The following is a 219,682-nucleotide window of genomic DNA, read 5'->3' as shown; positions in this document are numbered from 1 at the left end:
ACTGGACAAGCTCGTGACTAAGCTCCACGAATTCCAAGCCCTCTCGTATGCGTGGGGTGACGACACTCCTACGCACGAGGTCTTCTTGAATGATCTTCCCAGATCAGGCAATGCCGATTCGTCTGATACCGCGCGGATGCACTACGGGAAATACCTCATCCGCGAAAATCTTAATCAAGCACTCCGACGCATCCGTCTTACGAATGACTATATATGGCTTTGGGTTGATTGTCTGTGTATCGAACAAGGAAACGAGGAAGAGAAAAGTCGGCAGATTCCAAAAATGCCTTCAATTTACTCAAGCGCCTGGAATGTTATTGCCTGGCTTGGAGACGACTATCGTGGCGCCAACATCGGGGACGCTGTCCGTCTGGTACCGGATGTACTTGACCTCAATAATCTTGACTGCCACGTCCAAGGGGGATTGATGTTTAGGGATAAGTTCTTCGCGCGCTGGGTAGCTTTCGGTCGCATTCTGCGGCGCCCTTGGTTCAGGCGTCGGTGGGTGATTCAGGAAGTTGCCTGTGCAAGAAGACTATCGGTGCGCATTGCGGATAAAATTCTGAGCTGGTTAGACTTTGCAGATGCCGTAGACCTATTCTCGGACCATTTGGATCAGATGCGGATACGCTTTCGCCATTCGGAATACTACGAAAAAGTAATGACCATCTACGGGAATACTGATAGTTCAGCGGCAGTGGCGCTTATGAGATTCTCGCGCAACGTATTTCAGAAGTCTCCAGATTCATCAATTGCTTCGAGACTAATGAGCCTAGAGTCTCTGGTGCTGACAGCTTCGCCTTTCGCAGTGTCGAATGCTCGAGATACTATCTACGCTCTACTATATCTTGCCAACGACATGCAACAAGTCATTGACACCTCGTCGGGATCTCAGTTGCGACGGATTTTTGCTCCAGATTACTTGAAGCATCCCATCGACATCTTCAAGGATTTTGTCCGTTATAGCATCGCAAAGTCCAAGTCTCTTGATGTGCTCTACCGACAATGGGCTAGTTGGTCGCAACTGACTACTCAACATGACTACCATGAAAGGGTCCTTCCCAGTTGGATCGGCGTCGCGAATGTTGACGAGGTACTCCCAGATCATCAGCGCGACGCGCCTTTGGACGGCTTCCTCGGACCTGTTGGCTCTCAGACGTATCATGCATCTCAAGGGATCGACTTCCAGAAACAGGCAATACCATCCATGATTGACGATATCATACAGCCCAATGGCATCCTGCTGGGTACAGTTGAAATGATTTCGTCCTCGGCTGTCCACAAAGGCTTCCTCGAGGATGACTGGCTGAAAATGCTTGGATGGCGTGGAAGTCTAGACAAAGGCATTGATGATCGGCTCTGGAGAACCCTTGTTGCGAATCGCAATCCAGATGCAAAAACAGCACCCACCTGGTACCGACGCGCATGTGCCTTAGCACTCACACGACTCGACGGCAACAATAACCTAGCTTCGGAAACTCTATCAGCCTCTACCCGGCGGCCGAGCACCTTAATCAACTACCTCAGACGCGTACAAGAAGCTACTGCCAATCGGAAAATCTTTCGTTGTGCAAATTCCGATCTTGGTGCATTGGAGGGCATTGTGGGATTAGGACCTGGGGACATGTCTCAAGAAGACGAAAATCTGCTTTGCATTTTGTACGGATCTTCGGTACCAGCCATACTTCGCGTGATCCCTGGGCCTAATTTGCAAGATGATCATACTCTTCACGTCAAGCTCGTCGGACCCTGTTATGCACATGGGCACATGGAAGGAGAGATATTCGCAGGTATGAGCGAGACGGAAATCAAGAAAAGAACGATAAAGTTCAGCATTCATTGAACTTTGATTGGCTGTATCGATACATGAGCTATTTTACAAATCTCCTCGTACGCAGTAACACGATGAATAGTCGATCCGCTCTACTCCTCATCTGGCTCTCTCACTCACATCTCCTACTTCCATTCCTCCGGCCACTTATCCTTGTCATTACTATAATCCGGCAACTCGACGCTCTTGTTCTCTCCTCCAGTCTCAATCACTCTTGTCTGTGGAAACAATTGCTCTTCGCAAAAGTTCTTCAGACCCTCCTTGTTCTTTATAGCGTACTTTTTGCGCTGGTCAAACGTTCCCAAACTCCTCCATAGCCTGATCTCTTTCACACTCGCGTCCGTCAAGGGGTTCTCGGCAGCCCAGGTCTGAAACGTTTTCCTGTATATACGCTCGAGGTAGCAGCGTGCGATATGCGCCTTCATCGATAGCAGTTTTTCTCCGATATCGTCAAGCAGTGGTTTTTTCACGTTAGATGGAAGTTCCTTAACCCAAAGGAGGAGATCAGACTCTTTCATAACGCGGAAATCCGGGGCTTCGCCTTTGCGCCTCTTCTTTGCCCGTGCATCTGCTTCTGCCTCGGCACGTTTCCGTTTGGTACTCGTGGTCGTATTCTCCGGTTCGTCCTCAACATCAGACTCAGACTCAAACTCTTCCTCCTCAGATTCAGAGAGTCCAACCAGATTTCCAGGGTCGGTATTCTCAGGCTGGGCAACCACGGGCTCAAAGCTCGAATTTACCGAGTTTCGCGCCACTGCTTCGTACACGTAGCTCTTAGGATAAAAACCGGCACTTCCCTTGAAAGAAATATCACCAAGCTCCTTGACGCTCTCGTTCAGCTTCGCAATCACCTCGTCGACCTCTACTTCTTCACGCCCCTGAAAAACTGGGTGTTTCAGCCAAACCTTCATGTCCACGGAAGACAAGTCTTGGAAGCTACTGAAAAGCTTTTGTAGAACAGATTTCCGGCTCCAAGCGTCCATTGGGCGTGTAATATCGGCGATTTTGGACGGAAGCAGATCGACGAACTCTTCAACTTGATTACTTGCCATATGCGTGAAGTTGGCAATTTCTTGGGCAAGCATGTTATTGATCACGAGAATGTTCGGGAGCTCCGGTTGAGGTGGAGCTGGCTGGCTTGAGGCCTTTGGACGGTTCGTAGTTTTCGAGGGGTTTGACGGTTTCGACGTCTTTGAAGGCTTCGAAGTCTTTGCAGGTTTTTGAGATCCTGAAGGCCCTTTAGGTTTTGGTGAACCTTTTCGTCTTGGAGCTGTTCCTTTGGCGGTCGATACAGGCTTGCTAGAGGTCTTCTCGTACTTCTTCTTCATTCGTTCCAATATCTGTTTTGGAGAGGGTCGGATGACCAGTCCGCCATCTTTCGCGTAGACGTCACGTTTGGGAATTTTATCCTCAGAACCTAGCGTAAAGACATTGAGATCACGGATCCAGATACCAGCACGGTCTTTCTCATTTTTGAACGTCCCACCGTGTTTCACGAAGAGGATGGCCCTGTACGTGTAGTCGTTTGATAGTTCGCCAATTCGTGGGTCTTCTCGAATCTCTTTTGTCGCGTGCTTCATGAGCGTGGCGTGGTCGATCGTGGCCCACTGGATTGTTTTCGGATCTGGTTGTGCAACATTAGATGCATCATTAGGGTCGGATGAAGGCTGGCCGGCGTTTGGATCATCACCTGCATCCACTTCCTCGCCGCTTCTCTTCCTCTTCTGTCCATGTGCCTCTCGATGCTCACGAGGCGACCAGTGAAGTGGACTCTCTGCCAGATACGGCAGCTTCTCCATCGCATCACCCTGGTAGTAGTACCAAGTTAACCACCATCTCGCGACCCCCAGGTCTTGCTTCCCAGCTTCTAACATATGAGGATCGCTTGCGCGCCACTCATCGACATCGCTGTCCGTCATATCTGCGAACTCGCCAATGAACATGCGATACAGAAGTCCACGGGCGACATCATAGCGAGTGACACCCACCGCATCTTGTACGACCTTCATCGCAGTAGGATGCAAGTTCTTGACCCAGATATCCACGTCTGCGTTGGACAAAGAAGCGAACAATGGCAGAGCCAGATTCAAGTAAGTCTGGTCTAGACGTTCTGCGATAGTTCCCGATGTCCAGATTTGAGAACGTTCTTGGAACGTGAAAGCATGAGAATGAAGGTAGTCTCTGAGAACCGCCGCGTTTTCGCTCTTGAAGCTACCTTTAAATACGCTGTGAAGCACCGCTCTGGATGTTTGAAGGGCAAGGCTTCTTGAATCGTCGACCTTGAGGAGGTCGTCTTTATATATTGTGTACCACGGTTCCGAACTCTCCATCTTCAGTTGGTCGAATGCGGGTAGGTTGTCCTTGCTGAAGCCTTGAGGGAACTTGTATTCTGGATTCTTGGTGAGAACACCATGCTTCCTTCGCTGGAAGTTGCGCGCAAGGTCGTCCTGGTTGTCTTTGAACGCCTTTACAACTTCATCCAGACGATGTCTGGAGTATGGCTCGCCTTCTTGTAAGTACATCTGGTACTGGGCACGCGAAACTCCTTCGTGCTCGTCTGGCCAGCCATCGTCGTCGCCGTCACTATTGTCATCGTCACTGCCTGGCCTCCTTCTTGAGCTTCTGTTGCCACCTGGTCCAGGCGGGGCCCTCCGATTCGGGTTCAAGGATGCGACCGCATCGCATAGTTGACCAGTACTAGGAAGGCCTAGGATCTTCACAACGCGCACACTCATTTTGTACGGCAATACGTTCTCACCCAAGTTCTTTTCAGCCTCTTTTCGAATAATCTCCTGCATGTCTCTGCGTGTTTGGAGCGAGTTGAACGCCATTTTTTGTGGGTGACGTCTCCTATACCTCGAACTGAACGCGCTATAAAGTCCGCCCGCGTCAGTGAGGAATCTCGGGTTATCCAAGATGTACTTAAGCATGGCGTAGACCCATGGCCCGCATGCTGAGCCTTCGTCACCTCGGTAGCTGTTGTTCTTGGTATCGTGAGGGACGTGTTTCAGTGTGGCTGCCGTGAATGCTCCTCGCTCTAGATCCATAACTTTGTCGTATCCGCAGAGAATCTTCCCGGCGACCCACGCAGGATGTGGTTTATGCATGTTGTGTATGTACCAATGCTTGTTGCGTTTCTGTTTTACGTTTAGGTGGCCGTCTAGCCATCTGGCATCATTTCTCTCCTTGTCGATTACCATGAAACCCCAATGAGTGCCACCGGAAGGAGTCATCTCAGGCTCACTTTCTTGTTGCACTTCCGTGTTGCCATTTGGGTGTCCTTCTTTGTCGGTAACCAGCACCTCAGCTTCTTTGGAAACCTCTTGCCCCCTAGCGACCTGCTCTTCCTCTCCTGTCTCCCCTTGCTCTTTAGCTTTCGCGGCTTTAGCTCTCCATCTCATGATCCTTTTCGCTGTGCCCTCATCGGCCATACCATCTGTCACAGGCACAACAATCCATCGATATTGCTCTTGCTGCATAGCTTCGTAAGTTGGTTTCGATAGAACATTCTGTTTGAATCGATCTTTGTCGTCAATACATAAGCCAACACGAGCAAGCATGGCGCCAGCATTTGTTGGTAGAAAGAGGATATCGGTTCGTTTCTTTTGTACAAGAGTTAACAGGGCCATAGCCAACTCTAACTGGTGACCCTGCATCCAACTATGATGAGGGTCCGTTCTCGCGGTTGCCACGATGTTGATAAAGTCCTCTATGGTGACATCAAAAGGATTCCCCAGATGGCTGTACTCGAGATATTTCCTGTTTAGCCAGTTTCTGATGACAACTTCGTTGGTTTCTGGCACGGGTGCGACTGGTGCAGCAGGTGCCGCAGGAGCTGGAGTACCATCGCCGTTGTCGTTATTGGCCGGCGGGCCTTGTTCGCCGTCGTCAGACATGATTGTCGCACTATGGTTATTTGCTAGTAAATGGCGCCTTCGATTTCACAACGGCTTTGAACATTCGCGAGCATAAGTTGCGCTCGACGAAGATATGTAATGTTCCCCTCAAGTCATCGAACAAAGCCGAAGACACCTGGAAAGAAGATGCGATGCCGAGAACAAAGACGGCGAAATGAACGATAGCGCTCTTTATCGAGTATCAGGCGATACCATCATTGTTCAGTTCTCTTTCATGTCCGTTTTCTCACAGCCACGACGCTGCTTTTGTGCGCAGAGATGTATTCTGCTCGAGAAACAGATTACGCATTACTTGGCCTGGGTGTTAGCGAGATCATGCAACGCGAAAGAGCATAGCAGGGGTAAACACTGTGAATCGTCAATTAAATAGCTAGCTAGATGTTCAATCTGCCATGGAAGTGTCAGCTACAAGACCGAGTCCATGACGGGTATAGACAGATACTGGGAAAGTGGTAAATGCCGATCCATGCTGCCGGTACACCTCATAGTAGCTTTGTCACCCCCGCCTACCTCCATTGTCTTGCCGGCTCTGGCGGCACAACATTCGCCGGATCCGTGAATGGGTTTGCTCGGGCCTCTAGATCCTCCTCCTCCGTCCGTGACCTCGCAGCCTTGGGCTGCTGACTGCTGGGGTTGGGAGTACCATCGATGAAAGTGAGACCGAAGTTGTTCATCGGAACGGGCGTAGCCTGAGCACTGATGCCAGAAGAAGGGAAGTCGCGAAGGTTTTGTTGGGCGGGGGTAAGGGCAGAAGAGCCACTGAGATCGTCTAGTCGCATCGACTGTTGCGCGTCGGTCTTGCGGTTGATGTATGCGGCAGCGAGCGCGAAGCCGAAGTAGATAGCCATGCTGATACTAATTAGCTTATTTCCCCAACATCACCATCCATGTATTATCATAAAACTTACCAAACCGCTCCCAACATGCCCAAAACCTCACAACCCCGTTCAATTCCCTTTGCCCATCTACTCCATCTATCCAACGTGTACATCGTCTTATCGTACTGCCAACACGAATCCCTAGTGAGAGCCACAGTGTGCTCCAAACTATAATCGATCTTGCTACTGGGGAAAGTATTCATCCAAACAGTGCCCAAAGCGACCAGCACGAAGTAGACGGCGAGGCAGGTGGACCAAAGCATGCCAGCACGGTTGGAGATGCGTGCGGAGCGGTAGTGGCTCCGAAGAAGAAGGAGGAGATCGATGACTAGGAGAAGCGGGTTGAAGATCAGGATTGCTATGATCGTGCTGCGAGGATGTTTGGTTAGCATATCCTCATAGATGGGGAAGTACGACAGCAAGACAAAACTTACAAAATCCCTCCCCTTTCCTTCCCACTCAGATACTCGGGCCCCGTCAGCCCCGGGTCCGTACTATTAATCCCAACATCCATTCCATGCCAGAACCTCTCGCGATCCACATTCGCATACAGCACCGGCAACGTCTTCACGTCGCTAGTCAACACAACTCCATACGTATCCCCGTATATCCCATACTTGGTGAAGTCAAAGTTGCTACCAGCATCCACATTCAAGCATTCAACTTCGCTTTGAGGAGAGGCGAGTAGACGGTGGGCCATGGCAACGCACAAGCCGAGTTGCGCGACCGCGAAGAGGATGGAGAGAAAGAGGAGGATGTCGGTCGCGAGGCCGGTGCGAGAAGGCCAGCGGGTTGATCGAGAGTGAGTGAAGAGGGTGAGGCAGGAGCGGGCTTCCTTGAGGGGGTTTGTGCGGGAGGGCGCCATGATGGCGTTGTTGGTGGTGAGAGGTTTGTAGTCTGGTGTCGTTTTTGTTAGTGCTGGGTGACTGAAGTATTTCTCTGAAAATCGAGAGGAGATGGAAGGTGAACAGGACAGGATTATCCATCCCTCAATCTCTCAGGGTCTGTGGTGTCGTCGTCTGGTAGCGGTACAGTGAGTACCGTGGGCGCGACGCCGGAAGCGAGGGGGAGCCATGATACCATCTTCAAATGTCCTGGGGCAAAATGAGCTGATGGCGTCTTCAGGAAGGAACGACGACGATTGCGCTGCCGATAAACCACGTGAGGCGAACGAGGAAAGAGCGACCGGACGGAAAGGTATCAACTTAAATTGGCAGCTACATAGAAACATTGATCGGGCTCGGGGCTTCGCAGGGGGTGTACATGCTTGCGTAAAGCAAAAGGACAAAAAAGGGCTCATGACAGGGTAACAAGGAGATTAAGATCGTGATCAAAAGAGGTATTGCAAGTTGTTTACATGCGGCTGCGATAGGGCCTAGGGACAGCCGGCTGGAAGAGCCTATCCGGCAGCCTGTTTCCATACTGATCGAAGCGGTAGTCCTCCTTTTGTTCAATCCACATCTGCCCAGCAAGTTAGCCTTGTGCTAACAGCTAGAGCTTGCTACCGTAGGGGCGGGGCGGGTAGCCAGCAGTGTTGTAACCACTCACCTCGCGGTCGGCGTAGTTCCTGTCCAACGGCACTGGTTGTGGATTTAGTATTTCTTCGTCGCCAAAGCCCGCGTCTCCTTGGAACCTACGCGAATAGTGCGCTGCACCAATGGGTTGCGGGGCGCCGTATTCGGCGTACGCAGGGGCTCGAGGGCCGTACTGACCTGGGCGTTGGGCGCGCGCGCTGCTCTGCATCCAGGAGTCGCGCTCGGGGAGACGGTCCTCGTACGATTCAGGGCGGCGGCCGAGGGGCTCGGGGAAGCGCGGGTTGTAGGTGCCTTGAGTCTCGATGGGGTACTGAGAGCGGTAGTGATCTTCCTGCTGGTAGCGCTCGTCGTAGTGCGTCTCGTAGCGGCCGTCACGACCTTGTTGCTCGAAGTGGACGTCGTGACGGGGAGCAGGGCCGCGGTCGTCGAAGTGCTGGGGTCCGCGCTGGTGTTCGTCGATGTACACGTCGCGACGCTCTTCGTAGTGAGCTGGGGGCTGACGGTCGCGCTCAACCCAGACATCGCGGTGCTCCTCTACGTGTCGCGGCGGCGCGCCATCACGCTCGACCCAGACATCCCTCTCGATGTGCGTCGTGTGGGTGGGCTGGGCCTGAGGCTGGGGCTGGGGAGGTTCCTGATGGATGTCGATGTCGATGTGCGTCTCCTTGGTGGTCGCCTTGGGCTTCTTGGGCTCTTCGACTGGCTCCAGAGCAGTCAGGTAGCCGATGACCTCGCTCAGACTGGAATGCGCGATGGCGAGCTCCTTCTCCCGGTTCTCGAGCTTCTCCTTCTCGCTGAGCAGCCAGTAGACGCGGTGCCGCATGCCGATGCGGCGGCCGTCCTCGACATCGCCGGCGACGCGTTCCGTGTGCGGCGTGATGTTCTCAAGGGCGCCGCGCACGTCGCGCATGCATCCGTAGACCCACTTTGACTTTTCCGGGTTGGCCTCGAGGATGTCGTGGATCTCGCGGATGGACAGCAGGCGTCGCACTTCATCGAGGTCGGACCGGACGCGGCCAATGATGCGCACGTAGACGGCGTTGGATGGGCCAACGTCGCGGACGCGCTTGGCCTTGGTGAGGAACTCGGCGAGCTTGTAGGCACCCCCAAGGGCACCGGCGGCAGCACCGAGCGTGAGGATCTCTCCTTTAACCATGACGGGCGGTGAGGTGGCAGCTGCTGGGAGCTACCGGCTTGGTGAGGGTGATGTTCAATTGAGTGAAAGGGTGCCTGCGTCTCTGCCTGTACCTGGCGCGAGCATCCCGCGCAGGTTCAACCGGCGTGGAAAGTGGGGATAGGCGCTTTGGTGAGGTGTGAAGAGAGCAGAGTTGTTGTCGCTCAGCTACTCAGGGCAGCATTGACAGGGGCCGTAGCTGTTTAGTGTTATTCGGGGGCTGGGTGCTAGCCACATGGAGGCGCTCTAGCCTGCAGCTCGTCACTCCTCGCGACCAACCCGAGGTCTGAACTCCCCCAGAGCTCCACCCACGAACATGTGGCTTCCATCGCTTGCAACCGACGAGCTGATCGTGTTCGTTGCGGAGATCCAGAGCGGTGAGGACACACGCTGGCCTCGCCCAAAAACTGCGATTTGTCTGCGGTAAACAACATCTCCACGTCTTGTTTACTCCGTCCTGATACGCGCCTGGATCATCCCAGCTCGCCATGTCAGCTCCACTCGACAACGCACCGACCTGCCTGAAACTTGACACTCAAAACCTTGCTTTATTTACCGTATTTCGCAATGAACGCGCGAACTTTGGGGTCGCTCAAACTCAATTCACTGCCCTCTGCATCCAGCAGCTCGCGGTCCTTGTTCTCCAGCTCCAGCTCCATCGCCTTCAACTGCTCGTCCAGTTCCGGGTTTGTCAAGCTAGCCTGGTGGAATGGTGCGTGCTTATATAGCGCACTCAAGATCGCCCTCAGGTCGGTATCTGCTTTGCTTGTTCGTTCGGCAATTACATCATGAGCCGACGTCGCGGTGGACTCGTAGTGACTCTGCAGCTTCTTGCTTCGCTCAAGCTGGGCTTGTTGCAGAGTATCCTGCAGGCTTTCAATGTTGTCGTGACTGAATGATATGCCCGCATAACGAAGCGCGTCTTGCAGTGTCACCGGGAGGTCGAGCGTCGATGTAGGCTTGAGCTTCACCATAGGTGTAAAGGCGGACGTGTCAGACCTCATGCGCTTCAACACCGGCGTTCCAACCGGTGGGTGTGTCTCCGGTATACGCTTCGCTGCCGCTGCTTGGACGTGCGCGAGTGCTTGTTGGAACTCATCAGTGTCCTTCGTACCAGTAGTGACTATGTTGAGGCGTTTGCCCATATACTCGAGGGTTGACAGCACCTGATAAGTTAGCAACAGTCCGATGACACTTGAGAGGTACTCACATAGTTTAGCCAAGCCGTTCGTGCCTGTGTTCTGTCCCTATCCTTGCGCTCCTTCATCTCAGTCATGGGCTTGCGTATCTCATGCTCGACAACCATTTCAGCAACAGATGCGATCTCGGAGTGAAGCTCTTCCAACTCAGCCTGCAGGGCGGCCTTTCTCTCCTTGAGGTCTTCTTCTGTTTCTGCAACGCCGTTCTGGACATTGCCCGATGCGTTGGTGAGAAACACAGTGTCGACGCGAGCTTTGATCTCCGCCGCGCGGAAGGAGATAATAGCCTTGCACCACTGCTCCATCGACTTCTCGTCCTCGCTGACTTCAGGCTCGGTAACAATCTGTGACACCAACTTGGGGAGTCGGCTCAGAATTTGGTCGTCTGATGCTAAGCGCTCTGACAAATAACCTTTGAGTGTTGACTTTTCAGAATCAATCTCTCGTTGGGCGTCAGTCGTCTGCTCCGTAACCGATGCAACGACATCATCAACCTACTTAAGTTAGCAAATACCCATTCATGGCGATTTGAGACTTACAGAGACGTCTAGTCGAGTCTTTTCCTGTCCCTCCTTCCTTCTTCGCTCGTTCCTTGCATGCTCAACATTCAAGTTAGGCTTATCGAGAGCTTCAAGCTTCATTAACGCATCTTTCTGAGTCTCTAAAACTCTGCATTGCTCTTCAATCGCAGTAGTAGAGCTCTTCAGCGATTCGATAGCTGCAGCAATTTCGTGGTCCAAGATAGGTCGGATGGGTTCACCGTCGCTTTCGTACTGGTGTAAGAGACCCTTCTTCTTCAAAGTCTGGTACCTAGAACTCCAATTAGCAAATACCGAAATAATGAGGTTTTGCACTTACAGCTCTAGCTCTTCTTTGCTGAGTAAGGTGTCTTCGTGGAGGTACTCGTCGACCCACGCCGCAGCTTCGTGCTTTGTATCCGTATCCTCGAAACCCAGAAGAATGTTGTCGAGATCTACCTTGAGGCCTCGCTCTTCCACCACATTCAGCAGATGGTGAGCTGCTTGTTCTTCTTCCATACTGCCCACTTCTCAATCGTGTTCTTGCGGTGTGGGTGTTTTGTGGCAGATGCAAAAGCAGTTAGGTCAGCGACATTCGATACGGCGCGCCACACGAGCCACTCGCGCAGTCGCGGTTCACGGCACCCTTCGTGCCTTCCCAACGCGCTCGCGACTTGAACTTTGACTCCAGACTACCCTCCTCTAAAGCATACTCCAACTCCCCACCAGACCACAAAAATGCCTCCCACCGCCCTCGAACCCGTGATCACCCCCGAACCTTCCAAAGATACCGCCAAAGAAGCCTCCATCCAACCCACCCCACTACCCACCACCGCCATGCCATCCAGCAACCCCACCCACGAAGAACACCAATACCTCTCCCTGATCCGCGACATAGTCCAAAATGGCGAGCACCGCCCCGACCGAACCGGCACCGGCACCCTCGCCGTTCCCTTCCCACCCCAAATGAAATTCTCCCTCTCGCGCCCATCCAGCGACCCGTCACAACCACCCACGCCCATCCTCCCCCTCCTCACCACAAAACGCGTCTTCCTCCGCGCCGTAATAGGCGAACTGCTCTGGTTCGTCGCCGGCAGTACACACAGCAAACCATTGTCAGAAGCGGGCATCAAGATCTGGGACGGAAACGGCAGCCGCACCTACCTCGACAGCGTCGGCCTCTCCCACTACGAAGAAGGCGAACTAGGCCCCGTCTACGGCTTCCAATGGCGGCATTTCGGCGCTGAATACAAGGGACACGCGGAAGACTACACAGGTCAGGGTGTCGACCAACTCGCCGAGATCATCGACAAGCTCAAGAATAAACCGTATGATAGACGGATTATACTGAGTGCGTGGAATCCGGCGGATATTAAGAAGATGGCGCTGCCGCCTTGTCATATGTTTGCGCAGTTTTATGTTAGTTTTCCGGGACATAAGCAAGGGGGGGAGAGACCGAGAGGTGTGTTGCATAGTCTGCTGTACCAGCGGTCTTGTGATATGGGCCTTGGTGTTCCGTTTAATATCGCGAGTTATGCGTTGCTTACACATATGCTGGCGCATGTGTGTGATCTGACGCCGGGCACTTTTACGCATACGATGGGGGATGCGCATGTCTATCTCGATCATGTGGAGGCGCTCAAAGTGCAGTTGGAGAGGGAGCCGCGCGACTTCCCGGAACTGAAGATAAACAGGGAGATTGGGGGCGGTATAGATGGGTGGAAGGCGGAGGAGTTTGAGGTGCTGGGGTATAAACCACATGCGAGTATTGCGATGAAGATGAGTGTGTAGGATGTATACGATGTATGATGAATGTAAGAGTACGTCTCCACCACCTGCTTTTGCATCCATACTGTAGCTTGCGCGGCTGTTCCACACATGACAGCATGTAGACACGCTATGAACGCTCCAAACCCAACGTAAACACATTATATGCACGAAAAGAGGAGCATAATAACCAACCTAACCCTCTCACCTCCAAGCCCCCCATTCCCCTACGAAGGCATCTCCTGCGGCTCACTCCTCGGCCCATGATTATGCGCATATTTCGTACTAGCCGGCAACTCACTCCTTACAGTATCCGAATCTGGCGCATCCACATACTGCGCATCCACATGCTGTGGCGGCACAGCACCATACATGCTCTCTCTATTATACGGGCTTTTCTCTCCGTTAGCAAGCTTCGTCGCCTTTCTCTTGCGCCACCAGAAGGCCGCAAAGCCGATCAGCGCGAGAGCAACGAGGCCGCCGATTACAGGGCCTGCTATCCACGCTTTGCTGGAGGAGGAGGAGTCGTTACTGTCTTCACTGGCTCCAGATGATGAGGAGGGAGACGAAGAAGGGATTTCTGCGTCGAGGAGCACAGCGTAAGTCGCGCCTGGCTGCTCGCTAATCACGCTCGTAGTGTTCTGCAGATAGCAATTGTTGAATCCGCCCTTCAATGTCGAGTCGAAGAGAATGGCTTTACAGCCTACGTTCTCCTCCGCACAAGCATCCATACACGCCGTAATATTCTGCATATGCAAACTCGTAATATTAGTCCCCGGATTCAACCTCCCACAGTGCACTTCAAAGCCCTTGGCATCCGGCGTGCCCGCCGCCGCGGTATACGATTCCCTGTCTGGGCATTTCGTATCGATCTGATCAATTTGCGTCATGACTGCCGAGTGAAAGAGGATGATTCCCGCGCCTACGTCCAGGCTATCTGTGTATCCAGAATCATCGCCCGTCTTGAGAATGCAGTTGGCGAAACCGATTACCATAGACGGATTCCAAGACACGGCTGTGCAGAGCGGTTGCTGATCGACGCAGATCTGCATGCATTCATCGAGAGATTCGGCGTGGTAGAACCATTGATAGTTGCCCTCGAGATGTGGATACGCGTCAAAGTCAGCTACGTTTGCCTTGATCATCTGCCCGCAGTGCGTGGTGTATTGCATGCCGTGGACGCCGGGGAGGGTGTTGGTAGAAAGATCTTCATGCGGACATGTTTCGTCGAAGCCTTCCATTTCGCTCCTCTCGATGAGGGCGGTGTACCGGTGGGGGTTTGGTTCGAGGAGATCGACGGTCGCGCTGCTGTTCTTCATGTAGCAGATGTTGTCGGGATCTACCCAGAGGACGCCGTAACATCCTTCGCCAGGGCCCCAGAACCGTGAGCAGTGTTCTATGCATTCTGCGAAGCTGTCTAGTTGAATGGCTTCGGTTGGCGCTTCTGATGTCTATTAATGATGATCCTTCTTGGAGGATATCGCGTGATCTGCTGCTCACCATTATGGCGTATGTTTTGATCACAGTATGTGGTGTAGTTGGCGCCGTTCAGTGTCGTAAATGGGCTGCCGCATCTCGCAGGACTATATTGCCGTGCTTCGAGGGCGCGATTAGATACATATTCTGCTAGACCTGCTCTTGTATCAGTAAGCGTCTTGTTTACTACCACATCATCTCCACACCTGCAAACATACTTGTAGGTGAAGCAAACGTCGTAGTCGCTAGCATTAGAGCTAATGAACCCCACATCCTCACGTCCAGCATATTAGTATACCCCATAGTCGAAGACCTGTGCTTGTGCAACAGTAGGAAACGCGACAACGCGAGATCCGGGGATCGTGAGTGTACGATACAAGGTTAATACAAGGTTAAACCAAGCTGTACCGATCAGACATGTTGCCAATAGTAAGCCATGGGGCGAAGTACAGCGGTTATTGAAATTGCAACTAAGGCCTCCAATACATGGCATCATGATGGGGGCCAGAAAGTCTTCCTGTAAGACAATGCACCTCATGTTAGAGGTGGGATTCCGTTGAATCCTACGACATGGCTTGAGGGCGCAGCGTCCGCGGGCATCTCGAATCATCGGGTGGTTGGGATTCGCCAGGATCATGAGTGGTGTCGACGAGAATGACGGCGTTGTGCTTGGTCAACGCATTGTTAGGCGCGTGACGATGGGCCTCGAGATGCAGGGCGTTTGCAGGGATTATGGTAGGATCCTCTTTAGCGTATGAACGCGCCTCGTCGACGAGCTAGAGAAGGCGCACTGCGCCTTGCAGAGAACAACAACTGCGCACAAATGTTGATGTACGAAGTCGTCATGTCTCACACGCAGTGCTTACATGGGAGATTCTAGGCATTGTTGTATGTTTTCTGTCAATTTGTAGAACCCTTTAGGAATACCTAGGTACGCTCTTTGTGTACTAGCAAAGGAACGTTGCTCTTCTCGGACTAGCCTTTTGGTGGCACATGTGCACGGCTTCAAATCCTCGGTTTTTGCACAACAAAGGTTTGTAGTAATAGATTGCTTGTAGAAGTAGTGGAGCGTCTACTCGCTAACAGAGTAATACAACGAAGATAAGGGAATAGAACTTGCGGAACGACTGTTAAACTACCTTCCACTGTAGTAGGATACCACAGTTCTGAACGTGCTCGTAATCGTCTCTTTAGTGTGAGTATGACAGCCTTGCGGCACCTTCACACCGTCAAAGCGATCCTTAATCCAAGCAAGATAGTCAGAAACTGTGACCATCGAGGCACCCAAGTGATCGACCTCCGGATACAAAAGTAGCGAAACACGGGACTCTGGGAAAGCGCTGCAAGTCCGATTGAAGTCACTCCTGGTGTTGGCCGCGTACACCAAAGAGTCGGCGATGCCCTGAACAACAAGCATAGGTGCAGCGAGAGCGTGAGGGCCAGCGCCATTGTAGCGCTTTTGCCAGTCGACAACATCTGGATGCTCGTACCAGGTAACCTTCTTGAACATCTGTGCGCTGGTGAAGTTGCCGTATAATGCGTTTGCGACGAGAATGCAGCCTTGATCCAGGAGTGGAAGAAGATCGAGAGCGGCATCTGTAAGGTAGTCTTCGAGATGAAAGGTGTTAGGAAAGAGCAGTGCGAGCGATTGTAGAAGTAAGATGGCGTTGGCACCGCCGAACGGCCCACCATTGGCTCGTCGGATAGACTCAGGGAAGAGGTCAAGAGGACGGAGCGCGGGAGCAGCGGCGACAGAGCCTAGGAACTTTCCTGCTTTCAGCAGCTCTTCTTGGTCGGGCATCGCGAGACGCTCGTTGGTTCTCCAAGCTGTCATGCCACCTTCACTGTGGCCGACAACTACGTACTCCTCAGAGAGCAAGTCGCCGAGAACCTTGCGGGCAGCAATCAACCCGTATACAGCATCGGCTGCGTGCAAGAAGCCCGCCTCGTACATGAAGCCTTGGGGGATATCTGAACCCTGACCCGAATAGTCGGGCGCAATGACAGCATACCCAGCAAGGGCAAGAGCATACGGGCCTCTCCATTCATAGTGCAAGTCTTTGTTGTTGGACGGTGCACAGTTTCGAATTCTACCAGCTGTGCCGTGTGTCCAGACTATTGTATTCAGTGGCTCGTCCCGGTTCGGCTTGTTGTACGGCAACAGCACAAATCCAGTAGCCGGAATAGGGTTTCGTTCAATGTCTTCGGTCATATATATGAAACGCGCAAGAGACATGCCGGTTGGTGCTGTGAACTTAGTGTTGCTGTCGTTGCGTGAGACTTGTTGCCATCGCAGTAGGGCGCCTGGCTTTGCTCCAGTGGTGTTGGCTGGGGTGGTGTAGAATTCGTCTAGCGTTACGTTCTTCGACACCCATCCTGAGGACTCGCGGAGGAGGGCTCCTTTAAATGCCGTCTGGCAAGAGGAGTTGCATGACTCTTGCGCACGGCTGGCTCCAAGGAGGAAAGCCATAAGATGGGTGTAAGATAGTCTCATGTTGAAGAATGGAAAAGTGGAAGGAATGACTTTGCTGATGCCCAGGTGGCATTAGAGGCTACATCAGGGCCCTATATAATATTTCGATTGATACAGCATCGATATCGACGCGCGATATGCCGACCATACTGAGGTCAGGTGCAAGTATGCACTAGACACGAAGTGCCGGCGGTACTTCTTGTTTGATCTAGCGGGATGCATGACATTGCGCAAGCAAAGAACAGCCGAGAGACGCTCCCGGATAACGTCGTTCTTATCCCTCTTCCGATGCAGCAAACTCGATCTAAAAGGTCGATGTACGAAGTTAGTGTATGTCTCGCGCGCAGTTCGTACATACATAGGAGGTTTGACCCTTGCCAGATACCCCATATTTCGGACCAGATGTTTCACTATGCTCTATTACTGGTAGTCTCTCCACCAATGCGGCTGGAATTTTACGTATAATGTATACCAAGTATACGCAAGTTGAATGCTCAGCCAGGTTCGGACTGTGAAGGCACCGGCTGAAGAACTAATGTGTTTGTGCCTACCTGGGTACGAAACAATGGAGTGTGCCTTTGACTCAGACTGTGGTCTGATCCTGATGCGTGCATACGACGCAATGGCACTTCTATCCCAGTAACGCACCGCCCCTGCGCGACTTTGAAAGAAGAGACTTGACAAGAAACCATCGGCCTTGACCACAAGCGAGCGTATACGACGGCCATGAGGTCGCGTAGAGACGTGCAAGCTCTGGAAGAACTCGTCTACTACAGAAAACTTCTCTCAGATAGCGACGTTAAGAGATCATCAGCACCATGTAACGTAGCGGACCTTCGAGGTCGTAACGACTTTGCTACGACGCGTGTACACAACAGCACAGTGCATAGGTGTGCACCACTGGCTCGGGCGTGCTTCGTGCCGTGACAACGCATCGTTGCCTACCTGGGTAGCGCCATTAGACGTCGCTCGGAAAGAAGCAAAACTTCCAGCAGTGTTGATTGCTCACGAATACTCCTCTTCATCAAAATCACCAAAGATCCAATGCTCTTCGAGCCTCGCTCGTTCTTCGTTCGACTCAGCTAACTCAAGCGCAGCCGCCTTGAGCTTTCGTTCACGTTGTCTAGTCTCTTCGTACTGCTCTAAGGGTACCCATCCCTCCGGGCCGATGCCAACAGCATCCCTACAAGCCTGGAGCTGCTCGTCGGCTTCAACCTGCGCAGCATGCAGACGCTTACACTCGGCTACCTCGTGTTCTGTGAAAGAAATCGGGCAAGGAACCTTCGAATCGCCTCTTGCGCTCGATTCTGGGGCGGTAATACTCGACCAGTTCTCCGTTAGATAGATGAGATCAGCTTTCAGTGTCACATTATCGCCTTCCCAGGGTTCGCTCGCGTGATCAAAGAGTTTTCGTCTTATTATACTGAAGTCGTGGGCTAGGGCGTTGTAATGAATCGGGTTTAGTTGTGCAGTCTTTGCAATATAGTAGTAGTGGAGTTGACGCCGGCGTAGGAGCACGGCCTGCTCGAATTGTTCCCTCTCGCTTAAGTCGTCAAAATTGGGTGGTAATTGTGGCACTTCAAGCGATTCTGAAATGGCGTCACCGTAATTCTGGAGGCTATTTGGGATACCGCACTGCAGGAAGAGCGGGAGTATTGCGCAGTGTTGCCAGTCAATTAGACTAGTGATTTCAAGTTTATCCGAGACAATTACATTGTTTGGTTGGAGATCGGGATGTCGCAGTGTCGGCCGGGCAAGAGCTTCGTTGTTATGCGGGATGAGATAAGGCGCAGTTTGCAGGTATTTCTCAAGGCTGGCAACATGATCCAAGGGCGATTGCTTTTCATAGTTGTAAATCTCTCGCCGCAGACGTTGGAAGGGGTGAAGCGGTCGGCCAAACTTGGTCAGATATGCGATCTCTTTCTTGGCCCCGGCTACGAGTGCCGATGTTGGATTTGTATCTTTGGAATAATTAGTTGAGATGGCTTACAGCAGATGGTCAACAAAGACGTGAACCTGGCTGTATAAATGGAAGAGCTAGCACGTACGTGGTCCGCGATGAATCTGGAGATCGCCCCGTTTTCCATACCACATTCTGAGCCTTGTGTCAGGACCAATGCAGAAGTCGCCATGGCGGGCAGATTTCGCGATACGACCCTCGAAATTATCGAATGCAACTGGCAAGTCCTTGGTGTAATACAGACTGCCGCTTGCCGGAAACTCAAGAGCAAACAGTTTCGACTCCAGCTCCACAAGTTTAGCGACAACAGTAATTCTAGCCCTTTCAGGCAGGTTATACCATATGTCACCCAAGTTCGTACCCTGAATGAACTCCATGAAAATGAATTCGGTGCCAGCAGCGTTCTCCGATGTAGCTGAGTAGCTGTAGACCTTGGGGACAGGTATACCATGTAAACGGAGAAAGTCCATCGTCGCGACTTCGCTGGCTACGACCAGGAGCTTCGGCTCTGTAACCAGGTAAGGAATGCGTCCAACAAACTGGAAGCCGTCACGCATCGTGATCAGAAAGGTTCGATTGAAACCCCCTTCAGCTGGTTTTTCGAAGGAAGTCACGTCTTCTACGTTCTGATTGACAGCTGCAGCCGCGAAGCGCTTGAACTCCGATACATCAAAGACGCGTCTTCGTTCAGAGTGCTTCGAGACGTCATTCCAACTTCATTCCATAGTCAATATGAGCCATGGCTGTGGTGGAAGGGTTTGACAAACATCCATCGCCCTGATGTGTATTCAAATAGCTTAGCGGCTTCGTCCGTTGAGTAGTAAGCCAGAGAGCGAGTCGATATTGAGCAGAAACTCCCGGCTCTTGGGGATTGTACCGTCCGTAGGAAAAGACGACGGGAGCTATCTGTGAATAGGCGACCACGTGTGTTCCGATAAAACGCCATAAGACAATCGCGCAGTGGATTGGCGTAGCGCAAGGCCACGGAATCAGTCGCTGCAGCGGATGTGGAGCGACTCAACCGGAACGCTTGGATTACTTGGCATGCACTAACACCGATAGCGCAAAACTCCCAACGAACGGGATCTGGGAGATGAAAACAGGAGGTTGGAAAGTGAGAACTCTAGGCGCCCGCACGCGAGACGGGACTGAAGGATTTCGTTGTGCTTACGGTCATCTCTACCTTGTTGCTCTTGCGCGAAGTTGCATCGAACAGCTAGTAGAGATCGTCATCGTGCAGTGAAACCCCTTCGGCATTCCTTGGAGTCATTTGGGGGTTGTAAAATATCGTGGGAATGTGATAGCGGGTTTGTGGTTGTCGCAACTTCAGAGCGCCTTCCAAACCACGCTTTGAAGGGTCGGTAAGCAAAAAGCCTTGGCAGGGCGTAACAAGGCTGAGCGCTGGTTCATGCTATTTTCGCCCTGCAGGATGCCACCACCACGAGGGTGCGGCAGGCTTGTGCCGTGATCTTGGTGTGTAGTCTATGCCCAATGCCTTGGGTGTGCAGATCGCTGGTCTTAGGCCGGGCAGTAGCTTCACCTGTGTCAAGCCTAGAAGTCTGCTGGGCATCACGAACTTCATCGAAATATTGCGCGATAACTTCGCTCGAGTCAGGGTGGTGATGGAAAGAAGTATTGCATTACCACGCTGCTTTCATCGACAGCGAGTTGGTATCTAATGCATCCCAAACGCCAGCCATGATTTTTCCCACCTGCAAACACGCAATGCAAGAACGCATAAGACCCCAGCCCGCTTAACGATGGCTGGTCTTTCCGATACCACGCTTTCCTGCGGTCTAGATAACTGTTAGCAATTGTGCTGAAAGGTAGATGGTTCGGAAGCAAACTTACCAAATGCTTGATCAAAGAACCAGTCTGGTGCCTATCGGCCTCACCCTGCCTGGCCATCCTGTTCATCTTCTGCTGCGACAACTTCTGCAGCCTCTCAGCCTTAGAAGCGGCAACCTCATTCGTAACACCATCGTTCCTCCTGTTGGTGCTCTGGCTGCGGCCTCGGCTCTTGGCACGTGCAAGCATAGCAGCACCAGGCGTATCGACGTCCATAGCATCGCCACCAGGAGCCTCTGATCTTCCACGAGCCAAGCTGCGGCCTCGCGCCTCTGCCTTTGCAGTCGTACGCTCGACAGCCGCTGAGGGATCGTAGCCGAGACTCTCCAGATGTGTCTCCATCTTTGACATTTGCATGGCCTTCTTGGTCCTGGGAATGACGGCCCTGTTCTTGAGACTCTTGCGCATCTTGGCCTCGTTGCGGATGAGTTGCCTCTTCTCACGGATGAGCTCTGCCTTGTACCTGATGTCCGCTTCCTCTGCGTCTTCAAGGTCGTCGTCGGAATCGTAGAAGCCCTCACCCTCCAGCTTCTCCTCCTCAGCTTCGAGCGCAGCAAGCTTGGCCTCGATGTCAGGGTCGATGAAGTCGTAGACGTTCTGGCCCTTGAAGACCTCAGGAATGCGGTCGTGTTTCCACTCGTCGTTCTCGAGCATGTAGTTCTTGCGGAGATCGATGTTGTACACACCAGCTCCACCGTCTGCCTCTTCCAAATCACGCTCAAGGAGCGGCCTGTCAGGGTCTTCTTTGTCGTACTTCTTCTTGTTGAGTACCGCCTCTGGGATGGAAGTCTCGCGAGTAACGCCGCCCAACGGCTGGGCAACATGAATACGGCGAAGCAGCTCACCGAGACGGCCAGAAGGCTCGCCGGCGCTGTTGGTACCGGCCTTTAGCTTCTCAGCGTTACGGGCAGCGATCAAGCGATCGCAGACAGAGTTTCGCACGGCCATAACACCCTCAGTTGTGTTGCAAGAGAGCTCGAGCATCTCAACCTCGCCAGACTTGAGCATACCCTGTAGCTGTTCCTGGGTCTCGGGGTCGAGCTGATTCGGGCGCATAAGATCGATCTTGTTGATGACGATGGAGATGAGCTTGTTGGCGAATAGAGGCTTGATGTTGTTGAAAAGAGCGATTTGCGAGGCTACGGAGTAACCGCACTGCTCGCTAAGATCCATGAAGTAGAGAATGTGGGCGCGGAGATGGGCAATGGCGCAGATAGACTGATGCTCGATGGTGTTCATGTCCTCGAGTGCGTGGTCCAAGATACCGGGAGTGTCAACGGCCTGGAACCGGAGCATCTTGTAGTCGAAATGTCCGACATACAGACTCTTGGTGGTGAAAGCGTAGGGCTGTACCTCGACATCGGCCCTTGAGATTGACTTCAAGAATGAAGACTTGCCGACGTTGGGGAAGCCGGAGATGACGAGTGTGCGGGTGTTGGGGTCGATGGACGGAAGACGACCCAAATGCTGCCTAACCTGCTCAAGGTAGACGAGAGGGTCCTTTAACCTCTTGCAAATGGTGGCCATACGACCCAGCGCGGCCCTCTTCAGCTGCTTGCACTGGAAGAGAGACTGTCCGTACTTGAGAAGACGGACATAGTCGCGCGCAACCGTCTCAATCAGCGACTTTGCAGTCGAAAGCTGACCAAGCGCAATTCTGAAGTGATCCGCATCGTATAGGGTGTTGAGCAGATCGCGGTGGAACGGGTGGATGTCGGCGAGGCGCGGGAAAGCCTCGATGGTGGTGGAGAGGCGCTCGGTAAAGGTTTCGGAGGTGTACTTGACTTTTCGCGTGTAGAAGGCTCGAATTCTGCTGATCTTGAATCCAGCACGAATCTGTGTCGGCAATCTGGGTTGCAGTCAGCTTTGTCATCCTCTATGCGATATGCATTGCGCCTGCGAAGTCGCAAAGCGCCGGGTGGTAGAGGGAAGGCGCTTTGCGCAATTGTGTCGAGGAAGGCACCTACCTCCTCTGGGTCCTGGAAAGCACGATGTCCAGAAACTCCTGGCTCGTAGGCACAGCGGGGATATCCTTCCACTGGGTCTTCATTCTGGCGGCTGCGGTATGTTGATGTCGAGTAGAGCCGTCTGCGCGTTGGAGAGACTTCAGGGCAAAAAAGTTCACGACGCTATCGATACCGGTGGGGAAAATAGTTCGCCTCGCCGCCGCGCTAGTCCCGCATCCAATGCTAGCGTCGTTTGTCCGGGCAGTTGCACCCATCCATCACGCGCCTGACAACACCGTAGCCCACATTTCTATCATTACCTAGGTATCTTCTCGAAATCACACAGTACGTTCGAGCCGCAGGACTCGACAATTTTGCCTAGTCAACATAACAGCACTACCCTTATGGTAACTTAGCAGTATGAACATATGTATGCTTCGGCGCAACTAGTATTGACCGCCGGCCTGTTCCCAGGGCAGTAACATATGGAGCGGCTGATGGCGCGAGCGATGCCTTTCGCGTCGGAGTGTCCAGCTTCTCTTTCTTATTCTACCATCTCGATCATGTTTAGATGAATTCATGATGAACACCACGGTGAAAGAGGCTGTCACCCGCTGCCAGTTACCGAGCTGCGCGTGGCTCTCTTCAACTAATTTGACAAACCTCAGTAATGTGCCACCTCTCTTGCCAGATTCAGATCTCTCAGGCATCGGTGTGAGTATCAGGACTCAATGTGTATCACTCCGCCTAACTCCGTACACAACAGGTCATTCTCGGTTTCTCGATTTCAGCATATCTCACATTACTCTTACTCATCATCCACTATATCACCGTCCACAACGTCCATCAAACAAAAAGCACATCAAACACCCCCATAAATGCAGTCGACCATCGGATCCTCACTTTCATACGCTCACGTGTCTTCTCATGGACTCCCAGCCGACGCTTCCAGTACGCCATTGAAAAGTCCGTCCTCATCCTCAGCGACCTGAACCTAGTTACCGGTACCGCGATCCTCATCGCCGGTTACTCGCAACTAAAATGCGGCATCTCGGCGTATCACTGGCAAATGATGGTCTTCATTTCATGGTTTGCCAGTTTTGCTTTCGTGTCTGCCACAGCTTTTCTCGAAGGCTGTTCGCAGACCAACAAAAGTATGAGACTCGTCAGACTGGTCTTTATGGTTCTCCTCGCTTTCTTGCTAATTGCTGCCTTGCTTCCGACAGGGTCGAGGATGTGGCTTAATGGGTATCCCGATGATGGGGAAGGGTTCTACCCTAGTCTGAGCGCTGTTTGCTTCTACAAAGAGCTTGGTATGCGGTCGTTCTTGCGACGAGGTCCCAAGATTTGGTCTATGATCTTCTCTGTGGTTATCGTTGGGGTTTCCTTTGTTCGGTGCGGTATACAGCTACTCGATCGTGGCGGAGACGTGTCCCGCACATGCCTCCGGACGTTACCTGGAACGAAGTTTAAGCGATTCCTTAAATCCTTGGAGGACAAGACATCATCTCATACGATTCAGGCATATATCTGGCACGCACCATACCTGCTCTCGTACGCTGGCTTCATCATCGCCCGAGCCATCTACGATGTCTCTGAGTCAATGCTACTAGAGATCCTCTGGCTGACATTCGCAATGGCATGGGGTACCATCAAAGTCTGGGATACACGCGCCGCAGCCTCATGGAACTATGACGGCTACAACTTCACGCTCAACCAAAAGGTTTCCGAAGAGAACTCCTGGGGTTTCGGTCAGACTTTGCCGTTGATCTTACTACTACTGCCGCTTCTCTCAATGGCCCAGGCGTACCTTGACGACGATGCAAAAGCTCAAGAGATCATCCGAGCTGACGAGGACACATCCTCCCCGCCTGGAACGGCGGCGAATGCAGAGGCGGAGGATCCGAGCGCTGTCGACCCAGACCCATTCGATTCCCAGAACTGCAATCGGCTTATTAACCTTCCAACATACCCCTACGAGAACTTCGCCTCGCACGACTGGTATCACGATCACTTGATCCTTCTGGTGTCCCAGATTATCATGGTCAGCACCGTCGCGCTTTTCTTTCTCACGCGCTTAGCAGACATCTTCGGCATCTCCTCTATTCTACGCAGTAGACTCTTCGTCATCTGGATTCTAGCTATCTTACCGCTGGCGTCGTTCATTCACCTGGCAGCATGGTATTTTGCGGCTTTAGTGGTCGGTAAGTGGCCTGGCGCAGGGAGACGGTTGTCCAGAGAGAACGAAGAGAGGAGAGACCAGACCAGGGAAGGTCAAGTGGTGCACTGGATATGGCGAGCGGGACTCACAGCAGGGTGTTTGCTGTTCACGTTCTTTGTCAGTTTAGAATCGGCCGGACCGAACTCGCTGTTCTCGTATCTGAGATGAACTCATGTAACGTTATATCGTATTCATGTATGAATATTGATGACTCTATCACACGATTCACTCCACCTTGCAGCTTCAGTCCAGAACCTGGTAATGAGCATCCACGGGATTCTTCCCATTAATCGTAAGAACATCCTGAGGACACGCACTCATCACCACAACCACATCCCGAAGCGCCTCCAAAATCACATAGTCTCCAGCTTTCGTCTTCGGCTCTTCAAAACTAATACCTCTCTTCGCCCCCTCACCTTCCTGCGTGATAGGAATGTTCATAAACAAATTGAACGGATCCGGGACCCTGTACCCCATCTTTGCCTGAAGGCCCTCAAGCGCTTCTTTATACTCAGCCGCGAGAGACAAAGACGTGCTCAGCGTGTGTAAAGCATCCCAAAAGTTGTCTGTGCAAGACTCATGGTATCCATTTACACCCAGCTCACTGTACCGCCACCGATCACACGCTGCGACCAAAGTGTCATGCACGCCTGGACTTGTATCTTCCACCAGCTTGACCATCGGCGCTCTCTTCTGACTGACCATTACATCGCCCACTGCAGGCGTCACTTTCAGTAGCGTGGCCCGGCAGTGGCACATGGACATGTATTCGGGCGCGCTGGCAGCAGCGTTCGCAGTAGTAGAGTACTTGGACGGCGAGTCGGAGGTCGCGTTTGGGTAGAGTGCTGCTTCGACTTTTGAGGACGCGGTAGAAAGGCCGGAGGAGGGAAGTGCGAGCGCCCAGGTATCGACAACTTGGTTTCCATGCGTGTTTGTTATCTTTATCTTCTGCCCGGCTTTGACGAGGGTGGCTGCTCCGCGGCGGGCGGGGACGGTTTGGAGGGAGGTCATGGTGGGGAGTTGTGGGATGCTGTAGTCTGTAGTCTATCAGAGTTGATATGTGAGTATGCAATAGACATGAGCTGCTACTTGGAAGCATATGAGGTATGCCATCATATGTATATGCATACCCCACTTGTGCTGTCGCGTCAGGTCGTGGGACGGGAAGATAGGGAGATAGGATGCTGGCGTCCGAAGCCTACGTCATTCGTATGGGGTTGATGAGCACAAGCATAGTGAAATTGCCGTAATTGCTGACGGCAGCTCAGCTCTGTGCCTACAGTGTAGCGATCAAGTTCAGGCGCGCGAAGTGAGCGCGTAGCACCGAGTCGTACCCATGGTTCTGACCTCGGGAGGCGTCTCTTAACCATGGATATAGTCCAGACGAATTTTTTATAAGACACGTAAGTTTGAGCGCAATATGTGGAGTAGATAATGTCTGGTCAAAGGGAAAGTAGAAATTGAAGTTGCGACATCGAGGTACCACCTGCACCTGCAATCGCGCGTATCACGTGTCAAGAACGCGGCTTCCAAAACGACACCCTAGCATTCCCGAGCGCCGCAACCCAAATTATCCCCACCACAGCTCGACTCCTTTACCGCCAACCCGCACCATTCCTACCCACTCCCACCATGGCTGCCCTCGCCACCAAGACCGAGTCGCAGAACATCTTTACCAAATTGAAGTCGAAGCCCGCGAACAAGGTGCGTCTTGCAAGTAGACAGATACTCGGTCAATGCCTAACACATCCCTAGATATGCTTCGACTGCGGCGCAAAGAACCCAACATGGAGTTCCGTACCCTTTGGCATCTACCTGTGCCTCGACTGCTCGTCCAACCATCGTAACATGGGTGTCCATATCTCCTTCGTACGATCCACCAACCTCGACAGTACGTTCACTCCGAGTCTCATGGCTATACAATACACATACTGACTGGGGGTAGTCTGGCAATGGGACCAATTACGGATCATGAAAGTGGGCGGTAACGAAAGCGCCACCAAGTACTTCCAGTCGCACGGAGGCTCTGCTGCGCTTGCGAGTAAAGACCACAAGGCCAAATACACCAGCAATGCCGCCACCAAGTACAAGGAGGAGCTGACCAGGCGCTGCGCCGCGGACGCCAGGATGTAAGAAGCAATTCTCTTACACGGTAAACTGGGCTAATTCGATTCTACCAGGTACCCCAACGAGGTCGTTATCACAGATGTGCCTGAAGTTGGCACCGACGGCACCAACACGCCAGCCAATGACGAAGACGACTTCTTCTCCTCATGGGATAAGCCCGCCATCAAGCGCCCGTCGAACCCACCCTCGCGTACTGGTACACCCAAGATTGGAGGATCACCCTTCCTGAAGCCTGGCGCCAACGGCAATGGAACAGATCGTCCCAAATCGCCACTCGTTGGCGGTGAATCGAGCACACCCGCTGCAAAGCCCGCTGCCGTACGAAAGACGACCGCTGGCGCTGCGCCGAAGAAGAACATTCTGGGAGCCAAGAAGAAGGGTCTCGGAGCAAAGAAGGTGGTTGCCGCAGATGGAGGCCTAGACTTTGAGGAAGCAGAGCGAAAGGCCCGTGAAGAGGCTGAGCGCATCGAGAAGTTGGGCTACGATCCCGAAGCCGAAGCCGCAGAGGCCGCGGCGGCCACCAAGTCGAAAGCCCCCGAAGCATCCGCCATTGTCTCCCCGACTCCCGTATCGCCGCCACGAGGTGGTTTCGGTTCCACCTCGAAGACCAAGCGCTCCAGCCAAGATATGGAAAGGTTAGGCATGGGCGTACAGCGTCTGGGCTTTGGACAAGTGGGTGCTGCGAAGAAGGCTGCACCACAGAAGAAGATGGGTGGCTTCGGCAGTGTAGGCAAGCCTACACAAGATGACGGCGAGAAGTACGCACGCGACAAGTTTGGCACACAAAAGGGTATTTCCAGTGACGAGTTCTTTGGACGCAACGCATTCGATCCTACTGCTACTGCGCAGGCCAAGGAGAGGTTATCAGGTACGTGATATCTATAAAAGCATGCACGTTTCGATTACTAACTTGCTATGTAGGCTTCGAAGGCGCGAGCGCTATTTCCTCTAACGCATACTTTGGCCGACCCGAAGACGAAGTCGGCGACGAGGACTACGGCGACCTCGAAACCGCAGCCAAGGACTTTGTCCGCAAGTTCGGTCTTACCGCTGGCGACGATCTCGAAAACCTGACGAACATGCTCGGCGAGGGTGCGACGAAACTGCAAGGCGCTGTCCGGAACTACCTCAACTCGTAGGATGACTTTGTGGATGACGTTAGGGCCGACTACGATGGGCGTGCGGCTGTGTACTGAACATACTCCTCCGGTGTGTGGAGAGCAGGGCTGGTTATCATATGCAGAGCTTGTCGCAGACGTCGAACAAGAGGTGTGGGCGCTTGGTGCATTGCATGGAGCGGGCAGATGAAAGACCATGAAGCGTGGAGTTGGCCGTACATTTCTATTGCGCTGAAGACGTGGACTTGGGAATGGGTGTTTGGGAGTATAGACAAACGCAACTAAGAGTCCCTTCAATTCAACCTCGTAATCTCATTCCTAGCGTTGTCTAATGTGTGATTCTGAACGCCAGGCATGAATAACTAAACAATGAAGTGGGCAAACATCTCTCCATATCCAACACCAACACCAACCTGTCAATCCAACCCTCTGCATGTACAATCATTCAATCCTCCCTATCCCCCCAAACATCAGCCTCCTCCCTCGCCACAGCATCTAGATCAATCATCCCCTTCCCCCTGCCGCTTCCTCCCTCATCGCCATCGTCTTCCTCACTGCTACTCTCCTGTCCCTTTGCCTCTTCCCTACTCATAGACCCCCATCCCGCATCTTCATCCTCGTCGTCTTGAGGAAAAGCGGGCGACACAGGGACGAAGTCGTCCATGAGGTTACTCGGGAGACCGGCGGGTGCGGGTCGCGGATGCGAAGATGAGGGTGGGGAGGGGGAGAGGGGCATCATTGCCATTTCGGGGTGGTTGGATAGTGGTGGTGTGGAGGCGCGGTTTGGAGGTGTGGTCGCAGCGTGGCGAGAGGTAGAAGGTTCGGCTTCGGGAGGTAGATGTGGATATGGAGAATGAGAGATGTGTGGTTTGTTGCTATCTTTCGAAGTAGGCCGGGCATCTTCTGTCTTCCTCATCTCCTGCCTTGGTGCAGGCGCTGTTTTCACAGCAGCAGAGGTATCGACTTGTTGTGTAGGTGGCAACTTAGCATGATGCTCCTGCTGCTGTTGCTGTGAGAATGGGAAGATGGAGAAGAGGCTTTGACTCAGACTGTGCCTGTTTGGTGCGCCCGGTCTTTGTTCTTGTCGGAGTGCTTCTTCTCTGCTTCTCGGCTTGTTGGGTGGTGGATGCGATGCGGAGTGTGAGTGCGAAGGAGCCCTTCTGTTGGTCATTGGACTGGATGGTTTCTGAATTGCGGTTTCTGGCAAGGAGGCTTCGCACATTTCACAGGATGTGAGGGCGGGGTCGTTGAGGAAGGTGCAGCGTGGGCATTGCTTTTTGAGATCGGGTGTTGAAGGGCGTTGAGATTGGGAGGGTTCCTGGGGTGGTTGTGCTTGTGGTCGGGGAGGCTGTCGTGGAGGTGCTGGTTCGTTCTGGGTAGGCATTTGGTACCCTGGGCTGTATCTCTGTGCGGTCCTGGAATTGGGTGGCGCTGTATCCCGCTGTCGACTGGTAGACGATGTGCCTGCACTCCCTCCAGCATTTGGATTTGGGTCCACTGATATTACGACCTGTACGTCTCGTTTCGTACCACACTTCATACACTCACACTGCCGTACAACGCTCTTCGTATACGTATCTGTGACCTCGGTCGGTGCATCGAACCGGATCTCGAACTTCCCTGGCTCACCGAAGCCTGGGGTATTCCTGTCGTTCCCTCTCCCTTTGGCATTTGCATAGCCTGCTCCTTTCGCCACGATTGGTATAATAGGGTCTACGGCTCCGAATATCAGATGGTCCACAAAGGGAATCAACATCAACCTCCCACTATTCTTGATGTGATGATCGATTTCCGGGCGGAGTTGAAACGAGTCGATAGATTGTAGGACGCGGAAGTACTTGTTGAACATGTCGCCGTACCACTGGCGAGCTTGAACACCCTGCTGCAACAGATCTTTCGCGATGTTCCGTGGTGCCGGACTCGGCCATAGCGCGTCGATCAAATGCTTCTCTTTCAGCGCCTTTCTCACCATCAAGTCTAATCTCGCGCATTCATACAGTCTCTTCTCCAGTCTTTCGTGCAACTCGTACTTTGCGAATCGAATAACCAAGCCTCTTACGAATCCGGCATCGAGGTTCCATTTTCTTGTAAAGTAGTCCAGAGATTCCAAATCTTTCTGCGCCTGCGCATTTGCGGGTCGGACTTGGACCGGTGAGAGTTCATGGCCCATAGAGATCCATCTTTCAGTCTGCCGTGGAAAGGCGGTTGCTGTGGACCAGAATGAGCGTATAGGGTAGTACTCGGCTTTGAAGTAGTTGTAGACGAAATCTAGGAAGTCGGCTTCTGTGAGTGGCATCGCTGCGTGGCCGCGAGGGATGTCCATGATGGGTGGTAGTTATGGGTGGCGAGACGTGTGAGTGTCTCAGGCCTGGAAGGCAATCACAAAATCATTCGTGACGGGAGATGAAGACTTTGGTCGCAGATGTGAAGGTAGTTGGAGCGCGGTTGTGATCTAGCGGCCCGAACTATGCGAAATGTTGCTGCCTGGATGGAGTGAAAGATTACGCGTACAGAAACAACGTGGGAATTAGCAAAAGTGACGATGCCTATTTGAAGCTGCGCCACAGCATGTGATGTGTTAGAAGCGCTTGGAAGTCCGACTGCTCTGCTTGTTCTTGTGACCGGGTAGCTGGACACGCACGTCATTGTGTGGCGGTGGCTGTGCTCGCACCTTCCGCGTCGGATCTGAGCGCCCTCTTTCCTCGACATTCCAGAACTCCACAACTCTACAACAACACGCTCGTCCCATATTCGCAACACGCCATCGACGCCCAAAGATGGGGTATCAATGCGCACTCACCTGGCGTCGATATTTTCGCTTCTGGGGAAGAACGGGATACTGCGCAGGTGCTTAGTTGGCGGGAACATACAGAGACCGGGCTTTCGACGCAACCTGGAAAGGATTACAGAGCATCCTAGCCAGAACATCTACAACTCGACTGCCTTTTCTCGTGGAAATACCTCAACCTTATCCGGATCATACCATCTGGAAATAGCCCAGCCTTGTCAGGGTCATATTGCGGTATCCCTTATATCTGCGTGGAGTATTACCTCGGCGTGGTAGACAATCCGAAGGAACTGACCTGTTGAGAGACCGAGAAAACGCCTCAGGAACGGCACATCTAGAATAAAACTCTCCTTACCTTCACGACACTAACCATGTTTGAAGGTGGTAGCATAATCGTTCTAGCCCAAGTCTTGCGCAAGGGTCCGTGGAGGTAAGGGTTGATCAAGGGATTTCCTATCCAAACGCAATCTGGCTGATCGGTGTGCCGCATCTTACTTTCGAGGCTCTCCGATACGTGGAACCCCTCATCGTTTATGTTGGAATCGGTGTTTTGACCCTGATAAGAGGCTGTCGACATTGACGCACATGGCTCGCACGGGGTATACAGCGATCTACCTGGAGATCTCGGCAGCCCACGCTGCCTGCTGCAAGTGCACCCGCATGCGTGTATCTAGCACACGCCCGATTACTAGACGCCGTTGACTAGTTAGGAGGCGGGCGAATACACTTATACTTGGCTTGGTCCCTCATTGTCACACAATCACATTAACCGTCCCAATCTCGACCTGATCTTCGGCGGTCCGTATGTACAATGTCTACAATGTCTACCACTACAACGGAGAAGGACGAAAAGCCAGAGCGGCTCGATATGTCTGATGGTTTGCAGATCGCTCAACCTGAGACATATCCCGAGGCCGTCAACCGCTACTCTGCCAACGGCGATACGAAGCTGCCACAGATTAATGATGATGACAATGGTGGACGCGGTCGTCCGCCGCGGACGAGGTCATCACGCCTGCGGGGCTCTCACGACATTCTTTCGTACCGCACTGCAATGGACAGCGACCAGGATCAAGCTCCTCACATTCAGGTCCCGCCTGATATGTGGAAGAAGTTCTTTGCTCACCGGCGACGCAAATACTGGTTTACCATCGCCATGTCATTCACCATCGTTGCTGCACTTGTAGGCACCAGTATTGGAGGAGGACTTGTAGTGCAAGAGAAAGCCGACAAGTAAGATATGGTTCTAGTTCTCCGTCATTGTCTAATACTTGAGTAGAAAGGCCGAAGCACTCGCAGCGGAGCAGGCGGCGGCGAGTTCGAGCATGGAGCTATTTCCAACACCGACATCGGCGAGTCCATCGGATATTTCAGCGGATGCCCCATCGGATACTCCGACGGATAGCCCAGCGGCTGCGACTGAAGACACGGGGACGTACTACAGCGCGAGGCCATTTGGCGCCATCCAGTCAATCAACACAACATGTCCATCCACGCTCCTCATCTCAAGTCGGCTGGAAGGAAAGAAGTCCGATATTAGTGGTCGGTATACATACAACTGTCTCGACAGCACCAACATCCTCGACACCATCCTCATGAGCTTCACAGCATACACCCTGGAGCAATGCGTCGACGCATGCAGTCAATACAGCGCTATGAACGGAAGCAGTGCCTGCAAAGCCGCCGTGATTAGCTCCGACTTTAGCGCAAGGTACGAGACTGAGAATGGCGCGAATTGCTGGTTGAAGAGTGGGAGTGGAGATGCGAGTACAGGGCAGAATGGGTATACAGCGGCGGTGCTGCGGGAGGATTAAGCGCAAAAAGAAGGTGTCATGTCTATCGTTCACCATTGTAAAGATCATTACCGGCGTTGTTCTTTGTCCAGATGATGGACGCCTTGAGATTTCTTGTTTGCAGAATTAGCGATCGTTTGAAGTGACCCTGTCACTACCTGTTCTATACCAATGTCAGTCGTTATAGTTTTGTGTCTTAACAGCACCTCATACAAGGAAGCACCCTCCAGCCGCAGTTGACGTGAGGTCGCCTACCTTGCATATTCTCATTTTGATTTAGGCTGCAGACCTGTGTAGGTTTTCTTTGTAGGAGGTGTGAGCGTGGGTGAGCTTTTTGTTCGCTGTAGTTAGTGTGAAGCCGATCTACATGTCGGGCAAGTGTCATTCGAGTGCTCTTCCATATCAGAACCTATGGAGCGACATAGGCTGGCGATGGCTGGGATTAAGTCGCTTGACAGTGGTAGAGCAGTGATTGCGGCAGGGTAGAGTTGCTTCGGTCGTACCTGCATACCACGTATAGTCAACCCAGGTAGTCACTCCACCTGTAGCTAAAGGCAAAAGAAAAGTGTCGTACCATGTTCTCAAGGCTATCCAAGTACATACTCAGCCTCTGAAGCGTCCCGTGGGTCTAGGCAAAAAGATATACCAACCCAATCTCGAACCCATAAAGATGGCAAAAAGAACAAAAGAATTGTTTCCGACACCGGGAATCGAACCCGGGCCTTGCCGGCACTGCGCTGCAACAGCGAGCTGACTCTGCTATGAGAGCGGCAAATCCTAGCCACTAGACCATATCGGACTTTGATGCAAGATAGAAGAGATACGGGCAATATATGGAAAGAAACAAAATCTGGCGTGGCGACGATGAGGTTTGACCAAACTTTGCTGAGAGGGGTGGAAACCGTGGGAGAGTAGTCAGGCAGGTTTATGGAAGATTCTGACACGTGGACAGTGATGGCGGGGAACTTTTCTGCAGACCCCTGAATACCCCCACTTCGCGAAATCTCTACCACCAACATCCCGGAGGTACTGCGGGTAAACCACAATGCAGTTCGAAGCCGCTGGATTCGCCGTACGAGTGCTTGGAACGATATAATTGATGCAACACACATGGTAAGCCAGTGCGGTAGGGCTTTACTAAGCTACACGGCTCTATGTACATCTCGATCAAGATCTTCATTCGACGTGAGATGTCTGCCAACACCTCGCAATATCACACAGCAGTCTTTTGCAAGGAAACATCCCGGCTGTTGCCTGTGTGAAGACGGCGCACTAATTTGAACGACGTTAACTTCGTCGATGCGACTACTACTATATTTCATGACAATGGCGAAATCGATTTGGGCATCTCGATCTATCAAATACGTCTACAACGTGATAAGCCTAGGATGCTTTCCAGGCGCATAAATTTAGCGTTCTCGTAAAATTTGGCCAGCGATGGCAAAGCATTTATACTTTGCTGAAATTAAGATTGTCGAGAGCTTTGCGATAGAGACTTGCTAAACGTATAGCGGTTGCTGAATTCTGATTCTTTGGTTCGAGAGTACTGCTGCAAATTGGCCTCCTCAACATGTCACACTACAGCAGTGGTATCGTGCGGCTCTTCCTACGACGACATCGCGGCCACCGCGTTGAGCAACGAGACTAAATACCCTAAAGCCTACGTTGACTCTAGATTATCTACATTGTATATAACTATATTGATGTAGGCCCCTGAGTAGCCAGCGTCTTTCTTGAATGAGGTGCACGAGTACTTCTGCAATTGAGCCTTGTCAATATACCAACACCACGGTACAGATATTGGACAGTCCCTCCCATCTCCATCTCACCATGTCAAAACCACCCCGCTTTCTGATCTGCTCACACAAACCATCCTACTCATCTCAATAACAAACCATCTATCCATTCCCTTACTTCCCATTCCTATGCACCCCAATAAACGTCCTCTCCCCCCTATACATATGAATACTCCTACTAAAATGATCCTCCTCCCCCTCTTCCTCTTTAATCCAAACCCCATCCACCAATTTCGCCCTAACCATCTCCTCCCCCTTCCCACCCACCATATCCCCAACATCCCCCTCACCCGGCAACTTCCCCCCATCCCTCGTCCTCCCCTCCGCCATCCTCACCCCCACAGCCTCAACAACCGTATCGAAACCCGCCTCAACATCCTCCTCACCCCACGGCAGACTCTCAACATCAATCTTACTCTCCCGACCAAGCAAACACATGATAATAACCATAGCACCCGCTTTCGACATGACCTGATTATGCTGTTTACACGCGTCGTCGTTGCAGCACTCATTACACCCTTCTAGACAATGACAACTCGTAAGCCTTTGACACGCCTGCTCAAGCAGCGTATCGATGAACTCGAATGCCTTGGTACTAATCCCGCTGCCGCTCGCACCGCCTTTTGCGTCGTAAAAGGTCAAGCGTGCGGGACGTTTGCGGGAGGATTCCTTCGCCAGGAACTCTTTTTCGGGCACTTTGCATTCCGTGCGGACGTCGCCGGGCATGCTGATGACGAAGTTGGGCATGAGGGATAGGACGGCGTGTTCGGCGGCGTGGATGCCTGCTGCGATGTTCAGCCTTCGCGACCGCAAGATATCGAGGGCGGATTTGGGCACGTCGAGCCACATGCCCTTGCTAAACAGTATAATAGGCGGATTATCAACCTGCACAGCATCCAGAATCCGTCTTTTCTTGTCGATTTTAAAAAACCCGTAGACGACTTGTTGGATCTTGATAGGCCCGTAGAAAGCTTTTGACCTGGAACCGGGGATACGGCGGATAGCTTCTGTTTCCACGGGGTCGATGTCCGTGTAGTCGCGTTGTTGGGTTGTCCAGTCTACTTTTACGTATTCGACTTTTGCGAGCATGCGCTCTTGGCTGAATTCTTTGACGAGGTAGGTGTTTCCTTGGTGCAGGAAGATGCCGCCGTCGTAGAGGGTGAAGAAGGCGCGCGAGGCTTCGAGTTCTTCGAGCACGGTGTTTTTGCCGTGGGTTACGTCGATTATGGCGAAGTGGTCTTCTTCTGTGTCGCGGATTGCGACTGTGCGTGAGGGCTGGGGGAGGAAGCGCGTGTTGACGTGGTAGAAACCTTCTTTGTCGCGGCGCATGCGCTCGCGGGCGATTTTGGGGAGGAGGGGGCCGAAGTAGGAGGTATCTACTTCGACGTTAATGGGCATCTCGTGGGCGGCGCATTGTACGTGGCCTTCCAGGACGAGCATATTTTCTAGGTCGACTTGGAGTGCGCAGTTGGGTTTTGTGAAGATCTCGTCCGGGTTCGACATGTAGTACTGATCGGTAGGAAAGCAGTCACCGACTAGAACGGATAGTGAGTCTTTGTTTCTCCTTCCAGCACGACCACTTTGCTGGCGCAGGTTGGCAATGGTGTAAGGAAAGCCGACCGTAACGACAGCATCCAGGGATCCGATATCGACACCAAGTTCCAGGGCACTAGTAGCCACGATACCACAGAGCTTGCCGTCAAACATCTCTCGCTCGATCTCCCGTCTGTCTTGCGGTGTATATCCGCCTCGATACGACATAACTCGAGCAATGACCTCCGGTCTTTCCAGATTGGTAAGTTCGGTCTTGATAGCAGCAAGCAGCGCTTCACACTGCTTCCGTACACGGCAGAAAGCAATAGCTCTTACGCCCCTCAACATCAACTGACAGAACAGCTTCGCCGTCTCCGCCATACAATCGCCGCGTCCAGATGTAGGATCACCAGGATCTTTGAACGGCGTATTCCAACACAAGAACTCTTTACGTCCGGAAGGAGACCCGTCAAAGTCGGTCAGTTTGACTTCGTCAACACCGAAGATAGTTTTCATGTGCTCTTCAGGGTTTGCGACTGTAGCCGAGCAGGAGATGAACTTGACATGTCGATTTCCCAGCGCCGCACATATCCTGCGTAGACGGCGCATGATGAACGCCATGTGGGCTCCAAACAGTCCGTTGTATACATGCAGTTCGTCCACCACCACGAACCGTAGGTTCTGGAGATACGTTCGCCATGCATCTTCTTGCGGTAGTATGGTAATATGCAGCATATCCGGATTCGTAAAGATGATGCGTGCCTCATCCCGGATGTAATTACGATCACTCATCGGTGTATCGCCATCGAATGTCTCAACCAGCACCTGTTCAAACCCCGGCATAAACCTTAACAGCTCTTTCATGCTCTTTCTCTGATCCTGCGCGAGCGCTTTCGTCGGGAAGATATACATAGCCCTCGTATTAGGCTCTTGTTCCAGCTGATGCAAGACCGGTATCTGATAAATCAAAGATTTACCAGAGCTCGTCGAAGTAGACACGATCACGTTGTGCCCGTCGTAAAGATTGTTGATAGCCTCCGCCTGATGAGCGTAAAGCTGTGTGATGTTCCTCGTGTTATACAACGCATTGACGAGGTTCTGCGACATGGCGAAGTTCAAGTCGCCGAAAACAGCTTCTTGTGGGTCAAAGACACGATGGCCGTCTGGCACAATCTGTCCGGTATACCACTCCATCGTCTTGATCTCGTTCAGGATGTCGGGGATAGGCTTCCGCTCAGCTGGTATGGAAGCTGGTATGAGCGATCTATCCGGGCCAGGTGTAGAGTGCCGACTCGCTGTCTCCACTGGGATGAAGGCCTTTGAAACCTCCATGATCTTCTCTACCGAATCCACACCCTCCTCAGCACACTGATTCAAAAACGCATTCACCGCCGACGTAAACTTGACATTCCTCTTCTCGATCAGATTCATCATCTGCTTCTGGCTGTACACCGGCATCTTGAGATCCTCATTCCTCAACTTCGTCGTAGCCTTTGTAGGCTCCCCCGTTCTCTTATGTTGCACCTGGCGCTTCAAATCGCCATCGATGAACTCAAACAGTAGCACCTCTTTATGCTCGCCTTTATCCGGTTCGGGTTCTAGGATCGCAAAGTCGGTTGTCCGTCTGCCGTGTAGATTATCTTCTGAACCCATCAGATTGATTTGTAACATTGCTTCGTCGACGTATGCGAAGTTTATGGCTTTGGGTATGAGCGCTGTGATCTGCGCTACGTCTTCGATGACTAGCTCTCGTTGGATGTTGGCTTCGACTGTGCTGCGCAGGTTTTCGAGGGTCGTCGCGAGGTGCTTGCGCGTGCAGAGGAAGGTGTAGACGAGGTTTACGGCGCGGTGGACTTGAGCGAGCTTCGTGAAGTGCTCTGGCCATGGTATCGTCGTTTCGACTAGGGTGGACGAGTTGTTGCGCGCGAGAGCTGGTTTGCCGGCACCATTCTTCTTGGGCGCTCGCCGCGGCTTCTTTCCTCCATCGTGTGTCTTCGTGGGGACGCTCGTAGTGGTCGTGGCTGGGTCGGGCGCGTTGGGGTCGATCATTGAACCATCCGGTCCAACGATCCTGTGAACCTCATTCACCCCTTCGCCTTGTGCAGCTGGCGCCGCTGCAGTCGCTTCCTCATCGTTATCTCGCGATTTCCGCTTTCGCTTTCGTACAGTCTGGTCCGAGACGGTGGCAGCCTTGAGTCGAGGCATCGTGGGGACGTTGTTCTGGACGCAGCGCCGGTGGTAGGGAGCATTGTTTCACAATCAATGACGCAATGGCGCAACGGAAATAGTGATCGTGCACCTGGGGGAACTTCGCTTCGGCGTCGAATATATTTGATTAGGGGGTCTCAAATCACGTACTTAGCTGTGCATCTGAGCTCTGCAGACAATCGCTGCGACATCTCACAAAAAGACGCGATCCTCGCGTCGCGCGTCGCCACGCTCTCACGTGCGCTAGAATGCCGCGCGGGCTTTTCTCTAATCGGGCCCACGCATTTCACAACAAACATTTCACAAACACATCAAAATCACTCCTCTCGCGTCAAAAGTATTTCTGAAAAGAGTCCAAGATGCATTTCCACACCTATCCCCAGGGTATATGGCCAAAGAAGATCAGCATCCCGCCCACATATCCAATCCACCACCAACCCACTTCATCCAAGTAGCCACTTGTTTGTGTGAATATACAGAAGAGGTATCGAACAAGAACAAGAAGATCGAAACAACAAGCACACTCCTCGCTAGAATGCAGTGATATCAGAAAAGACAGACCAGGGAAAACCCATCGACAAACAACAAATAGTAAGCCATTACATCGTAAATGAGAACAACAACAACATCGCCTCGTCGGGCAAATTTTTTCATCAGGACAAGGGGGTGGGTGGTTGGGCTGCTCTGCTCACAACGCCCCACCCGCACCAGGAAGAAGCATCTCAATGCACTTCGTCAGCAGATTGCTCGCCTCATGCAATAACTCCCATCTCGTCTTCTTGAACATATCCCGCATGATAATGAGCAGACCGAGACAAGCGTTGCGATTAGAAGTCTTACTAAGATCCTCCGGCGACCGCACACCGCCAACTCGGTTGAGGTAAAGAACCATATCCCTGACCTTGTCGTCGTAGGTAGGGAGTTGGTATGGCTCTTTGACCGGACCATCGAGCGCGAAACCGTACGACCACACGATTAATGTGGCAAAGTATAGCACCCATGGTCGGTTGAGGAGGTAGTCGTCGCGTGCGGAGTAGGAGAAGCCGGCCGTGGACGGCGTGTTGGGGTTCAGACTGTGGTCTCCGGCAACCATTACGTTGGAGAGGAAGCGGAGGGCGTAGAATGTGGCGTCCCGGGCTCGGGCAGTGGGGGCCCACATCTCCTTCATCCGACGTTGCGCGCCGTTGTAATCTTGCGGGGTTATCGACCGCCCGAGAAGGCGGGGTGCGCCGGCGTAGATTTGGCAGTCGACAATGTCGACGTGCATGGCCATGTGTGCCAGATGGTGGAGCACAGTTCGAGACTCGAAAACATTGTCATCGTCAACACCTTGTGAGTATCCGTACGAGCTCGAACTAGGGCGGTCCTCGGATCGGTTCAGTGAGCTGTCGAAATCTTGCTTCCAGAAATCAAAAGCTCGAGTCAGGGAGCCCCGCCACTTATCGCGGCCACCTAGCGCTGTTGTAACACCAAGCGAGCTGACTTGCAGATCTCGCTGGTTCATGTGCCATGATACGCTCAGCAGACCGGCCATGAGGATTGTGCGTCCAAACGAATTGGTCCGTACCGTCTGCCCATTGAGCGTCTTCTTAAGACCGTCAAGGAAGGACATTGGTTTGATGCCATTCGATGTTAGGGATTGCTCAACTCGTCCCACTTCAGAGCTACTCGTTGCAGACCAGAGCGCTTCGTCACAGGGCAGTGGAAGACGCATTTCGTGAGCGACCATGACAGCGCTGTGGCCGAACATGGTAGCGTGGATGCTGTCCATGACGAAGGCTGCGAATGCTGCCCTCCTAGTAGCCTCATTCGTGATCCAGTGGTTCCACCATTCGTCAGGCGTGTTGGCTCCACCTATTCCGTTACTTTTTCCGTCTTTGACACTAGGAGGCGAGTCCATTGCTGACCGTCCGATCAACGAGCTTCCACGCCTCATAAGCGTCAGTGTCGTGGCATGATGGATGTGCGCTCGTTCGTGTAGCGGGCGTGTAGAGTACATCTTCTCAAACGACTCGAGAAGAAGCAAGCCCTGGAAGATCCACAGCTTAGCGGGTGGACGGAAATCAGCGTCCATGAACAGCTCCCAGCGCAAATGCCACGCCAAGAAGTTAGCCAGCGAAGCACAAGCCTGTGTAGTCTCTTGACCGTAGTTCTTCTCCAAACAAGACGCTCCAAGACACATGATGGCGAGCAACAGCAGCTCAGGACATGTGCTTGCGTTAAAGGTCGGCTTGTGGAGGATTGGCAGTTGAGGGTGAAAGTGTACCCAGTACGAGCTGATGTATGTTTGCATCATATGCAGACTAAGTACGTGCCGGCTGTCGTCTTTGTCACCCTCCATGAGTTCCTCCTTTTGCTTCTTGACTGGCGCATGATCTGTTTCGTTGAAGCGCAGATGTATCAGGTCAAGAAGATCTTTCCGCTTCTCTTCTGAGAGGGCGGACTCTGGCAGCGTCGTGTCTAGTATGCTATGAACAGCCATTGGATGTGCAGGCGGTGCAGGGTTGTTCAGATAGCCAGCGACTGAGGGGTCATAGTTAAAATACGGAGCCTGAAGGCCAATTTGGGATGACGCACCAGCTACGGGGTTTACTCCGCCCGGGTAATCCATGGGCGATGCGCCTCCTGGGTTGAATTGATTGTCGTTGAAGAGCCAGGCGGCGAAGTCGTCGGCCATGGCAAATGGTGACCGACTGTATCCATTGCCACCAAACATTGGTATGGCATACGCGGGGTTCTGCTCCATGATGGCGTCAGAGACACCCTGCATTCGGTTGTCTATTTGACCTGTAGACTCAACACCATTCATAGGCGTCTGTCCAGAAGTGCCATTGTAGAACTGGTTCTCTTGTTCTCGAGGAGCAGGGGTGCCGGTTGGCTGGGGGTACTCTGGTGGAGGTAAGGAGGAGAAGGGAGGAAAGTTGTTTTGTGATTGATACGCACTTGCGCTGTTTTGGTAGCCGGTCGAGGGCGCAGAGGGGGTATACTGGGACGGTGTAACGGCAGAGTTGAAGGGTGAGCTCGAGCCATACGAGCTGAGATTGGACGTCTGCGCGCGTAGATCGGGCCGGGTGAAGTTCCCATTACCCACATGTGGGGAGTTGTGGAGAGAGTTGCGACCTCCACTGTAGTTGCCCAAAGCGGCCGGACGCGGTGGGGGTGCAAAGTTTCCAGCGCTCTGGGACTGCATGTCGTAGGGCTTAGCTTCTGAGCCACTGCGGTACGTATCGTCGCTCACTGTCCTCTGCAGCGAGTCTTGCCTGCTGAGCGTGGCAGTCGAGCCTGGCGACTGGAAGTTTGGCGGCGACATTCTGCTGCCTGGGCCTGCGTTGGAGGCCCCAGACGGCGGAGACTGCATGCCGAGTGCCTTCTGTGGCGGTGCATTCTTTCCGCCCAGTGCAGCCGTCACAATGGGGTTCAGATTGTGCATGTTGAACGTGTCCTTGCGCAGCAGCTGGGAGCCTCGCGCCGTGTGTCTCTCCTTGTGGCGCGCGCAGAGGTCCTGGCGGACGAAAGATCGGTGGCAATCGGGAAAATCACAGTGGTAGATTTGCTTGGGGTTGTCTGTCCGTGTTAGCTGGGTGAGGCCTGCTGGCGCTGCTGGACTCACGGTTCAGCTGATGGCGGTAGAGGTGCTCTGCGCGGGAGTAGCTCTTCCCACAGCCCTCGTGCGGGCACTCAAACTTCTTGTCGAGGCCCTTTCTGCTGCGCCGTCTCTTTCTCGAGGAGCCATGGCCGTCACCCTCGCCTTCGCCGGCGGATCCGTCTTCGTCGCGGTCGCGTCGGCGGCCACGGGTGTCGGCGCTGTCGGGGGAGGCGGGGGTGGGAGGCTCGTTTGCAGGGCCAACCGTGGAGTCCATCTTGTCTCGGAACTGCGTCTGGATCTTGCCCAAATCCGACGCGTGCGCAGCATGCATAGACAAGATTTGCGCCGTCATTGCCAGCGGGTCGTCAGGTGCAATGTCGTGTGTCGCGACGCTGGCGGACAGTGCGCGTGTGTAGGGCCTGGGTGGATGTTGTGTAGCCTGGTGGCGGAGCGACTCGTGTGCGCGGTTGCCAGATGGTGTTGATGTTAGTCAAGAGGCGCTCGGCCATGGGCGTGCATGCTGCTTTGGGAATCACACGGCAGGCGAGATGCTGGGGCGGGCCAAAAGCGACGGCGTGGGCTGCGCAGGTCTTAATCGCCGCGATCCTGGGCGATGACCTGCAGATAGATGTTAGAGCCTCTGGGTGCGGTGTCGTCGTGGCGAGAACCCTGGACGGGGAACGTGGGGAAGGGCAGCTCGTCGTGGGAGGCAGCAGGACGGGCGCGGGTAGACTTGTGGGAATGGAATGGAGAGGGCCGATGCCGACTTGGGACGGCGACTAGGACTGGCTCTGGCTCTGGCACGACGGGGGACCTGTGACCACGCAGACCGTCCGCAGTAGCCGCGATAAGAATTCAAGATCCCGTGGCTGTGGGTAATGTCTAAGCACCAGCTGGCTGAAGTAGTGAGGGGTAGCTCGCAGCCTTCCGACGACTCCAGCCTCCGCCGTCAGCAATTAACTTTCTGTATGCACTCCAAGACGCCCGTCTGGATGCTGCAATACTGCACCTACACCTGCAGCCTGCTGGACCACCAGAATGTGGAGAAGCGAGCCGGCGTGGGACTGGCAACTCGGGCGTGGGGGCCGCTGGAGCGCAGCATCTACTCGACCTTCTCCGACGGCACCGTCACCACTTCTCGTAAACGCCATTGCAGTTACTGGTCGATAGCAGCGCGTGCCTGTTCATGCACCGCCGTATGCACAAGGCTGCATCAAGCATGCGATGCTGCACGTGGAAGCATTCGACTCCTCCTCCTTCCAGGCCCGCTGCCATCCTGCCCACTTCTGAGACTGTTGATATCTCTGCATCGCTTCACCCATCTCTAGACCCTGATTTACGCCCCTCTATACCTCTCTATACCGCGATCTGAGCCCAACCCGCCCAACACGCAACTAATTTCCACACCTCATCACACGTGCGCCACTCGCACCGCGCTGCTCATTCGCCAGCATTTACCCAGATGCTAGTGCCCACTCGGCCCGTCGGCCACCAATTGATACTTGCAGCCTGGACGCCCTACCCCAGGATCGTCTTGCCGCGCAGCGCGACAAAACACGCAGACGCATCTACGGTCCACTCCCGCCAATGATGCGCGGCCCGGACGTCACCCTCTTCTTGCGGCACTCGGAGCCCGGCGAGCGTCGTCGCATCGGTATCCGCATTTGATTAATTTTGCATATAGGCATTGATTTATTCGGAGGAATGTCAAGACGGAACTTGTCTAGTTGAGCCTCATCAGCCCTATCTGTCATTAACACTGTGTGACGAGACAGTTCACGCAGTGCGACATGGAAACGTGCCTGTGCCAAATTCGCCCCCAACCGCTGGACCAAGCTCAATGAGACAAATTCTCCCATCCTTGTCACTACGGTGCGCTTTACCGAGCGCCTCTCTTCCGCCACGGAGAATATGCAGTTTTGCTTTGCTTTGCCCTTCCTTCATGATTCAAGGCCAGTATATTGCCAAACTGGGCAGGAAAGTCCCTGGTCCTAGTCTATACTTGTCTCGTGAGCTGAGATGGGTCCTTCGCGGAGGCTATACACACGCGCTAGCTGAGCCACTCCGTACTGGTTGGTCCTTGAGGCTGGAGGTAAAGCCCGAGGGCATTAATGCATGTCTCTTCGATGAAGCCCCGCTATCACTCATCTGAGATCCCAACTATCATCAGATACTAGTATCTAGTAATGCGGCTCCCTTGAGCCATATCATGCCGTGAGTGATATCTATGTGTGCTGATGCAAATAATAGCATCCCGATCTGCCCTGCCAAGTCATTATTCCGTCCTATTCCTACGCCTAATGTACACCACGGAAGCTTTCTGAAATACTACCCGTTGAGCCTTGCCCGTGATAACCTAATCTTGGGCCTTCGCACCACCCTCTTCGTCAGCCGACTCTGCAGCAGAATCAACCTTCTTCGCCTCCTCTGACGCTTCAGCATCTGGCTTGCTATCATCTGTGGCTTCAGTGTCATCTTTTGATGGTTCCTTTTCGTCATCTTGGGCGTCGGAAGCACTGGCCTCAGCGTCCCCGGTAGTTGCTGGCTCTGTGGCGGCATCTCCATCTTTCTTTTCTTCTTCCTCGGTCGAGGTACCCGCTGCCTTCTCCTCGCCCGCGCCTTCCTTGGCTGCCTCAGTCGTGGGATCCTTGGCATCTGCTTGTGTGATCTCCTCTGCAGCTTCAGCCTCGTCCTCATCCTCGTCCTCGTCATCATCTTCGTCATCATCATCTTCGTTGTTGTCTTCAATAGCCGTGACGTCGCCGTCGCTATCGGCTTCCTCTTCTTCCTCGTCCTCTTGTGCCGATTCGAAGATTTGAGTGACTGGTCGCGCTTGGAGAACTGGGCGCTCTTCTTCTTCCTCATTTTCCTCTACAACTGTTTGGACGGCCGTGGCTCCAACTGATGGCGAATGCCTATGTCGCTTGGTTGTGCCCGCCGTTGACAGCGAATGATCCGACATTCCGTCTGCCAGTGTGTTACTTGAAATCTCTGATGTCGAATCAGAGGGCTCTCGCTTCATGATCAGAGGTGGCGCTGACGGCTTGACCTCTGTTGATGGCTCAATGCCCTCAGCCTCAGGAGGGATGGTGTAGTTGTCCTCCGGTACCAGTCCGTATACATCGCAGACTGTCTTATAGAATATGTATAGCCCTGTGCGTCCCTCGACCTTCCAAAAGACTTCTCGGTGCGAGTACCATGCGTGCGCAAAGATTCTGTAAACGCGCCTGAAGATGTTGGTCAATTGGCGCATTTGCGAGTGTTGTGTTGACGAGTCGGTGCCAAGCGCGAGCCGTGAAGGAAAGTGCTTGGGTGATGTGAGGGTGTTAGCTGCCCAGTCGAGCGTGTGGCAGCAGTAGTCGATGGCACAACATGACTTTGGCGGGTCGTGTACTGCGCAAAGGTACTGCCACTCGGAAGCGCGCATCTCGGGACACGTCAGGGACGAGCATGGTGGGTCGTCGGCGAAGAGGGCGGTAATGATGGAGTTGACCTTTTGTATGAGGAAGCGGCAGAGTTCGTATAGCCACAGCGTCCTGTCCACATTGGCGGGTGATTGTGCTATCTTCAACGCCATGTTTCTGTCTACTGGTACAGTGCCATTCGAGCCGGCGGGGTGCGTGAGCGAGTGGTGGAGGGCTTTGAGGTGCTCTGTAAGTTGGAATGCCGAGTCAATCTGCGCATCTTGTCAGCCACACGCTATCTTTATTGCAGTATGCCTCAACGCACCTCTGATAATTCTACCAGTGGCGGGCCCTCTGCCATATCCTCCGCTTTGGTCCCCGGTCTTATCCTCCGCTCGGCGGCATGGTCGAGATTGCTGAAGAGCTTCTGCTGCTCTGGCGACGCGGATACCGGCGAGAGCTGGTCTTCTGGAATGGGCGGCGGGCTGGGAAGGCGCGGCGAAGCAGGCGACGTCATATTCGCGTAATGATGGGTGGTAGTGAGTGAATTGCGATCACGGAAGACGTCTGGCGACAGGTAGGCGGGGCGGCGTGTGTTGTTGATACCTGGAGCTTGCGGATGCAGGGCATGGGCAGGGGTCTAGTCAACTAGGAAATACGCGACGGCGCTAGCTTCATCGCGCGTCAGTCGCGGTGGACCATTTTTCTACATGACTCTGCCACCCCACGACGTCATTGCCGTCTCTCTTGGCCTCCAGAATCCCGAAGTAGCTGCGATTAGGTAAGTCTTTATGGGTGCATCGTGTACTTCAGGGTTGCATGTTCTTACGCACCTGCCTCCAGATCATCTGTTCTAACTCATTGTAGAACTGCATCTTGACGCTGTGGCACCCCTCCTCGACATTCGAATCACTATCTAGTAACAGCTTGCCGGCCATGGACGGAAACGCATCAGACGATGAAGTCCCCACTCTAGTCCAGCCAGAGACTAACACCAAAGTCCTCGACGACCAAGATGAGGAAATTCCCAATCTTGTGGCGACTTCGGAGGAGACACCCCAGGGCAAAGTGCCCATCACCATAGTGACAGGTTATCTTGGTGCGGGAAAGACGACTTTGCTCAACTATATCCTGACCGAGCAACATGGAAAGAAGATTGCTGTCATTCTGAATGAATTCGGTGACTGTACGCTCACCTCCCGCTAAGAATAAGACATCACCCTAACAGATGGCTTAGCAATCGACATTGAAAAGCAGCTCACTGTCTCCGACGCAAACTCAACATCAGCCCAACCCGCGCCCTTTGTCCCACTCGCAAACGGCTGTATATGCTGTTCAGTTAAAGACATCGGCGTAGCCGCCATCGAGAACCTAATGGAGCAATCCGGCCTGTTCGACTACATCCTGCTTGAAACAACCGGTCTAGCCGACCCAGGTAACATTGCACCCATATTCTGGCTCGACGACGGCCTAGGCAGCAGCATCTTCCTCGACGGCATTGTCACCCTCGTCGACGCAAAGAACGTGCTAAAGAGCCTAGATGAAGGCCTCGGTGACGAAGAAAACATCGAAGAAAGAAAGAAAGCATCACATGATGAACACGGTCCCCTTCTCACAACAGCGCACTTGCAAATCAGTCATGCAGATGTCATCATCATCAACAAAACTGATCTTGTTTCCGCGCAAGAACTCGAACAAGTCACCGAGCGAATCCGCTCTATCAACGGTCTAGCTCGCATCAAGACGACGACGAAAAGCCAGGTCCCGCAGCTTGAAGGATTGGTATTGGATCTCCATGCCTACGACGAAGTCACAGATACAGATCTGCAGTTCGCAAGTAAAGGACACAGTCACCTCGACCCCACAATTACCACTTCAACCATCTCCTTCCTCGCTTTGACACGCGACCAAGTCGATAAATTCGATCTCTTCCTCCGCACTATCTTGTGGGAGGAGACGCTGCCGAATGAGACTGCACATAAGCCCTTTGAGATCCACCGTCTGAAGGGACGCGTCCCGGTTCAGGACGGCAAGATACTTCTCACACAGGGTGTAAGGGCGATTTACGATACGAATGAGTTTGATGCCAAGCCCGAAGATGGGGCGCAGGAGTCGAAGTTGGTGTTGATTGGGAGGGCTGTGGATCAAGAGGCGTTTAGGCAGGGTTTGATGACTACGTTGGGTGGTGGACAGTGATTGAGTTTTATTTTCCAGGAAAAATGAAGGTGGCGCAGTTCGACGGTGTTTTGGGTGTGCTGCGGATGTCGTAAATTAAAAGTGATAAGAGCGACTCAAAAAGTCTTCCTGACAACCCGTAAACGCTACCTAGAGTGCCTATAACTGAAAATGCGTTCTGGTCCTAGTCTGGGCTAGTTATTGATATTGTAATAAGTATGCGGTATGATTGCGATGACTTTAGGGCTGTTCGCTAGGGACTGTCTAATATGTCGCCGCAGTACTGTGGTCGTCGGTGGGGCTGTGAACGGAGCTGAAAAGGGGTGCAGCTTGAGCGCCCATGCAGGTAGATGATTATTCTTTGCGCAATGCTAATTTTGAAGAGATATACGTACCAAAAAGCGTTGCACAAAGGTATTGTGTTGTTCCTGCCTGCTTTACTACCTGCAGACGCTCCTGGGGTTTTGCTATAGCCCTAAACCCAATGCAGGCGTACTAGCATTTTGGTAAACATCAGACAAATACGAGTAGACCTCGAAAGTTTGATAGACTAATTGGATGCCGTTCCTTCTAACACTAAGGCTTTAGGAGGATTTGCAACATGCGGCCAAAGCTGCAGTTACGATCCCGGGCGAAAGCGGTTTCCTCTCAGTGCGCCGTCACAGCAAAGCATGCGCCACGCTGTAAGTAGAGATTGAGACGTGCTGCCTGATATATAAGGCATAGCACTACCCAGCCTGACACCTACGTAGTCCTTCTCGTCAGCGCTAAATATCGCAAGGCAGTGGCAGCCTGGTGAAAAGCCACTACCCCGCGTTGCCCCGTCCCTTTATACTTCGACACAATCACCTTCTAACGTATTCGAGCGAAAGCCTGCTGCGAACACTCTCATCTTTCTAAAGTAAAAGTCCTGATTTCTCAGCACGCCCAATGAAGAGCATGAGGCTCTTCAGAAGGCAGGCCCGGCCGGGCAAGCGCACGCAGCTCGAGGAGGACCCGCCAGCCAGGCCCCAAAGCACCGTGAGAATGCCTAAGTACATCTACCAGGCTCTCGAAAAGCAAAATTCAGAGTTCCGGCTACTTCGAATCAGCAAGGACCCTGTCACCTATCAGCCGCAATGCAGTCTACAGAAGTACAGTCTTATAAACTGTCCTGACTATACCGCCTTATCCTACACTTGGGGTGAACCAACGCCGACTCGTACTGTAGCAGTCGACGGAGCAAGTCTGAAAGTACGCCAAAATCTTTTCGACTTCTTACGCGCCTATACGACCGAGCCATGGGGCATGGACCACGCGAGAAGGCCTGAATTTTATTGGATCGATCAGATATGCATCAATCAAGAGGACACGGATGAGCGCAGCGACCAGGTCCGTATCATGGACAAGATCTATAAGCAGACGAAGATGGTATCCATATGGTTAGGGTGCGATCCTAACATGGTCGAGGCTGCGCGCTTGCTGCGAGATCACAAATCTGACGGAAGGTGGGCTACTGTCACTCTCCTGGCCCACCCCTATTTCATACGGATATGGATCGTTCAAGAGATCTTGCTCAGCTCCAAGTTACCTCTTATTGTTTGCGGAGGAATCGAGCTCAGCTTGGATCGTGTATCCTTTGCGGCTCTGCATTTACGGCCAAGCTTACGGCCAGCCGCCTTTGGACTCATGCGTAAAGTAAGCACGGTCAGGGATGGAGAAAGGCGTACCCTGCAAGAATGTATTCACTCACATTGTGAGGGCAATAGTCATGATCCTCGCGATAAAGTCTACGGATTGTTAGGGCTTACACCTGAAAGATGGCGAGTGTGGGTTGATTACACAAAAGAGGTGCTTGAGGTATACTTTGATGCGGTGGCGGCACTGTATGAAGAGTTGTTCGACTTTACAGACCTAGCATGCCTTTATCCAGGAGACTTCCGTCATTTGGTTAGACCATGGGCTTATTGCGGGACGCTTGTTGTCCTGGGAAGATCGATGCGCCTCACCCAACACCATCTTAGTGGCCTCGGTGAATTCCTCGAACATATTCAAGGTGTATACTTGAACACCAATATACGCAATGTCCAGTATACATATACGGGCCGTATATACAATAGAGTACGGGCGCAACCATCTCCTAAACCAGTCCTGGCGCCAGACAAAGACAAAGAAGAAGAAGAAGAAGAAGAAGAAGAAGTTGAGGTCAGCTGGGGATCTATTACAGCGACGAGGCGAAACCCCTTGTTACGCGATATCATCCCGGAAATGGGCTTGCAGCTGGCAAATACGACTGTAGAGCGTACAGCTGAGCAAAGTAGCTACTGTGTGCAGGACGTAGATCGATGGTGGTGCAAGCATGATGGCGAGATACATTACTTTAATTGCCCTTCAAGGTTGCCTCATATGCGGGGATTGAAGTGGAATGGGACGGAGCTGTATTGAAGATTGAATCAGGGGCGGAAACGCCCCTATATACCAAAGGCGGCTGGTTGCCAGCCACCTCAATATTCAGATTTCAATAGGAGGAAGCAAGCATCGCATAAGCAATAGAAGAGCCTCTCAGATAGTCAAACATCTTGAATGTCCGTTCTTACTCCTTTCACTTTGTGACGTATTATCTGTCCCTATCTGTACACGGGAACAAGCTTCACTTACTAGAAGCAACACTTATTCAAACGTGGCGAAGCGAAAGGATACAAACACCAATGTACCCCTAGTCTCATAGCATGATGAAATGACCTCAAATAGATACAACGATCAATTTTGCCCACTAAGCTATTCTCATGCCCCATCTCGCGTCTCCTTTACATCCCCATCCATCACAGTCGCTCAAACAATACCCTTCTCATTCCCAACAACATTCGTCTCATTCCCACTCGACGCATCACCATGCAAGTACGCCGCAAGACCAATCTCATGATTAATCTCCGCCATGCGCTCCTGATCCTTGAGCGCCGCGCCCTCACTACCAAAGATAGTGTCCATCTCCTCAAGCGTCAGGCGCTTGGTCTCAGGCACGAAGAACCAGATGAATGCTGCCCCGAGGGTAGTTACCAGTCCGAAAAGGACGTAGGTGCCCCACGTGATGTTCTCGAGCAGCTCGGGTGTGATTTGTCCGATGATGAAGTTGTTCATCCAGTTGGAGGAGCCGCCGAGGGCTGTGCCATAGGGGCGCGTGGAGAGGGGCCAAATTTCTGTTGGACGGAAATGTTAGCACAGATTTAAAAAACAAGTTTCGAGCGAATGGGAAGATAGCTTACCGGCGATCAAAATCCAAGCACAAGGACCCCAGGAGTAACCGAAATGGATGACGAACAGCCAGACCATCACAACGGCTGCCCATCCCGCCGCACGATGGTTCCCAAAGTTTTCATAGTTCTTCGCGAGAATGACGGCGATGACGAAGTGGGAGAAGGCCATGCCGAGGGCTCCGACAGCGAGCACGGGTTTACGGCCGAGCTTGTCAATGTAAAGGACTGCGGGGATGGTGGCGAGGAACATGACGATGCCGACGACGCCTGTCGCGAGGAGGGATTGCGTGGTTCCTTCGAGACCGATTTGCTCGAAGATTTGAGGCGCGTAGTAGAGAACCTGGGAAAGGGAAAGTCAGCATAAGTTTCGAATGCAGAACATCAACGAGACTCGGTATTGTACGTACGGCGTTGATACCAGTCCACTGCTGGAAGAACATAGTGACAGTCGCGACGATAACCCTCTTGAACATAGCCTTTGTCTTGAAAAGCGAAGCAATGGCAACAAACTGAAGTTTGAAGATGTTCATGGTAGTCTGCTCGCGAAGATGCGGGAAAGCTTCAGCAACACTGCGCTTCTCGAACATGGACTGTGCCTTGATTTCCAAGAATTCCAACTCGATGAGCTCGTGGTCGGCAGGAAGATTGCGGAGAGATGCCAGGTTGCTCCTCGCTTCTTCTTCGCGTCCATGGTGTACCAGCCAACGTGGGGAGAACGGCATCCAGACCATTCCGATGATGAGGACGAATGCCGGGACGAGCTGCAGGCAAATAGGCACGAGCCATGCGGCGTTGGATTGGGTCTCGAGGGTGGTGCCTCCGATGTAGTTGGTTCCGTAGTTGATCCAGAAACTGATCATGATGCCGAAAGTGATGGCAAGTTGTTGTAGTGCAACCAAAGCACCACGAACCTCACTGAGACGTATTAGCATGCTGCTCAAGTGATAGGATACCTGTCTTTGGATATACTTACGGAGGCGCACATTCACTGTTGTACATGGGGACGATGACGGAAAGACCACCGACTCCGATACCACTAAGATTGGTTAGCAAATGTTGAAAGATCTGGATTGATGGTTCACTAACGTGATGAATCGACCAGCCAGAATCTCTTCATGACCACCAGAAATAGCAGTAATCTGCACCACGACACCGATGATGAAGATTGCTGTAGCGATCAAGATACCGTACTTGCGCGACATTGCCTCAGCAACGAAACCAGACATGACGGCTCCAAACCAAGCTCCAAGTTCCAGAATGGCGGTCAGCCACCCCTTCTGTGTTGGGTTATCAACGTAGCCGTCGGTTTCTATTCAATGTAAGCGCAAGCTGATGGTGAAAGTCGCAAGTACGTACGTGCTCCGAAAGATGGCATAGCCAGAATACCACTGAACATGCCCTGGTTGTATCCGTACAACACACCTCCAAGACAAGCGAACAAGGCGATCAGGAAGACTTTGCCGTTCTTCACAAGAGCCCTAGGACCACTGGCGCCCATCAGGGCCTGACGCCTTTGAAGCGCGGCATCGAAGCCAGATGCACCACCGCCGCCTCCAGCCATGATGATGCTCGATTACCGATAATCGAAACGTTCGAAGAGTCTGGCGAAAGTCTTGAACAAAAGCCGTCTGAGTAGTACCCCAGATTGCGAAAAAGCTTACGGTCCTTTACTCGGAGACCCCAGGCTTATGTATGGGGGGCCACCGAAGCCCGCACCACCATGTGCATAATCATCCAGCACCCCGGTGGCCGTACCGCAGCACTGTGGGGAAACAGGCCTCCATACTCTTTCCAGATCATCGGTCATAAGAGCTGTTTAACCCCTTAAGCATACCAAGAGGGAACGGCTGCTGGGCAGCATGTTAAAGACGGCTTGAAGACCGCCAAGCCAAGGCTTCGAGCACACTAATTGGACACGGAAAGCGATGTAAGCATCCACCATTCTTGGCAGTCATGTGCCGTTCGTGCTTCATCCGCCGCTGATGTCGTTCGGTTGCTGTGGGCCGGGTGCCAAGGGCTATCAGAGGAAAGATTTAGGCTAAATTGCCCGTCATCAGTGAATTCTTAGCAGCGGAGCGCCGACATAACGAGGCTCCGAGGAATCCTTTGACGGTTGCGACGGCAGTTTCAATAGTGCGATCGAGTCGTGAGAGGTGCGGACCATTGTTTCTACACGTTTAGCATCATCGACTTCCAAATGTGGTGGCAACTAGATCTTAGAAATCAGATGGGAAGGCTAAAGGCGGAACGCTGATGCACGTAGAGGCATACGCGCTTGGCATGGCGCTCAACTGATCGCGAACAGCCAACCCGATGTCTGAGCTGTATAGTCATTCGGACGAAAGACTGGTTGAAGCAGGAAATTGCTTTCCGATGAACAGTAGTCATGTTTCAGACATCGATCTCATAGAGCTGCAGCTTACGCGGAAGCAGTTCGCATGTAGTGGCGGTAGCCTTTGGTCTGGCACGGTTGGCAGGAGCACCATCGACCCGCATTGGAACTTCGCGGAAAAATCACGAGAAGCCCATCCAAAATTTCCGGTTGTCGAGTTTGTCCATTCGATTCGAGTTGGACGTCGTGGGTGCCCAAGTGGAGTGATGAGAGACGGAAGCCAAGAGTGCGGCCCCATAGGTATGGGGAAAGGGCCGTGGATGCCCCACGCGCGAAAACGCGTACGACGCGCTTGCCAACAAACGTGACTTCACGCCAACGACCAATTTCAACCCACGCTGCTAAACATCGATCATCGGCTCATACAAACATGGCGGTCTCAATATTTCAGCGGAAGCGCGATTTAGTTTACCTCGTCTTCTTCCTTGTGCACCTGCCGGTGATGCTAGGTAAGTACCGAGAAGGAATATTAAGGCTGGAAGCTCTACCGTGCTGCAATAGCATAGCAAGATTACATATACGACGAGCGGATCTTTTGAATCATTTCGTCTATCAGTCGTTCCGATGCTTCCGGACTAGATACATCAGACCACCGCACACATGAATGGACTGACCAATACTAACTGAACAAACAGCCTTCGACTTGACAGCCTACTACCCAATCCAAATCAAGCCCCTCTGGATGTCGTCGCTCCGCGACTGGTACATATCCAAATATGGCGACCGCTTCTTCTACAACGCCCCAGCCTGGTTCCCCGTTCTGACCTTCCTTGAACTTGTCTACCACCTCCCTCTCACTCTCTGGGCTATCCCTGCCTTGCTGCGTAACGATCCACGCATTCCTCTCGCTCTGCTAGTCTTCGGTCTAGAGACGAGCTTGACGACGTTGGTTTGCCTCGCGGAGATGCTGAGTTGGGAGGAGTTGACGTCGGTGCAGAGGGGCGCGCAGGGGCTGGGTGGTATGTATGGAGGGTATCTGGCTGCTGGTAAGTGCTGTGCCTGATGAGAAATGTCATAGAAGTTGTTCGAGGGGAATATAAGCTAACGCGATTAGGTATCTTCATGTCGCTGGACTGCTATGCGAGGCTTGATCAGATGATTGCGAAGCAACATCGAGGATTGGAGCCGGTGACGAAGAAGAAGTTGTAGAACCGTGGTACACTTGCGGGGAACACTCGAGGCTTTGACAATAACTGTACCCAGCTGTCACTCGGTACAACCGGGAGTTGGGTTTGTGTACCGTTGCCTGAAAGCAACTTCCCACACGGATAGTGCACTGCAATCTTTAGCGTAGAAGAGGAACAGCAGTTGTACAAAGTACGTAGTGCGCTATAGTCGATTATATGTGGGTGACCACCAAAGCTTTCTCACCGGACGTAGACTAGGCGAAGAGACGAAATAAATTAGGCAGGAACAGTCCTCCTTCACTAAACCTCACTCCCCAAGCATGGTATTACGCAAGACGTCACTTCACATGAGAAAAAAATCCAATCAGGGACTCTGTCATTGCTGGCATTCGAAAAGCGCACTAGTCGTACACCCCTCTGCCCAAATGTGATCTAATAATACAGTAGTGTCGTTATGCCCTGGCGCCACGTGCTCCCCCAGCATTGGATGCACTATTTTCCGTTATACCGATCCTAAAACGTGTGTCTACTATAACGCCACACCCGTGCAACAGCCTCGCCAATCGACATCCAGGTCATTCCTCATACGTATCCCAGCCTCAACGCCATAAACACAACACGATTTAACAAAGGAGACAACACAAAAATGCCAACAAACAAACGTGATGTGAACGCCAAAAACAGCCATACAGAAAGAGAAGAGATAGTGAGACGAGCAGCCTCGTACGACACGCCCGTTATCGTGTACACCCCTGATTGGACGAGACAGTCTCTGCACTCTACCGTAGATAGCATCTGACAACGTCTGTCGGATTTCTTGAGCGACTCGACGACATTGGTGGTAGGCGGCGAGGGTGTACCGGACGCAGAATGAACTGGTTGAGGCAAGCATGGTAATACATGGCATATGCAACTGGATTCGGACTGCAGATATCGGTAGGCTGCACATGTGTTTTCGTGCTGTGCGTCTGATGTGGTACAAGGCCTTGATGGGTTCGTCTCGGTAGGGCTTGGTGGTGTCCATGGGTCATATGTTGAGGATTGACCGTGCTACGTTGAGATGCGCGGAGGTCCGCCGGAGGTGATACCGTTGAAGGGTGGAGAGAAGTAACTTTTGCGAGACAGAAAAGAATTGTTTTGGAAGACGCAAGGATAGATATCGAAAGGAAAAACAACCCAAGAAACGCTGCTCTTTTTTTTTTTTTTGTATGTTAGTAGAATATTCTAACGATCTTTTCGTCGGCCTCCTCTTCAGCCAGCATCCAAAGCACGTTGACCTTTTTGGCCGTACCGCATCTCTCTTCGAAATCGTCACCTAGCTTCATTATGCAGCTAAAAGCCAGACTCCATCCGTTGACACCAGCGGCGTAAAAGGTCTCTGCAACTGCAGCCTCGCGGCTACCACACTTGACAAGCTTGTAGATCTGGCGGCCGTTGAAGTGGGCGCCGTGAATGAAAGGATCGGCTGCTTGGCAGGTACTGAAGACTAGACAGTAGACGAGAGGTGTGCTTTCAAGTGCTTCTGACTTGGCCTCAGTACATTGGTGGCATGTCCCGGTGTCGTAGCCATCATCCACAGGATGATCAGCAACACACTCAAAGATATCGTCGTCGGTCGGTGTCGTCATGGCAGCTGAAGCCCACACTTTGGGCGTTTCAAGACTCACAGGCCTGGCGTTATGCAGAGGGAGTAGTTCACCCGGTGCACGTCTGTTTGCCTCCAGTGTCTTGACACTCCTAAGAAGCGCTTTCGTAGGTTTCTCATACCAAATCTCAGAGCTTCCGTACTTGATAAGCCACTCGTACTCTTTGTAGTCTGCTGCACTAGCCGGATGAAGTGTCATGAAGACATTGCGTCTGAAGGGCCCGATGCGGATCACACGGCTAGCGAAGTCGGAGATGGACTCGTTGGAGTATTGCACTTGGATGAATTGATTTGGGGTATGCACTTCTTCTCCTGCACTGTATGGGTTCATGGTCAATGCGGGCGGAGGAGGACCGGGTGGCGGGGGCGGGGGCTAGTATTGATCAGCAATGCATTGATCTGACCGCGTTCTGAACTTACTGGGGGAGGGAGTGCTGAGGTCATCATCGGAGCGTTCATGAAGTCAGGTAATCCTGGTGGCGGTGGAGGCTGCTATTGTCAGCTTACGAGCGTTCCGCAATGGGTATGTGGTATAACGCGTACAGGAGGTGGAGGCGGAGGCGGCTAAAGTACGCAGTCAGATCATGCTTTCATTCACTGCTGTTATTCTAAACTTACTGGATGAGGTTCCTGAGAGTCACATCTTCCGGGGCCAAAGTGACAATCCATGGGCGGCGGTGGTGGTGGTGGTGGTGGTGGTGGTGGAGGGGGAGGAGGAAATGAAGCAGCTTGTCCTGCATCCAATTCTCCCAGACTCCTTCCCTCATGCTCCGTCATATCTTCACTCTGTGATTCCGAACCGAGAGACCAATCTGAGTCTTGACGTTGTCGTGATGACCCAAACTCGGTCGTCGGCTCTTTCATATCCTTCTCTATTGGTATTGATGGAAGACTGCGTTCGGAAGAGCCTTGTTCGATTGGAGAGGAAGTCATTCCTACGACAGAACGAGCGCCTTGTTGATAAGGATTGAGGTTTGCTTGTTTGTCATCCGGTCTAGGGTACGGAAGCGGTCGGGATGACGAAAGAATTGGCATTGAGGGTGGGTGCTCAACAAAGACAATCTCGTCTGATTCCATCTCGTGAAACTATAACTCTTGAGTAGAGACGGATTGCTGAATGAGAAAATCGTCCTGGTATAAAGAAGATGGTTATATGGTGTCAGTGGAAGACATGTGCGAATGATAAAGCCGGTTGGATCACTGAACTAGGGACCCGAAGTTTGGGAAGCTATACGTAAGTGATGTGCGTGATCCAGAGTAGGCAGAATATGGTGATCAAATTGTTTTGTGTGCCTTACTTTCTTTTTCAAGGCACAGGCAGATGATATGCCCAGTGCCTGGTGGCTCAAAATAGGGTTACTGCAGGTCAAGCCGGGCTGTTTGTACAACCCTTGTGATAACATCGGCGATTGAAAGACTTCCGAGCATCGTTCGATTTCAGGCATGTGGCGTCGATCCATTCGCTAAACCCGTCCGACGAAGATGTAACACTGCTGTTGACAGCCTGTTGTACACGTCTGTAGCGCAGAGCGCACGACCATACCCTCGAGGTTAGTTCTGTCTAGTCTCATTGATTTGACGCCCCAGCAAGAAGGCTACGGAATTTCTGTGCGATGTTACGCGCAGCTATGAGGCTTTGCATAAAGGAGCTGTACTCGACCCTGTCATTCATCGCTTCACTTCGAGTGAGCCCAAAATACTCGTCTCGGCTGGGCGATGACCGGCCGCATTTCGCCAAGATGGTGAACCAGAGCTGACTAGGGTATCTGCAGATAAGGCCAATAGAGCATAATGATCGTATGCAGAATAAGGTTCGCAGTGTCTGGATGTTACCCGAGCCAGTAATGACGAGACTCGAGTGAAGCAGTCGCTCATTATCGTACAACTTCTTTGCGGGTCCGCACGCATACTCGAAAGAACCGCGATAAAGATTCGAATCCTCTTTGCGAAGCATCTGGAAACGACGAGGCATGCCCTCGCCAAACAAGCGGTGAAGGGATAGGCCATCTTTACATTCTTGTAAAAACGAGTGTCCAATCCAGTAGGCTGGTTGGAAGCAACCCTGATGGTATTGGACGCTCAAAAGTATAGCAATGTACCCTGGTGCTTTGCATGAAGCCATGGTGTATCTTATCCATCCTGTAGCATGCGATGCCGATGCCTGGGGTCGGCTACAAACGAGGGGCCGAACACTGCCGATGCGTTCTCCGGATCTCGTCATTTTGAGGTACAGGAAATCGCGAACCAGCGATTGCATGGGTGGAAGGGAAGCTGCCCCAGATGTGAGGATGCGCAATTGCCCTTCGCCTTCGCAACATTGCTGCCAGCCGCCCTTGGAAACCTTCCTAGACGGTCATGCAGACGCCGACAGCCACATGCATTCCATGTCACACCGCGTTGTCGCTTCTGTACGCTAAGTTTGTGACCACCACGTCGAATGACTCGATACAAGGGAAGACGTATTTGTAGCCCTAAATGCATACAGCTCCGATATGCGGAACTTGGGGGGTTTCCAGTGTCCCGACGTGTGTTTTTGTGGACAAGGCTGTCGCATGCAGGTACCGTGGCTAAGTAGCCGAGGTAAGGCTGAGTATCCTGGATGTTGACCGAAATCGAACATCGATTTCAACCATCCGAGTCTTTGTGTGGCTCATGAATACTCGACATGGAGGCCCAAGTAAGCTCTCCCAACAACTGTCCTAGCCGTCCTTCATGCCTTCGTTGGACAGTGACCGAAGCCGCAGGTCCTCTGTCCAGGATGACATTGCCCAGGGCCGGGAAAAGGCTCGACGAAGTGTAGCCTGAAGTGATCCAGAAGGTCCAGATTCCCGTTTAGGCCGCCAGTCATATTTCTGGCCAAGCTTGCAAAGCAAACCGATAAGAAAGTAAAGCAAGGAAGAAAGAGAGAGGAGTGATCGTAGGTAGGAGTTCAAGAGATCTTATAGACATGGAAACCCTGAGACAACAGACAAGATAAGGAGATCACGGACGCGTTCTAGACTGTTTAATAGAAGAGTGAAGCTGAAAGAAGCTGCGAGAAGTAGGAGATAAACGAAAGTGAGGCGCATCGATATTGTGAAGCATAGCGATCTTCATTCTGGGCATGCTCGATTGGGCAAGAACGCGCGACGGCGGCAAGAGAGACTTGGAAACGTACATAGACATATGTGGGTAATAATTGATTGTCACAGTGCGAAAGAGTGACGAGGAGATCAGCTAGAAAGACATGATGTTCAGATAAAGATTGCAGGACCTCGGAGCCTACTCCAGGCAACGGCGGCCATGTGGGTTGACACGTGATACATCACGAACGCGCCAAGCCCTGGAAGCTCGATCCGCAGCGTCATCGCAAGCTCGCAGCTCGCGACACCACGGCGAAGCCATCTCCACATCACGACATCCGCCTCCTCTACACGCCCTCTACTAGCCTCGAAGCTCGAACGTCACCTGATCGTCGCATCGCCTCCAGCAACTCCCCGAACGCCACCTCACCAGCGCGTCAACAACCACCGCAACATCCACAATGGCGAACGGGTCAGTTCCGCGATCCGCTCAACGAAGCTCTTAACCCAAAAAAAACCACTAACACAACCACAGCTGGGCCCCAATTATCGGCCTCATCGTCACCGTCATCTTCTGCGGCGCCGCCTGGTTCCTAGCTCCCAAAGGCGAGAACCAAACGTACGTTTCCACCATCTCTTCGTCCAGCACCAAGTCACCACCCAAATCACCACCCGCACCTCCAAAGCCTTGTCTGCGCGACGAGAATGAGAATGCGCGAGAGAAGCTTCTGGCTGTGTGCAAGAAGCGCGGCGCAGGCGATGGGAGACGAGTCCGTTTCAGCAATGAGTACGAGACTAGCGAGGACAACGATATCAACATCAACGACAGCGAGCTAAGACGAGCATTTTGAGATGCAAGGAGCAAGAGAGACACCTTGGGCTAACATGATTGGACAGGGTCTGGCGATCTACACTCGTTCTCTCTGCCGCGGCCATGTATATCATGTGGGCGATTACTTTCCTCGCACAACTCCATCCTCTTATCTCGCCTGTACGAAACGATTTGCGACCGGAATACAATGGAGGGCGTTAGCGAAGCTCGACTGGGGATGCTAGACGCGCGGGGAATATGCATATGCACGTTGTGAGAAGGATGGCTCCGGGTGGCCTGGATCAGGCGACAGACAGGATGCCGTAGGGCACATGCTGTAGAGATGCATCATGCTAGAGCAACTGCGTTCTGTCTGGCAACCCGCATCTGAAGCCATCGATGAAGGACAACGAGAGCAGTGCATTGCCGAATACTTGAGCGCATGTGTATAGTTGGTCTTTGGCGTAATACGGAGTCTTTCTCGACTTGTATAAATATCAAATGGGGTATCATTGCTTTGCATCCAAAAAAACGCCCACTCCCAATCTTCTCGTGACATAGATATCAAGACACACCAACCAAACCACCTACCCACTCCCAAACACCCCCCAAAACAGTCCACTCCCTCCAATACCCCTCCCACCCCGTCCCCAACCCCGCCGCCCTCAGAATCCCCCATCCAACCGCCGTCCTCAGCCCCGCCCCTATCCCCACCAACACACCCGCCCTCACATACCCACAATCCATGAGTATCTCCAGCGCCGCAATATTATTCACGATAACCGCCCAACTCACTGCCGTAGCCGAACTGGGTAGATCGTAATCCCAGATAATAAGCAGTATAGGAAACAATTTCGTGCAGCTGCTCACCAGCAGCGCAGTCGATAGTGGTGTAGGGGAGTCGAATTTAGGGATACATCTCTGCCAGACGCGGCGGAGTGCCGAGCTGGGGAGGCGGCCGGCGTCGAAGGCGCAGAGGAGGCGGATGGGCAGGTGGAAGGCTAGTGTGCAGAGGGTGACGAGGCAGAGGAAGAAGAGGTATTGGAGGCCTAGTGGGTGGGCTTGGAGGACTACGGCGTTTGTGATGCCGTCGTGGGGTGCGACGAGGGGGCTCGTTGATGTTGTGTTTAGAGCGGGTGAGGAGGGGGAGTAGGGTGTTGGGTGGTAGGGCGATGTAGGTGGGAGGGGCAGTTTCTCGATGCGTGCCCAGGTTAGGTAGACGTCGAAGAGGAGGAGGAGGATGCCGAGGCGGAGGATTGATCGCTGGAATCATGTTAGCGACTATTGTCTTCTTTATGCCTCCCCTTCCTTCCCAAACAACGTTGATCGGTAACACATACATCAAACCCCAACCGCCCCTCATGTTTCCCCAACCGATTAAACAGCAAGTGCCGGTACACCTCCGCTTTGATCAACACGAGGTCGATGAAGAGGACTACGAAATCGTGCTCGACGTATTTGTCCGCGAATTTCTTGCATACGGGGCATTGGGTTAGGCGGACGCCTTTGCCGAGGGCGCGGTCGTCGGCTTTGGAGTAGGTTGTGTAGAGTGTGCGCACGGGGGTGCGGCATGAGATGCATATTGGCATTGTGTGGGGGTTGGGACGGAGGATTGTGAGGTATAGAAGAGGGTTTACATGGTGTGGCGATTCGGTCGGAAGTGTTTGTCGGTCGCGCTGGAAGCTGTGGGATGTGGGGTGGGAGTGTTAGAGAAGATGCGCAAAGTGACGATGCTGGGGAACGCGTATCGATACGGCGTTAATGTGGGTGGGCTAAACTCCGAAAAAGTCGACAGTTCCCAAACCTTTTTCAAAAAGTCTCACAGGTCCCGGGAGACATCTTTCCATTATAATACTTCATTCAAGAATACACTAGCCTTGATTATGCTCCGTCTTCGTCTTATGTCCTACAAGATGGGTTCAAATGCTTTTTACGCCAGTCACCCCTCCCAATACTCATGCAACCTATTCAACGCCTCGCGCTGCAAGAATGCTAACGAAGAGAAACAACCCAAAATACACAATCATCGCTTTCTGTATATCTTCACAACGCTTCATCCGTGGCTCCCTCTGCTCCTCCTGAAGTTACGTCTTCTCAGCGCGCAGCTTCCTCAAGAACAGCACTGAGATCCCGAGCACGTTGGATCCATGCCTGGTCGTCCATGTCCCGTCCCAAGACGTCGCTGCTTAGGATGATGCGCATCACTTCCGCTAGACCGATCGCGTTCTCAGGACCGCCGAAGAGTGCACCGGTTCGCCTGCTTACTGAACCCCATTGCTCCACAAGGTAGATGATCCACTTCACGAGCAGCTTGCGGTTTCGGCCAGCGAAAGGCTGTTCTTGCGCGTACCAAAGTGCTTCAAGAGTAGCAACCAGGCTCTCGAACGGCGCGTTAAGTTTAAGGAAGACGTCAATCGGCCATGTGAGATTGCTGTTGAGTGCGAGGTTCTGCGCATTCGGCGCGTTGGCATCGTGTACGTAGAACTCGAGGTCGTACTGGAGGAGGAGTTGTAGGACGATATTGACGGGGAAGACGTTGTCGTTGAGGTTGGTTCGGTGACCAAGGTCCTCGACCTTCAACGCGACAATTTCCCAAGGCGCGCCCTGCCGGTCGGCGAGAGCGTTCCGGTGGGTTTGGTCGATGAGATTAGTCCATGTCGACCGAATGTCTGGCACACTGCGGTAGTCGGCGGCATGGTATATCAAAAGACATATGTCGTAGTATGCTGCTTGGTCGGCGTAGTCGTGGTAAAGCTAAGACATCGTTAGTCAAGTCATCCCCAAAGAATTTTGCAATAACTTACTTCGTCAAGCGGGTGGATCTGGCCGTTAAGGTGGGCGATGACATCTTCTCTCCGCTTACCGGAAAGACGCTCGTCGCCCTTGATCCTCTGTAGCACGTCGTCTTGAATGTTGGCAATGTCTAGGTGGTCGGTAATGTTTCGCAGAAGCTCTTGTCTTGACTGCCTGTTGCGGACTCCATTCTCTGCGAAACCGTTCATCCGCGTCGAAGCATTCGCCTTTGCGCGCGACAAATACTCAATCCTCTTTTCCAGTGTCAAGGGCAGGGTGCTCTTAGCAAGTTGGTATTGTGTCTCAGCAGCGCTGAGGTAGTCGTTGTAATGGGCGTAGTAGCGCCACAACAGGTCCGCATGCGCGAGGTTCGTCTCCGAGCTTTGGCGCAGGTAGTCGACAACGAAAGGAGAATTGATTTCAAGCAATCGCTCAGCCCAGCCGTTCTGCATGTACCAGTCGTACAGGTAGTTTTGGAAGACCTCGTCGTCTGAGTTGTTGATTTGCTCATACGCTTCATGCTTGCGACGCGTGACTGGGGAGATGACACCGTCGGGCACAGGGCCCTGGGTATTGTAGGCGTGATCTACAGCTTCGATGACTTTGCAGATCAATGTGTAGCAAGAGGCACGCTTGTCAAAGTATTCTCGACGCGCGTCATTCGGATCGACGTTTTGTTCGCTCTTGTCTCGTACCCAAGACAGAGCTTTGTTACCGCGGTCCCACTCTTGCGCAACCTTCAAAGCAAGTCTAATAGCACCTAAGTAACATATTAGTGGTGTCGAAGAATGGAGTGTTAGGTAAACCTACCCGCATAGAACTCGAGCTGAATGTACTGATTGACTGTAGCAGCCAGGTTTTCGTAACTCAGACTCTTCGCCACTTGCTCGAACAATCTCAGACTGTCATTGAGCAAGATGCGCCCACGTTCGGCATTCGCACCAGAATCGGCGGCCTTCTTCAAACTCTCCTGTGCCTTGAAGATGACGACGTCGTCTGAGCTACAGAAACTGCCACACTTTCTCCGCAGAGCTTCAGCAACAGATTCAACGTTAGAGCCCTTGGCGATGTTACGGTTCACTATAGCCTTGACCAACTCCCTTGCAAGCTCTTTGCCCTCTTTGACAGAGAAAAGGCCTTGGAAGGTGAGTTGACGCACTCTCCCCTGTAACTGAGGATCCGGCAGAAGAACCAAGATGTCTTCTACGCGCTCCTCGAAGAGTACCAGAACGAAAGATATGCCCTCAACAATGTTGTTGATCATTTGCAACAAGCTAGTAAGCGCTCTGTTCTCGCCCTGGAGCTCAACCTCTTCTTGTCGCGACGATGCGCGTCCAAGCGCCTCTGGACCGGCCAGACCTTCAATGAAGGATCTGTTTGATTCAAGGAACTCCTGAAGCTGAGCCAACGAGCGTTGCACTTCTTGCAACTTGGTAATCGGATGTGTCGATGTGAGAACTGGCCCGGTGGGAGTGACAGCCTCCGTGATGATTGGCGTGTTCCAGATTGAACGGATGATGCGTGACACGTACATGGCGATACCATCGTGTCTTGGTGAAGCGCGGACATTCTCCACACTCAAGCCTTCGACGGTTGCGCTCTCTGTCAAATGTGCTTTGCCGCCAAATTCGATGAAAACCCTACGAGCGAAGTCAATGACCTCGGGATCAGTGACCTTCGCGATCCGCGAATCGGGTCCCACGTCCGAGCCTTGACCGCACGCAACCGCCAGAGCGGTAGCAGAAGTCTCAGCCAGGCCGTACTGCTTCGCCAGCTTGCGGATGTCGCCTTCAGCACCCTCGTGACCTCCATTCTTCACAATCGAGGCGAAGATATCGACAAGCCTCCTTCGTCGAACTGTTTCGATACCGGCGGATGTAATGATGGCATATTCACTTAGGGGTTTGTCGAACTGGGTCGAAAGCTCGTTGCCAAATCCGAGCGGTTCGTTCCTCGCTGAAAAGGGCTCTGACACTAGGCCGATATCCTGCACTCTGCCCATGAGTTCTGTGAACACACCAGTTTCGGTGTACCGCGGGGGCTCTGTGGTTTCGCGCTGGCCCAGCAGTCCGGAGTGTGGTGCGGAGACGAACATGTGGTGGTTCTGATCGTTTGGCGCTAGGAGGACGAAGGAGAAGAACGCGCCGGGCGCGTAACGGGTTGCGACAGTTGTCTCTCTGAGGTATCTCGACTCGAATCCAACCGCTGTACCACCCTGGTATGGCTGTACCTGAGTCGAATTGCTCTGCTGCGAGGGCTGACCGTCGTTGGGCGGGAAGCGGATGTGTCGTAGCTGCATGCTGTTAGGAGCGCTTGTGCTGTTCGAGTTCCACTGTCCCCCAGACGTTGTGCTCAAATACAGCCTACAGCCAGAGGATGTGATGGCCATCAAAGACAAGTTGTCCGCCTCTGTGCTCGAGATGGGGGTCAGGCCGATAATCTGCATCTTGTCCAGGACACCAGTGGGCCGCACAATATGTCCACACATTGTCTCGATTTGTGTTCGCGTTCGGGTGAGGGAGCTCTCCAAGACGTTGGGCGCGCGCATGTAGTAGACCTTGATGGTACCGTTGGTGGAAAGCGTGTATAGAACGTTCCGGGTATCGTCAATCACCATCTGCTGAATGCCAGCCTGTCGCGTGGGTCCGTAGAATGGTAGCGTGGGTAGGCCAATGGAGGTCGTTACGTGGTTCGTCTTGCTGCACTTGCTGGAAAACCACTTGTCCTCCTGCTGGTAGTTCAGCTCGTATACGTCCTCGGTCTGGCCGTCACCAAAGAAGATGCGCCCCGTTGTTGACGAGCCGGCAATCGCAGTCACGTTAATCTTCCTGACCGAGGTCGACAGTCCCGTCCGATACATTGTGATGCCATGAACGCCCTCAGGTCCTCGCTGGCATTCAACCGCTATCAGGAAGATGTCGGATACGGTCGCGACTACTAGGAGGTATTCGATGGTGCCAACAAAGACACCGGGACGCGGCTTGACGAGCTTGACGCATGTGATGTTGCTGGGTTGCTCTTCGAAACCGACGAGTTCGGGGTTCGGATGTGTGTAGTCCCAGAGGTAGACCTGGTTGTCGACGACGACCCAGGCGTGGTTGATTTCGGCGAACAGGCCCATGCTCGTCGACATCTGCGTGTGGTCCACCTGCTCAAAGACGGCTTCTGGGAGTTTGTAGGACCGCAGCTTCTGGAAGGGCGCCCAGGCTGGGCTGTTGGGAATCTCATACTCGCCAGAGATGCCCTCTACACGACCTTGTTAGCATCTCACCCATCTTCTACCGCCATGTCCGACTACTCACGTCCAATGTACGCCTCTAGCGCGGGAAACCTGTTGTCCCGATCCAGCATGCTGTTTATGGTCCGCGATGCGCGATCGATAGGGCTCTCGGCGGGCGGTGCAGGCAGCGCTTGCTGTTGCTGCGGCTGTGGTTGCGACATGGAGCCAGTTCGTGTGAAGCCCGGCCGGTTGGGCGCGGGCGTGTTGACGAAGGCGCCGGGGGTGGGGCGTTGCGGCGTCGCGGGCGCCATCTGGAAGGCCATGATGGATTGCGTGTAGAGTCGAAGGGATGCGCTGGTCGTAGCCCGGGTGAGAGCGAGCTTCAGATGGAGGCTGGGGGAACGCGCCGGTGAGATGGCGTGCACATGAGCTGCGCGCGGATGCGTCGATGAAATAAAATTAAGAAAGGCGCGCCGAGAGAAAGATCAAAAGGGTGCTCTGGCGCAATTGCGACGCTGAGGCTCAGGTACAAGCTGCAAAAGTGACGGCGGTCCACAACAAAAGAGATGCTTGGCGCGCAGGGATGCTAGCTGTTCGCGTCTGAGCGCGTTGGTAGTCCAAACTTTTGTGCTTTCAACTTTCCATGTTTGACTGACGACCTTTCGGTGCTCAACAAATTCGCAGTCCAGTACCTAGGTACCTTACACACACTCTCTGTGGTCGCTCCTTCTAGTTGCAATCGCTCCTGCCTTGCATAACTCCCACGACACCCATCACCCACCATGTCATTATTTCGCACCGCAATGCTGCAGAGGCAGCTCTTCACTCCCGCCCGCTCTCTATGCGTCCGCTACTCGTCTACTTCTGCATCGGAAAACGTTGTTCTCCCCCGCCTGCAATCCGACCTCAAAACGGCCATGCGCGCAAAGAACAAGCCTGCACTAAACACAATCCGTGCCCTGCAAGCCGAAATTATAAACGCCTCAAAGACTGCCAAGCCAATCGAAACCGATGGAGCCCTCTACTCCCTAGTTCAAAAGCAGATCAAAGCCTCTTCGGCCTCAATTGAAGAGTTCCGAAACGCCAAGAGGGAGGACCTGGTCGAGAAAGAGCAGGCGCACTTGGATGTGCTGAAGGGCTATGCGCAGGAGATCCCGCTAGTGGAGAACAGCGAAGTGGACGCGTTAGTCAAGAGCGTGATCGAAGGACTAGAGGAGGGCAAGAGGAGCTTTGGCAGCGTTATGGGTAAAGTCATGGGTGGTCTTAAGGGAAGGCCGTTTGATCTGGAGTATGTAACCAAAAAGATTCAAGAAGCTGTTGGAGCCAAATAAGCGACACGATGCGCTGAGTGGGATTGGACGAATTGTAGCATAACTGTACATCTCTCATGTAGACTACGGACTCCTCTCCAAACGAGGTAACGAAAGAGACGGCCAGATTACGACACCGAAGAGCATCCGTCATCGTCGATTATTGCTTTTCCGTGGGGTTAGCAGATCCATCATTATGGTACACACGTTCTTTGCGGGGTATCGCTACCATCGGTCTGTAAGCCTCCGGAACGTGGCAGCGGTGACAACCCAACATCGAAAAGTTTCGCCGAAAGCGTTGGGAACGTCTGTTCCCTTTGAAGCCCAAGCCGCAGCGTTACAACGCTGTGAGCAACCGTGGCTGAGGCTGCGCTAGGCGGTGAACTGCGCCGCGGTCCGCTTCCAAGCTCGTGCCCTGACGTCACCGCTTGTCAAGACTTCGTTCTGCGGACATGCATCCCATCCAATACGGCCGACGACCAGGAACTCATGGTAAGGATAGCCTGGCGTTCTCAAAGGCCCTCTGGGCAACAAGACCAAGTATTTCCTCTCCCGATCATGGCGAAAAAGATGTCGAGATCTCACATGACAGCGGAAAATGCCCAACATCAGCCCGAGTCCACATTGATTCACATGAAACTGAACCATGGGGAACTCCGCGACAAATGAGAAACCATGTAACACCAGGGGTGCGTCCCTCCAGTCATGGCGCCGGTTAGCGCCCAGTCCAGATGCAGCCCTGGCATGATGCGCGAGCGCCGATGACGAAGCCCGTCGCGAATCCTGCATCTAAAGTTGGTCGCACCCACCCACCACCAATTCTCCGGCAGGCTTTGGATCCAAGACACTTATATTCTCCTGTGTCCGCTTGTTGCGCCGCCGTCAGTCTGTCGCATTCCCGTTGCCGTGCTTCCTAGCGCACACCTTATTCTCTTGTGACATCTTCCGACACATAACCGGCAGCCCCGCATCACACCTACTCCTACATCACCACCCATCGACGAGCCGCACCTGACTACCCAACATGTCGGCGTACCGCTCTTCAACGGGCAATCTGGATCGCTTTGACGAGCCGCCTCGTGGCGGTCCCCAGCGATGGGATCGCGACAGGTTTGAGAGCATGCGAAGGGGGCCTCCTCCTCCGCCACCACCGGGCGGAAGTGTGGCTGGCGGTAGCAGCCGTGGTGGTCGCGACGATTACGATCACTACCGCTTCCAAGAGCACGATCGTTTCCCCGGAGGCCATCGTGACATTGATTTCCATGAAGACCGCGCACGCCGAGGCCCCGCTGTCATGGAGAGAGAACGCTACCACGAAGAAGATCGTTTCGACCGCCCTCATCGCCGCGCGCCCTCTGAGATGTTCCACGAGCCGACTCCCTCCGAGATTGCCAACCAAGCACTTGCCCCCTACCGCCGCAGGTCCGTCATCGACAAGGACATTAACATCGATATCGACATCAATGAGCGCCGGCCAGCCCCTCGCCCGCCCAGGCCGTCACGGCCGCAGTTCATGCGCCGTCAATCATCTCTCGACACTTTTGACCGCAAACCCCTGCCGCGCTATGGCGACGTAGAGAGGTACGAGAGATACGAAGACCACGAGTGGCGTCCACCAGCCAACGTTCCCATTCCACTTCCCATTCGCGAGCGTCGACGATCACCACCTCGTCGTTTCCACGAGGAAGATGACTTTGAAGAGATCCGATACGACGACCGTGGCGGAAGGGGCCGCGAACGAGAAGACTACCGCGAGGTTGAAGTTCACCGCGAGAAGAGCCGAGTCCGAAGAAGCAAGAGCGTAGCTGCCAAGTCAACACGCAGCTCTTCGATCTCCAGCTTTGAGGAAATCCAGCCTTCCCGAGCCACCTGGGGCAAGAAGGGCAAGACGAGACTTCCCAAGCGCCTTGTCAAGAAGCAAGCCGTTATCGACCTGGGCTACCCATACGAGGAAGAGGTATGCCACCCGCGCGCATTACTGGAATGTCACTAATTTTAGCAGGATGACTTCATCGTCGTTACCCGAGCACTCGAGAAAGAGCACATCGACGAGGTCATCAAGATCAGCGAGAACTACAAAGAGGGTACGTATTCGCCAATATCTTTACAACCCTTTCTAACCACGAGCAGAGAAAATCACATACGTCTACGAGGAGAAGGTGGAGGACGCCCCGCCACCACCACCCTCCATTGCACCACCAGCATCAGTCATCGCACCTCCCCCACCACCCCCTCAAGAATTTCAACCTCCGCCGCCCTCCGTAGTCCACGCACCTCCTCCACCCCCACAATCAGTTTACCAACAACCCCCACCCCAAGTAATCTACGCCCCATCCCACCACGCGCCAACCGTCTACGCCCCCTCCGAGCGCGCCCCCTCCCCCTCCATCCACGAACACGAGCGCTACGTCGAAATCGACCGCTCAGCCGCCATCCACGGCCCGGCCACGGCCTTCCTCCCCGAAGGCCGACAACTCGTTCGCCGCGACGACAGGCGCTCCGAGCGCGAAATCCGCGACGAAATCCGCTTCCTCGAGGAGGAGCGCCGCATGCTCAAGTACGAGCGCGAGGGCGACCGCGAGTATGAGTTTGTTGAGCGTACGCCCCGCAAGGAGGTTATGCGCGTTGACAGAGACCGGAAGGGTAGGTTAGCCCTTGTTCGCTCGGCCCATTAGCCACTTCTTGAACGGCTCGTTGATTCTTCTGGTAGTTCTGGTTCGAAAGGATAAACCGAATCCTAAGATTGTGGCGTTGGCTATGGGGGCGCTTTCTTAAGCTTGGGGTGACTCAAGATTTTGGTGTGGAAAAAGTGGCAGGGCATCTGGATGCTTTTGTCTGGAAGTCGGAAGTGGGTGGAGATGGGGCTGTTGGTGCAGCGTTTTTTTCTTTGATTCTTTTTGATGAGTTACGGCCGGTTATTTGGATTCTTCTTCTTCTTTTCTCACGCTCTATTGCTCATGAGTACTATTTTGGCTTTGAAAGGCGCGCATATACAGGCAAATGTCATCATGCTATGAGTTATGTATGATAACGAATGATTATGATCACAACTTCCAGTTCCAATCAGTGTATAGTGAGTGAAGTTTGGAAAGGTTTGTCTAAGCTAGTGTAGAGAGGCATTCGCAACAAGAGCAAGTTACATCATGTTGTTCTGAAGTTATGTCGGGTTGATGGTATGTTCAGTCTATCCCACGCTTTTTGGAAGCTAAACCGTAAGCCTCTACGTCCCAGAAATTTTCACCTGACATATCCTACACACAAATACCAGCTCCATGCCACAACCGAAGCGTTCCGCTAGCACGTCCCATTGCACAGTGATCCTACAGGTGCCAGATAGCCTCACTCCGAACCCCATCACAACACATGAGGATCCACCTCCACAATCGGCCCAGTATACGACTTCTTCGCAAACAGCAAATAGTACGCCACACTAAACGCCGCCACCGCCCCAGTCACCACACCCGCCCAATTCATATTTACTAGATCCGGATGGGGCTGGCTAGGCCAGAAGCTAAAGAAGATGATGAGAGTAAGGTAGCAGATGGCAACGACATTATTCGCAACCCCCCACGCGCCCTTGAGACGCCAAGGGCCCCAGGTCAGACTGCGATCGTACGCCTCGTCCACTTGCGCTTCGTTGAAGATGGTGAGCGAGGAGTCGGGGTTGTCTAGGTCACCGCGCACGCGGCGCCAGAGGAGGAGCCCAATGGCGAGCAGGTAGGAGAGGTAGAAGCCTTCTAGCACGAGGGAGATCGTTCCGTTGAAGGCGGCGCTGTTGCCGATGTTTATGAGGGCGAGAAGGGCGGCGAAGACGGTTACGACGAGGATGGAGACGACGGGGATGGTGCTGCGTTTGTCGATCTGCGTGGGGTGTTAGTGAATGCATTTGGGTTGTTTCCTGATGGGTAGGTGCACTTACCATACTGAGAGCGCGAGAGAAAGGAAGGCCGCGGTCTCGGGCGAACGACCATGTCATGCGCGATGCAGCTGCAAGGCACCCCATTGCACTGCAGAATTCGAGTAGGACAATAATCGCGACCATAACTGTAGCACCAGCCTCGGAACCGACAGCCTGTGTGAAGATGCGGAGGAAGGGCGCGGTTGTCGCTTCTTGGTCGTCGAGTAAGACCGTGATATCGTGGGCGCTGAAGAGAACGGCGAATAACATTCCTAATGCCAATGTGCCGTTGATGACGAGACTGAGAAGCATGGAACGTGGCACGTCGGTGCTGGCGTTTTTGACCTCTTCAGACATCTACTCTGTTAGCATGGATAGACAGATTCGAATGTCCAGCTTACATGAACGACTGAGTCTGTTCCAACAAACGCCAAAGCATTGCCTTGTAGTCCCACAAAGAAGGCCAGAGTCTGCGTGCTCCATCCTCCGTCATTATGAAACATTGTGAAGATCCTTTTGGCCGAATTGTGGCTCGAAGGCAGGTAGATCAACGGCACTAGAATACCAAAGAACCCTAGGATGTGAACGATGAGGACGACAACTTCGATGGTAGGAAGCGCTCCGCTTATGAAGACGTTGATGAAGACACACAAGAGCAGTATACCCCAGAGAAGCAGCGTGCCATGCCAGCCTTCGCGGACATATGTGTTCTCGAGATCGTTCAGACTGACCAACTGCAAGATCAAGTCGGCTACAAAGTAGCATACGGAAGTAAGAGCTGCGATCCAGCCGATGACAGTGAGCCAGCCTAAGATGATTAATAGATTGAAATGGCTTTGAAAGTGGACGAACTTACCAGTCACGTAACTGAGGAACTTCCTGTTTGAGCGCGGCGCCAGTAAAGAGACCCAGTGATACTGGCCACCAGAAGTCGGGACGGCGCTTGCAAGTTCACCGATGCAGACGAAGACGGAGAAGTTGCCCAGCCATATAAGTATAAAGCCGTAAATGAGGCCGGCAGGTCCGCCGCTGTACTCAACGTCAGTTGCTGTTGATACCCTGTATAGGTTGAGCCCTTACTTTTGGAAGCCTATCGAAAAGATACTGCCATGGCGTCAGCGAGGTAGTTGATGTCAGTCATGTGGACTTACACAAGCAATGTCTCCCAAGTGCACATTAACCCACAAGAGAGACCCGTCATCGACACCAGTCCGAAGCGACGCTATCATGATCAGACCGAGCAGACATATTGTTAAAACAGCGCCTACCTTCAACACCTGCTTCTTTCCCACTTTCGCCAGTTCATATCTGTCGTGATCGAACTGCTGGCCTTTGCCTTCCGAAATGGAGCCCCGGCCCCTCGGCCGCAGAGGCTCATGGCCGAACCTCTGGAGTTCGATATGCTTCTCCATGATGGCCTTACTTCCAGCTTTTCAATCCGCGGCGTGTTGAGCAACAAGACGGATACGACCGCAGTACGTAGTAACAAATGTCGAGCAAGCAGACAGACCAGAAAAGGAAAGAAGATACCCAGAAGGTGTGTCGTGATACAGGACGCATGCAATGCAAGTAAATCTCGATATATATCCCTTCTAGAGGTAACGTGCGCCATGTGCAGATGTCCACGGGTGGATGCGGTAGTACGGTGATCGCCGGCAAAGACGGTAGTGAAGTCGGTCTAGGAGGCGGTCGCTCGGCAATGCAACTAAGCGTCCGAGTGAAAGACACCAAGCCAACGTTTCGCACCGCAAAGGCAGTTGTAGGCTCTCTGCAGTGACGGCGGCAGCTCGCAAGTCGACGTATCGCACTGCAGTCGTAGTTTCAGAGGGCACCCCACAGTGAAACGGGCGTTGATTGGTGCCTCGGTCGCACACCATTGGGTGCCTAACCTGCGGAAAGCGGTGACATGCATGCCTGCAGACCCCTTGTTCGCATGTATTAAGTGTGGTAGAGGCGAAATTAACATTCCCCGGTCTTCGCGTGTTTGTCAAACGGCAAGGTCGATGCTGGAACGGACAGATGCGTGTTTACACCGGCGCGTCGCGCTTTGCATATGCCCAAGAAAGAGGCGTTGGTACTTCCCGAACTCAGCAGTAGATCATGATGGCTTTCAATCGCGAAAAGGGGTTCAGATCGTCATTCCTCGCTGCATGTCACTGGGCGTGCAACATTGGGCCGCCGTCGTCTCCCCTCGGCATGCTGATCGAGGGTAGAGCATGCGGCATGTGGTCACAATAACGGCTGTCATACCGTTGTAGTCGAAGGCATAGACCTCCCGGCAGATTGTCCGTGGCACGAATTGGACGATGAGCGGTGCGGTGGTTGGGGAAAGAGGGAAGACGGAAGGGGTGGCTCCGGGGTTCATTCCATCTTGTGTGACGCTAGTTAGTAATCGACCGCCCATGTGGGAAGTCGCCTCCTCCATCCGTGCACGCATTCTCAACGGCTATCATGACGCATCGCGATATCTGTTCCAGCATTCCAAGCGAGTCGTGTGGTGCTTTTGTGTCCTAAAGGTTCCATGCGAGCAGAGAATGCGTTACCTGAACACAACCAGGCCGATCTCAATGTGGCGGCCAGCTATTCTGTCCCTTGCACAGAGTCCACTACAATCACCTGCACGCCTCAGCGTGACTCTCAGACATCGTACTATTGTCGGGAACCTGCGCAGATGCAGTTCACGCGTGTTGCATCTCGATCTACTCTTAGAGGCTGACATATGCAGCCACAGGCATGCCGCGTTACATCTCCTAGTAGAAGTCCAAGTGCGGCATGCTACAGGGGGCGAAAGCCCAAAAAGGCGCACGACTTCCTGTTGACTGGAGCAAGCGTGGGGCTAACTTGAATGCCGGACTTGGTATCGGGCTTTACCCATCTCGCGTGTAAGTTATGCTCTTTCAAGGTTCTCTAGCCTATGAGCAATTTGGACTGGGTACTCGCAGCTAAGTGGCATGTCAGTTCTAAACCTTCAGACGGATAGTTGCAATTGGAACCAGCTCACTAATCTTCAAGGCTGGAACCCGTGCGTGAGCCACGCGACGATTGGCACTGCAAAACGTTCGCACAGCTTCACAGGCCCACGGGGATACCACATCGCCGGAGCATTGACTGTAATCTCACGCGTATGATGTCACAATATTCAGGCGTTTCGACGTCGACGCTGGTCAACAGACGTGTCGTAATTCTTTTGATACAGTGAGGGAATCATGAAGATCGTGCAGCATTGGGTTCGTTGGATTTCAGCACCAGATCAATGGGTATAGAACTCTTGATGCTACCGCAAAAGCACCTCTACCGAACGAATGTCAACGCAAAATCGCAATCTCATCACTAGACGCATCGCCACGCTTTGCTCCCACGTCTTCCCACTCCGCACTAACAACAGTGGTCTTCAGGATCTTCGAAAAGCTTCCTGTGCTTGCAGTCTCCCATCTCTTGTCATCCCACCGCTTCGCATCTCCATCTTTGTGATGTACAGCCGTTATCTCAACGTCCATCTCGCCGTCAGGTCGTGGAGGGCCTCCAGGGATACCCGACGCAGAATTTGCGTTTGTCGTTCTATTGTGCGAGCGCATTGGTAGAAAACGTTTGAGCCCGCCACCTTCCACCTGACTCTTCCGATTATGTTTTGTTCCGCCACCGACTTTCGAAGCTATGCTGGAGAGCTGATACGAATTGCTTTTAGTGCGCGAGTAGCCGTGCTCGAGGGTTGTACCTCGGTGTCGTATCGTGTCGGTACCGTAGAGACCTGATGGAACGTGCTCCAGGAGCGGTCGTAGGTAGGGTACGCATGATGTTAGGATGGTGATGCACTCAATGATCTGGGTGAGGAGTGTCCATGTCCAGAGGTCTTTCGTCGGGTTGGGTGAAGCGAAGCCGTGGAGGAACGCCATTTGGACGGCAGTCGCTGCGATGTCTCTGTGGTGCATTAGTAGAAGACTACTGTGATGGTTGTTTGCCAAACTTACAGTGAACGTGCGCCGAAGAACGTCAGGATCGTAACTTTCTTGCCCGTACTCATTTGTAGCGTCATGATTACGTGAACCGGGAATAGTATGAGCGCCAGATCCGTCAGTATGTTCACGACGCCCACGGACTGCCAGAAAGCGGCCTCCTCGAAGTGTCAGCAATGTCAAAGAAGACGGCAGAATTCTTACATACCAAGTCGAAGCATCTCCCCCCTCTCTCAAGGAAGCGCCATGGCTCTTCAGCGCCGCACTGAAACGCAGATACAAGTCCGGACAGGATGCTCCAAGAAGCTATGAAGACGGTGAGTAGCAAGCCTAAGGTCCGGTGTAGTTTTGATGCGGTCAGAATCTTGAGCAGCGATATGACGGACAACTTTGCGAAACATAGAGTTGCGATGTAAAGCAGCTTGTTCGCATACTCGGCCTACAAAAGAACTTAGCAGGATATCAATATAGTCGACGGTCACTAAGCCGCTTACTTTCTGATACGCCAAGATCTGATCCTCGGTCAACAACAGGATGTCTCGTCCAAGGCCATTACCTGCCTGGACACTAACAGAGACACCAGAACCAATAGTCGCAATCTGGTCCCCATCAGTCAGCAAAAGCGGGATTTGAAACGATGATTCATCTAAATCAAACGTGACGTACCAAAGCCAGCAAGACAAAACCATCGTCAATATCTAAGTTCCGCCTCAACGCACGCTTGGTAACAAGCCTAGTCAGGACCGCCAACGCGGAGGTAATCAAGAGAACCCACGTAACCACATTGATGTACGGACCGACATCCGCGCTGCTTCCCGGTTCGCGCGGGAGGGGATGATGGGAAGAAGCAAAAAGAGATTGCGGCATCATTGCATCGTATCCGAGGTTAGAATGGCTAGATACCGACGAAGTGAGTGCGCCAGTAATAGGTAGCGAGGTATTATGCGTGGCCTATCACGCGCAGGAATAGACAAGGGAAGGCGTGCAAACAGGCCGTTTGTTCGTTTGTATAAAGGTGGAGCTGACAAACGCGCTCAACCGTCTAATACCGACATGGCGTGCAAGTAATGTGAGATTGCGAGCTGCCACCGTGTAGGTAACCTGCATTGAGGGCTCGCTCACAATCACCATAGCACACGCTGTCATTATCCGCTCTTAATCTTGGAGCGAGACACTTGCAAACAAGCGAAGTCAGTTGGATTGTTAGTAGACCGGGGGAAAGGGGTCTGCTAGACCAGGAAGCGGCGGTACGACGTTGCGCAGGTGTAGCCACATAGAGGGACGAACATGCAAGGTCGGCCAGACGCTTGTGTATCCTCGGTTGAACATTTTTCTGTTTCAAAGAGGTGTTTGTGCTACTGCCCCGGAAGTTCGGGTCAGGTTAGGATTTGCTGGTATGTTAGTGAAAGGTACACGTCGGAAGCTACGGGAGTAAGCGGCGGAGGAAAGCCAGTATGTTAGCTCGCTAGCTACAACGACACTCGTCATTTTCCGATCGCTGATTAGCTCACTCTGGGATCTTCTACCGTGGTGTGACCTTTGTGACACACCAGGCTCGGCAATGTGTCACGACTGTATGTTGCCGGGCGATGGATGGTCAATTGGCCAATGCCGTCGTGAAACATTTGCCAGCACATATCTTGTGCAGTGTTCCATTGATACGCGAGCTTGCAGTGGGGCGGTCGCTGCAGTGGTGATGCTGCCCGTCAGATAATGGCTGCTCACAGGTTGTTGCATGAAAAAGGCTGTGGAACTAGCCAAGACAGATCGATATGTTCAGGGCTGCGCAACGAAGGTAGAGCAGTAGAAATCTCGCAGGTAGTCGTGTTTAATTATGTTGATATGGTGGCCCAAAGGGCCAAAGCGATGACGCATGAGGGTAAAGGACTCCATCTCTTTCGTATGAGTAAAGTAGATGGCATACTTGTCTGTAAGTGATTCTTGATTGCTACACTTATTAGCTGCATCGGAGAGAAGGAATGACGTAGAAACGGTAGAGCGCGTACCTTGAGCAAGATCACTTGCCACCAAGTAGATGCTTGATGAGGTCTTTGAGCTTCTTGATGTCCTCTGGGCTTAGGTGGCTGATATCTCCAAGTGTCGGTTTGCCATGGTCGTCCCAACCGACATGATGATCGATGGGAGCCGGGTTTCGGGCGACTTCGTTGATGTCTGGTACGGCCCGGGCAACGGGATGCAGGGGTGCTGGAGCTGCAGCGATGCCCATCGCGAAGGCAAGCAGCGGAAGCAGAGCGATAGTAGCGTGCATGGCAGGTAGTTGATAATTGATGTGCTTGGTGAGCTTTGCTGATTCTGCTCGGCGTCAGTGGGTAAACGCGCCCGAAGACATTCTTGCTTACGTCGAAGATAGTATGTGAGGACGGGATGAAGACGGTGCTGAATTTGCTGTCCTTCACCTCGAAATATATGTGTCGACTGCTACGTATCTCAGCGTAGTATTTTCGGAACTATCACTTCTCGCATGTAATCATGTCATTCCGAAGTTTCAGACGCGCATGCCTTCGGCGCCGCTCATCCACTCTCTATGATTGCCTTACTCCTGCCAGTGTCGCACTGCGCTTTTTGTTTTCTCGCCGCACGGTCATCGTAACAATGCAGTTAACCCGGGCCGATATGAGAAAGCGTTGACGGCATGGGATATCGGTTGACCTTGGAGTTGGCTGCGGATTTTGCCTGACGCTTTTCGTGGTCAGGGCAGATATGAGGTACATACCCTTCCGATCCATGGCGTCCGACCATTAGTGGCTGATGCTGATCATGTAGTGTAGCGTCCATCGATATTAAGTTGCATGTTCATCCGAACTTCTGACGATAAAGTGGTCCCTGCTACCACGATTAAGTTTCAAAACAGGTACATTCGTATTTTAATTGGCGTAAACGACCAGGAACGTTCCCGCACCGGGTATGCCTAAGATGTATCCCAGCCACGACTTCAGAAAACCACGATTTCTTCTTCGTCACCATACAGCTCATACGCGTCTTTGTGTCCATGATACTGGAAATAAGCCTCTTGGAACTCCCGGTAAGGCGAACCCGGGGGACAGAATGCAAAGTTTTCCAGTGTGTTCGTTGCTTCGCGATAATCGTCAAACTCATAGCAAGCATGTTGGTCAGGACGCGTGGCCCATGCGATCAGCTTGTCCCAGTCACGACACTGCCGAAGCTGACCTTCGCCCGATTGATGTGTAACAGGGGCTGGTATCGGTGTGTCGTCCGCATTACACATGATGTCCTGCCGGAGTCCGTCAAGGCAGTGGTAGATGTGAAGAAGATTGAAGGGCTGTGGGTTGTCGTTATGCTTTGACACAATGGCTTTCCGGATGAGTTTCTGGTGCAATCAGCGGATGAACACAAAGATCATCATGTATACGTACAAGACAATGCAGATCGTGGATTCCTTTGACGTAGTAGATGCTTCTCTCGGTATCCCATGGAAACCGAGTGGAGTTGGATAGACCGACACGTTTTGCGAATCTATCGTCAAGCGTGACTGCCATGGCATTGGTGTCAATAGCGTCCCATGCCCCTTCCATATCACTATCACTGGCGTTCGGATGCCAGTACTTTGTCGTCGCGTGATATGGCACAGTAGTATCGTAGGCTAATCCACCTTTGATCTTCGTGAGCTAGTATCAGACCGATCAGGCTGTCACTTACTGTAGTTGCTCTTAGCTGGACTGTGCGCAATTCGAAGCCTTGCATTATCCATCACCAGGAGAATGTTTGCTGAAAGAGAAAGCAGCAGGATGGACATGTACGCCACGAAGCTGCGCGTGTTGGTCGGGATGATCTCAGTACTCTTAGAGTTCCAGGAAACGCCATCCTTCTCTTCTAGCTCTGCTAGGATTTCTTCCTGTTCATCGCTGCAGACTGGCGCATATGCTGGAGGTCGCTCCATTCTTCGATCCGCTTTGTGGAGTGAATGTAGAAAGCAAGCCTCCGCGGCTCCATAAGACGGAGCGCGCTCATTGGGTGTCACAGAATTCGCCTCGAGTTTCACAAACATACGTCGCAAGCCCGTCCCGACAACACCATACCCCAATCGCACCGCTCCGAGCGCGGACCATGAATGAATAGCGACGCGACCAGCCTCGGTCCATCGTTACATCGCCGAGAAATCTGTCTTGCGGCGCCCGTACGATCGAGGAAGGTCGCAAGCATCTGGAGATGATGATAGCGATACAAGTGCTACCGAGTGGCTGGATGTGTGTAAAAGTGAGGGGCTATCGGGGAAGGTGTGCTGGGGCAAAAGGGTGTTACTTGCCAGCCTCGCCAAGACGCTAAATGTGTCGACGGTACCTTCCTTGTTGGGCAACTTCACCCTAACACGGCAATCTACGATGTCCAATACTTGGGTCAAGCTATATCTCCGATTGCGCTGTCAATGCGCAGCGGCGGCGAGGTAGCGCACTTGCAGACTACTTTACCTGGCCGATGTCGCCATGGCTTGACGCAATCGCCAATCCGCTGCCATGGGACAACGATACGTGATCCGGGAGGCAAAGACAAAGCAAGAGCTGGATGAGATACTGGATGTTATCTGGGCTGCGAACTACACACCTTATGAGCCGTTCATGCAACTGTTCTTCCCGGTCCTTGGCTACACGAGCGCCCATCGCGACCTCGCCGTCGCCGAATCAAAACAACGCTTCTGGAAACAACACCAAGAGGACAATTCCAGCCACTGGTTCTACGCCTTCGACACAGTTACTAACAAGACTGTCGGTTGCTCGCAATGGGTAATTTCGACTGTCAACCCATTCGCTGCAGGCACACCAAAGTTGACAGCGCCATGGTGGCCCGAGGGCGAATATCGGAGCTTCTGCGAGTCAATACTCAATCAGGTGTACAGGCCGCGAGCGAATTGGATGACGCGGCCACACTGTGGTAAGTGGAGCATTTCCTTTCCCCTCAAACGCGCTATTTCCGGATGAAGAAACGTGATTGTGCGAAAAGTCAAAATGATCTTCTTCCCGTCGCTGACTTTGTATTAGCACTCAACTGGATGGCGGTAGACCCTGCCCATCGGAATCGCGGTGTTGGCTCTCTTCTCATGCACGTTGGTATCACACGCGCGGACGGGCTTGATCTCGAATGTTGGATGGAAGCTTCTGCCATGGGAAAACCGCTTTACGACAAGTTTGGTTTTCAGTCTCTGCTGAAGATTGCTTTCGACAACGAGAAGTCGGAAGCGAGCGACGAGTGGAGGAAGTGCGCGCATGAGCTCACGCCTCCGCCTATCTTTGCCATGTGGAGACCGAAGAAGTCGTCTGGGGCAGGCCCCCAAGGAGATTTCCAACTGCCGTGGTCGCTGGGCACCAAATCATGAGGACCTGAATCTAAGTGGTCGGAAGAGATGGTAGTACCGCCGATGAGGAGCGTGATGGTGTATGGAAGGAATGCAATCAAGTCAAGCCATCGGAGAAATTAAGCAGAATCAGGCGTTAGCTTTATGGCCGAATGGGTACCCAGCAGTTGTGTTAGAGGAGCGAATGGAGTACAGCACTTTGCCTGTGTGAAGCATGAGCGGAGTGAGTTTCGTAGATCATGGCGTTGAAGAAGGATGCATACCAATAGATGTTTTTGTTGATTGCGCTTGCCACCATCACGTTCATCCATGGCTACGAGTAGGATTTCGTACACACTCTCGACCGCTGGGTATGTTACCAGCTGAAGTATGCCGCTATATTAGCCTTCGTTAGACCAAGAGGGTAGACGGGCGCACCTTAACTCGCCCTTGTGTCATCTCCTCGTCCCCCGCCATGACTTGCTATCCGGCAAGCTGGCAACAGTCAACGGAGTATTTGTGACTGCAGCCGACACAGATGTTGCCGAGCTCCTTCGTCTCCCATCTTCTTCTGCATCCACAGCATACCCACACGCAATCGGGCACCGGTTCTGCGCCGGGATAAGGAGTGTGCTGTAGTATCGGGAGCGCTGAGTTTCGTTGTTTCATGTCAGAAATTCCTTTGGCGTGGCGCTGGCGCTGGCGGAGAATTGTGATCGGAAGACTTCGAGTGTGGTTGATGTGTCTGAGTTGGGCACAGTGTCGCGTCGCTTTCGAGCGTATTGTGGATTAGAAGGTGTATCTAGAGACGCCGATGCCGTGCTCGATAGCAAACGCGCAAATGTGCTCTGAGACCGGACACGTGCCTTCTCGTGGGTTCTGCTTGAAAGGTTGTTGGCATTGTGACTAGTGATGTGAGTGATGTTGAGTGATAACGTAACGCGCTGTGAAGCAGTGGTTCAATGAATAGTGAAGAATCGCTTGCCTGTCTGTGTAAGACCAGTACCTAGGTTGCGGTTGCCAAAATGAAATGTTAGTGAGAAGAAAGAACCGACCATCACGCCACGCTTCACACCTTCCTCTTAGATGATGCACCTTGACTACGCCTTCTACAGTCCATCTTTCCGTTACCTTGGCTCTTTCTACATGTTATCGAGAGAGGAGTGTATTTTGTTAATTGTCCGTGCTATTTGTCGTTCGTGGTAGCCGCCATCTCCACATGTCTTCGCGACACAGTATCGTACACTAGAAACTCGCTCGGCTTCATGGAGGCGAGCTTGAGAGGAACCTAAATGACTATATTAACTTACAGAGACAGGAGCTTTACCTCCTGGAACTAGTTCTGCGGCGCGGTACCGTAGCCGCGCGGCCCGCTCAGTCCCATCCAGCCTGCAGCTTCTGAATTGCTTCATCCTCAGACACAACATCTGCCATCTTTGCGTTGATGTCAGAAAGGTTTGCTTTGTGGACAGCGGGCGATAAGTCACCGCATGCTTCTCCAACGACCTGGAATGATGATTAGTGACGTTTACAGGGACTCATGCGTTGCCGAGTCGATCCGCACCATTGGTCGAAATCCAAAGCACATGCAATCGAGGGCAGTCGCGCGGACGCAACCACTTGTACTGACACCACAGATTATGACAGTATCGACGTTGCGACTTTGGAGTTGCGCAGCCAGATCGGTCCCGAAGAATGCGGACGGGTAGCGCTTGGGGACGACGACTTCACCAGCGGCGGGCTCTAAACCAGGATACCAACTTTCAAGGCCGTTCCCGCAGCCGACTTGGAACAGCTTGAGTAGCGGTACTTTGCTGTAAAAGAGGCCCGCATCCGACATGTCCGGCTTCGTGTATTCGACCCGCGTCCAGATCAACGGCGTTTTGCCTTGGCGGGCGGCAGAGACGAGTTTTGCGATGGACGCGGGCGCCGCCGCAGACGCAGGGTTCGACTTGGTGTCCAATGGGCTGGCATCGTTCCAGTAGGCGTTGCAAACATCGACAAGTAGCAGCGCCGGACGTTTACCCCATCCTATCCTCCCGGCAAAGCCATCCTGATAGTCGCGATGCGCTTTCTGGGTCATTTCGTCGTGGTTGTGGCACTAGAGGTGAGTCATGATTGAAATTGGGCGGAGAAGAGCGAGGAAACTATTACGGTAGCGTCGCGCCGCTTGCTGTAGCCAGCACTGGAGGTCATCACCATTGCCGTCCATTCAATTCGAGGCGCAACGTTGACATGACGGACTTATCAGCACTGGTGCCGGATGGAGCTTCGGAGCAGTTCCGCCAGGGCAATTAGGCGGCTTTCACGCCCCCAGACCGTCGGGAGTAAGCAACCGGTTCCAAGCGGACCATCAATATACCGACATATACTACCCGAGGTATCTTGATCATTTCGCACCGCCACATAGACGGGCCCTCGGCGGAACCCATTTCAAAGGCTCTTGTGCTGAAGTTGTTCCGATGCAATGGCTTGCGGCATTGCCTTCCGCCCTGTCAGCATAGCGTTGATCTCTGGTGCACCCGTTACGCGCGTTTGAGGGACTCAATTCACAACTGCAGTTTGACCCCGGACTTGGCACCACATGATCGGACTTCCCCACATGAGCAGCCTGGGTACCCAGCCGGAGGCCGATGGCTCTCCTTCCCCCAAGACTGCCAGTTCTGTCCCCGCCATGGACGCAAAAGAAGGGAGGATAGGGAACGCCTTTGCGTGCGAGCGCTGTCGAAAACACAAGGTTCGCTGCGTTCCATCTGACACGCCGGCTCTCTGCCAGAGGTTTGTTTACCCCAGCCATATTTTTGCTCCACATGGAATGACACGTGCCCCAGATGCCAAAAGGCGAGAGTCGAGTGTGTGGAACATGTTGCGCGCAGGCGGCCAGCAAAGGCGCGCAGCGATGGCCAAACACCCACCAAGCTGCGCGACTTCGACAGGAAATTGGACAAGTTGTCTGCTATCGTTGCGACAATGGCACCGGCTCCGACACAATGTAGTCTGCCATCGGTTGCCACTATCCCATCGCAACTGTTGGATTCCACACAGCAAATGCCGACGCCGACACCAATCACCGCTCCGCCTGCATCGATGCCACCAGCTCCCAGGACGTTATCACTTCCCGCTCATGCGAATCAGTCCGAAAGTTCGGCATCATTCTGGGAATCAATGAACGACACACTGTCTTGCCTTGGCCGACTGGATCCTGTTATCAGATCGATCAGCCTGGTGCACATGCAGATGCTGCTCGACACGTATCGCAGCATGGTCGACTTCTTCCCCTTTGTATCACTACCGAGAGACGCCCGCTGTCAGGACCTCTTCCAGAGCCGACCGATGTTGATGTTTGCTGTGCTAACAGTCTCTTCTTACGATTCGGTCCCGCTTCAAAGAGCACTGAGCCTGGAGTTCCGTAAAGTGGTCATGGTCCGGATAATGAAAGGCGAAAAGAGTTTGGACCTCCTACAGGGACTCTTGGTCTTCATAGCCTGGCATCATCACTACATGGACGTCCAAGCCGTTTCGATCACGATGCTTCTCCAGTTGTGCTTGGGTATCGCACACGACTTGGGTCTGGACAGTATAGGGAGGACTGTGAGGAGTCCTCTACAAAAGGAAACCCCGCGAGACAGGGAAGCTAAGCGGGCTTATTTGGGATGTTACTACCTGTCTTCCAACTTGGGTCTGATGGAGCCAGTCAAGGCAAGGACAATGACGCACACCAGCACGCTCCGGAACTACGCGTCAGAACTGGCCTCATCGTGGGAAAACACGTCGGATGCCGTCCTTCCAATACTAACGGATGTCTGCCAATATATGGAGGACGTGGAGGAGACTTTCCGTAACCAGTCAGAGCAAGCAGTGGTGGTTCGTACACAAGTCAAACGACTGAGCGACAAGTGGGAGAATATTCGTCTTGCATCCAAGCTGCAAGCGAAAGACTCCAGTAAGCAGTCACATCACTGTAACGTTCGCAATTGCTAATTTCTGACTAGCAATACTGCAATGGCTACAGCTTGCAGCACGCATACACCTGTATCGAACGGCAGCTTCCATCGATCTCGTAGATCGCGATAGTACACCGTGGGCTTCGGGCTTCCAGCTATCACTACGCGTCACCTTGGTCCGGTCCGTCGAACAGTTCCTTGACAACAGCACAAAGCTCCCGACCAAGCATTTCGATTTCGTGTCGCTGATCGACTGGCTCAACCTGATCAACACAATCACCAGCTTGAGCAAGTTGGCCATTCACGCCTCGCCCATGCCAGGTTGGGACGCTAGCGAGCTCCAAATAGCGAAGTCATTCGACTACTATCGCGAACAGCTATCCTCGCAGATGCCTCGCCCTCGCGATGCTCAAGACAGTCAAGAAGACGCGTTTGAGCGCTTCCGACGCATCACTTCAGTCATGCGACTAGCGCTGCACGATGCAATGGGCAGGGGAAGCCCGAACGGCAACACGTTTGAGCTAGCGACAGGCTCGGGACGGACTGTGTCTCTCCTCCACAATCTGTCACTGCCTAAAATCAACGGGAGTGGTACGACCAATGGAGTGGAGAAATTACCGAGTTTACGGGACGTGACTCCGTCGCTCGATATTACCAGCACCGATTTCCACTGGAAGTTCCTCATGGGCGCGGTCTGAGGGAAGATATGCCAGAAGCCTTGTGCGCCCACCATATGGGTTCTGGCAGTGGTTCGATATGTTGTCGCGATTATCTTCGCGATCAGCCTCGAAACCGGTCACCTCCACATTCCGGTCGCCGTGACCACAGGTTTCCACATCTGCATCAAATGCCGGTGCATATTCTGCGGTCTTTCTCCGGCGGCATTTTTTTCCCAGGAGAGACGATCGCGCATTACCGACTGACCGGTGGCTCCGTGTCGGTCCTCCCATCCAATGTCCGTCCGTGCCGAGGCCCAGTCCGCCGCACGCCTTCAAGGCACTTCCAAGGCAGTCCATCGGGCTGAATCCACATTAAAAAAAGTCACTTGCGCGCCTCCGAACTTCTACATGTGTTCTTGCTCCGCAATTCTTCCGTAATTTCTTGCGACGGCGCGGATTATTTCCGCCTCTGGTTGTTAGCGTTGAACTTTCCATCGCCGTGCATCTCTTGTTACTGTCGCTTATATACCCAGCATCAATTATCGCATCGAATATAGATTCTCGAGATGTTTCTGAAGTGTGCCTTTGGCTTGTGAAAGTCTGGACCTGAGTTGAAGCCAAGTTTTCTTACTTGGAGCTGTGAGCGAAAGCATCAGTTTATGCGAAGAGGCGCACGCCACAGGCGTTGTCAGACGACCTCTCTCGTACTTGTCGCAACCACACAACTTTCAGCTGAATAGTGAAGTTTGAGAAGATATATGATGGGTAGCTCTCAGCGACTATGACTTGACGATTATGTAGCGACTTTTCAGTCATAGATCACCTCGTCAATAGTAAGCTCACTGCTCAAGTCTGCGAACCACTGCTCACCATTGTTGTGTATAGCCATATTAACCGTCTACACTGCACATCCTTCCTCCTAAGTTGTTATCATACAGGAGAAACGACTCGAAACCCCAGTCATGGGCTGCATGTCAAGCAAACTCGCTGGAGCAAAGCACGACCAAGACGGATATGGACCCAACCCAGGGAAGCCGCCTGGCCCTCCCTACATACTTTCCGACGGGACAAACGCCAGAAATACATCTGGTAGAATGTACTACGGTGGTGGCTATGGCGGTGATGGCGGAGGGTACGGCGGAGGAGGAGACGGTGGAGGTGGAGGTGGTGGTTGATACCGATTGTCAACAAGGGCACGACGTTTTCGTGTTTGTTTGATCTACTTACTGTCTTAGGATTTTTTTGTTCTCTTTTATAGGCAGCAAGATTTATGTGCTTCCAATGTATCAGCCCTTACAGCGCCTATGACCTCTTTCTAATCTCTTCCATTATTTAATGGGCGGACTCAGTCATCTTGTATCTCGTGTGTGTTGCGGGAGTCATGAGTGGCTCGTCGTTGATGGATCATCGTGGTACCATGGGAGAGAGGATGACAGCGCCTATGACTTCCGCCTAGCATAGCCGCCTTCTCAACCGTGCCTCATATCAGCTACGGCACAGTCGAGAAGCATGATTATCTCTCAAAACCGTCACTTCAATTAGTCCTTCACCTTTCCAGAATTCTCGAACCTCGTCCGTTCTCTTCATCGATTGCTCTCACAGACATTGCTGTTGTCGTCACAGCGCCATCCTTCAGCCATCTTCACTTCACCGCAAGCACTCGAGATAGTGCACGCATATTCGCACTATTGTTTCAAGCTAGAGATCACCAAGCCATGGGCTCTTTTCTATCAAAACTAAATCGCGAAGTCGAACGCGTGAAAGACGAAGTAAATCATATATCGGCAGTGTATGCTGCTCGGAGAAACGGTGAAAGAGCCCGCGGGTATTTCGAGGGTGCTGCTGCATACCCAGGCCAAAACAGATCGTATGGACGCTACAACGGAAGACATGATAGGACCACCCCGTTTTATGATGGGGGTGATATGCACGGCAGGCAGTACAGTGAATCCCATCGAGCAGACAGCGGGTTTAGTAACGGTGACGGTGCTGTTGTAGGGATGTCTAGTGAGGGCAGAGTGTCTGATGAAGGAGGTGGAAGTGGAGAAAGAGACTAGAGATAGTTGGGTGCACACGAGCTAGAGATTTTAAAAGACAGAACGTGGAATGCGTGCAGTCAGGGCTCTGGGTACTGGCAGAGTTATCTTTGTGCTGTTATTCAAAAGCTCAAGGTCACCGCGGAACATGCTCACATTGTGTGCTTCACTGCGATCTCTTCCATTGTGCACGTATAAGACGCACACAAAAGCTACGTGCCTCTCATACTCAAAAGCTCCGCTCATCATACATAATCATACAGGCTTCCCATTCTCCGCAGCCAAAAAGTACCTCCAAAAAGAACAGTCCATCCTTTCTCTACCCGCTCAAAGCTCCACATCTTTCCCCCAAACTCTCACCATGGGCTGTTCATCCTCCAAACCAATCCCTAAACCAATCTCTCGAACGAAAATTGCAAATCCACCGGCCCCTTCCCCCACGCCCACCAAGCCAGAAGCAAAGACTCAGCCTGAACAATCAGCACTGCGCAATACTCCCACTCCTCCATTCATCACAGCGCCCTCGACCCCTGTTCCGATAAAAGGACCTTTGGCAAGCAAATATGGGTATTACGATACGGGGTTCACGTGGATCAGCACGCGGGATAAGATGATGGAGTGATGGGTGTGCTGGAGTAAAGGATACTGATATGTGAAACTGAATACAATGAGTGCTATATGAACTAGACGATGAGTTAAATGTCTTTTGTGATGTGATCAGCCCTAGAACGTGAAACACTCATTCCCACACCAGTTTCTCAAAGCATCGTTTCGCTCATTGGAGATGTGAAGTCATAAATCGAATCTCTTCACTAACCACAGTGAATTCACCCCTTATCCCTTCTCTTCTAGTTCGCGGAAGCCTACTTCGCATACACCATCGAAGTTCCTACTACCAACCACCATCATCATCAGCCACTCCATCATCAACCATGGGTTGCACGTCTTCCAAATCCACAGAACCGCTCCCTGTCCCTCGGCCCATCGAAACGAACACCAATACTCATGTCACTCCACCCACCGCTGAAGACCCCAGTACCATCTCCGACATCCCACACCCACAGTCACAGCTGCCTCGAGCAACCATACGACAAGTCACGCCGGACGGCCCTGTCCTAAGTAACGCCAAGATACACGATACGCAGGCTGGATCGAACAATATACCGTACTACGAGAACAAGCTATGGCGGCGAGGATAGGGTATAGAGGAAGAAAGTTTGTATTCAAGTTGAGCATCATTCGTATTCGAGAGGAGCCATGGAGAATACTAAAACAAGAAAGAAAAGCTAGAGTAGAGAAACATAACAGCGTAACAGACCGAGTCTCAAAGAAAGCAAGCTCCCAAGCCATATCTCATACAAGCCCAATCATACAGCGAAAAAGCTCCCAACCCATAAACGCCGCGCAATGCAACACACACCAATCCTGACCCACTACCCAGCCTAATTATACCTCCTACTCTTACTCGCCCACTCCTCCTCCCTCCTCGCCTTCTCCGCCTCCAACTTCTTCAACTCCCTCGCCACACCCCCACTAGCCCTCCACCAAACATCCGTACCCGTGCGAATCAGCCTCTCAGCCGCACTAACCGGCCCATCAACCGCGGGCCTCACATCCAGAAAGAAAACCGGTTGTTCGTCTGCCTCACCCTCGCCCTCCGCTTCTGACGCCTCCGGCGCACCCTCATAGTAATCAATAACATAACGAATCTCTTTACACCCCTTCTCATTACAGCGCTCGACAAACCAATCATGGCGATCAAACGGCGGCGCCGTCCCGAATTTCTCAGGCATAACGTAACCGAGCCACTGCATAATCGTTGCTTTGGGCGTCGGTTCCGTGGGACGCCCCGTAAACCTGAGTAGTTTCGGGGGCTGAACATCCCTATGATCCCACGTCGTCGTATCAAACGGATCCTCATGCGTGCCCAGTTTGAAATTCGCGACGTCCTCGCCTTGCTTGCATATCTCGTATCCTTCCTTCAAACCACGACTGAAGCGCCGTTCCCAGCCCATGATCTCCGCCCACGCGCCCTCGTTGAGGAAATTGTGCACGCCGACCATGCTTTCTACGGCTGTGATGTCGGTGTCTGTGTAGCCTTTGCGCAGCATGGCGTTGTACATTTGCTGGGGGGAGGGGTACTCCCAGAGCGTGCCGTCGCCTTTGGGGATCGTGGAAGTCTCGCGGTCGAGGGGGAGGTTGACGGATTGGGTGGAGGCGCGCTCGTTGGAGAGTTCAGAGAACATGTTGTTGAGGGGGTTGAGGCGCGAAAGGAGGCCTTGCTTTGGGGGTGGCTCGGAGGCGCTGGTGGAGGCATTCTCAGGTGGGACGTAGGGGCAGGCGCCGGCGGGTGTCTTCTTTTCGGCGACGACGGGCGGGACGGGTTTCTTGTGCATCGGGCATTCTGGCTGGTGGGTTGTTAGTGGGGAGTGTGTATGGGGAGTTGGAGTGCGTACTGGTGGTTCCATGCTGCTCATGCTGCCTCGAGGCATGGCGTGCGGCGCAACACGTGCAGCAGGTGCGGCGGGTGCGGTGTCTGCCCAAAACCAACCCATGGTGAGTATTCGTATGGAAAGAGTAGTACGGCGAAAAGAAGAGGCAAGCAAGGGTATATAGGGCTGAAGAAGATGTGACGGGTGGCGGAGATTATCGGGAAGAACAATTTCGTGCAGGGTCCTCGTCGTCATCGCTCTAAGCACGTTAGGCGCACTCCGATTGGCTCAACATGGCAATGTAGTGAAAGTCGATTTGGAAGCTATATTTGGATTTCTTTTTGGTTATGTTCTTGATATCGTACGCATATGCGCAAATGTTCTACATATCTTGGTCAAGACGCCTTGAAATGTGCTCAACCATATTCTTATGATCCTGCCGCCTTCGCCAACTGACCAGTGCCCCGCGAGCTGAAGATAGCCATGATACCAAAACTGCCATAGAACAGAACCATGGGGTACGCTACCAGTCCCCGCATGGAAGTCATGCGCCCTACGAGGTGTGTTAGTTCCCATCAAAAACCCCATCGGAAGGCTCGACTTACCAACAACGGTGAACATGGAACTGGAGCTGTAGGAACACCATGTGATGGCCAGGCTGGTCAGAAGGTATCCAAATAGCCCGTCAAGCGGCACAATGATTCCAAACATCGATACCAGAACGAGAGGGAGCAGACAGTATCCGAGCACCGATGCCGATCGTGGGAACGTTAACGAGGAGCCGAGATGCGAGCCATGCGGGTGACCGTGGTCTCCTGGAGTCGCTTCGACGACAGGCGGGGACATGAGCGAGAGGATCTGGTGGAGAAGGATCGTGCCAACGAACGCCAGGCCTACTTTTGTTAGGTTATGTCTTTCTCCAAGCAGCTGTTTGACTTACCGTAGATGTAACCGAAATGAAGCTTTCCAGACAACTACCCCACGTTAGCTCTCATTTCTTTCTTGATATCGTGTCTCATACCAGTAACGACGTCCCAAAGATCAAGAAGAACAGTATCGGCCCTGCCACATCGCTGTCGTCCATGATATGCTGATCGATCCGACCGAACGGATTCAGCACAGCCAACGTCTTCATCTGTATATGCCTGAAGTTTACTCCCAATTCTTCCAGTAGCGGCGGCTCTCCATCGTATCCTTCCGTGCCAAAAGCCGCCAGCCACCCCGTCCGCAGCCCAGACACACCCATACCCATCTGCCCACTCACGCCCGGTGCAGCGAACCCCGCGCCATACTGCGCGGGATACGCTTGACTCGCCGGTGCGCCGTAGTTTGCTTGGAATGGTGTGGAATGGCCAGATACTGGCTGGTTCGAAAATGACGATGGGTAGAATTGGAGGTTTTGCGCATTCCCAGCGCCGTATTGCGGGTTTTGTCCGTAGCCGTATTGCGCCATTGTCTGATATGCGAGTGTGTGAGGTATAGCGACGAAGAGGAAGTGTCGGAATGTAGCGATCTGGCGTTGGGTAGGTCGTGCAGCTGGTGCCTGGCGGAGGTGGAGCGGACGTGTCCTGGGGAGATGTGGTACGTGGAGCGAGAGACGACGTCACCGGAGATTTTTGCGCGGAAAGGACAGATTGCGTGAAACGGGGGTGAGGGCTCGCGCGCTGAAGTGGGAAGAAGACAATTGTTTGTTTGCAATGTTGGGGCTCAATCTGGCAGCCACATGTCATCGTGTGCATCGACCCTGGCCAGCCGTCCACAGGCCGATGGGGGCTTGGCAGCGACACGAGCATCAGAAGCAAAGCTAACGCTGTGACTATTTGACAACCACGTCTAAGCTATAGTTCTACGAAGCTTATGAATGTTTACTCGTTACGTTTCTCATCCTCAACACGGGATTAACATAATAGAGGGGGGTCCGCTAACTGGGCCGATATTCTGGCGAATATAACGCAACGGCTTGAATCCCTCCTGCATCACCCAGTCCAAACCAATAACCGTACCCTCTTCATTGCGTATGAATACCAGGAGAAATTGCTCGTAGCTCGAGTAATCCACCAGGCATCTTGTCTCCATCTCGTCACTCGATCCAGGTAAAAAGCTAAACGTGTGGGACTGGTAGTGTTCCAGAAGATGGCACTGCGAATCCATGCGATTCCGTTTCATCTCCAATTGATCTTCGCTTACCTTGTACACATGAATAATCCCCTGTATGTCTTCGTTCCGGTACGTCCCCTCAAGGCTTTCGAGATGGGGACATGGCGTATTTAACATGCGATTCTTCTGTAAATCGTCTTTCATCTTGGTATATCGGTTCAGACTACGGGTAGATAGCTTCTCCGCTCTCATACCGAAATCCACTTCCGGGGTCATATCGAAGAGTGATTGAACGAACATCTGAGCAACGAGATCAGAGCAGTCTCCAGCACTCTGCGCGTTGGTCAGGACGACCACAGCGGATTTGGTCTCCGGAAAGAGATAGATGGAGTTGAGATATCCGGTCACCTGGCCTCCGTGGTATAGTGTTAGCCGGGGCTGCGATTCTCGTCCGATGATATCGTCTCTCTGTGGGCCGTTGGTAGATAACCACCCAAGTTGTGTCGAGGGAATCATGTGTCTTGCCCATCCAAATGCGTACGAGTTCTCATTGACGGTATCGTCCGTAACGGGTATCTTGCGAGACGTGATTTGGCTGATTCGCCTTAGCGGGTTTGTCGATGTGCTTTGCGCGTCCGTATGGTCGTCGTGGTGTACTGCTTCGTGTTGTTCCGTGTTGAGACTCAATCCTTGAATGGCCTCAATGGTGCCTTTCTCCGTCTCCTCTTCTTCCAACCGTTCCATTACTGCTTGCGACCAGATGAGCATTTCCGGAACGTTCGACCAAATCGCCATTGCAGCTCCACAAATAGTCTTGTCTGAAACTTGAGGCATTCGTAAACGTACTGGTCGCCTGTCGTGCAAGACCGTATGCCCCTCAGCCAGATTTCCACCCTCGACTTTCCATCGAGAACACGTCGATCTACTCATTCCGAGAGGCTCAAAGATTCTCTTCTTGACGAACCCTCCCCAGCCATCCACGGCATCCTCGCCGCCTACCGCTTTAATCACTTTACCCACCAGAGCGTAAGGCCAGTTGGAGTAATGGAATCCGGTGCGAAATGTGTCGTGAACTGGCATGTTGGCAGTGATATGTAATAAATCTTCTGGAAGAAGCAGTTCTGCGCCTGCTGCGCCATACCACGCGATGTCGAGCTGTGGAAATCCGCTGGAATGAGAGAGGGCTTCTGATAGACTCATGTGTTTGCCTATGACAGGATCTTTGTTCTGGGTAAAGGGTATGTATGTGGATAGCGGTTCGGTCCAGCTCAGTCTGCCCTCGTCGACGAGTATACCGCAGGACGCAGCGATGAAGGCCTTGGTGAGTGATCCGATCATGTAGAGAGTTGAATTGTTGACCGGGACATAATTTTCGTTCCCATCGGCGAATCCTTGACTGTGCTGGAGGATGATCTCGCCTTCGTGGAGGATGCCGATGGAGACAGAAGGACATCCGGTGATTTTCATCAACTTCCGGACTTGGGGTAGACAAGCCCGTACTCTATCGCAGCATCAGTACAAGTCCTATCATGATATCGGCATCGTTAGAGTGACCATACCTCTTCTTTGCTGCGGTAGGATCCATGGCTTATTCTTGGATCGATAGTGATAGCGATAGAGCGACTCCCGTTATGCGAAACACTGGAGACAGGTAGCTTTGCTGGATAAAGTATCGACCAAACAATAAACGCAGGTGAAGGTGAGGAAGTCGAGGACGACAACCACGGACGTGTTGACGTGCCGCGGATAGGCGACAACGCAAACAGGCAGGAGCGTGTCTGCCGAAACGGGCTAGATCGACCACGCCCATATCCTGCATGATGCATAGGTGAAAGAAGGAACGAACGATCACACAGGGAAGCCGCACCGCAGATTCGATGCTAGACAATTGCGCATGCAAAATTTCATTTGCATATTTCGGAGAAGTAGGTTCGGGAACCGTGTCCATAGATTTGAGGGGGGTATCTAGTCCTAATGCTAAGAGGGGAGGGATGTCATAAATCATAAATCATAAATCCAGCCATAGCTGTGTTCGCAAGCGATACGTTTGCTGTTGGCCGAGGAGGTATCCAAGCTGTAATCAAGCGACGAAAGCCAAGTTCAATACATCTCCCTGGTCCTTCGTGAAGTATAGTTGCACCAGTCGCACTGTAGACGAGTTAGTTGATGTTTATACGTTTTATCGCACCATACTAACCAGAGTGTCAGAAGACGCGTCGTTATCCTCACGGCAATACTCGTTGTTGCATTTCCTGCAAGTGCGGATGAAAAGCTCCTTACAGCTGATGCACGTGTGGCCACAGCCAAAACAGTCACGTCTCACGCCGATAACCTGTGTTTCTTCACGTCAGCCTATTTCTTGATCAAAGAGTGAGCACATACCTTGGCGCGCAAGTGCCAGTCTCCAGGTGCAATTATCCAATATAGCCAGGCTCCGGGTTCCGGAATCCAACTACATCGTAACGGCCTCATGGTAGCATCGCTGCTCGCGCGCCAAGGTAGGTCCTTCATCCCCACATCCCGTCGCTACCGGCTCCGGCCATCATTTCCTCACGGAGGCAGTGTTCCACGCAGAGGCCCATATGTACCTTGATGGTTTGCTTGGGGAGCAGTTGACTGCTCCCGTCGGGTTTGAAGCTCTCGGTGAGCTCCGTCTGCTGTAGTTCCGTTCGTTGGGCGGTGACCGATCCAGTGTAGCAGTTCTCGTCCCACCACTTGTGACATCTCTCGCACCAGCGTCCTTTCAGGCAGTCCTCGCATCGCACTATGAGAGGTGGAGGGGCGGATCCGTCGAGAGTGTGTGGTATTTGCGCGGCGCGTACGGAGGACCCGTGCAGTGGGACCGGACTGAGTAGCGGGTGATGAGACGGACTGGAGTCGCCAAATACTGCCGGGCCTTCTGGAGAGGAGTGGCACGTCTCGCAGCCGGACGGACCTAGCGCTACAGTGGCTACTGTAGGCCGCAGGAACGAAGATGGATGTGGTGCTCCGTCTGCAGTCGCATCTCTGACGTACGCCTTGCTTGGGTCGTGGCGTGGTCCTCTGCACAGAACGGCATCGAAGGCGATGATGCCCTCGCACGCCTGGAGTATCTCTGCCCATTCCGGGGACGGCCGCTTCGATATGATCTTGCCAGAAGACTGGTACCACTTGTCCTCGGTCCGCGCTAGGACAGCTTCCAATGCCTGCTGCGACTTCTCGTTCCATTGCGCCCCGATCTGCGCCCCTTGTGAAGTCGTTACGCCCTTGGGAATATGCGGGGAAGGCTTCTTCGTGACGGGCGACGCAGGGCGCGGTGTTCGATCGCGGGTGCCAAAGATGTAGATGCCTTTGACTCGAGGGGTGCCCGCAGGTCTGGACGGTCGGACCGCATATCGCAGGTATTGCTGGAGCTTCCGCTCGTTCAAATGTTTGGCTTCGCGAATCGAGAGTATTCGGACGTTGAACCGTTCCTCGGTAAGCAGCTCCTTGACTAATTCGGCTGTTACGCTGAGCCCGTCTAGTACGAGTGTGTGAACATTGCGTAAGACGTGCAGCTTCTCAAGTCTGTTGAAGATATGACGTAGAGGGCCGCTATAGAAGTCGTCTTCGGTGAGGGCTTCGTCCATGCGCTCAGCACGGAAACTGGTACCGCCGATATCAAGAGGTCCATCGAAGGGTACAATAGCAGACTTCACCGGAGAGAGATCCAAGTAGCGAAAGGCCTCTGGCGACTGGAAGACAACATGGTGTAGGGATTTGCAAGTTCGCGACAGGTTACGGAGAGCAGATATTGGCAGGTACGGGGCAGTTTGGCGCAGGATCAAGGTGTTGGAAAGCAGGTCCGCCAGGGATGTAGGAAGGTCGTCACTGAAGGTAGAAGGGCCCATGGTGAGGGCTCGGGGAATGCAACCAGAGAAGTTTGGCCAGAGGTTAGATGGGTACTCACCGAATCTTTATTACACAGCGCGAGGGCAGGGCGGAGTAGCACGTGCCACTGATCTGACACTGCAGGTGTGTGTTGGATGAGCAAAAGGAAAGACTAATCGAGGTTGAGACGCTGCAGGAGATGGGGTTGTGGGTGCGTGGGATACCGCCGATGCTTCGTTCCCTGCGGCGATCGCAAGCGCAAGACCCTGCCAAGAGGCGTGTTAGCAGGACACGAAAGCTTCCTGCATAGGACCTGCACGATCAGGCCGCGATGAAGCATAGATTGGAACACGTCTTGCAGCCAAGCCCGCGCTGCAAGTCTTGGTGGTCGAGTGGAAACAGGCTAAAACAGTCGCTGCGAGATGTCAGGTAGGCGACGCGACGCGCAAAGCCGCCGGGGGATGTTCGCCCCACGTTGGCCGCTTAGAACATGAATCGACATATCGAAACTCACCGGAGCATTGGCATGGACGACACAGATATGGTTTAGGTGCCCGGAGAGATTCTCGCATCTTTCTTGAGACGCGTACTTCTGTTGATCAATTATGATGAATTATTCAAACACGTCTACACATATATGGGCTGTATGTTGCGAGATACTCAAGTATGCTCGTAGCTCTATCGGTGTGTCTAAGAAGCTTAGTCACCGTCTCGCAGTTGTATCGGGAAACCATCGCTTGCACTGTGAAAGATGGTAGACCAAATATAGAATATACATGACGACTACGAGTGGTGAAACTAGACTTTTGCTATATGCGTTCAACGGTGGCGGTATCTTCACGCGTTACCACGCGAGGCTTATCGATAAGCCAAGCGGGCCGAGGCGAGGCAGCGCAATGACGCCAGTCATTCACCGAAGCTTCGAGTCGCGAGGCGCATATGTCAGCCCTTCCACGCCTCTGAACTACGACGTACCATCATTCATGTGTTCCCACCACAGTCATTACCTTCACCTTTCTGTACCTGACGCAAAACAACCATGGACCCGGAAGCAGAGCCAGCAGAGCTGAAGTGGTCCGCGCAATACAAACTCGCACATGCGACGCGAAGCACGCTATCCGGTGATAAACTACTCCTCCCTCCATCGGCATTAGAGCAGCTCCTTGCCGCACCGCCTGTCGTTCACGTCGACGCGAACCGACCGCACATCACCGCTTTCGATCCTTTCAACCCATACACCTTCAACGCCGAACGTCACGCACGAGCACAAACGCAGGACCGCTTCCAGCAACTGCCCCATCCGCTTACCTTTCGCTTGGTCAACCCGGATAATGGCAGAGTTGTACATGCAGGAATACGCGAGTTCTCCGCAGACGAGGGCGAAGTTGTGCTGAGCAGTTTTCTGAAAGAGGCATTGGGAATCAAGGAACAATCGGCAGAGCCCTCTAGGGATGCCAGCCCAAACGGTCAAGACGAAGATGATGTGGCTATGTCAAATGGAGCAATTCCTCTGGGGACAGAAGGTGCTGCGTCTACCAAGATTACAGTACATGCCAAACAACTACCTAAGGGCACCTTCGTCAAGCTACGGCCTCTCGAAGCTGGCTATGACCCGGAGGATTGGAAGTCGCTACTGGAGGAACATCTACGATCCAACTTCACAACCTTGACGAACGGCGAGGTCCTGGCTATAAATGGTGGTCGAGGAGTTGATGGCAGGCGCGAGGAGTTTCGCTTCCTTGTAGACGGCTTCAAGCCCGAAGGAGATGGCATTTGCGTAGTAGACACGGATCTGGAGGTGGATATCGAAGCATTGAACGAAGAACAAGCACTCGAGACTATGAAGAGGATAGCTGCCAAGATGCATCGCGCTCCCGGAACATCACAAGGCAGTTCCACCGGCGGTGCGGTCGACATATTCAACGCGCAACCTGGACAAGTGCTTGACGGCGAGTACGTCGACTACGAACTGACATCCTGGGACAGATCTCAGGGGCTGGAAATCCTTCTGGACGAAGTAGAAGATGGAGATGAGATCGACCTATACGTCAGTCCGTACTCTTCGCGACAAAGAGTTCGCCCACGAGAAGACGAGCATGTTTTTGCAAACATAAGGAGTCAATATCCGAAACGCATACGATTACAGCCTACAAACATCGAACTAGAGGACGCAGAAGCTGTATGGATCTCAGTTCACGCATATCCGTCTGAATCACCCTCAAGCACGCCCAAACCCTTCCGACTGAAGGTGTCGATTTTCGACCCCCAGACAGAAGCAATGGATGGGCTGGACGAGGCTCTTGAGAATGCAAAAGCGGTGGGTCCGGACGAAGTGATTTGCAAAAACTGCCAACAAGTCGTGCCTAAGGGATCGTTGTTCTTGCATGAGAACTTCTGTCTAAGAAATAACATCCTTTGCCCCCAAGGTTGCGGTCAAGTCTTCCAGAAGCGCTCTCCAGCTTTCCAAAACCATTGGCATTGTCCACACGATACGTTCAGTGGCAACACCACATTGAGCCACCAGAAGCACGACACTCTCTACCACACACCACAGACGTGCTTAACATGCGACATGGAATTCCCGTCAATGCCCATGCTCTCCCATCACAAAACGACCGTATGTCCCGGCAAACTAATCCTCTGCCGCTTCTGCCACCTCCAAGTCCCGCAAGAAGGCGACCCCAACGACCAATCCCCCGAACTCCTCCTCTCAGGTCTCACACCCCACGAACTAGCAGACGGCGGCCGAACAACCGAATGCCACCTCTGCAACAAAATCGTCCGCTTCCGCGACATGGACACGCACCTCCGGCATCACGATCTCGAGCGCCTATCCCGCCCCCCACCCCGCTTATGCCGCAACGTAAACTGCGGTCGCACCCAAGACGGCGCAAACAAAGCCGGTGACACCCGAGCCGGGACGCGCAAAGGTCAAGGCCCCGGTAACGAAATCGGGCTCTGCAGCGTCTGTTTCGGGCCTCTCTACGTCTCGCTCCACGACCCAGAAGGCAAAGCCCTGCGTCGCCGTATCGAGCGTCGGTACCTCTCCCAGCTACTCACCGGCTGTGGGAAAGCGTGGTGTAAGAACGAGTACTGCCGTACTGGTCGGAAGAACCTAGGCCAGGAAGATAAATCCATTCCGACTAAAGATGCTATTCCGCTTGTTAAGCCTTTCCTGCAGGGAATGGATGGGAGGGGGTATGAGACCCCGTTGCACTTTTGCGTGGACGAGAGGACGCAGAAGTGCAGGACGTTGGCTGAGATGGTGGCTGCTGAGAAGGGGATTGAGGGGAAGGGTGGTTATGGGTTGGAGTGGTGTGTTGCTGCTATGGAGGCTGAAGGTGGGGATTTGGACAAGGCGAGGAGTTGGCTTAAAGGGTGGGCGCCGCAGAGGACGGAGGCTGGGATGTGAGAGAGGGAGGGGTTGAAGTGTTTTGATGAGGTGTTTATAGATGGGTATATAGAAGTATGATGGATGGTGGTTGGAGTGTATAGACTAGATTAGAGAGATACCCAGTAACGATGTCAACGAACTTGCATAGGCCTAGAGCACGGCAAGGCGGATGCGTACATTGCATACGACACTGCCTAGTATCGGATGCAGTGCACGCATCTGCCTTGCCGTGCTCTAGGCATATACAACCATGCTATGCCCCAATCTCATCTCCCGTCTCTACAAGCCAAACCCTACAATTTACTCTTCCCCCCCTTATCCCGTCCCTCCCTCTCCGTCTGCCTCCCCATATCCTTCGTATCACTCGTCTCCGCCTTCAAACTCGCCGGATCACCCAGTTGCGTCTTATTCACCTTGTTTCCATCGTCGTTCGCAAGCGTCCCTCGTACTTTCTTGCTATGCGGCAGATCCTCCTTTCCTTCCTCTTTCTTGCTACCTGCACTCCCGCCGTTGCCAATGGCCTTCTTGTCGGCGCCGCCGGCTGATGTACCGGATTTGACGTAGGGGGCTGAGGGCGTGGGTGCGCCGATGGAGGAGGTTTGTGAGGATGGCGGGGATGAGGAGGTAGAGGTGGAGGTGGAGGAGGAGGAAGAGGAGGGAGCGTCATTCGAAGGGAAAGTCTTGCTATCGTCGTTTTCAGGTTTCAGACTGACGTGGTCGCCGAGACGGGGAGTGGGTTTATCGGAGCTCATGGCTTCTTTGGTCTTTGGGTTTGAGAGCGTGCCGCGGACGGAGGAAGAGTGGGATGTGTCGACCATTGTTGCTGAAATCGCTTTTTTTTTTGGATAAAATGTATGATGTATGGTATGAAATCAGGATGGTGTTTGACCGCGGAGCATGAAATCTGGGGAAAAAGGGCTGGTTATGACATCTAGACCTTACCTGTACCTCGGCAGCTACACAGCTACATCATTGAGAGATAGTGCGTGCTTTGGTGGTGGGAATGCTTGATGGAGTGTCTAGCGCGTGGGCATGACGTCTTGCATTGTGAGGCGCGTTGTCACATGAAGATCTTCGTGATGCTTTTGCGCGTTTTGGATTCTTTCAAATTATCGTTCAATTTGAAGTCTTTTTGGGACCCATTGATCGCAGACCTTGGAGTTGAGTTTTTGAAGTGTTGACGACTGTTATGGTCATGAACGAATGAGGTTGCCCAGGTGTGCTGATGGCTTACAGAGCGGCGGAGCTCCAAGCTCCCCACAACCCGTCCTGCCGTTACACCTCGGCATCCATGCTACCCCAGAGTCCCGCACGCTCCGCAATAATGTCCTCAATGTACGCGAAGGCAGCACACGCGATTCACACTGCAAACACTATCAATGCGCCACCATGGACGCGAAACATTCCCACCTGTTGTCTGTTCCCTGGGCCGCTGCCTTGATTAACGACCCCAACTGGACGCCGATGGAGACCAGCTCGCGGTCAGTAAAGCCATCAGGAGAAGACTCCTTCTTCGCAGGAACGCTTGGCACTGATCGCACAATAACAACGCTTCTTACCTTCCGTCCGAAGAATGAAGAAGCAGGCGACATCGCATACAAAGAAATTAAAACGATTGTGGAGCTAGGCGATGGGCTACAAGGCTACCCACAGATCGCACACGGCGGCTTCCAGGCAACGTTGCTTGACGAGATGTCCGGCGTCTTGATCGGGACGGTCATGGAGAAAAAGGCGCAAAGGGCAAGTAAGGACGGTCGCCGCGCGCCTGTCGCAAGCTACGTTACTGCCTGTTCGTCCATACCATGCATCAACACCGAAACACCAGCTGAGCACAAGCAGATCTTAACACTACCTACAAGAAGCCGGCGCCAACTCTGCAGACGCTTCTCTGCACAGCCAAGATCGAACGAATAGAAGACGGCGGCCGCAAACTATACGCTCGCGCGACTCTCGAAGACGGCAACGGTACGATATACACCATCGCCGACGGCATGTTCATCAGACTTTCGACCAAGCTATGATACCTCTAGATGATCATGCGCTCTGCACGGGAATAGGCAGTGACCCCACAGTACTACTATGTGCCACGGAATATGCTAGAGGCACCCGTCGAAATGTCTGGGCATCTGGATACCAACCTCGACAGTACACGGGCCACCACAGCGCTTACTACGCTTGTACATGAATGAAATATCCCATCTGCAAAGTCGCACCGCTCGCGTGGCCATCTGTCATATTCGCTGCTTGTCGGGAGTTTGGTCGCACGGCATCGCGCAACACGACTGCCGCGACCCTGCGCAAAGTCCGAGAGACGGCGAGCTGTCGCGCTCCTCAACGCGCATCTCAACCCCTTTTGCAATACTGAATGCTGGTACACTACGATTCCAGCCTACGAATTTCAAGGTTTCGTTCAAGATACCCTCTTAGGCAGGCGTGTAAAGAATCGCTTGAGCTATTCACCTGCTCCACCACGAATGGGCTGTCCGACTTTGACCGAAGTTACAAGCGTACATTCGCTTGACCTCCTGTATTGCACATTCTATTACTTTTTCATCGACTTGATGCTCAGATTTTGCCATGTGCGAAGCTACTGGGTCGGCGCCTGCTCTTAGTGGCAGATAGCCCGAAAGTGTAAGTCGAGTCTAGCCACATGACTGGTCATAGCCAGATTCTTTTAATCTATCTACCCTGACCCACATGATCTACCCTGTGCATGACCGTCGCCTAGGCCCGGCTCCTGTGCATCTGGGGTATTCGACGAGGCGCTTGCGATGTTGCAATCTCAAAGCATACACCTAGGAAATTGTCTCCAAACATGGCGTTCGGCCGACCTCTAACCAGCAACAGCTCCACGATGCCCAGACCTAGGCATGCCCGAGTCTGCAAACGACACTACACTCCGTGGCCAACGTTCACGCGCCTGACTTCGCCGCCGTCATTCGCAATCTTTGACTGGCGCCGTTTCAAAACAAGTCTGTTCCAATCAGGCAGGTCAAAAAGAAAGGTGTCGGGCTTGCCTTCACGTTGCTTGTCTCGCGGAAGCCTCACAAGACTCTCTGCATTCACCGCATCACAACTATGGGTGTGAAGTGAGTGCTCTGACGTCTAAGAGACTAACACATGAGCACGCGCGCTTGAGGCTTATGCTGCAGGGCAAGATCATAGGGCAGACTCATGCAGTGCGACGCATGGCATTTCTACCCAAGACTACCCCACATTTAGGCTTCGTGGCGAACTACTGTTGACGGCGCAAATCTGGGGTCTTTAAGATTCATGACCGCGGAGCCAATTGCCGGCTTCAACGCTCTGGTCTTGGCACTAGCGTCCGTCACATGCTTCCAAGGTTTGGTCGGTGTTTGCACAGTCACTGGACAGCGCTTCACGGAAATAATATGCGTAGGGCCGTCCCGGTGACCAACGCTGCATCGAGGTTAGTTGCATATCCCCTGAGTCTTCTTACAACTTCTGCTTGTAGCTCACCCATAGCATGCGTTGGGCAGCACGCTGGATCACCATCGTCATCCTCTATTCATGTTTAGATGGCCACTGAAGCTTCTAGATGTAGAGTAGATCACACTGCTCACGAGAATAGAATAAGTTTTATTCGACTTACCAAACAACAAAAAACACCCCTCGGAGATTGGGCTTGAAAAGGAAGGGCGCGTACCTACACCCTCCCTTTCCCCAGACTATGTTACTCAAGCTAAGACATCTCGAAGCCGGGACCGAAGTAAGCTATGTAACCCTTCAAATGGCAACGGGGGTAGCCGCCTAGTGAGTTAGTCTTGGACAAGGCCTTATGACCTCCTCAGTGGTAGACGGTGAGTATCTCATCACCGGATGTTGCTAGCTAGCCAGTCGGCACGCTTCATGGGGAGCAGATCTCCAAATGATCGCGTGGGTGTATGGTTCTTTCTCCTATCACGCACTGCCACGACGTGTAGCAGTGAACAAACGGGGAGATTAAATAGGCATCATGGTCTCCCTCTGAGACTTCTTCTCGCTACTACAGTCTACACTCCTTTGTACTCCTCCTCCTTGTGTTCTCACTGAACATACCATTATCTATTGGCATATACTCACGGCTATGCATTTGTCCTTCTTGCTCGCCTGCCTCAGTGCAGTGGGCATTCAGGGTGCTGCTATCGGTAAGCGAAGACCGTTTCCCCTGAATATTCGCGTTACTGACACAATATAGCACGCTTCCCCCGACAGATAGTAGTGAATGATACGGAGCCCACCTCCAACATCAGCAGCATCCAGGGAGTTGCTGCTATCACGGATGGTTACTGGCTGAACGACCTCTCCGGTAACGGAAGGGCTGCCTTCAACGCCAACGGCGCTTACAAGGTCTTCCGCAACGTCAAGGAGTACGGAGCAAAGGGTAAGCTACTTTGCTTTTTGTGTTTCAGTACAAGTCTAACATCCTCATAGGTGACGGTGTTACCGATGATTCCGATGCAATCAACCGTGCCATTGCCGACGGCAACCGTTGCGGTCCCGGCGTGTGCGACTCGGCCACTGATTCCCCGGCCGTTGTCTACATTCCTTCTGGAACTTACCTCATTGGCAAGCCCATCATCTTCTATTACATGACTCAGCTCATCGGCAACCCCCGAGGTCTTCCTGTTTTGAAGGCTGCTCCAACTCTCCAGGCTATTGCTCTCATCGATGCCAGTCCTTACCAGAACAACGGTGCACCCGGCTGGACATCAACCAACATCTTCCTGAGGCAGATCCGCAACTTGATCATCGATGGCACAGCTGTTGCACCAACCAGCGGCTTCCAGGGTATCCACTGGCCCGCTTCGCAAGCCACGACCATCCAGAATGTCAAGATTCGCATGACACAGGCATCGAACTCAGTCCACGCCGGTATCTTCGTCGAGAACGGATCTGGTGGCCACATGGCTGACCTCGACATCGAGGGTGGCTTGTACGGCATGAACATTGGAAACCAGCAATTCACCATGCGCAACGTCAAGATCTCCAAGGCTGTTACTGGTATCTCGCAGATCTGGGATTGGGGCTGGTTGTACGCTGGTCTTACTATCAGTGACTGCGGCACTGCTTTCTCTATGAGCAACGGTGGCTCGGCTAATAAGCTTGAGGTCGGCTCGGTTGTTATCATCGACTCTGAGATCACCAACTGCCAGAAGTTTGTCGATATGGCATGGACTCGTAACAGCGTTCCTACTGGTGCCGGACAACTCATGTTGGAGAACATCAAGCTCAACAATGTACCCAACGCTGTTGTTGGTAACGGAGCCACTGTTCTTCAGGGTGGTACCTTCACTATCCAAGCTTGGGGTCAGGGAAACAAGTACGCTCCCAATGCCAACGGCCCGGAGAAGTTCCAAGGAACCTTCACCCCTGTTGCTCGTCCAGGAGGCCTTTTGGACGGCAACAAGTACTACGCCAAGTCGAAGCCACAATACGAGAACCTCAACTCTGGCGACTTCATCAGTGCTCGCGGCAGTGGAGCCACAGGTGACGGTCGCACCGACGATACCCAGGCTGTTCAGAATGCCATCAACAGGGCAGTTTCTTCAAACAAGGTACGTTCCCTTAATCTTGTCATCTCCTATCGCCAGACTAATCACATCCCAACAGGTCCTCTTCTTCGAGCACGGTGTCTACAGAGTAACCAACACAATCTACGTCCCCCCCGGCTCCCGCATGGTCGGCGAAACCTTCCCCTCAATCATGGGCTCCGGCTCCGTCTTCTCCAACAAAGACTCCCCGGTCCCCATTATGCAGATCGGCAAGCCTGGCGAAAGCGGCCGCATCGAATGGTCCGACATGATCGTGCAAACCCAAGGCGCCACCCCAGGAGCCATCGTAATTCAATACAACCTCAACACCTCACGCGGCTCCGGCCTCTGGGACGTGCACACGCGCATCGGCGGCGCAAAAGGCACAAACCTGCAAGTCGCGCAGTGCCCGTCCACAGTCGGCAGCGTAAAACCCGAATGCATGGCCGCCCACACAAACGTACACGTAACCAAGGGCGCCAACGGCGCGTACTTCGAGAACAACTGGTTCTGGACAGCCGACCACGACATGGACGACGCGCGAAGCACGCAAATCACCATCCTGACGGGCCGCGGCCTGCACGTCGAAGCCTCAAACGTGTGGCTCTGGGCCAACGGCGTCGAACACCACGCAAACTACCAGTACCAATTCAACGGCGCGTCTAATATCTTCGCCGGCTTCATCCAAACAGAAACACCATACTACATGCCCACGCCCGACGCCTCCAACCAACCCTACGGCACGTCCGCTGCCTACTCCGATCCCGTATACCCATCCGGCGCCTCCGCCTACGGTCTGCGCGTGCTAAACTCCAAGAACGTGCTTGTGTACGGTGGGGGTTTGTATTCTTTCTTCCGCAATTACAGCACCAGTTGTTCGAGCGCGGATGCGAGTGGTGGGGCGCGGATATGCCAGAATAGGATTTTTAGTATTGAGGGGGATAGCAGTGTGCAGGCTTTTGCGCTTAGTGAGGTGGGCAGCGAGTGGATGGTTACGGTGGATGGGGTGGATAAGGCGAGTTGGAGGGATAATTTGAGTGTTTATTCGAATACTATTGGGTGGCTTGGGTATAGGGTTTAGGGTTGAAGAGGAAAGTTGGTAGGGGGTTTGGGGTTGAAAGGAAGAGGATTGTATATATGGGATGGAGGGCGGTGTTTGGTGTTTTCGGGGGGGTTGTTTGGACGGCTGGTTGACCACGGTCGCTATCTTTCTGTTCGGATAGGATGGAATGGAGTCTTGGGTTGTATGCTACTGTTGTAGTATATTCTTTCTTACTGAATGCAAAGGATCAAAACTTATCGGTTCTTCGTCTCTCTCTCTCTACTCACTAATGGTCTATGTGGCACCCCACATTTAGTAATCGTCGTTCTTCGAATTGGAATCCGTGATCCGAACCTCACTCGCTTCGTTTAGCTGATCAACATCGACGTCACCTGCGCATCAGGGTCAACCTTCCACACGTGCGACATCGGCGACCACTGCATGTATTGTACAACGGGGTAGTCAGGGGGTTACTCGTATATGCAGTGCTTGTAAACATTGGTATGTAAAAGACACCAGGTAATTCACAAGTAACCGAAGTTTACATTGCATCCGTACTAACCCTCATGCGAGGCTAGCACACACAACCTCCAACCGACCCATTCGGACTGCCACCATACAAAGTGGAATGTGGAGTCAATCCATCGACACTCAAACACGTAATTACTCCCTATCAATGAGCAGCAATACCGAAAGTCGTCACCACCCAATGCATGTACATGTCTTTATGCAAGCAGCTTTTTTTCGATAAGAATTAGGGAATGGATAAGAAAAATAGGAAATGGAATATGGGTAGACATATCCAGACGCCGTGATGAGGATATGGGAATCGAAAAATGTGGATCTCATGTCCGGAGCGGGACTCGCTGAACGCCATACCAAAACGCAAAGACACAACAGAATAAATGAAGTCGCGTGACACAACAAGAGTTTGCGTCGGACAGGGGGAGTATGATCATCACTGCATGCGTTTTCGCTTACGCACGTCATCTGCTTCATCCTCCTCACTGCGTTCCGCAGTTTCCGCGGGGTTGAGGAGCGAGTGGACATTGGACGCCATACTAGATCGTCGAGTAGGTGGTCCAGTGTCGAGGCCTTTGAAAGGGTATCTAGCTCCCGGTAGTGTCCAGCCAGCATCCGGATTTAATGTCGACGGCATATTCTCATTTGGCGGTGGAGGAGAGCCGTGTCTTGACTGTGCTTGCCGTGGACCGCGGGGTAATTGATATGATTCCAATGCATCACGGAGCTGCTGGTCACCACCTCCGATAGGTGGATGGCGCGGTGACGAGGGCCATTGTGTGGAGTTGTAACCAGAAGCGTAGGGCGAATTGACAGCAGGGTTGGGTGGCTGCGGTTGCCAACCGTGTAAGCGGATATCTGCCGAGGTGTGCCGCCTATATAGATTATACGGAGGGGACAAAGTGCTTGGCAAGTTGCTCCCCAGGTTTGCACCTCCCGGCTGCTGGACTTGTGGTGGAGGAGGTGGGGGTGGCTGATGGGAAACTGGGGTTCTGGCTGAAGATGGAGAGTAATTACCCGTGCCTATTGAACCGTAACGTCGCGGAGAAATTGCAAGATGGGCCGGGATCGGAGCCTTGTATGGAGCTTGCCGTGAAACGTTCGCCAAGGATCCTCTCCGCGACTCTGTTAGATTGTCTTGTGGCATTTGCCGGGGTGAAAGGGGTGGACCGTTGCTGCTGTCTACTTGCATGAAGTAGGATTGGCGTGCGGAGAGAGGTGCATCTTCTGGTGGCTCCAATGCTCGGAGCATGTCTGTTTGTCGAGCAATTTCACGCTGCATCATAGCGACTGGAAAAGTCAGTGTGTGTCGCGCAGACAAGGTTTGAGCATTGACGCGTACCATCCCTATGGATAGGGTTTTCCGGGTCCGGCACCATTTGCATGATGAGGTTTGCAAGGTCCTGATTCCACTGTATAATCTATTAGCTGTTGTGTATTGAAGTCTAGACAATCGACTTACTTGGTGGCATTTCATCATGCCCTCGGCTAGCACCGAACTCCTTTGAGTGAGGTATGCGCATGTGTCTTCTGATCGCTGCATGCGCGCATGCATGTCATGGAGGTTATATTCGAGACTCTGGAGACGTGACTCGACAGGGTCCGGCATTGGGTCGACCGCCTGCCCAGCTGGTGGGCCAAGGGGCATTTTGGGCGCGGGGAAGGACTCGCGATGGACGAGGGCATGTCTAGAAGCACGTCGCTTGATTTCGCGCAGACCGACCAGATCGCCTCGCTTGAAGTTTCCGTTGCCGTGCTTGAACTCCCATAGCGGGGTGTCTGGCGATCCAGTGTGGAAAACGTCGCTCACTGCGGCAGTACAGTCAGCATGTGATTATGGCATGGCGGAAAGAAATTGGACACGTACCCTTGTGGAAGCCGTACATGTTCAGCTGGCGCACAAATGAGGAAATGTTGGTGTGCTTGAAGTAGGACCTGGGATTTGTTAGTCAGAAAGCCTGAAGCGGCCGTGGCTTCAGGTGTACGTACGAAAGGACTTTGGAGAACTCGCTAGAGGGGGACATGACGAAACTCTCGTTAGTGCTCGCCCAGGAGATGAGGTGCTGAATGCTCTGGTCTTCGAGCATGCTGTGTCGTGTTAGTGTCGGATCGCGTGCGTACTGTTGCGGCACACGTACTTGTATAGCTTGTGTATGAAGGCCGTCTGGACGACCTTGGGCTGTTGTGCAGCTGCGGCAGCGCCCACTGCAGGCGCCGTGTTGCCATTGGGAGGCGAAGTGTTTTCCGAATCGCCGTTTCCTTCTCTTTGCGACGGCAGCTGGAACGAGACCGATTGGGTGCGCTCGTTGGGCGGGCCCATGTTCGACGACGAGGGCGTGATGTCCATGGGGTCCCGGGACGCCGCAAGCCTCGGGCTGGACGAGGGCAGGATGGGAATCGACTTGTGCAGGTTGGGATGGTGAGGGTCGCCCGAAAAGGGACTGCGGCGGGCCTCTGCGACAGAAGCCATGTGGGCGATGTGGAGAGCAGGCGTGGTGTTGAGATGTCAGGCCTGCTGCGTGCGTGGAGACGGGCGCACGGGGGTCGTGCAGGGAAAGGGAATTGAGCAGCGTGCGATGGGCGCAGAGATTCAGAAGTGTCTCGAAAAATGCTTGAGGCCGGGTGGATGCAGGGTCCCGACTTGCGGTGGCAGCGAACGTGGGCGGGCGGAGAAGATGCGGAGGAGCATGCGATATGTGTGGCCGACGTCGCCGCAGAAGCTTCGAATCGGCGGGCGAGCGTCTTGGAAGCTTCCTAGGCTTGGGGATTTCTTCTAGCGCCTGCGCGAGCCGTAGAAATATGGTTCCAGAAAATGTCGGCGTGGCAGACGGTGCCAGTGGTCCTTTGTCGGATCGGGAGCGGCCGTCGCTGAGGAATAGGAGCTCGCGCAGTCCGAGGGGCAGGTCCGAGCGCTGACGACGACGACAATTCCAGATGCTCCGGGATACTGTGTTTGAGCGTGCGAGGCTTGGCGGAGGGAGGAGAAGACAGGTTCGTGGGAACTTGCAGACTGCGAGGCGCGGCGAGATATGCCGGCGTGTCGCAACACTGGCTACGGACGGAAAGGAGGTCCAGGCACGGGGCGTCGAGGGCGGAACGGTAGCGCTACCGCTGAGAATACTATGGGGGATCGCGATGTGGGAGCGTGCTGCGGGAGCATCTGAAGGCCTTTGCGCACCACCAGCCGAGCCAAGTGTCATCCAACGCTGAGGGGACACATGGTCATCTTCATTTATCTACCTATCCATCACCGCCCTCAGCACTGTGTAGCTCTAGGTACCCCAACGCCCGCTGACAGACCATGGCCCGCCGTCCGGGTTTGCTGCCATGGTAGGGCAATGGCATGCAGCTCACGGCAAAGACGTCGCTCCTTGTCGACGTTGCATGTGCCCGCGACCCCTGCCCTCGGCCAGCTGCAGGTCGAGACACTGAAACATTGCTCGACCATAATAACCCACCGCTAATATCACTATAACGCGAACTGTTTCTGCTGCGGGGTCAGCATATAATGCGCCTCATATGCCTATGCTCCTCCCGAGTGCCCGTGATGCGGCTGCGGATGCGGAAGGCAGTGGCACAGACTAGAATACCGAACCTTCGCCAGAGTTGCCTCAAATGCTGCCGGACAGTTGAAGCCGACTGACTCCCTTGCCCATGGTCAAACACTGCTAGTACGACTCGCGAGCATCGACGCCATCCTCGGCTTTCACGCGTGGTGTAAGCCAGGGGAGGGTCCAGGGTCTGCAGGCAGCCTTCACGCACAGACCTCCTTGGATAAACGTCAACCACCAACCTTCCTTCGAGTCAGCCTCGACCGACTTTCCCCAGCCCAACCCAGGTGCCGTCAACGCAGAACGTTAGCTTTACCCCGACGCTACCACCTGCCGTCACCGCACCAGTCTATCACCGACCGCTTGGGTGGCGAGTCGCTGTCCTATCGATAGCCCTGCCTTTAATCGGCAGAAAAAGCAGCATGACTACCGGCTTCCTCGATGCGTTTCGACGCATGCACATACATGAAAGAGAACAGGCACTCAAGGCTTTAACATCAGAACTATCACCCTATGAGTGGAGGACACTCCACGCCACGACAAGCAGTCGTACCTTCCAATTCGACGTCATCGGCAATCTACCCGTTGAGCTAGTGGCCCAGGTGTTTTCGCATTTAGACGTTACTGCTCCCTACCGCTTGCAAAGTGTCTCAAGACGATGGAAACACACTCTTCAGAGCTTACACGTTATCAAAGCAAGCCTCAACAGTTGGTACCAAGGTACTGTAAATTTCCAAGATGCCGACCACGCTCTGTGTCAGAAGAAAGCCCGCAAGATAAATGCCTTTCGTACTGGCAAGCCGCGTAAAGTCTACAAGATAGCACCCAAGGACAGTATAGATGATATCTATCTAGCAGGAAACAGTCTCATCTGGCAAAGCCTAACCTTCACCCCGCAAAACCAATCGCGAAATGTTTGCGTCCTCGATCTAGCTACATGGGATCTTCGCTTCCTGGGTGGCGAAGGCCGTGAACGAATTATCGACGTCTATGTATCTAGTGAGATTGTGGCGCTAACAACCTGGGCGAACATCTGCTATGTTCACGAATTACATGGCAAACGCGGTTGCAAGAAGTTCAGAGTACCAAACAACAATTATTTCGCCAGCGTTGCCTGTCGAGAGCGCACTGTCGCATGTTATCATATCGACTCCGGTTTTGCATCGGTGTATATCTGGGAATACGACTCCCAGCGTGGAAGATCCTTCGATATTAAATTCGAACCCGGTAACATGTTCTGGGGGACAGATGTCGTGTAAGTAATCTCTGGGGTTGCTGAGCGGTGCTCGTATCCTTTGAAGCAAAGGAATTCACCAACACTGGGATACTCTATGCATTCTTTGCACGTAAAGCTAATCAGAGTCTAGCGAGAACGAATCACTTGGCATTGCTCCTATCATACAGCCCGCGACCCAGACAATCATCTTATTCGCCAATGCCGCACGTAACAATGACGTTCCTTTCCACCAACAGTTCTTCGCGTTCGGTCGCTACACATACAGCGGGGAGTGTCTCAGCACACACCACGCAAACCTCCACGGGGTAACTTCTCTCTCGTATTTTTCCCGTGATCCAAACACCTTTGTCCCAGTCGACGACAAGCAGAACATACTGTCGATAGTCATGCGAGACACCAACGGCAAGTCATCCTTCCTAGTGCGATTCAACGAAGAAGAAACGGACATGAGTGTATGGGAGGGTTCCCGGCTATATGAACACCCCGAATTCTCTGATACCAACGGTGCCATGGCGTGGTGGAAGGACACATGCTATGCCGCATTCTGGGACGGGGACGTCGAAGGCGAAATGCGTGACACGATTGCGCTTATGGACCGGAAAGCCGACAAACATGATATGAATGCGGTTGAGGACGCCAGTAACGGCAGAGCCTACAAGCCCATCGTGTCTGAATCAACGGACAACGAGTCACTCGATCTCGATATCAACGCTCCCGTTGTTATGAACGAAAACTATGTTATCAGAAACGCGGGGAATAGATTCTACATACTCTGTTTTGACGATGACGACAAGGACAAGTGGCCGAAGGAGAGCGGAACGTTCTTTGATATAGGAGAGCTTGGGGTGTTGAAAGGTTTGGATACTTGGTTCGATCAACCACATTACAAGGGGTGGCTACAGTCTCGGCCATATGCCCGTGTAAAGGAGATCTGGGGGCCGGAGCTGGAACGACGGAGGCAGGAGCTTTCATTATCTGCAGAAAGTGACTAGTCATTGAGATATAGCAGTGTATGTGTAGCAAACCTTGGAAATGCGATAGGGATTCTAGCGACCCTAGTAACGCTCCATACAATAGGACGCTGACCAACTCCGAATTCTCTACTGCACCCAGATTACCCTGCTCCATATGTCATACCTCGCACGCCATAGCATCCAAAACCTCTACTACAATCAACTCTTCACCAATCAGTCGACCATGACCGATAACGAATCTGAACTGTGAGATGGTAAATTCGTTAGATCAGCACTGCCATCTATGCAAAGTCATTCGCTCATTCAATACATCTATCTTGCTATCCAATCCCATTCAAACTCCAGTATATCCCATCCGTCCGTTAAATGCTACCGATCGAATGCCGTAAATGTCACGCATACTTTTCTCTTGCATCGTCATCATCTCCCTTCTATCCTTCCTCGATGGAGAAATCCTATTGCTTGCCCTCCTGCTCCCTGGAAAGACGGTCGTGCTCGTCAATGTCACTAAATCACGGTTAGCACTTATCACAAAAACATACAGAAACGCAGGTAGAGAGTAAGAAAAAAGACATACGTAGCCTCCCAAGGATAACAAATCCAAACATCCCCCACCGTCCTCGCCGCACTATACCTCCCCTTGAGAATCTCCTGCGGCAACGCCCCCTTCTTCGCCTTATCCTTGTTGTGCAGCACAAAAATACTGAAATTCGTCTTCTCGCCCTCCCTTCCCAGTTTCTTCACCGCAGCCTCAACATCCTTCTCCAACTCCCTGACCGCGTATTCCAGCGTCGTGCGCGTGTCGTCGACCTCATCGACGATGAGCACGTTCTTGCCGATCAGATTCGCCATCTCGAGAGAAGACAGGTCGAGCCATTGTGTGCGGGTTACTTTTGTTCCCGGGGTCTCGACGTCTTTGTCTGTGGTTGTGGGCAGGGTTTCGTAGAGGGAGAGGCCGATGGCTTGGATGGGGATGTTGGGGCTGTTTGAGCGCTTGAGGAAGGATCTTTCAAACAAGTTTATTAGTTCTTGTTGTCTGGTTTGGTATGTACGGTGTACGTGTGGGGTTTGGGGATATAATACCGGAGGATGCGCGCGGGGACGTAGCCTCCGCCGCCGATGGCGATCATGAGGTTGGGCTTGAAGTCATTGAGGATTTGGTCCGCGGCTTCTTGGCACAGCTTGTGCACCTGTGGGGAGGGGGGTTGTTAGCTGTGGTCTTTGTGCTTTGTTTGCTGCTTCGTGTTGCGCAAGGGTTCGATTGTCGTGGTCGCATGGATACGATACGAACTGAGTCTCTAGCATCGCTTTCTGCAACATCTGCATGGCGCGACACCAGCCTCGCGTCGTATACATCGTGGTGACACAAAGACACCTCACGCGCGTGCGTGCGCGGGGTGTCTGATCGCATGTGTAACAAAGGACCTCCAAAGAACGTACCTGGTTGTACGTGACGTAAACCTTCTCGACCATGTTCGCGGTAGTATTCTGAATAATATCTCCAAGTGTAAAGAGCGAAATCAAAGTTGAACGGAGGAGTGGAATTGTTTTTGCAAAAAAAAGTCTGTCCGCCCGCGGGAGAGTCAAGAAATGGTTACCTACTTAGGTAGGCAAGGCTAGAGCGGCGTACGCCGAAAATCTATGGTGGGGGATTGGTGCCCCGCAATCTGGGACTGGACCAATCAAGTGAAACGTGGTTGTGATTCACATGCGCGCCTTGGTTCGTGGACTCTTCAGCAGCAGGTCTTCATTCACAGCAAGCACATGCAGCAAGGTCGAAGTATTTCTAAGCAGGACGAACAGGGTATATTGATTGACTGATGAGGGTCATAACATCGTAACCATTACCCAACAAAAAGCACGTCCATCTGATGCGATGCTATGCTTGCGACAAGCACTCCCATCTCCATCCCTTCTAGCTCTCTACAATCCTTCTTTCAAGTTGAAAAGCTTCCGCCCGCAAAAAGGGTATATCGTGATTATTATACAAGAAGGTAAAGCAAAGTAACCCAGATAGACCACCTTCTCTTTTTTGGTAAAACGCCGGACGATGAGGGAGATAAAACGCTGCAAACGTATATGTAAGTGAGAAAAGCACGGCCGAGAAACGTTGGACTCGTGCTGAACGTTCAGTTGGTTGACTGATTCTTTGTTGATGGTGTGGGTGGAGAGAAGTCTGGCTTCTTCACTTGATGCCCATTTGGCGGAACTTGCGGGATGCGCGACGGCGCAGGCGGTTCATGCCCATGGCCTTCCTGAGGCTGTCCCGATCGTCATCTTCATCTTCTTCTTGTGGTACGGTGAGCATTCGTCGACCGTTTGTGGTTTTGACCGAAGTCTGGTGCGCCAGAATGTTCTGTTCACGCCAGAACATGCGCTTTTGGTCAATGACGTTCTGTGACAGGTTACCGAACCCCTTCTTCACGAACGCCAGGTCGTGCAGGATGTTAGGGTCGAGGCAACGCCTGGGCAGTGTCTGGACTGCCATGAAGATTTCGCCATCGCCAGGACGGTACTTTTTGATTTCTGGTTCACCCAGCTTGAAGATGGCAAGGGCGTAGCGGTAAAGGGCACGGGGTCCTTCGTAGAGGAAGGCGTCCCAAACGCGGAGTACCGTTTCAATTGGCAGCACACCAACGAAGATGCTCATGAACCAGGAAGTGCATGAAAGAGCGACTGTAGGCTGGCGTTGGAACTTGGAGTTGGGGTGAGCGTTGGAGCCGGCGCCGCTGTTGATGAGATCGGTGTCGTTAATTGATGCCCATACCTTTGGCAGGTAGTCCTTGATCAGCATCATCAGGACATTGACCTCGGTGTTTGCCAAGCTGCGAGCGTGAGCACCAGGCAGATGATTTTGCGTGATGATTGTGAGAAGGATGAAGACCTTCTCCTTGTCCTGCTTCAGGAACAATAGAAGAAGGCCGGCAATGAAGTTGAGCGACTGGCAGTAACCAATATTGGGGTTGTTCAGGGCGAAGCAAGATAGGACTTCGCGCAGGTCCTGGATCAACACGGGTTCGTCGTCAGACTCGCCGTCCAGTAGATCAGTCGCTGCTTCCGGACGAAAATGGATGTTGTCGGGGAATGTCCTGTCGAGATCGCGCTCAATGGCATCTTTGTCGTCTTTGTTGAGCTCATCACGGTTGACGCGAGCTACCAGAGACTTGTACAGGCCGACATTTTCCTTTCGCGCAAGCACGTGCTGACCGCCAGAATAGTACCACCACATGGCACCTCTCCACTCAGGAGGGTAGCCCTTGCGAGCATAGCGCTTGACCTTCTCACACATCTCAGGGAACCTGGTAGGCTCATTCGTTGACAGACCTTGCTTGGCCATCAATGAAATCCATTTGCCTCTCCGGCGGGAGATGTGGTCTTCGTATTTAGAAGCCCATGCGTTGTACTCCTGCACGTTGATCTTGTCGGAAGCCTTCTTGAATCCATAGCGATCTCTCTCGGTAGGGGCAGCCGTCTTTCGCAGGCCAGGTATCACGGTGGGAATTTGGCTGGGAGGTGCCAATGTAGGGCCTCTCGGGGACTCGGGCTTGCTCTTGGCTGTCGTGAGCTGAGACATCATGCCAAGATCGAACAGTGCGCTCTTTCTGTCGAAGACACTCGTGGAAGCGCGACGGGGAATAGCCTCGTCTTCGTCCAGCTCAGGGAGCGGCTCAGATCTTTGCATAGGCGGAGATTGAGGAACATGAGAACTGGCAAGAGATTCACTGGAAAAGGTGCGAGGAACACTTGGTCTCTTGCTGTGTCGCTTGGAGTAAGCTTCGATGTTGGCCCAATCCTGGCGCGACATTCGCGATCGACTTGGGGGTAATTGTGGAAGATTGGAAATATCACGACGGATATGGTCTAGCTGTGAGCGGCTACCCATCGATCTACTCGAGCGGTGGCCCTTGGCTTCCGTGGTTCTGAGAGCAAGAGCTTGCAGTGTGACAGACACACGCCTCGGTGCTTCTTCACTTGCTCGTTTCACTGTGCTCGATCGCTTCTTTCTGGACTGTTGCGTTGCGGCCTCGATTGTTCGTGGGGTGTATGCAGCTTGGAATGGGCTGACCTGTACCGAGGGCAGTAGTTCGATTCGCAGCGCCTTTCGCTCTGTAGGATCGAGGTTGTATACTTCGTCCACATCCGAGCCGGAAGGAGGACGGATTGTCAATAGCTCCTTGGAATCCGCGTTGCGTCCAAGTTTACTGTGCGTCGAAAGGCGTGTCCGGTCATCCCATTGCTTGAGGCTTTCGTTCGATTGAAAGGAGTCTAGGGAATCGAAATCGCGAGAGGGCGTTTGCGACAGCTCGGGGAGTTCCGCGTCAAGACCTGCTGGCGAGGGGCTGTGCATGTCTCGTTCATCCTGCTCCATGATAGGACTACGCTCCTCATCTTCCTCATCGTAGTAGTATGAATCTAACACATCGCCAACAGCGTCTAGATTCTCATCCTCCTCGGCGATTTCCGAAGTCAGTATTGTTTCCGGGGAACCGTCGCGTTCCCGAAGGCGTTCCAGACGATCTCTCGATGGATCCCGGGAATAGACGCTGTTGTGTCGATCACTGGCGATGGAGCTCCGTGCGGTGACGATACTGCTTCTTTCCGTGCCACTAGTTTCGAGTACACTGGAAGACGCATTGGTCCAACCGGATCTGAAACTGGCCCGTGGTTCCTCACCACGAAACGGTCGAGGTGGGGGAGGGTAATAGTCAGTGTGAGACCAGTTCGGAACACCTCTATTCGGCTTGTAGGTGCCAGATAGATTGGAGCGTTCGTTGCCTCGGTATTGGGCGTAGTCGGGGATCGAGGTCACGGATCTCAGAGGCGGTGTTGGATGGAAATTTTGCGAAGAGTTGGTCATTCCACGGGGCCTGAGAGGGGAGCTGGGTGAGCCAGACAGGTCTTCGTTGGAAGAGTCCCATGATGGCCCGGTCGAATTGACGGGATTGCTAGCGAGCGGGTTGAAAATAGCGCGGAGGTCAGGCGAGCGAGGGCCGCTGTCCTGGCGGGCCATGGCAGGAGCCATTATGGGAGACATTGGGGCAGATGCCATTCCCGCTTGCACGCCGTTGGGAGGGGGAGGGACGGCGGCATGGCGAAGTAGGGAAGGAGCGCGATGGCGCTGGGAAAAGCCGGGGGAAGGCAGTGCTGCAAGCGGAAGGGTCGGGCTGTCTGCAGGCGAGGGACTGTAGGCGGGCCGGTCGTAGGGTGGCGCGTCTGCTGTGTCCATCTGGAGCTCAGCTGGGTGCTTGGCCCGGTGCGCTCCAAAGCCTCTTCTCGCTGCATACGGGAGCTGTGGCTGGGGCGATGTCGGCGGCGTGTATTCCGCCGTGGGAGAGCGGTAGGGGACGTATGGCTCCGGCTCGGCTGCTGGAGAGACGCCTGTAGCGACACGTAGGAGAGCGTCGCCCATGGCGTGGTGAAGGGGTGCGGGTGTGGTGGGCGTCGGCGGGACGGGCGCTCATTCGACCGGAGAACAGGACAGCTCGGAGGTTGAAATTCGCGGTAACATTCTCGGGTGCAGCGCAGGTGTGGGCGGTGATTATCGTGAATCGGGTTGGTGGAGGCCTGCTCTGGGGGCGCGGCGGCGGGTCGACGTAGGGAGCTTCAGAGCTCTGTGTGTGAATGGGGTCAGGTAAAGAATGAGGGCATGCGAAGGATAAGGAACGTGACGTGCGGCACTGGCGCGGTGCAATCAGACGGTGGTGAGGGATGGGTGCCTGCAACGTGTAGCAGGAAAGTCTCCTTCAGCTCCCGCGCCTGGATCCGTCCGTTCACTGAGTCGCTGCCAAGACGCGGCGCTTCCCTCATCCCCGATTCCTGTAGGCTGGGAGGTCGCGGGCCGGTAGGAGCTTGGTGGACCTCAGCGGGCGTGTCAGAGGAGTTCGTTACTCTGACATGCAACGGCACAAATTAGGAGAGTTGCATAAGCGCTGCAACAGGTACCGACCGCCCGCCGCCTCGAGCAGGAATTCGCGAAATTGACGCGCTCCGGACGAATCAGAGCCGCCGGGGATATTCAACCCGGCTGCAATCATCACGAAGCAATACACCGTCGACGGCCTTGTCTAGTCTATGTTGTGTCCTGGCGACAAGTCCTCGCAGCCATCACATATGTTGGCCGGCTCTCTCGGGTTACATGAATGCACTATTTGCTTTGCTGGAACACTTGCGAGGCGCGTGCCACACGCTTTGTTGCGCTTGACTCGCTAGCTTGGCCCTGCACTCGCTGCCAGCACTGCGCTCGAGCACCACTCGCATAGAGAATAAACTTGGACAGCTGACAGCTAAGCACGCAGCAATCTCAGTTGGGAAGTGCACTAGGCGTCGAAGCCTCTTGCGGGCTTCGAGAAGGAATTTCCCAGGCTCCCCCTTGTCCTGCCCTGCGGCTCGCTTCTACAGCACTGGCACAGACGACGCTGGGAGATTGGGACATGACGACATGTTGCGGTTGCACTCATCTTATTTGGCGAGCCCGAGTAAGTCTACCCTGCATAATCGCCCGATGCCTACCTAAGCTGCGGATGCATCGCGATCTGCAAAACATTGGATGCTTCTTCGCCCACACCGGTCAAGACGTGTTCCGTCCGCGTGCAAATTTCGCCGAACGCCAAAGATGCAATATGTATCCGACGAGCCCTGCGCGACTGCCTACTCTAATCGATGCCCATATCCGCCTGGCCGGTAGAGGACCCGTGACCCCTCACTTGGCATAGCGCTTGACCCAGTCCTTTACGTTCTTCTCAAACTCCTTGCGGTTCTCCCGGTACTCGTTGGCGATGGACGGCTCGATGGCGTCGTCCGGGTTGGGCTCGATGAGCAGCGTCTGGATGAGGCGCAGGACGGACACCACCTTGTTTGGCGGCTTCCACTCGTCAGCGCGCAGCAGACCCAGGCACATGGACCCCTTGTCGTCGTTGCTGACGTTGGGGTGGTAGATCTTGGTTCGGAAGCTGACGACGGGTGGCTTGAAGGGGTATTCGGTCGGGAAGGTAATCTCGAGCTTGAAGTGGCCGCCCTGCAGGCTGTTAGCAAGCGCTACCCACGCCGCACGGAGGGCGCATGGATCAAACCTACAGCGTACGCCGACTGGGCTGGCCCGTCCATCAACACCTCCCACTTGGTCATGTTCTGCTCGTCGAAGTTGATCTTCATACCCGGCGGTGTGTCAGCCATGCACTCGCCGTACTCCTGTGGCCCTGTTAGTATGAGTACTTCTGCGCCGGCCTCCATGTAGTGGCTTGCCTTCATAATACGCTTCTTCGCTCCGGTGCTCATGTTTACGGTTGGTTGAGTGAGTTGTTTGTAGGTTAGGCTGTCTCGTGCAAGAGACTCTGGGACTGCACCGGGGTAGGCGGTGTAGTTAAGTAGCCAGGCAGAAGCTGGTGCACAGGTAAAGGAAGCGCGGAGAGTAAGGATAGACTGCAACACCGTAACTGCGCTCGTGTGTAGGCGGATGCAGTGCAGTGGCAGGTGATTGACGTGAAAAGAGGGTTGTAGATGTGGGGAAAGTTGCCTATGGATGACGAGGGACCTCGATTCCTTAGTCAAAGCTCCGCACGCGGCCCGGTAGACGATCGCCTGCACACGTTCTGGTAGCAGGATCACGCTAGCATTCACACGTTGCCAGTTTCCATCTCTGTCTCTCTTCAAAAGATGTCTGCGACACGTTGTGAATCCACTTGACGTTCGAGCAACGTGACGACGTCATACCATCACCAAGGAACACTCGTCTCGGTTCTGGTGCCTCATTCGCGAGTGCCGAACATCAAGGTGCACCCCCGTCCTGATATCTTATCAAGCCGCCCCGGTCCATACCGCACGTATATCTCCGAGACTGCACATCCTCGCGATCCGTCTAGAACACGTGGTTTTGACCGCTTGACAAGCTATCGTGTTTCAGCTTGGGCCTGACAGCAACGACAGCTTGCGACAGGCACGCAGGCAGGCTTTCACGCTTTCACGCACCATCATAGCGCATAAGCGCTGCATTATACTTCGGAGCTCCGAACTTACTTCTAGGTTCTGTCTCCGTCGGAGGACGTCTTCCTAAACTTATGCGCTATGCAGGGCTGCAAGACTGGAAATTGGGCTCATCTCATAGGCACACTCACTTTTGTTGTGAGTCACCAACTGCCCGACACCCAGATCACGTTACATCGCGACAGAGACGCGACGCGCACACCTGACGGCCCGATCAAAACGGCTATGAATTCAAACACAACTTCCCTGCCCGTGCTAACTTATTTCTGCGCTCCATATCGACGTCGCTAGGTCCAACGTCATACCGCTTGCCGTTGATGCTCGCTTATCGTCACTCCTCGAGCCAGAAATCCATCGTCTTCCATGTTTGGGAAAGCCTCGAATGAGCACTCACAACAATCAATGATGGCGCCTCGCAGCCTGATATCTACTGCAGCTCGCATGCAGCAATTGGCGAATAGCGATAACAATCTGCGTGACACAGCCCAGCGTGCCAGCGCTAGTTGTCCCAGGCGACGGGGGCGGCGACTTGGCATCGCCAGTATTTAACAGGCCGCAACCCCACAATCTTCAGCCTTTACGCCTCACGACAAGCTTGAGTTCGACAACCAAAGCGTGCTTTATCTTCACCACCAGTGTTGGTAGACTCGCTTAAGCTCTTCGGATTTTCAACGACTTTTCTCTCCCGAAAGGTTTGCGAAATCTGAGAGTTTCCGGAGCTCCATTTCTCTTACTTGCTGCTGCGTCACTAACCTGTCCACTCTTTACGAGAAACTTCGTCGCTCGCTACTTCGATTCCGCTCTTCGGTCAACATGTTCGGCAAACGCTCTTTCGCTAGCTCGAAGGAGAAAGACCGCTCAGGCAAGATTACCAAACAGCCGAAGAGATCGTTCCGCGATGCGTCCAAGCAGAAGGTGATGGTCGAGAAGCTGGATGCGCGCAAGGACAGTCCAATGATGGACGGTGGGTCACCATCGCTCACCTCTGCCATTGTGACAGTGATCGTTGGTTCCGACCAGCGACTGTTCGCTGCGCACGAAGACGTCCTCTGTCATTCCCCGTACTTTGCTGAACTGCTGCGGGGCCAGTTCTTCGAATCCGCTAACCGCCGCATCGATCTGCCCACGGAGGAACCTGAGATTTTCAGCTGCATCCTCGAGTACCTGTACAAAGGTGACTACTACCCGCGCCTTGTCCACGACAAGCGACGCCAAACCTGGATGCTCGAAGGTGCAGTTGCCTCACCCGACCCAAACAAAACCGGCGACCGCGCGGCCGCCGTCGAGCCAACCTTTTTCCACTCCGGCGTAGGCGACGTCATTCTGCGCGACACAGCCGTGTACTGCGCAGCCGATAGCTACGGCCTCGAAGAGCTCAAGAAGCTCTCTCTGCGCAAGCAGGGCCTGCAGAGCGGGATCGAGGTTGGAACCATCTTGCGCAGCGCACGCTATGCGTACGAGAACACGCCGGACAGCGACTCGCGGCTGCGCGCTCATTACCTCGCTCTGATTATCCGCAGTCGGAAAACTTTCAAGCGTAGTGGCACCATGCAGATGGAGATGGAGATGGGGGGAAAACTGTTCTTTGACCTGTTCGTGGCTATGTGCAATCATGTCGATGATCTTGTGGACGCGAGGTACGCCTTGCGCATCTTTTCTGTTCAATTCCTGCAAACTGTGTTTCCCCGTGATGTTAATCTCATACTGACAAACTCGCAGCGCCAGCGCCCGCGGCACTCCCAGGACCATCTAAAGACCTCTGATTCGCACACCCACTTACCCGTCACCGTAACACCCGCAAACAAACACACACTCGCATACAACACCGGAGTACACACCAAGTTGCCAAACCATACTCCGCTCGCACACCCCAAATTGCCGACCCGCGACAAAACGTGAAAACAATCACAAAAACACGGAGTAATACCCATTCTCCCTGCTTTCCCTCGGCGTACCGTTGTATCATCCCAACTCATCTTTATCTCATCTTGCTCGCTCTCTTTAACTAGTGGAGTTTGCTCACCCCCATCGCGTCCCCCCTTTGGCCCTTAATTCCAACGAACAAACAACTTCAACGAACCTATTTCCCCCTTCTCTGCTTGCAGAGAGGAGTACTCGACGACGACGAAACTGCGTTTCCTTTGTTTTGTGCTATTTGGGCATCTAGGCTTGTTGTACGAACATATCAAAGGGAACAAGAAGGGGACATTCATTTTCATGACGCATTGGTGCTGCGTGGATTAGGAAGACATCGTGCTGGAGGACACCGCTCTCTGGTGGAGACGTGTCCGATGCGGTGACTGATTGGTCCGGACCGCTTGGAATGGAAGACTTACTGTGGAGGATTTGGAGCGGTGGTGGTAATGAGAAGTAACTTTGCCGCCGCTATATCATGTTTTGATTTGTGATGTTTGATATATTCTCCTCCCCTTCGCCCTTCACGACTACACAGATGCTACTTTGACTTCATGCTGATGTAGACGCAAACTGGTTTAGTCTCTTAACTGTATGAGCTTCTCTATCTCTGGAACGAAATTAGGGTAAACATCGCAATGCCATCCGCTCGAGGCCGCCGTTTCCCCACGTGGCGGACCCTGCATCCCGCTGTTGCCCCACCGAGGGGTAGTTAGGTAGCTCTGGCGGTTGGAAGCTATACAACACAACATAACACAGCTTCAGTATTCTCCACTAATACACCAAACCTCAATTCTCTCCTCACAACAGAAGCCGTCGAGGAAGCCGACAAACACAACCAACATGGCCGACGTAAACCTCAAAGAAGTCCATGACTTCATGATCACCATCGCCAAACAAGCCGGCTCGCGCATCACCTCCGCAACGCCAACCACACAAGGCTCAGGCTCAAAGAAGAACTGTACGTAGCACCTCATCATCCCAGAACCCGATTCAATCCACAAACAAACCTCCCTTACTAACCCTCCTTCCTCACCCCACAGCCGTCGACCTAGTAACCGAAACCGACCGCGCAGTCGAAGCCCTCATCTCCACCTCCCTCTCCACAAAATACCCAGATTACGCCTTCATGGGCGAAGAAACCTACAAGCCAGGCGACACCCTCTCCGCCGACCCCACCTTCATATGCGACCCCATCGATGGAACCACAAACTTCGTCCACCGCTACCCCTACGTCAGCATCTCTTTGGGGCTCGCCATAAACCGGGAGCCTGTGGTGGGAATCGTTTACAACCCGTTTACACAAACGCTGTACTCAGCGATCAAGGGACAGGGTGCATACTTGAATGAGACGACGAGACTGCCGTTGAGCGAGCCGACGAAGTTGGATGGCTTGAGCAGCTGTTTGGTAGCGGTCGAGTGGGGGAGTGATAGGAGTGGGAATGATTTCAAGGTCAAGAGCGAAACTTTTAAGAAGCTCGCTGCTACGAAAGAGAATGGAGGGGGTATGGTGCATGGATTGCGGTCGTTTGGTTCTGCAGCCCTCAATCTTTGTGGTGTGGCGAGTGGTGGGCTGGATGTTTACTGGGAGGCGGGTTGTTGGGCATGGGATGTTTGTGCCGGGTGGGTCATTCTGAAAGAGGCGGGCGGCGTTATGGTGGACGCGAATCCGGGGAATTGGGACCCGAAAGTTGAGGGACAGAGGTATATGGCGGTTAGAGGAGGAGAGGGGCAGAAGGAGATTGTTGAGGAATTCTGGGGGTTGGTTGAGGGAGCTTTTGAGGTTGGTACGTAGAGAACACATCCCTAAGGTCATGTAGACTTCTGGGTTATTTGATTTTGACAGGTTTATGGTTCTCTCTTCGAAATACCTAGGTAGATGAGGTTCATGACCAGACTTTCTTGCCAAGGACGCCCGGTTTGAAACAACCCAAAAAATCTTACTATGCGTTTAATTGTAGTTTGGGACGAAAGATGCAGGAAGGTGAGCGTTCTTCCCAGACGCGACCCCGGGACGCGTCCTTATCTTAGCGCAATCTCACACCTGGGTAACACACACCTACGTCATCGGGATCCTTCACCCAGAGCCTTGTATTTCACCTCTTGAACTCCTATTGACAATCTCACAGCATTCGTTCTTTCATTCCTACCACCAAGATGCCTACCATACTCGTTGTAGGCGCAACGCGCGGCCTTGGTGCGAGCATCGTACAAAAATACGCAGCAGACGCGAACAACCATGTTCTAGCGACCGCGAGGGCGTCAGAGCCTCCAGAGAACAGTAGGCGAATTCCTACTCCTTGGAGATGCTCTATTGGACTAACCCATGCTAGCAAGCAACATAACATACATCCCCAACGTCGATCTCGAATCCCCACACGTCGGCAGCGATCTCGTCCACTTTCTTGAATCAAACCACATACCACATCTGGACATCGTCATCATAACAGCAGGATACTTTAAGACAGAATCGCTTGAGGAGCCCTCGTTCTCCGCGCAACAGCGCATGTACACCACCTGCGCCATCGGCCCCACCATCCTCGTCACCGCCCTCGCCAACTACAACAGCACGCTCCTCTCCTCCGCCTCCAAGATCGTCTTCGTCTCATCCGAAAGCGGCAGTATAACACTGCGACACGAATCTGAAGGCGGCGGCAACTACGGCCACCATGCTAGCAAAGCGGCGCTCAACATGTGCATGAAGTTGTTGAGTATAGATCTGAGGGATAGGGGGATTGCGATTGTCTCTGTTCATCCGGGCTTCATGCGGACGGGAATGACCCGTAATGTGGGCTTTGATAAGTTCTGGGATGAAGGAGGGGCGGTTGAACCTGAGGTTGCTGCGGAGAGCCTGGTGGAGTGGATTGAGTCGTTTGATATTAGTCATACTGGACAGTACTGGGCGCCGAGGGGACCTGGGTAAGTTGTTGTTGATCTGAGATATATGGAAGTGAGCTAACGAGGTGTTTAGTGATATCGGTACTGCTGAACCCGTGTTGGGATCGAAGAGCAAGCTGTCCACTCCTCTCCAGCTGCCTTGGTGAGCGGTCTGACCGGCTGGTGTTGTTAGATCGCGAAAAACGATGACTGATGAATTATCGATGTCGGCAGAGAAGTCAGGAACGAAGTTTCGAATGATACTCTAGATTATAAACTAATGTTCTACATAAATGACTTTTCCAACGCCTCGCTCCCAAAACAGCACTCTAATCGAAAAACAAAACGCTATACACTATGCTAAAACACCCGGAAATCAGCGCTAGAGTCAGTCGACTCAGTCCTCGCCATGCTCGCACCATCTTCTTTGGTCTCTTCCTTGGTCTCTGCCGGAATCCACTTCTCCGCATCCCCCAAGCGATCCGCCGTAAGACCCGCAGAGCCCGGATTGCGCATACCCGCCTCCAACTGCCTCTGATAACTGATCTGCCTCAACCTCTGCGCTTCCTTGGGGGTAAGCTGCAAGTAGACCTCTACACCAAAAGCGTGCAGCGCGAACGACACCCACAGCGCCATACCGAACGCCGCATTCAGCGCAGCCCCCGTGTTCTCCGGGCCTCCCACCGCAAACGTCGCGGCGACGCTGGAGACAGCCTCAGGATCCGTGCCGTTGACAAAAGCCGCGCAGGCAGGGTACGAAGACGCTAGATCCACGTTGCCGGCGACTGTTGCGGCGAGCTTTGCGCAGGACCAGACGACGTGGTAGTTTTGCTTAGCGATGACCTGCGCGGAGATGATCATAATGAGTCGAGTCGTAATGATGCTGCCGGCGTAGAACCAGCCCCGAAGCATCCATGCTCTGTGCTGCTCAATCTGGAGTCTCTTGACGTTGATGTAGCTGACGATGAAGCAGCCCAGCGATGCCAGTCCAGCGAGTCCAACCCAAGCCTGTACATCGAGCCCGCCGCCGAATGCATGCCGTGCGATCATCAGTGCGCCAACGAGACCGACGATGTACAGCAGGAGTGCAGCGTACCCGCCGATGCGATGAACGATAATCCACCTCTTTCGAATAAACGGCGTGAATTGCAGTACAGCGAGCAGACTAGCCGGTAGCACGCCAGCGAGATGCAAAAGGATTCCGATTTTGTACTGGCTGAAGTTGAGGTAGTAGTAGCATTCTCCTGGTGCGGCGCCGTTACCGCTGGAGCTGGGGCCTGACGAGGGGCAGAAGTTGCGCGAGAAGTCGAGGTAGGAGACGCGGGCTAGGGCGAAGCCGACGAGTGCGCCGCCGAAGATGAAGTAGAGCCAGAAGTTGTAGGTTTTTGTGAAGCCGAGGGGGTGGATTATGCGTTTGGTGAAGAAGTTGGGGGTGGGGGCTGAGGCGACCATTGTGATGGTTGATGCCGAAACCTTGGAGAGGAGTGTGGTTTGGTAGGTAGTTATAGTATGTTTGATGGAGACGATTGATTTTTAGGGCTTGAGGTAGAAGCTGACTGAAAGTAGTCGAGGCGATGGTCGTTGCTGGTTGTATGCCATCTTCGAGAGGAGAGTTGGCTTCATGTTATACTAGTTGACCACACTCTGTGCAGACGATCACCATGCCGTATTGAGAACATTTCGCGCTGGTATGCAGGAGAAGACGTTTTGTCAGCGGAAGGTACACAGCGCGCATTAACCCCGCAAAGGGTCCCCATGCGACAGGAGAGTCCCCTTGACCGATTGTTAAGGCTTCGATGCGATCGCAATGGTAATCAAGATATCGCATGGCTACTTCGATCTACACCGAGCTATCTGCGGTGAAAGCTGGGGCCCCTCTGCAGCAGCGCGAGTTGTCGCAGAATCAGCCGAAAAGGGTAAGGCGCGAGGAACCATCATTGGTTGATTGAGATGACATAGTGGAACGCCTGATGCTTAACAACGTGGAAGTCATACAAGCCACCTCCCAAGCATTTCGACCGTCGTCATAGACAAATGCGCACCAATCAACAGCTAGCCCTACAGCTACTACAGGCGCTTCACAGCCCTACGAGATTGCGCTTCTTTACCGTTACGCTAGCAGGCAGACGATGTATGTCCATATAGGGAACATTCTGCGCTGAACAGGAGTGACAGCGGACGAAATCCATCGTGCATGCGCCAACTCTAACTTTACGAGATGGTGGGAGTTCCAGGACGCTCCAAAGGCTGCGTGACGTGCCGAAAAAGAAAGAAGGGCGTAAGTGCGAGCGCCTACGAGCAACACCCAAGACGTGAAGCTGATGTATGTTAGTGCGATCTAGTCCAGCCTGAGTGCGGTCAATGCAAAGAACGCGGGATAGCATGCGGAGGCTACGACTCGGACCGCATCTTCATCTACCAGAAAGGAAGCGGACCTACCCGTCCTGCACCAAAATTAGGACGCCATGCGACGCCTGAGAAGTCTCCCGGACAGCCACCTCGGCAAGGCATGCAGATAATGCAATTCAACCCTGTATCGACTCCAGGAACACAGAAACCATGTTCCATGTCGATACCAATCATGCTGCCTGATGCGCTCGCGAGATCCGCTTACAGCGAGAAGACTATGGCGACTTTCTTGAATATGTACAACCCGCAGGGCGTTATCCACACCACCAACACAGACGCAAAGGAGTTTGTTAGCTTGCTACCCTTGCTTAGCACGCGCGATGAAGCACTACAGATGGCTGCTCTGGCAGTTGGCATAACACAGCTTGGGGTAACTTCGGATAACGAAGCTCTCACGCGGCAAGGAAGGACACTGTATGGGAAAGCGCTCAAGGAAACAGCTATGGCTTTACAAAACCCCGCTCGAGCGAGTAGCGAGTCGCTGCTTGTTGTACCGCGAGTCATGGCTCTCTTCGATATGCTGTTCGGCGCGGAACCGAATACGACCAACCAGGCGAAAAGCTGGCTCAGTCACTGTGAGGGTGAGCTAGCTATGATAGTCAGTCGTGGCCCGGAGATATTTGCGGAAAACGACGCAGCGCATAGACTCTTCACTAATGCAAGATACCGGCTGCTTGGTCCTGCCATCCGCGGCAGGAAACCAACCATACTCAATGAGGAAGAGTGGAAGACGATACCTTGGAAAGGGCGGACCAAGTCATCCGACGATGTTCTCATAGACATCCTCTGCGGCATACCCGAGCTTTTGGGCGCAATCGACAAGCTACAATTCGAAGATCTGGGCGAGCAAGAAAGAGAAGGGCTACAAGTATACACCATAGCAAAATGCTGGACACTGCATTTCGAGCTCGAAGCTTGGGTCAATGCAGAAGCAAACGCCATCTACACACCCGAGATCGTTAGCAACGCAACGCCAATCACCTTTCCCAGCATAGACATTGCCTGTGTCACAGTACGCTACTGGTTGACAGCCCTCTTCCTATACTCCACCCTCGATGTCGCGAGCGGCATCGATCTTTACACCGATACCTCACTTTCGCACCCTGATCGCCCGCATCCTCGACCGTTTGCCCGGATGATTATGAAGTCAGTCGACTACTTCCTCCAAGAGCAGTTCGGTGTGACGGGTATCATGGCTATTTGGATGCCGCTAGGCAATTCGCTGTTCTATTTGAATAGAAATCGGATCCCTGACGAGGAATACATAATGAGCATCATGCGGACCTGGCATAAACCCAAGCTGCCGAGCACGATGAGAGAGTTTTTGAAGAGTTTTAGGGAAACGGTTGATTTTAGGACTTTGCTGGCGAAGCCTATGAGCGAGTTGTGAATGGAAGTCGAGGCGATCCGGGCGACCGAAAGTTCAGATGAGATTCACACATGAGCGTTAAGGGTCAAGACGGGCATGGGTAGAGATATAAGACATTATAATTATCTACAAACCAGCAACACTATCCTCAGCGTAAAAGCCAACACCGTCGCTATGCACACTAAACACCTCACCAACCTCAATCCAACTCAATGATCCCCGGCCCAAACACCGTCTTCTCAGCAACCTCCCCCGCCCCCGCAAAAGCATCCGCCCCCATCGTCACCGCCGCAATCGTCAACCCCTCCATAACAAACTCCTCAAACGGAAACTCCGCCTCAAACATAACCCTATCGTCTTTCATCTCCACATTCTGCAGCGCCTTGACAACGGGTACATTCTGCCCATTAATCCAAACCAACTTGAGCATATCAATCTCAAACATACCCGCGTCCTTCATCGAGAACGAGAATTTTATGTTTTGCGTCTCTGCCTTGATGTCTTTGGTTTCGACCGCCAGAGGCTTGAAGCGTTTGAGCGGGATGGTGTTAATGTTCGGACAACTGCCCTCCACGACGAAGTCTTGGATAGCGGTGAAGGCGAAATCGCGGGATGAGGACGTGAGGAAGGGTTGGGCGCTTGGCCGCTTCTTTTGCTCGGCGCGGAAGAAACCTTCTTGGGAGCCTTCGTTTCCTATTACTGATGCTACCGCGTGTACGAGACCGAAGTCTTGGGAGCGAGCGAAGAGTTCGGAGACTTCTTGTAAAGTGCCGAGGACGAGGTCTGTGAATGTTGCTGCAAGTGCGATGGCGCCTTCGTAGTCGACGACGGGGAAGTTGTATTTGCAGCCTTCGATGGGGGCGTTGTTGAAGTGTTTCAACGCGTCGTTGGCGTTGAGGACGTGCATTTCCTCTTGATTTACGATGGCTTTCAGGGATTCGATTATGTAGCCTTGGCGGTCGCCGAGGTCGTAGCCGGGGAGTTTGTTCGTCACGTTACTCATCAGTTCGGTGAAGAATGCTACTTCGAAGAGTTCGTTGAGTGCGATGAGTTTGAGGTTTGTGGTGCCATCGGGGCTGAGTGTTGGCGGTGGAGGCCCGTTGGGTAGAGTGCCGTGGCCGTCTTTTTGGATTTGAAGAACGGCTTCTTGGGAGGGGTTTGGGAAGCCGTTTACTAGTGGGAAGGGAGAGTAGTCGCGCTTCTTGAGTGGTGCTGCGGATGCCAACGTGATTAAGAGGCCTGCGGTCGGTATTATTGAGAAGCGCATGTTGTGTGGTGGTTGGGTGAATGAATGAGAGTTGGGTGATCGATGCAGGGGAGGAAGACGTATATCAGACAGAATGCTGGAAACGAAACAAGGGATTTGATATGATACTCTAGAGCCTAAGGCATCTGTTTGTTGTTATACATTAACCTATCACTCGTCTCGTCTTCGACGTTCAGGTCAACGGATGCAGCTCTTCCTTGACTTAGCCTCCCACCTTGTCCCACTATTCCCATCTGACATTCGCGCTGCACCTTGATCTTCTTTGATGTGGATGACCAACTAAAGCAGTTCACGTCGCGCCACACATGTTCGGCAATATTCGTGTCCGATATGGCTCTCCTGCGCATCAGGACGGATAGCCGCCAAGGCTCAAACAGGGTGAGGCTATGCAGGCGACAAAGGAAACAACATGTGCCGGCACAGAAATAGACTGTTGACCGTATTAGTCGCGGTTGTATCCTGTAAGCGCCGTAGTCAAGAAAAGCTTATCTCGCGTTTGAGAAAGCTTGGTCAATACTTTGTTTGAGGTGGTAAGCAGATGGTTCTCCAGGCTATTGTGTCTCGAGTGTTGCAGCAAGAGGAGCGAATCGGATCATAGCTCCCGGACTAAAGACCATTAGTTTTGTGGGTTCGTATCGAAGTAGTTGGTGTTTGAGTGGTTGACATGAAGTGTTTGGCTCGTTTCGACAGATCTACAATGGCTTGGCGTGAAACGTGGGAAGAGGCACATCGCGACGCGACATACGTTTCTTTCGGCAATCTGTCTACAGCAGTTCAGTATTCCTTCGCGAAGTTTTCGTACTACCCTAAAATTTTCCTCGGAATTCGCAGTTGTGTCCTCATCATTGCAGTATGTGCGCTGGGTGATGGAGTTATCGTCAGGGTATGCAGCTGGATGGAGGGGATGGTTTCGTGAACTTTGCCGGATCCGACCGGCTATCTGTCAACCGCGCTAGAATTCAAGCAGTGCGAGCCACACCTGGGCATGGCACCAAGATATTGAGTCATTCGTCATTACTACTTTCATCGCTGCTATATACGATTCGCTAAGGTATCTACAGTAAAAAGGAAGTGTATCATATACATCGTTCAAAGCATCGTAAACGCGGCCGCGCACAACGACAATGCAGCCATCAGTCCAGCACTGACCCTCAGCCCACTCGCCGCATCCTCTTCAGCACCCTCACCCTTCTGTCCCTCCTCAAATCCATTACCCAAGTACAGAGCACCAAGCTGGGTCAGACCGCCATCATCATCAAATAGCGCGACGCCATCGCCCGTCCACTCGTTGGCATCATCTGTCCTGAAAGCACCGAACCACGAGTAGCGTTCAACGTAGTCCAGCTGATCGAGATACGGCAGTGTCCGGTTCATCATGCCGACGGTGTTCTCCTCGTCCTGTTGCGGAAGCGCCATCTCGGTGATCCAAAGCTTCAACGGCTGATCCCTCGTCGAGTTCGTGTTGTAGAACTCATCCAGGGTGCCCAACCAGCCTGCCAGACCATCAAAAGCGCCGTACCAATGCACAGCAACGAAATCCGCCGGGCAGCCATTTTCGGAGTCAATGTCGTAGCAAGACTCGTTGAATTTCCGTAACCAGTCAAGACCGTTTGGACTTCCCGTTGTACTGGGATGACTGATCAACCAGTTCCTGCCACCTTTGTCGCCATTCCGAAATGGCACAACAAAGTCGATATATGCTTTCGCAGCATCTTCAGGCTTGATACTGCTACCGCCGCTTCCCTCGGTGCCGTCTGGTTCGTTGAAGGAGAGAAGATGCTTGCTACTTTGGGGCAAGCCTGCTATGACGCGTTCGGTGTTATCGTCTTCCGTGGCGTCTATGCCGTGAATCATAGGCACGAACTCTAGGCTGTCCGCGGGAATGAGGTCGCTGTTCGGGTATGGTGACCAGTTGTAATACCATGCCAGTGGTGAGTTGTCGGAAGTAAGTAGCCGATTGTCCGGTACGTGTGAGTCGCCAATGAATGCGAAACCGCGTTTTGAGTCTTGCGCATATGCGGCGGTAGCGAAGAGTGCGTAGAGAGAGGCGAGGTATGGGGTTTGCCGCCTGTGGCGAGTGGATTGGTGTAGCCGAGCCATGGTTGTGTAGTAGGTGCGAAGTGAAGATTGGTATGCAGCGATGCACGTAAGAACGACTGCTGTTACCAGTAAAGAAAGAGATCAGTGTAAAAAGACGTTTGACAGCGGATAGATCCCAGTCTATACATGACTACTTATCTTTTGACACATTTTGTGGCGAGGTACATGCCCATGCCTGGGCTTGCTGGGCCTGCGTCATCGATCGTGGGAAAGTTGGCTCGGAGCAATTGCAGCAAGGCAACAGATCGTATCTGACCGCAACTGACTCGAAGGAAATGATGTGGGATTTGCAGCCAGCCTCATCTCAGATATTAGCGGCATGCATGCTTAGCTGGCCGTTGGGCCTTGCTTAGCTGGTATTCTGAGTTCGAGCTGCCAAAGTTCCCTAGTACGCTAATGCACATTGCGACTAGCGCAGCCTGCGGTCAGCCCCAGGCACACGACGGGAAATCTTGGAATCTCAGGGTCTATCGATGCATGTGGAGGTCAATTCGGACATGCGTTCATAGTTGGTCAAAGCAGCCCATGTTGCTGTACATCGTACCGCAAATTCACTCTAGTAACATTCCTGAAATTCCTGGTCGTACTTACGAGAATGTAAACAAGCAGCGGATTCCTTCAGAGCTCGTTCTGAGCACGCGTAGAAGACTGGCTCCATTGTAAGAAATAGCATGTCGATGGCTGCGGCCGGACCTTGGGATAGATGTACTACTGGAATCATCCAGCGTCCTGTCATCGTGGAGGAATCAAATACACTGGCGAACATCGTGAACTTGCGACTTAGAAGTCTCTGCTTTGAACATTTGGGAACAGGCCTTGGCCCTATTTATTTTTACGGACCAGACACCGCAGAAATCGAAGTGCCATATCATGAATACATGACGAGTGTGGAAAGACCCTGAATATTCATCGCTCATTGACTCCCAAACCGTGCCCATGCCTTGACCGTTTTCTTCGCCGGAACATCAACTTCCCCTGCTTCCTCTACTCCTCAGAAGCAGTGATGGCCTTGCGGACGGCACGGCCACGCTGCCTGGAGTTCATACGGCGCTCAAGGGTCTGGTTGGACTTCTGGACAACTTCGGCGGCCTCGGTGAGGATGAGCTCGATGTGGGAGGGGTTGCTCATGTACGGGTTGATCTAGGTATGTTAGAGGGGAGTGCAATTGTGGACCGGTGTGTACATACACGTCCGTGAGCACGGTAAGTGCGCCTTCGCTGCTTGGGGGCCTGGTTGACCTGGATGTGCTTGATGATCAGGTTGCTGGTGTCAAGACCCTTGGTGTCGGCGTTGGCCTCGGCGTTCTTGAGGAGACCGATGAGGATCTCAGCGGACTTGACGGGCCAGCGGGCCTTGGAGACACCGAAAGCCTTGCCTGCGGAAGTCAGCCCGTGTTCCTGCAATTGCCAACATAAATCCATCTCCAACACCCGATAGTTCCTCCTCTGTGCCAAGTTCCATCTGCGCATTGTGCGAATCGTGGGAAGGGCTACTCACCCTGAGCAGTGCGTCCAGTGCTGCCGGCGTACCGCCTCATGGGGATAGCCTCCTTGTGCTCCAGGACATTTCCGAGGTAGGTAAGGGCGCGGTCGAGCTTCCAGCCGTTGACAGCCTGGGCGGTCTCGCGGGTGTTCTTGAAGGATACGCGGAGGTAGCTGCCGCGGGCGCGAGCAGACTTTGCGCCGTCAATGGAGGAGGCACCGTAGCGAACCTGCAAGAATTAATTCCATGTTCGTGCGTGCAAAGTCCGACAGTATATCGCGACGGGCAACGTACCATTTTGTCGAGTTGTGCTGTTGTTAGTAGTGGACTGCCGACGTGGTAGGTAATTTCGACGACTTCTCGAGCGAAAGTGGCCTTGATGACTAAGTCGCAGACCCAACCGAAAAAAGCCAAAGTCGCGCCCACGGCATTATAGCGGGCCGCTTGCGCATCCCGCACGTGATTGGCTGCGCAGATTTGGCGCTACTTTTGAAAAAATGTAGCTCTGCGAACTTCAAAGCTGCACCCATCGCATCTACCGCGACATACCGTACCCACAGCCACTCCAACGCGCACAGTCAACGCGCATATAGTGGAACAGAGCACCCAGAGGTACTTGGACTGATATTTGTACTCTGCCATCTCAAGACTGACCTCGCGCAGTAGCTTTCGCATTCCATAACCTACTCGAACTATCCCGACAACTTTCAGCAATGGCTTTCACTCCCAGGTACGACTTCCGCAAGCCTCGAAATCCCATCGCAATATGAACAATGCGCGAACCGCGGCACGTTGAGCAAGATGTGATTGCAGATACTACATATCTCGACGTCTGCTCGCTCAGCATGCGCGCTCCACGCTACGGAGAAGCTTGTTCTTTCTGAGCTGTTTTCAGAACAATCCAGGAACTACGAGCTTCTCCGTACTCATATACGAACATTTATTTGCAGCGCAGTTCTAACTTTTCACAGAGGCGGTCGTGGCGGTGGCGGACGTGGTGGATTCGGCGGTGACCGTGGCGGTCGCGGTGGCTTCACCCCCAGGGGTGGACGTGGTGGTTTCGGCGGAGGCCGCGGCGGTGGTGACCGTGGTGGCCGTGGTGGTGCTCCTCGTGGTCGCGGAGCTCCAAGAGGCCGTGGTGCGCCCCGAGGAGGTGCCCGTGGAGGAGCGCGTGGAGGAGCCAAGGTCATTGTTGAGCCGTAAGTCCAGCCAGCTCAAAAGCGCGCAAGACAGCTACTAACCACTTCTCTAGCCATCGTCACGCCGGTGTCTTCGTCGCTCGCGGAAAGGAGGATCTCCTCGTTACCAAGAACTTGACCCCCGGCGAGTCCGTTTACGGCGAGAAGCGCATCAGCGTTGGTGCCAGCACCGCGCCCAAGGACGGCGAGACCGAAGCCCCCTCCAGCACAGAGTACCGTGTCTGGAACCCCTTCCGCTCCAAGTTGGCCGCTGGTATCTTGGGTGGTGTCGACAACATCTACATGGGCCCTGGCTCCAAGGTTCTGTACCTCGGTGCCGCTTCCGGAACATCAGTCTCCCACGTTGCTGATATCGTTGGACCTGAGGGAACCGTCTTCGCTGTTGAGTTCTCCCATCGCTCCGGCCGTGATCTGATCAACATGGCTACCCACCGCACCAACGTCATCCCCATCGTTGAGGATGGTATGTATTTCGCGTTCCATCTTTTTGACATTCGCTAACAATTCGCAGCCCGTCACCCTCTCAAGTACCGCATGCTCGTCGGCATGGTCGACTGCATTTTCGCCGACGTTGCCCAGCCCGATCAAGCCCGTATCGTCGGTCTCAACGCCGGACTCTTCCTCAAGGTTGGAGGTGGTATCGTCATCTCCATCAAGGCCAACTGTATCGACTCCACCGCTGCCCCCGAGGCCGTCTTCGCACAGGAAGTCAACAAGCTACGAGAGATGGGCATCAAGCCCAAGGAGCAGCTCACCCTTGAGCCCTTCGAGCGTGACCACGCCATGGTTGTCGGTGTTTACCAGCGTTCGCAATAGACGGAATGTTGAGCTACAATGGGCTGACGGCGCTTTTCTGATTTCAAACGATTGCATGCATGTGGTCATATACCTGTACTTTGACGGAACTCGGTGTTCACAGGCGTCAGGAGGGATTTGGTTGTCGTGTTTTGATAAAAGATCTATGGATGCGATTTTTACGTTCACTCAGGTGTAATATGGTGACATGATTGATTCTATCCATTGAGTCTGATCTCTTGCTTTTCCGTTCCCCGCCTCCCCGTCTTTCAAAAGTTTGCGCATTTCGTTTGAAGTCGCCCCTTCCTCAACCGAATCCACAGGCAGGGATATTCCACCTACCATCCCCTGGCCCTAGCGTCGATGGCGAGGGCAAAGAGCATGCCACAGACCTACGAAGAGTTAGAACTGTCGATACAGGCTCTACCACGAGGACTTACCGGTAGCAGAAAGAAGGAAGACCAGACCAGTAGGTGGCCTTTCGGGATTGCAAATCGTATCGCCGCACACACCGACAGAAATACCGGTACGTAGATGCAACCGAGTATGTATTGGAGCCCGGTGACGGCGTCATTGCTGAGTTTGTATTTCCTGGAGATCGCGTCTACGTGTACAACGACGATGTTTGTAAGGAGAAACAGAGTGAACTGAAATGTGTTAGAGCGGGTACGAATTTTATCTTCAGCGTACGTACCGGAATGAGCACTAGCCACGCCAACACCGCTGGGAACTTGTTCTCGCTGGTCATGTTGAAGAAGGCATCCATCGCGAACCAGACGTAAACCATGAGGCCACACATAAACTTGAGAACGTCTTCAGCGACCATGGCGTGGACGCACTGGGGGTCGGCGGCTGTAGAGGTGCGAACCATGTTGCAGACGTATTTGTGGTGGTGATGTGCGTTGAGTTGGCAGGATGTGTAGGAGTGAGAAATTGATTATGGTGAGTGCCTTGTTGAGTCTTGGTTTGAATAAGATGGTAGCGACCTCCTGCCACGTGGGCTCATCCTCGGGCGGTACCGTTGAACTGAGGCAGTCGCTACCCTCTCACCGCTCACTTTTATCTCCTCGAATGTTTCGACAGGTCGGGAAGGGGCGGCTGTACCCCAAGTGTTACTATGAAGCTGGCTCTACTTCATGTATCATGCCGCATATCATACACGAAAAACACTGAACACCCTAAAGTCTACGTTCACGCCGGATCTCTATCTACCTTCTATCTAATTTGGCCTACCATAGTGCAGTCCGCACATCTGCTCAGGTTCTTACTTGTATGAGGTGGCCATACGCTCAAGATACTGAGCTTCTCTTCACTCGATGTATGATTAGCCAAGGTGGCCCCAGATTTCACCAGAATGTGATATTATCAAGCACTAGTAACATCATATCACTTGTCGTGCGGACTACTTTTGATCATCGTACTTAGAAGGTCTACTTTATGGTTAAGTTGTACTCTAGTCGTACTACATTTAGAAGGTAAATTGTCTTCTCTTAAGAAACTGTACAACACAACACAACACAATGTAAGTCTTTTGCCTAGAAATTTGAGTAAGGGTAAGACCCGCAGAAATGAGATCCTCGTAAAGATTTCCGATTTCAAGATCTCGTGCAGCCCACGTCGTGGCGATAAACGATGTGTTGAGGCGTGACGTCAGAGCAACGTACTTAAACAAACAACACCTACGCGAAGTTCACACCCCGCGAACACGTCTCCATACCAAATAATACCAACTCCACATTTCAAGACCCTCAAGATGGCAGGCCAAGCACCAGCACCCGCACTATACAAGAACATCATCATTTCTGGTGGTGCACGAGGCATCGGTCGAGCATTGACTCGGATGATGCTCGAAGCTGGCCACCACGCCTACATCTTCGACATCGATGAGGAAGAGCTAGAGCACACTACCAAGGTCCACCTCAAGCAGTACTACGCCGATGGTAGGCTTGGTTCGGCGATCTGCGACCTTCGCGACGTCGAAGACATCCGTGCCAAAGTCAAAGAGGCGGCCAAGTTCTTCAACGACCGCATCGATGTGTTGATCAATAACGGCGGAATCGCGTCTCCGCAGTGGAAGGATGGCAAGACCATGGAGGACCTCTCGACCATTGATGAGTGGAAAGCGTATATCGACACCAACCTCACTGGTCCCTTCGCCATGTCACAAGCCTGTATCCCCTACATGAAAGCCCGAGCATCTGATGTTGAACACGGCGCACACATCCAGAACGCCAACAACTCCAGTCCTGCAGGCCCATGCATCATCCACATCGGGTCCTTTCGTGCGCATCAGTCTGATCCGAACCAAGAGGGCTATGCTTCCAGCAAGTCAGGTCAGCTTGGTTTGATGCACTCCATGGCAATCAGCTTGGGTAGCTTGGGCATTCGAGTTAACCTTATCGCCCCCGGACGCATCAAGGTCGCACACGAGAGCAAGGAAGGCGATGAGAACGGGGCTGACTGGGCAGGCCAGATTAGTGAGAAGGACGTCTCTGATCACCCGACCAACAGGGCTGGAAGACCGAAGGACATCGCTGATGCTGCGTTGTACCTCATCGAAGCGGGCTTCGTGACCGGTCAGGACATTACTGTTGATGGTGGAGCACTCCGGAAGAAGAATGCCTAGAATGTGTCAAGCGATGAGTATTTGAGGCCTACGAAGGTTCAACGTGAGGGGAAAAAAGTAGTATAGTTCAGACGAATAATGATACCCGATGAAAACAGCGTCTTGGTCAAGATGGAGTGATGGACAGAAAGCTAGTGTGTCGCGGAACAAGTCCGCTCGGGGTTAGTTCGCACGGGCCTCTACTTCGCCTAAATCTAGCCTTGATCGTTGACGCATCGCGAAAAGTGACGCGCATCATTTCGACTCGTTGCACGCGCTCTCTCACCCTGATGCTTCCAGGGTTGTACATAGTTGCTTCTCGTGTCATTCCTTCCCTTCGTCAAGTTGGCTTCCATAATTAGCGCCACGGAGCGAGCTACGACCATTACGACTAATGTCCGATTCTTCGCATTGCGCCCACGATACGGTCGGCCCATAGCGCATACGAACTTCGCTGCCTTTACTCTCCGCTCCAGAGCTACTCCTCGGTTTCGCCCATCCATTCGAACGTTTTCGAAGATCTACCGCTTACCCCTCGATCCTGAACCAGTTGCATCTAAACACACGAAAAGCGGCAAGGCGAATCACCTAGCAGAAGCGAAGGTACTCACACGTCTGATATATCAACCCCCCAAAGCTCCAATCGGATCAGCCTTATGCTCCCTTACGCAACCGCCGAACCTTGAACTCTCCGAGCCCAAGAACAAACATACAAAGCCTCCTGCGGAGTTCAATAGAACCGAGTTCTTGAGAAGAAGAGACATGTCGTGCAGCGTTGAGGTCGTCACAACGCCTACGGCCGATACGCCGGGAACAACGCTCGTGCTACGGACGGCAAGCAAGCACTATGTTTTCGGCAACCTGGCAGAGGGAACCCAGCGGGCGATGGTGCAGCAGGGCACACGTCTGCTGAAGGCGCAAGATTTCTTCATGACAGGCAGGACAGAGTGGAAGAACATGGGTGGATTGATTGGCATGATGCTCACATTGGCCGACTCGACCACCAGCTCTTACACCACCGCCATGGACACCTTTCGTCTGGCTCAAGAGCGGGGAAAGAAAGGCGAAGCACCCGCGAAGCCGCACTTCGACATATACGGCCCCCCGAATTTGAAACACACACTGGCAACATGTCGGAGGTTCATATTCAGGAAGGGCATACCCATCAATGCGACCGAGTACGTGAAGCAGTCACCCGAGAAGGACGCAAATGGTGCTATAGTTCCGACGTGGGAGGACGACAATATCAAAGTTTGGGCTCTCTCAGTAGCGCCTGTCAACTCTGAAGTCGATGCGCAAGCGGAGGCTGATTTGGAGGCGCGGCGACGGTATTTCGACGAACACGAGAATACATTTGACGGACTCCAGGCCCCCGAAAATGAAAGCCCGGAAGACCGCGAGTTAAGGTACGACCGGATACGAACAGCGACCATCAAGTACATGTTCGATTCGAATTGGAAGATGGATACACTGGCAGAACGCCACATTTCTGAGGTACAAGTGCCTGCTCAAATATTCATTCGTAACCCCGATACACACGGCTTCTCGGCCTACCAAGGGCCGATGCCAGGGGGCAAAGAGCCTCTTCCTGACATTAAAGTCTGGACCAGGACGCCGTGGCCTGGCGCTATGATTCTGGCGCTACCACCGACCAGGCCAGCACCAGAGTGTGTTTCGTACATCGTGCGGTCGCATTCAGCTCGTGGTCAATTCGACGTCGCACGCGCGAAAGCGCTAGGTGTCAAACCAGGACCGGATTTCGGAAAGCTCACCAATGGCATATCGGTACCGAACGCGGACGGCGAGATGATTACCCCAGATCAGGTCATGGGCGCTGATAGGCCCGGTCAGGGTATCGCCATCTTGGACATCCCCTCAGTTGAATACATTGAAAGCACTCTTCAACGAGAAGAGCTTAACTCTCCAGAGGTTATGACTGGCATTCGAGCTATCGTTTGGATGCTTGGTCCAGGCGTCGCAGGTCACCCAGATCTACTCAATTTCATGAACAAGATCCACAACGTAGAACACGTAATATCCTCTCTAGATACTGCGCCGAATCGCATCGCACACGACTCGGTAGCAGGACAAGCTACGCGACTTGGGCAGATTGATCCGTCAAGATATCGCACACCCGTTTTCGACAACACTACTGTACCGCAGACAAGTATATACAGGACTGGCATGTCGACAGCGTCGCCGTTGCCCTCCGGAGCCATCCGCGCTGACCGAGGCTTTGGCTTTAATCTCATGCCGCAGTTTGCCACAAAGAAAAACACTATATCTAGTCTCTTCGTACCCGATGAAGTGGCACTTACAACGCCGCCTGAGGTTCTCGAATTGGCTCAAAAGGCTCAAGCGGAGGTCAAAAGCAAAAGCAGAGAGATGCAGATATGGAGTAAGCTACTAGCGCGTCGTGACACCGAGGTAACGACACTTGGAACAGGTTCTGCCCTTCCGTCCAAGTACCGTAACGTATCTTCCACATTGGTGCGTGTTCCTGGCATCGGCAACTACCTCTTAGATTGCGGGGAGAACACATTGGGCCAGCTTTCAAGAGTCTTTCCCCACGAGGAGCTTGTCGATATCTTCAAGAATCTGCGTATGATCTGGATCAGTCACTTGCATGCCGATCACCACCTAGGCACAGCATCAGTAATTCGTGCTTGGTACCAAGTAGCACACAATGCTGTTCCAAACCCCCAGCCCCTGGACCCTTCCGCGAGCAACATAGACCCTAGCGCATACGGTCTTGCTGTCGTATCCCACAGTGGTATGCTCCAATGGCTTAACGAATACTCAGCCATCGAAGACTTTGGCTACAGTCGAATTCTTCCTCTTCAAATCACTCCCAACGAATATCAGAATGGCTCGAGGTTGTCTATACTAAACTCGTTCGGAAAGACACTATCTGAGAACGCGGCCATACCGAAAAAACAGTATGAGAAACTGTTTGGTTTCAACGAAATACAAGCTTCCAGAGTAGCGCATTGCCACGGTGCCATGGCTGTTTCGATTACATTCCCACGTGACCCAGCAGACCTTGAACAAATCAAGCCACTCAAGGTCAGCTACTCAGGCGATTGCAGACCAAGCGGTCACTTCGCCAAGATCGGAGCAGACACCACAGTCCTCATCCACGAAGCGACTTTCGACGATGAACTACAAGGCGACGCGAAGGCCAAGAAACACTCCACCACCTCCGAAGCACTCGGTATCGGCGCAGCGATGAACGCGAAATCCGTCGTCCTCACGCATTTCAGCCAGCGCTACCAAAAGATCCCCGTCCTTCAAACCGTCACGGATGGCGAGGAAGCAGACCCACTACTCAACCCCAAAGAAATCGCCGAAGACGTGCCCATGGAAGACGACGACGCCGAAGTCGACCCCACCACCGAAAACGCAGATAACATGGACATGCACCCCTCCATCCCCTCTTCCACAGCCCCTGCTCCCGGCCCAGCTAAACCCATACCCTCTCTCCCCAAGGAAGCCTCGTCCTCGCTCCAGGAAAACGCCCGCGTCATCAAGGTGCGCAACAAGGATATGAAGGTCGCTATTGCATTCGACTATATGCGCGTCAAGATTGGCGAGATCTGCGAGATGGAGAACTTTAATGATGCGCTCAATGAGTTGCTGGTTAAGGATGAGGATACGGATGCGGCGTTGGAGCCGGCGGCGAATGGGAAGGGGAATGGGAAGAGGGCGAGTGAGGATGATGGGGAGGGGAAGGGCGGGAAAGGGAAGAAGGCGAAGAAGGCGAAGGAGAAGAGTAAGAGGAATAACTGAGATGGACTGCATGTGGTGTGGTTGGTGAATGAGGATTACGACATTGATGTACATTATGTGTAGAAGGAATGGTTACTGATGTGTAAGTATAGACTAAATCAAAACGATCGTCACATGAATCTCTACATGATGTTTCATTATTATCATATCAATGGTTTATGTGCAACCCCGGTTGTCCGCCTGTCCAGCCGTGAGAGTTAAACAGTGTGCTAATAAGCATGCCATGGCTACCCCTAAATGCGACGCCGATATCGCCAAACGCCGGAATAGAGTGGGTATCATGCGCATCATACCTGAAAGAACAACAAAAAACAAAGGGGATGTTCTCCCGTAAAACTTATGAGTAGACATCTTCCTTAGCTACTGGGCTCGTTATCCCAGGAAGGGTCGGTGCTGGCGAGCAGCATCTTGAAGATATTGCCAGTAGACGGCTCCGTGTCGACTATATCTATAGGAACTTTGTAATGCTTCAATTCATCGTTGTCGAGGATATTCAGGCGCTCTTTACCAGTCTCGTCGTTTCCGAAGCGGATGAACTGGATACCGACGTGTTGAAGCCTTCCGGTCGCAACCAGGTGATTGACTAGGTTTGTAACGTGGTTTTTGATGGTTGAAAGGCAATGATGACCTGGCGACCATACACCGTCGGTGAGGATGTAAATGTTAACTGCAGGCTTTTCTTCTACTCGTGGAGACCAGGATGACCGCTTGCTGGCTTGGCTTTGGTGCGGTTTGTGGTAGTAGTCTGGGAGAATATTGCTGAGCGCAATACCCATTTGGCTTTGGCCACTGGGCTTGACTTTCTCAAAATTCCTGAGGAGTGCCTTGCGATCCTTCCCACGGCTGTCATATCTCCGACTGTTGGCGAATCGTAACTCGATACCATCTGGATCCATGGCCTTGACGAGGTACGCTAGAGCCTCGAAGGTACTTTTGACGTCATCCCAGTGTTGTCGCATAGATTCTGAGTCGTCGATGAGGAAGATCTAGTAACATCTCGTCAGCAAGCTTGCTAAAAGTTCCTCATGTATGTTAGCATACCTGATCTCTACCATGTAATTTGTTCAGCCATTCTTCGCCCTGCAAGACCGTGCTCTTATCCAACTTCTTCCTAGTTATGTAGTTCAGGACCCTGGTGACAGAAGCCGAAGGACGGGCCGTCCGACCGGAAGGTACATTGGCCTGTGGGACAGCACTGTTGGTAGGGGACAGCGGAGTCCAGTGCATCTCATGCGTAGTATCGAGGGCTGGACTGTAGGCATCCCGTCTCGGTGTCCTTCCCTGTCTAGTACTCGATGAACCAGAATCTGGACGAGGGGAACGATCTCCACTGATAGTTGTGCGTCTTTCTGGAAAACGATCCGGTTGATACCCGCGTGTATCGCTGACTAGCGGCCGCGCGTTCGCATTCATAGTGAAGCCCAACCCGTTCGTCATGCTTGGGGACAGATTAACAGGCACCGAGTGTCGAGTGTAGTTGTTCGGCGTGGGTGGCCGTGGATCTGTATCGTGAAATGGTGGGGGAGCCGTTGGTGTCGCTAAGTCTATGGCTTGTGTGAGACCATCGTAAACTGTCCACGCATCTGGTCTTCTGGCCGGATCTTGCATCATCATTCCGCTAACAATAAGAAGGACTGACCCAACAATGTTGTCTATAGCTGCTCGACATCGTTGGGTGACCTCCCTGTGCGTTTCTCCCACAACCGAGAGGACTTTGGTGGTGTCGTGGAAGCAGCCGCTATAGCCTGTGTTCCTGAGAGCCGGAATGGCTTCAGCAGCTTCGACGCGCTGGCGATGGTAGTCAATCAACCCTCTTCGGCCTAATACAGACCATACCGCGGCTTCACTGATCACACAAGCTAAGGCCCAAATATCCTTAGCCGGACGGGCTTGCTTGATGCTTTGTTGCTTGGACCTGTCTGTCTCGCCACGAAAGTATTCGGGCGCACCTAGAAGCAAGTTAGTAGGGGCTAAGTGAAGGACTTAGTGGCGACATACTGTACATCTTCGTACCGTGGACATCGCGCAGTTGAGTCTCGTCTGAGTCATCAGCCACCACAAACCCGGCGAGACCAAGATCTGCGAGTTTGAAGGAGACACTATACGGGCTATTCCCGTTCCGCTCCGATACGAGGATGTTATCCGGTTTGATATCGTTGTGTAGCCTTTGGAAGTCAGTCCGAAGTAAGAGAAGAGAGAACCCATGCTTTTGGACGTACCCCACTTTGTATGAATGATGGTTGTGCGGATTAGGAAAGTGATGTATACATGCTATTGGCTTGATGAATTGTATAAAGTTTTTCCAAAACTCCAGAATATCGGCCTTGGTCGTCGGCGGCTCGGTTCGTTCGAAAAAGTCCGTGAGTGTGCCACCACTAACGAATTCGCGCAGTATGTTACGAGTCTCACCCTGTGCCCACGAACCATAGAAGCGGGCCATGTGTTGCATCGCATCTCGACCACTTGGGTGGCTTTGTAGTGTTCTGTAGGCTTCGACCTCGTTGTTGTGTAATTTGGCATAGCCCGATAGGCTTGATTTCAGGATGAATACGTTGGTAGGGGGGATGTTTAGTTCGTTCTTAGCACAAAGAAGTCAGCTAGTTGCGTCAAATGTACGGACTTGTGCGCGCGCACGGTGTTGACCTACTGGGATGAGATGGTTGTACTCCTCGAATAACTCCACCTTAAAGATCACCGCGTCCACGCCTTCTCTCAACAGTGTCTTTTGCTTCATAGGTACGACGACATTGCGATGTAGCCATGTGTCGTGCAGTTGGCCAAAAACGAGCCGTTTTGGACAGAACTTCCACTGTGCTTGGTAGAACTCATCGAATATGGTCTTGGAAACCTCCGGCCATGCGTCGCAGGTAAGAAAAGGTAGCCCTGCGTCTGCCATGTGATCGTGATGCACGAATGTCGATAGGTAGATACCCTGATTTATCGACAGTAGAACCGCGAACACAGCTAAATATCTGGTCCGGACAGCATCCTCGAAGCCGGTGGAGCTGTCTACATATAGCAAGAGCTTTCGCAGTCTTTCCGTAGTAAGATAAGATCGGAGCCTATCTATCGATACGATCGGCCGGGTAACCAGTGGCATAGGCTCAGCTATCGCGACCGATGTGCATTCGTTTACGCGCTCGAGGAAATCGTGAAGTTCGGATCCCATCGTGGCTATAGGAGACGGTGCGCATGAGGTATACTCGGTCGGCGCGAATCGCGACAGGTATAGGAAGGGTTAGGAGGATAAAAGAGGCGGTATGAAGTTTGCACGTAAGCTCAATGTGAGGTTGGAGCTTTTGCAAGTATGCGCGGCAGGCTGAAGCCAGGGCCCTCGGGGGTCTGCTCCATGTCTGCGCTAAAGCGAGCAGGACAGGACCCCGCCCGCAGCCTCAAGCCACACTCGACCGGACCTGCATCAGCTGCATCATCGTCCTTCGTTGAGCGTGCCATCTTTCATCTAGAAATGAAAGACTTGCTGGCAGGAGATGTGATGAGAGGAAATAAGAGTTACCGCGAACAAAGGAGAGGTGACAACAGGAAAGTTGGCGGCCACGCGGCTACGCGGCTGAGCGACTGTGACAGCTACTGTCTACAAACCTACCACGATAAAATTATCACGATTTTCAAGGCTGCGCATATGTTTTTGATGAGGATTAATCGATAATCGGAGGTTTAATGACAGGATAGATCTGCCCTGTGGACACGAAGTTGGCTTTTAGGTTGAACAACGTGGAACCGCCAAGACGCATCGGTCCGCTGTTGACCATGGCTCGAAGCCCAGGCTTCATGATACGCTCGCAAGTTTCGACGGCTTCTACAGCGATCCTGATCCTGGAAACCCCGGCTAGATCCTTTTGGACGATTGGATCAACTCTCAGATCTAACGGCTCTCATCTCGAGCTATGCCTGAAGACAAACTCATCATACGAGCGCATGAAGATCTCAATAAACAGGATCACGATCTAAAGTTGTCTAGAAATCTATGAGTCTAATGTGCAACAGAGAAGACATCGTCATCGTTCCGATTCCTGCTGCCCTGGTGGTCTGACGCCGCAGAAATCAGACTTCCCAAGAGACCACCCACATACCCGAAAAGCAACATTGCAAACTCAAACCACACCTTTTACCAATAGCGAATGAAAAGCCAACGCATGTAACATAGCTGACTGACACGCAATACGATAAGAGATCAGGCCTCCCCAACTGCTTCGGACTGATCGTTCGACCGAGCTTCCCTTCTGGCGAAGTAATATATGAAGTACCACGCGACAAAGGTCAGGGCCGTCGCAGGGAGAGCAATCATGAGATATAGCCGGAGGCCTTGCATTTGCAGGTCTTGTTTACCATGTTCGAAGTTGAGAATGTCAGTGCTCATGAACGTCTAAATAGCTTCAGTACGTGTTTCCAGTATATGATATCGATCACTTACGGCGATGAAGGTTGCTGGAAGAAAGAAGAGGGTCACGGTGGTGATAACCCTCATGGAGACAGTCTCTTGTTTCGTCTTCATGGCAAGATCTTGCATCTTCACGGTCATAATTTCCATGCGAGCCGCGGATTCTCGAGACTCTTTAGCGTAGAACTCGCTGGCTTTGGAGCTTCGGTGCTGTAGTATACCGCTCATCTAGAACACGGCATTAGCATATGCTCAGTCTCTCGCTTCGATATATGTAGCTTTGGTGCATCCGACTATCACCCTAACCGTATGATGATGCGAGAGAGTATGGGTACTTACTAAGTTCTTCCGATTAGCCAGAAGGTGCAGCAGCGTCTCGGTTCTTGACTGCAGCATGTGCATATCTTTCTCTACTCCAATTATACCCTTGTTGAACCGATGGAGATTAGCCTTGCAGCCATCCTTCAATTCTTGAGGAAACTCGGCATGCTCTGCAACTTCGTCGTAGTGTAACCTCAGTTGCTCAAGAACTTCAGTGTTCAGCTTTAGCACAAGCATGGCTTCCTGTGCCTTCTCCTCAATATGTTGTATAGCTTGAAGGTTCTTGAAAGTGAACTTGTCATCCTTGTCTGCTCCGCCATCGGAAGACACAGAGGGTAGCTCTGGCGATACCGTTGTTTCAGGGGATGCTAGCAACGTCTTCTCGTCTCCGAAAGTTGAGCTGCTGTTGACTGTATCAGATCGTAAAGGCCGTGTTAACAATCTGCGAAGATCGTTCACGGCCGATTTCCAACGTTTCGCATCGGGCGAAGTGCTTGCTCTCTGTGCTGACGCCCAAACACTGCAAGGCTGGTTATCAAAGGTAGTCGTATTGGTGCGTGTATACGTCTGTGGGCTTTCTCGCAGTGTATTTGACCGTGTCCAGGCTTGTCCTGTCAGAATCGGACGCAATGTGTGAGATCGTGACAAGCTGGCAAACGGGCCTACGCTGGTTTTTGGGCTCGTGATCCTTGGCGATGACAGCGGGGATGGCTTCCTCTCGACCTCGAGGGCCGATACACCTCTTGTCAAAGCTTGCAATTTATCTTCGAGATAATTAATATACCACCGCCAGTTCTCTCCGGACCAATTGCACAACAACAGATGTGTTTGTAGTGCGGCCGCAAACGCATTACTGCGACACTCGAGGGGATTGCCGCTTTGTGTTGACTCGTCAGACACTTCAGTCACACGCTTTTGGATTTCTTTGTTTGCCTTGACGATGATCCAGAGCATTTTCCCATTTTCCACGTCGAAGGTATGGTATACAGCGCACTGGCGGATGGACCAAGGTTCTTTTGATCGAGGTGGCGTCGGTTCCACGGATCTCAGATTATAGCTGAAGCGAAGATCTCTGCCCGAGCGGCCTAGGTCTGGTAGCACACACGCCCTGTCATAAGACGCTAACCGGTACTCTGCTTTCAAGCCACTGAAGTGAAAGTCTTGTGCTTCTTCCTTCAGCCCGAAAGGAAATACGAAATCTAGAAAGGAAGGAGAGACCTGATAGATTGTACACAGAAAGCTGAACATGTCGTGCGTGATCTTCAATGGTGCCCGAGCATGGCCAGCTGTCAAGAATCTGTCATCATCAGCTGAGTCTCTAGAAAAAGAAAAAGCCAACTAACATGAAACGACATCTCGGATCGGCAGCCTCAGGTGTTAATGAGTGTCTACAGCTAAGTATGAGTTCCAACTCTCGTTGGTTTTTGACGCATGCTGAGCTGAAGCCTTGAGTGGGGTCAGTACGTCGAAGATTGGCCAGTAATAGAGTGCTTACGATTGTCCAGTTCGCGATAATCGAGGAAGTCCACAGCTACCTTCTCATCTTTGAACAGAAACTCGGATTGTGATTGCAACCGAGATGCGTATCCAGCCATACTATGGCTAAGGGTACATCGTTGTGTGAGATTCTGAGGATAGCGTCGGAACTCCTTGCATGATGAAACGAATTGATCCATTGCAATTGCATCGAAGGTCAGTAATGAAACTGGAAAGTGCCTCACTAACAAAATTGGGTAAACCAAGTTATATACCAGCACTAGACATGACCGCAGCACCGAGTTCCAAGTCCGGTGTTGCCCTCATCGCCACGACATCCTGTCTAGCTAGCCCCGCGGCAGACTATCATGCAGCCCGCCCCCACAAGATCATTGCCAGCATTTCTTGTCAATCATCTTCCCACCGTCGACCTGCAAGCGTTCTTCGCTGATTCTGCCTCAAGGTCAGAATATGTACAATTACTGATCACATAATAATTCATACCGCATCCAACTTCTTCGGAATTCGGAACTTGTACGTATCATTGATGACCTGCACACTATTCTCAGCACATATCGACACAAATTTCAGGATCTCCTACTTGAATGTAGAAGTCACCCGAACCGTGCAGCTCGCTCAGGTATTTCTGCAAATCTGCCTGATCAAGACGATAGACCGGAAAAGTATCCTCGACGTAAGACATTGCGTAGGAGGTGTACGATGGGCGGATGAGAGTGCTAGGGTACGATTGGTATTGGAGTAAACGGATAGAGAAGGCTATACCGGTGAGGTCTGTGACATTCCTGAGGTGCACTTTAGGGACCTATGTCCTTCGCGCATTCGCGATTGCCAGATATACCATCAGGCTGGACTGCACCAGTACGTGAGGCTCTGCTTCACGGAATTCATCGCGAGTCCTCCAGCTTCATGTTGCGAGGCTGTCGATATCGCTCGGGTCCAATTGACGAATGGCTGAGCTAGGCGTAATTGCTCAACATACCGTAATGCATGCACCTGCAACACGAGAGTATGATATGACATGTAGTAAGTTTTGAATGGTCGAACCTGCAGAACCGGTGAACTGCATCGACTGCGCCTCGCAGCCTTCATTGCCTAGTGCGCGAGCCCCATTGGCGAGGCTCAATGTGAGCAGCACGAGGGCGGAGACGAACGCCATTGTGACCTCAGCAAATGTCGGGGCAGACTCTCACATACATGTGAATATATGCATCAGCGGCACATTTCCTCGTTTAGTCGTGTCTGAGATGCAGCATATACGAGGTCTGCTGAGGTTCACTGCCTCGACTTCGCCTTCCAAATCGTGGGGGTCCGGACTGGACTGCCCATGGTTTAAGAAGGGTGGATCCAGCACATCGACGAAGATCTCATGAACTTCTGGACAGAACGAGATATCAGTATATCGGAATGGTGTCGCGGCAAGGAGATGGACACAGTCATCTGCATCTGCGGAGTATGTCCGCTGTGTTACGGGTATGACGGAGCTATGTACCTACGTACCCCGCTAAGAGTCACTGCCCCACCAAAATTTTGATACTGTCCAAACTTTGGCTCGTGAACTGCGCACATATTCTCGGCCTCCAAGACTATAACACTCTTTAATTCTTCCCAATAAGGAGGGCACAATGTCGAAACCAAAAGACCTACGCAGTCTCATCGACCTTACCAAAACCACACAAGCACTTCTCACCCACTACCAATCCTCTCTCGCGCCCACCAAAGATGCCGCTCCTTCGTCTGAAACGGAGATAGCAGATCCTCTAGATGTTATCAGAGCCTCGACTAAGCTCCTCAAATCGCATACGACCACACTGTCCCTCCTCCTCATCAACCCGCCCCTCACACCCTCCGCGATAATAGCGAAGATCGGCGATGTGACCTCGGGTCCACTGAACAGTATGGTGACCGCGGCTTCGTATATACCGCGAGAGGGTCAGAAGGGTGATATCGGAGACATAATGCGCACAGAAGTTAAGGCGCAGGTACGGAGATTGCTGGGAACATGGGGAGAAGTTCTCGCCATGATCCTGAAGATGGCAGAGAAACGACAAAGCGCAAAGGGTAAAGACGCCGGTCCCACCGAGAGCGAGAAGCAAGAAGTCTTGTCTTCCACCGGTGTACTCTGGGACGTGTGCGACGCACTGCTAAAGCTATGCGAAGACGGCGTTGTTGGACTAGTAGTCAAGAAAGCGCAAGAGTACCGCGCAGTCTTACTAGATGCGATCGAGGAGCTAAAAGAATGGGGCGAAGACGTGGACGACGACGATGAAGCGGAAGGCAGCGACGACGAAGACGAGATATTCGGCGCATCGAACAAGATCGGCAAGGACAACAAGGAGCTGAAGGAACTCCTGGATACTAGTGTCAAGAAGCTGAAGATGATCGGCATGCTCTACCAAGCACTGATCAAGCGGAGGTTGAAGACTTATCCTGCATCGTCTACGCTCGAACCGACCACCACAACGAACGGTGCGACCTCGCCGCCCTGCAAAAAGTTAGATGCGCTTGTGAATACCCTCAAGACGATACCTGAGACGGTCGACGATATCGCAGGCGCGTTCTACGATCTCGACGAAGACGAAGCGAAACAGACTCTGGACAAATGCTGTGGTGAGGCAAACAGCGCAATTGAGTTGGTCAGGCAGAGCTGGGCAGGAGAAGACGATGAGTTCACAGCATGGTCTGGCAAATGGGCGACCGCACTCGAAGCTGCGTGAACAAAATCCGAGACCAGTCCAGCATCACCAATCACTTGCGCACGGGGTCAAGCATTCAGCAACTGAAATGAACGATACGGTATCAATTGCGATATACAAGCGATTGTCGCATTACAAATTCCTAATCAACCAACGCGCCCTTCGCATCACACCTCCAGGTATTCGACATCTACAATCCGAAGACAGCAGCCATACCCATGGCAACAACACCGTAGCTAGCAAGCTTGCCAGCAGCAGCGTTCTCAGTCTGCTCTGCGACACCAGAGCTGGTGGGCGACATGGAGCCGCTCATGGTGGGGGATCCGCTCATCATGCTGGACATCATTGAGCCGGTCATGGAAGCGCCAGATGAGGGAACGGCAGTGGGGATGTCGGAGAGGGTTACACCGGCGGCGGCGCAGAGGGAGGAGACAGCGGGTGCGAGGCCTAGTTGTCGCGTTAGACATGGACGTAGATGATAGGTATGTAGGGTATGCAAAACGTACTGGAGATTTCACTCTGCTCGCATCGCTCAGGTGCGCAAGTGAGGAGCGAGTTCTCAATGGCAGAGCGGCCGCTAGTGCACTGGCAGTTTGTGTCTGTGACACCGCAGTTGGAGCTGGGGAGGGCAGCGACGAAGCAGGGGATCTGTTGATTGTTGTGTTAGTTGGTGATGCTACATGAGATGTGCCATATCGCGATCGCGATCGTCTTGATGTGGAGATGTGGGCTCCGCAGTCCGATCCGATCTCAATAGGGGAGGAAGGGCAACATACAGCGCACTGGGGGATGCCGCTCAAATCCTGAGCACCAACGAAAGCGAGCGAAGCCGCGACGGCGAGGACGGTAGCCTGGAAACGCATCTTGATTATATGGTATAATATGTATTGGTGATAGTATTCGATATGTGAAAGATGGACTGGAGTGAGGGAATGTCGAAGTGAGATGGAACAGGGTTGAGCGAGAAAAACGATGGGACGGAGAGGGGGTCTATGTACTGATTTCGATTCTAGGAACCAATACCTTGGTCCAAGCCTGCTCCCTAACGCAGCAATAGACTCGTGGAGATTAACATTGGAGTTACCCGGTGATCGTCCCCAGGGATTGCCGCGGTTTGTCGCAGAGCCTTGGTATGCAGTTGACCATCTTCCCCAGTACCCCTCCCTGGGCGCTGTTGGTTTCCTTGATCTACTGCGCCTCTGATCGCACCTACGTCTTCTAGAGGGGTGTATCTCGTCGAGTTACGGGCGACGGATGCGCAGCGAGAGCTTCGCATAGGTGTGCAATGTGCCTCGGAAGGATGTCTTCCGAGAGAGCAAAAAACGCAAAAAGTAAACTAAATGTCTAAGTAAAACGTCTTATTTAATACAGGTTATTTAGCTGCTAGTCTAATTACTAGCAACATTAAATCTTATGCTTAGTCTACCTATCTATACTAATAGCATCCGCATACTTGCTTATAGTAGTATATATTGCTTAATTACACGCATATAATTCTAGATTATAATACAGACATAATAACGCTCTGCCTAAGTTAACACTTTTATACTCTTTTCTATTTATTACGCAAGGTTCTTAAGGTATACTACCTTAGCCTAGATTTAATCTATTTTAAAATAATTTGCACCTAAAATATTAGTATTAGCTTTATACCTAATGCGTATACTCTATATACTAGTGCAGCGTTCTAGAAATATAATTATCTACTATATAGAGGCAAGATAATAGAGTAAGACATTAGTATTAGTGTAGACTCTTGCGTAAAGGCTTTTACTTTACAACTTACTTTTTAGGCTAATAAAATTAGCCTTAATATAAATAACGCTAAGTTAGATAGTAGAAAGTTATATAGTTAGAGATAATTATATTTAGAGATGTAGAAAAAGTTAATAAGAATAGCTAAGAGTAGTAAGATAGGATTTTGTACTACCTACAGGCTTCCTAAGACCTTGCTTATAGTTATCGTAACTATTTAAGTTACTACTATACTATAGTTATTAACTAAATTTTCCTACTATTCTATAGTACTAGGCACTGCCTACCTATCTAAGAAGTAATATTATAACACTAAACTACTACTTTTAATACTAAAAAAATAATTAGCAATCGTATATAATTTATATGACAAACGCGCAGCAAGATAAGTGCCTTAGAAGGATGGTCAGGTTGCAGTTAGAGTTTGGGATGGCGCCGAACTTGCGGTCCTTTAGCGTTGGCTAAGCGGCGTGCTGGCACAGCTGTGGAGATGGATGGTGGGAGGCGGCCTTGCTTTTCTTTGCTCTGCGCAATGCGACGGTGCGAATTCTTGTCGCCGGCCCAATCAGGCGGCCTGCGGAGCTGTGTCAGGGCTGTTTTGGCAGGCCCTGCGCCTGGCAATCCAGACCTTTTTCTCTTGGTTGTGTAGGGATGCTGTACCCGATAGAACACCACAACGGCTTTTGCTGACTTCTCCTCATTCTGCCCTCACACATCACGCTTGCCGACAGCCTTGTTAAATTGCTTTTCTGTTTGCACAGCGAACCCTTTGGGGGACATGCGTTCTTCGTGCGGCACCGGATACCGACCCTGCGTTAGACGAAAGTATGTCCCCTTGGCGTGCGGATGGGGAAGATGCCGTCGACGGTTCCAATGGCACGGTGGCGTAGTGCACCGCTACGGTAGACTGGACTTTGGACGTGGAGCTTCCATCATCGATCGCTTAGTCTTTTGGAGTAACATCTTGCGCTCCGCTACTTAAGATTGTATGCACATCATTGAATGTCGACAAGATTGCACGGAATTTGATGCCACCACTATACCGCTACCAAGAGCGCCGGGTTGTGTTGCTGACGTCCTGGTTCCGACAAAGGAAGGCGACGCGTGAAAATGGATCGCAAGATGCAGGTACGCGATAAGCGGCATGCAGGCCTTAGATCACTGTCTCCACCGACATTCCTTTTCTCCTTTCACGGCAATCCGATCTCTCTGTCATAGAACCTTCGCTCACAATCCCATTGTTATCTTTCACCCTCTTCTGAGTATCGACGATCGATAAAGTCTCGTCTCGAGCCGAGACTTCGTAGTTTATCTTCCTTCGTGACGATCCCAGGTTCTCGAATCAGCGCACGGCCCTTCTCGCGGCATCTGAAACACAGGGCTCGTGAGTCGCTCGCCTATGCACATGGGCAATGTCGTCTCATATTCCTTTTGCATGGTGACGAAATCATGCTTTTCTTCATGTTGCATGTGAAGGTGTCAACGCCGTTGACGCTGCATGCATTCGGCAGCGATGAAACCGGAAACGCGGCACGGTACTTGAGCCAGTCCAAAACAACGCGCGGGGGTTTCAGACATATTGCGACCGTTGTCCCACGTCCAACAGTCGCCGCCCGCTGCTCAGGTCTAATAGTGATGATACGATTGGTCTCGGATTAGTGCGCTGGCGGAGTAAACTCTGTGCATAGGATCCGTTGTATGAGGCAATTGATTGTATTCAACACCACGAATTGGTTGACGCGAGTCTGGCAGCACGAGCTGACCCGTGAGCCTATGAAAAGGCTGTAGTGACTAGCAGTACATGAAGACTCCGATAAACATGCAATCCTCCCGAACCTGACTCTTACTGAATGTACTCAAACTTGTGTGATGCTATCGCCAACCTCCAGAAACACCGTGTCCAGCCCGGTGAAGGTTGTAATCTAGCCAGAACCCTATCGTTGATCGTAAAATGAGATCTTTGCAAAGAGAAGTCGCAGTCGCAGAACGGGGAGGTATATTGCTAAGCCGGAAGCCGAAAGAGATTAAGGAAAGAAAAGGCCGTGATCGCAGACACGGCGATCCGTGGACCGAAAGTAGACATACAGAAAAGAAAAGAGATTTCCAAATGTGCCAAAGATTGAAAAAGGATCGCTTTTGATCACGAATGTTGAGTTGCTGACAGAGCAACAGCTCGTATAGCGGAGGTGCCGTTTAGAACATGCCACCCTCCATGGGCTGTTGACCGTTGGTAGGACGTGGAGGTGACCCATTGCGTCCGGTGAAGCCGTTTTGAGGCATTGCTGGCGAGGGTCCCATTTGGCTTTGTGCGTCACCGCGCAGGCTCCTGCCTTCACTGGACGCCTTTCGCAGTCTGCTCTTTGGTTGCTGCGATTGGTTCATCACTGCGTCGGACGAGTTGGTGCGGAGTGGCTCAGCGTAAGGGGCTCGAGGTCCATCCATTCCATGCTGGACAGCAGGGTCATAAGGTGATGGACCCGTTGGGCTTTGGCTTTGGCTTTCACCGCGGCCAAATCCGAAACGTCGCCTCATAGGGTTGATTGGCGGAACAGGGGGAGCGTTGTTTTCCATGCCATTCTTCAGAGAAGCACCAGCTGGAAGATTGATGGTGTCAATCGAAGACGTTGTAGAAAGGAACACCGGCTCCGAGATCTCCGACTTCGCGATGGACTTCTTTCGTAGCACTCCAGTCTTGGTCAACGGCTGCACGGTACTTGGGTTGAACGCGGCAGCGTTGGGTGTAGTGGGGTTTGAGACAGGAGGGGTGTGATTGGCGGAGAACGGAGGTACCGGAGATGTTGGGTGCGAGAAGCCATTGCCGTTAGCACTGCTGAAGCCACCTGGTGAAGGCCGGGGTGAAATAGGGATTCCAGGGGAGAATTTCCCCCCAGGAGGCAAACGAGTGTTCTGACCCGGTCCAGCGTTAGTCTGAATAGGGTGCAGATGCTTCGACTCGAAGTAGTTCGCCGCGGCAGTCTTGCTGTTGCTGCGCGATCGCATGCGACCTTGAGAATCCAGCGATGGTCTCTCAGAAGGAAGTGGAGGCGTGGGGTGAGCAGAGTATCCAGGCATTGATGGCATTGTGTTCGCAGGATACGCGCCGCGGGTGCCATCTGCCATAGCCTGGTCCAAGTCATCGCGGTATTGATCATGGCGACTCCGGGAACGGCCTGACGATGTTCCAGAGCTCGAGCGCTCTCGTGTGGAGCTTCTGGTCGATGCCTGTGGAGATCTACCCGATGGACGACCAGTGCGGCTGCTCTCGGTTGCTGATCGTTGGCGATTCTCGTGCTCCCGCTGTGCGTCTTGTTCACTTTGCTGCAATACTCGAGACTGCTTTGGTCGCAGCGCTGGCATATCACCCTGAAGGCCTACGAGCGAGGTACTGCTGACATTCGCTGAACTTCCTCCAAGAGCAAGCTTCCTTACTGACTTGTTAGAAACATCAACTGTAGCAAAGGATTCACGGCTCGACTTTGCACGGAGCATGTTCAAAGCTGTCTTCAGTCCGTTGGATGGGCCCGCGGGTGCTGGTGCTGGACTTGTTGAACGGCCTTCAGCCTTGGCACGGAGATTCTCCTGGATCAAGCGTTGTCTGTGAGCGAGGTCTCGTTGGAAGGCCTCGTGGTCGGCCTCTGTCTCGTTGCTCGCAACACGCTCATGGGCTCTTCGCGGAGTAAGATCCCAGGGAGCTGCAGGGTTTGGTTCGGTTGCGCTCATGATCAGTGGTGTGGCGTTTTGTCCGTTGGCCTGCTCGTCAGAGTTCATTTTGACGAGTTCATCGCGGTAGGGGTTGTCAATGTCGTCCAGATCCCATGGGTTAGAGTGGCTGTATGTTGAGGGAGCTGGGGTAGCCGATTCCGACCCCGGTTGGCGGCGCTGGAAGCCAGACCCTTGTGTATGAATGGCGAGCCCCATAGGCGGGCTCATCATTGGAGGACCTGGCTCACCATAGTTGGAAGAAACATTGCTAACGTTGCGAAGATGTTGCCTAATCATTCCACTAAGTCCGCTGCTCTCAGGACCCAATGTTGGTGAGTCAACCTCAGTACCGTCCACTTTCACTGTCTCGTCGGGGCGTGGAGACGCCTCCTGGGTAAGAGCAGGGCTGTACGATGAAGGGCCATTCTGAGAGACCTCTTCCTCCGATGTTGTCCGCGAGCGGAATGCGGGATGCTCGAACATTGAGGGTGCGGGTCCGGTTGCTACGGGGAGATTGTCAAATCGACGAGTGGGCTCTGCCGGGCGCGTGGTCGGCGGCCTGGGAGCTTCATCTTCTGCTTCGCTGGAATCTGGGGAACTGAAGAAGGTGGCTTTGTTGCAATTGTCTGGAGACGCTGTTGGTTGGCGTGGAATGGCTGGGAGGCGCTGGGTAGGTGGTGAAGTCGGTGTACCTGGACCCGCGGTTCTCATTTGACTGGCAGCAGCTTGGAACCTGGAGAAGGCAGAGGGTGCTTGAGCGGGTTCAGCAGTTGATTCAGAGCTTGACCGTTCGTTTGCGTCACTTTCAGCTCGCTTACGCCTCTGCTGTTCTGCACGCTCTCTCAAAGTGGGCTTACGAGGCGGGGACCTCTCGGCCTTTTGAGGTGGTGTTGAGCGTCCTTCGCGGTCCTGCTGCATATGGCGCAAGCGCTCTGCATACTGCTCCTCGCTGAACGCCGCCTTGGGTTTGTTAAAAGCGCCCATGGCGGTCGCTTTGCCCCGATCGTTGGGCTGAAGTGCAGCATTGAGGGTATGAGCTTCTTCACTGTCACTGATGACGGGACTTGTCAGTGCAGGCGACTGCGGGCGGGCGAGGACGGGGCTCGACGCGCCGGAGGAGTTGTTCCTGCTTATGCCGGGGTATCCAAGCGCGTTTGGGCTGTCTGAGCGGAAGGCGGGTGGTCCCCGAGCGAACCGGTCATTCAGGTTGGTAGCAGAACGTGCCTGAGATATGGGAATCGGTGGCGTTGATCGTCCGGTTGGCGCACGTGCGCGTTGTATGGAGTTGAGACGGTTCATAGCTGAGGACTGTTGCTCTTGGATTTGCTGGTCCAGCCCTTGGTCGTAGAGTCTCCGTTTCGTCGTCGACCGGCCTAGATCTGGAGATGTCATCGGGGCACCTGCTGGGGGGAACGCCGGTGAGGAGGCTGATACAGAGTTGGTGCCCTGTGACGCTATCGAAGTCGCGGCTGTAGATGTGCGAGTGTTCAGTGTGCCTGAGTTGGTGGATGACGAAGTCTCCCTCTTACGGCTGAGCTCAGTAGGGCTAGACGGCTCAGAGTTCTGGCCGTCTTCATAATCCGACTGCTGCCTCAGCCTGTCCTTCTCCTCTTGTCTGAGCCGTTGGTATGCTGACATATTAACGTCGTCGTCGTAGAGTGTCCGTCCGGTGCCCTTCGCGTTTGTATTAGAGATCATGTAGATCTTTTGTCGTCCACCGAACAAGACGTTGCCCTCGCCGGGTCTAGCTCTGCTCATAACGCTACCAGAGCCGTCGTCATCTCTACTGCTGTCGAAGGAATTGGTCCGTTCGCTTGCGAAGGGCGGTCGGATGGAGCCATTGAGCGAGGAGACTTCAGCTATATCGGAAAGACCTCCTGGAACGAAGCCGAACTCGTGGAGCCGCGATTGGCGTTTCGGTTGTAGTACACTGTCGTCGCTGGCCTTGCCAATCTTGGAGTCTGGGTCGTCCTGCTCTCTCAACATGCTGAAGCGGGTGGACAGGCCAGGCATGATTAGACTTGTCCGGAAGTCATCTGCTTTGGGCAACGCGAAGTTGAGATCGAATTCTGGTTTGGGCTCTTCCTGACCCTTCTTGCCCTTCTTCGTCTTCTTTGGGGCGGCGGCCGCGTCCTCGGCGCCATCCTTCTTCCTGTTCAACCAGCGGTTCATGATGGTCTGGCAGTTATTAGCAAACGTATAAGTACGCCGCATTGCATCCGGAGTGGGCGAGAGGCAATGGGAGGGCGCCTTGGCAATGGGGATGGGGAGGAGTGTAGTCTTACTGGCGAAAGTGATTAGACTGGATTATAGCGACGACTGTGCGCTGACCAATCTCGACTGGAGCGTCGCTGGGGTGAGCGGGCAGGCGCACTCGAGCAAGGAGTGGGGAAGGTGAGAGCAAGGCGACTCGGGGTGGGAGGAAAGAGCAAACGCGAACATGTAGCGGGGCCAAAAACAACAACAGGGCGGTCACGGGCGGTGTTTTTCGAAAGTGTGTCCTAGGCACAGTGGAAAGTAATGTCGGCAAGAGGCGAAGGAGGGAGCGAGCTGGAGGTGAAAAGGAAGGCGTGCAGCGATTGCAGGCGGGATCGGGCGCGCTCGACTCTGGATGGCTCGGTTGGCGGCAAAAAGTACAAAACAATAGATTATGGCAAAGGTTAAGGAGCGTGTGTAGCTGGCAGCAAACAGGTGAAGGAGTGAATGCACGCGCGCTGCGGAGTGCTGGCGTGGTGGTAGAAAAGAATGCAGAGAGCAGATCTCCCGACCGAAAAGAGGCTTCGAGGAGCGGGTCGACGTGGGTATGCACTCTTTGGGCCTCTGGGGGAGTGACAAGCACTCGCACATGGGACAAGGATCAATTTCCACTAGCCTCATTTCCGCGTCGCGCATGGGCGTCGCGGTGCAGGGAGCAGAGAAGCCATAGAGCGCGGGCCAATATCCGCTCGATAGGCTGACTGAGGTCGGACGGCCAGTTGCAGTATTGCGCCGCTGAGCCCAAACCCGCGCCGTCCCAGGGGATGCGGGCGACTGGCAGCGCGACAGAGTCGACGACGATGCACCTGTCGACGCGATCCAACGGCATTTGCTAGCGCCCTCTGCTGCCTCGCTGCTGCCTCGCAGCTCGTCAGACACGCTCCTTCCGCGTCACACGTCGCTCCTGCCTCGTCACTCGCGTCGCAGAGTCATGCCTTCCTTTTGCAATAACAAACTTTGCCTCCCCCCACAGTCTGAAAACCACGACGCACGACCTTATGATAGCCCTTGGCCCGCCCTTTGCAGCTGCCGCAACGACAAAAAGTATCATGAACACTGCGAGGGACATCGCGCTCCACTAGCACCCCGCCCAATCAGCGCCCTGCCCTGAGCGGTACCTTGCAGGCGTCGGGAGGGGCTGGTCCATCCCTGCATCCTCGATATCACCGCGCCCGCGACTTGCTTTTCTCGTCGCGCCACGACGCATCGTCAGCTTTGCCTCTCCGCCCGTCAGCGCTGCAGCGTCGACTCCGTCTTCTGCCCAATCACTTACCTCACACATGGGTAGCCAAAGTATGCGGGGAGACGATCCAGAAGTACCAAACGCCCATCGCGTACCTGAAGCCGCTAACCTCGGGACGTACAGTGAAGCGAGCGAATCACCCAGCTTCCTAGTCATGGTCCCGGTGGCCTTTCGCTGTGTTCCCCTGGCCTAACCGCCTGGCGCTGTCATACCTCCCCTTTCCATGTACTACGGTAAGCGCAAAACTATGCTCCAACACTCCGAAGTTCCAACATGTACTCTTGATCGACTTTCGAGGAGCAGGATTCAATTGGTCTTGTGTTTTCGCGATACGGGGCCCGGCCAGACTCGCATCCGGAGACCTGGTCCAACTGTCGTGTCATCTCCCGCGTGGCCGTCTGTCTACCGTCAGGCCGCCCCTGGCAGCTGATCCGAACGGCCATCCTTCCCCTTCTGTTCGGAACGTTGGACTCGCATCGGCAGACTAAATGCCGGCAGAGTGAATTCCTCGCCGTCGGCGAATAAGGCCAGCCGGCTGTGCTGTAATTCAGTCCTTGCTGAGCTTACTGCAGATACCTGCATCTTCTTCCTGCATACGCAACCGCCACAGTCAGTCCGAGAGCTTCTGCATACTAAGTTCTCAGCAAGTTTCAACCTGGATTCCGAAATGAATAGCCCGGGCTGGACCTAATCGATTGCATCGGTGCCACGAGGTAAGCAAATTGCCCCTCACCCGCCGCCTGCCGTTGTACGCTGAGGATGATCATCTCCAGCCCGTCCGCGAAATTGCTGTAGGATCGGCGCCACTCCAGCCCTGTGAGACAGCAGTATCTTATTCGCTAACACCGTCCCGTCACACGCGACAGGGACGCGCCCACGGTATTTACATGTATCCTCTTCAGCGCCATGTTGACAGACGCCCACGCGCTGGTACTTTTGCCCACCACCTGATCAGGTTTCAGATCTGGCCCAGGCACCGCCCTGCTAACCGACCCCACGATTGTTTCATGCTTCCGTACACATGTCCGATGAACGCCTCACTGCGGTCCGAGCAGCCATACACACTCTTGCAAGCTCCACTACCCAAGCATCATCGCTGCTAACCTGCACTGCCGTTATTGTGACAGCGGGTCAGGTTTATCAGGCTGTGGCCTGTCGCATGTTACGACAAACTCCAAAATCTCACCCTTCCGCATTTCTCTGAAAACTTGAACCCTTGACGAGTTTCCATATATACATAGAGTTCGTCTGAGGGGTAAGCAGTATGATCAGTCATCCGGACCTCCAGACTTGCCAGGGAAGCTGCAACTCTCGTTGGCGTCGTCGACGTCACGATCATATTACGTATTCTCCAGTCACGAAAAACTGTTTGCTGCCAAGAACAGGCGCGAAATTGACAATGCAAATTCTGCTCCGGTTCCAAGGCTCCGGCAGCATCTCGCGATCGATCCGTAGATGAATCGAAACTTCGAAAGTATATCCTTGCCGCGGAGACCGAGATGACAAAGCTGTTTAATTTCCGCCGATCATCCGGACAACACCCTTCGCTGAGCAGGGTCTTGCTGTGCCAGTGCGGAGACCTTGTTTGATCACAATCTAAGTAACGCGCTCTTGTGTGTGATGATCACATGGCGTGACCGATGACAAACTGATGCCCAGAGTCCGCCGAGAGGGGTTTGGGTTATCCGGATTACAGCAGTCTACTCTATCATTCCAGTGCGGTTGAGAACTTCAAGAAAGAACGATCTCCAAGCTACGTGTATACGCTCCCGACTTCCGCTCTTCGAGCTTGCACACCAGCTTCTGCTTCAATTCGCAAAATTCATATAACCACGTTACTGACCTTTTGTACGGGTTCACCAAGTTGCTTCACTCGCGGTGACCTGGGATACGGACTGTCCGCGATGTGTGAGGATCCCATATCCAGTCATATCTGTAGCTATCGCTGCCTATCGCGTTCAACGGGAAAACGCTGCCTGACTGTGATCTCAATACCTCGAAGTCAATTTCAAAAATCGCGGCTAGCTTGTGCCGACAGCTTTCTTTATATGTCTATCGCAAACATGACGAGCAAGGAATGTTCTGACGTCCTGATTTTTGAAGCTTTGTATAGTTCACACACGAGTATAACGAGCACCAATACAATGAAGAAGCCGAATACTCTGCAGTCTACATTGGTAATAATGTCAAAGTTGGCAAGTTCTTAACGCAATGCAAGCTTCTGGATTACTTGTCGCTATCCTTCGCTGGAAGTGAGTATTCAATGGCTTTGCTGGGATGGGGCGTGAGAGACAACAGGTATCAGCAATCGTCCCTTTCTCATCGGCTGATGTGGAGCTACGTCACTACGCACTCTCACTCTCACCTTCACTCACACATGACCATTTCTCGCTTGCTGGGACTTATTCACTGGCGGAGTCTTAGAGCGCCCGCCTTGCTAGAGAAATTACCCTTGCGTTACTCACCAATGTTCCTTACACTGCCTACCTCCACTTTTACACATCACTCTGTCTGCATTTCCTCAGATGTTGTTCGGCCACCTCTTACCGCTCGCAGCCATTGCTACTGCAGTTACAATTAAGCATAAACCAGATTCCGACTATGTCTTCAGCTGTGGTCCTCCCCTCCCCTACCTCGCCAATGGGTCGCAGGCCACGAGCTGGGCGCAGTATCTTGACGAGATTGGCGACGATCTCGACGGCGACGGCCAAGGTGCTGTGGATCATTTCGGTGGCCCCGTCGGTAAGGCTCCGTTAAAATGGCCTCGCAACTCAGAAAACATTGCTGTTATCCCTTACTGTTACTTCGACGAAAAAGAACGCGAGTCAATGCACGAAGTTATCGAGGCCGCCATACAATCGTGGATGACGTACGTGTGTATCCAGTACGACCTTTGATCGTGGACTGATGAGCCCTTAGTTATCTTGGCAATCCGGGAAAGGAATCCGGTCACGCTATCAGTTTCGAAGAGTGGGTCGACAGTGAAGGAAAGCCAGTGATCTGTTACAAGAAAAGCGAAACCGACTTTTTCCATTGGAACCCAGATCTGCCTCACGAGACCTTGACGATCCAGGTGGGAAAGGGGGAAACCGGTTGGACGGCCAACGCAGGTCTAGCGGTTGACCAGAAGAGTCCTTGGAGGAACCAACTGAACGGCCCAGAAAGCGGTCGTCTTGTGAATGTGGAGTGGGCGGCTATGCACGAACTGGGTCATGTCATGGGTTAGTATTCATCTACGAGTAACCTACCGACAAAGGCTAACAAAAGGCAGGTATGGCGCACGAACATCAGCGTAGTGATCGAGACGACTACATCGTGGTCAAACCCGAGAAAATCGGCGACTTCGAAGAGGTAAGTATTACATTCATCAGGCCGCCAAAACGAACACAATCGTTACTAACGCTAAGCAGTGTTACAAGCGCGCCCGCGAAAAGAGCTCTCGAGTAACCCGAGAAAACGTATGCACCTCACTCAGAGTAGCGCTGCGCAACAACTGTGCATGCAGAGATTGGGTCAAAGGCATGGCCGAGCTCTATCTCCCTCTATTTACCTTCGATAAATACGACTCCGAAAGCATCATGCATTATCCTAGCGCCATTGGGGGTAAACCAGAGAAGTGTGAGCTCTACAGCGGCGAGGAGGATACGGCTGAATGCCCGATCCAACAGTACAAGAATTTTGAGGATCATAGCCAAGGGACTACGAAGATGACGCCGAACTTGCATCCGTCTGCGCAGGATATAGCGTGGGTTAAGAAGGTATATGCTTGGGATGAGAAGGGTGAAGCGTGAGGTGCGATGGAGTCATCCACTGCCGTCGCAAAATCTTCGACCGCTGCATATAGCTTCGAGCGGCTATGTGGGGACAGCTGTACAGGAAACATCCCGTCATACTGAGGAATAGTGGAAGAAGTATGTTTTCATAAGGTAGCAAACGATGTGACTCAAAACGGACTGTGCCTTCCACATTTGCTAGCACACTCGTGTCTGACTCTATCTCTTGATAGGAAAACCGACTACCAAAGCAAATTCTCGCATGGGAAACACTCGAATAATGCAATTGCCACTACACGTATCTTCTCGCATCATACGCAAGATGTACAAAGTGAAAGGAAGTAACAGACAACAGACATATATCGAATAAGTGGCAACAAGCGCGTACAAACAGCATCTTACATCAAGACTAAACCCACGATACGTCATACAAGCCCCGTCAACACCACATCCGCTAAGAGGGCAAGCGTACCACCCAGCCCTCTCTCATACACATACACGCTTCCTTCTAGTGCACGCGCACCCCCATCCGCGACGTCACCTTGCCACCAGACTGAACAGCTCCACGTTCCTAGCTTCCCACGTTCCCAAAGGCAATGACGGTCTTCCCAAACCCTTACTCAACAACCTGCACGCTACGTAAGCCCATGCAGCTACCCGCTGCAGGTCAGCCTCAACTGCATACAACTGCATAAGACGGAAACCGCTGCCGCGTAAAACGGCTAACAGCGGGGCTGCTACCAAGAAACCTGTCTTCGAGTTGGAACCCGAGCTCAACAATATGCATCATGTACCGTTTATGTGGAAGAGGGTTTATCTGTTGAGGTTATCTCGGGATGCTCGGGAAATAAGGAGATAAGGAGATGGAGGGTAGAAGGAGTTAGATAGGCAGGAGCACGCGACGACACGCGGAACAACTCATCGTCATCAGTATCGTCACTATGCACATCGTATCTTTTGGTGCAGGTAGTTTTGTTTGAACATGTTTTTGTTGCATTACAATACATAAATCTCTTGCGAACCATGGACATATCTAATCTTGATGCGCCTGGGGACCCAAACACGCCGCGTAGGGGGAATAATGTTCCCTCTCCAACTATACTACCATGCATCTAATCGTCGTGAATATTGAGGGACATCGCCCGCCGGTGTTGACACGTATATTTAACATTGCGCAATCGCGACGGAAACAGCCTGGTCGTCCGAGTGGCTGATGCTGATGTTGATGTTCTTGACACCGACGCGCTTGGCTTCTTCGTCGGCTTTGCCATAGAGCTGTGAATGCGTCAGTATGGGGTCTCAGAGTTGAGTAATGATAGAAACATACCTGAACGGTTGGCGCGCCAGACTCGTCGTTGATGATCTCGATATCCTTCAGCGGAGCGCCGGCGCCTTCACCCTTGACACCGAGAGACTTGAATACAGCCTCCTTCGCTGACCACTTGCCTGTGAAGCTGGCTTGCGGGTTTGGTGACTTTTGGCAGTATGCGATTTCCTTCTCGGTGAAGTTACGCTCGATAAAGGTCTCGTTCTCAATGTTGAGCGCACTGAGGCTCTCAACATCGACACCGACCTTGCTGTTGGAAGAAGCTGTGGCTTGAGTGAGCTGCTCAACCATCTTCATCGTCTCTTGCGCCTTCTTGTCCTTCTTGGGAGCAGGAGTCTTCGCATAGCTGTATGTCGAAGTCTTCTTGTTCATGGTGACACGCGCTTGCGGGTTGAGGAAGACCTCCTGCATCTTCTCATCCTCGTACGGCGCCTTGTCCTTCGCACGGAACATGGTGTTGTTGATGAGACCATCGTGGAAGTATCGGTAGGCCCTCTTTTGGCGAGCCTCAACCTTCTGCTTGTAGGCAGCGAACTGGTGGTGCTCAAGCGCGGCAAAGAGGTACTTGGGGTGGATACCGATAGCTTGAGTTCCCTTCTGTCCGAAACCGAACGAAGTAACGGAGAAGGCCTTGATACCATCGGTCTGGATGGCCTGCGATGGGTAGACGATGTAGTCGTATTGCTCCATGATCTTGTCGACGTTATCGGCGTTACGGTTGCCAGGCACAAGACCAGTGTTGAGCACCTGCAAGCAACCGTTGAACATCCAGGCACCGGCAGCACCCTTGGGATGACCAGTGAGGTACTTCTGCCAGATACCAAGCAGCGCATTGCCCTTCTTACGGCCGAGGTGGCGCATCTGGTGGTTGATGACGTCGGACTCGTTCTTGTCGTTCGCAACAGTGGAGGTTCCGTGGAAAGAAGCGACGTCGAGATCGTCGATAGTGAGGCCCCAGGTAGCAAGTGCACCGCGAAGAGGAGCGATGCGTGAATCTTGCTTCCAGAAGCTGTTACCGAGACTGTTGAGCGCGTCCTTCTCTTGTCGCTTGGCTTCCATCTCGATGTTAGCAGCACGCTCCTCGAGATAGGCGGCCTCGTCGAAGTCCTCGCCAGTAGCGTCCTTCATCGCCGCGACTTCCTCCTGAAGGTAGAGGACTTCCGACTCCTGCCACTGCTTGATCTGCTTGCGGCGGAGGTCCATCTGTCTCCTCCTGTACTTGATGTCAAGAAGAGGAGATGGGAACTTGGACGGGTTCTCTCGTGCGGTGGTCAATACACCCTTTCCTGGAGCAGGGACGGAACGACCAATCTTGTCGGTTGCTGTGGCCGTGAAGCCGAGGATACCGTAGATGGGGACTCCCATGTCGAGGGCGAGCTTGGCGTCCATGATGACTTGCATACCGCAACCTTGCGATTCCATGAAGCCATTTCGGGTTGTGGTGGTAGGGCGCGACATCTCCTTGGGTGTACGTCCGTGAGCGAATTCGTCTTCGGCGTTGCTAGTGGCCTTCATGTTGGCGAATTCGTAGGAGCCTTCCTCTTGGAAGTCATCGAAACCACCAACGAAGCAGACACGGGCCTTTCCTTCGACGATGGTGTCGTAACCGATATCGAGAGACTCAACAGCGGTGGCGCAAGCACCGACGGGTGTCTTGATAGGTCCAGTGGATGAGATGAGCAACATGTTAACCCAGGCGCTCATAGTGTTGATGAAAGACTCTTGAAGAATATCCTTCTGGACTGGCTTGTCCATGAATCGGTCTTTGTACATTCCTCGAAGGGCGGTAGTACCACCAATACCGGAACCGACGCAGTTACCGACTTGAGACAAGTGGACATATTGGTAGAACTCGTATGGGTCGGTGATACCACTGGCAAGCAGACACTCGGCCGTGGAGACAAGCACGAAGAGTGTGACAGGGTCGACTTGGGAGATGATGTCGTCGGGCACACCGTACTTCTTTGCATCCCAGCCAGTCGGGATTTGACCAGCTACGAGACGGTCGAAGCGAAGAGCCTTGGGGAGGAGGAGTGTAGCTCCCTTCTTCATGCGGACAGTGTACTCGCTAGACTCTTCGATCGCAAAGATCTCGACCTTGTCACCATGCTCCTTCTTGAACTCCTCTGCAAGCTCCTTGGAAGCCTCGAATGGATCGAGATCCTCCTCAATCTGGATCTCTTGCATAAGCTGCTTCTTCTTGGGGTCGTAGCCATTGAAGAGCTCGGGCTCGATAAGGCGGATACCGGCGTGCTCGAGAATGTACTTCTCGTACTTGGGCTTGACATCCTTGTCGTCGATTGGCTCGTTGGTCTTGGCGTCAACCCATCCGGAGTAGCTCTTGCCCTTGAGAGGACCGTTGTGGTTCTTGATGAGACCCATGATCCAGGCCATCTCAACGCATCCCTCAATGGAGAATTCGCCGTACGCTTCCATCTCCCAGCGTGTCCTGGAGTTACCCCAAGGACCGACCTCAGAGAAACCAGTGACGACGACGACCTTCTCAAGGTCAACCATACCCTTAAGGTTATCGTTGAGAGGCTTGACCTCTGTGTCCCAATCAGGTAGGGTGGGGAAGTCGAACTTCATGTTTGCACGTGGTTCAATCGTGGCCTTCTTGTATAGAGCCTCGCTGGCCTCGCCGTTGACAACCTTGTTCTCGATGGCATTCTCCTTGATGACGGCGCGGCGGATGTCGCTCGTCTCTGTGAGTTCCTTGCGCAAGTCGGTCATCAAGTCCTTCAGGTTAGGAATGTACTGGAAGCCGCCGTTAAGGTCAGCCCATACAGGCTCGACCTGGCAGAGGTTGACGATCGGTGGCGCCATCAGACCAAGCAAGTTGAAGGCCATCTCCTGCTGAGAGAAGGTGCGTACACCGTACTTCTCGATACCCTCAGCAACGATGTTGTTGGCGCCCATCAAACCAGTGCCGCGAGTCCAGCCGATGACGGCACCGCAGATGGTGAGGTAGTTGCCCCAGCTTTCAGAGTGCCACCTCGAGAACAGTGTCTCGAGCGACATCTTGGATTCTGAGTAGAGACCATCGTTACCGAAGGTTCCGTGGTTGGGCGACAATGGCAGAATGACTTGGGCTGGGCGGGTCTCGTAGCCGTAGGCCTGCTTTTGCTTCTTGACAGCTCCAAGCATGCGCAACAGGTTGGTCAACATGATGCGGTGAGCGAGCTCAGACTTGGAGTCGATGCTGTCAATTTCGCGGCCATTCTCTGGAATAGCAGCGAAAGGAACGATGAGGTCGAGATCCCATCCAAGGCCCTTCTTGGTGTCGAAGATGTAGTCGACCAAAGCCTCAACATCTTGGTTGCTGCCCTGGTTGAAAGGCACAACAATGAGCTGAGAACCGCGGGCGCCGTATCGCGAGTACATGGACTGATAGTACTCGGTGACCTCACGGGAGAACCTGGAAGTTGTGACGACGACCTTGGCACCACCGCTAATGAGACCCTGAAGGACTTGCGCACCGATAGAGCCGGCACCAGCGCCCGTCATAAGAGCGTACTTGCCCTGGAAAGTGACACCAGACTTGGCGGCATCCTCTAGGCAGTCCAGGTAAACGCCAGTCAGCTTCTTGCTGTACTCCCAGCCATGGTCATCCTTGCGCTTGAGATGTAGGAAGGGAATAGTCTCGACCTTGCCCTGCTTAGCAGAAGGATTGACGCGACCGTTGCGACCCCTCTTGCCGCTAGCAGCCTTGCCGTTCTCGCTGGGCATAATCTGTCCCTCGTTCATTGACAACGAACGGATGACATTGCTGTAGAGGCTCTTGATCTGAAGTTGCGAGGACTTGGAGAGCTTGTGTTGTTGCTTGATAAGCTTGTAGATCCTTTGAAGGTCGTTCTGGACCTTGGTGCGGTTGCCGTACTCGGACAGCTTTCCGCCCTCAGCCATCTCGCGCACATAGTGCTCAAGCTTGCGAACGCTCGCTCTTGGCGCTTCCTTGTAGTTCATGTTGCCCTTGGCATCAATCTCTAGGTGTGGCGCTGTGGGTACTGCGACATCCTTGTAGACCGGAGCCTCGTTCAAGACCTCCTTGCAGTTGTCGATAAGCTGCTGACCGAGCTCCTTTGCAAGCTCATATGTCTCACCGCGCTCAGTAGGGCAGTGGTCCATGTGGTATTGCATAAAGTCGAGAAGGAGAGGGTTCGAGCGGTTCATGATGGCGATGCAGCGACTGACAATCTCACGGTCGACTGCCTTCAGCTTGCCAAAGATAATGTCGTAGTACATGGTGAGGGCGTCCTGGCGCGCCCAGTTCCATGATGAGTCGTAGACGCGCGCCTTGAGCGGTGTGAATTGGGGCTCAATGCCAGAAGCGTAGAATTCGCCGTGCTCCGTGTTCCAGAGGTCAAGCTGAGCCTGGAGCGCAGATTGTGCCTTTTGTGAGTCGACGAACGACTTGTCGCCCGCACGAAGATCGATCTTGAGGTATCGCGCGAAAAGCTCAAGCTGCTGCTTGAACAGTTGGCGTTGGTCCTTTGTGAGGGCGTCGATCGCGGCGGGGTCCATCATCATGCCACCACCCGAACCACCAGCGTCTCCGCCGGCTGTAGGAGCAGACAGGCTGATTCCAGCGATGCCCGCGTATTTGTTCGCTTGCTCATCGAGGAAGGCCTTGCCGTCGGCTTCTGAGGCAAGACGGGCTGCTGGCTCGTTGGTGATGGCGAGCAGCAAAACTCCGTCCTGTCGCCCTTGGGCCAGTCCCCATCTTGTCTCGAGGTGCTTTCGCACGGCTGTGATGTTGAAGCCACCAGGCATCTTGGCGGACACCATGCGGGCAATGAGCGAGGAGGACTGCTTGCCAAGCTGACCATTGAAGGTAGCCTGCATCGAAGCACCGAGCTCGTCGAGAGGGGTGTCCTCGGGCTTTTCGGGAGTTGAGCCAAACTCCTTGCCCAGGTCTCCGAGGATTTCGTTCTGGAGCGTGGACTTGCCTGCGAAGCGTGTTAGTCACAGTTTTACGCTAGACGTGCAATTGACGGACCTCCGACTAAATCCTTGATGGCCTTGCTCAGCGGAATGTCCATGAGCGGCTTCTTCAGCTTCTGGGCCACCAGTGTCCGCAGAATGTCGGTGGCTGTGACGGGGGCATCTGGCACCTGGGCTGCGGGCCCGGCACTCGGTGGTGGAGGGGCTGCGGCGGCGGCGGCAGGTGCTGAAGAGGCGGGTGCAGACGAGGGCGCTGATGAGGCCGCCGCGGGAGCCTCTGGTTCCTCCTCTATTGGGTCTACATCGTAGTAGATGTCCTTGGCGTCCTTGTTGTAGCACAGGATCTGACGCTGCAGCGACCGCGCCGCATCGTGTCCTTCGTATTTGCTGGCGAGGGTGCGCTTCGCCATGACACCGAGCGTGTCTGCGGGGCCGATCTCGACGATGCGCTCCGTCGTCTTCTCGCCGAGGACGACATCCTGCGTCTCGATCCACCTGACGGGCGAGGCGAACTGGTATGCGAGCAGCTCAATGAGCAGCGTGTGCGAGAGCTCCTGCTCGACCTCGGGACGCATGGCGAGGGAATGAGGGAGCAATTGGCGGAAAGGAGGGTGGTTGAAGCTCAACGGAGCTCAAAGGGTATCTCTATTACAAAATAGAAGACGGGTATCGTGGGTCTAGGGAGGGAGGAGCGGCCAGGAAGAAGACGCGCTATTAGGTGGGTGGGTAGTGTATAGTGCGGTGAGAGCACGAGAGACGATTCAAGGGTCCGGGAGGGGTGCGTTGGCTCCCCGCGAACGCAAACTTTCTTCTTCTTCGCGAAATAAGTGAGGGAAGGGTCAGCGGGTGTTGCAGGAACAAGACACTCAACGCATTGGCTGTTTATCTCTTGTTGGACAGCAGCACGCGGCGTTGATATGGCCGGGCGTTGAGGATTTCTCCCGCTTCGGGCTGGCGGTACTAAAATTCCAGACCCCTGCGACTGCAGCTCGTTACTGCTTTGGCCGGTGCTCAACGAACTAATCTCGCCTGGAAGGAGATGGGCTTGCGAGCGAAGAACAGGCGGCCACCGCACGAAGGGGATTGCGGTTCGACTTGCGAGTGGGTGCCAGCCTCGCACCGAAACTTGGAAACTCGGCCCACCGTGTCCTCAACAGCTGCGTGGGCGCGGATAAGCGCATGGCGGCGACTTGTTGAGTGCCTCTGCCCCAGCATTTGTGTAGGAACATACCGCAGACCCCTGCCGCCGCTAGTGACCCATGATATGCGGGCCAAATCTGAGCTCCTCTCGAAAAAGTCGACCAAGACGGCGCGACCATAACCACGCCAGCGCACCGCTTCCGACCCATTCCTCACCTCCTCCCCGCCCAATTGCATAAGCACTCCCTTCTGATTACTTTTCTTAAACCCTGGGGCCGTTCGTAATCCTGCTGCCTGCGGTATTCTCTCCACGCCCCTCGCACACCGCACCGCACATAGCAAGGGAGCTGCTACACATTACTAGCAGTACGGGCCCTATCCCAGCACACCGGCCAGATTAGCTTCTGTCTGAGTGAAGAGGTACGCATTGAGTCTTTCTTGCGAGCAGTTCAAGACAGCTGTCTTCCGGACGTCTTTTGGCCCGGGCCATTGCGTTGATTGCATCGCTCCTTCCCCGCCATACCAGATGAGAGCTCACACTGCTCAGACGCTCCTTCCTGCCCACGTCGTTCCTTCCACACCTATAATCTGTCCAAGGTACGCGCCTTCCGTTGCTCGTCACTCACCCCCAAATACCTCCGACACTCAGCTAACCACCTCACCAGTAATCCCTCACTCCGCCATGTACGGTTCCGGCCAGCAGACGGGCATCTCCACGCCCCGCTCTGCCGCAAACCTGCGCCCGCTCATCCTCTCTCACGGCTCGCTCGAATACACGCTCCTCATCCCGACCGCCCTCCACTTCAATGCACAACAATTGAGGGACACGTTCAAGTCGACGCTCCCAGAGCCCACCGACGAGCTCGCCCTAGACGATGAGCCATCATCGGTGGCGGAGCTGGTGGCGCGATACCTTGGCTTTGTTGCGAAGGAGGTAGAGGAGGGGGAGGACCCTGACTCTTTCGAGGAGGTGCTCAAGCTCGTTCTTACCGAATTCGAGCGTGCCTTCCTCCGCGGCAACGAGGTGCACGCGCTGGCTGCATCTCTGCCCGGCATCACCGAGAAGAAGCTGGTCACAGTCCGGTCATACTACGCTGCTCGCGCGGCGGTAGAGAGGCCGATCAAGCACCACGAGTCCGCTCTCTTCCGCGAGGCTTCCGACGAGAATGCCTTCATCTACGCTGTTCTCGGCGGCCAGGGCAACATCGAGGAGTACTTCGATGAACTCCGCGAAATCTACAACACCTACCCCTCATTCGTCGAGGACTTTGTTGCGGCCGAGGCGCAACATCTCCTCGTCCTGTCGCGTGACCCACGCGCTGAGAAGCTCTACTCCAAGGGCCTCGATGTCATGCGATGGCTCAACAACCGAGACTCACAACCCGATACCGACTACCTGGTTTCGGCACCTGTCAGTTTGCCCTTGATTGGGTTGACTCAGCTTGCACACTACGTCGTAACGTGCAGAGTGCTCGGCAGCCATCCCGGCCACGTACGCAGCCGCTTGTCTGGTGTAACCGGTCACTCGCAGGGTGTCGTTACAGCCGCCGCTATCGCCGAAGCTAAGAACTGGGAATCTTTTGAGCGATCTGCCAAGAAAGCCATTGAGATCCTCTTCTGGATCGGTGCGCGGAGTCAGCAAGCCTTCCCCAGGACCTCGCTGGCACCGACAGTCTTGCAAGACTCGGACGAGAACGGCGAGGGTGTCCCCACGCCTATGCTTTCCATCCGTGATCTCTCAAGAAAAGCAGTCCAGGACCACATTGACGCGACCAATGCCCATTTACCCCAAGATCGACACATTGCCATCTCTCTAGTCAACAGCGCTCGCAATTTCGTAGTGACTGGTCCACCAATCTCTCTGTACGGTCTCAACCTTCGTTTGCGCAAGGACAAGGCACCGACTGGATTGGACCAAACGAGAATTCCCTACACTGAGCGCAAAGTGCGCTTTGTCAACCGCTTCCTACCCATCACTGCTCCTTTCCACAGCCCATATCTGGTAGATGCGACCAAGCAGCTCGAAGATGATCTCAAGTCAATCAAGATCTCCACTGCCGATCTTGGCATCCCCATGTATGACACACATACAGGCCAAGACCTTCGCGAGACCGAGAGTGACAACATCGTGCCTCGTCTTGTCAGCATGATCACTGCCGACTCGGTCGAGTGGGAGAAGGCAACTGTCTTCCCCAAGGCTACCCACATTCTCGACTTCGGCCCCGGTGGTATCTCAGGTCTCGGAGTGCTCACCAACCGCAACAAAGACGGTACTGGTGTCCGTGTTATCCTTGCGGGTGCCATCGACGGACAGAATGCCGAAGTTGGCTACAAGCCTGAGATCTTTGACCGCGACTTCGACCATGCTGTTAAGTACGCTGTCGACTGGGTCAAGGAGCACGGACCGCGTCTTGTCAAGACATCCACTGGCCAGACCTACGTCGACACCAAGATGAGCCGCATGCTTGGTTTGCCTCCAGTGATGGTGGCTGGTATGACGCCTTGCACAGTTCCATGGGACTTTGTCGCCGCGACCATGAACGCCGGCTATGAGATCGAGCTTGCTGGTGGTGGGTACTACAATGAGAAGACCATGACCGAAGCTATCACCAAGGTCGAGAAGGCGATTCCTGCTGGTCGTGGTATCAGCGTCAACCTCATCTACGTTAACCCTCGCGCTATGGCCTGGCAGATCCCCCTCTTGGCCAAGCTCAGGGCCGAAGGTGTTCCCATCGAAGGTCTTACCATCGGTGCTGGTGTTCCATCCATTGAAGTAGCCAACGAATACATCGAGACCCTTGGCATCAAGCACATTGCCTTCAAGCCTGGTTCCGTCGAGGCTATTCAGCAGACCATTAACATTGCGAAGGCGAACCCTACCTTCCCGGTCTTGATGCAATGGACTGGTGGTCGTGGTGGAGGTCATCATTCCTTCGAGGACTTCCATCAGCCCATTCTGCAGATGTACAGCCGTCTGCGCAAGTGTGAGAACCTGATTCTCGTCGCAGGTTCCGGTTTCGGTGGCGCCGAAGACACATACCCATACCTCACCGGTCAATGGTCTACCAAATTTGGATACCCACCCATGCCATATGACGGTTGCTTGTTCGGCAGTCGCGTAATGACGGCGAAGGAATGCTACACATCGAAGATGGCCAAACAAGCTATCGTTGACGCCCCTGGTCTTGACGACGAGGACTGGGAGAAGACCTACAAGGGCCCAGCTGGAGGTGTCATCACTGTTCGCTCTGAGATGGGTGAGCCAATCCACAAGCTTGCCACTCGTGGTGTCATCTTCTGGCATGAGATGGACCAGAAGATCTTCAGTCTCGACAAGGCCAAGCGTGTCCCCGAACTGAAGAAGATGCGCGAGTACATCATCGAGAAGCTGAACAAGGACTTCCAAAAGGTCTGGTTCGGCAAGAACAAGAAGGGAGAGTCAGTTGACTTGGAAGACATGACCTACACTGAGGTTGTCCAACGTATGGTAGACCTCATGTACGTCAAGCACCAATCCCGCTGGATCGACCAGAGTTTGAAGCGCTTGACTGGCGACTTCATCCGCCGATTGGAAGAGCGTTTCAGCAAAGCTAGCAGCGAGTCACTCATCCAAAACTACGATGAGCTCAACGACCCCTTCCCAATGCTTGAGAAGGTCTTCAAGGCTTACCCCGATGCCGACAACCAGCTCATCAGCGCCCAAGATGTGCAACACTTCCTGTTGCTCTGCCAACGTCGTGGACAGAAGCCTGTACCGTTCGTTCCCGTCCTTGACGAGACCTTTGAATTTTTCTTCAAGAAGGATTCACTCTGGCAATCCGAGGATCTCGATGCTGTCGTTGACCAAGACGTTGGCAGGACATGTATCCTTCAAGGACCCATGGCTGTCAAGTACTCCACCAAGGTTGACGAGCCCATCAAGGAGATCCTGGATGGTGTCCACGAGGGTCACATCAAGCTCCTTATGCACGACATCTACGGCGATGACGAGTCCAAGGTTCCCGTCATTGAGTACTTCGGTAGCAACCTGCTAGCGCCACCCCAGGGTCTAGAGGTCGATGGTCTTACCGTCTCAGAGCTTGAGAACAAGGTCATCTACCGCCTCTCCGCTGCTCCCAACGCCACAATGCCAGAAGTACACTCATGGCTGCAACTCCTGGCAGGCTCCAGCTATTCATGGAGACATGCTTTCTTCACTGCGGACATCTTTGTGCAGGGTCAGCGTTTCCAGACCAACCCTACTTCCAGGGTCTTTGCTCCCACACCCGGCATGGTTGTCGAAATTCAGAACCCCAACGAGCCTGCCAAGACTGCCATCATCGTCAAGGAGCTGCACCACGGCGGCAAGCTAATCAAGACCGTCGAAGTCAGCCTCACCAAAGACAGTGAGATCCTGCTCAACATCTACGAGGAGCGTACCGCCATTGGACACGCAGTCGCATTGCCTTTCCGCTTCACCTACCGTCCTGACGTAGGCTACGCGCCTATTCATGAGGTCATGGATGCCCGAAACGACCGCATCAAGGACTTTTACTACAAGATCTGGTTTGGAGATGAGGCATGCCCATTCGATGCGTCCGTCACTTCACGCTTCGATGGTGGCCGCGCCACTGTAACAAGTGAGGCCATCAACGACTTCGTCCATGCAGTCGGAAACAAGGGTGAGGCCTTTGTTGACCGACCTGGCAAGGAAGTTTACGCCCCCATGGACTTCGCCATCGTTGTCGGCTGGAAGGCCATCACCAAGCCTATCTTCCCTCGCGCAATCGATGGTGACCTTCTCAAGTTGGTTCATCTTTCCAACGGGTTCCGCATGATCTCTGGCGCTGAGCCCTTGAAGAAGGGCGATGTTCTTGACACCACTGCACAGATCAATGCTGTTATCAACCAGGACTCTGGTAAGATGGTAGAGGTCTGTGGCACCATCACCCGCGATGGTAAGCCAGTGATGGAAGTCACTAGTCAATTCCTCTACCGCGGCGCATACGATGATTTCCAGAACACGTTCCAGAGGAAGGTCGAGAAGCCCATTCAGCTCAACTTGGCTACCAGCAAGGACGTAGCCATCCTGCGATCAAAGGAGTGGTTCAACTTTGAGGAGCCTGAGATCGACCTGCTGAACAAAACCTTGCTCTTTAAGCTCGAGACTGTCGTGCGATACAAGAACAAGACAGTCTTCTCTGACATCGAGACTCAAGGAGAGGTCTTGCTCGAACTCCCGACTAAGGAGGTGATCCAAATCGCTTCCGTGCAATACAGCTCGGGCACCGCATACGGCAACCCCGTCCTTGACTATTTGGAGCGCAATGGAGCTGCGGTTGATCAGCCAGTACTGTTCGACAACGCTATCCCGCTTCACGGCAAGGCACCGCTTCAGCTCAAGGCACCTGCTTCCAACGAGAACTACGCTCGCGTCTCTGGCGACTACAACCCCATTCACGTCTCACGTGTCTTTGCTAGCTACGCCAACCTACCTGGTACGATCACTCACGGCATGTATTCCAGCGCAGCTGTCCGAAGCTTGGTAGAGACCTGGGCCGCCGAGAACAATGTCGGTCGTGTTAGGAGCTACCACGTCAACCTCGTGGGCATGGTGCTTCCCGACGACATGCTCGATGTCAAGCTCCAGCACGTCGGTATGGTGTCTGGTCGTAAGATCATCAAGATTGAAGTCAGCAACCAGGAGACCGAAGACAAGGTCCTCCTCGGCGAGGCTGAGGTTGAGCAACCCACTACCTCATACGTCTTCACTGGACAGGGATCGCAAGAACAGGGTATGGGTATGGAGCTTTACAATAGCAGCCCCGTCGCCAAGGAAGTCTGGGACCGCGCCGACAAGCACTTCATGGACAACTACGGTAAGACTTTCCTACTCACCTGCATTATACTGTGGCTAATTCATGACAGGCTTCGCTATCACTAACATCGTGAAGAACAACCCTAAGGAGCTCACCATTCACTTCGGTGGCCCAGTGGGCAAGGCTATCCGCCAGAACTACATGTCCATGACATTCGAGACTGTTGCTGCGGACGGCTCCATCAAGTCTGAGAAGATCTTCAAGGAGATTGACGAGAACACCACATCGTACACCTACCGGTCGCCGACTGGTCTGTTGTCAGCGACTCAATTCACACAGCCTGCTCTGACACTCATGGAGAAGGCATCGTTCGAGGACATGCGCGCCAAGGGTCTGATCCAGGTCGAGAGTACATTCGCTGGGCACTCTCTCGGTGAATACTCCGCTCTTGCGGCCATGGCTGAGGTCATGCCTATCGAGAGTTTAGTCTCAGTCGTGTTCTACCGTGGTCTTACCATGCAAGTCGCGGTCGAGCGTGACGAGACCGGTCGCTCCAACTACTCCATGTGCGCTGTCAACCCCAGCAGGATCTCCAAGACCTTCAACGAGCAAGCTCTCCAATACGTTGTCGAGAATATTGCCGAGACAACCGGATGGCTTTTGGAGATTGTCAACTACAACATCGCCAACATGCAGTACGTTGCTGCCGGTGACCTCCGCGCTCTCGACTGCCTTACTGGCGTGACAAACTACCTCAAGCAACAAAAGATCGACATTCAAGCGCTCATGCAGACTCTGTCGCTCGAGGAAGTTAAGAACCACCTGGTCGAAATCATCAAGGGTTGCGCCGAGCAGACAGAGGCCAAGCCCAAGCCGCTCGACCTCCAGCGTGGCTTCGCTACCATCCCGCTCAAGGGTATTGACGTGCCCTTCCACTCGACCTTCTTGCGATCCGGCGTCAAGCCCTTCAGGTCTTTCCTTCTTAAGAAGATCCACAAGACCTCCATCGACCCCAGCAAGCTAGTCGGAAAGTACATCCCCAACGTAACTGCGAAGCCATTCGCGTTGACCAAGGAGTACTTCGAGGACGTGTACAAGCTCACCAACTCACCCAAGATCGGCAACATCCTGGCCAACTGGGAGAAGTACGAGGAGAGCGGCAAGGAGGAGACCAAGACCGAGGCTGCTGCGTAAAAGCAAGTCGGCATTGTATGCATAGACAGATAGATACGAGATTCCGTGATTGAGGCGTTTGGCGGTTCAACAAGTAGATGATTGGCCATTTGATATCCAGGTTGGAGGCTTCGATGCTCTTCTTATGATAAAACTTAGTAATTCATTCGTTCAAGAAAGACGTGTACAAACCATATATGACAGGAGTAGAAAAAGTGTGAATATTCATGAGTTGACCTTTGTTCCACCAGTTCGCCAACCTATGCTACCTTTTGCGAGCCCCAAAGCCTTACCCTACAACAACCCTAAGAACATGAATACAAATCGAAAGAATGCGCTTATCCAAATCAATCACCAAAAGAAAAGAAAAAAAGACACAATGAAAGTATCATGATAGTAAAGAGTGTTGTTTTATCGAAACAACCCCCGTTTCCTCGGCGTCCTCCCCCCATCCGCCGTCGCCACCGCTTCCTGCGCCGAACTCGAAGTCCCCAACGCAGGCATAGTATGCGCATGTACCAGCGGCGGCGCCTCAATATGTCTCTGACCCTGATACGGCGTATTGTGACTCTGATATGGCGTTCCCTGCTGTTGATACGCCGGTAATTGCTGCCAATTCTGCTGGTAGCTTTGCTGGTTATAGCTATCGTTGTATCCGTTGCTGATTACTCTGTGCGGTGTTTGTGGGATGAATTCGTTTGGCTGTTGGTGGGGTTGTGTGTGGTGGGATTGTTGTTGCTGGGAGCGGAGGAGGCCGAAAGCCCAGTTTGAGAGGTTGAAGCCGCCGAAGATTATTATGGCTGTGAAGATCTGAAAGGGGGTGTTAGTTTGTGTTGGGATATATATTTGGGGGTTGGTGGTGATGGGTATGTTGGGGGTTGTAGAGTTGGGGTCTGCTGCGCTGAAAGCAATTACAGGACTGGGTGTAGTGGTTGTGCGAACGCGTATGCGCAGAATCAATGTGCTCGCGCCGTTCGTGGACAGCTCCATACACAGCGACCGCCGGCATACCGAGAAGAATGCAACATACCATAGACTTATAACTAAACTCCTCAACAAAAGAGTTAAAGATCATAGCAAACGTCTTCGCCGTCACCGTCGCTCTTGCAACCTTCTTCGGATCGCGGTTCATGCACGTCTCCCAGACACCACATGCCCGCTCCATCGCCGGCACGACTTCCTCCGGCCGACAGCGATTCCGGTTGTATTCAATGGCGCATCCGGCGATTTCGACCATGACTTCGGATGCGTGTTTGGAGGACTCGATGTCGACGTCTGTCATGACGCCCGCCCAGGCGGAGTAGACGATGTAGATGAAGAGGCTGCCGAGGAACATGTTGACGGTGAGTTGGAGGTAGTAGGATAGGACGGAGGGGAGGTTGGGGTGCGCTTCGACCCACGAGAGGAAGCCGCCTACGCTCATGGCGAGAGTCTGCTGGACGGGCCCCGCCTCTTTGGGAGGGACTTGAGGTCGTCTCTGATCGTTGTCGGAATCTTCGCCGTCGTCGTCGTGGACCGTGGCGCGCTTCTTGGACCGTGAGCGCTCTGACCGGCGCTTGACTATGCGGTTCTCGGCTTTCTTGGAGTAGTACTTTTGCGACACGTCCTTGTCCCGCTCTCTGTCCCGCTCCTTGGTGGGGCTCGGCGTGGACATGAAGGTCCGCTTGAACCAGCTGTCTCGCCGCCCGCCCTTTGCATCGCCGTTGCCTAGCCGCCCCATCTTGCTCGCCAATTGCGTGTCTGGTGTGCCAGGGTCGCTGTCTAACTGTGGTGTGCCAGGTGTTTCCCCGCCTGAGCTGAAGTCGAGGTCGTGTGAGGGCGTTCGCATAGACCACGGGCTGGGTTGGATGTGTGCGGGCACCGAGGATGCGGGTGTGGACGGTAGCGGCTTGCTGGGATCGCGGCTGAAGTATGTCATGCGGTTGTCGGGGTCGCGCAGCCGATTCGGTGTCGCGAAACCGTTTTTGGAGGGAGAGTCTAGGACGGAGTGAGGGCCTGACTGGCCGAAAGAAGGCCCTGAAGTCAGCGGTTGTGTTTCCCCATGTGTGTCTCGTCCGAAAGGGAAAGAGGGGCCTGGGGACTCACGCTTCTTTTGTTGGCTGGCAGCGAGGAAGGGCGATTGAGCGTCGATGGGGCCTGTTTGGTTCGTCCACTCAAAGTCCATGGGCGTCGTCGAGGGGCGGTGACTTCGCGACATGATGTTTGCCAACGAAATTACGGGGACAAGTGGAAGGTTCGGTTCGGTGCGTGCGTCGTGGCGTGTTGCGCTGTTGTTGATCAACACTTGTGTGTCTAGGGTCACAGTTGCGGACTTCCGGCACTAGTCTCGATTTGGGGTCACTACAGTTGCAATAATGTTGTAGGTTTGATTGCCACTGGCGAAGAGAGTACTGTTATTTTGTATGTAAGCACCAAAGTGAGACGTTCGAAACATTGTGAATTAACCGAATGCACGAGCATGTCTTAGTGCTTCGGGAGGACGCCTAGTAGCAAGTCACCCTCTCTGCCAGCTTCCTTAGAGTTCATAGAATTTCATGGTAGTAGGTATAGTACAGTGAAGATCAGAATGCAATGCCTCTGAAAGGCCCCCATATGGACAGAACTCCCTAGAACAATGATAGCCGCCTTCTCCTGTTAGGCCCCTCTCCTGGCCAAGTAGGTGGCATGACGAGTGAGACTCCCAGTGATTCCGCAAGCAAACACAACTCATCGTGCTGAATTTTTCCACCGCCCTCCCCAGTCTGACACCTCTCGAAACAGCTGTGTCTCAATCGCTGACTACGCTCCTTCTAGGCAGGCGTAAGGCCAACCTGTGTACCGTTCATTGAGGCCAGAGTCAGTGTGAGACCCTCTCGCCATGGGCCCGGGTCTCGGCTCTCCATGGTCTTGAACTCCTGCACCATACGCACAGTCACGTAGCTCGCCTCGGTAAGCGCGTATTGCTGACCGAGACAGATGCGTGGGCCGCCGTTGAAGGGCAAGTATTCCCAGCCTGGACGGAGTGTCTCCCACCTTTCAGGCTTGTACTCGTCTGCGTCTGGGCCGTATAGGTCGTGGCGGCGGTGCATGGTGTATGGTGAGTAGCCGACGGTCGTTCCCTTTGGTACGAACAGAGGTGCTTGGCCGTCTGGGCCACCTCCTCGGGGCAGGACGGAGTCGCGGATGGCAAGGCGAGAGTTACCGGGGACGACTGGGTGGAGGCGGAGCGCTGGACAGAATTAGTATAATGATATATCAATCTCAGTATGCAAACTCACATTCGTTGAGACACCACTTGACGTATTTGAGGTTCCTCAGCTCCTCGTACGTCGGTGTGCGACCTCCCAGTGCCGCAACCTCTTCCCTCAACTTGGCATAAATATCAGGCCTCTTCGCAATTTGGAAGAACATGTTGCTGAGCAGACTAGCAGTCGTGTCACGTCCGGCAAGCAGGATGTTGATAAGTTCCTCACGAATCCGCTTCTTATCGGTAGTCTGCTTGGCCACTTCTTGGATAAAGTAGTACTTGTCGTCCTTGCCTCCAGCACTCTTCTCAGCATCCAATTCTTCCCTAAAACGGAGCGCATCGTCGACGAACTTGTCGACGTAGGCGTGGCAGATGTTGATGGCCTTCTTGCCCTCTGGGTTCTTGCGGAATCGGTCGAAGATGCCCCAGCGGGTGCGGGTCGTGATGTCGTCTTGTGCGGCGGTGAATGCCTTGCTGAAAATGACGTCCTCGTTGTTTTCGTCCTCCTGGCCGATCATGCGGAGCGAGTTGGTGGAGTGGTTGAAGAGGAACTCTGTTGCGGTGTCGATGGTCAAACGGAAAAAGAGCTCTTGTAGATCGACAGTAGCGCCATCTTTGGGGATGTGCTTGAGCATAAGCTTGAAGTGCCTCTCAAACGCCTCGATATCTGCAACTTGGTCGCGAGCGAAGTTGGGTCGCAGCAAGTGACGGCTATTAGCCCACCGCTCACCATCCGCGTTGAAGATACCGTGGCCCAAAAGAGGAGTAAAAGCACCCTGCCTATGACCAAAACCGTAATCCTTGAACTTCAAACTCAAGATCGTCTTGACGTTCTCCGGCTCACAAGTCGCAATGAAAGGCATGGTAACCAGCCTGTTATGGAAAGTGTTACCGAGCCGTCCAAAGCGCTTTCTGTTCTCTTCCAGCAGGATGTGGTGCTTGCTGTTGTATGCCATGACCTTCACATTGTCAATTCCGAAAATAGGGTCTTTGTGGAACTGCGCCGTGCAGGGTTGGCAGCCATTCTCTTTCTTGAAGCGCTGGCGCGCGAGGTAGAGCGCAATACGAGTGTATAGGATATAGGAGATGACGGCTCCCGCAACGATGAAAAGTAGTGGCGACTGCGCCATGGTGTCTGTAGGAATTGTGTTGTTGGAGAAAGGTAGTGGTTTTCGGAAAAGGTTTTAGTGATGACGTCGAGGAATGTCGATAGTGGGTAGCCGCGTCTTCGTGGGACCTATTTGTATGCCTTTGTCGAGGCAGTCGCGTTTATTCCACGAGGTGTTTAACCGGTGCCTCGCAACGAACCCAGTTGTTGATGTGGAAAGAGTGATTGCAGGGTAATAGACACAGCCGCTGTCAGGTCCGCCTTGAATCCACAGTATGAAGCGTCTGTTGTTGAGCCAAGCCCAGGTAACAGACACCCAAGTCCTCTTCCCCTTGTCTTACGTCCGTATGCAATCAATGTCTCTTTTCTTACTCGCAGAAAGATTTGTCGTGCGACTGCTCGGCCGAGGTCCGATAACTGTTCGGTCTCCGTCGTTGTTCCGCTCTCCGCAGTGCTGTCCAAGAATCCCGGTATTACCACCAAGAGGCGGATGGTCGTTCAGTATAGCCACGGGCTTGGCTGAGTAATCCCAAGGTTTGTCGTAAAATGTCAACACAGCAAAAATATATCACTAGTCACGGGGCCAGCCACTCTCTTATACCACCAACACTCGTCCGAAATTCTAGGGGTTCCACAAGGCCATCGTCTAACACGCCCACGGCACACTTACAATTTGAGCATTCAGCTCCGGACACGGTGCAAAGCGGCGCCCGACTGCTGAGGTAAACGCCCATTCGGAATGGAATGCGCTCGCGGAGGCTAGAGCATAGCGTGCGTAGGTTTTCGGTGATGCCGCTGCTGCACCATCCCTGCTCTGCCCCGTTACCGAGGCTGATTCGCGGGGGTCGTGATTCGCCAAATCTGATACAGAAGATCTGCGAATTCGCATGTTGGACCTAAACGGGTTACTGCCCGATGGTGTTGTATGCATGCTCGGAGGACTCGGAAGTTACTGTAATGAGGTGGGATGGGTAGTCATGTGTTGCAGGCGAGAAGGGAATGTTGCTTGTTGCGGGAATCATCAGAGTCAGCTAGCTAGAAGGAAATCATAGGTCCATAGGGAAATTGTCACAATGTGACACAGGCTACGATAGTGTGCACAGTCAGCTCATAACTTTAATTCGACGCTTTGCACTTGGAATACGATGTATACAATGTTGCTACATGCCAATGTCTTGAGTTGCTGATGGTGAAGTCGATACACGTCACCCGCGTGCGCAAGCGCAAAGCCCACGTTTGGGTCTGTCCAAACGGCCCGCTGCACGAGGCAGACTCCACTTCACATGCTGCCTCCGAGGGTACAGCGTGGATCACTAATCCGATGAGATCCACTTCATGTGATTGATCGTTTCCTTCTCTAGGTACTCATATACCTGTGTGTAGTCTTTGCACACGTGCTTCGCATCCCAACCGTCACTCCCACCTCGATCTTCTCCATGCTCGTCACCAGGGAAGCTTGTCGCAGCCCCTTCTAGCGCCACATCTCCAGCGCACATTATCGCCTGTCTAATGTATTCGAAGCAGTGGTTGATATGCCATGGCATCTTGACGGGATTTGCAGACACAGGTGACGCGACCATGAGCTTCATGGAGTTGTACGCGCCCAGTATAGTGTAGAGGCAGTGCAGCTGATGCGTCACGGACGTGGTGAAGACGGTGTGGTTGGGATAGTCGTGTATCGGGTGTGGGAGGTTCGAATATTCGGAGGGGTTCTTCACGTTGACGTAGCCCAAGCCCTCTATGGAGATCGTCAGCACTGTTAAACCTCAAGAAACCAGAACGATGTACATACCTGGTACGATGCTTAACCATGCATGCTGTGTCTCGTTGCTCCAGAACTCCGCCGCATCTTCTGGGGCGAACACAGAACTGGGCTTGAAGCTCACAATCTCTTGCGAGAACGTTGGCGCAAATCCTGTAATGTCTCCCACGAGCTCGTATTGATGACTTTTTGTGTGTTTTTGCCCTCTCTTTTCCACCAGCAATCCAACAATGACGAGGAGAAGTGCCGTGTCTATTATCCAGCGATAGCCCTTCAGCCTCTTCCACGCCGTCTTGCGTCTTCGTCTAGGTCGTACTGCATCTTCTGTATCCCAATCGTCAACCTCTGTACTCGAATCCGAGTGATCGTCGGTGTTGCGTAAGGCGTCGTATCGTTGGTCGGGCTTTAATGGGTCGTTGGTCGCGAAGGCCATGATGGAAACGTCGTGAGTCGATTTGTGTGGTGCGAATGCCGGCATTACTGTAGCTGTGGTTTGGTAAGGATGAATGGGTACGCGCATAGATACAATGGCGTTGACGCGGCATCGTGTCAATCTGCTTTGGTGCTCAAACGTATACTGCGACGCCAATCGTTAGATGATACGTGATCCGGCTTGGAAGACGTCGATCGGCACGCCGAGCCCTGAATCATTAGCATAGACCGAATACATTATTAGAAGTATCAGCTTTCGGAACGCATTGTAATAGCATGCGCGTATAAGTACGGCGCGTTGCATTGCCTTTCCTGACGTGAGAGACAGGCATGAGTGGCAGACGCGCGGCGATAGATATCAACGCAGACATTACGATGACGCGAAATCAGATCGAACTTCAGATCGAAGGAAGAAGACAACGCAACAATTTCGTTCATATTCATGGTAGAGTTAGAGGTTGGGCGCCGACGACGATGCTTGTGGGACGCGATGACGCTAATCGGAGTCTATCGATAATCACGCCAAGGACTCCCTAGCCCACACCACCTGCCAATGCATTCGGCATCATCACCGACCACCCTCTGACCATGAGATTGAGATCAACGCGCTCCGATCCGACTCATACTCTACAGGTTATCGATGCTCTTCGAGCGAAATTAGAAGATACCATCGCCGCATTACCTCCGGCCCATCCGTCTCCTCGGCCAGTATCAGCCAGCATCATCCACTCGCCTTCGCTTCCTCACTCCACAATCCTTATGTGGCGTTTATCAGGAGTCTGCTGTGGTGGATGAAGGATGGAAGGTTCGCTGCTGTTCCTGAGCGCCTGTGCAGCATGCTCCTTGACAGTAGGCAACGTCACTGTCGAGATATCCTCATCAGTAAAAAGACCCAGTGCCTCAACAGACAACTCCTTCCTGCGCGATGGCGACCGTGTCGCTGACGCAGCATGGTTACGCGCGTGCATGCGCTTCTTTCCCAGCGAAACAGAGTCCCTATGAGCAAACAGTTCAGGCGACACGCCACCCGAGTGTACAATACGAGAGTGCGCGATCGTAACAGAGTCGCGATGGTCGCGGAACTTGGTGTCTGCTTCTTCGAGGTTCGAGAGCTTTCGGATCATTGGTGATAGCTTCGCATTCCTGCCTCTGCTATGCGGGACCTCAACATTGGGTACAACAAGAGAGTGCTCGGAGGGTGGTGATGATCCCATTTCTGGAGCGTGTGGTGGCGTCACTTGAAGGGCGTTTCGAAGCGATATTTCCTCACACGATACGCTCCTGGTCAAGGGCGCGCTTACGGGGCGTGATGAGACGCTAGAATGCGCTCCGCTTGTGATACGGCTGTTTGGAGGCACTGTTGCTGCCAGGTCTTCGTCATCGTCCACCGCACAGTCATAGCGAGTAGCCCGGCCATCGTCATCAGGAAACACCACAATAGTGGGCTTGAAGCTGTCTGACGGGCTATTCCAGGTTCCCGACCATCCCGCGAGCTTCGAGTTGACTCGGTCAAGGCCACCACGTTTGGCGCTTGGGCTGGCAGTTTCTAAGGCATGACTTGCTGACGAGCTCCGTCGTCCCCGCGTCCTGATGGTGTGCTCTTCGGGCACATCGTCCCAGATTACCTCATAGCTGCCACTCTTTGTCTCGATGATTTGCATTGTAGGTGTTGCTGGGTCAGCGCTGTCGTCATGGGTGAGTCCTTGCGCGTCCCATGAGGGAGCTATGGCGATAACATGTACGTCTGTTCGTGTAGTAGCTGGCTCCGCTGCAGCGCTCTTCGCTATGTTCATCGTGTTCGGGCATGATGGGCATGACTTGACGAGTTCTGTATGATTGCTAGCCGACCTGGAGCTCTCTCCGGTATCACTTGCTAGAGTCTGAGTCGAGACCTCTTCCGTGATGGGTGCCGGGGGTAATGAGATCAATTGCTTCGAACCACTTTCTTCGAAATCGACAGTCTTCACGCGACGCAAGGTCTTGAGCTCGGCGTTGATGCTTTCCTGTTGCAATCCGGTCGGTGGTGTGGTTGTGGTACTCTTCGCCTTCTTCTTTATACATGGCTTCAGCTTCGCATTCCCAGGGCGCGTCTTTGGATTTGCAAACGCTCTTGCTGGGTCTGGCTCTGACTTTGAACGCACAGCAGTGGACCTGATGGGACTTGGCCTTGCAACCTTTTTGATCTGGTTCTTATTCGGCTCGGGTGTTCGAGATCGCTTGGCCATGGGCTTTGTCTGTTCAACGAGTTGCTTCTGGAGGCTAGCAGATGAAATATTTGGATCGTGGTACTGAGATTTTAGTTCGTATCTGGAGTTGCTGATGGAGCGCTGAGAGCCAGGGCGTGGAGGCCGTAGCTGGCTACGTGTCGGAGTTGGGGTCGGACGGGTTGTATGGCGCCCATCCTCCTTCGAACGCACCGCCTCCAACGCGGCAATCGCAGTCAAGCGCTCATTCCGTTCTTGGCTCGGTATAACCAGCTCACTCGCGGATCGTTTCAGCGAGCGTCTAGAACTCGGCTTCAAGGGTTGGCTCGTTGGCATTTCAGTCCGATCGTTGCTCGTTATCTCGGCATCATGCGACGTTGTCGTTGTGAAGGCAGAGTGAGGTTCGCACTCTTGATCAGGTGTATAAGGAGGAGTGTCCGGGGCTGCCTCTTTATCGGTTGTGAGGTACGAGGTGAGCTTGGTGATTAAGCCATCGCCGGAAGTCCCAAGCATGGTAGCTGCAGATTACGATGAGTACGTCAACCGGACAGTAAACATTCGTCAGCGTGTGGATCGGAGTGTGAAAGGCGATGGCAAGTATCGTGATATATAGATCGTGACGTAGGAAGTTCGAAAGTCAGTGATAAGAGGATTTAGGTGACGTTCCAGTCGCGAGAAACGTGTGTGCAGTAACAGCCAGGGCAACTGTGCAATGGAAAGATCTGGACATGCGGAAGGAAAGTTGCAACTTGGGACGGGAGCTCTTACCCTCCACAGAGCCATCATGTTTTGGCCTCGGGAAGTTGCACTCGCATGAGCGTAGCTCAATCGCACTGCCTTGAACAGGCAGGGCATGCTGAAGTCGAGATAAAAGAATGCGAATCAAACTCCGGTTTCTAGAAAGATATGTGGAATCAAGCCACCGTTGACGCGATACGGCTCATGCTCTTCTGCAGCTTGCAATGATTAGGTATCCATGAAGGCAAAGGCGACTTTTCGCGTGTCCACCCCCTCAAGGACAGTAGACTGGATACCACTCCCGGTACCGGTCGAACTGGGCAGCTCACTCCATTACTGATTCTGATGTCAAAAGACGGCTTGAGTGTACTCTCTAAAAGCTGAACTATGTTGAACTAAGTACCCGCCCGCCAATGTCGCATGCCCGATCGGGGATAACGCCTGCCTCGGCACCATTTCCGGTCAGCGACTCACATCATGTTCTCGAGAAACGTGCGCATTCATCCCCACGAACCTCGCGTCATCATTGGGGAATCTGCAAGGTGCTTGCTGTTCACTGCGCACGCTGGTATGACTTAGTGACATCCATGGCAGAGCATCTGTTCCTACATGCCGCTTCTTCGACGCCATTTGCCTGTTTACACGGCTCCCACGAACGCCATGCCGCTATTGCATTTGTACCCTCGTCGGCTGCAGCCAAACAGACAGCGCACGTGTGTCTGCTGGTATGAATATGCATCAAGATAGCCTCGTGTGCCTGGCTGTCGGGTCGCGTCATCGCGGGATCATCCCGGTCCTGACGGGCATGTATATAGGCTGTTGACATTCTTCAGAAACCATCTGCTCAGGCACGCGACAGTCTACCACCCTTCGCAATGTTGTTTGTCGCTTCGCTCGGCGTTCTGGCGCTCTCCGTCAACCAGGCTTTTGCTGGTCCGGTCATCACTCGAGATGATAATGCTGCTGCAGCAAATGTCACCACCTGCAATGGCAAACTTTACACCTACGAAGAGCTAGCAGGTTATGGAAAAATTGTCAGCGATGCTCGTGACAAGTTCGGCGACACGATTGGTGGTATTGGAAGCGCCATTGCATTCGAAAAGAAGTCGTGGAAGTACAAGAAAGGCTCCTACCAGGGTGTCGTTTGGGGTCTGCCTGACCGCGGCTGGAATACACAGGGTACCCAGAACACTCAGACCCGCATCCACAAGTTCAGCGTTGTCTTCACACCGGTTGAAGCAACCCTTGAGAAACCGGCCAGCCCGAACTTCCAGTTCTCTTACATCGACACTCTACTTCTCACTGGACCTGATGGTACGCCCTTGACTGGTCTGGATCCGACGGAGACCATTACGTACCCTGGGTTTCCCACTATTCCTTTAGCTAGATGTAAGTTCCACAACCTTATATCAATTAGCAGTACTGATAGTTGCAGACACTGGCAACGGCTTCGGCCAAAATGGAACAGGTGGTGCTCGCGTTCCGCTAGACACCGAAGGCCTTGTCCTCGGAGACGACAAGACTTTCTGGATCAGTGACGAATACGCCGCGTACGTCTACCAGTTCGATAAGAAGGGCAAAATGATCAAGGCTGTTCGCACCCCCGAGGCTCTTGTTCCCCGCCGTAACGGAACTGAAAGCTTCAACGCGGCTTCTCCACCCATTTACGACCCGGATGTAGAGATCACGCCCGAGGATCCCGACAGTGGCAGAGGCAACAACCAGGGCCTGGAAGCTCTGACTGCCAGTCCAGATGGCAAGTACCTCTACACCATGCTCCAAAGTGCTACTATCCAGGACGGGGGCAGCTCCGCAAAGAAGCGTCGCAACACTCGCCTCCTTAAGTACCGTGTCAAAGACGACCAGACCACGCTAGAGGCGGAATATGCTGTTCAGCTTCCTGTGCTACCAACAGGGCGCGTCGCCAGTCAGTCTGAGATGCACTACATCTCCGAAACTCAGTTCCTCGTCCTAGCGCGCGACTCCAACGCTGGTCATGGAGCTGAAAGCACGTTGTCCATCTACCGCAACGCGGATGTGATCGACATCTCTAAAGCCACTAACGTCGCAGGCACAGCGGCCGATGACATTAAAGGACAAATTGCAAGCAAAGATGGTGTCTTGAAGAGCAGCATCGTGCCTGCTACTTACTGTCCGTGGCTGTCTTTCAACAACAACGACCAGCTCGGCAGATTTGGTCTCCACAATGGCGGCGAACAGGACGCGAATCTGCTGAATGAGAAGTGGGAGAGCTTCGCTATGTTGCCCGTTGACAAGGACGACAAGATTGGTAGGAGCGAGAGGCAAGATGAGGATGAAGGAAAGCAGTACTATCTAGTGTCTTTCTCCGACAACGACTTCATCACTCAGAACGGTAAGATACCTGCCTTCGAGTTTTAGTGCTCAGACTAATGTGGCGTAGGATACATCAACTTTGGTCAGAACAAGTACGTGGATGCGTCTGGTTACAACCTTGACAACCAGGTTTTGGTGTTCAAGGTCAAGCTTCCAAAGGGAGCGAACCCCTTGTAGAGTTCCATAGATGGTATGCGCTGTCACTAAATCGAGCATGCATAATGTACAATTCATTCACTACAACTACATGATTCGACTGCAGCCTCATTCCGAGTCTGAGGCAGAGCTATCTTCATCAGAAGAAGATGACACTACGACACTATCACAAGAATCCTTTTCACTTCCCATATCCCTATCTCCAAGACCACCCACAACCTCATCCAAACTCTCTTCCATGACGTCATCTATGGTACGCTTCTTTGGGACGAAGGACATGGTGCAGCCTCCTCGAGAGTTGCGACTCGTGGCGGCAGAGTCCCTCCTCGAGACACTAGCAGAAGTGCTGTCGCCCTCAACCGCATCTGAGTCTCCAATTTCCTCTTTCGCTTCCTGTCGTTTCATCTTAGCTTCTTGCTTCTTGTCCAGCTCACTGTCCACTCTCTCAATCGCAAGCGCCAAAGCCTCTTCTGCTTCGTGTTCTTGAGCGAGAAGTTCGAAGTACACCTTGGCACACATCTGGTTGTGACTGACCGCTTCTCTCTTCGTAGTAGCGGGTTTGCCTATTTTGTATGGCTTCCTAGGTTTCCATATAGAGAGGCCTGGTGCTTCCTGGCGAACGACGACACCTGACGGGAGATAGAAGTCCATATCTTCACTTTTGCCCAGACTAGTCCGGCCGGCTCCACATCCTGGACAGGTCTTCTTATCGCCCGCTAGGTAGTATCGTCCGAGACCATGGTTGACATCGCATCGCCAGGCAAGTTTCTCACCTGCTTTCTGCTTCTTCCAGTAATAGCCATCGGGAATCTCCTGACCGTGTTCCATAGTAGTCGAGCCACTAGGATGGGGACCAAGATCGGGTTCTGGCTCCGATTCTGGCGTCGGCTCGGGTGTTGGCCCTTTCGACCGTACCTTTGGCCGAAGGTAATGAACTACTGCATCGACAGCAATCTGCCGAGCCACTTCTTCAGTCGCACCAGTACCCACGGCCTGCCAATATGCGTCCTTCGCCACAGCATTGTGACAGGGTCGGTCTGACTTGCGAAGTCGAGCAGTCTGCTTGCTAGGCTTCCAACGCATGTCTGGTGCGGGTTGATGGTAAAAAGACCTCAGTGGCATGTAAAAGTCCATCTCAACAGCATGGTTGTCACCGAGCGAGGTGTTACAGCCTCGACAGTTCTTGCGATTCCCGGAGTTGTAGTAGTGGCCCATTGCATGTTTGCAACGACATCGCCACGCGTACTTCTCATCCACTGAGATCGGCTCAAAGTAAGCGTTTGGAGGAAGGTGTTGATGCAGTTCCAAAGTCGTAGATCCACTCGGATGGAGCGATAGTGGCTTGTTTGCCAACGGACTCTTCATGATTGACTGATTGGTCGATTGCTTGCCTGGCTTGGGTGCAGTCGATTGCTGCTGGGTAGAGTGACTTCGCATGACTTGCTTGTTTGCGGTTTCGTTCTTCCTCCTCCTCTTCTTTGGGGGCTCTGAGGATGTCTTGTCAGATTCAGAACTGCTCAACGACCCACCAATATTTCGTCGAAGGATCTGTAAAGGAGAGCAGGAAGAGGACTCGGGAGTATTCATGTCTGAGTCTATTGGGAGACATTGCGATGCACGCGAATCAGGGGTGGTAGTTTCAGTGGACAGGCTTTCACTGTTCTGCTGTGATCGAGCGGAACTTCTGGCTTGCTCTCGAAGTCGCTCTCTAGCTGCGATGGCTTCGAGCTTCTTCTGGTAGTCGTCGTTGGCGGTGGGACGAATACCCATAGACATGGCTGCTGCAACAACTTGCTTGAAGTTCTGGAATGCATGGTCGAGAGCCTGTGGTGGGTTTCCCCACTTAAGTGTCAGCCGGCGCTTGTGATCATTGATCAACCTGGTTCGCCAGTGGTGTACCTTCTCTACGTGCTCGGTGCCGTTGCTTTGCTTGCATGCACCGGCACGGTCACTGATGGGTACTCCAGCATCATGGGAACCGAATAGAACTTCGTAACGAGGAAAGGGTTGATGGGATCCCTCTTCCTGTGCATCATCTAAAGACAGGGCATTTACAGGGTCGTGATACAGTTGCGTGAGATCTGACAGTATCTGAGGCTCTTGGTGAACATCAGCCGCCTTTGCTTCGTGACCTATATCAAGCGGAGTGCTTGTAACGGATTGAGGGCCGTGGAAGTCCGACATTATGGCCAGCTGCGGGAATGGAATCCAGTTCCGACGAGATGACGCCAGTCTGTCATCTCTGGTTGCTGCTCCACACATGTTCTGACCTTTACGCTTCTTGGATGTTGAGAGCTTGACAGCACGACCGATGGGCAAAGTCATACTGAAGTTCTCTTTTCGAAACAGTGTCTGGGATACAGCGTCAATTTCCTCCAATGGACCGGCCTGATAGCCAAGTTCGTACTCCTTGGTTGAGTATCGTACCATCGTAGGATGTGAGCTGGTACGGTGCCAAGACACGTTGATCCTGTCTGCTACAGGAAAGAGATTGCCAGGACCGTACTTTGAGAAGGGTTTGGTGTCGAGAGCATGTGGATCGAGGAACGGTGCGCCGTCCATGCCGTCTCCAGCGAGAAGGTGCACAGTGCGGCAATGGCCATTCCAGATCATTTTCTTCGTGATACTGTTAACCTCATGTGATACAGACTTCATGTAATCGGCGATGCTTTGGCGGCTGCTGTTTGCATCTTCAGAACACTGGGCGAGGCGGTCGGGATGCAAGGCATGCGCTATGAAGTTGTTCAGAAAGGTGGCTTCGTAAGTCTTCTGGCTAGCTTGGTAAAGCACGTAGTTGATGTAGTCGGCCTTGGAAGGTATACGACGGTTCAGATGAACACCGGCACGAGCTCTTTGAACACGCGTAGGGTTCTGAAGGTTGTCATTGCTGTTTGAAGGAGCTGGGAAATGTAAGCGAACAGCCTCTATGCAGAGCAAGCTTCTTACCAGCTTGAAGTGTAAGACCACTGGGTATCCGGTGTTGGTAATATGTTTCCGATACAAAAACCGAATCTTCTTCCTCGTAAGCGTCCGCGGTTGGGTTGTGATGAGTTGATTGGGGTGTAGCATCGATGAGTATTCGAGGTGGAGCGCCGAAAGAGCCGTCGCTCCAGTCGATTTCGTCCTCGTCAGCGTATACCATGATGTTAGAGTAGGTAAATGAAGTTATGAGCAAATGATGGATATCGATGTTCACAGATAGAATGATGGGATTCGAGAAGGAAGAGAATGATACTCTGATGACCTCGCCGCATAAATCCTGACGCGAGTTGGGCGCATGTGCAAACAAAAGACATCATTCTAGCGTGCGAATTCAGTCATACTAGAGCTGAATGTGGATGTCCAAGATTCAAAGACGGAGCAAATCGAATGTATGTACAGCGTTTGTTAGAGACCGGAACATAGACGGCCACCCAAAAGCCGCGCCGTTGGCCCGATGGATGGCCGATTTTGAGGAATAGATCCACCATGTTGGCGATTGAATGATGCTAGTGGGGGCATATTTGGTAACGCGGCCTGGATAGGAGGCTACTGTTCGTTTGATGCCGAGGAATGCTGGTATGTCCGGGCTGAGCGCCAAACGCACTTTTGGGCGCTGAGGACATTGGGTGACGCATAATTCGAAAAGACGGTAAAGTAAACGCGAGGCAGTCATGCCATGGACAAGGTTAGTGTTCGCATTCCATTCGACTCACACAGGCTATGCGGAATGAAGTCATAGCCGACTGGACGCGATGCCGACACACATACATGTGCGAGTGCCAGTCGTCATTGCGGACAGATGTGTACACCAAGACGATAGCGAGTAAACACGGAGTCGCGAGTTACGGCCTTGTAGATTGGGCGTACGCTGGAGTTGTGGAGTGTTGGGTGGAGGTGAGGGCTGGGGCAGCTCGGATGGCGGCGCACGGGCCAGTGGACCCTGAAACTATGTCGATGTGGCATTTCGAGCATCTTGAGGCCTCGAGCTCCAATTGCTCTCTCCACATTCAAAATGGGAAGGAAGCACGTGTCTTCGCTAGCCTTCATTCTCCCCATCTTAGCCAGTACCGCAGATGCGGCGTCAGACCCCGCCCGGCCGCGGGGTGTCGCTCCGGAATGTATGTTGCACATGTCACAGCTCAAGGAGAGCTTCCGCGTAGACGCCTGAGCATAGCTGACAGCACATGTGCAGTTGCAAAGTACTACAAGGATGCCGAGACATTCACTTGTATCTCGAATCCCGCCATCAAACTCCCAATCGCACGCCTGAACGACGACTACTGCGACTGCCCCGATGGCTCTGATGAGCCAGGCACCTCAGCGTGCGCCTACCTCTCGCCCCTCTCCCCACCCCAGCCTCTAGGCTTCAAGAGCAAAGACGTCAACGCTACGCCTGCCCTTCCTGGCTTCTACTGCAAGAACAAGGGCCACCAGCCGAGCTATATCCCCTTCACCAACGTAAACGATGGCGCATGCGACTACGAACTATGCTGTGACGGCAGCGACGAATACGAGCGTGTGGGGGGCATCAAGTGTGAAGACAAGTGCGCGTCGATTGGGAAAGAATGGCGGAAGGCGGACGAGGCGAGACAAAAGAGCCTAACCGCTGCAAAGCAAAGGAGAAAGGAGCTCATCGCCGAGGCTGGTCGCATGCGGAAGGAGGTCGAGGACCGCATTCAGACGCTCAAGACGCAGATAGAAGGTGCAACTCTCAAAGTCGACGGGCTGACCAAGAGCCTCGCCGAGATCGAGAGGGCTGAGCGAGGCAAGGTCGTCAAGGGCGCAGGCAAGGGCGGCAAGATCACAGTGCTGGCCAGCCTCGCCAAGGATAGAATCCAAGAGCTGACCGACAACGTCAACCGCGTACGAGACGAGAGGAACGCGGCACAATCACGGGTTGAGGAGCTCGAGGGCATGTTGAAGCGCTTCAAGGAGGAGTACAATCCTAACTTCAACGACGAAGGCGTGAAGCGTGCCGTCCAGGCCTGGGAGAACTATGCTGCACAAGAGCGCCCGGGACCCAACAACGCTCTAGACCGCGACCTCGACGAGATTCTCAAGCCAGACTCTGAAAGCGCCATCAAATGGGACGAGTTCGAGACAGTCGAAGAGTCTGACGTGGAGCTCCGTAAGCAGTATTTCCATGACGCATCCAAAGCTATCTACTGACTATCGTATGCAGTATACAAGTTTGAGGAGTACCTTCCCGACTCCATCCGTAGCTGGGTTGACAGCAAGCTACGCGACTTGCGTGTCGCGCTCATCGAGAACGGTATCCTCGCAGACCCCACGAGCGGCGACGCTCCCGAATCAAAAGCCATCACCGATGCCAAGTCACAGCTTGACTCTGCGAAGAAGGAACTCGAAGGCGACAAGTCCGAACTCACAAGGCATGAGGAAGATCTCACCAAAGACTACGGACCAGACTCCATCTTCCGCGCCCTCAAGGACCGCTGCACCTCCACTGACTCTGGCGAATACACATACGAGCACTGCTTCCTCTCAAAGACCACTCAGAAGCCTAAGAAAGGCGGTGGCCACACTGGCATGGGTAATTTTGCACGCATTGAATCGATCACCGTCGATGAAGAGCTTCCTGCCGATGGTAAGGGCTTGGGCAGTGGAGAAAGGATTGCAATCAAGTACGAGAATGGCCAACACTGCTGGAACGGCCCCAATCGAAGCACCATGGTCATTCTTGCGTGCGCCGAAAATGACGAGATTTGGAAGATTGTCGAGGAAGAAAAGTGCGTCTACCGAATGGAAGTAGGTACGCCTGCAGTCTGTGGCATCGATGTACAAAAGGCCGTGCCGGCGCACAATGAGCTTTGAAGAAACGAAATTACGTAGAGACAATTGGGCCGGTAGACTTGACGATGTTCTGGAACATGTGTCGCTGTCTTTGCTCCCCCACATCATCCGGAGCGCGCGTTTGGAGTAGATAGCAACCCGATTATCACCAGTTAGCGTGGAGTTAATCTATCCCCAATTTCCCCGCCTCCGCACCTTCCCGCCTCCGTCTACTACGTCATCCGCATCAGGGTCTCCTTCTGGAGAATGATATACTTCAAGCCGGCCTGAACTTAAACTCATGGGTGCCTAGGCATGCGGCTTAACATCAGCTTACTTTGTACACCAGCCCCGCGGTTCGGGTCCGGCAGTTATTGACAACTCTCTTCGGCCCGTATGGAATCTTCAATAATATAAGACGCGACGTTGCGACGCAGCCACGGAAAGGACGGCGCCTTGAACAACGACCAATCATCAAAGAATGTCCGCAAACGGGTCAACTACAGCAACCTTCCAGAACCACAATGGTCTTCCGATCGCAATCGTTGGCGGCGGACTTGGTGGTGCCGCGCTCGCCATTGGTCTTCTCAAACATGGTGTCAAAGTGCACATCTACGAAGCCTCTCAGGCCTTCGCGGAAATAGGTGCCGGCGTTGGATTCGGTGCTAACGCCACGACTGCATTGCACCTTATCGATCCTCGACTGCTGGAAGGCTACATGAAACACGCCACGATAAACACAGACCCTGAACGCGAAAACACTTTCAACACGATCAGATGGGGTATGGACGAGCGACGACCCAATGGAGCCAAAGCTGGAGATCTCGGTTTCCATCAGGCTGACGCCAAGAAGACACCAGATGCACCGACTGGATTTTGTATGCGAGGTCGGATACACCGGGCGCGTCTGCTCGATGAGATGGTTGCGTTACTTCCCAAGGACATAACAAGCTTCGGCAAAAGCTTCCGAGGTGTCGAAGAAGTGGGTGCCGGGATGCTCAAGATAAGCTTCGCCGACGGAACGACTACTCTAGCCAGTGCACTTATTGGCTGCGATGGCATCAAGAGCAAGGTGCGAAGCTTTGTATGTGGTTCAGATGTGAAGCCAGCGTACGCTCACGAGGCCGCGATAAGGGCTATGGCCCCAGCTGAAGTGGTTAAGAAAGCGCTAGGAGAAGAAAGGGCGCTGAACGGTACACTGTACTGTGGTTATGGAGGAAGTTGCATCACCTATCCTGTCGACCATGGCGAACTCATCAACATGGTTGCCATGCCACACGATCGATCCCTCACCAGCACTTGGGACCAAGATGACTGGATAGTACCCACGAGTGCGGACGAGGTCCGTGAAAAGTTTAAAGACTTTTATCCGCCACTCATCGATCTTATCGCGAGACATACTTTACCATCTAAATGGGCACTACACACTCTTCAACACGATAAGCCATATTTCAAGGGTCGTATGTGTCTACTGGGTGACAGCGCACACGCCACAACGCCTCATATGGGAGCAGGAGCTGGCATGGCTATGGAAGATGCATTTCTCCTCAGTCGCTTGATAGCTGATGTCGGGAGTTCTGATAATATTGAGGCTGCCTTCAAGGCCTACGATGCTGTCAGACGACCGAGAACACAGGGATGTATTCAGAGGAGTATCGAGAATGGTCTAGCATACAACTTCATGGTGGAAGGGGTAGAAGATGATATGAACAAACTCGAGCAGAAGCTTAATGAGAACTTTCGGTGGCTTTGGTATGAGGACTTGGAAGAGCAACTGCGCAGGGCGCAAAAGGTTCTAAAGGAAACAAGCGGACATGATGTTAGTCAGCTTTAGCGTGCTCGGGATCTAATCTCGCGCAACTGTTCTAATTTCCTACAATCAATCGCTCTACTTGCATCTAAATCCAGATGGCGTCTATCAATACATACAATGAAGTGTCGGCCTTCGCTCCTTCAGTTTGACGATCCAGACCAATGCAGCTTACGTCATAGGCCCGAAGGTTTCGGCGATACCGCCGCTCCCGCCAACAAGTTCCGTCTCCTGCTAAGTCCAGGTACCATCTCGCTTCCAGCGGCTACATATCTCTATGCGGGCACACTTTACCACCTAAAGACTAGATAATCTTTAGGAAGATGCCCTTCAGGGTCTACACCGGCGTGGAACGCCTTGGAAAATTCTACGAGCCAAATACCGCGCGGATGCCGAGATCGACCGAGCTCTGATTTCAAACCATCGGACGGGATGTGCTTAGTAGGGGCGTATATAGCCTTTTTGATCCGTCTGGAGTCTTGTTATTCAACCCTCACAGCTGCTGTTTTTTGTTTCCTTCAATATCTTCCTACATGTCCGAACTCTCAAACTTACCAAAATCAAACACCCACAACACCAAGATGTCCGCAGACCGCCTCTTCCAGCCGCTCAAGGTGGGCGCCATGGAGCTCAAGAACCGTATTGCCATGGCACCTCTGACACGATTCCGTGTCAACGACGACCATGAGATCCTGCCCATGGCTGCACAGTACTACGGCCAGCGTGCTTGCGTACCGGGAACCCTCCTCATCACCGAAGCCACCCTGGTCTCGAAACAATCTGGTGGTTACCCTAACGTACCTGGTATCTATACTCAGGCTCAGATCGACGCATGGAAACCAGTAACCAAGGCTGTCCACGAGAAGGGCTCGTACATTTATCTCCAGCTCTGGGCCCTTGGACGTGTAGCGAACAAGGACTTTGCTGCCGCGAACGATATCACCATCAAGTCTTCCAGCGCAACATCCCTAGGCGAGGGATACGCTACTCCCAAGGAGATGACCGTTGAGGACATCAAGCAGAGTATCTCCGACTACGCACAAGCAGCCAAGAACGCCGTCGAGGCTGGCTTCGACGGTGTAGAGATCCACGCTGCCAACGGCTACCTCATCGACCAATTCTTGCAGGATACCTGCAACAAGCGCACAGACTCCTACGGCGGCTCTGTTGAGAACCGCTCCAGGTTCTGTGTCGAGGTCACCCAGGCTGTAGTAGAGGCCGTGGGCGCCGACAAGACCGGCATCCGATTGAGTCCGTTCTCCGAGTTCCAGGGCATGAAGATGAAGGACCCCCTTCCCCAGTTCACAGACATCATGAAGAGACTGGATGCGTTTAACCTGGCCTACCTCCACCTTGTCGAGGCCCGCGTATCTGGTAACGCAGACGTTGAGGGCTACGACTCCCTCGACCCCCTGCTGCCTCACTACACTGGCAAGCTGCTTATCGCTGGTGGACTCAAGGCCGAGGATGCGAAGAAGATTGTCGAGGAGCACAAGGACCGCGATGTCGTGGCCGTGTTCGGACGCTACTTCATCAGCACACCTGATCTCGTTTTCCGGATAGAGAAGGGCATCGAGCTTACTCCTTACGACCGCGACACCTTTTACGTTCCCAAGAGCGAGAAGGGATACATTGACTACCCTTTCAGCAAGGAGTGGAAGGAGGCGCACCCCAACTTGTAGAGACTGCGCAAGAAGATACCCAGTAGCGTTTGCGAGTTTGATAGAATAATTGGACAACGATTTTGAGACGCACTTTTTTTGTGACTGCTCTGCTCTACTTCGGTCTCACGCAATTTCGGATGTAGCCGCTGGCACATCCTCGTACTAACGCATGTCAGCCCCCATCTTTAGTGCCGTTATTGCGCAACCTGCGGGTCCTCAAAACATACAACATCCATATATGCTGGCTCCAGGAACGGAAGTCGGGATGCGCAACGGCATATGGATAAAATAATGCTCAATGGCACACCGAAAGGATGCAGTCAGTTGTTGGTGCCCGGTAAGCACTCGCGGTAACGGTCACAACTGAGCATAACGAGTGACGTAGATGCGAAAGTAGGCAATGCCACATGTTACGTGCGCCGGAGCAAAGCTCGGTAGTAGGTTAATATACATGGCGGGAGTTCATCCGGGGTAATGATCCAAGATCCCTGATCCCGCACAGTTTCTCCACATCATTCCCCTGGTGGCTAACCTCTGTTGGAACAAAAACCTCCATCGCTCGACCAAAGCAGCAGGTACGCCGTTTCAGTCGTTTGTCATTGGAGAAGGAAAAGTGTTTTGAAACAACGCACGCACTCGAAGCTCTCACATGCGCATAGCCGTGCCTCCTCGCTTCGGAACTTTTAGATTGACACCTTAGCATCCGTTTATGTCGGCTAGTATTCACGGGGAAACAAGCTGGATATGTTTAGCTCTGGCGATGATCGCGCGATGAGTGCGGTGTGGGTATAAGAAGGGGAGGAAGGTGCAGGAAACTGTTCGTTGCGGACTCTCACGACACTCACGATGCACTTCTCCACTTCAGTACTCGGCAGCATTGCTGCGCTCTGCGCAACTGCCAATGGCGCCCTTACTCGTGTCAACGACTTCGGAGCGAACCCATCCAACCTTCAGATGAACATCTATGTTCCTGCCAAGGTTGCGGAAAAGCCTGCGATCATCCTCGCTGTACGTCTTCCTACACCATCCACTTTGTGCCGAACGTCCTTCTGACATATCCACAGCTGCACTACTGCGGCGGCACCGGCGAAGCCTACGCCCAGTCAACAAAGTACAACAGCCTAGCCGAGCAAAAAGGCTTCATCAACATCTTCCCCTCCACCAAGAAAGACAACAACTGCTGGGAAGTCAACACCGCCAAGGGCCTCTCCCGCGATGCCGGCGGCGACAACCAAGGCCTAAACAACATGATTCAGTACACGATCAAAAAGTACAATGCCGACCCCACCAAGGTCTTCGTCACCGGCAGCAGTTCCGGATGCATGATGACCAACGTCATGATGGCCACCTACCCGGACGTCATCGCCGCAGGATCATGCTACTCCGGTGTCGCAGCAGGCTGTGTTGCAGGCAGCCCCGGCGCCAGTCCCAGCACCGCAGACCCGCGATGCGCAAACGGCCAGGTTATCAAGTCGCAGGCTGAATGGGTTGCCCAGGTCAAGGCTATGTACCCTGGCTACAGCGGCACTTACCCTCGCATGGCGACTTGGCATGGAACTGCTGACTCGCTCGTCAAGATCCCTAACTTGGGCGAGCAGTTGAAGGAGTGGAGTGGTTTGCTGGGTGTTTCGTTCTCGAAGAACGAGACGAACACTCCGCAGAGTGGTTACACGAAGATGGTCTATGGTGATGGGACGAAGCTTGTGGGTTACAGTGCTCTCAACGTCGGTCATACTGTGCCGGTGCATGAGGCGGAGGACCTCAAGTGGTTTGGACTTTGAGTGGAATGATGAGACTACGACACAATTTGTTAGCCTAGTTTGAATGTAAATATCTTTGAACGTCAGTGTGAATATGAGTTTTCCACCTCTTAATGTTCAAGCGTCAGAAACGACATTCCCGTGCTGTTACTCGCTCGCATGCTGATGCGGATTTGCGAACGCTGGAATGGAGAAGCTCTTGACCAACGCATCCTTCCGTAAACGCGGGACGAGCTGCATAACCAAAATGTTGCCATCCTGTTGCTGTGAAGGTATATCCTTTGAAGTCGCGATAAGATTAAGGGCCCAATATTCCACCTTGCGATCGATATGGCCTTGAATTAGTAGTTCGAAAATAGGGGTATATTCGTGACTTCGTGCCGACCTTCAACTACCTCATGACGGGCGGTCTTGCCTCTTTATTAAATGCCATCCTACTGCACAGCCATTCCACCGCCTCCTGCACACCAGTTCCTGTAAGCGCACTGCAAGGAAGCACTCTGCTGTCTCTCACATTCCCACCCTTCTCTCCCTCAAACACTCTTCTCACAAAGCCCTCTTTGATCCTCACCACTTCAACGCAGTCTTCGCGATCTTGCTTGTTCGCGAGTATCAATATAGGCACGCCGCTGGCATCTTCATTCGCGAGTACGCTCTCCAAGACCAACTTGCACTCATCCAGCCGCCCAATATCTTCAATGCTTGCTGCATTGTTCGCGCTCATGTCGGCTAGCGTGGCGTTGCCTACATCGCTGCTGTCTATAACGAAAACGATGGCGTGACAACTGCTGTAATACGATTGCCAGAGCCCGCGCAAGCTATGTTGGCCGCCGACGTCCCATATCTTGAGGTAGATGGGTGGGTTTGGAGGTGGGAGGGCGATGGTAGCAACGTTTTGGCCGACGGTGGGAACGGTCTTGAGGTTGGGGTGCGAGGCCGAGTAGGTGCCTTTTATCTGCTCGAGGAGCGTCGTCTTGCCGGCATTGTCGAGGCCTAAGAGGAGGACGGAGTACTCTGTGATACGTTAGGTTTAGTGCGGTTGGTGCATCGAGACTTGGGATGCGTACCTTCCTTACTTGTCGCATGGAGATATATCGACTTGAAGAGGTGATACATGGTTTGCGCGACGCGTTATGTCGACGCGCGCTTCACATGTCGGCGAGTGAGGGTCTAAGGCGCGCGGTTGATGGGGAACGTGTCATACCGTCGTTATCGATAAGCCCCAGGCAGGGTGTTCGTCATCTCACCTACAACCTTTCCCCACCACCTACTACAATATTTGCAAGGGCGAGCAAGGCAGTGTAAGTGTTTGAAACGATCAATAGATATATGCATGCTAACAGCCGCAGGAACCCACGGGCGAGCCAAGCAGTGAACCCAAGCTTAAACGAAAACTCCTCTTTTCGACCTCCAAAAGCCACCATGTCTACGCCATCCGCAGCCTGGCCCATCGCCGACACCATCCTGGCCGAAAAGCTTCTGGACCTAATCCAGCAAGCAACTCACTACCACCAAATTTCCAAAGGCGCCAATGAAGCAACCAAAACGTTGAACCGAGGCACCTCCGAGCTCATCATCATGGCTAGCGACGCCGAGCCCCTCGCCATTACACTTCATCTTCCACTATTGTGTGAAGACAAGAACGTGCCGTTCGTCTATGTGCCCAGTAAAATGGCGCTGGGACGCGCGTGTGGCGTCGGTCGCTCGGTTGTGGCAGTCAGCCTCACCAGCAATGAGGCGAGCGATTTGATGGGACAGATTAGGGCTATGAAGGATGCGGTGGAGAGGATTGCGATTTGACGATGATGAGCGGGTCTGGAAATGGCTCAGCTCTGAGTTATTGAATGCTGGTACTGGCCTGGGATGGAGATGGGGGTGAACGACTAGGTTTGCGCGAGGCGAGACGCATGGTAGATTCGGAATACACTCTTTAGACATATGAATGCCAACACTTTCTCCGGATGTCGGTCAGTCTCCGAATGGCTTTGATCTTGTCTTGCAAGATCATTCCGTCCTGTCTTTCTCCGCTCCGCCATGTATCAATGTTGGCACTCCATCAGATACATCGTCGGGAGAAAGGACGTGGCAGGATAGTAGCACGCTATGAGATCTATAACACGTCAAGCAGGACGGAAAAATCAACATGAGCTTTACCGGCTACATTCGTATCAAACCCAAAATCCGACAAGGTGTTGAGGCAATGTAGGCTTCCGAGTACATTTCCAGTTTTTCTCATCAATCCTCCACCACTTTGTAGCCCTCAGGGTTCCTGGCGACCAGCCACGCCCATGTCTCATGATCAAAGGTGTCACGTCCTGCTTTCCATAGACCGTCTGGCATCTCCAATGGGTTACGACCGAGTGAACCTTTGATGTGGTTCTCCCAGCGCAGCAAAAGTTCCGAAATCTTTTCGAGATAGAAACGGTTGGTGTTCTGCATTTTCTTGAAGACCTTGTCGTCCTTTCTGGAGCTCTTTTTGATCGGTCTCTTCGCCATGGCGTCATGGAGAGCGATTCGAGGGGTCTTACCACTTCCATCCAAGAGTGTTGGGTCGGCGTTACATCTAAGCAGAATGTCAATTAGGGCGTAATGACTGAAGTCCAATCCATTGTGGACCCTCGGTGCACTACACAGGGTGCGCAAGAAGTCGGACAAGACATCTCGGTGGGCATATACCGCCAGTAGCATGAAACTCGCGAGATTCCCTTCGTGACGAAACGAAAGTTCACGTGCACTCATCAGGTCCGGCTCTGCTACGATGGTCCCGCGTATCAGAAGAGTCTCGAGGTATCTCAGTCTTCTCTTTCGCTTCTCAACGACCTCATCCATGCCCTCCGAGATCGTAAACCTTAGGAGTGAGTGTCCTCTCTTATCTTTGACATTCAACATACGCTGCAGCATGTTCTTGTCTTTTTCCGTCGCTATCAACTTCTCCAGGTCCTCTGTTGACGCATTCGTCGCTGTAAGCACCACCTCAGACCAGTCGTGCGCGCCCCGAGGGCTCAATGCAGTTCTGATAGCATCTTTATGTCCTTCAACTTCGTCATCTAGGTTACGGGTCGCTGGTACTTCGAAGGCAAGGATTGATTCTAGCTCCTGTGGCTCAATCGTGTAGTCATCTCGCAGGATATCTTCCCATATGTTGTTGGCTGCTTGCTGTGAATGGGTCATGGGGAGCACCGCATGACATATCGATTGTCGAAGAATTGCGGGGATATCAATTCCTAGGTCTAGCAGAATGTCCAAAGCTTCGGCGTTACTGGTTGTAGGGGAACCCATAACTTCATCGATTATGTCAGTACGTATAGAGTCGATAGGCTCTTGAAGGTGATCCAGCATAATCTCTAGGTAGCCACCGGCCAATTGAGACTTCCAGATCATGTCGAAGATCTTGCGGGCATTAGGTTGTCTTCTTGATGTAACGGTAGGATCGACAAGCCGATAGGCAGATTTCTGTTTACCCTCGTCTATGGCAAAGCGCAGTGGAGTCGATTTGGAGGTCTTTCCCGTCGTTATCTTCAGCGCTCTCCATTCCGGCCACAGATGCTGTAAGATCTTCAAGAGTCCCTCCCTCTCATTTGCGATAGCCAGTTTGAATGCTCGAGTAACGGCTGCTTCGGTTTCTTCGTGCCCCTGTGGGAGTTCACCCATTATCCACTTCACGGCCTCGTGTGCATTTGCGCTACACGCGATCTCTAAAGGGGTTTCGCCAGCTAGATTTTGGAGTAAAAGAGAGTCTCGGCTGTATATATCGTCATCAAAGGTGAAGCGCGTTCTCATCAAGATATCGATGTCGTTATTGCGGGCAGCTAGATGGATGGGATAGTCACCCTCCTCATTGCATCTATTTGATGGGGCTCCATGAATCAGACAATCGAGGACGAGGCCAGGCTCGGTCGAAGTAAAGCTTTTCATCAGTTTTTCCCAAAGCTCTGTTGATACTTCTTCAGTCAGGTAGAGAGGCGGATCCAGGATTCGTTGCAGTTCACCTTCGTCTACTAAGAGATGGTCCAAGTAGTCTAATCCCAGATGGAAAGGCCACCATTTCGCGTTCCAAGGCCAGTGCTTCCATGCCTTCCAGCCGTCTGGGGGATAGGCCTCACTGATTGATTGCCCACTGAGCCCAGGAGGCTGTGCATCATTATTCCTGCTCTCAGCAACGAACAGCCTATAGATTGCGTATATGACATGACCGACGGCAAATATGGCGATGATGGCGTTGGCACTTTGGCCCCACTCGGTCATCAAGGCAAGCCATGACTGTTCGATAGTGTTCGTTCCGCGCAAAATGTTGTAGATAGATAGTCCATGGAGTAGTACGAACGACCCGTAGATCAGATAACTCGTCGCTAAAGTGGCGGGTAGAGACCTCCATAGTGCTGTGGCTTTGACTCGTGAGCTTTGTGTATTATTGTTCTTATGTTCAATCTTGTTCAAGTCCGACGTGAGACGATGGGCTACCGGGATTGGGAGTATCGATGCCACCACCCGGAGGGACCAGTAAACCCAGTAGAATGTCGAGTAGGATTGCGGCAATGCCTGATTCGTTGTAGAGGAGTTACAGCGGAAAGTGTCACGCCGCGAGTATTCATCGAAAGCCGCAGCCTGTACGCCGTAGGCAACGAGCTGTGTCAAGAATCCAAAAAAGACCAGCTTCCGCGCAGCGAGCACATCCTTATCCGAGAAAGCCATGGACATCGAAGCACTGACCGCATCAACACTGGATATGGCAATACCAAGCTCTTGAGCGTTTAATCTTCTCATCCCCTTGGCAAGATTGATTGTGAGATAAAACAAGTCTATGCTGTGTTAAACCCGAAATACGCTTCAGTGCTCTTCGCAACTTACTCGCAAACTGAGCCATGCAAAGCTCTTTCGCACCTGAGGTATGTGCTGTGAAATGACCTAAGATTAGTACCAGGAGGAGTACAAGACAAGGTAGAAAAAGGCCAAGCAGGACACCAATGCCCCCAACATCCGGGTTAATTTCGTTGTTTTCTGGCAAACAGGCTTCAGATAGACTGTTCCTTGGTAACAGTATAAGAACAAAGGCAATTATAGCCAGTATCGAGCAGACGACCGGTCCCACTCGGAGATGCCAGGCACGCTTCCTTGATTTAGCTTCTTCGACAATTTCGCCCCGTAGGCGTGCACTGTCCAAGTAGACAAAATGAACGGTGTAGGCAAATGCAACAACGCTCGTGGTTAAGAGGAAGATATTCAGGAGGTCCATATCTCGGTACGATTGAGACGACAGGAAGTAAAGAGAGACGTCAGGGGTTGACTTCCGAGGTCGGCTGCCAGAAACCAATCCAAACATATGGGAGGCCGGCCTTTTCAAGCATTATCCAAATTCTGGTCGAGTGCGGCTGAGTGTGCCCCAGCAGTGGCTGCATTTATGGCTGTACTGGCGCATTGCGCTACTGGCACCAGGCGTGGCCAGATTTCGATTCACGCATGTGTTGCTGAATACGTACAATTAAATGTTGACCACTGGATACATCCCGAGGCAACGTAATCCTCTACCTAGATAGAGATAGAAAGTCCGATCATACATCGATGTCTTGTGAACTGCAACACGACTGGTATACATGCCTAGTGCCGGATGAGGGGTTCGCGGCTCCACCTGGGCAGGGCTGCAGCATCATAGACGATGAGGCGGACTAGTGCCGTAGCTTCTACAGCGGTACAGTATGAGAAACTGCTACATCTCGATTAATGATCAGGCGAACCGATTCCGTACTGCAGCACCAGATGCCGATGGAAGATTTGCCAGCTCAAGGGTGGTACACGTGCCCGTCGACACGCATGTGACATTCGAGCTGGGCTGAAGGCTAACCTTTGATGACACTAGTGCGTGGAGCCGCATGCAGGCGTAGATATCGAAATGCTCGTTGTTCTAGACTGCTAAGGACCTAGCGATCTGGGCGTTCGCGCCTTGTTCTAGCAGCAGCAGATGTCTTTTCTTATGTCGTGTGTCTTGGGTGGGTGTGGGATTGGGACGTTGGGGTGCAGGAGACTACCTTAGTACTACTTCTCCAGCCACAGCTCAGATGACATCATGCTTGCACCGCCACGCTCTGCATCGTAGAATAGTACTAACAGCGACCGTTATTCTAGGCGGTTCTTGACATTGAGATTCAGTTGCCGCGGAAGCCGTGAATTACGTGCAGCTTGCCTGGGCAGTGGTTATCTTATCTGGAGCAGGGTGAGACATTGGGCGCTAAAGTCATGGATCGCCGGGGAATGGACGTCTAACAGGGTCATCTGCAGCTTTGCTCCCACCCACACGCACACTCAGAGGGGCACGACGAGCGCGGTAATGCATCTTTGCTCTTGCCTAACAGCTGTCATCGTACGGCGGCAGAATCGTGACTTGTGCGGAGAGCCACGTAGTTTGAGCATTTGAGCTGTGACCACAGCAGCTCCCAAAACAAGGTTGAACTACAGATAGTCTGACAGCCTGCCCTTGCCCAACCTCACAGTTCCCTCGCACAGCGACACCACCATGGAAGATCGCACGCCCGCCGCGGGTAAAGCGAAGCCGTCGCCCGACACGTCGCGCCGCAGCAGCACCTATGGCACCGGCAGCGACACGCCCACCCAGAGCGCGACGCCCAGCGACTCGGCGCGCCGACGGCCGCAAGCTGCCATGCAGCCCTCTGGCTACGGTACGCGCATCATCTGGCGGCCCGGAGAGGATATCATGATGCTAACACCGCTGCAGGCTCCATCACGTCCGGCATCGAGCGCCGCCAGCAGGCCGCAGCGACGGCGCACGAAAGCTTGACCAAGCCCAAGAAGCCGCCCATGAGCCGGCGCGCTACGTCGTCGAAATGGCCGCAGAAGGGGCAGGAGTTCAGTGTCGACGACGCCGAAGAGGAGGTGGAGCTGGACCAGGCCCAGCAGGACCAGCAGAAGAAGCAGCGACAGACACTGCGCCGCAAGCCCTCGACCGTCCGCCGCCGCACCGCCGCGCCCCCGCCCAACCTAGCCACCATCGACTCGACCGAAGACGACGAGGTCGAGCAGGAGAACGCCGGCCCTCCGACCGGCGCCGATGCAGACGCGACGCCCTCGTCCAGCGAGGAGACGGTACAAGCAGAGGAGGAGGAGAGCGGAGGCGGCGATGAAGACGACGACCTGAGCGACGCCGAGAGCTTCACGCTGCGCGACCGCCAGGATGCCATCAACGTCACACATCCCTTCGGTATCAGGATCTGGAAGCCCGCGCTTTACAAGAAGGGTCGTTCGGTCCAGCGCAACGCTGAAGAAGACATCCACTCGTCGCCAGGCCTCTTTGTCAGCCGATGGCTGCTTCTCTTCAATCTCGTATGGACCCTCGTATTCGGATGGTGGCTAGCTGCTGTTGCTACGGTGGGTGGTCTGCTGTGCGCGCTCCTGGGCTTCAACGAAAGCTGCAAGGAGTACTCCCATTTGCTTTTCGCCCTGGCCGGCTACCTCTTCTACCCCTTCGGCAAGTACGTCAAGCTCATGCAGGATGAGGCCTACATAGAAGAGGACGAGGGCGAGGGTCGCAGCATCAGCGAGTACGAGCAGTGGCAGAGCGGCGATATCGAAGAAGGACGCCTTTTCTTTGGCCCAACCACCGGAACAAGCTCCTTGATCGGCCGCCGACGCAACAGCGTAGATTCAGCAGGTGGAGAGACGACAAGCCTCCTCGGCAGAGATGGACGAGCCAATGTCAACCACACCGACACCGCCAACACTAAGAGGAGGCTTTTTGGCCGTGGCAAGTGGAATCTTGGCCGCGTCGTCTTCTTCTTGTTCTTCTACGGCTTCCTCACACCCTCGCTGTTCCTCGTCTCAGCTCTGTGCTGGTTCCTCGTCTTCACCATTCCCATGGGCAAGACTACCCTGCTGCTGTTCGACCATCTGCGACGCCATCCCCTGGCGCTCTCGTTCCACTCCGACAACGGCAACGTGCGCCGCCCCGGAGAATCGTCCTCGATCCTGCTCTGTACCTACCGCGCAGTCGGCATCAAGTACTGGAAGTACACTATTGACGGAACCAACATCTTCCTCATCAACCTTCTGGGCCTGGTCGCCTTCACCATCTTCGACTACTTCGTCTTGGCCGAAGCTTTGGAGATGAAGTTCTGGCTGACTGACCAGTTCTTGTTGTTCTCCCTAGCACTGCTGTCAATTATTCCGTTGGCATACTTCATTGGTCAGGCTGTAGCTTCCATCTCAGCTCAGTCCTCCATGGGTGTTGGCGCTACTATCAACGCTTTCTTCTCTACTGTCGTCGAAGTCTTCCTGTACTGCGTAGCCCTCAAACAAGGCAAAGCTCAACTCGTCGAGGGTAGTATCATCGGCAGTATCTTTGCAGGTATTCTGTTCCTACCAGGCCTGTCCATGTGCTTTGGTGCTCTCAAGCGTAAGACTCAGCGTTTCAATGTGCGATCCGCTGGTGTCACTTCCACCATGCTGCTATTCGCCGTCATTGGCGCTTTCGGTCCGACATTGTTCTACCAGATCTACGGAAGCGTGAGTATAGCCCCATTGCACGTCGATCCTGTGCTAACTCTAACCAGCATGAACTCAACTGCCACTCATGCGTGCACTCCAATCACCACGTTCCCCTTGAGCGAGACTGCCGTAGATGTTACTACTCACAAACACCAGCACTCAATGATCGCTTCTACAACGAAGCTGTCAAGCCTTACACCTGGTTCGCGGCTGCTCTCCTGTTCTTCTCCTACATCATTGGTCTTCTCTTCACCCTTCGTACCCATGCTGCGACAATTTGGACGGAGCCAGATGCTCAAGAGAAGAAGCTACTCGAGATGAGCGCCAGCAGTCTCAGTCAAAGCGGCCACATGGACTTCCCACATGCTTCTTTCGTCAGGCAAGCGACAGGAAACTCCATATCTCGTGCGCACATACGCGACAGCCAGCTGTACAAACGTATGGTTAGCCAGACTTTGCAAGAAGTTGGTCTTGGACCTGAACACACTGCATCAGACACCGGTCGGCCTGGATCCAAATCGGATAGCAACACACCGCACATGGTACCGCCAAAAGAGAGCGACGCTGTCTCGCACCACTCTTTCCACGTTGAGGGACTTACAGATGATGCTGCAGAGTCGCTTGCGCGACAAATCACCGAGATCGCGGCAACGACGACCGCTTTGGCGACCCGTGACGTTACCAGGGCTCCACGCAAGGCAGCGCAACTCGCCCATACATCTACCAAAGCGCATGCAGAACGCCCCGCTCACACGCGAACAAACACAGAAGCTGCACCCGAGGAGCTTGATACAGCGACTGGGCATGCCTCTGGTGGGCACGATGCACCAAACTGGAGCCGTCAAAAGAGTGCTGCTATCCTGCTGACTGCGACTGTCGCATATGCCATCATTGCGGAGATTCTCGTCAATACCGTTGATGGTGTTCTCGAGGGCTCTGACATCGACGAAAAGTTCTTGGGTATCACACTCTTCGCATTGGTTCCCAACACGACCGAATTCCTCAACGCCATCTCGTTTGCCATGAACGGCAACATTGCACTTTCCATGGAGATTGGTTCCGCATACGCTCTCCAAGTGTGTCTCCTCCAGATTCCGGCTTTGGTGTTTTACAGTGCCATCCACACTGGGTACATTCCCGCTCAGGACGTTGCCAGCCAGACGTTCACTCTCATCTTCCCGCAGTGGGACATGGTTACCGTCATCCTCTGCGTCTTTCTCTTGTCGTACATGTACGGCGAGGGTAAGAGCAACTACTTCAAGGGCTCTATTCTTATCTTGTCGTATCTTGTCGTCATTGCCGGCTTCTACCTTTCCGGATTCAACGACTTCCAGAAGATGGGCGTCGATCCGATGGACACGCTGGCGCTTGGGGCTTTGGTCGAGCAGCAGGTGCAGTCTATGACATTCAAGACACCTGGAAGAGGTCGCAGTGGCGTGGCGTACTGAAAAGCTTTATTGTGATATTGAGGTATGGAGGGGGATGTTAGAAGAATGTTAATGAGTGTTTGCAATGGGCAGGTTTCTGCACAAAAGGTACATAGCGCAGGCGTTTGATGAAAACTTTGTATTGGGAATAATTAGTTATGAAACGCACAAATAGTGGCACGACTGCCACGTAATCGGACATGAAGATGCTCTGTTGATCTGTGAAGTATAATTCATGTTGGGCTGCACGCAGGTCGAGCGGTGATTGATGATCAGCCCATGCAGCGTGCAGTGTTCTTCCGGTGCGGCACCAGAGAAAGCATATGCATGAGTCCTACCTTGGACTGCAAGAAACTTGATCAGGATGTGCTCGAACATCGTGTTTCGCATAGCCGTCTACGTGAAGCCTATAGATTCAAAGAGACATGAAGTCGGTCCGTGAAGGCTGCTCAGCCATGCAGGTGACGACGGCTTCACAACTTTCTGCGATGGCGTGCGAAGTCGAGATGCGCGGAGTGAGGCGGGTATATCTTACAGGTCACGATGCGGCGAAGTGCGCAAGTCGCAGCGCATGGAGTGGGGCGGCCGGGCGATCCAACGTGGGAGGATTGGAGAGGAGGGTGCGCGCACATGGTGCGGCAGTCTCGGAGTGGCAGATTACAGTGGGTCGCCGGCGTCAGCGGGCGTGTGAAGATCAATCGATACGCCATGGCAGTCCGCGCCTCTCCGTCGAGGCTTCAATCGACCCTCTCTGCCCCGTCTATTTCTATGTCGCGGTTTGGTGTTCGCGCGCGATATGGTAGTGCGCAGTCGCGGGATTTGCTTTGTCGTATACTCGCTTTGAACCGCCTGGGCTTTGCCAAAGACGCGCGACAGCGGAAGCCACACCCCGCGCTCGAGATCTTCTCTCCATGAGGCGTCGGGCCTGGTGTGCTGGTCATCGATAAGGCCGACGGTCAGCCGTTCGCTGCTGAGCGAGCGATATTGCTACCCAGTGTTGCATCATCCACAGCATAGACCCTGAGATGCTGCTCGTGCGACCGCGCCGCCTGCCGTCGCGATTGGCGTGGCTCTTGTTCGCGACCGTCGCCTCGGCCACGATATCCTCGTCTAACACATCTACCGCGCGTACAAATCTTTACGACGGCACTCTGCCGCTCACTAACGCTCAGGGCGACGACGGGACCAGGATAGCCGACCTGATCCCATTGACTAAGGATGCCGCCAACTCAGTTCGTCAAACACTATTCGTCGCATCGCCTTCATGCACTGACAAAGCACTAGGTCCAGGGCAATCTGTACAATACCAACTACACCAGCGTCGTCGGCATCTCCAATGACGAAATCGCATACATCAGCTGCGACTCCACCGACTACATCGGCTACGACACTGCGCAGGGCGTCTTCGAACAAACCTACTTGCAAGGCAACATCTCGGCAGTCATACTGTACAGCAGGACGTCAGACTACTGCAACTATACTCAGGACAAGACACAAGTCATGATGGACGAGTTCGCCATATACTCGATGACCAACAGAGCGGACTCGGCAAAAGTGCGCAACGACATCATCGACATGCCGGCAGCTATGAAATACTTCGTTCAAGTCAAGGCGCGGGATGAGGGGAACAACGACTCCGGCAACGGCCAGTACCAGCAGAACCCGTTAGGACCATCGCCGTCGACCGCCGTCGCCATGATCATTCTATACAGTATCACCGGCATCATCACAGCCTTGTTCCTCGTCATCATCATCACCGGCGCCGTTCGCGCGCATCGCCACCCCGAGCGATACGGCCCTCGAAACGTACTCGGACGACCAAGGCAAAGCAGGGCAAGGGGATTGGGAAGAGCTATCCTGGATACCATACCCATTGTCAAGTTTGGCGAGAAGGAGCCGGCGAAACCCGCTGATGTCGAATTGGGCTCGACGGCAGAAACACGGGATGTGAATGGCGTAAACACGGACACAGAAGCCCAAGCGAGCGGAGGAACAGCTGCGACCCAGCATGATACCGCTCCAGCTTCTGTGCCTGGTGCGACTGAGACAGCACAGGTCGTAACATCGGACCCCGCGGAAGAGCAGCAATCGGGCATCGCGCCGGCACAACCTGTTGCCGCTGGTGCGACAACGGGTACTGACAATGCTTCACCAGATGAAAGTCTGGGATGCTCGATCTGTACCGAAGACTTCGAAAAGGGCCAGGATCTCCGTGTTCTTCCATGCGACCACAAGTTCCATCCAGAATGCGTGGACCCATGGCTACTGAACGTATCGGGCACATGTCCGTTATGGTATGTTACTCCTCAACCTCACACACACAAACATTGTACTAATGTCTACCAGCCGGGTCGACCTCCGCCCAGTCAACTCGCGCGATTCATCGGGATCGCAAGAAGATGAGCTCGCTCCGCCTCTCAACCCCGAGGGCGACACATCCCACCGTCGCCGCACCGCGCTCTTCGATATCCTGTCCCTCCGTCAACGGCCGAACGCGTCACCCGAAGAGCGTATCTCTGCTCTACGACGACTACGAGAACAACGGAGGAATCAAAGCGGTGATGTCGCAAGTGGCAGTGCAAATGCGAGCGCCGAGGATATCGACGGCGCGCGTGACAGGAGGAACAGGCGTATCAGTGCCAGACTGAGTGATGTCTTCAGCGGTCGCAGCAGGAGAGAAAGAGCTGATGAGAGTTCGACACAACAAGGAGCGCCGAACAGGAATGAAGCGGATGCTGCTCCTGGCGCGAGTGGGCCAGCTGCTTGAACGGGGGATCTGGATTGTATATGAACATGATGATATATGTACAGAGTATCTGTATTGGCGTTTGGGCTCTCGCGCATCCCGGTCAAGGGCTTATGGGCTGCGCATCGTTTGGCGTTGCGGGATACCAGGTTGTCTTGGGTAGCAAGCATTCACTATGCTCCAGAATGCAAAATGCGATTTGTACCACCCATTCCACTTTCTTATGGTGTCGTGCTTCTGTCGTTGTGATGCAACTTCTCGGTGGGTTTGTTCCTATCGTGTCTTAAGCGATACTGTCGACGTATGCACGCCAATGCATGACGTGCCGGAAGGAATCCTTCGTTGGATTGCCAAGTGCCAACATGATCGCGATCAGCCTACATGATGCGATCCCAATGTCAATGTGGCTGTTCACCGGTTCTGGCATGCTTATCTGCAGCACACCTGAAAATTGAACGGCAACACTTTTCTCACCTACACCCATCAAAACCTCGCCAGCTCTAATCCGTCAAATAATGACTTCAAATAGTCCATCAGAGCAAGCTCCGTCAGAAGCCACTTCATCAAACCCACCTCACACATTCGATCGCAACACGTCCGATCAGCAGGAAATCACCGCAATCCTTGCTAAATTCAACAAAGACCCACTTGAATTGAGCATCATATCCCTGGGCAAAGATGGCGTTCTGCGAAATCTATCTGCGGATCGTGCCGTTCTCGATGCTGTTGGACTGAGCCCACGGCTGGTGAAAGCGTTTTTGGACCGCGTTCCTCCAGACTACCGCGCGCTCACGCCAGAACTCGAGGATGCTGATGGATCGAAGGCGACGGATGAGGAAATGTGGCACCCGGATCCTGGGCTGCTGCCACGACCTATGGGCGAGGAACAGAAGAAGAAGGCGTTGGCGAGTTTGGAAACCAATTAGCGACAGGAGTTTCGAATCAGCGATAGCACTTGAACAGATGCTAACAAAATGTATCTTGACCGAACCTCTTTGATACTACAAGCTGCAGAATGCAGCTGCCCATACCGAATGAATCCAAATGTATCTCCCACGGTATACGGTGGTTGTTTACATGCAGTTTGCACCACTCGATCTTTGCTACGTATACTAGGCCAACAAACCTTGCTTAGACATATTGTCGTAGCATCGGTAATTCTCGAACGCGCAGGACTTGTTGCCGTGCTGACGGCCTAATTGGTTGGGTAAGCTCCAGTTTGGAAGCGTCGTTCAGCCTCTCTAGGCAACAGCACTACATAAGTATACATTCTACATTCAACGCTTGCGATCTTCAGTTCATTCTGATCGCCAGGGTCACACCTTGCGATTTGCATGTTCTACCTAGGTACCTAGGTAGGTATAAGCATGCCTTGGAAATAGCGAGACTTCATGAGATAGAGTGGGTGGCAAAGGTTGAGAGCTATTTGGGCGTAATGGTTAAATACGAGGCAGCGACACGTCGCGTGTGTAACACCAGGTAGCTAAGCGACTAATCAATGATCGCGCAGCCAACGTAAGCACGATAACATCTATGCATGCCCAGTAACTCATGGTCAGAGCTGGCTCTACCATATATGCTTTCACACAAATCTGCACTAAGCTTTCAGAGCGGCCGCCTCTGGATAGGTACTCATAACACACAGCGACATTTTATCACCTGGGCGCCCTCTCGTGATGGCGGTCCCAGCGTACATAGGTCCCATCTGCGCGAGTCTACTTACCACTACAGTTACAGACACAAGCCCAATCGCGTGGCTGCTCTCACCCAAAGGTTTAATTTACTCGAAACCCTTGGCTAATATAACAGATGAGGCTCAGGATGGCTGCAGGCTTTGCAGGATCCTGAAGGATTTCATAGATCAGGCAGATGAAAAGTCACGAGCTCGACGTAATCGACTTCAGGGCGCCGCCGCTATTGTCTCAAATACGCCAGAGGAAGAAAGAGCAGTTCGCTTCGTGCTACGTCTATCAGGAAAACATTTGATGATCAACACCCCGGACGATGTTTTTGCGGGCACTTTACAGTACCGAGCGACAACGAATTTTGGTACAGTCACAGCCTAGACGCCTTGTCACAGCTGATAAAGTCATTATAGGTGATCTTGCGGCGAAGTATCTGCCACAGGCAACTACCAAGTTGAATCGAGGGGACCCAGTGACCTTCGGTACGATTCGTTCGTGGATCGTGGAGTGCGACCATCGGCATGACGATTGCGCGAGCCTCCAATCCAGTCTTCCTGCAAGGTTGATAAATCTCTCCAACATTTCGGCCGAGGATCGAGACCTTCGACTATACATCCCCAAACATGGGGAAATGGGACGTTATGCAGCACTGAGCTACTGTTGGGGCTATTCACAACCAGTCACTACAAGCGAAAAGAGCCTGTTGCGACACTTGCGCAAGATCCCGTACGACAACCTTCCGCAAACGCTGCAAGATGCAGTCAGAGTTACCAAAGCTATGGGTTTGCAGTTTCTTTGGGTCGATGCCTTGTGTATCGTACAGGATTCGGAGAGCGACAAGCGAACGGAGATAGCGAAGATGGCCGAGATTTACCAGAATGCATGTTTCACCATAGTGGCCGCTTGCTCAACGAGTTCGGCTGAAGGCTTTCTTCAGGTGCGGGATGGTCTGCCGCCAGCCCTGGAGATACCAGTGGGTTGTGGGAACGGTAACGTCGGCAGCATTGCTCTGCTGCCAACATACGAGGGCCCCAGGCATGAACCTCTACATGACAGAGCCTGGAATTTGCAAGAGATCATCCTCTCACGACGCCTTTTGATCTTTGGCAAGAACTCCGTTGGATGGAAGTGCGAGCAAATGGATCGTGGTATACATGGCTGGACGGACTGGAACGGTTACTGTGCATCTACAGGCTTGACGACCATTCGCTTCGCACCAGGCGGCAAAATAGTACGTCCATCGCTGAGCTTTTACTCAGCCAACATCAGCTCTTTCAACAACCCTTCATCGTTGGCTGAGACACAGCCGTACATTTTTCGACTTTGGAGAGATGTTGTCAAAGACTATTCGACTCGCTCGATGACAAACGAGGGGGACAAACTCAGCGCCATAGCAGGAATAGTTGCGTACTTTCAAGAAGTTATGAAGGACACGTATGTCGCGGGTCTGTGGAAAAAACATCTGTTGCACGAACTATGTTGGCAGGTTCATGACGCGAAGCGACCAGCAAAGACCAGAGCTCCGTCTTGGTCATGGATGGCCTTGGACGGGCCTGTCGCGTTTCATACAGAGCATTGCGAGTGGTATAGCCCTATGGTTGACGTCATCTCCTGCACCGTCACCCCTGTATCTCCGACCGCGCCCTTCTCCAGCGTCACCGGCGGAGTCTTGGTCTTGAACGGAGTTGTCAGCTCAGCTCGTCCAAGCGTGTTCGCCAAGAGGCTGTTATCTGCAGAAGACTTTACCGGATTTGGCATGGACTGCGATCAACACATAGACAGAAATAACCTTTACATGGGAGCTGCTCGTTGCGTCGCGACCACCGCCGAACGCAGACTTGTTTCGACGGGAAGGGAGTTTGTCTGGGGCCTGATTCTAAGGCCGTTTGGTAGGACAGATGTGTACAAGCGCGTCGGGTGGTTCAACACCGCTATCTGGAATCCAAAGCAGCAGCAGGTTATAACAATTGTGTAGACTACAAAGATAACAAGAAAGAGAGACTATAGTATTATAACGTAAACTACCTTCTCTATAATAAAACCTAGGTACTTCTTATAACTTTAATAACTTATTAACTATATTTCTTATTAATATTTACTAAGATTAACTAAGTTTTAATAATATATTATTTTAACTAAACTTTAATTTATAAAAACTAGTTAGTACTTCTAAAAAATAAATACATAACTTAAGCTATTAAGAGTAGCTTTTTAAAAGTTTAAAAAGCTAAGTTAAATTATAGTATATATATATATAGTTATTAAATTTTAATTAATAATATAATAACTCTAACTACCTATTCTACTTAGTATCTATTACTTATACTTTATAAGCTATTTAGTAATAAAACTAACTACTTATATATACGCTAATATATTCTTATTAACTTAATTATTACTATAACGCTTAAGCTCTTATATAAAGTTAAGATTATTACTATTAAAAATATAATTAACTTTAATAAGATTATTAATAAGCTTTATAAAAGTATCTCTCTTATCTTCTAACTAGACTACTACTTTTTAGTCTTCTATAATATTATTAGTATTTATTTATTAAAATCTATATAGAAGAAGCGCTTACTTTATTAGCTAAATTATATTTAAAGTAATTTAGTATCTTATAGATAGAGCTTAACTCTTTCTACTTTATTTAATAATATATTAAATTTATAGATATTCTTAGTATATAAATTTATAAGAGTCTAGTCTTTTAAAACTTTAGTTCATACTTTACTATATTAAGAAAAGTAGCTATATATTAAGCCTAAGCGTAGAGGTATTATTAAACTAGGTATCTTAGCTTTATATTTTATTATTAGATTATTTCTTTTCTTAGAGTATAAAATTTCTTTTTAATATATTTATTACTAGGCTATAGCTTTATTTATAAGACTTATATTTAGAGTACTATAGTATATACTATACTATTTATAGAATAGTAACTATACTAAGCTTCTAATCTTACTTAAATTTTTAATTAACTACTTTAAAGAACTCTTTTCTAACTAATTTATAAGTCTTTTATTTATATAGAAAAATATAAATAATTAAATAATTATTATATAGTTACTATAGTAGAAGATAAATATAAAAAATAGTAATAAATATAGTTTAGTAACTCTATATAGTAATTATTATTAAGTAAAAATCTAAATCTTAAGTAGTAATACTTATAGCTTAAAAAGCTACTAATTCTAAAAAAGAAAGAACTATTAGTAGTACTCTAAATAGTATATAACAAAAAAAATTATTTAGTTCTAAAAGTATAGTATTAATTAAGCTAAAGCCTATAGCTTTAGTACTACTTTATTTAAAGTATATAAAGCTTCTAAATCTTTTAAGCTTATAAAGTAGCTATTTTAAAAATACTTTTAAAAAAATTATAATACTAAATACTTTATAAAAGAACTTTAAAAGAGAATTCTAATCTAATTATATATACTTATTACTAATAGAGTAATATATAATAAAGCTTTATAGTTAGAATATATATACTAAAGGTTAAGTAATAGTATACTTCTTTTATTTTCTATATTTATATATCTATATACTAAATTAAGCTAAATATATAATAAGCTTAAATGTAATACTTAAATAAGCTCTTAACTATAGTCTTACTTTTAATAAGTTCTTCTACTAATTATAAGTTAATTTCTAATCTTATTACTAGTTATATTAATATACTATCTAACTAAAGCTTTTAATACGTTATTTTCTTTCTTATTAATTACTTTTTTATTAAAACGCTACTAATACTATAGCTTTTATAGATTATTTTAAGTCTACTAAAGAAGAAGTAATTAAAGTAGCTATTTAAACTACTATTCTTATAGCTATTTTATAGAAAGTAATCTAAAATATAATATATAATAGTTTATCTACTTTAAGAAGTAGCCTAAAGAATCTAAAAAGTAAATTAAAAAATACTTTATTTTCTACTATATCTATTAAAGATCTTATAATTAATTTTATTATTATAATAGTTCTAGAAGTATATAAATTTAAAGTTAGAATATTTATTATATTACTTACTAATCTTACTATTAAGAAATATCTTATTAGTAATATATGTAAAGAATAGAGAGGTAACAATAACTATTCTCTAATAATAGAATATAGCTTTGTTAGAACAAAGTAGTTAAATACTATAATAAATAGTATAACTAATAAAGATTTGTAATAAAGTAATTGCAGAGTAAATAGTAGGTAAAAAGTAATAATATTGTTACTAGGTAAAGAATAACTATAGAGAATTGCTATTTCTTTTATAGAAAATAGCTACTAGAATAATTACGTAAATATCTACTTATTTCTGCCTAAAGATAAGAATTTATAATTAAATCTGCTTAATTCTTATTAATTTCTAGATTTATAATCTAAGTCTGCTAAATTCTTCTTATCTCTTAGATTTATAATCTAGACTAGTACTAATTATATTAGTCTATGTAAAGATTATAATAACTTAGTTATTATTATCTTTTTATTATTATTAAGCTTTGTTAAGATTGCACTTATTATTATTTCTTAACAAATTAGAAAAATTCCTAGTAAATCTAATTGCTTACGTAATTAAGATTTTAGTAGCTAGTTTTAATCTGCTACACTAGAAGATTCTAAAACACCTCTATTTGTCTTAGCCTAGTTAATATTAGAGTTATTACATAATTTAATAACTCTTATCTTTTTATCTCTCTTTCTGCAATTACTAAAAGATCTAGTAATAAACTAATTATTAGTCTATACAATATAACGCATAGACTAATATAATTAGTACTAGTCTAGATTATAAATCTAGAAGATAAGAAGAATTTAGTAGACTTAGATTATAAATCTAAGAATTAATAGAAATTAAGTAGATTTAATTATAAATTTTTATCTCTAGGCAGAAATAGATAGATATTTACGTAATTATTCTAGTAGCTATTTTCTATAAAAGAAATAGCAATTCTCTATAGTTATTCTTTACTTAGCAATAATATTATTACTTTTTACTTATTATCTACTTTGCAATTATATTGTAATCTTTATTAGTTAATACTATTTATTATAGTATTTAACTACTTTGTTCTAATAAAGCTATATTCTATTATTAGAGAATAGTTATTATTATCTCTCTATTCTTTACAGGTTATAAGCCTAGCTAGGCGCTTATAGCTTTGTTAGAACATATTTTATTTATATTATTACTTATTCTAAGTAATTAATATATTTAAAAGAAAAAGATTTTTATTTATTCTAAA

At 52.6% G+C, this 219,682-nt stretch overlaps 78 protein-coding genes and 1 non-coding gene across 79 annotated transcripts; 32 read left to right on the top strand and 47 right to left on the bottom strand.

Annotated features, from left to right (window-relative positions):
* Window positions 1-1,956: 1,956 nt before the first annotated feature.
* On the bottom strand, window positions 1,957-6,234 carry J4E84_000079 (uncharacterized protein; the record flags this gene model as incomplete). The annotated part of the gene is made up of 2 exons (XM_049382723.1): window positions 1,957-5,737; window positions 6,230-6,234. 2 exons carry the CDS (start codon window positions 6,232-6,234, stop codon window positions 1,957-1,959), a joined length of 3,786 nt encoding a protein of 1,261 aa, XP_049248241.1.
* Window positions 6,235-6,254: 20 nt separating this feature from the next.
* Window positions 6,255-7,491, bottom strand: J4E84_000078 (uncharacterized protein; the record flags this gene model as incomplete). The annotated part of the gene is made up of 2 exons (XM_049382722.1): window positions 6,255-6,597; window positions 7,244-7,491. 2 exons carry the CDS (start codon window positions 7,489-7,491, stop codon window positions 6,255-6,257), a joined length of 591 nt encoding a protein of 196 aa, XP_049248240.1.
* A 488-nt stretch (window positions 7,492-7,979) lies between these two features.
* On the bottom strand, window positions 7,980-9,317 carry J4E84_000077 (uncharacterized protein; the record flags this gene model as incomplete). Its single annotated transcript, XM_049382721.1, has 2 exons — window positions 7,980-8,087; window positions 8,175-9,317. 2 exons carry the CDS (start codon window positions 9,315-9,317, stop codon window positions 7,980-7,982), a joined length of 1,251 nt encoding a protein of 416 aa, XP_049248239.1.
* A 566-nt stretch (window positions 9,318-9,883) lies between these two features.
* Window positions 9,884-11,571, bottom strand: J4E84_000076 (uncharacterized protein; the record flags this gene model as incomplete). The annotated part of the gene is made up of 4 exons (XM_049382720.1): window positions 9,884-10,501; window positions 10,546-11,028; window positions 11,074-11,344; window positions 11,393-11,571. 4 exons carry the CDS (start codon window positions 11,569-11,571, stop codon window positions 9,884-9,886), a joined length of 1,551 nt encoding a protein of 516 aa, XP_049248238.1.
* A 318-nt stretch (window positions 11,572-11,889) lies between these two features.
* On the top strand, window positions 11,890-12,551 carry TMP1 (Thymidylate synthase; the record flags this gene model as incomplete). The annotated part of the gene is made up of 2 exons (XM_049382719.1): window positions 11,890-12,471; window positions 12,528-12,551. 2 exons carry the CDS (start codon window positions 11,890-11,892, stop codon window positions 12,549-12,551), a joined length of 606 nt encoding a protein of 201 aa, XP_049248237.1.
* Window positions 12,552-13,046: 495 nt separating this feature from the next.
* J4E84_000074 (uncharacterized protein) lies at window positions 13,047-14,138 on the bottom strand (the record flags this gene model as incomplete). The annotated part of the gene is made up of 1 exon (XM_049382718.1): window positions 13,047-14,138. One exon carries the CDS (start codon window positions 14,136-14,138, stop codon window positions 13,047-13,049), a length of 1,092 nt encoding a protein of 363 aa, XP_049248236.1.
* Window positions 14,139-15,430: 1,292 nt separating this feature from the next.
* J4E84_000073 (uncharacterized protein) lies at window positions 15,431-16,789 on the bottom strand (the record flags this gene model as incomplete). Its single annotated transcript, XM_049382717.1, has 1 exon — window positions 15,431-16,789. The coding sequence occupies one exon, from the start codon at window positions 16,787-16,789 to the stop codon at window positions 15,431-15,433; it is 1,359 nt and encodes a 452-aa protein (XP_049248235.1).
* A 984-nt stretch (window positions 16,790-17,773) lies between these two features.
* J4E84_000072 (uncharacterized protein) lies at window positions 17,774-19,198 on the bottom strand (the record flags this gene model as incomplete). Its single annotated transcript, XM_049382716.1, has 2 exons — window positions 17,774-18,729; window positions 18,817-19,198. The coding sequence occupies 2 exons, from the start codon at window positions 19,196-19,198 to the stop codon at window positions 17,774-17,776; spliced, it is 1,338 nt and encodes a 445-aa protein (XP_049248234.1).
* Window positions 19,199-20,482: 1,284 nt separating this feature from the next.
* NOG1 (Nucleolar GTP-binding protein 1) lies at window positions 20,483-22,626 on the bottom strand (the record flags this gene model as incomplete). Its single annotated transcript, XM_049382715.1, has 3 exons — window positions 20,483-20,524; window positions 20,580-22,425; window positions 22,544-22,626. The coding sequence occupies 3 exons, from the start codon at window positions 22,624-22,626 to the stop codon at window positions 20,483-20,485; spliced, it is 1,971 nt and encodes a 656-aa protein (XP_049248233.1).
* Window positions 22,627-23,756: 1,130 nt separating this feature from the next.
* J4E84_000070 (uncharacterized protein) lies at window positions 23,757-24,911 on the top strand (the record flags this gene model as incomplete). Its single annotated transcript, XM_049382714.1, has 1 exon — window positions 23,757-24,911. One exon carries the CDS (start codon window positions 23,757-23,759, stop codon window positions 24,909-24,911), a length of 1,155 nt encoding a protein of 384 aa, XP_049248232.1.
* A 75-nt stretch (window positions 24,912-24,986) lies between these two features.
* J4E84_000069 (uncharacterized protein) lies at window positions 24,987-25,754 on the bottom strand (the record flags this gene model as incomplete). The annotated part of the gene is made up of 1 exon (XM_049382713.1): window positions 24,987-25,754. The coding sequence occupies one exon, from the start codon at window positions 25,752-25,754 to the stop codon at window positions 24,987-24,989; it is 768 nt and encodes a 255-aa protein (XP_049248231.1).
* Window positions 25,755-26,375: 621 nt separating this feature from the next.
* J4E84_000068 (uncharacterized protein) lies at window positions 26,376-28,009 on the top strand (the record flags this gene model as incomplete). Its single annotated transcript, XM_049382712.1, has 5 exons — window positions 26,376-26,447; window positions 26,499-26,634; window positions 26,689-26,872; window positions 26,924-27,738; window positions 27,792-28,009. 5 exons carry the CDS (start codon window positions 26,376-26,378, stop codon window positions 28,007-28,009), a joined length of 1,425 nt encoding a protein of 474 aa, XP_049248230.1.
* A 424-nt stretch (window positions 28,010-28,433) lies between these two features.
* J4E84_000067 (uncharacterized protein) lies at window positions 28,434-30,311 on the bottom strand (the record flags this gene model as incomplete). Its single annotated transcript, XM_049382711.1, has 1 exon — window positions 28,434-30,311. One exon carries the CDS (start codon window positions 30,309-30,311, stop codon window positions 28,434-28,436), a length of 1,878 nt encoding a protein of 625 aa, XP_049248229.1.
* A 2,953-nt stretch (window positions 30,312-33,264) lies between these two features.
* Window positions 33,265-33,368, bottom strand: J4E84_000066. The gene has a single exon. It is a non-coding gene; the product is annotated as a tRNA-Glu (tRNA).
* A 1,111-nt stretch (window positions 33,369-34,479) lies between these two features.
* J4E84_000065 (uncharacterized protein) lies at window positions 34,480-38,103 on the bottom strand (the record flags this gene model as incomplete). The annotated part of the gene is made up of 1 exon (XM_049382710.1): window positions 34,480-38,103. The coding sequence occupies one exon, from the start codon at window positions 38,101-38,103 to the stop codon at window positions 34,480-34,482; it is 3,624 nt and encodes a 1,207-aa protein (XP_049248228.1).
* Window positions 38,104-38,794: 691 nt separating this feature from the next.
* On the bottom strand, window positions 38,795-42,044 carry J4E84_000064 (uncharacterized protein; the record flags this gene model as incomplete). Its single annotated transcript, XM_049382709.1, has 2 exons — window positions 38,795-41,670; window positions 41,717-42,044. 2 exons carry the CDS (start codon window positions 42,042-42,044, stop codon window positions 38,795-38,797), a joined length of 3,204 nt encoding a protein of 1,067 aa, XP_049248227.1.
* A 2,004-nt stretch (window positions 42,045-44,048) lies between these two features.
* J4E84_000063 (uncharacterized protein) lies at window positions 44,049-45,613 on the bottom strand (the record flags this gene model as incomplete). The annotated part of the gene is made up of 2 exons (XM_049382708.1): window positions 44,049-45,368; window positions 45,422-45,613. 2 exons carry the CDS (start codon window positions 45,611-45,613, stop codon window positions 44,049-44,051), a joined length of 1,512 nt encoding a protein of 503 aa, XP_049248226.1.
* A 419-nt stretch (window positions 45,614-46,032) lies between these two features.
* On the top strand, window positions 46,033-47,292 carry J4E84_000062 (uncharacterized protein; the record flags this gene model as incomplete). The annotated part of the gene is made up of 2 exons (XM_049382707.1): window positions 46,033-46,282; window positions 46,334-47,292. The coding sequence occupies 2 exons, from the start codon at window positions 46,033-46,035 to the stop codon at window positions 47,290-47,292; spliced, it is 1,209 nt and encodes a 402-aa protein (XP_049248225.1).
* A 2,790-nt stretch (window positions 47,293-50,082) lies between these two features.
* Window positions 50,083-52,002, bottom strand: J4E84_000061 (uncharacterized protein; the record flags this gene model as incomplete). The annotated part of the gene is made up of 6 exons (XM_049382706.1): window positions 50,083-50,447; window positions 50,514-50,844; window positions 50,912-51,419; window positions 51,478-51,540; window positions 51,591-51,813; window positions 51,861-52,002. 6 exons carry the CDS (start codon window positions 52,000-52,002, stop codon window positions 50,083-50,085), a joined length of 1,632 nt encoding a protein of 543 aa, XP_049248224.1.
* A 1,264-nt stretch (window positions 52,003-53,266) lies between these two features.
* J4E84_000060 (uncharacterized protein) lies at window positions 53,267-54,045 on the top strand (the record flags this gene model as incomplete). The annotated part of the gene is made up of 3 exons (XM_049382705.1): window positions 53,267-53,345; window positions 53,532-53,882; window positions 53,951-54,045. The coding sequence occupies 3 exons, from the start codon at window positions 53,267-53,269 to the stop codon at window positions 54,043-54,045; spliced, it is 525 nt and encodes a 174-aa protein (XP_049248223.1).
* A 1,189-nt stretch (window positions 54,046-55,234) lies between these two features.
* On the bottom strand, window positions 55,235-55,999 carry J4E84_000059 (uncharacterized protein; the record flags this gene model as incomplete). Its single annotated transcript, XM_049382704.1, has 1 exon — window positions 55,235-55,999. One exon carries the CDS (start codon window positions 55,997-55,999, stop codon window positions 55,235-55,237), a length of 765 nt encoding a protein of 254 aa, XP_049248222.1.
* Window positions 56,000-59,191: 3,192 nt separating this feature from the next.
* Window positions 59,192-59,763, top strand: J4E84_000058 (uncharacterized protein; the record flags this gene model as incomplete). Its single annotated transcript, XM_049382703.1, has 3 exons — window positions 59,192-59,202; window positions 59,266-59,349; window positions 59,628-59,763. The coding sequence occupies 3 exons, from the start codon at window positions 59,192-59,194 to the stop codon at window positions 59,761-59,763; spliced, it is 231 nt and encodes a 76-aa protein (XP_049248221.1).
* Window positions 59,764-59,894: 131 nt separating this feature from the next.
* On the bottom strand, window positions 59,895-61,130 carry J4E84_000057 (uncharacterized protein; the record flags this gene model as incomplete). The annotated part of the gene is made up of 3 exons (XM_049382702.1): window positions 59,895-60,026; window positions 60,412-60,804; window positions 60,882-61,130. 3 exons carry the CDS (start codon window positions 61,128-61,130, stop codon window positions 59,895-59,897), a joined length of 774 nt encoding a protein of 257 aa, XP_049248220.1.
* Window positions 61,131-61,635: 505 nt separating this feature from the next.
* On the bottom strand, window positions 61,636-65,877 carry J4E84_000056 (uncharacterized protein; the record flags this gene model as incomplete). The annotated part of the gene is made up of 4 exons (XM_049382701.1): window positions 61,636-62,295; window positions 62,346-63,094; window positions 63,145-65,580; window positions 65,637-65,877. The coding sequence occupies 4 exons, from the start codon at window positions 65,875-65,877 to the stop codon at window positions 61,636-61,638; spliced, it is 4,086 nt and encodes a 1,361-aa protein (XP_049248219.1).
* Window positions 65,878-66,336: 459 nt separating this feature from the next.
* On the top strand, window positions 66,337-66,885 carry AIM41 (Altered inheritance of mitochondria protein 41 mitochondrial; the record flags this gene model as incomplete). Its single annotated transcript, XM_049382700.1, has 1 exon — window positions 66,337-66,885. One exon carries the CDS (start codon window positions 66,337-66,339, stop codon window positions 66,883-66,885), a length of 549 nt encoding a protein of 182 aa, XP_049248218.1.
* A 1,003-nt stretch (window positions 66,886-67,888) lies between these two features.
* On the top strand, window positions 67,889-69,539 carry J4E84_000054 (uncharacterized protein; the record flags this gene model as incomplete). Its single annotated transcript, XM_049382699.1, has 3 exons — window positions 67,889-68,821; window positions 68,867-68,948; window positions 68,995-69,539. 3 exons carry the CDS (start codon window positions 67,889-67,891, stop codon window positions 69,537-69,539), a joined length of 1,560 nt encoding a protein of 519 aa, XP_049248217.1.
* A 679-nt stretch (window positions 69,540-70,218) lies between these two features.
* Window positions 70,219-72,174, bottom strand: J4E84_000053 (uncharacterized protein; the record flags this gene model as incomplete). The annotated part of the gene is made up of 7 exons (XM_049382698.1): window positions 70,219-70,725; window positions 70,784-71,119; window positions 71,164-71,570; window positions 71,619-71,791; window positions 71,843-71,866; window positions 71,914-71,984; window positions 72,031-72,174. 7 exons carry the CDS (start codon window positions 72,172-72,174, stop codon window positions 70,219-70,221), a joined length of 1,662 nt encoding a protein of 553 aa, XP_049248216.1.
* Window positions 72,175-74,067: 1,893 nt separating this feature from the next.
* J4E84_000052 (uncharacterized protein) lies at window positions 74,068-74,783 on the bottom strand (the record flags this gene model as incomplete). The annotated part of the gene is made up of 2 exons (XM_049382697.1): window positions 74,068-74,669; window positions 74,780-74,783. The coding sequence occupies 2 exons, from the start codon at window positions 74,781-74,783 to the stop codon at window positions 74,068-74,070; spliced, it is 606 nt and encodes a 201-aa protein (XP_049248215.1).
* A 1,949-nt stretch (window positions 74,784-76,732) lies between these two features.
* On the bottom strand, window positions 76,733-78,634 carry J4E84_000051 (uncharacterized protein; the record flags this gene model as incomplete). Its single annotated transcript, XM_049382696.1, has 4 exons — window positions 76,733-77,028; window positions 77,905-78,064; window positions 78,111-78,346; window positions 78,394-78,634. 4 exons carry the CDS (start codon window positions 78,632-78,634, stop codon window positions 76,733-76,735), a joined length of 933 nt encoding a protein of 310 aa, XP_049248214.1.
* Window positions 78,635-79,208: 574 nt separating this feature from the next.
* Window positions 79,209-80,065, top strand: J4E84_000050 (uncharacterized protein; the record flags this gene model as incomplete). The annotated part of the gene is made up of 2 exons (XM_049382695.1): window positions 79,209-79,623; window positions 79,731-80,065. 2 exons carry the CDS (start codon window positions 79,209-79,211, stop codon window positions 80,063-80,065), a joined length of 750 nt encoding a protein of 249 aa, XP_049248213.1.
* Window positions 80,066-81,397: 1,332 nt separating this feature from the next.
* On the bottom strand, window positions 81,398-82,106 carry J4E84_000049 (uncharacterized protein; the record flags this gene model as incomplete). The annotated part of the gene is made up of 2 exons (XM_049382694.1): window positions 81,398-81,529; window positions 81,588-82,106. 2 exons carry the CDS (start codon window positions 82,104-82,106, stop codon window positions 81,398-81,400), a joined length of 651 nt encoding a protein of 216 aa, XP_049248212.1.
* A 501-nt stretch (window positions 82,107-82,607) lies between these two features.
* On the top strand, window positions 82,608-84,665 carry J4E84_000048 (uncharacterized protein; the record flags this gene model as incomplete). The annotated part of the gene is made up of 3 exons (XM_049382693.1): window positions 82,608-82,801; window positions 82,855-83,966; window positions 84,016-84,665. 3 exons carry the CDS (start codon window positions 82,608-82,610, stop codon window positions 84,663-84,665), a joined length of 1,956 nt encoding a protein of 651 aa, XP_049248211.1.
* A 3,439-nt stretch (window positions 84,666-88,104) lies between these two features.
* Window positions 88,105-89,217, bottom strand: J4E84_000047 (uncharacterized protein; the record flags this gene model as incomplete). Its single annotated transcript, XM_049382692.1, has 2 exons — window positions 88,105-89,066; window positions 89,214-89,217. 2 exons carry the CDS (start codon window positions 89,215-89,217, stop codon window positions 88,105-88,107), a joined length of 966 nt encoding a protein of 321 aa, XP_049248210.1.
* Window positions 89,218-89,522: 305 nt separating this feature from the next.
* On the bottom strand, window positions 89,523-92,776 carry J4E84_000046 (uncharacterized protein; the record flags this gene model as incomplete). Its single annotated transcript, XM_049382691.1, has 6 exons — window positions 89,523-89,647; window positions 89,700-89,987; window positions 90,035-90,068; window positions 90,116-90,550; window positions 91,282-92,692; window positions 92,751-92,776. The coding sequence occupies 6 exons, from the start codon at window positions 92,774-92,776 to the stop codon at window positions 89,523-89,525; spliced, it is 2,319 nt and encodes a 772-aa protein (XP_049248209.1).
* A 922-nt stretch (window positions 92,777-93,698) lies between these two features.
* On the bottom strand, window positions 93,699-95,060 carry J4E84_000045 (uncharacterized protein; the record flags this gene model as incomplete). The annotated part of the gene is made up of 1 exon (XM_049382690.1): window positions 93,699-95,060. The coding sequence occupies one exon, from the start codon at window positions 95,058-95,060 to the stop codon at window positions 93,699-93,701; it is 1,362 nt and encodes a 453-aa protein (XP_049248208.1).
* A 1,019-nt stretch (window positions 95,061-96,079) lies between these two features.
* On the top strand, window positions 96,080-98,452 carry J4E84_000044 (uncharacterized protein; the record flags this gene model as incomplete). The annotated part of the gene is made up of 1 exon (XM_049382689.1): window positions 96,080-98,452. One exon carries the CDS (start codon window positions 96,080-96,082, stop codon window positions 98,450-98,452), a length of 2,373 nt encoding a protein of 790 aa, XP_049248207.1.
* Window positions 98,453-98,727: 275 nt separating this feature from the next.
* On the bottom strand, window positions 98,728-99,252 carry J4E84_000043 (uncharacterized protein; the record flags this gene model as incomplete). Its single annotated transcript, XM_049382688.1, has 1 exon — window positions 98,728-99,252. One exon carries the CDS (start codon window positions 99,250-99,252, stop codon window positions 98,728-98,730), a length of 525 nt encoding a protein of 174 aa, XP_049248206.1.
* Window positions 99,253-99,823: 571 nt separating this feature from the next.
* On the top strand, window positions 99,824-100,455 carry J4E84_000042 (uncharacterized protein; the record flags this gene model as incomplete). The annotated part of the gene is made up of 2 exons (XM_049382687.1): window positions 99,824-100,223; window positions 100,274-100,455. 2 exons carry the CDS (start codon window positions 99,824-99,826, stop codon window positions 100,453-100,455), a joined length of 582 nt encoding a protein of 193 aa, XP_049248205.1.
* Window positions 100,456-102,521: 2,066 nt separating this feature from the next.
* On the top strand, window positions 102,522-105,049 carry EXG1 (exo-1,3-beta-glucanase; the record flags this gene model as incomplete). Its single annotated transcript, XM_049382686.1, has 4 exons — window positions 102,522-102,582; window positions 102,633-102,818; window positions 102,869-103,992; window positions 104,048-105,049. 4 exons carry the CDS (start codon window positions 102,522-102,524, stop codon window positions 105,047-105,049), a joined length of 2,373 nt encoding a protein of 790 aa, XP_049248204.1.
* Window positions 105,050-105,968: 919 nt separating this feature from the next.
* Window positions 105,969-108,002, bottom strand: J4E84_000040 (uncharacterized protein; the record flags this gene model as incomplete). Its single annotated transcript, XM_049382685.1, has 7 exons — window positions 105,969-106,361; window positions 106,719-106,822; window positions 106,875-106,944; window positions 106,995-107,341; window positions 107,400-107,467; window positions 107,522-107,620; window positions 107,671-108,002. The coding sequence occupies 7 exons, from the start codon at window positions 108,000-108,002 to the stop codon at window positions 105,969-105,971; spliced, it is 1,413 nt and encodes a 470-aa protein (XP_049248203.1).
* A 2,313-nt stretch (window positions 108,003-110,315) lies between these two features.
* Window positions 110,316-111,312, top strand: J4E84_000039 (uncharacterized protein; the record flags this gene model as incomplete). The annotated part of the gene is made up of 2 exons (XM_049382684.1): window positions 110,316-110,338; window positions 110,451-111,312. The coding sequence occupies 2 exons, from the start codon at window positions 110,316-110,318 to the stop codon at window positions 111,310-111,312; spliced, it is 885 nt and encodes a 294-aa protein (XP_049248202.1).
* A 437-nt stretch (window positions 111,313-111,749) lies between these two features.
* Window positions 111,750-112,767, bottom strand: HPT1 (hypoxanthine-guanine phosphoribosyltransferase; the record flags this gene model as incomplete). Its single annotated transcript, XM_049382683.1, has 4 exons — window positions 111,750-111,801; window positions 111,872-112,300; window positions 112,378-112,484; window positions 112,735-112,767. 4 exons carry the CDS (start codon window positions 112,765-112,767, stop codon window positions 111,750-111,752), a joined length of 621 nt encoding a protein of 206 aa, XP_049248201.1.
* Window positions 112,768-113,479: 712 nt separating this feature from the next.
* Window positions 113,480-116,704, bottom strand: J4E84_000037 (uncharacterized protein; the record flags this gene model as incomplete). Its single annotated transcript, XM_049382682.1, has 1 exon — window positions 113,480-116,704. One exon carries the CDS (start codon window positions 116,702-116,704, stop codon window positions 113,480-113,482), a length of 3,225 nt encoding a protein of 1,074 aa, XP_049248200.1.
* Window positions 116,705-117,994: 1,290 nt separating this feature from the next.
* J4E84_000036 (uncharacterized protein) lies at window positions 117,995-118,569 on the bottom strand (the record flags this gene model as incomplete). The annotated part of the gene is made up of 3 exons (XM_049382681.1): window positions 117,995-118,309; window positions 118,369-118,482; window positions 118,537-118,569. The coding sequence occupies 3 exons, from the start codon at window positions 118,567-118,569 to the stop codon at window positions 117,995-117,997; spliced, it is 462 nt and encodes a 153-aa protein (XP_049248199.1).
* A 1,518-nt stretch (window positions 118,570-120,087) lies between these two features.
* On the top strand, window positions 120,088-121,027 carry J4E84_000035 (uncharacterized protein; the record flags this gene model as incomplete). Its single annotated transcript, XM_049382680.1, has 2 exons — window positions 120,088-120,911; window positions 120,994-121,027. 2 exons carry the CDS (start codon window positions 120,088-120,090, stop codon window positions 121,025-121,027), a joined length of 858 nt encoding a protein of 285 aa, XP_049248198.1.
* A 1,004-nt stretch (window positions 121,028-122,031) lies between these two features.
* Window positions 122,032-122,983, top strand: J4E84_000034 (uncharacterized protein; the record flags this gene model as incomplete). The annotated part of the gene is made up of 2 exons (XM_049382679.1): window positions 122,032-122,149; window positions 122,232-122,983. 2 exons carry the CDS (start codon window positions 122,032-122,034, stop codon window positions 122,981-122,983), a joined length of 870 nt encoding a protein of 289 aa, XP_049248197.1.
* A 362-nt stretch (window positions 122,984-123,345) lies between these two features.
* Window positions 123,346-124,232, top strand: J4E84_000033 (uncharacterized protein; the record flags this gene model as incomplete). Its single annotated transcript, XM_049382678.1, has 3 exons — window positions 123,346-123,469; window positions 123,522-124,107; window positions 124,160-124,232. The coding sequence occupies 3 exons, from the start codon at window positions 123,346-123,348 to the stop codon at window positions 124,230-124,232; spliced, it is 783 nt and encodes a 260-aa protein (XP_049248196.1).
* A 193-nt stretch (window positions 124,233-124,425) lies between these two features.
* Window positions 124,426-125,517, bottom strand: J4E84_000032 (uncharacterized protein; the record flags this gene model as incomplete). Its single annotated transcript, XM_049382677.1, has 1 exon — window positions 124,426-125,517. The coding sequence occupies one exon, from the start codon at window positions 125,515-125,517 to the stop codon at window positions 124,426-124,428; it is 1,092 nt and encodes a 363-aa protein (XP_049248195.1).
* A 766-nt stretch (window positions 125,518-126,283) lies between these two features.
* J4E84_000031 (uncharacterized protein) lies at window positions 126,284-127,864 on the top strand (the record flags this gene model as incomplete). The annotated part of the gene is made up of 2 exons (XM_049382676.1): window positions 126,284-126,343; window positions 126,398-127,864. The coding sequence occupies 2 exons, from the start codon at window positions 126,284-126,286 to the stop codon at window positions 127,862-127,864; spliced, it is 1,527 nt and encodes a 508-aa protein (XP_049248194.1).
* A 178-nt stretch (window positions 127,865-128,042) lies between these two features.
* On the bottom strand, window positions 128,043-129,110 carry J4E84_000030 (uncharacterized protein; the record flags this gene model as incomplete). Its single annotated transcript, XM_049382675.1, has 1 exon — window positions 128,043-129,110. The coding sequence occupies one exon, from the start codon at window positions 129,108-129,110 to the stop codon at window positions 128,043-128,045; it is 1,068 nt and encodes a 355-aa protein (XP_049248193.1).
* Window positions 129,111-130,199: 1,089 nt separating this feature from the next.
* On the bottom strand, window positions 130,200-131,210 carry J4E84_000029 (uncharacterized protein; the record flags this gene model as incomplete). Its single annotated transcript, XM_049382674.1, has 1 exon — window positions 130,200-131,210. One exon carries the CDS (start codon window positions 131,208-131,210, stop codon window positions 130,200-130,202), a length of 1,011 nt encoding a protein of 336 aa, XP_049248192.1.
* Window positions 131,211-132,194: 984 nt separating this feature from the next.
* Window positions 132,195-132,989, bottom strand: RPL17 (60S ribosomal protein L17; the record flags this gene model as incomplete). The annotated part of the gene is made up of 4 exons (XM_049382673.1): window positions 132,195-132,350; window positions 132,398-132,585; window positions 132,708-132,921; window positions 132,987-132,989. The coding sequence occupies 4 exons, from the start codon at window positions 132,987-132,989 to the stop codon at window positions 132,195-132,197; spliced, it is 561 nt and encodes a 186-aa protein (XP_049248191.1).
* Window positions 132,990-133,405: 416 nt separating this feature from the next.
* NOP1 (Small subunit processome complex component) lies at window positions 133,406-134,707 on the top strand (the record flags this gene model as incomplete). Its single annotated transcript, XM_049382672.1, has 4 exons — window positions 133,406-133,422; window positions 133,664-133,891; window positions 133,945-134,354; window positions 134,403-134,707. The coding sequence occupies 4 exons, from the start codon at window positions 133,406-133,408 to the stop codon at window positions 134,705-134,707; spliced, it is 960 nt and encodes a 319-aa protein (XP_049248190.1).
* Window positions 134,708-135,078: 371 nt separating this feature from the next.
* Window positions 135,079-135,557, bottom strand: J4E84_000026 (uncharacterized protein; the record flags this gene model as incomplete). The annotated part of the gene is made up of 2 exons (XM_049382671.1): window positions 135,079-135,333; window positions 135,381-135,557. 2 exons carry the CDS (start codon window positions 135,555-135,557, stop codon window positions 135,079-135,081), a joined length of 432 nt encoding a protein of 143 aa, XP_049248189.1.
* An 882-nt stretch (window positions 135,558-136,439) lies between these two features.
* J4E84_000025 (uncharacterized protein) lies at window positions 136,440-137,312 on the top strand (the record flags this gene model as incomplete). The annotated part of the gene is made up of 1 exon (XM_049382670.1): window positions 136,440-137,312. The coding sequence occupies one exon, from the start codon at window positions 136,440-136,442 to the stop codon at window positions 137,310-137,312; it is 873 nt and encodes a 290-aa protein (XP_049248188.1).
* A 741-nt stretch (window positions 137,313-138,053) lies between these two features.
* J4E84_000024 (uncharacterized protein) lies at window positions 138,054-141,080 on the top strand (the record flags this gene model as incomplete). The annotated part of the gene is made up of 1 exon (XM_049382669.1): window positions 138,054-141,080. One exon carries the CDS (start codon window positions 138,054-138,056, stop codon window positions 141,078-141,080), a length of 3,027 nt encoding a protein of 1,008 aa, XP_049248187.1.
* Window positions 141,081-141,436: 356 nt separating this feature from the next.
* On the bottom strand, window positions 141,437-142,342 carry J4E84_000023 (uncharacterized protein; the record flags this gene model as incomplete). Its single annotated transcript, XM_049382668.1, has 2 exons — window positions 141,437-142,066; window positions 142,334-142,342. The coding sequence occupies 2 exons, from the start codon at window positions 142,340-142,342 to the stop codon at window positions 141,437-141,439; spliced, it is 639 nt and encodes a 212-aa protein (XP_049248186.1).
* A 2,930-nt stretch (window positions 142,343-145,272) lies between these two features.
* On the bottom strand, window positions 145,273-147,395 carry J4E84_000022 (uncharacterized protein; the record flags this gene model as incomplete). The annotated part of the gene is made up of 5 exons (XM_049382667.1): window positions 145,273-145,464; window positions 145,513-145,707; window positions 145,819-146,203; window positions 147,144-147,246; window positions 147,296-147,395. 5 exons carry the CDS (start codon window positions 147,393-147,395, stop codon window positions 145,273-145,275), a joined length of 975 nt encoding a protein of 324 aa, XP_049248185.1.
* Window positions 147,396-148,919: 1,524 nt separating this feature from the next.
* J4E84_000021 (uncharacterized protein) lies at window positions 148,920-150,011 on the top strand (the record flags this gene model as incomplete). The annotated part of the gene is made up of 1 exon (XM_049382666.1): window positions 148,920-150,011. One exon carries the CDS (start codon window positions 148,920-148,922, stop codon window positions 150,009-150,011), a length of 1,092 nt encoding a protein of 363 aa, XP_049248184.1.
* Window positions 150,012-150,180: 169 nt separating this feature from the next.
* On the bottom strand, window positions 150,181-150,853 carry J4E84_000020 (uncharacterized protein; the record flags this gene model as incomplete). The annotated part of the gene is made up of 3 exons (XM_049382665.1): window positions 150,181-150,437; window positions 150,497-150,638; window positions 150,767-150,853. The coding sequence occupies 3 exons, from the start codon at window positions 150,851-150,853 to the stop codon at window positions 150,181-150,183; spliced, it is 486 nt and encodes a 161-aa protein (XP_049248183.1).
* Window positions 150,854-153,938: 3,085 nt separating this feature from the next.
* On the bottom strand, window positions 153,939-157,619 carry J4E84_000019 (uncharacterized protein; the record flags this gene model as incomplete). The annotated part of the gene is made up of 1 exon (XM_049382664.1): window positions 153,939-157,619. One exon carries the CDS (start codon window positions 157,617-157,619, stop codon window positions 153,939-153,941), a length of 3,681 nt encoding a protein of 1,226 aa, XP_049248182.1.
* A 3,852-nt stretch (window positions 157,620-161,471) lies between these two features.
* Window positions 161,472-162,737, top strand: J4E84_000018 (uncharacterized protein; the record flags this gene model as incomplete). Its single annotated transcript, XM_049382663.1, has 4 exons — window positions 161,472-161,815; window positions 161,866-162,167; window positions 162,218-162,297; window positions 162,357-162,737. 4 exons carry the CDS (start codon window positions 161,472-161,474, stop codon window positions 162,735-162,737), a joined length of 1,107 nt encoding a protein of 368 aa, XP_049248181.1.
* A 1,146-nt stretch (window positions 162,738-163,883) lies between these two features.
* On the bottom strand, window positions 163,884-169,565 carry J4E84_000017 (uncharacterized protein; the record flags this gene model as incomplete). The annotated part of the gene is made up of 3 exons (XM_049382662.1): window positions 163,884-163,994; window positions 164,047-168,995; window positions 169,046-169,565. 3 exons carry the CDS (start codon window positions 169,563-169,565, stop codon window positions 163,884-163,886), a joined length of 5,580 nt encoding a protein of 1,859 aa, XP_049248180.1.
* A 1,247-nt stretch (window positions 169,566-170,812) lies between these two features.
* J4E84_000016 (uncharacterized protein) lies at window positions 170,813-177,122 on the top strand (the record flags this gene model as incomplete). The annotated part of the gene is made up of 2 exons (XM_049382661.1): window positions 170,813-175,988; window positions 176,038-177,122. The coding sequence occupies 2 exons, from the start codon at window positions 170,813-170,815 to the stop codon at window positions 177,120-177,122; spliced, it is 6,261 nt and encodes a 2,086-aa protein (XP_049248179.1).
* Window positions 177,123-177,744: 622 nt separating this feature from the next.
* J4E84_000015 (uncharacterized protein) lies at window positions 177,745-179,265 on the bottom strand (the record flags this gene model as incomplete). The annotated part of the gene is made up of 2 exons (XM_049382660.1): window positions 177,745-177,771; window positions 178,132-179,265. 2 exons carry the CDS (start codon window positions 179,263-179,265, stop codon window positions 177,745-177,747), a joined length of 1,161 nt encoding a protein of 386 aa, XP_049248178.1.
* Window positions 179,266-179,890: 625 nt separating this feature from the next.
* Window positions 179,891-181,457, bottom strand: J4E84_000014 (uncharacterized protein; the record flags this gene model as incomplete). Its single annotated transcript, XM_049382659.1, has 2 exons — window positions 179,891-180,309; window positions 180,359-181,457. 2 exons carry the CDS (start codon window positions 181,455-181,457, stop codon window positions 179,891-179,893), a joined length of 1,518 nt encoding a protein of 505 aa, XP_049248177.1.
* Window positions 181,458-182,748: 1,291 nt separating this feature from the next.
* Window positions 182,749-183,630, bottom strand: J4E84_000013 (uncharacterized protein; the record flags this gene model as incomplete). The annotated part of the gene is made up of 2 exons (XM_049382658.1): window positions 182,749-183,173; window positions 183,228-183,630. The coding sequence occupies 2 exons, from the start codon at window positions 183,628-183,630 to the stop codon at window positions 182,749-182,751; spliced, it is 828 nt and encodes a 275-aa protein (XP_049248176.1).
* A 742-nt stretch (window positions 183,631-184,372) lies between these two features.
* Window positions 184,373-186,346, bottom strand: J4E84_000012 (uncharacterized protein; the record flags this gene model as incomplete). Its single annotated transcript, XM_049382657.1, has 1 exon — window positions 184,373-186,346. One exon carries the CDS (start codon window positions 186,344-186,346, stop codon window positions 184,373-184,375), a length of 1,974 nt encoding a protein of 657 aa, XP_049248175.1.
* Window positions 186,347-187,446: 1,100 nt separating this feature from the next.
* J4E84_000011 (uncharacterized protein) lies at window positions 187,447-189,103 on the top strand (the record flags this gene model as incomplete). The annotated part of the gene is made up of 3 exons (XM_049382656.1): window positions 187,447-187,960; window positions 188,007-188,945; window positions 188,994-189,103. 3 exons carry the CDS (start codon window positions 187,447-187,449, stop codon window positions 189,101-189,103), a joined length of 1,563 nt encoding a protein of 520 aa, XP_049248174.1.
* Window positions 189,104-189,190: 87 nt separating this feature from the next.
* J4E84_000010 (uncharacterized protein) lies at window positions 189,191-192,224 on the bottom strand (the record flags this gene model as incomplete). The annotated part of the gene is made up of 2 exons (XM_049382655.1): window positions 189,191-192,006; window positions 192,029-192,224. 2 exons carry the CDS (start codon window positions 192,222-192,224, stop codon window positions 189,191-189,193), a joined length of 3,012 nt encoding a protein of 1,003 aa, XP_049248173.1.
* An 852-nt stretch (window positions 192,225-193,076) lies between these two features.
* Window positions 193,077-194,896, top strand: J4E84_000009 (uncharacterized protein; the record flags this gene model as incomplete). The annotated part of the gene is made up of 3 exons (XM_049382654.1): window positions 193,077-193,182; window positions 193,257-194,192; window positions 194,247-194,896. The coding sequence occupies 3 exons, from the start codon at window positions 193,077-193,079 to the stop codon at window positions 194,894-194,896; spliced, it is 1,692 nt and encodes a 563-aa protein (XP_049248172.1).
* A 439-nt stretch (window positions 194,897-195,335) lies between these two features.
* J4E84_000008 (uncharacterized protein) lies at window positions 195,336-196,688 on the top strand (the record flags this gene model as incomplete). Its single annotated transcript, XM_049382653.1, has 1 exon — window positions 195,336-196,688. The coding sequence occupies one exon, from the start codon at window positions 195,336-195,338 to the stop codon at window positions 196,686-196,688; it is 1,353 nt and encodes a 450-aa protein (XP_049248171.1).
* Window positions 196,689-197,245: 557 nt separating this feature from the next.
* J4E84_000007 (uncharacterized protein) lies at window positions 197,246-198,346 on the top strand (the record flags this gene model as incomplete). Its single annotated transcript, XM_049382652.1, has 1 exon — window positions 197,246-198,346. One exon carries the CDS (start codon window positions 197,246-197,248, stop codon window positions 198,344-198,346), a length of 1,101 nt encoding a protein of 366 aa, XP_049248170.1.
* An 828-nt stretch (window positions 198,347-199,174) lies between these two features.
* Window positions 199,175-200,109, top strand: J4E84_000006 (uncharacterized protein; the record flags this gene model as incomplete). The annotated part of the gene is made up of 2 exons (XM_049382651.1): window positions 199,175-199,336; window positions 199,393-200,109. The coding sequence occupies 2 exons, from the start codon at window positions 199,175-199,177 to the stop codon at window positions 200,107-200,109; spliced, it is 879 nt and encodes a 292-aa protein (XP_049248169.1).
* A 370-nt stretch (window positions 200,110-200,479) lies between these two features.
* J4E84_000005 (uncharacterized protein) lies at window positions 200,480-201,204 on the bottom strand (the record flags this gene model as incomplete). Its single annotated transcript, XM_049382650.1, has 2 exons — window positions 200,480-201,102; window positions 201,156-201,204. 2 exons carry the CDS (start codon window positions 201,202-201,204, stop codon window positions 200,480-200,482), a joined length of 672 nt encoding a protein of 223 aa, XP_049248168.1.
* Window positions 201,205-202,323: 1,119 nt separating this feature from the next.
* Window positions 202,324-203,739, bottom strand: J4E84_000004 (uncharacterized protein; the record flags this gene model as incomplete). The annotated part of the gene is made up of 1 exon (XM_049382649.1): window positions 202,324-203,739. One exon carries the CDS (start codon window positions 203,737-203,739, stop codon window positions 202,324-202,326), a length of 1,416 nt encoding a protein of 471 aa, XP_049248167.1.
* A 2,857-nt stretch (window positions 203,740-206,596) lies between these two features.
* Window positions 206,597-210,029, top strand: J4E84_000003 (uncharacterized protein; the record flags this gene model as incomplete). The annotated part of the gene is made up of 3 exons (XM_049382648.1): window positions 206,597-206,759; window positions 206,816-208,599; window positions 208,647-210,029. The coding sequence occupies 3 exons, from the start codon at window positions 206,597-206,599 to the stop codon at window positions 210,027-210,029; spliced, it is 3,330 nt and encodes a 1,109-aa protein (XP_049248166.1).
* Window positions 210,030-211,033: 1,004 nt separating this feature from the next.
* J4E84_000002 (uncharacterized protein) lies at window positions 211,034-212,775 on the top strand (the record flags this gene model as incomplete). Its single annotated transcript, XM_049382647.1, has 3 exons — window positions 211,034-211,240; window positions 211,293-212,302; window positions 212,355-212,775. 3 exons carry the CDS (start codon window positions 211,034-211,036, stop codon window positions 212,773-212,775), a joined length of 1,638 nt encoding a protein of 545 aa, XP_049248165.1.
* Window positions 212,776-213,269: 494 nt separating this feature from the next.
* On the top strand, window positions 213,270-213,680 carry J4E84_000001 (uncharacterized protein; the record flags this gene model as incomplete). Its single annotated transcript, XM_049382646.1, has 1 exon — window positions 213,270-213,680. One exon carries the CDS (start codon window positions 213,270-213,272, stop codon window positions 213,678-213,680), a length of 411 nt encoding a protein of 136 aa, XP_049248164.1.
* Between the last annotated feature and the right edge of the window lie 6,002 nt (window positions 213,681-219,682).

This window comes from Alternaria hordeiaustralica (assembly GCF_023758085.1).
Source record: "Alternaria hordeiaustralica strain BMP 2776 chromosome Unknown scaffold_1, whole genome shotgun sequence".
Taxonomy (NCBI): domain Eukaryota; kingdom Fungi; phylum Ascomycota; class Dothideomycetes; order Pleosporales; family Pleosporaceae; genus Alternaria; species Alternaria hordeiaustralica.
The sequence above is the reverse complement of the archived record's forward strand: the minus strand, read 5'-3'. Positions and strand labels throughout refer to the sequence as shown.